Below are 220,845 nucleotides of genomic sequence, written 5' to 3' on the forward strand. Positions count from 1 at the left end.
TTCAGGCACCGAAATTGTAGTATAAAAGTAGACATATTCTTACTAACCATGAATGTCTACACACTTTCCGTGTATAGTTGGCATGTAGACAAGCCCTCTTATGCACATGCTGATCTAACAAAAAATAACAACGGAATAAAAGTTGCTTTGTGTTGAGGGCCGTTGTATACCAACAATATCTGCAGGACATCGATCACTTCCCATATGGATTCTGCCCCCACCGAGCTTGTTCCACTGATAATTTAGGACTAAGAGCGATGCACTCTAACCCTAACTAACGCATAGTTTGACAGCACGTTGTTGTTGGGTTCCTCCTTCTTCTTCCTGTACCTCAGCGCTCCCTGACTTATCACAGCAGTTTTATGTTTTTCCCTCCTTCTCGTAAGAACTTCTGAGTATTCCGCAATCAATAGTAGAGCTCTCGGACTGCATACATTTTGCGCTTTGGCAGCTTAGCCTATCAATACTCTTTAAATTCTCCTTATGGCCCCAAACAAGCCGCTGCATTATTTAGCAGCCCTACAGTCAATTGCATATTATCTACACAACATTAACAGGTAAATGGCTGTCCGTGTGGAATCTATCTAAGAGTAGCGCTTGAGCAATGTGGCCTGTAGTATCTTTGTCACAGCATACAGTCAATAGTGAGGCTTTAGAGCCCAAATCCAATATGGAGAGCTACTTATGTCTTTTCTTGGTATGACATGTTTGTAATTCCGCGTGTCAGAAGCAGCAGAAGCTGTTTGCCGGGACAAATATTGTATATCAACTTGAGAGAGCGCCACGACTAAAGAGACAAGAAGTTACCTACTGCAGGTTTTTATTAGATTGTAAATTTCCTTTGTCTCTAACACAAACTGTGACGATGTTTATTCGATCTACCGCGGTTATGCTATGTGTGTGTGGTGGTGTGTGTGTAATGTTCTCAAATGAACAGCAATACAAGCCTGTCTCATTCGCCGTGGAAATATTTTCCCCATCTCCACTGTTGGAAAATGTTCATTAAGGAATAAATCAAATGAGGCATGACGGCGACGAGGCTGCGGCGCAAATTCAATTTGTATTCATAACAGCCATGAGCGAGGAGGTGATCATTCACTTGAGTTGTTTTACTGACGTTGTTTGCTACTTGTTATTTAAGAGCCCTCTATTCTATGGGCACATATACTGTACATATGTGTGTGTGTATGTGTGCAATTGGTTCACTTGCTCATGTAGTAATGATGCTTTCTGCATATGGTATGCAAACAATTATTTCTTAGTATTGAGTAAACTTTAAAGATCCTGTAAAGGGAATTCAGAGATTGGATAATTGCTGAAAATGTGCAAAGACTGAGAACTATAAGGTAATCATCTGTGATAAATGAGTTTTTTCACCATTTCATTTTGCCCGTTTTTTTTTTTTCCAAACATGGCGAAAATGGCCCCCAGTGAAATACTTAGGTTTCCGGTCTAAATCCTCCCTCCAACATTGTACAAGAACTTGAGCGCCTGGTATTATTATTATTAGTAGTAGTAGTAGTAGTAGTAGTAGTATTTTCCATCCATTTTCTTCTCCGCTTATCCTCACGAGTGTCACGGGGTGTGCTGGAGCCGATCCCAGCTGTCAATGGGCAGGAGGAGGGGTACACTCTGAACTGGTTGCCATTCAATCGCAGGGCACATTGATACAAACAGCCGCTCTCACAGTCACACCCAGGGGCAATTTAGAGTGTCCAATTAATGTTGCATGTTTTTGGGATGTGGGAGGAAACTGTAGTGCCCAGAGAAAACCCACGCAGGCACGGGGAGAACGTGCAAACTCCGCAAAGGCAGGGCCGAGATTGAACCTCAGAACTGTGAGGCCAACACTTTACCAGAGTTCATTCCTAGCCCCGCCTGTGTGGAGTTATCATGTTCTCCCCATGCCTGCGTGGGTTTTCTCCGGGCACTCCGGTTTCTCCCCACATCATAAAAAACATGCAACATTAATTGGACATTCTAAATTGCCCCTAGGTGTGATTGTGAGTGTGGCTGTTTGTCTAGATGTGCCCTGCAATTGGCTTATTATTGTTATTATTATTATTATTATTATTATTGTGATCATAAACATAATCATCTCAGTCTAGTTTTGCATCACCCTGATTCTTTAAAAAGCTCTAATACAAAATTATTCATTTCAAGATGTGAACAAATGCTTATCGATATTCAAAAACTCAACTCAAATATATGTAATTAATAACAGTTCTTTGCTAGCTTACGGCCACACTACCCTTAGAATGCCCGACCTCATCAGATCTCGGGAGCTAAGTGGGTTTGAGCCTGGTTAGTACTTGGATAGGAGACCACTTGTTAATACCAGTTGCTGTAAACTTCTCTCCCCGGCTGAAATGGAGAGGACTTTGCGTCAGGAAGGGCCTCTGGCTTAAAACTGTGCCAAACAAATATGCGTTCATCTGAGATGACACGCTGTGGCGACGCCTAACGGGACAAGCCGGAAGAAGAAGAAGGAGAAGAAGATTAACAGTCCCTTGCTAAATTCAGTGTTTTGATATCATTCAATTCAAAACACTTTATTTGTCCCCTTGGGGCTATTAAAAGGGCATAAAAAAGGGCAGCATTCGGGCAGTCAGACATCAGACAGCATAGGACATAAAAACATAACAAATTGGAATACGCTACAACTGTCAATTCTGTTTGCATTTAGTCTGTTGACGGGCCTGACAATGATGATGAGACAGGGAGGCGTCAATGTTCAGTACCGTAATTGGACCGCTATGGGAAAATCGTGGAACTCCTCTTTTGTGTCCTGTAACATGGACAACGCAGCCTGTGTCCTGATGGAAGCCACTTCAACACTGAATGTAACGCGTGTGAGTGGTCATGTAAGATGAGCGATGCCGATAGTTTGCTGGTCACAAAAAGCAGACAGAGCCCGAACAGGGCACTTTAGAGCAGACTTTGGTGATAGAGAGTAGTTGTGACCCATCTTGTAGGCTGATGGAGTAAAACCAGGAGATGAATGAAAATGTCAATACGCTCTCGATGAAAGAGTGGTTAGAAAGTCAAGAGAATGCCAGAATCAACTCTTTCATCTTGTTGGAGTTCAACTGAAGACAAGCTCCCTCCTCACACCTGGAGATGAAGTCCTGAAGTACAGAGCCATAGAGTTAGTTAGTGGCAGAAAGAAGAAGGATCAGGACTGTGTTGTCCACGTATTTCACCAAATGACAGTCGGGTTAGTCGGTGTAAAGGATGTAAACCAGGAGCAATAGGACACAGCCCTGCATGGGGCCATTGGAGGTGTGGAGGATGTCAGCGTAGGATCTGTTAACAAACATTATATATGGCCGATTCATTAAGAATTCAATAACCCACCTAATAACCCGTTGGTCCAGGTTGACACAGTATGTCAATTTTGTGTTTTTTGTTAAACATTTGTGCATTTTACCTCATCTGGCCTCTGTGCATAACTATGGTTTTGATCACGTATGTGATAAGTCAAAGTTATATTTTGATCCTGTAGTTGGTAGATATCCAACAATGTGGTATTTTTAAAAGATATATAGCCGTAATTGCCATTTAGACTTATGATCGTGAGGGTCTTCTCAACATTTTTCCCCCTTCATTTGGTGGTGAAAAAAACGGTTAATATTCTTAGTGCACAAAAAAAAAATCTTCATCATCCCTCCAAGTATCCTCATGAACAGATGGAGCCCTTCTCCCCTCAGAGAAAGACTTTGATAGGGGGGTTGAAGAACAATAAACATATTTGGAGCAGGGAGAAAGGAGGAGAGATGGGAGATGGCAAAGAGGATGTGTTCTCGCCTGTGCTGAGGAGTCTGCCAAAATCCATTACCTAAGTGTTCTTTATCTTTTCCATATGCTTTTGTCGTCTAATCTAGCCCGGCAAATCCTGGATTCACAAAACAAACACACGGATCAGAGCTGTCACTTACAAAGCAAACAGCAGAGAGGCACACGCGCACAGCGCTGCATAGAGGCCGCGAGCAGAAGTGCATGCGGCGATGGACGCATGGATGGATCTGGGATGATTGGGAAGATAATCAGACACCAGCCAGAGGAATTCAAGGAAGCGGAGACAGAGACGCTAACTCTACTTTGTGCTCCGTCGGATCCCCTACTTTTGGCCCTCGTATCCTTGATCCTCTCAGCTTTCTCTCCCCTTCCCTTTCCCCTTGCTCTCTTCTTTTAAGGAGGATTGGAGTTGATTCCAGACAATCCAGGGCCCGTTCGGGAAGTGGAACGAGAGGGACTCAGGGAAATGCGGGATCACGGTCGGACTTTCGTGGGGGGAAATCGTATCACAATAGTGCTTGGACTCCTATCAGATTTAAGGGCAGGGCTTTAAAAAGCCCAGAGCTGAGCTCAGTGGTAAACTTTTAGATTGCACGGAAGGGAGGAGGAGTTTTGTGGGGGGCCTGATTCGTGAGTCAGAAAAAGAGTGAGGAGACGTCATCGCACTGTTGTGCAGTCATTGGTTTCCATTCACACCGATAAGATTGCAAGATGGTGGAAAATGTCTTGTACATTTCTGGAAAGTTGAACTGAACAGTTTTTTTTTTAGATACAAATTGTCGTTCAGATGATTTTTTTTTCCTTTGGATTGCAAGAAAATGTACGTGTGTATGTTGTATTTGACTTACTTGACAGCAAGCAGCACCCCACATAGTACTTAAATGTCAAAGTAAATTCAATCTAAATTACATGTGCATTTAACCTAACTACACAGGAGCAGCACAATGTTCATTGAATAAACGCAAAAAAAAAAAAAAGTGTGGCAAAATTTTTGAATTCTTTCTATGTTATCTAATTATGTCATTACTATGTACCAATCATTTCCACAAGTAATGGCTTGTTTCTTTTTTTCTTTTTAAAGAGCATATTACAAACATGCTGTGGTATTTTGGGGAGGTTAGAAAGAATTACAGGAAATCCTCGTTTAGCGAAGGGGTTTGGGTTCTGGACGAGGCCCGCAATTGCAAAATGTGTAATCATATCTTGCCTCATGACACATCTGATATTTTTTTTTTTTTCCAAAACCATGTATTACATCAAATACTCACACCATGCATGCTCGTCAGTTAAGTGCAAATAAATGATTTGGCTTATACAGTAGACTTTCTTAATGCATCCACCCTCCCCGCATCTGAGCGGGATGCTGTAGGCAAAAGTTATGTAGTGATCGGGCCGGGCCATTAAGCCGAGCGCCGGCATGCTGTGTGAGCAAACATCCCTAATCACAGTTTCTCATAGACTCCTAATGAGCCTCCGCTAATTAGCCGTCTCTGGGCACGTCAATTGTTTCTCTCTCGCTCCACTCAGTTAGTCCGGCCTCATTTGTCTGATATAGATTAGCGTGTGTGTGTGTGTGTGTGTGTGTGATGGGGGATCCTAATCAGGCTATTGAAAATCATCAGTAGTTAAAGTGAGGGTTTAGGATGGAAAGTCATCAAAGATTAAAGGGGCTTTTTAATAGATCCAGTATGTATAGTTACCCAAACAAATGTATACAGCACTTCAGAGCAAATAGAACTTTGTGAACTGTGGGTATAAAAGTCTACACACCCCTATTTAAGTGCCTTTTTTTAAAATAAAATGAAACTAAGATACATCATTTCAAAACCTTTCCCACCATTAATATGACCTATAATCTGTACAACTTAAATGAAAAAAGACAGGTTCTCACATATTTGGGATATTTTGTTATGGTCTAATGAGTCTGTCACGAACCATCGGTGCAGGGCTGGACCCAAATGCAGGACTCTGAGACGCGAGCATGATGTTGGCCGCAGTTTATTCAAGGAACATACACGGTGTAAGCAGTCCGAGAACGCAGAGGCACAAAACACTAAGCAAAGGCAGGATCCAAAAATGTGAAGCGAGATCTGATGACTAGGAGACAAACTACAAAACATGAACTAGGACTTGACTATGATTATGAAACATAAACTAAGATGGGACTAAATTGTGGTGACAAAAACTCTGTGACGGGGATAGCTCAACACTACACTATTCTCAGTAGTGGAGATTCCTACTGTCAGTGAATAAGCATAAGCACAACACTGTTCATTACCAAAATAACACCACGCATGGTTGTGGTAGCATTATGCTTTGCGGTTGTTTTTGGTTTAACCGGGACCTTAGTCAAGGTACAGGGAATTCTGAACAGTTCGAAATAGCAAAACAATTCTGTATAAATGCCCATTAATTCATTTTTCTATACTGCACTGCTTATCCTGTCCAGATGGATACAGCCTGTAGTGGTCGCCAGTCATTCGCAGTGCAGACACAACCATTCCCAGTCATCTTCTTTCCTCTTTTATTTTCATATCAGCTTGAACAGCTCTTAACACGGAGAACCAAGAAAGATGTTTCTGTCATGTTTTCTGAAAATGGAAACATGTCAGCCACAATTTATTAGAGTTTCTTCCTGTGGCAGCAGGTGGGCCTGTGAAGGAAGGCGCTAACGGCTGGTTGAGCTGCCGTAAGTCCTGTTGGGCCTGGAGGCTGGTCATGGCCATATCTCACGCGGTATCGATCGACTCTCAGCTAAGTGTGACCCAGAGCTCTTCATCCCTTTCTTTTTCATGTTTTTCCCTCCTTGTTAGTGATCCTGTAAAGTTATAACTGTACTCCTGTCAGCTGCATCATTATCATTGATCTCCTGCTCCACTGGCTGATCTGTGCCCCAAGCATGGCCTGACCTCACCGTTGTCATGGATATTAACTCATGCTGCAATAGAGGTAAAAATGTTTTACACGCAACGGCAGATATATATCCTGCACATTCACAGTTTATTATTCACAAATACACCTGTTTATTTTTTTTCTGTGGAACCAGCTATTCGCTGTAAAACTCACCCATTAGGTCCAATCAAAATGGGAATTGGCGTCAAGGAAGTATGTTGTGGTGATACTTCTCCGCTGACTGACAAGCTTTGTATGTTAGGGTGGAGCTTAATTTAACCTGAGTTGTCAGTGGAAGTTATATAAAGCCTGCATGTACACACACATAGGTATTTCCTGAAAAAAAAAACCCTCACCTATTCAGTCCACTCCAAATGGGAATTGGTGTAAAGGAAGTTGTTATAAAATTGGGGTGTTTCACTTTTTAATAATTGTTTTACTGGCATATTTTGTTTGGGATACTTGAATGTTCTATCAATGTTGATATGTGATTATTGAAGCTAATCAAATAACTACTACTACTATTACTACTACTGTTGTGTAATAAACCTGATCCAAACATGATCGCATCAGAAAATTGACAAAACAATCACATAAATTCGCCTTGAAATCTTATATCTTACTGCTAATTTACACTTAAGGTAAAACATCATTGACAGAAAAAACACAGCATCAATGTGTTAATGTTACAATGCTTCAAACAGACATAATTCTTTATCCTCTGCAGAGAACAACTAATATTACTGCAGTTTATGGAGTCCTTTACAACAGTTCTGAAACTTCGTTTGCATGATTGTATTATGTTGCCCCAGATGGCCAAGTCATTCACACCAGGAGAAGCCATATTATTGTTAACATTCCATTTGTGATTGTTAGTAAGATATATTTTTTAAATACAATATTTGTATTATACTGTATGTCTTCAAGAAGTCTGCCCTTGGTAAATCTCTAAAATAGCATTCAAAGAGTTTCATCCCACTTCGTTGTACACTGTAGGCAGGTTTCCTCTTCATTGAGAGCCGCGTGAACGGTGTCACATCGTAACAAATTGGGTGGACAGGGCAACAGGGCAGCAGATTGGTGCATTCATCACGAGAGAAATAGATCATGTCACCGTTGACTGTTGGCCTATACGTGCTGCTGTGGGCCTGTGCGGGGGTGCTACATCAAATGCAACTGTAGGAAATGAGGCCTTCATGACAACTAATAGGTTTTAGAGGGCAGGCTGAGAATCTGTGGGTATAGCGGGTCTGTCTGTGTGGTGTGCGGCACATCATGAATACCCTGATTCTGAATGCGACATGACCTCAAGATTAGGGACATTAGCAGAGTGTAATGATATCCACTTTTGACTGATTGAAGTACTGCCAACCGATTTACTTACACAGGCTTGGATCGATTTAATGTATTGATTATTACTTTTACCAAGGAGTACAGACACATGGGCACATTTGTAATACAGTGTTGTTTCAGGGACCAGTATGCAATTTTCATTCTTTTCTTTTGCAGATACTAAACTCACACTATTACAATAATCGGTTACTCATGGCATTACTAATTAAAAAGAAATTCCTGGCTTAGCTGGAAATGTTTTCAATTCTATATTTTAACGACATGAAGCATGTTGTAAGTCCTCTTTTACTATATGCAGTGACGAAAATAAGTTTTTGAACACCCTGCTACATTGCAAGTTCTCCCACTTAGAAATCGTGGAGGGGTCTGAAATTTTCATCATTGGTGCGTGTCCACTGTGAGAGAGATAATCTAAAAAAAAATCCAGAAATCACAATGTATGATTTTTTTTTCAACAATTTATTTGTGTGATACAGCTGCAAATAAGTATTTGAACACCTGAGAAAACCAACATTGATATTTGGTACAGTATCCTTTGTTTGCAATTACAGAGGTCAAACGTTTTCTGCAGTTGTTGACCAGTTTTCCACACACTGCAGGAGGGATTTAGGCCCACTCCTCCACACAGATCTTCTCCAGATCAGACAGGTTTCTGGGCTGTCGCTGAGAAACACAGAGTTTCAGCTCCCTCCAAAGATTTTCTATTGGGTCAAGGTCTGGAGACTGACTAGGACACGCCAGAACCTTGATATGCTTCTTACGGAACCACTCCTTGGTTTTCCTGGCTGTGTGCTTCGGGTTATTGTCATGTTGAAAGACCCAGCCAGGACCCATCTTCAATGCTCTGGCTGAGTTAAAGAGGTTGTTCCCCAAAATCTCACCATACCTGGCCGCAGTCATCCTCTCCTTAATGCAGTGCAGTCATCCTGTCCCATGTGCAGAAAAATACCCCCAAGCATAATGCTACCACCCCCATGCTTCACAGTAGGGATAGTGTTCATGGGATGGGACCTCATGTTGCAACTGATGAGTGTCTATAAATCCATCACATAGTGTTTTGATTTTATTAGTCGTTCCCTCTCGCCCTTTAAACAAGCATTTACATTCATCGCCCAATCAAAGACTATTAAAGAGGTGGTCTTAGTGTCACTACATGTCGTAAAAGCCACGTGATCAATTCGTTTCTGTGTCCCCTGGGGGGTTCGGCGGCCACGTTCACGGCAGTCCAAGCTCAAGAGATGGGACCCAAGCACAGCGACAGGCTATCGTTTCTGTGTGGAAGGGCAGAGCGCGAGAAAGCCCATTTTCCTCTGATTAAGTCCTGACAAAATATTCCATTTGTCAGTGCCACGGAGTTGAGACAGGCCCAGTCGACTGTGTCTGTCGACCGCGTCGCCGCCATTTACATTGTTCACTGACAGCATCATCATTTTGTGCCTTAATGTCCACCTTGACTCTTGTCTCTGCCATCTTTCCATCCGTTCTTCCTCTGCTCTACATGCTCCCCCCATCCTTCACCACCTTCATTCCCCTTCTCTCACCCCCCCTACCTCCAACCCTCCCTCCCAATAGCCTATTTTTGTTTGATCTGCCCTCATTGCAAGGTTGAGTGCGACCAAAGAAGCCAGCGCGTAGAGGGCCCGAGTTATTTTCAATGTCATAAATTTCAATCTCCCAAATGTTTTCCTCTTCCTCCTCTCCCTCGCTTCATCCCCTTCTCTCACGGCAGAGCCATCACGGGAATTTGTCAGTTCCCTGTACCCGATGTTGTTCTCTCCCTTCCAAAACACGTATTGACTATTATCCTGTCTCACGTCTTTGCACACCTCCGCCGCAAAGAAAGCAATTTTCCCCCGGCCGCATATGTGATGAGATCTAAATGAAAGATCATTAATGGCTGCTTCCAAAAGAAATGGAGTCCTGTCTCAGATTTTAAATATGATCATTCCTTTGCCCCGTACGTGCGCTCGCCGGCTCTTTAGACGCTCGTTCACACGAGCACGTAGTCACATTTTGTTTCTCCTTACACTTGTGTGTATGAATTGGGGGAAGCCCAACGGCCATTCAGCACTACATACACTCACAAGCCACAACATTGGGTACACCTGCACCACCGAATGATCTTATTGCTCCTTCTTCTTTTATTGTGGGTAATGAAAGCCACAGAGTGAACTACAATGACATAAGCATTCATTCCTGTGTAACAGTAACAATCAAAATTGTGCATTACTACCCAAGGCAGAATGTTTGATGCAGCTTTCGAATTGTAACTCATGAGTGGGTGTATTTTGTGAGTATACAGTAGGTGCTCCTTGAATTTTCTGTTACTGTATTGCTTTGTCTTACAAACCAAGCTCATAACCCAAAACACTCAAATCATCTTGCCCCATTGAAACAAATGGAAATGCCATGAATCCGTTCCAGCCCCACAAAAAAACAGCACCAAATATTTTTGACACTTTTTTTTATATACATATACTAAGAAAAAGAGCACTCTGCTGTTTTGTACTTTACAAAAGTGTACAGTAATAATGAAAAAAATGGAAGTTAAAGATTTCAACAGTTTGTGCGTTACGATTTCTTGCTTCAGAGGTGATTGAAATTGTGGGGTGCCTTTGCCACCAAGAGGCAGTATAATCCAAACATTCATAAAGAATGGGTTGCTCTCAGGTGATCCCAGACCTGTCCTCGATTCATTGGGTGGGGCCCTTAGCCTCCGCGTTGCATGCACAGCAATGGTAGAACATTTCTGTCAGTCTTTTTGCTGCACAATGGTTATGTTTATGTTGGTTATGTCTTGTTTATGTCCATGAGCACACAAACCTGGGAATCTTTCACTGGGTGTGGGGCTCCTCACTTGTTTCAACAAATAACCCATGTATACACAAAGTGCTTATGTATCACTTCACTTACACGCTCATTCTTTAGACTTCTGTAATTCACTTAGTCCATCCCACCACATCTCAGTTGCATTACTGGGTTCACGATCCTTGTCTTCCATGCTTCTTCTCCTGTCCTTGTCTTGTCCTATCTTGTCCTGTCCTTCCTTCACAGGGTGTAGCGCTACTGACTCATGTAACATCCGTATTTAGTGTTCATATGTTGTACATGTGTAATTATTTACTTTTCTCATTCTGTTTACAGTTAGCGCATTGTCTTTGTCTCTCTCACACCTGGGGAATTTCTGTTACGTTCAACTGATCGACTCCGATCCTGAATAAACTTCAATTCAAATACTAAGAAATCACAGATGAAGCTAAAAAATTCCACTTGGACCCAGTGAAATTGTTTCGGCATAAAGGAGATGCTGATTGCGTGCTCCTTTATTTAACAGCGGAACAGGACACAAAAAAATTGAAGAAGACTTTCTCAACGAAGTAAGTAAGCTGCAGTAATATTACTAGTTTTCACTGATGATGAATATTATATACCTGTGAGTGTTGTAACACTATCTGTCTATTTGTGTTTCTCCACTTTTGTGTTCAAATATGTTTCTTAAATCCAGTGCTTGCATTAACAGTGTATCCAATAGGTCATACAGATTTGAACCTGTGGCTGTAATTAATGTTGAATATTTGGATGGTTCTTCGGACGGAATGACGCTGAGTCTGACTACTCGGAGGCCTACGGGCAACCGGGAGCTCCAGGGCAGCAGGCGCGTATGGTTCTTCAGACGGGAATGACGCGGAGAGTAACGAGCGACGGCGGCCACAAGTCGTTCGCCCCGGACGCCGAAGCTAGGCTAAAGGCCTCCGCCGCCACTGAAGGCGGGCCAGCGGCGGCTGCGAGCCGAGGGTCTAGGCAGCAGAGACCATTAGCTCCGAACGCCGAAGCTAGGCTAAAGGCCCTCCGCCGCCACCGAAGGGAGGCCGCGAGTTGAGCTTTGACGTCCGGGGAAGCCTTTAGCCGAACTTTGCTTTGCCGTCCGGGGTTAACAAAGCAGGCGGCGGAGGCCGTTAGCCCCGGACGCCAAAGCTAGGCTAAAGGCCTACACTGCCTGAAAGCTCGGCTCGCAGCTCACCGCCGGAGCTCGCTCGTCAGGCTCCGCGTCATTCCTGTCCGAAGAACCGTCTGCGGCTGCCGGCCCAGAGCTCCCGGGGGCCTACGTTTACGCACTTATGTCGTGCGTAGGCCTCCGAGTAGTCAGACCCTGTCTTAGTCCATCCGAAGAACCATCCGAATATTCAACATCAATTACAGCCACAGGATCAAATCTGTATGAAAGTATTCCTCCGTCTTCCCGATCAACCGATACTCCTATTTCTTCATCAGATGAGGATAAATCCGAGAAATCAGCGCTAGGCATAACGGTGTCCCATGTAATCGAGCGTTTGGAACGGCACGGTACGCGTCACATACGCCCACGTAGATCATGTGACTCGTGAAAATGACAGCGCCCCTGAAAATTCGTAATTGTCCACAAAAATCTTGTCAAAACACAATGAAATGAGAGAGGATTTAGCATCACATTGTCAAAATAGGGTACATATTACATCACCTATTGGATACACTGTTCATGCAAAGCACTGAATTTCTCCTTTAAAGGGTTATAACTGCAGGAACATCATAGAATGGTCGCAATTGTCTCTTTTCTCGTTTTACATTTAAACTTTACATAGTAAAGACAATGGTGTTCCCTGCCACAATTTAGAGCTCATAACTCAAATTGTTTAGCACTACTCAGGACAAAAAAATTGCCCAAGCGACAGGTCACAAGTCTCGTTAGTCATAAATGGAGGTACCGCTGCACTGTTCTCCCCCACGGATAGGGGGCGAGCCCTGCTGCAGGTAACAAAAATCCACTAAAAAGTTTAATAATAGCCTACAGATGCCGGCAAAGCACTACTTTTGTCTCCTCAACTTATTTTGGCATAGTTCTGTGGAAAAAAGAATTGTAAAAAATGTTAACTAATAGTTAAGAATGATAGTAGTGTTGTTATGCATTTATATGGCATTAAACCTGAGGGAAATGGAATTTTAAATCCAGAGCAGGACTCCTCGGTAGGAAAAGAATATGATTTTAACAAATAAAGCATAACCTTGTGTTGCACAGGTGTCAAACTCAAGGCCCAAGGGCCAGATCCAGCCTGCCACATGATTTTGTATGGCCCACAAAAGCAAATCATGTGTGTCAACTTCCATAATTGTTGTTAATATCTGTACAAAGATTTTAAATTCTCATTGCTTAAATGATAACATTGAGATATTACAAACATTTTTGTGTTAACAGCCATCACCCTTCATTTCTTATTCCAAAACTAGTTCATAAAATTCATGTGTAAATATCATGAGGCGGTTAAAGATTTTTATCGTTTCAGACATAACGGCCCTCTGAGGGAAACTGTTACCACAATGTGGCCCACGACAAAAAATGAGTTTGACACCCCTGTTATATAGCTAATGTGCGGTGTGAGAAAAACAAAATAAAGTTGTGAAATGTAATTTGGGAATTAATCAGCCTTCATTAGCCCACAGGGGTCTTTCTTCCCTCTGTCGTTCTCATTTCCTTTTGGCTTAATGTCGCCGCTCTCATCCAGCCATCGTGGGCACTTGGATCACTGCTCACCAGAGCGCGACCCATTTGCACGCTGTCTCGGCAGCACGCTCTCTAAGCAAACTTTACCTCCTACCTGCTGATGCGCTCGCCTCCCTTTGCTTGTTAGCATCCTATTAGCATTTCATCAGCATGGCTTCGCTGTGATTCCAACAAATTTGCACTACCGATAATCCTGTCATTTCTTCTCTTGGAGGGGAAGAACTTTCAACAACTTAGAAGGCACATTTGGGGGAAAAAGTGAGTGAAAAATACAAAATGAAAGAAAAATTCCAGGGAGCTGCTGTAGACTACAACTCACACCCAGATGCTCACATGCAGACCAAGACAATTTCAACTCCTGATGTCACCCGCACATCCAAAAATGACCTTTAGATTATACTTAATAAAACTGATTTATTTCATTACATCTCTCTTTTTTATGACATGCAGAGCTAGTTTTTTAATTGAAAACAGAAAAATCTGTGGTAATTTTTGGGAGGCAACAGTTTGACTGCAACAACTTACTTAATTCTGTTTCCTAAAGAAAATTTTTTCGGAATCAGAATGTATTAGGAACAGACCTGCCTTTGTGCTATTATTCTAATTTTCTATAGACTTTTGACAGACATATACTATTTGTAATCAAACTATGTATTGTAGCCTAAAGTATTTGTTGGGGCATTATCTTTTTACACACTGGATGTGTTTAGCGTTACACGTCTTTTAAATTCTCAGGGTGTAAAAGTCACTTGAAGGGCAAAGCTGAGATCTTGTGTTATGACAATGGTGCGCGCACACACACACACACACACATTTGCACACACACTCCTAAAGCAAACAGAGTCAAATTCATTTTAATACTTTGGCTAGAAAGACACAGTAATTAGCCAGGTGAGCAGAGCGGGGTGAGATCGCGCACAGGCAATTAAGAAAGTGACAACCCATCCAGTGTAGTGGCAGGCACACACACGCACGCACACACATACATACAGTTTGACATCCATACTTGACTGTTTAGAAAGTATTTGCTAACAAGGTAATCACCATGAAAACTGGATATCTGTCATCTATTTTCTCATATCAGTTTCACATACTTGTGATAAGTTTAGTTGAAGTTGAAGTTCCATTTTAAAAAGTATGTAATTATTTTGGTTATATAAAATATCATGTTCAAGCCCCATTGGTCACGGCAATTAAATTCAGTAAAGCCTCGGTTGTCGAGTCTCCCCGTTTTCGAACAAATCAGTGTTTGAATGGAAACACGTTTTGTTACGAACGCCACCCCCCCCAAAAAAAACGGAAATGACATAAGGCGCGCGGCACAATCAGCGCACTTTTGTTGTTCTGTGTAACGCATCCTCTGTACATAGATGTGTCCCAGTAGTGACTGTTGTTTTTCTTCTTATCAACGACTACCGTATTAACGCCCAATCATGGCTCCGAAGAAGGCAAGTTACTCGTTTGAAGTTATTCAGCAATTTTGTTAATAAAAAAAAGTTTACAAGGCTGGGGGCTGATTCGCTACAGATACGGCAATGCACTTCCACCCTAGCGTACGCTACTACTAAAGCATATATTTTAAGCAAAAAATAAATATATCTCTTAAATTATTTTATTATATAAAGTATTTAAACAATACATGTATTTATACTATGCAGTTTATTATCAGGAAAAGCTTTTTAAAAATGCTTTAAAAAGCCAAATATTTTAGGCTTGCAACGCATTGTTTCTTTTTCCATTCAAAGTAATGGGAAACATTGATTCGGTTTTTGAACAAATCACTTCTCAAAACGTTTTCTGGAATGGATTGTGATCGAGAACCGAGGCATCAACTCACAATGTTTGTTCTCAAAAAGAATAATTCCTATCATTCCGGAGTAACTTGATAGATATGTGAATACCGTATTTTGGAGTTTTCTGTATTTGAAGAAAATTTATGTCTTGGAGTGAGTGGTGAGATACGAAAAAAATACCTGAATGATTTATTTATTTTGCTTTTTAATTGCTTGATTTATACTTTATACTTATACTTCAATAACAAGTTCAAACTCTTGACAATTCAATCAGATTTGACTTGATTCATTGTCATCCCTTATGGTGGCATACTGGCAAAATGCATATTAACATACAAAGCTATAACTATGCCATCTATTGGAAGTGCTTCTGGATTTAATGATTCCAACAATGATGTGTAGTATATTTCATCTGCACAGTTAAGACTTTTCACACTTACTGTATCTCTCTCCTCCATTGTCTACCATCTTAGTACAACAACCACAGCAGTATATGTGTGTGTGTGTGTGTGTGTGTGTGTGTGTGTGGTGTGTGTGTGTGTGTGTGTGTGTGTGTGTGTGTGTGGCAGAGGTGGTGGGCTCCCGTTATAAATGGCCATCATTTCCCCAATCACTCCGTCGTTCTCCATTGTGGAGCGGATGTCGCCGCGGGCCGTGAGTCAGGTGATGTGTGTGTAAGTGTGTGTGTGGGGGTGGGAGGATGTAAGGATGTGTGTGTCTGTGGGGGTTAGGGGTGGGGGGGGGGTAATAGAGTAAGCGGAGGGGTCGAACGTCCCACAGGAAAACTGACAGCAGAGAGGCACGCCACAAAGCTGCAATGACATCAGTGTGTGTAGATGAGGAGACGACTGGCTAAATTTACTATTTGGGATTTCATTTCATCCTGCAGTGGAGGAATCTGGAGGTCAGGAGGCTGACCTTTCACAGTCAAGCAAAGACTTTGCTTCGCATTCATTCGACTGAATGTACACAATGCTTTTGGAGTTGGAGTAATTTATTTTTTCAACATATAGTGGTGCACTTGGGAGTTTTTCAACATATGAGCTATCTTTTTTTTTAATACTTGTGGGCAAAAATTTCAGATACGAGCACTGTATTGGGGTAGTGTATTTAAAACAACCACATAACTTTGCCTGTGAACTGGATAGCTCAATGCTAACACCTGATGGGAAAAGCCATAAAAAAGCCACACATTGGACGGTACTCATAATTAAAACAGACTCTCCTGTTATGAAAGTAAACTAACGTTAAGATCACTGATTTGAGCTTTGTTAACTTTACCTTTGTCTATGGGGTCCCGTGATACTGGATGGAAAAGTCTGTGTTACAACTAATGGGTGCTTAGACACTTCTACAATGTAATATCAAAGATCTTTAGAAAATGTTATGCCTTGATAAAATGAATATTCCATCTTTATTGCCAATGCCATTTTCTGCTTATCAATATGTGAGCTATTGTTTTTTTATTCAATTACATAAAATAGGTGGGGGGAAACTGCAATGTGTGCAGTGTAATGCTATACTATTGTAGAAAGTATCCATTGAAAAACTTCTTCATGTATTTTTCAATTTTTTAGGAAGAAAATTCATTGAAAAATAATATTAATTTAAAATAATAATAATAATAATATATTGATTTAGGTTTATTTTATACACATTTGGACACATATATATTTTACAGATTTTTTTTTTGTGCATTACTTGATTGAGTTTTCTGTTCATATACTGGAAAAAGTGAAGTAAAAAGTGAGCGAATAGTGAGTTGAGCCCCTGTTTCGCAATCTTTATTGACCGCTTTTGTCTTTTGTTTCATTGCTAAAACTGTCTTTGGCATTCTCCATCTGAGTCTTTAATTCAAGCGTGCCTCTGCCTTCATTGGATTCACTTGAGAATTCTTTCTTAATTGTACTTTGTCTTCATTTGGCATCTGTAGACTTTGAGAATTCCCATTTGTAACACTTAATGTCTTTTGGCTGTGTGCACCAATTATGAGCTTAGACATTATCTCCTTTTCTCCCCGATGGTCTTAAACCAGTTGGGTAACCACGTCCAAGAGATTAAATTGATCTGTAAAAAGCAAGTGAAGATAAAGATAAACACTTTGACCAGGATGGTCCAGAGATTTGGAGCCCAGTCACTTCCAGATTTCATGAGTTAATGTGGGAAATGGGAAATCCCTTTATGATTCGCACACTTGCTTTTGTCTTATGAAGTTCGACTCCTCTGTCGGCATATTAGACACATTTGTCTTCCTTTAATTTGCAGTCAAACCGCAGCGTGACTGCTATTTTGATTACTTTTATACGTGACCTTTTGGACCTTTTTATCTCTATCTTTTACCCTGCTAAATTAATTAAAGACAAAAAGAAAACATCAATCGTGGTCACCATGCAGATATATGGGCTCACAATGTTCACAGAATGTACGCACAAAACACAAATCTGTGGCCGCAAAGCAGCTATGGTCGAACTGCTAGCGACGGTGTGCTCTATTTGCATAACCATGATAACAAATAAACCCACAAATTAGAATTTCATGTCCATGCCATGGCTTTTTGGCCTCAAATTGCTATTCCTTGTGCTCGCTATACTTATTTGGCTTGTCACATATTAGCATTTGGTGCCTATTTCATGCATATTTGTTTTGTATTTTGTGCGCACGTCGTACCCTTCTCGTTGCCACAAATTATTATTTTGTGTGCATATTATACCTATTTTGTAGCAACAAGTTAAGGCTTCATGCGCACGTTAAACCTATTTGATGCACGTTACACCTCTTTGGTGGCCACAAATTCATATTTTGTCCGCACGATTTCAAGGTCACATATGTATGACTTTGGCCCAGGTTATACCTATTTTATTACCACAAATTTGCATTTTGTGCAAACATTATCTCTACATTGGGACCACAGTTCAATTTGTTTTTCCATGTCATGTCTGGGGCTTCGTAGGAGGAGAGCGTAAAGTACGACAATATATATTGGAAATGTCGTCAATTGAGGGCTCATTTGAAGTGGGGGGCTGTTAATAGAAGGGACAAGTGGGAGGAAAGCACGGACAGGAGGCTGCTGCTTGACAGGAGGCCTTTCTAAATCCCACACTCATCCATCATAAGTGGCGTTGGCGCGCTCTGAAGGCCTCATAATAGCCTTTTGCATTTTGTGCCTTCTGGATTCCATCGGGGGGGAGAAGAGAACACAAAGGTGCGGAATAGAAGAGGGTGGGGGTGTTGATTCATTCTCTTTTTTTAACTCATCATCATCCAACTCTCCCCTTCATGGTCTTTTCCCTACATTTTGGGGAATATCACTATCTGAATTGGAAAAGGGACCCCGGGGCCACAAGGCGCAGCGCACATGTTTTTTTTCCCCTTTTCTTCTTCTTTTGGATAATTGACTCTCTTTGCCTGCTTGCATATAATTCATCAGTAGAAGCGACGCTGATGACCTCGCAGCCTTGCAAACACACACTTCCTATCTTCTCACACGCATTACTCACTCGCATATATGCACGCACGTGGACACAAACCCACACATGTACACGCGTAAAAGCAAGGGCTTCGTTTGACCCCACCAAATCACCCCCACCCCCACCCACTCCCCTTTCTCCACCTGCCCCAGAGGAGCCAGCGAGCTGGAATGAGAAAAGGGAGCAAGCGGCAAGTTAGCGGATGAAAACGTTGAGATGATAGATGGGGCGCATTGTGGCATTATGAATGAATTAGACCTCCCAAATACCTTGAGCGGTGCAAACTGTCAGCCGGTGTCTTTACTAATCTGCGAGCAAATGTGGCCGCTTTCTACATTAATAGGGTACAAGCGGGCAGAATTAATTGAGCAATCAGGCTATTAGAGAGCAACATCATCCTCGTGTAGCGCCATTCGTCACTGCCCCAACACAAATGTGATCTTCCACACTTGTCGTCTTCAAACAGATGAGCATTACTGCGACAAGACATAGGTAGCTTTTGTTTTCTTCCGCACTTCATCATGGCTGTCACTGCACTCTCAAGGCCCTCATCGCACACAACCTGGCCTATTTTTCAAAGCACCTTTGGCGGCAGATTTGTAGACTTAATAGCACACGCGGTGTCTGTGTGTTTTACATCCTCTTTGGGTCATGTTTTCTCAAACGTTTGTTCAGTTAATAGAGGTACTCATATTGTGGAAGTACTTTTGAATTGAAAGTTTAAAAAAAATTTGAGACTGTTGTGTAATAAAGAAGTGAATAAAACTTTCAAATATTGTATTTACAGCTATGTACAATTCCTGTTTTGATAACTTAAACTTCGGTATTCAAGGAATTTCCCTTTTTTATTAAGTCACATCCGTGATTGTGTGGTATGAGTACCCCGACTGGTTCACGCACTCCCTCTAGTGGGATGAAAAGAATCACTGAATTAAATGTTCAAACTGAGCATTATGTTACACTGGCTATATTATCCATCCTTCCATTTTCTTCACCGCTTATCCTCACAAGGGCCGCGGGGAGTGCTGGAGCCTATCTCAGCTGTCAACGGGCAGGAGGCAGGGTAACCCTGAACTGGTTACCAGTCAATCGGCGGGGACATTGAGACAACGTGTCACACTCACAAACACACCTAGAGGCAATTTAAAGTGTCCAATTAATGTTGCATGTTTTTGGGATGTTGGAAGAAACCGGAGTACCTAGAGAAAACCCACCCAGGCACGGAAAGAACATGCAAAATCCACACAGATGGGTCTGGGATTGAACCCTGGACTTCAGGACTGTGAGGCCTACGCTATACCAGCTGATACACTGTGCCGCCTGGCTATATTATTTTATATCTAACTTTGAAGAACAGAAAAATTCCATTTAATCTTTTAGAACTGTTTTCAAACATTTATTCATGTAGATTTTTATACTTTGTGTGATACAGCTTAATAGATTTTTTTAATCATTCTATATTAAAACAGTGATAAAACTGTGCATAATGTGCCAGTGGTTTAATCCTTTTTTTTTTTTTACTGCAGTACAGAACATTTGTTCAATACAGTTTCATTGTATTTAAGTTTTAAGTATCACATTTGTATTTAATCTGTTTTGAATCGACATTTTTCAGCTAGAATTTGTGTTAAATTTTTCTGTACAAAATATTGTAATTGAATTATTTAAGTATGGTTTATGTTACTATGGAGAACGGTGGGGGCATTAGTAAACAGAACGAAAGATATAAGGGCGAATAAATAAAAAGCAGTTATGAGCGCAGGAAGGAGGGATGTAAAGATAATAAACTAATCTTAATCAATCAAGAAAAGAAGGAAAAGATGACAGGAATGTAATGAAATTTAAAAAAATATATATGTTTATCTACTTTTGCCCAAAAACCTTTATATACATATATATATATAGAGATAGATAGATAGATAGATAGATAGATAGATAGATAGATAGATAGATAGATAGATAGATAGATAGATAGATAGATAGATAGATAGATAGATAGATAGATAGATAGATAGATAGATAGATAGAGATAGATAGATAGATAGATAGATAGATAGATAGATAGATAGATAGATAGATAGATAGATAGATAGATAGATAGATAGATAGATAGATAGATAGATAGATAGATAGATAGATAGATAGATAGATAAATCAATGTGGTGGTGTTCAGAGACCATCTAATAATAATAACAGAACAAAATATAACAGCAATATCAAAGAAAATAAATTGAAATGAATTTATTCTATCACTCAATTCTTCATCTCCAACCTGCCTTCTTCCCTTTTGCACCTGAAGTAGGACACGCACAAGCGAGTGCACACACAACGCCCGCCCCCAAAAGGACCTGATCACAAACACACGAGCATTTAGCACCCTCTAGAGGCAAAATAGGAAACTTGTGTAGTTTCCTTTCCACAGTACAACTGATGTTGAGAATAATATCTATCCATCCATCCACCCACTTTCTTAGCCGCTTATCCTCACGAAGGTCGTGGAAACGCTGTAGCCCTTCCCAGCTTTCATCGGGCAGGAGGCGGGGTACACCTTGAACTGGTTGCCAGCCAATTGCACATGGAGATAGAGAACAGTTGCACTCACAATCACACCTAGGGGAAATTTAGAGTGTCCAATTAATGTTGCATGTTTTGGGGATGTGGGAGGAAACCGGAGTGCCCGGAGAAAACCCATGCAGGTACAGGGAGTACATGCAAACTCCATACAGGCGGGGCCGGGATCAAACCCAGATCCTCAGAAATGTGAGGCCAACGCTTTACCAGCTGAACCACCGTACCGCACATACCATATGTTGCGTAATTTTATACAATATATACATACCAATAGTCATATATATGTTTATCGCGTGTGGAAAACAATACATATATACATATGAGTACAATAGAGACCAGGGGTAATCAGTGCATTGCAAAAGTAGTATCGGAAGAAAGCATGACATTGTGTGACATTTAAAAAATAGAATTATCTATAATAATCAAGACATCTGACTTTTTATGACTCTTAGGCCACGCACACGCACGAACAACGGCGCTAAGTATGTCAGAGCTAACACGCTCGTTAAGGTGTTACTTCCAGTTTTTATCCCCCTGTGATTTTGAGGTCAAATTAATTGGAAAATATATTTCAGTAATATCTGAGCGTGAATCGTTGTCTTTCGCTATTGTGCTTTGTGATTGACAGGCAAGCCGTTGGCTCTGTACCGCAAACCTGGAAGCGTTGCCTGCATAGAATCCATGATTCACAACCAGTTCCACGATGTGGTCTTCAGGTATATAAGCGAGTAGTGGTGTCATTCGCAGGATTACTGTGATGTCCGGTGAATATGATGTGTACTTGTGTTCCAGGTATTGTTCCAGCTGGCCCAGGGGAGTTCAGACTGGAAGGAGGAGAAGAGGTAACAGAAGGCCTAAGCCAGATTGATGATGTAACACATTACCATATAGAGCATGACCACTATATGTGCCAGATCCTATATCTGTACCAATGAAATTGGAACGACAAGAATGTTTTTTTCACCTTATGTCTTGCAATGATAAAAAATCAATGTGGTGTTTTTATTATGATTGTCAATGAAAAAAATAAAACATAATTACATGACAGTTGACTTAATGGTAAATGACTTACATCCAACCTATGAAAACTACAGAAACACAAATATCAAGTCTTAGATCAAATATTACAATAATTTTTTGCTAAAATGATGATTATTTTACGATTAGTAATCAGGTTGAATAGTGTTGAACAACATTTAATGTAGGGAAATTAATCTGGGACAAAATGACCCAATAATTTGACCACCAAAAGACAGGTGAGACATGTACAGTAATCATGTGACATGAATATACATTTTGAGAAATATGTAATTGTACCTGTTCCTTGGATTCAGTCGTCATTCTGGTTGATTGTGTTGTAATGATGCCCACAAAGGTTATAAGTGTCAATCATACTTTCATCAAGTTTATTTAGTTAATACTTAATAAACAATCTATTATTGCCTATGAAAAAAAATGAATATATATATATATATATATATATAAAGTACTGTATATAAAAATTGTGGGCTACTGCTCTCATGTTTGGCAAGACGTTCCGAAAGATGTTTCAAATCTTTGAATCCCGTCGTAGTCCATGTAGTGTCTCCCTCGAAATGCAGGCAAGGAAAGCAAAGCAGCGATTTTCTGCTCACACATCCAATTAGCCATGTTTTCCTCTTGAGCCTTTCAGAGTTGAAGGTGCATGTTCTGTCCTTTCCTGCTTGAACCATGTTAAAATCCACCGGCTGGTGTGGTCCCAAACGTTTGTCTACTTTTTGCTCAAGTGACAAAGTGCTAAATTTTGTCTTTATTAAAGTATCTCCATCATTCATATTGATGGGTTGCTTTTAATTGTCCTTTAGCTTGCAAAGAAAACGAAGCTTGCTGCCCCTATCTGCCACAACTGAACGTTTGTTACATCATCATGTACGTCACTCTATTTGAATTGGCTGATTTTGGCCTGTGGGCCACATGAACTTGGCCCCATTGCTGTCTACTGAGAGCAGTTAAAGGTCAAGTGTCGTCCCTATAAACATTCTAAAATCGATATTGAAATGAAAAATACAAATAACATTTTTCATTTCAATGTGCATACAAAAAAATAAATATAAGCGGAGAGTGCGCCATCCATGCGCAAAATTGCGGAAGTCTCATTCGACATCCAAGTGGTCGCCATATTGGCTGCATCTACTGTCTGTGACGTCACCCCGGACATTCGCCATTGAAAATACGCTGTGGCCCCCTACTATGGGACACACCCCTTCAGACACGGAAGCTTTTTTCGAAGAAGAGAACATCTCAAAACCGAGTAAAGTGACCTGGGTAGCATTACCCTATCGTTTTGAGCCATATTTAGATGAGATGTGGATCACTTCTAACTAACAACAGACTCCTAGACAGTGTGTATGAGCCAGCCCGGCCAAAGCAGTGCTTGTCCGCGGGGCACGACGCGCAAGCCTTCGCCAGCGAGCCCGACGCAGAAGCATCTCAAGTGATAACTTTGGTTATTTTTTCACTAGTGAAACATTACATGTCATCAGACCAGAGAAATACTGGGACATGTGTAAGCGCTGTATTTAGGCACAGTATGCTGGCTTCCTCTTATTGTATGCAAAAGTATCTTTGCCTATATGTACCGTTCACTTGTACTGTATGATATATATATTCGTTAGCCCCGGACGCAGAAGCTAGGCTAAAGGCCTCCGCCACCTGGAACCTCAGCTCCCGGCTGCCGGCCCGGAGCTCCCAGGGGCCTTTGTTTACACACTTATGTTGCACGTAGGCCTTTGAGTGGTCAGACTCAGCGTCTTTCCATCCGAATATTCAACATTAATTACAGCCACAGGTTCAAATCTGTATGCAAGTATTTCTCTGTCTTCCCGATCAACCGATACTGCTATTTCTTCATCAAATAAGGATAAATCTGACGAATCAGCGCTGGGCATAATGGTGTCCCATGTAATCGAGCGTTTGGAACATCACGATACATGTCACATACGCCCACATAGATTATGTGACTCGCGAAAATGGCAGCGCCCCTGAAAATTCGTAATTGTCGAGAAAAATGTTCTCAAAACACTATTAAATGATAGAGGATTTAACATTGTCAAAATGGTGTACATATTACATGACCTAATGGATACAATGTTAATGCAAGCACTGGATTTCACCTTTAATTTTGAGGTAAAAGGCATTACATTTGTATTTTAGCAGTTTTGAAACACTTTCTCGTGCTATTTAATGCGGAAGTGTCTCCAAATGTTTGACTTGTACTTTAGATTTTTGGAGCCGGACCCCTTACTGCACTGTATTCGAATGTTGTTCAGGATTATGGTACTTGGAGAGCTGGATATTTTTTTTTTGTAGTATTTGGTTTAAAAAGAAAAGTTTGCAAGCCACTGGTTTAAAGTCTCCAATAAATCTGTATGTTTTTGAAATACAGCCAGAAGTAGCCCTCCCCCCAAAAAAATCTAAATCAAAATTTGGAATTACCATTGACGTATTAAAAATTTCGTTAATTAATCAAAACAAAGTTAATGGTCAATAATAGCGTCCAAACATTTGCCCACCCCTTGAGCAGAGAGCTCAGAGATCCTCTGATCGATCACGTGACGGTGATTCTCGCGCTGCTCTTTTGAGCTTGTAGGCGTTTCCATTTGGTATGACGTCAATCGCGGCGGGCCAATCAGAGGGCTTCTTTCACCCACATGGCGTCCCGTTGCTACGCGGTTGTCACACTTTCTCCTCCACTTCGGAGCAGCGATTGGGTCAACTTCAGCAGCAGTCACCATCCGTGCGTGTGTTGAAGCAAAAAAAAAAGTGAGTAAACCTTTTGTTTTTTTAATATATAGCGAAACTTAAACGTGTTAATGTTGTGACATTTGAAGAACGTGTTACTCTGAGTTGTTGGGAGAGAGTAAAAGGGATTGGGAAAAAAAAAGTTCTCCACACAAGTCGTGCATAGGTTTAAAAAAAAAATGGAGGATAACTGACGAAGATTTTGCTGTTCTCGTGCCCAAGGTAGTTACACTGTGGACTTAAGTAGAAGTTAAAAACGTTTTTATGAACTTTTACTGACAGTTATTTCTGTACAATACTTCGCATAACTAGGTAGCACTGACCCAGACTCGTGCTATTTAAATGTGTTTTCTTAGTTTTGCTAACGTTCTCAACTGACTGACAACCAAAAAAAAAAAAAGTCAAAACGACAGAGGAGAAACTAAAACACCTCATCTTTTTGTGTCTTTTCAGATTACGTGGAGAATTATCACCAGAAAGGGACAGTTTAAAGGCTGGCAGAAGGCAGCACATTTTCCAAGAATCATGGCCTGTTATTATTGCCTAAGGTAGGGAGTAACAGTAAAAATGGGAAATTGACTTACAAAAATGCATACTCAAGCGAAGTACACTTGGTAGTATCATGATACAAGATCCCTGGAAAATGTACTTACATATTTGTACGTCATTAATTCCCACCACTTTTGTTGTGAGAGAAACAAACTCTGCAGTTAGAGCGCAGCCCACCTTCCGTTCAATCTCACTAAAGAGTTAAGCACTCCTAAGAACTGGAATACAAAAAAAAAATCCTATCAGTTTTTTTGTTTTGTTTTGGGGTTTTTTTTTTGAGGGGGGGGGGACTCCGGAGGCCTTTGCTCATTAGGGTCAAAGGTGAGACGGCCAATTATGCCCTGGACTAGCCGACAGCCAATGACGGAATTAAAAAAAAAAAACCTTCACACTCACATGCAGATCAAAGGACAATTTTTAGTCTTTTTTTTTTAACCTCCCACGCTTGTTTTTGGAATGTGCTAGGAAATCAGAATACCCACACAGGAAAGCCGGCGCCAAGATTCAAACACCAAACCTGGGAACTGTTAGGGATATGTGCCAATAACGTCAACAAGATTTCCACACAAAGTGAATGACGAGAACAATTTTGAGTCCTCGACGAAGCTTACTTGTTTTTGGAATGGGAAGAAGCCAGGGTGGCACAAGGAAAATCACTGAAACACAGGGAGAACATTCAAACGCAGCCGGGACCACCATTTGAAATCCAAGCCTCAGAATTGTGAAGTGGATGCGCTTTCTGAGTCAGGCCATGGATTGCAAATAGCATATTTATTAATGCTCCCTGGTTCATGTTCCTCTGTGTTTCTGTTGTGCCTGTTATATAACTTTGTACTATGGTTGACTTCTCAACCAAACAAAAATCTTGTTTTGTACGAAAAGTGTCTTTATTTGAACAATGTCCAGAATGTTTGGAAAATGAGAATTTTATAAGGTTGCTAAATAAGATGATGTATATATTGTGTCACTGTTCTGTGTAAACCTCTTCAATAAAAACGCATAGTTTACATTTGTATGTGGGGGATCTGCTGGGAGGTCAACTCATCACTGACGTTTAGCATGTTCAAGAATTAAAGTAAATGATTGGGAAGTGGGCGGCACGGCGGAACAGCCGTAGAGCGTTGGCTTCACAGTTCCAAGGACCGGGGTTCAAATCCCGACCCCGCCTGTGTGGAGTTGGCATGTTTGTCTGTCTCCATGTGCCCTGCAATTGGTACCCTGTCTCCGGCCCGATGACAGCTGGGATTGGCTCCAGTACTCCCGTGACCCTCGTGAGGATAAGCGACTCAGAAAACAGATGGGTAGATTGGCGTGTATAAAAATCTAAAGAACTACAATGTACATTGTTTTTATAAAAATTCTCCAAGGAACATAGGGTATTCTGGTTCGTCCGGTAAATTGTACATATACAGGTACTCCCACTTACCATAGGTAGTGTTTTCATAACACCACTAGAGGGCAGCAAAATATCTCTTAACTTCCCCATTAGGCCTTTCACCCACATCTCTGCAGGTTTTTCGAGGTTATATCATCAAAATACAATAAGAATAAATTAAAGGTGTTCGGCATACTGTAATTTGGATCACAGTTGATATCGTGGGGAATCGTCCTTAAGATTTTGGTGCAATGCAGAATATTCCTTTGAGAAAATGATCTAAAATATATCCATCCATTTTCTGAGCTGCTTATCCAGCCCTGCTGGAGCCTTTCTCAGCTGTCTTTGGGCGAGAGGCGGGGTACACTCTAAACTGGTCCACTGCCAATTGCAGGGCACATGGAACCAAACAACCATTCGCACTCACATTCACACCTACCAGCAGGCCAGAGTAGACTTTACACCGATCTGATGCCATTGATCGGTATTGGATGATAATAAGCATTTTATGATGATGGTCTGATCTCTATTAATGTCATAATTTGTCGATTCAATCAATTATGTCATTGATCAGCTGCAAAAAAGATATTTTCCCCGCAACGCCGTCGTGTACAGTATATTTAAATCCAAAAGCTAGTTTATTTTTAGCTGTATTGCACATGTTTTGACATAATACTGTAAATATCCAACTGCCGATAACATTGATTTTTAGACCATTTTTGAACAACTTGGTGCTGTTGGACAGCAACACGTAATGCCTGTCTTGTAGTACATTAGAAGACAAACCGGAGTACTCGAAGAAAACCTACACAGTCAAAAGAAAAAGCACAGGCGAAATGAAATTTGAACTGAGGCAGCAAAACTACCAAACTCAGCAAAATCAACAACCAAAATCGCACATTTCACTTTTAATAAACTATTGCAATCATTTTGTTTTGGTACCAATCATACACTTTTGGGGCGGGTGGGGGGGGAGGTGTGGAGGGTAAATTAAATAGTTGAAACTATGTTCATTGACTTCTGATTTCAAAATTACTTGTTCATCAATTTGTTTACATGTCATTACATGTAAACAAATGTGTAAACAAATTGACCAAATATCAGGTAAAAAATAAAATGAAAAGTTGGAATAATGTGATTCAAGTAAAAGTAAGATGAAGTCCTCCAGTTACTCAGGTAAGCAAGTTTTAATTGGGGCGGGGGAGTATTTAAGGGATGCACTTAGTAACAGGTGAGTAACTTCTTATTTATTTAATAATCACATTGAATGTCAAATAGAGAAAATAGGAATGAGCCAGTTCCGATCTTATCCAAAAATATCACTTTTATTAAAACAATCATTCTTATTATAGTCATAGAAATTAAGTGAAATTCCGTCACAAGAAATGTCCAAAAATTCTTTGTTTGGACTCATGAAACAACACAATAGCAGGTAGTGATTATTATATAATTGTTTAAAGTTAAAAATACAAGGATCATGCAATTGCCACCACAATGAAATGACGTAAAGGTGGCGTTTGTTTTTAACAAAATATGCTCCACCAAAAATAACGTTGCATTAAAATCACTTTAACATTTGCAATGTATTCAAATAGTTACTTAAGTAAATGTATTCCTTGCGTGAGTACTCAACCTCTGATAGTAATATAATGAGGTGATTATACTGTCAAATGTTTTCAGCCATAATGGCCCTCTGAATACAGTGTACTGACCAAAAAAAAAAAAAAAAAATGAGTTTGACACACTGAAAGTAAAAATTGTAGAAATGTTTTCGAATGCACTCGACTCTCTTTTTTTATATACAGGTGGGTCGGAACACACTACATTTACTCCTTCACATTTACATCTAAAAGTCAAGATACATTCTACTGAGTAAAATTATTAGTATTCTACTTAGAATTGATCTTGTAGTAGTTTTATTGCAACATACGGTTTACTTTACTCGAGTATTTGTTCCAAAACGATATTTCACTCCATTGCGATGATCTAGCTTCCGCATGCTACTTTTATTCTTGAATCATTGCACATTTTTTTTGTCTTTAGATTAAAACTACCACGCCAGGCGCTGTGTGATTCTTAAAACCGAACCGGTTTTTTTTTTTAATTTTAAGACTAGTCCACCCATCAAACGACGCAAGACAGTCACATGCCTGCAACAACACAAAATTACGTCACACTGGTAAATAACGTGCCAACGTGGCAGCCATGTTGGAAAGGTCGTCGTTCCCATAAAAGGCAATAGTGCGAGACTGTTTACATTTCACAGGATAAAAACAACAGCTTAAATGTATTGTATTATTTGTCTGGCACTGTCTGCCCAAACTTGGATATTCATTCCCTCTTATAAATTGAGAAAACAGCTTCCCATAAATTTCAGATGTTTTTGTTGCTGTCATATTAGTCCAAACTGTTTTATGGGTGTGCATCTTTTGAGGGACGTGCTAATCTCGCTTTCTCTCTCTCACACACACACACACATTGCACATACACATTTTATTGAGTTTCATTATTTCATTTGCCATTCATGCTCTGACAAATCAGAATTCACTCTCCATTTACTCAGTATTTTCATTTTTAACTTTCTAACTCTTACCCAAGTAATTTTTGGAAGGGGTACTTTTTTACTCTTACTTGAGTCATTCAGCCATTTTCCTAGCTGCTTATCCTCTCGAGGGTCACGGGAGTGCTGGAGCCTATCCCAGGTGTCATCGGGCAGGAGGCAGGGTACACCCTGAACTGGTCGCCAGCCAATCGTCGGACACATAGAGACAAACAGCCGCACACACAATCACACCTAGGGGCAATTTAGAGTGTCCAAGTAATGTATGTTTTTGGGATGTGGGAGGAAACCATGTACCTGTAGAAAACCCACACGGGTGGGGTGGGATTTGAACCCTGGTCTTCAACTTTGAGGCGGATATGCTAACCAGTTGCCCGCCATGCCACCAACAAAACATGCTAATTGATGAAATGTGATTATTCAGCTATTCCTTTTTTATCTTGAAAACGATGAAACCAGATGGTGACACTGGATTGAGACACTCCTGCAGTGGCTCCGCTGTGTCTTCAGACCAAAATGTCACGATCCTAATCTTGGTCAACTGCTGTTGGGGGTCTCAAATATAGCGAAAGTAAAAGTAAAAACGGCATCAGAAAGATAAATATTGAAGTATTTATACTTCGTTACTTCCCACTGATGTCACAGTCTTTTGAGTTGGGTGCCTGCTGTTCCATCAGGGGCCTGTTGGTGGACTAAAACACAGAGGAGCTCAAGGAATAAAAATCATCATTAAAAATAATGACTTGAGTAAAGTACAGTTCACTTTGGTACCAAGATACCTAGAAAAATTACTGGACGTACAGCAATGAGGTGTTTGTTCTTGGTAACTTTCTTCCATTGTTGTTCTTACAAAGGCTGCACTTGCGGTGCAACTGCCCGCCTTCCGCCCAATCCCACTCGAGACTGATCCGACAAATTAGCATAGACCCAATCAGGGCAGATATGTAAATGTTCTCCCTGGCTGGTATTGTCCCCCAACGCTCTTATGTGAACTTACTAGATTTTTACACTTCAGTTGCACTAGAAACGGCAGACGCTTGACACGCGTGTGGACAGAAGAGAAGAGAAAAAACTAGTACTTCGCCCTAAAGTGGATTTGGGATTGTATGTACAACATGACATTTGAGGAAATAAGTGGGGATAACTCTCAAGAAAGGTAAGATTTTTGCAGCACTTCGGCCCTCATATTTTTGCTTTGCTGCGTGCACGGATAATCGCCGGCCGGCTTGTGCGTATGCAGACGCGACGAATATGTACATTGCGACCCAAAATAAGGATATCAAAGTATTTTCTAGCATCTGGTGTACTTTATTACCTCAAGCGACGACGCGAACGGCTTGAAAGTGGGGAGACGGTCCTGTGCGTGGACGCGTTAAAAAAAAAAAAAAGTGCTAACATCTGCCTGTTGCGTTTGCAATCGTTGCGAATGAGGCATTCAAAGACATGAAAAGATGGGCTTTAAAAGAGGTGACTTAGCAGGCGGGTGTACGAGAGAACTTTCATGTGCCTGTGTGTCTATTGTTGTTAATCAACTTTTTTTGGTGCTGTGTTGCAGAATGGATTCAGTGGCGAAAGCTTTGGAAGAGGTCCTGATCAGAGCCTTACCTCAGGGCTGCATAACTGTGGGCGTCTATGAGGCGGCCAAGTCCCTCAATGTGTAAGTACAAGACTATAAACTCCAGTCACACAATGTTTTTATTTTATGCACGTCTACTTTTATTCATTCTTTTCCAATGGTGCTGTGTGTAGTTTTGCACAAGCTTTTTTTTTTTTTTTTTTTTTTTTTTCTTGGGTCATTGTGTAACAATCGTCTATTGTCATCTTTTCCTCGCCAGGGACCCTGACAATGTGGTGTTGTGCATCTTGGCGGCCGATGACGACGACGAGATAGACGTGGCCCTGCAGATCCACTTCACGCTCATCCAGGCTTTCTGCTGCGAGAATGACATCAACATCCTGAGAGTGAACAACACCCGGCGCCTGGCTCAAATCCTGGCGGCCGGAGGAGGCGGCGGCGGAAGGCAGAGCGGGGGGGAGCCCATGGACCTGCACTGTGTGCTTGTCACTGTAAGTACACGCCGGCTGCTTTTTACTTTCACTTCCTACGTTTGGAAGCAGATATGTGCACTTTGTACTCAGTATGGGTCACTGTTGTCATTCATTCTCACTGATGGGGAAATGACTGTTGAGGTTTTCTTGGAAGATGTTAAGCCTCTCATTAGCTAGCGAGAGCAGTTCTCGCTTGAGTGTTGGCGTGGGACCTCGAATTGCAGGCACACCCCAACCACAGATGATGGTGCTGTCTTGGGATCGAAAACAACAAGTTATTAAAGGACAACAATGGTTTGGGTTAAATGAGTCATGTTAATATAATTGTGGTGAAGCTACCTCAAGGTCAAGTGAGGCTATGGTCTGTTTTGTTATCAAAACAATTTGTCTGGAATTGAAAGGACAGCGTAACTACGGAGAGGAAAAGTCAACAGAGGTTGAGATTTTGATTTGCTGATTGAAACTTTTGGCACTTGGAGGAACGTGAAGCAAGGATGCACTCATGATAATAAGAGATGCATAAGATTCAGAGAAGTGAAGATAGTCCCCATTCCCTTGTTTAGGATGTCTTTCAAGTTGTTGTGTGCAAAAGTGATTCTTGATGAATGTGATAAAGCACAAAATTCTTGGGTCTTGAAAAATTGGCTTTTATCTCTGAAAGAAAAAAAACACCCACATCATTAGCCTCATAGCATATTTGCCCAAGTCATTTCTTCACAAACCAGAACATTCCAGTTGCCTCGATTCAATGTTTGCATCACCTGGATAACCAAAAATCTACACTATCCCAATTTTTCATCATGCATTCATACAGAAAGTTGCAAGTATGCTATTAGTCTAATGACATATGGTGACATAAGATGGATATTTTCAGATATAGTAAAATCATTTACATTTTTGTTTGTTCGTTTGCTCACTTTGGCCAAGGTATAAGGAGCAATTTTTTTTTTTTTTTGGGGGGGTGTAAAAATTAATATTTACTTTTTGATCATAAGTTCATTTCATGGTTGTATGTATGTTGTTTCATGACGTAGAATTAGCCAGAGTCTCTCTTTACACAAGTATCTTTTTTCTAGATATGTACTATGATTTTCTTTTGAATGCATTGTTGAGGTTTGGACTCTGTATCAGCTGATACTAAAAATCAAGTGATTTGACCCGAACGTGGGGGGTGGGGGGCTAGAGAGAACATGATCAGGACATCCTTACTTCCGCTTAAGTACAGAGTGTGAGTACTTTTGCCTTTACACAACAGCATAAAGTCCCAGTGAAAAGTCTTGACTCACTTTGTCATGCAATGAAGTGAGAAAATGTGCCCCAACTTTTAACTGGAAGGCTTCTTGCGTCACATGACTGAAACTAAGTCCCATGTGCGTTTCGGTAATCGCGCGCTTGACACTTTCCGCCTGTGACTTTCAAGGAATGTCTGTAGAGAGAATACCTCATTTGCCCCCCCCCCCCCCCCCCCCACACACACACACACACAGGCCACTTGTCCTTTTTGGTGCAGTGCATTGACTCAACTTTTCCTTTTCTTTTCCAGAGCAACGACTCGACCTCGTGGAAGGACCCGGCGTTGAGCAGGGTCAACTGCTTCTGCAGCGAGAGCCGTTGTATGGACCAGTGGGTGCCCGTCATCAACCTGCCCGAACGATGAAAGCCAAAGACGTTAAACGCATGAAAGGACGTTAAATGTTGCACGAGAGTGGCCGTATTAGCAGCTGCAGATCAAATGTTCCGAAGCACTACTCGGGTTGGATTGAAGAAAAAAAAAGAAAAAAAAAAAGACAGACCCTGTTATGTTGTTGGGATGAATTTTAAAAGGCAAAAAAAAAAAAAAAAAAGTGGGAAGGGGATTTCCACTTGTTTTGGGGTTAGTCTGTCTGTCGTGGCAAACAGGCCCGGTGTCGTCACGGGTGACGAAAATGGAGCCAGCTGGTTTGCTTTTGTTGGCGTCAAAGCCGGACGTGGCGCAGGCAGCAGGATTACATCATACACGAGCGCCGGTGTTGCTTCACGGCCTCCGTGACACGTTTCAGGAAAAAGCGGCGCGTCAGCCGGAAGCCTGAGCTGAACGAGGCCTCGCCGCGCGTCTCTGCTCAAACAAAGCACTTAAAACACTGGACCTTTCTTATTTGACCTAATATTTCATTCAACTGTTCATATTGATGTTGCTGTAATTTTGAAAGGGAAGGGCTAGTAGACATCCAGTGAAGCGTATATTTAATAATTCCTATGCCAAGCCAAGTACAATTGTTGTTAAGTTATTTTCAAATATATTTAAGTATATTTATGTTAGGTTTTCTTTTCTCTTTTTTTTCTTTTTTTTTTACATTTGCAAAAATCTTGACTGGACACACATTTTGATGTCAATAAAAAGTATTTTGTTCTGAGCCAATACCGTGTTTGTCCTTCCATTTACGGAAAATGACCGTTGTGACCTTTAGCACGCGGTTGTAAAGGGAGAAGTCACGTGCGGATCACGGGGGTCACGTTGGCCTCTGTGGCCTCGCTGCCATCTCTGAGCTAAAGAGAACAATAATGGTCCACGCGCTCTCCGCCGGGCTTGTGCGTGGCTCAGCACCACCGTGCTCATTCATCCGAAGCCTCCCTCCCCTCTTCCCCGATTCTCTCCTGATTCGTTGGCGGCATTCGCTTTGCATTCTCAACAGCTGACTTTCTTGGCGGAAGCACGCCGTGAATGCTTTGACCTTTTCACATGATCCAACACATACCCGGGCGGGACTTCATTCTTGACATATCCGAGGGAGTCCACCTCTTAATAGCCATTCTAGTTTTGCGAACCAAAGTTGGCTGCGCTGACCAAAAATGAAGAGGGAGGGCAGCGCTGTGGGCCTGCGGGGACAAAATCTAAATCTGATTTAGGCACAGAGAACCTAAAATGCACTACAACTTTTTACATGAATGGACTCTATGGTCCTCAGTCAGAAAGGGGTGAGGGGATGAGATCCTTCCCCAAGTGGAGGAGTTCAAGTATCTTGGGGTCTTGTTCACAAGTGAGGGAAGAATGGAGCGGGAGATCGACAGACGGATCGGTGCAGCGGCTGCACTGATGCGGGCTTTGTATCAGTCCGTTGTGGTAAAGAGGGAGCTAAGTCGAAAGGCGAAGCTCTCAATTTACCAGTTGATCTACGTTCCTACGCTCACCTACGGGCACGAGCTGTGAGTCGTGACCGAAAGAACAAGATCCCGGATGCAAGCGGCCGAAATGACTTTCCTCCACATGCACATGCTGTCCGGGCTCTCCCTTAGAGATAGGGTGAGAAGCTCGGTCATCCGGGAGGGGCTCAGTGTCGAGCCACTGCTCCTCTGCATTGAGAGGAGCCAGATGTGCTGTTTGGGGCATCTGATTCGGATGCTTCCTGGACACCCCCCTGGTGAGGTGTTCCGGGCATGTGCCACCGGAAAGAGACCCCGGGGACGACCCAGGACACGCTGGAGAGACTATGTCTCTTGACTGTCTTGGGAACGCCTCTGGATCCCTCTGGAAGAGCAGGAAGTGGCTGTGGAAAGGGAAGTCTGGGTATCCCCCCTGAAGCTACTTGCCCTGCGACCCGACCCGGAGAAGCGGTAGAAAATGGATGGATGGATGGATGGATGGATGGATGGATGGATGGATGGATGGATGGTATTTCTTCATTGCACTGTTCACATTGTGACCTCATAAGAGATCTAGAAAATACTGAACAATAGCAAGAGGTTGGTGAACAAAATACTCAAGTAAGAATCGTATGACTCAAGTAAGTCCTCCTAATAGTTACTTGGATGAGTAAGAACTCAATAAAAAAAAAAACTTTTTCAGTACTGAGTAACTCCTGATGTTCTTTTAATGTATGAACATCAGAGAGACAAAAATGCCAAATAGGAATGTGTAACATTGGATACTGCCCGACAATATCACTTTCAAAAATGAATTACATTTCTCATTTAGAAATTAAAATCAATACAAATTCAAATTTAGTCCCAGTGAATGCTCTTGAATTACTGTCCCCTTCTTTGCTTGCACTTGTGAAACAGCACAATCGGCTCACCACATTTGTTTTCTCAAGTTCAAAGTGGAGGTCTTGTAGGCTGAAATGTGGTCTTTTTTTTTTTTTAAGGCAGACACACATGACAGCCATGTCATACTGAAACTGTTGTTTTTCCCGAGTGTCTACGAGGATCACTCGCTCGAATGTTAGGCCACGGGTGCCTCATCGATCGGTGAGTCGCATGTTGTCGTTTCTTGCAATGTTTCTGCCATTCATAATGGAAAGGAGTCAGAAATGAGTATTCTTTATAATAGGAAGAAATTACTACCCAGCATTGACTTTGTCATTATGAGGCTTCAAACAGGGAACCAGCCAATGAGCTGAGAGTCTCACAAAGTGTCATCAGCGGTTTTGAACGGGGAGACTTGAGGAGTCACAGAAAGAAAAAGAAGTGGACGTACTTGGAAACCTTCTCGACTCAAATGCCTGTAGCAGATTTTGCTGCTCCGCTCCTGATTTGACAACAGAAAAAGTGCAGAAAGTACTGGAATATGAAAGTGAACAACATTTATAAAGACGAAGAGAAGGTCAAAAGGTTCGCAGCGTCGGAGTGTTGCAAATTGCAGCCAATCAAAATGCACGGAAGCCTTTACTTATGCTAAAAAAATGAACATTTTCTGATATTAAGCAAGCGAGACAAAAAGGGCCGCTGCGTTGACCCCAAAGTACACATATATTATATTTTACATCAATACTTTTTATTTACAATTTATAATGTTGGTGGGGCTGAAAAGTTGAAGCTTGTGGCCCAAATGTATGTTTGCAGTATGAATACATTCACGTGAATAGAAGTGAAATACTATCCATGTATACTGTATGCACACTCTGGCTATTTTTATAGCCAACATCAATTTTCTTTAGCATTTTCGTTAACTGTTCCTGTCTTTTTATGGTTTATTTAATGTAATAAAGTGCAATATACTTTATATACCATAATTTCCGGCCTACAAGGCCCAACTTTTTTCACACACTTTCAACCCTGCGGTTTATGCGGTGATGCGGCTAATTTGTGCATTTCTTTTTCTAACAGCCGCAACGGGGGCACTCGAGCGGAAAAGATAAGAATGAGACTGGTGGAATGTATGTACCGAGGAAGTGACTTTTACCGGCCCTGTTTGTGCTGCGCTAGCATTAGCGCAGTGCTAGCGTGCTGCTGCTATGTTACTGGCGCATCTCAGTGACATTTACCAGTAAGTTTTATTGTAACCGGCCCTGTTAGCATTAGCACTAGCGTTAGCATGGCGCTAGCATTAGCTGTAGCATTAAACTCTTTCTGTGTAATGTCTTTCTTGGTAACTATCCTGTGTTTCAACGTGGGCACTTGCGGCGTATGTACGTACCAAATGGTGTTTCCTACGTGACCTTGTCCGGTCTAATCGGGTTCGACCACATCGCGCACTGTGCGGTGGGTCTTAGGTTCATCTGGAAATTTCCCTCAATAGACCGACATCCCAAACGTTTTGTGGGTATTGTAGTATTGTATAGATGGGCTAGAACGTCTGATTCTGAAGGGAAGATGAGACTCACATTTGCATCCACATACAGTCCATGTTCCGGAAGTTACTGCAGCCAAGAGAAACAGCTACAAAAAGAAGAAAATACACACGTGGGGGATGAGTTAGTACAATGTCATGGAACAAATATGAGAACTTAGCTTGTAAATGTAAGTTATTGTTTAGTATAGACTGGCACTGATCATGAAGTCCATGTTGAAATCCGATGAGAAGAAGCCGATGGCACGGATGTGAATTAGTTGTAAGGAGCAGGACGGCGCTCCAAACGACTCGTGCCTTTGGCCCTCGTGCTCCTCCGGTGCTTTTCCAGCTGCGCCACAAGCAGCTGATGATGTCACCCGGTTGAAACAGGCGGGCAATCCCCGTCCCCCACCCCCACCCCCCCTCTTCGCAACGTGATGAGTCACCGTCACGAGAAGGTAGATTGTCTTGAAGTTGCACAATGCGGTCCTGAGGGATCACGTGACGCTTCGTAATGCAAAAACACCGTCCCTGTTACGAGATGGGAAAGAAAATTATGTTTGTTAGATTATGCCTAGCTGTGAATGTGAGTATCGATGCTTGTTTGTCCATATCCTAACATGGAAAGTTCTCATAGACATCACAGTAGTAAAAAATAGTCTACACACCCTTGTTTAAATGTTCAAAAGTAAACCACATCGAGGTCCATCAGTTCAAAACCTTTTCCGTCGTTAACATGTCCTATGACTAGTACGACTCGGTTGAGAAAAAAAGGAACGTTTCCTGAGAGGGAAGAAACAACTGAGATCATGAGGTTGCACAAGTGTGCACACCTTCTTATGAATGGGGATGTGGGTCTGATTAACTTCAGATAAAGTTCAAATGCTCCAGTAGGGTTTTCCTGATTTGTTTTATTTTTCCTGGGGTGGGGGCAAAGCTTTCTAGCCGACATCTGTATTTGGAACTGTTCATAACCTCGTCTCAGGCCCCCCCAAAACGCGAAGTCTATATAAACTGGCAACCATTCTTGGTGAACATGCATGTTTTGGGGGACTGTGGAAGAGAAAACCCCCTGGAACCGAGATTCAAACCCAAAACCTCTCAACCCTCAAATGTGGGGCAGAAGTGTAAGCCACTGGTCACCTCATATCTTGCGCATTCCAGCTTCTTCCTAATTAAAAAAAAATAAGCGCTTTAAAATACTAATCGAAGACTAAATTGTGTGTCAATGCGAGTGTAAATTGTTGTTTGTCCACACGTGTTCAAGTGGTTGGCTGTGGCGACCAATCTGGGGTGTACCCAATGTCTCGCCTGAAGTCATCCGGGATAGGAGTCTCCTCCTCCCGTGCTCACCCTTGACCCGAGTGAGGGTGGAAAATGGAAAATAAAAGTGCAGGCTCGTCAACATTCTGTCAACAAAAAGTCATCAAACGCTGAATGTCGGAGCCACCCATAACTTCAATGATGTGACGATTATGACGTGCGTGTGGGAGGCGTGTCGCTAAAAAGAGTCGACTCTGTGACGTACTGGCAATCTATCAAGGTACAATGAATTCTATTTCTGCTTTTATGGTGAGCCATTATCATGGTTTTCCAATAGACGGTGGCAGCACACTGGGCGAGCGGTTAGCACATCTGCTCGCGTGTTTGAAGACCCGAGTTCAAATCAGCCTGTGTGGAGTTAGCAAGTTCTCCCCGTCTCCGTGCGAGTCATCTCTGGGTACTCCGGTTCCCTCCTTCATCCCCAAAACATGCACAATAGCTTAATTGAAGACAAACTCGATTGCACGTAGGTGTGAACATCTGCCACATCCCCAGTTATAATAGGGTGTGCACTTTTGGAGAACAATATCTTGGTTTATTTTTAACTTCCCCTTTCAAATTTTTAAAACTGAAATTCAATTGCCTTGTACAGGTTAACAGTCGCAGTCGGAATGTTTCAAAGCGATTTATCTTGCTCCCGTTTTTCAGACCACAAAAGCCTGGAATTTGAACAGGGGTGTGTAGACTTTATACCTCCTGTTACATGCCGTCCATGTGAACTTGCCATGTGAGATCCAGCGGGTTGAAAATGTGCAGGACAACAACGCATTCGACACTGCAAAGCTACCACCCTGCAGCATATACGGAGGAATCGGGGGGCTAAAGTTTAAACAAACTCCGAGAGGTGATTTAAAAATAACTCCAAACAGCAAATACTCCGAAGCGGATTCCAAGAATTAGCCCGCCCCTGAGGCTTGTGGGCCTCTGCGAATCCAGCCGACTCTGTGTGAAAGGTTGCGTGGCGTGTGACTCAACGGCGTGAGGCCTCGGAGGAAAGGAAATCTTTTCGCGAGGGGGGTCATCCCACTCGAGACTTCCGGCGAAAGTCACTCCCAGAGTGTTTGCAAAATTGTAGGTCAGAGTTCATGTGCAGCTTTTTTTTTTTTTTTAATCTGTGAGCTTCCAAAAAAGGGCGGAATTCCAGTGCGTGATAAGTGTGCACTTTGAATGGGGTCCGCATAGTGTGAAGCGGGACTTGTGTTGCATAAGCCCGATTGTGGCGCACACAGAACGTGAAAAAAAATCAGCACATTCCTCTGCTTTAAAAGTCAAAGGTAAACGATACCTCAACATAAATAACTTGGGAAAAGATGGTTCCCACCAAATGTGTCATGATTTTTAGGGGCGGGGATGAGAGCGGGGTAATAAAAAAAAAAAAAATGCAACATGGATGTGAAAGTGTGAAACATCTATTTGGTGAAAATGACTTCTTGCACTCCACCCAAAACGTCTCTGAATATTTTTCCTTTATCAGAACACATCTCACACCACGCTGATGACACTCCTCATCAATGTAGAGCACGAAAGTGGAAATGAAAGGCAAATTCCATTTAAGGGCGGATTTGCACATCTAGTTTGCCATTTAAGGCTGCAAAAACTGCAGACCGAAAAAGGTTACTGTACAATCAACGTAGCATATTCTGCCAGAAAGATTTTAGAACCCTAGTAAGTAATAATTTGTTTATAAACACACTGCAGCACTGAATTGCGGAGATACAGTGTGAAACGGTTTGTCACCATTCAGGTTTCTAGATTTTCTGGTGTGGCTAAAATGGTCCTGTGTGAGCCGTCACGTTGTCGATTTTGTCCAGGTTGTAGTCAAGGTATTCAATTGATCATGGAGAGGGGAGTGGCCTCAGCACATTCAGAGGACACGCCCCCATTGTTTGAGAGTGGAGACAAAGTCTTGATTTGTCACATGTCACATTTTTTTTTTTTTTTTTATCCAGGGCAATTTTTTAGTCATTCAGGCTTGTTAACAACACTCCTCTCTGGTTTGTCAAACTAACATTTCATTTCAATTTTCTATTAGGAGCTGAAACAATTTAAAAAGCAACATGTCGGTTTCACTATAGAAGGAAGTTCAGTGTGAAAAATTCCACACTAATTAACATGATGATATGGCAACTACAGCCTTAATAATGCTTATGTAATCTGTATGAAACTGCTAAAGAGTGCCACTGACACCTAAAACATGAAATTTAGCATGTTGTTAACCCCCCCCCCAAAAAAAAAAATCAGCGGAAATGGACTTTGTTCACAGCATGTCCAAATGTTGCCCTATATCGATCTTGTCATCTCCCGCCACGAAAAATCTCTCGAGGGTTTTGCGTTGAACAAGAACCACTATGTGACATATTTTGCAGACACCTGCAGCTGCGGAGTCGAGCGTATTTACCTCTTGTTAATTACCTGTTTTTTCAGCGTATTTGCCAAAATGCCGGCTCGTTGTATAGCTGGATTTTGCTCCAACACTCGGGAGGATGCGTTCACTCTTCACACGTTTCCAAAAGACCCGGTTCGTTGTGAAAAATGGATTGCACAGGTGCAAAGGACATTAGCTTTGTGAGTTCCAAATGACAGATGTGTGTAGAGAGCTATTAGGAAAAAAAAAAAAAAACAATAGTTGTGGCAGGGGGGACTAATTTGTCTCTGAGTCTATACCATATGTTACGTGTGAATTTAGAATACATCCCCTTGGTCAAACCAGCAAAATATAACAAAGCATTTGTATTGCGTTTAAGACAATTTAATCACACACAAAACAATACAACACAAAACAATAACAAAATAGAAGTACAAAGACAGTTTAGCAGCGTGTAACACCAGCTAACTAGCCAAACAACGTATAGTCACAATAGTCAAATTCAATGTTCCAAATAGGCAAATGCTATTTCCAACGAATCTATATTCCGGAAATGTCAAAAAGGCAGTGTGCCGTCCGAAAGCAGAAGTAATAATAAAAAGCTGTCGACAGCCATCCTCGTCCTTATAGGAACATTCTAGAAATCCGCGTCCGACAACGTAATAGAGTCCTTGTATCAGAATGTAACGAAATATCAGCGTCTTAATAACTTCATAAAGTACACAAGTCAGGGGTGCTCAAGGTTTCGATGCGTTTCCCCTGACACGGAGGTGGGTCAGGCGGGGAGGCGGGTGGGCGCCTGTGGTGGTGGGGAGGAGAAAGGAGCCCCCACCCCCCCACTGGCCACCGGTGGCTGGGCACCCCGGAGAGAAGTAATAAAGTACGTAATAACTACAATAACAACATAGACACATAACACATAAATCTAGATTAATTCCAATAACGTCCACGATATTTCCTTGGCCCGACATGGGTCCTCCTGAGTACGCTACATCCACAAGACTTTTAAAACGGTTTGGAAATGGAACAATTATGGGCCAGTCATTTTGAATATTTGATCGGGTTCCTCGTCCTCGTCTGTTTGTCGGGGAGTCTGTTGTTAGTCAGAAGTGATGCGCATATCCTCTAAATATGGCTTGAAACGGAAGGGTAATATGGCCCCTGTTGCGTCACTCACTTCTGAGATGTTTTGTTCCTCGAAAAGAGCTTCATTCTCAGAAGGGGCGTCAGGAAAAATTTGAAAATCGCTCTCGTTCATCTGCCGTTGTATTCGGCACAGCGTGTTTTCAATACCAAGGAATCCCACGTGATGCCTGCACATGACGTGACTGAAAAACATGGCCGCCACTGGGATGGACCTTGTGTCGAGTCAGATTTACGCAACTTTGCGCTTTAATATAACGCTCCCAACTCAATTTTTCCAGCTGGTATTAATCAACAAAGTGATCAATATTATTTGTAGTTTTGATAACAATACCTATTTTAAAAAGTGATTTTCGGTGACAGTGGCACTTTAATGTCACGTTAGATGTCGGTTTTGATGTTTAAAATCAAGTTGTTCTGATGAAATGTTTCCACTTTTGCTTGTGGTAGTTCGAAAGGCAGCGCCACTGAATGCCGGGTCTGTTTCGCACATTTCCCCCAAAGTGGCCGAGCCCACCACAGGAAGAAAGGTGCCACTGCAGTCCGCTGGCTGGGAACACACCCTGCGCGCAAGCCCCCACGCCCCCACCCCGCTGCCCTGCTGCCCCCTCATCAGCACATTCCAACACAGTGACAGTGTAACTGCCACGCTGGATTGTACCACTGTTGTGCATGCACGCCGAGCTCAGGCCTCCTCCATATTGCAGGCCGAGGGGTTGGGGTGGGGTGGGGTGGGGGGGCATTCACTTCCCAGACACTTCATTAGGTACACCTGAGCAATATCCAAGGTGAGAAATGGATGCATACATTTTGTAAAAATGGGAAATATAATAAGGGTCAGTTAGAATTCACAACAAAAAGGGGGTGGAGAACCCCAAAGGTAGAAGTATGAAGTTCTTTTTTTAATTAGTCTCAATAAAAAAAAAAAAGAAACTAGAATTACAGAAAAAAATGTTTTCTTTTATATCCATTGATGTTCTGTACCCCTTACATTATGAGAATACAAACAAACAGCCGCACTCACAATCACACCTCGGGGAAATTTACAGTGTCAAATTAATTTTGCATGTTTTTGGGACGTGGAAGGTAACCGGAGTGCCCGGAGAAAACCCACGCAGCCACGGGGAGAACATGTGAGGCCAACCAGCTGATCCACCGTGCCGCCAATTGAGAAATTAATCTTAATTTTTTGCATCAGTACAGTTACTTTTCAACATTACATTTTTGAAGAAAATGTATCATTTTTAATTATATCATAATTTCTGGTACTTTAATATTTATCATTAATTTAAGATACAGTACGTAAATGATTGTTTCCCTTTTTAATAGCGCTATTATAATCATTCATCCATTTTCTGTATCGCTTATTCTCACTCACGAGAGTCATTCTCCAATTTTTGCAATTACTATCAGCATTATTAATTATGGTAGTGGTATAATATACTTTCCATTGCAAATTTTAATGATTTACCTTTTCATTTTGAAAATGTGCTCATGCATTTGTTGATTCAAGAACGCGTGCACAAAAGAATATATGTGTAAGCGGTAAAGTTTCAGACTCCATCATAAGAAATCTGGCGACGCAATTGCAGGTAAGAGTGAACCAGCGTCTTTCCCGTCATCTGCACGTTGCATGCAACTGAAAGAGAACAGAATCCAGGTCCTCCAGGTGGGCAGAAAGAAAGTGCGAAAGACCCAAGAGGCCACCGACAGAGAATGAAAACAAAGCCGGCCTTTTCCTGAAATAGTAACACGACTCTTCGGGAGCTAAAAGTGGGCTTTCTACATTTAAGAGTCTGCTTTGTGGTTTTTAAGAGCCGCGCTGAGAGGCTCAAGGTTTTTCCAGCCCCGTGTCAGATACAGTTAGGGCCACAAGTATTTGACTAGTATATACAGTACAGTATGTACACTCTTCGCAAAAATGGTGGGCTTTGCTGTTCTCCAAAAAAGTTTTTTTTTTTTTTTTTTATACAAACCCCACTGCCCCCATTTGAACAGAGGTGCGTAGACTTTTAGCTACTGTACATTTCAGTACCAGATGAGGAAAACCACACGACCATTAAGAGACTGCATTTCAAGCGCCAAACCTCTGACACAACACATCTTTATTGAGCTATTAGAACAATGACAGGAACATTTCACTTGCTTCATCTTCAGACAAAGACCATTATTATTATTATCATTATTATTATTGCCAATAATAATAATAATAATATTAATGAGCATACTCAAAAGTCACATTTGACAGTTATTCTATCAAATGGCACAGTTGCCTAATGGACAGAAATGATGACATTGGCAGTGGTAAGCTCAACATTTCTCAACAGCTTTTATAGGAATTATTGCAAATAAGGGAAACTGACTGTTTGTTAGAGACAATAAAAAAAAAAAAAGTTGTATAACAAGAATTGCAAAAAAGAGAAGCACCGGGCAAGTCGAACGAGATAAGAGTTTTTGCACCACACAGAATAAGACACAAACATGGCACTATTGTTATACATGACTTTCATCCTGTAGATTTCAAAATGAAAGAAAAGATAGAAACAAAGTTCTCCCGGTACGTGTTCTTCAGAATATAAGGCAAGCGCAAATAAGGCTGTCAAAGAGTGAGAGGACAAACGGTGCTTTCGGCCATCGTTTTTTTGTCCAATGAACACCAAAATCTCACAATTGACCCAAGGACGTGCACGTTTCCAAAAAACTGAACACAGTTCAGCACAAGGTTTGTCTTTTTTTTTTTTTTTTTTTGGCACCCTACCAAAGTGGTATCAAATTGGAAAGGATGAGAGGTGGGGAAAACATTGGGGCTCAGGACCAGGTGTGAGTTAAAAAAAAAATAAAATAAAAAACTTCTTTAAATAATACAATATTTTCTTAACTTTTTAAAAAATTGTACTTAGAATAATTTTAATTATAATTAGTAAACCAATAAAGTGAGATAAGTTTCATGTGTTTCACAGAAATGAATGGAAATGCTGTTAATCTATAACACCCCCCGCCCAAAAAAAACCATGTTTTTCACAAGAATTGTAGCCAGCACTACTGTACTTTGCTTCTCTGCGGAGGTTGCAAACACGGAAAATGTGAAGAGAAACCACGACTGTATCGCCCTTAAATTGCAAGGAAACCAATGTGAGTTGATGGCAGCCAGATATTATGGTTTTTCTCAGCTCAAGATTAAAAAAAAAGATTGGCTAAGTGATGGCTAATATCTTGAAAAAGTTGGAAGTCAAGGTATTCGTATCTCAAAGCACCACTAACTGTAATAAAATAAATCGTATAAACGTACGCAAAAGTATGTTGAGTGTATCCATAAAATGGGTAATTTTATTGATTATTTACATGCAATGTATTGAATGTATAAATAAAAAGGTATCATTCAAATGAAGCAATTTTAGTGGGGGGACGCTAAATGAATGCAATAAATAATACAGGATGCTGTCTGTTGATTGGTTGACAGAGAATAATAACGAGGAAAGCATTTGGATTGTGACAAAAATGTCCTTGTTTGTTACATTCATTGACGCGTCACACTGTGTTCCACCGTTATGATGTAATGTTTTTTTTTTTGCGGTGCACCTCAGTGACGAACGCAGCTGTCAGCTTAGCGCCTACATTGCAAACTGGAATCTGAGAAATACGCATAGACGGTCAGATTTTTACGATTTTTAACCTGAACTGCGAGTAGTGTTGGGAAATGCACAGCAGGCGCTTTGAAACGCTGCCTTTTTGGTTTGCTCCCGCTAGTTTAACGGCACAATTACACAGCATGTAAGCTGGCAAATGAATTTGCGTGCTGAAATCATTTATGTTCTGAATTTGACATACGGACAACTGTTTTCAGTGAACGCTTGCTATATAGTGGATTTTCAAGTGATTTGTTTTTTTTAACGGCTTTTTACAATGTACTCCGAATTTAGAGTTGGGCATCTTCAGTAAATTAATACTGAGGTCGACTAGAAGAGATGTAGCAGGAAGTTGAGGCAGAAAAGGTGCCCTACAAAGCTCCAGTAAATGGTCCGTGTTTGCACAAAGATGTGCCTCAGTATGTGTTTCTGCTCCATGTAGCAGATATTTAAAAGTTTCAAATTGCTGTAACATCTATAATCGTTTTTCTACGGTGTTTTGCACGTGTTAGAATTACGCTAAGATATGTTTGTTGGATGAAGGTGCAGGATGTGGGTGAACATTTTGGTGTTCTGGCTGTCAAGGCAGCTTTGCCGATTTTAGGGAGTATTGTCGACAGAGTGACAGACACAAAGGAAAACTTTAAAGAGTCTGTTTTAAGTTGAAATGTTTTTAAAGTATGTAAAAGGGATACAATTTTTTTTTATTTTGTATTTTTTTTGCCGGATAACATATTTGTCAAGTTTATTTTAGACTTGCTGTCAAGATATCAATAAAAAAAATACCAATCCACTTGCTAAAAATTGTCTTTTTTTTTTTTCCTGTGGAGATTCTCAGTCATCCAGGTGACGGTAATCTGCAAAAATTAAATCAAGGCAACCGGACACTCACTATTGTGTTGTTTTGTCTTTAGTTTTTTTATTTTTTTATAAAAAAAAAAAGAAAAATTACTTTTATGATATGCTAAAGATATGATCTCTCACGATTGAAAGTTTTTACCTAGTGTGGGCGGGTCTAGAATGTATCCTTGTGATAATTGTGAGTTCATTGTATTTAATATCTAGAGCAAAGATAGAATTAGATTTTTAAAAAAAACTGAAAAAAAAAAAGAAACATTTGTGTGAACCTGACGTTTCAACCTGCTGATGACATCAATGTGGATCACACGGATTCTGGATTGTCAAGGACGCCTGGTAACTTTAGCTTAAGTGAAAAAACCCCGACTCTGAACCGGATGTAAAAAGGATGCCAGTCGAAACTGTTAAAGTACATTTTTTTTAAAGGGCTGCATGAACCCACCGCTGAGAGATAATAACAGTCGCTTTCCGATATGAGAACTCACTGAGCTGAGAACCAACGGTGACTCCAGGAAGTGCCTGTTGTCGTGTCAGTTCATGCAGCCAAAGGCTCGGGTACTGGTCACGGGAGCGGACCCAAAGAGCGGCACAGTGATTATAGACTTGAGTGTTGGTGTCGTAGAACACGGAACGCGGAACGTTTTGGAGAAAGACAAAAACAAAACAAACATGGTTGCGTCAGTAATTTGTTAACACAAAAAAAGACAAGCCCGTGGTAACGATATGATCACAGTCCACCCTTCACTCCTCCCGACAAACACAACACAGCAACATTAATAAGCCCAAAAAAAAAAAAAAAAAATCCGACCCATAAAGGTTGAGTGGTATTCCTCCCCTGCCCCCCTCCTACAATATAGTGCAGGGTTTTTTGTCCTTAAAGGGATTGTCTGAAGCGGGGATGCCCATGAGGAGTGGATCGTTTTTGGCGTGATCGTTGCAGTAAGTCATGAGGTCCGCCGACGCCTTGGATACCTAACAAGTGCAAAAATAAGCACATTTAAAGTCTAGCGAAAGAAAGAAGACCAGATCTGGCGCTAGGCCTTCGGAAAGTCATCGCATCGAACGCACCTTTATCCTTTCGATGCTGGCCTCTATCCTCAGCTGCTGCACGGTCCGCCTGGCATGGGCGATGTTATTGGAACTGTGAGCCTTTGAAGACATTCTGGGCATTCAACACTGGAAGACACGGAAGAAACGTTTTTAGGGTGGAAAATACCAACACTGTTCCCCAATGTTTATTTAGCCACGGCATATATTAGAAAAATATCACAGCATAATCTCAAACAGAAACTTTTCTGTCATGCAGCGGAAGCGCATTTGATTGTTCTGCCTGTCAGTAGACGTCACCAGCATGGATAGATAAACAAGATCCCTTATTTGTTGTCAACAAATTATAATATTTGGACCAATTAGAAGACATTGGATAGTTTCCCTTATGGCACACACACGTTATACAAAATATGGAACAGGATGGAAAGATCAACAGTGTTTGCTGAAGGGTTTACGACACACACAAAACAAACACTGCCATCTAACTACACACCTACTCAATAACACCAGCAAAAAGCAGACACGGCGAGAGGAACCAGTATGGGAACCCTTTGGAATTTCTTTAATTTCCACATAAATAAACGTAGATTGATCTAAATCACGAGAATAAACTAAAACCACAATTACAAATCCATATTTTTATAGGTCAGAACGTACTGTAAACGTTGATAGGAGAGAGAGTATAAAACAAATGAACTCTTTGATTTAATAAAGTGCTTTACTCACCTTTCAGAAATCAGAATCAGCTTTGATGGTCAAGTGTGTAAAAACACCAGCTTACGCTATTTATTTTAACATGGGCTTCAATAAGAATATTCATCCATCAATTTTCTTAGCCGCTTATCCTCACAAGGGTCGCGGGAGTGCTGGAGCCTATCCCAGCTGACTGGGTCAGAGGCAAGATGCACCCTGAACTGGTTGCCAGCCAATCGCAGGGCACGCACAAACAAACAATCATTCGGACTCTCAATCGCACCTACGGGCAATTTAGAGTCTTCACTTAATCTATCATGCATGTTTTGGGGATATGGAAGAAAACCAGAGTGACTACACATAGAAAATGCAAACAAGCACAGGGAGAACGTGCAAACGCCACACAGGTGAGACCAGATTTGAACACGGGTCCTCAGAACTCTGAGCCGAATGTGCTAAACAGTCGTCCACCATGCCGTTAATACATTTGATGACCTGAATTCATCCATCCATTGATTTTCTTCCGCTTATCCGAGGTTAGGTCGCTGGGGTAGTACCTTGAGAAACGACTCCCAGACTTCCCTTAACCCAGCCACTTCCTCGAGTTCTTCCGGTGCAAACCTGAAGTGTTACCATGCCAGCAGGGAGACGTAACCCATCCAAGGTGTCCTGGGTCGTCCCCGGGGTCTCCTCCCTGTGAGACACGCTTTGCCAGGGAGGCATCCGAGAACCACCCGAATCAGATGCCCCAGCCACCTCAGCTGACTCCTCTCAATGCGGAGGAGCAGCGACTCTACTCTAAGCTCCTCATGGATGACCGAGCTTCTCATCCTATGCTTGGACACCCTGCGGAGGAAACTCATTTTGGCAGCTGTTATCTGGGATCTTGTTCTTTCGGGGACAATTTATTTAGAAATTTAAGAAATTCCAAAGGTCTCACATTTGTTTCCTCCCACTTTGACCGGAAGCATAATTAGGTGCTGAAATAGAAGATTTATGGAAATCAAAGAGTCAGTCCCACTCTGTTGTTCACAACATTGAACCAAGTTCCGATTAACAGCAATCCTTTTTGGAGGATTTGTGATGGAAGAAGATGAATGACCAGAAGATAAAAAAAAAAAACAAATGAAAAAAAAAAAAAAGGTCCAGCGTACTTGTTGTCATGTAAAGCAGCTGAAGGTCAATAATCCCAGAGGAAAGAAACAACACGGCCGTGGAAAGAAACAACACAGTTGGGTTAATGAACATCAGCGTCACTTCACCTTGCACACTTCCTCTTGCTTCATTGTTCCCAGAAGTGACATTTTGCATCTGGCTCGGCGCCACATGAACTCACAGCCCACAGATGGTCAACTGCACACTATAGTTACATTCTATATAATTGTTTTACCTATGAATGGTTAATTGTTTTTTGTGCTTGTAGTTAGCAGTAGCGTGCAACTGCACGAACCGTGTAAAAAACAAACAAACAAACGAAAAAAAAACGAGGGCTCTATTTTCACAGACCGTGCACCTTCTGCCAGGGCACAAATGGTGGTGCATCTTGATTTTCGTACAAGCGCAAAGCTCAGTGACAAATATGTGCGTCTCAACGATGTACCCTTCGACATCTGCCTATGCACGTGAGAATTTGGTGTATAAAAGTAAGTCGAAACGTACGCCTACTTGGACATCATCTGGCATAGCTAGTCTATCAGGATTTCAGTGAATTTAAATCAAGGCACAGCCATGACCACATTCTGAGGTCGCCAAAGACATGGATGAGTATTTTATCTCTAAACGAACTGCAGAGATCAATTGTCAAAACCAATTACTGATCCCATTATTATTATTACCACCGCCATCATTATTGTTTTTAATTATCCCACATTTAAAGGGAATGAGAAGAGCTGCTTCAATTGGAAAGGATTGAAATCAGCTGTGAACACGCCCAGATCAGCGCAGACATCCCACTTTTAAATGTGCTGGGGGTAGCCGGTCAACGAAATTCCCAAAACGGGTCTAACCAGCCTCCCTGCAGAGTTACAGCAAGCGTAGTGCGTGATTTGTGCTCATCACAAAACTAGAGCCCCAACTGTTATACAGCTGCAAACTAAAAGCCCAATAATAAATTATTCATTCATTTATTTTCCAAACCGCCTGTCCTCACAAGAGTTGCGGGCTTGTTGGAGTCTATCCCAGCTATTTTCAGGAGAGAGGTAGGGTACACCCTGAACTGGTCACCAGCCAATTGTAGGGTACATATAAACAGACAACTATTCGGACCCACATTCACACCTAGAGGCAATTTAGAGTGTCCAATTAATGTTGCATGTTTTTGGGATGTGGGAGGAAACCGGAGTGCCTGGAGAAAACCCACGCAGGTACGGGGAGAATATGCAAACTCCACACACAGGCGGGTCCGGGATTGAAACAGGGTTGTCAGAACTCTAGAGGCGGATTGTGCAAACCAGTCATCCACAGTGCCACCACAGTAAGAAATTAAATTGAAATAATAATTCATTGTAAATATTAAATGATTAAAATCACAAATCATAATGACTGTACAAATTGAGAATTTTAATTCAGCTTTTACATTTCATATTGGGTAGTACGGTGCACTAGAAGTTAGGACAATGTCTGCCCTCATAGACGAGCGGTTCTGGCTTCGTGTCTCTGCTCAGGCCTTCCCTGCCCTGTGCGGCGTTTGCATTTTCTCGTCATGCCTGTGTGGGTTTCCTGCCGTTCCTCCCACATTCCCAAAACATGAACGGTAGGTTCTTAGAAGACTAAATTGCCCGTGGAATGCAAGGTACATGCCAGACCCATCCCCAATAGGTGAAAATCTGCAATATAAAGAGACCGCATACAAAAAAAAACCTTTTAAAATAGTTTTACCCTGCACGCACGGTTTCAACATTTAAACATACCACACATTTGGAAACGTTTTCAGTGTAAACATATTAAACATGAAACAATGCAAACAAAACACTTCCACTTAAATATTATACAATTATGTACTGCAGTGTCTCTGTGTTAGACAGATACATGTGCATTTAAAAGGCGGGGCCTAGTGGGGTGGCATGTAAAATCTGCATGTGTCTACGTATGAGCTGTGGCCAACAGCAGCTCCTGGTGTTAATAAACAACATAAAAGTTTATTTTAAACTGTGGCTCTCCAGTTCCCAAATGCATTACAGTAAGTGGACTGTAAAGACCAATTAAAATGGGTTGCTAATATCTGCTCATATTTTCCATCCCCAAAAAATCTTAGTGGCTTCTTGGTGCGAGACAACTAGGTTGAAGTAAGCTGAGTAGCTTTAGAGCAAATAGTTCTCAGTAGTAGGCTATTATAATGTTTTTGGAGGCACTAATTGTTTGTAGATTTTCCCTATTGGTGGGAGGGTTTGGGCCCCATCACGTACAATGCAACCCAAATAAGGCAACATTGTTAAGTACGTTTGCAAAACATTCCGACAAGTGTAACAATGACAATGGCTGAAAATGTGCAGGGATTTTTTTTTTTTTGTCCCCCCCACGCACATACGAAGAAACTGAAGGCAAGGCCAAGATTGAACAGCGGATGCTGAAGCAGGTTAAACTTGTGATTCCGCTTCCTGCAAATCATTTACAGAGCTGATGGGAACCCGTCCGAACATGTCCAACGTAGCATGTGGGGGCCGCGTGCACTTCACTCGCACCGCTCCTCCCTTGCTGCAAAACGACTTCCTTTTACTGCAATTTGGTTTCTCAACACACTAACCCACACATTACTTCCTTGAACACGCTTTTCTTCCTGGGACACATTCCAATTACGGCACAACTATTCTTATCGGGGAACCGGAAACTTCTAATAAGGCTTCCCAAGGCAGCTTCTGGAGAAAACCACGTGGTGTAAAAAAAAACAAAAAAAAGAAAACCTTTATGGATTGGACAGAGTGAAAGAGAGGAGGGCTGCCAAGACAAGAGATTTCATTGGTATTTGTCCAGGCATCATGCACATAATTTTGCAGTACATGAGAAGTGTAAATGTTCTTGCAGGAATAAGAGATGGGGGGGGGGTCTTAAAAATGTGGCACATGTAACAATGCCAGCCAGCGACAGTACGAGTTCCCGAGTTGGACCTCAGGCATAATTTGAATACTTGCATTCAAGAATAAACGAGGCACCCAAATGGAAAGCTGCACACGTTTTCCAGTGTGAAGTCACCTTGGACGTCTGTTCCGGCAGCCACATTTGGCCGAAATGTAATGGCCCCCCTGGGACTTTGGACATTTTTTGCTCCTGTATTCAAGTCTTGCTAAGTTCACTCACAGAATCCGGGCCGGGCCTTATAACAGGGCGAAGTCTCAAAGGGGCGGTACGGTTCGGCTTGCATTTTACCACGGGCGTCGGTACCCTCCTGCTCTGTCACTTTCTAATCGGGTTTCACCTTTGTAATAATGTAACACGGACACCAGACAGCTTTGGAGCACGTTTGTTGCCCTGGAAAACCAGAATTAAGCTTCCCTACCTGGCCCGGCTCCAGAACTGGCGTCTGAACGGTGGGGTTTCACATAGTGCCCCTCAATAAATCTTTGATCATTTTTGTTTTCTGATAACTAACTCAAGAACAAAAGCTTGTACATACACACAAACACACATATACATTGCACAGTGTGGTTCCATTACCAGAACTTGCTCTCTGTTAACCGCTCTCACACACATTCAACATAAACAAGGATTGCTTAGTCTTAAAAGAGTTGTAGGTGGTGAGTGTGAGTGAGATGCCGGGAGTAAATTTGCTTCTCGTCCCACAGCGCAGCCCAGTTTTTCCCGCCTTATTACGTAGATACTATCGGGTTTATTTCTGTGGAGCTTGTTTTACTACAGCCAACATGGTTTCTGATTTGCGCGGCAAATGTTGGGACAATTTACAGATGTCGCCTCGCATCCACGCCTACCATGACCTGCTATGTGGGCATAACCTCACCAGCATTGTCTGACAAAAATCGTTTTGTCCATTTTAGCCTTAAACGGGGCTGCCAAACAGTGTAAATGTCGCTAATTAGTGTGTAACTGCAGCACTTGCCACATGCAGTGAGGTTAAATACAGAGGTCATGACGTTGAATTGCATATCATTTCCTGGCAATAAAAAAATGCTAATTATAAAGCAATAAGCATTTTCGAGCTTATACTAACTTATACTAGTTTGGATTCTAAACATTTGATTCCAAACATTTCTAAACACATCAACCTTTGATGCCTCTTCATTTGTTCTGCAAACACAGGAATGAGGTGAATGAAAAGGTCAAACAAACAAAAAAAACAGGAAGGGAATAAAATTCTCTAATTGCCAACTCAGAAGTCGCTGATTAAAGCTTATTTGTAGACATATGCTTGACATCAGAGCAGTTGTCTGCAGTAAAAAAGGGTGAGACACGGAAGGTTCTACTGTAAGTGCAAACAGCGAAGCGAACAGTCATCGGTGGGAAAGGCTCTGCACTTAGTCACAAAGGCGAGGCAGCGGAGGTGAACGGGGAATCGAAATCTTTTCATCCGCACAGGATGAGTCAAGGAATCAGTGCTGTCATGCAAGCTTTTTGAGAGTAACTCGTGGTTTAGTCTGTTTATCTGAATTGTTGGTGAACACCGGTGCAATTGGAGGTGCATGGATTCTGAAAAATGGATTTTCTTTTGTACTGTCTGACAGACTACAGTACTTACTCCCTTTTATATCGTATTTGTAAAGACTCATAGTTACAAAATTAAAACACATTAGCTAAATTTAGCTCCACTCCTTTTTTGTACTGCTGGTCCTCATTAGTGTTGCAGTTCAGCCAGCTGATGTTTTGGGTGAGAGGTGGAGTAAGCACAGGACCGGTCACCGGCTAATTGTAGGGCACATAACAAACAACGGCTGATTTACATGCTTGTCAACAGCCTGTTGGTCCTGCAGGATGTGGCGCTTTGTTGTGAGTTTTGCATCACACCACGAGGGTTGACTAACTTAAATATGTCTGCACAGCGGTAGGAAGGAGCTCAAGACATGAAATTTCCATTCAAGTTCATTCATGGAATTCAAGGAACACATGGAAGCACTACAATATACTGCACAGCCCAGATTAGTGGTTGGTGAGGGTATTACATACAAAGAAGAAAATGAGTATTTGAACACCTTCCTATATTGCAAGTTCTCCCACTTAGAAATGGAGGGGTCTGAAATTTTCATCGTAGGTGCATGTCCATGTGAGAGAGATAATCTTCAAAAAAAATTCTGAAATCACAATGTATGATTTTTTTTAATTATTTATTTGTGTGATACAGCTGTAAATAAGTATTTGAACACTTGTCTATTAGCTAGAATTCTGACCCTCAAAGACCTGTTAGTCCGCCTTTAAAAGTCCACCTCCACTCCATGTATTATTCTGAATCAGATGCACCTGTGTGAGGTCATTAGCTGCATAAAGACTCCTGTCCACCCCATACAATCAGTAAGACTCAAACTTGTAACATGGCCAAGACCAAAGAGCTGTCCAAAGACAAGACAAGTCCACACGGCTGAAAAGGGCTATGGAGACATTGCCAAAAAGCTTGGTGAAAAAAGGTCCACTGTTGGAGCAATCATTAGAAAATGGAAGAAGCTAAACAGGACGGTCAATCCCTATTGGAGTGGAGCCCCATGCAAGATATCACTTCGTGGGGTCTAAATGATCTTTAGAAAATCAGCGCAGGACTACATGACAGGACTTGGTCAATGACCTGAAAAGAGCTGGGACCACTGTTTCCAAGGTGACTGTTGGTAATACACCAAGACGTCATGGTTTCAAATCACGCACATGTCAAGGCCCGTCTTAAGTTTGCCAATGACTATTTAGATGATACAGAGGAGTCATTGAAGAACGTTTTGTGGTCAGATGAGACCAAAATTGAACTTTTTGGTCATAATTGAATGAACCGTGTTGGGAGGAAGAAGAATGATGAGTTCCATCCCAAAAACACCATCCCTACTGTGAAGCATGGGGGTGATAGCATCCTGCTTTGGGGTGTTTTTCTGCACATGGGACAGGACGACTCCACTGTATTAAGGAGAGGATGACCGTGGCCATGTATTGTGAGATTTTGGGGAACAACCTCTTTCCCTCAGTTAGAGGATTGAAGATGGGTCGTGGCTGGGTTTTTCAACATGACGATGACCCGAAGCACACAGCCAGGAAAACCAAGGAGTGGCCCCGTAACAAGCATCTCAAGGTTCTGGCGTGGCCGAGCCAATCACCAGACCTTGACCCAATAGAAAATCTTTGGAGGGAGTTGAAACTCTCTGTGTTTCTCAGTGACAGCCCAGAAATCTGTCTGACCTAGAGAAGATCTGTGTGGAGGAGTAGGCCAAAATCCCTCCTGCAGTGTGTGCAAACCTGGTGAACAACTACAGGAAACGTTTGACGTCTGTAATTGCAAACAAAGGCTACTGTACCAAATATTAACATTGGTTTTCTCAGGTTTTCAAATACTTATTTGCATCTGTATCACACAAATAAATCGTTCAAAAAAATCATAAGATTTGTGATTTCTGGATTTTTCTTTTTAGATTATCTCTCTCACAGTGGACATGCACCTACGATGAATATTTCAGACCCTGCGTGATTTCTAAGTGGGAGAACTTGCCATATAGCACGGTGTTCAAATACTTATTTTCTTCAGTGTATGTGATTATAGGACACAGTAGCAAGTAAAATCTTGAGAAACTGGCTGATTAATAAAGAATTGTCTTACCTTCAACAACAGTATTTGTCTGTTTTAATAAAAACAGTGTTGTGAGATTTTATGCCATTGTGGTCTACTTCAACCAAATGCCTTTTCCAGTAGGTTATTAACTGCTGTCAGACAGACTGTGTTAAACCAGTTAAGGCATCAATCAAGTTATACAGAGGAATGGAATGCAGACAAATTAAAAAAAGTCACTCATTCCTCATAGGATGCCATACCTAGTTTCCCATGAGGAGTTAATAACTCTTCCCTTGCTTTCCCGCCACACAATCAATCCATTCCGCCTAAAATGCTTGCTCACCAAAGAAAAAGGAAACTGCGTTTTTAATCGCATCGCTGACTGGGAGGACTGGCGAATGGAGAAACCGAGTCTTTTGTGCTGTGTGGCCTTGAGCAAGATGAAGCAAACAATGGGATTATGAGAGGCCAGTTTTCCCATCGTAAAAAAAAAAAAAATGTAAAACTGTACTGTAACTTGAGACTGAATAAAGACAACTATTAGTTTTCTTCTCTGTGGCGCCCAAAGCGCGGGAATACTTTCATGCTACTAGGCAACCATTTAGCTGGCATGCCACCGCAGTCAAAGTTTGCAGACCCAGTGATGTGATGCCAGCAGCTATCAAAAACCGTCAGCCCAATTTAAGGCATGGTTGAGTGTTTGACGCAATGTATGGATCCAACATTGTACACGTGTTGCAGAAATTAAAAAATAAAAAAAAGTTAACTGAGAGGATCAGAAATAGACCACCTCTTACTGCCCACCCTAGCACAACACACACACAGCATCCTGGACCACCAGAGCAGCACTGCCACACTGCTATGTTGTACCTAACATGCACACAGACGCGCACGCACACACACGTGCGTTTCATTAAGTCTGCATTCAAAGAGTGAAGAACAGGGAAGCCTTATGACTCAGTGCTGTTAAGACCAACACTCCAAAGAAAACGCTTAAATTTTGCTGCTGACGAATACAAACAACCACGAAATTGTAAAAGAGGTTTTAGCAGAGTCTGTGTGGTCTTGATGGCGACTATCGAGTCTTCAGCTCTTCAAACTGAGGAAGCTTCCGTCATCATGTAACACCGTTGGATGTACAATGCTTTGAAAACGTATTTGCCCACAGACGTTTTTTAATTTTGCAGTTAGAAGCTTCAGATCACTGACCCAATTTGAATATTTTCCAAAGGAAAGGTATCTTTCTAAACATTTGTTATATTTTTCAAGAGTTTTGTAAGCATTTAACGCTTTGTTAACATACGAGGTTTGGTTTGGTTAAAATACACTTTTTCTTTAAACTTTTGCTTGGATGATAAAAATATGGACAAAGCGTGACCAAAGACCTTCCTTTGTAAAAGTGTTTCCTAACCTCAACTCAGCCATGACACCAACATGTTGCAAACCAACATGTTGCAAAAAGAATAGATGATGAAAGAATGATGTTAACAATTACTATTCTGTTGTACCAATATCATCAGGTTAATTGTATGTTCTGCTTGCTGGTGAAAGAATTTAATTGTTCTGCATGTCACTACGCTATATTATTATTATGATTACTTTAATTCCCAGCCTACAGAGCGCACCTGATTATAACCTTCACCCAGTACATTTGCAAAAGAATATCATTTGGTACATACATAGCTGTGTGAAAGCCCACATGTATGTCCCCACATTGAAACCCACATTGAAACACGAGATATTTACAAAGAAAGACGGCAACACAGAGAGTTTAACGCTAGCGCTGCAGTGCTAATGCTAACGCTAGCACCGTGCATTAACAGGGCCGGTTTAAAAAAAAAAAAAAAACATCATACCGGTAAAAATCACTGAGACATGGCAGTAACACGCTAGCGCAGCGCTAACAGAGCTGGACCTTTAAAAGTCACTTCCTCGGCACATATATTCCACCGCTCTCACTCTTACCTTTTCCGCTCGAGTGCCCCCTTGCGGCCATTAGAAAAAAATGCACAAATTAGCCACATCAACGCATAAACAGCTGCGTCGAAAGCGTGTGAAAAAAGTCACGGCTTATAGGCCGGAAATTACGGTAGATATTTTCAATGAACCTACCACGCATGTTTTTGGATGTGGGAGGAAACCGAAAGACATACAGAAAACCCCCGCAGGCACAAGGGAGAACATGCAAACTCCAAATAGGCGTGGCTGGGATTTGAACCCCAGTACTCAGAACTGTGAGGCAGTTGTGCTAACCAGTCATCCACTGTGTCGCCCTCATCAAAATCTTTTAGAATTTTTCTTATCACATTGAAATGAATTTAAATGCCATTCATCTCCAGCAACCCCAACGCCACCACAATTTGTATTTTTTACAAAAGAAAAGATGGCACATCACCATATGGCCCCCACTGCGAAAAAACATAATAAAAAGGTTTGTAAAGAAATAAACTAATTTTAGTTCTTTGCATGCTGTTTCATTTTTATTGACTTCACTCTAAAGCTTACTCGCCGTAACTCAAAATTCAACATAGCAACGTTCCTAACTTGAAAAACCAAAACTTGTAAGTTGGGGCACTCGACTAAGCCTCACTGCAGGTCCTGAACCGCTTTTGCACATGATGACAGTCCTGTTAGGAGTTTGCATCCGTGTGAGCTTCAGCAGCAGGCAGTCAATTAACTGAACTGTAATTCAGACTTTACAAGACAGTAACAGCTCCAGTCGCCAAATAGTATTGTGTCCACATCAAACTATTCACCTTTTTTTTTTTAAAGCTTCATTGCAGAAATGAAGATGTTGAGGTTCTCGCTCGGAGTGACCAGGTTGGATAGGATTAGAAATGAGCTCATTCGAGGGACGGCCAAAGCTGGATGTTTTGGAGACAAGATTCGAGAGAGCAGACTTCGATGGTTTGGACATGTTCAGAGGCGAGAGAGTGAGTATATTGGTAGAAGGATGCTGAGGATGGAGCTCCCAGGCAAAAGAGCGAGAGGAAGACCAAAGAGAAGGTTTATGGATGTGGTGAGGGAAGACATGAGGGCAGTTGGGGTTAGAGAGGAAGATGCAGGATAGGCTAAGATGGCAAAAGATGACACGCTGTGGCGACCCCTAACGGGACAAGCCGAAAGGAAAAGAAGAAGAAGAAGAAGAATTGCTCTTACATGCTTTTAAAATATTTAAAACACATAAAAATGCACTAAATACACAGTAATGTAAACCCCAGGAACTTGTTTGGTAAAATGTGAGTCTTTAAGGGGCAGAATCTGGTTTGGTGGAATGTTTGCCTGGGAGTTTTTCCTCATTGTGTTTTTTGAAGCGCTTTTATATAAAGCTGATTTGAATTTATTTTACGGCTGAAAAGTGCATCAGTGGCCACGGCGCTCCTTTCCCCCAAGTAAATAACATTACATACATCACAGTAATAAATGTGGTATCTTGACTTACGAGTTTAAATAGTTCCCCGATCATGCTTGGAACTCCTAGTGAAGATAAGCAGTACAGAAAATGGATGGATTAAATTAATTTTCTAGGTTAAAATTAATTGCAATGTCATTTAAATGACACAAAAAGACAAAACGTTTTTAGTAAAAAAAAATAGCACAATACAAGAGAATGCAAAAAAAGTAGAATTCATGTGTGCACTGTCCCATTTTCCTGTTGGATGTGTCCCTAAAGGGCGTGGCCTGGAGAGTGATGTCAGTTGGCAGGTTAATGTGCATCTGGCTGCGAGTTGCAGCCTACAACAGCTCCTCGGGGAGCATTCTCATTTTGCATTTGTGCGTTTGTTTGTTCTGTTCAATAAACAGCAGAAAGTGCATCAGCGGGGGTGCCTCCTACTTTCAATTTGTTGTCAACGGCTCTGATAAGAAGACTTTTAAAGAACGTCTTAGTCCATGACAGTAACGAGCAGGCCAAATTGGAGACTAGACTGACATCTGCTATTTTGAACAAAGGCGAGTTCAAAGGCCTGAACCGAAGCCACAAAACGGCCAACTGGTTGCTGCTTCTGGCGTAGCCGGGCACTCACACACACACAAACACGCACATCCTCCTCTCATGTGAGCCCCTCCCAGTATAAACTCTGCAAGGAGGAGTTTCCCAGTCGGAGGGCTGAGCTAACAGTAGCCTTCTCATGCACACTGTCGCCGCTCAGCACTTTTCCAGCTGAGTGCGAAACCGTCGCCAGCGACACCTTCAACATGACCCCCATCACTTCACATCAATTCTCAGCCGCTCCCTCCCTAACCCCCCGTTGTATAAACACCAACTTGTTCTTACTTGGTTACCCTGTATATAAAACGTGGGAATACTCAAGTCATCAGTCCTGTTGTTTACGAGCCAGAGGGCTTGGTGGGACTTTTGCTGTGAGAGGGGTGAAGAGAGGACGAAATTGTGGAGCCAAGCACTTGTTCACGGTGTGAGAACATCGTGTGACATCATTACTTTCCCAACAGTGGAAGAAAAAAAAAAAAAAAGCAAAGAAAGCAGTTTCTGTTTAGAACTGGTTTCTGAAATGAACATTTAACTGTCTTTATCTGAGAAAAAAGTAGTGATCTATTGAATAAGTTCCATAGCAACTCCATTTTTTTATACCATTGCAAGATATTTTCCCCAATCAAAAACATATCCTTTAAGATCGTTAGCCTAACGGAATAAATGGCTGTCATTTTTTACTTACTATAAAAATATCAATTAAAAAAAATACCAATGTCCTCACTAAAAAGTGTGTTTTCACTTTTTGTCCATGCAGATTTTCAGGGATCCAGGTTGTAGTAATGAAGCAAAGATTTAATCGAAGGAACTGGACTCGTTTCTGGAATTTTTTCTTTGTTTGTTTTCCAAAAACTTTAAAAAATTGACCGAGCCAATTATTCTATGATGCTAAAAATCGATAGATCCCTTCTGAAAAGTGATCCTTACCCTTCTGGGTACATTCATATAGCGGCTGAAATAACCATTTTTCTGACACTTAATTTGTAGTTATGGATTACTTGTGGGGGTAAGGAGGGGGGGGGGTTGACACAGTGGTTCAGCTGTAAAGCGTTGGCCTCACAGTTCTGAGGTCCAGGGTTCAATCCCGGCCCCACCTGTGTGGGGTTTGCATGTTCTCCCCGTGCTTGCGTGGGTTTTCTTCGGGCGCTCCGGTTTCCTCCCACGTCCCAAAAACATGCAAAATTAATTGGACACTCTAAATTGTCCCTAGGTGTGATTGTGAGTCCGGCTGTTTGTCTCTATGTGTCCTCTGATTGGCTGGCAACAAGTTCAGAGTGTACCCCACCTCCTGCCCGTTGACACCTGGGATAGGCTCCAGCACTCTTATGAGGATAAGCGGCTAAGAAAATGGATGGATGGATGGTTTACTTGGGTTGTTCTGAATGTCTGATGAAATTTTCAGTTTAACAACAGCTTTGCAGTAGAGTCGGTGAGAAAAACGGTTATGTTAAATACTTATTACAGCCCCTGCAATATTTTTTTTTTTGCTAATTTGATGTACAGATGACAAGACAGTCAAAATGATTCCTACAGACCTGCAAAAATGACTGAAATTTCTGTCATTTGCATGCAGGGCTACGAGTTGGCAACATAACTTTGATAAGAAGCAATTCGGGCTGCAGCTATGGAACATTTTTTTAATCAATTATCCTACCAATTACAGGCATGAGGATTTCGGCAAGTATGGTAACCGATCTTTCGGTTCCGTTGATTTTTGTCCTGGGAAACGTTGGGAAACGATTTTTTTGGTTCCCATTGATAATGCTCATAGGAACCGGTTTTTATATTTATGTACTTCAGAATAAGGCCTTAGCAGGCATGAGCATTTTGTTTTTTACCCTTAGCAACCGGCATGTTTGACTAGCGTTTGAGTGACCCGGATATGAATAACTCGACCTTGCGCATGCGTAGCGCAGAAGCAGAAACCGGTGCTGTTTGTAAACCACACTGACAAAGGTGGGCGTTTTAATCATTAAAATAAAGGGGTTCATGTGGGTTTGTTTTATACAGATTGTTGTATTTCGTTGAGAACTTGTTTTACATTCCACACATGGGTGAATTTTATTAAAAGTAAGCCCTGAGATCTGGGAAACGCACTTTCGGTTCAGTGTTTTCTCAGGCTGGGTAACGACACGGTAACGGAACGATCGTTTCCGTGAAATGCTCATGCCTGCAATTATGCCAATGATTATTCAGATGAATAAATTATTTTGCATGATTAAACAACTAAATCTCCATGTGAGTGGCAAATATTAATGTTGTCTACTTGGGTTACCATCCTGGCGTTACACACTATTTGAGTGTGGGGCTTACAAAGATGGGGCAGCGCCTGGTGAATGACGAGGGAAACGGCTAATGAGAATGTAGAGTTGACTGTTGTTCACCTGCATTTGTTAATTTTTTAAGCGTGAAATGACATCACAGTTTGAAATTTCTCTTTCAACTGCAACATATTTCAACACGGAGTTGGCTAGTGCGCGAGTCTGCAGCAATATTAGTCTGTGTGGAAAAATGATTACTACAAAGCGTAGAGGTAGAGATTTTGCAAATCGTGAATTACCTGTAGGCAATGATAACTTTTTATTGGTTTGTAGGTCACAAAATATTCCTATAAAATGGTCTATTGTGCAAAAAAAGTTGGGCATTTTAAGATTCAATTGGGGCATGTGTGTAGTGTTTGCTTTTAGATTTTTTTTTTTTTTTTTTACAAAAGAATACAAATAGTATAATATAGTTCTAATAAATCAATCCTGCACATAAAGTAAGCAGATTCACATTCAAAATTTTATGTGACAATGTTATACTGTCACTTAAAATTCCCTGTAAAGCTAGATGATTCTGCAGATGAGATGTTGAGTTTTCAGTTCTATTTTCTTTATTTTGACAAGCAGTATCCCAAAGGAACCAATTGTGTTTAGCCTCAGTGGTCCCACCGTGGAGGCAAAGTGTTATCAGCTTCACGCAAAGTGAAAGGTCAGCTGAAGCAAGCAGAAAAATAGCCGTGACATGCGTTGGGTGCGAGTACCATGAAGGGAGCCAGAGCAGCAGCACCACCCAGCAACAGCAGGTATGGCTGCAGAGATAAGTGAAGCTGACACGACCCCACCCACACCGCATATTTAGAACAAAAGGAAATTCTGGGAAACGCAATGTTCTCTCATGCCAGCCTGCGAGAATGCTTCTGGGCGATCAGCTGAGAGGTCTCCATTATTCCTTAGAAAGGAGATTTCCTAGAAAGGGGTGGGTGTGCAAAGGTTACTGGAAACTTGGTTAAACATGCACTAGTGCAAATACCACATCTTTGTTATTGCTGCATCGGTGCAAAGAATTCCAGCGAAACGTCAACGCTCATAAAGCGGCCTCTTCCAAAAGAGCAGAACAGCACGAGCATGCACCGTCTACTTGAGGCTCAAAATGACAATAAATACATTTTTAAAAGTGCAAGTTTAACGTCACCGTCATGTGGAAACTGTCTAGACAGAAGACGAGACAAGACTCATTACTAAACCCTCGATGTATGCGCTACTTCTTGTGGCTCACTTCAACTGTACCACGACTTGCTGTCTTGTAAAGTAATCCGTCGCGATTCGTGGGGGATAGTGAGCAAGCCCTGCAGCCAATAGTCCAAAGCCATGAACTCATCTGCTTTTTTTTGGGTTTTTTTATAATTGCCTTTACAGTAGTGCCTTGACACAAGTGACCTGAAAAAATTTTGAAAATGACATTTTTAAATTTGGAATGTTTTTATTCTCTGTGAAAAATGACTAAATATTACTGTAAGTTACTGAGTCACTTATAGTTGCTCCCATTTGATTTACAAAGCTTGTCTCTCAGGAGTGATGGATCACTTCAAACTAGTTCCTTAAAACCAAATAGTGTATCACATTCCCATTTAGAAAACGACAGGGTGGCCGACTAATTCTGTTATTACAAAAACTTGTTTTTACAAAGTCAAATCAAGAACACTTTTGCAGCTCCAAAAACAAAGAGACGTGTCAAGTCAGATAAAGTAAGCACAACGGCGAGATAGTAAAGCAAAGGGAGCTAATCAGTGTCCTCCAAGACGCTGATGTTGGGAACAGGACCACGAACAAGACTGACTGCTCATGCAGTGGAACATGACTGACAAGGAGCATGTGTGTCAGGGACTGCCTGACATCATGACAGATAACTGTGATAGCACGAGGGCACGGGAAACTTCCTGGCTCGCGAGGGTTAAATGGAGTCCACCATTCACAGATGGTCAAATCTGGACGTGCTATAATTACCGCCCACAGACATGACAATACACGGTTTAATCTAGGTAACCCGTTGAGGCTAGATTTTGCACAACGGTGGTGCACCGGCACAATATGTCCAACGATCACATCTGCAGATAAATAATGGGTGCGTGTTTACATATTTCCACACAAATGGTTATTTTAAAGAAGAAAAAGTTTTCTATGCTATTTTACCCATTTATTGGTTGGGATAAATAATGTATATGCCTGTGAGCATTGTTCTTTTTTCTGTCTGCATGTGTTGCTGCACCATGTATTCAAATATTTGTTCTTTCGGAGCATTATAACACTGCCACCAAAACGTTATCCATCTGTCCATCTATGGCAGTCCGCATTATGTGTTTGCATTAAGATAGCGGAAAAAAAAATACATCTTTGTTTAAAATTAGTTTTTTATGTTCAGCTTGACAGTAAACTTTAATTGGGAATGCAACTACACAGATTGAACCCTTTATTTTGAAAATTTGGCTCACTGTGCCAGGCTGTTGCTTGATTTGCCATGAGCCGAGTTAAGTTCACATCTGAAAAATCCGCCAAATGACGGCTCGCAAAACACGTCACCCATATCGCAAGGCACCAATGTATTCCGGATATACAGTATATGATTGATCTAGGTTCTGATTAAATATATTGGGCCCTGCTGTAATGCACATTGCCTCCACCTACAGGATTGAGGTCCTTGCCCTGCACGATAATTGAGTGGAACAAACCGGATTATTTGGCCTTGGCAAAATTCTGCACACTAGTTATCCACAACAGTCGTTCCAGGTGTTTGTGTTTTAATGTAAATGACAAGAACATTCTTAAGACTATGGGATTATTGGACAAACTTCTGTCCTGGAAATGGATTTTCATGTAGACTGAGAAAAAGCCCTGTACTTGTGGACATACAGTTACTGCAGCTGCCCTTAGACAAGCAGTGATCCGGGTATTAAAATGTAGCTCCTGAACTGCTGAGTGGGACATTGCAAGCTAGCAGGGTCAGGCATGCTGGAGGCTATTGTTGAATTTGCAAATGATCAGTTGTATAATCCTAAATGGGGGGAATGTGATGGAAGAGAGTGAAGCAAAAAATGGAAGTGCGACAGTGGACCAGGGAATGGCCAAGAAAGCATACATAGGGCATTTTCAAGTAGCTAATTCTCAAGTAACTGGACCTCGACATAATGCGTATTGGAGAAATTGGACTGTCGGCACTAAACAACATGTCCAATTATAGTTTCAATTCGTCACTTAAAATTTCACTGAGAATCTCTGTAGTTCCAGAATCGTCCGCTGTTGTTTACCAGCGCGATGGTGCAAACAGGCAGAGAATGGGACTGACGTATTTTTGGGGCACAGATATACAGTACAATATGACAAGATTCTATTCCAAAAGCGTGCCTATGTAGCAGCCATCTTAAATGTGTTGTACTGACGTGGCGGCCATTTGATGATGCTGATACAGTATCTATTTTCTATTGTACATGGAGGAGAGTGACTTTGGCTGCGGTGTTCACTCTGATATGTACAAAACACAAATCGAGTCTGGAACACGCTATTTTTGGTACAGTAACATTTCTGTGTCAACCCATTTGTCTTTGGCAACAGATTTGGAACTAGGGAACACACTAATTGCCTGAGACTGATGAAAGCATCTCACCTACCATGGTAATGTATGCCAACGTCACCACGACCAAGTACACTGGCGCGATAAGTATGGATGAAATGTGAAACTTTAAAGCGTTTAATCTTTCTTAAAATAATTATTTACAATTAATTTTACTAATTTTGCTCTCGTCTGATCAGATGTACATTTGCTCAGGATTTGTCTTGTGAGCGTGAACGTAGGCCGTGGCGGTGGAATGAACTACTCACTACTGTCCTTGTGATAACAGTATCTGCTAATTCCAGGTCTTTTTGAAGCCCTTTGCAGGTGGTCCTTGGCTCACATTTTAAATACTTACTTCAGCAGCCTGTATATTTTTTAAATTATCCATTATTTATTCTTCAGAATTGTTTTGCACTGAAAACTTACATAGTTTGATCAAATGTAGTACAATAAAATGAAAGAATTTCGCCCAAAAAGCACTAATTGTGATCAAAAGATTGATTAAAATAGTTTTGATAAATATTTAGGCTATGATTCTGCACACAGCCTGTGAGTTCTGCTGTATAATCTGTCTACATGTGTTGCTCAACCATTTGTGTTCAAATATGTTGCTTAGGGAGTTAAAACCCCTGCAAAATAGTTGCTAATATATCATGTTGGTAAAATTAAAAATTTTTGCTAAAAAAAAAAAAAAAAAAAAAAAAAAAAAACAATCTGAACACCAGCTCATATCTCAAACAACTCGAAGAAATTATCTTAAGGGACCACCGGAGTAAGCAAGCAAAAAAAAAAAAAAATTACATCGGTGGGATATTTTTTTTTTCCCCTTGCATTCCTTGCATGGGAGGGGCCATCTGTAGTCAGCCATGTCTTTGTTGACGCTCGGTAAGTATTTAGGCACCTCTCTTTATGCACAAGACGCCAGGAGCCTGACACAGGCGGCAGACAGGGCGGTGAGCGCCTCAATGATATCATTAGCAGTTGGCTATTTTTGGTGCACGCGCTAACAGGTCGTCTATGTTGTTGCTGGCTACTATACAGGCGCTTTCAGCCTAAAATGTCAGCAACTAGTCACCCGTATGTGTGCCAGCTGGGTATCATCCAAATGATCAAGGTCCCTGTAGTTTCCACCGAGGTGCCTAGGAGCCTCTGGTTCCCCAGTAATAGGCCATTATCAAGTCCAGAGCAGCCCAAAACAAACACAGGCATGTGGCAGATAAAACCCTTTGGACGTCACTGCAGACGCACAGTGACATGCAGCAGACAAAGACAACCAAGGCGGAGAAGGTGCCGGGCAGCAGTCTGTGCTCTGCCCTCGGCAAACAAATACATTGATTGCCCATAAAATTGCAGTCCATCATTTGCCGACCTATTGTATTGTCGATGTTGAAATTTTGAGTTGTACACATTCAGTGAAGTATAGCCACAACATGCCAGGTAACTAAGGGCAATTAAGAAGAGGCAGATAAATACTTTAAACTCCAGTAATAGTCGTCGTTCCAACACTGCAGAAAGAATACACAGTATGCTTATGAACTAAAGTCCTCACACCTTTTGGCCCTGTCTATTGTTTGAATATACAATGTACTGTACAGCTTTTGCTTTTTCTGTCAGTTTGTTTCCGTGTACCTTGCAGTGACAAACATCTTGAAGTAAATGAACTGGCTCTTTTTGGAGAACCGCACAAGCGAGAAACTGAAAACAGGTACTAAAGAATGCTTCCCCGCAATAATCAGGGGTTCACTGGAGTACTGTCCAAAAACTGAGTGGCATTTGCTGCAAAGGACTGAATAGTGAGGCATTGTAAAAGGCTGCAACTGGGGAGAGATAAGAGTTTACGTCTCTGAGTGCATGTGTGTATGTGTGAGCTGCGAGTTGTGCAGCTGTGTGTATGTTGCATTTGGTCCTAAGCCAAGATTCAGCGGCCGGCAACAGGAGCACCATAAAACTTAAAGCTATTGTGTGTAGTATGCCTTTCGCCTCAACTGCCCCTTGCCTCTGAAAGCTACTATTCATGACAAGGGCAGAGGGACACTACACAATGGATCTCAATTCTGCCCTGCCTATGTGGGACAATAAACAAACGAATTCAGTCTTTCCAGTCTCCACCCACACGAGTGGCTGTATGTACGCACGTTACGAACGCTGCATGCCAGGCAAGGTGGAGCTGACAAGGGCAAAGGTTGACCGTGTTGTTCATAGGCCATCAAACTGTCTCACTTCCCAGCTGGGTATGAGGTAGGGAGGGTGAAACAACAACTGGGTACATGGATGAAATAATTGATAACAGCTTTAGACGTCACACAGCTCATTAGAGAGCTAAGTGGTTATAAAAGGCTGACTGTCGAGAAAAAGGTTAAATTATTAGTCACACTGGTTGCTAAATGATTGGAAAATTATGTCTTTAAGAGTGATTGGGTATAACTCCCATTTGCATATCTGTGCATTGTATCATTTTACAATGATACATATTTTAGTAGCGTCATAATTATTTAGTTAATTTTTTTGCCCTACAGGGCTGCAGAGGCACCAAATTTCTGATAAGTGCTTAACACAGCGACTGCCATGTAAACAGGTTCCAAACATTCCCATCTTTTAAAGCCAGACCCACACAGAGCTGTAGAAGTAATTATCCCATTAATATCTCTGCCTTATTTCTGCACAAATTCAGTTTTGTTGTCACTTATTTTTGTTGTATTTTCCTACAAAACTTTTGATGCTAAAACATTTTTTTAAATATCTATACATTCATCCCTTTTCTGAGCCGCTTATCCTCACAAGGGTTGCAGGAGCGCCGAAGCCTATCCCAGCTATCTTCGGGCAGGAAGGGGGATACAGCCTGAACTGGTTGCCCGCCAATCACAAAGCACATTGAAACAGCCATTCACACTCACAATCATACCAAATGGCAATTTAGAGTCTCCAATTAATGCATGTTTTTGGACTGTGTGAGGAAACTGGAGTGCCCGGAGAAAACGCACAGAGGCACGGGGACAACATGTGAACTCCAGACAGGTGGGGCTGGGGTTTGAACCCCAGGTCCTCTAAACTGTGAGGCAGACGCTCTAACCAGTCGCACCACCGTGCTTCTACCAGCTAATCGATGGTGCGTATTATACATGGGGACAAGATAATACTTGATTTTGGGGACCAATTATGTGGCTGAGTATTACACTCGAAAGTATATGATATACAGGAAATTACTGAAATTGTTAAATTGATTGCTTATTATCTTTACAATAAACAGTTTACGATTTGAAGCAGTGCCAATGTGGAAAAAGACACGCCCACAGTGAAATCAAAAGCATCTGAGCAGACCAAGGACAAAGAAAAAAAATCCAGGTTACATGATTTCTTGACAAAGAGCCAACACAAATCAGAGCATTCTGGATCATGAGATCTTCCTAGAAGCTGCGCAAAATCAAGTAACTCCATCATTAGGGTGTCACCTTATTGTGGTGGAGAGGTGTGTGTCCCGGAGATCCAAGAAGTTAAGTTGTCTAGGCTTTTATGCCCCTGGCAAGGTTGCCTCGGGCAAACAGGTCCTGAGGGAGGGACCAGACAAAGCATGGCTAAATGAGGTTTCTCCATAGGGTGACTGGACTTTCCCTTATAGATAGGGTGAGAAGCTTGGTCAGAAGCTGGGAGGGGCTCAGAGTAGAGTCGCTTCTCCTCCACATTGAGAGGAGCCTGATGAGGCCGCTTGGGATCTGATTAGGATGTCTCCTTGACGCATCTCTGCTAAGGTGTTCCACGCATGTCCAACCGGGATGAGACCTCGGGGACGATCTAGGAAACACCGGAGAGATGATGTCTCCCAGCTGGCATTTTTGTACTAAAAAAAAACTACCACAATTCCACATGTAATGTAATGATACAACACATTTTTTGCATTAGTAATTGCGCTCAGTTTGGCAGATAAACATTTCTCTCTGCGTCAAGATGTGCAGTCACTTCATTAAAATACGTTCAGTATTTGTGCAAAGAAAGACGGACACTTAGTGTACTTTTTTGAGCCCCTAAACCGAAACAACAACACTTCAGCAAGCGCAGCGGGGACAACAGCCTAAGGAGCTATGGAAGGCAAAGATTTTACTAGACAGTTTATAATCTATACCACAATATAACGGCATGAAAAAAATTACATAATCATTTCATTTAACAATGTCCACTCCCAAATATTTATTAGAATTAACAAAAAGACAATTTGAAGTTTCATCCACGATTGCACTGCTTCTACATGAGTTTTATGTTTTTCTCCGTAGCATTGTTTTGGTATCAATGTAATTTATGTAAGTATAAACGTCGGAATTTTTTAGTATCGTGACAACGCTATTTGTGTATAATAACTTTATTTATGTCATACACACGACAGTACCTGTCTGACTAGTTTACCTGCTGATACCAGCTACCCATGAAATCCAAATAGAGCATGACAAAGTGACTTTTTGAAAAGACAAGAATTCGGATTGATGCTACACTTGAATCTCCAGTTTCACAAGACATTGGTCAGGATTTTGTCTCATTAAACCACGGGACATTTGAAAAAGTGCTCAGCCTGTCCAAGGGAAATTTATTTGCCTACAAAGTGCCAGCCTTTGCCCTCGCAGATCAGAGTTCAATGGGTTCACCGGGACAGTGTGGATTTCCCTTTCTTCCATGAATTTGAGCACTTCGACTACTTGTGCACTTTTGATAAGGGCTGCAAATGTATAGAGATCACAGTGCAGATGACCTCAGATAACTGAAACCTTAAACTTAAGAAGGGGTGGGGGAGGGGCTTTCTGAGTCATAAACTACAGTTAAACACATCAAATATATCTTGAACAATAGTGCTGAACACTTCAAGAGTGTTCTGTGATTTGACAGAATAGTCGGTCTTGCTTTTCACACACAATATGGGAAACAAACACACCAAATACCACACCAGCATTCATCATTCCTACATACACACCCCCCAAAAAAATAGAGCGAGATAACCAAAATTGTCACTGAGTTTTTATCTCTGTGTAGCTAAGTCCAGTTTATCTTAAGACAGGAAGGGACACTTCGGAAGCAGGACCAGAACGACATGCGCGTGCTTTGAAGACAGGATGCTGCGCGTGACTACTAGCTGATGCCTAATCGCACAAGATATCCTGATACATGCATACCGATGGAGTCAAACACAGACATGGACAAATATTACACTTGTTCCCACATTTGGGTGATGACTTTTCTTCATCCTAAATTTACTATACTTGCGTTTCAAGATCCAGATAATGGCTATTATGATGTTGACAATTGAGACGGACGGCAAAAGAAAAGAAAAATAAAACAAAGACAAAACACCAATTAGTGAATTTGTGAGTAAAAGAGCATTTCAAAACCATAACAAAAAGACATTTGCAGAAAACAAGGAGCTGTCAAGAATGAGTTCATTTGCAAGCATTGAAACTGCAAATCCAAACTTGTGACATTACAAATTGGTAAGAATGCGGCTCGGGAAAGCACGAGACTAATGTAACGTGAGCCCAATTTTTCCACCTGTTTTGACTCAACGCATCAAGAGGTGCATGCTCGCACAAATAATGTTATCAATCAGGAGGGGATGCACTAATGGCCTCTCCTCCCTCTTCATCATCTAACACTTTCAAAGACATGTCGGGGGCAGGAAAGACGTTCTGTGGGTCACACTGAGGCCACTTCCTGTGCAGTCCCCCCCAACCATCCCTTGAAAGAGTTAATCCGTCTTCTCCTCCTCCTTTCACTTCCTTTTTCCTCAATGCTGTCACCAATTCTCAGTGCAAATAATTGTCAGCGCCAAGGTCACAAAGTCCACTTGCTGCATTCAGGCAAGAATTTTTGTGTATTTCCATGCTGGCACAGGTAAAACACATTGCACAAGTGTGTTATCATTGCAGCACACGCCCATGCCAAAGCAACTATGTTAGGGAGAGACTACATGCAATACAAGGCAAATGTGGCAGCTATACTGATAAGGACGTTCGTTACCTTAAGAAAGCGCAATAAAGCTGCACACATACAAAATATAGAAAAAAAGTTTAGAAGTTGTGCACAAATGATAAATACTTCGTTACTATACCTCATTAGATTTTTCAGGTATCTGAACTTGAGTATCACAATTTTCTTCTGTTGTGCAGTTATTAAAACGAGTATTACAGTATATGGATTAAATTCTTGTATTCCGATACCACTGCATCCCGTCTTTTACGATTACGGGACTTTATCTTCAAACGCAACCGGATACGCTTGTTACCTGGCGATGACAACAACAATGGGGAGCGTTGCGTCGATTAAAAGAACAAAATTGAGCCAAAATGAGTAGTGGTGTTCAGCAGTGCTGAGGCGAGGACTTTTATTCAAGGCTTGTTGGATGTATGTCTGCCTATTTTTAATACAATATGGCTCGCAACAAAATGCTACGTAGCCTAGAAAGCTACTGCTAGCTCTAACAGTTGTACGTAAAAACGTCGCCATTCTATTGAATAATTTGGTAAAGCTTCAGTGTGTGTGAAGTAATTTAATCATCCATCCAAATTCCAAGCCGCTTATCCTTACAAGGGTCATGGGAGAGCCGGAACCCATCCCAGCTAGCTTCAAGCGAAAGGTGGACTACATCTTGAACTGGTCGTTATTCAGATATTAAAAACAACACTGAGCGGGAATTGATCCCACGCTGCCCGCACCATAGTGTCTGGCGTGTGTACCACTACAGAATCCATGACTCCTGTGACTTAATCACAACAAAGTACCGTAATTTCTCAAAAATAATGCGCAAAATTTTCCAAAAATATTTTCAAAAAGTTAATAGAGCGCATTATATTTAGGCATGGATGAAAAATAAAAAATACAATCACGTTGTATAGTTGTATACAGGTACATATTGTGGTTAAAAAAAGTATATATATACATTTTGATATGATATTTGATGTATCATATGACACATTTATGTTTTTCACAGTAATGTGTCCCCCCAACCTGAACTCTATGACCTCCTCGGGGAGCTTGCATTTTACGATCGTTAGCGTAGCATGTTTGTTGCTACTGCACCAAAGATTAGAAACAACTGCCCGTGAGTTCATTTTAACTTAAACCAAGACAAAAAATGTCGACTACAATGTCTAGTTGTGGAAAGCTAACAAAATATACAGATAATTCCCAATATTTTGAGCAGATGGGTAGTAGCAAATTGGTGGTGTGCATTGTACATTGGTAGAAGGGCTTTCCTGATTTTTTATAGGTCAACTTTGGGGGTGCGCATTATACTCGATAAATTATGGTAATTTATTTAAAGTAGATTAGCACCCATTATTTCTGTCACCTGGTAATGTTATCTTGAATATATGGCCTGACTAGAGAATACTTTGGAAGATACTCAGTACACAGTAAATGTCCAGTAAACGAACAAGTTATTCAAATCGACACAAAAAATAGGTTGTGCCAAAAGGTCACATTTAAAAGTACAAGCTATCTTTGTGACTGTGTATACAGAGAAATGTTTCTATGCATTGAGTCAGCATAAAATGTTTTTTGCAAAACCTCCAGCTGATTGTTCATTTGCAAAAAAAAAAGAAAAAAAAAGTGCCCACAATCAGATAAGTGTTAAGACGCCCAAACAAAAACAAGGAACTTTTTCTCCTTAGGTTCAAGAGGTAACATGTACAAGGAGTCACTGTATAAGGGACATTTATATTTAAAATATAGGGAGGAGCTTGTTCCATAGTGCACCGCACAAGAATAAATGACTTAACTAAATGAGCAAGGAACAAAGCTGAAGAGCTCTTTCACTATCAGAGACCCCCCTCAAGTTAACATGGATATTGGACTTCAAAAGTCGTCAATGGGAGTGAATGAATTTTAAATGTGGAGGCGAATAAATGAGACACCTGACCGAGAGGGACTGAGGCTGCGCACAAGAAAACAAGCTGCGACTGTGCACGGCTTGGACACCTGCTCACATAAAGACATAGTGTGGCGCAGAACAAAACCTTTGGGGGCCCAGCTGATGCACAATCAGAAAGCCCATACCACACATCTACTAAGGGTGCCCTTTAGGGTCACAATGAGGCTGCAGTCTAAAAAGCATCTACTGGCCTCTGTGTGGGACACAAGCTTACTTCCCCATTAGCTCAAACATTCTACACAAATGTATAATCCATCAAAATGACAACTTTTCCCCGAGGCCATACAGTACGCTAAAAGAACTTCTGCGTTGAACCAGGACTTCGTGAAAGTGGCATCCTATTCTTTTCCTTTTTATAACCTGTCTGACAGGAAACTGGGTTACGCTAGGGAGACTCTCCAAGTCCAAAAGGATGTGACCATATTTGGGCAAGTACAGTGGTGTGTGAGTGTGTGTGTATGTACATGTATGAGGAAACAACGCCAAGTTCAAAGAGAAGACTCTTCCTGTGAGTAGGAGTGCTTCAAACACTGCCATACTCCACAAGGCATGACTGGTGTTAAATATTTCAACTCTTGGCTGCAATCTGGAGAAACCGGGAAGTCATTAATGTGGGGCATAGGTGCAATCTTTCCGACATGTGACAATGACTCCATGATTTTTTGAATTTGTATGTTACACAGGTATTACTTGAACTCCTCTGTGAATAATTCATTGTGGTACTTTGACAAACAAGCGCACCAGCTTGTGATTTTGTTAATTTTTTTTACAGTACAAACACACAAAAATAAAATTAGCCATTTTGTGTACTTTTATAGCTTGCGGTGGTCTCAAGAAGTAATATTATATTTCATCTTACTTGATTTTGTAGCGGGCGGCACAGTGGGGCAGCTGGAAAGCGTTGGCCTCACAGTTCTGATGTCCCGCCTGTGTGTAGTTTACATGTTCTCCCCGTGCCTGCGTGGGTTTTCTCCAGGCACTCCGGTGTCCTCCCACATCCCAAAAAAATGCAACATTAATTGGACACTCGAAATTGCCCCGAGGTGTGATTGTGAGTGCAGCTGTTTGTCGTGATGTGCCCTGCAATTGTCAACGAGTTCAGGGTGTACCCCGCCTCCTGCCCGTTGACAGCTGGGATAGGCTCCAGCACTCCCACAACCCTCGTGAGGATAAGCAGCAAAGAAATTGGATGGATGCATGGTTTTGTAGCTACCACATAGGTAACTTGACAGACCTCCTAGTGTGCAAACAGAAACAGCAAATAACTGAAATACCTTGTGCTACAGGTTGGATTTAAAAAGGGGAAATCCAGTGCTTTGCATGAACAGTGTATCGAATAGGTCATGTGACATGTACCCTATGTTGAGAATGTGATGTTAAATCCTCTCTCATTTAATAGCGTTTTGAGAAGATTTTTATCAACAATTATGAATTTTCATGGGCGCTGCCATTTTCGAGTCACATGACCTATGTGGGCAGATGTGACGTGTACCATGCTGCAACAAAGGGTCAATTAAATGGGACACCTTTGTGCCCAGCGCCAATTTCTCGTATTTATCCTCACCTGATGAAGAAATAGCAGTAACGATTGATCGGGAAGACGGAGGAATACCTCCATAAAGATTTATCCATACAGTCAATAAAAATCTTCTCAAAACACTATTAAATGAGAGAGCATTTAACATCACATTGTCAAAATAGGGTACATATTACATGACCTATAGGATACACCGTTTATGCAAAGCACTGGATTTCCCCTATAAGTAATACAGTATATGTGTCGAGACTTACAAAAGCTTGCAGTTGGGTGTTAAAATGTCAGTAATTACAAGTTGTTGCCCTAAAAAGAGCGATATTTGAGCAGAACTAACACCATGCACAAGAAATGTTTGTTTTTGAAAAATATTTGTTTGAAATAAAATACATTTTGATCACAAGTGCAAGGAGTAATGGAATTAGCAAGTGCCAGTACTTTGTATTGTAGTCGTACTTGGTAAAAAATAAAAATAAAAATAAAAAATTAAATAAGTGAAATTGGTGCATTCCTCCAGTTGAACTTTATATAACGCATTTTTTTCATTATCTTTAAATGTTTTATCAAAAATAGTGCCGTTTTATTTCATTAAAAACATGATACTGGAATGGATTGATGGCATTTTAATACTTTCAATGTGGAATATTTGATTTGGAATCTTGAGTAAATTGAGTTACAAGCTTGGTTACGGAACAAGTCCAACTCAAAAGTCAAGGAAATTTGAAAATGCCTAATGTTATGCCTTGTATCGTCTTGCAGGAAGCAACACATTTTGATGAATCCAAAGACGGGATCTATATTAAAGGCTCTACAGTGCATGTGCAAGTTTCTACAGTGTCATTCCAGTAAATAATCTAGACAACAACGTGACATGCATGGGCACAAACACAGAATCTAAGCCGCCAAGCAGGATGAATAATTGAAAAGTGACTCATTTGTCAGGTGCAACATACACACATTTTTAAAAAAAAAAAAAAAAAAAAAAAAAAAAAAACGACTGCAAGAAAGTCCTGTTTGGTTGTTTTTCTTCTCACACACAACTGCTGCAGACAATAGAATCAAAGTATAATGGGTAGTTTTAGTGGGAGCTTACAATATGGTGGGCCCACCTGGCAACGCCAGAGACAGATGGTGTAATTGTGAGTGTGTGAGAAAGGGTGTGGACTGCACGAGACAAAAAGACATTCGTTGGTGGAATTGGTACATTGTTGAGTATGGAGAAAACGCAATCGGACATTACCACCGTGTGGCCTCAAGAGGTTACTGCAGCTTGGGAATGTGTGAGGCTTCCTTCCATGATATAATCGACCCCCAAAGATAACAAAACATTTCGCACTGAGGGCTACAAAATACATAAAATAATGGAAGCAATAGGTGATGGTCCATATCATGTTGGGTTTATGAAACATACTAAAACAATTCAATAAGATATCGGTAAACGTGCTAAGAAATCAAACTGGACAAGCTTTCTCCAATAAGTGAGCTTTTGCAGCTAACTTTGGCCGACAGGTACTGGTTACGAGAGCACAAATAGAAAACCATTCACACACACACACGTTTACACCTATGGACAATTTAGAGTCTTCAAATAACTTACAAAAATGTTTTGGGAATGTGGGAGGAAGCAAACCCCACACAGGAAGGCCGGAGTTGGAGTCAAATCCCCAACCTCAGAACACTGAGGCAAATGTGGCAACCGCGAGAACACAGGGCCAACAAAATTATAAACACGATATACAAATACAGTATATTGATATCAGTGACAAGGAAAACGTTATTAGTATTAATATCGCAGGAGATATAAGGTTCTTAATTCCGCCCCACTAGTTTTTAACATTACATCTATATCATTGATTGAATTATTTTTCAAATGTTAAGTTTAAAAAGTATTGGAACAAATTATTATGAAACTAACTAAAATTACATCTATTTGAAATAAAAACACATGATACTGTGGAACATTCAATTTTCATAAAATATTTTTAATTTAAAAATGTGTGGGCTTTCTTTCAACTTCCCCTCCCCTGTTTGTTTAAACAGTTATTCTGACTTGACACATGATAAATGTGATTTGTGGGGTGGGGGCTGGAATATAGTTCAGCAATTAATGTCTCCACCTTGTGGCCATAATTTGGTAGACAAGAAACAACAGCCTGACAAAAGGGTTTTGACAAATATGGCTAAAAGTGGCACTGAAAACCCCATTTTTAATTTTTAAAAAGTGTGACAAATTTTCACAACACATTTTGACAGCTACAAAAACACTAAATACTGCAATACCTTCAAATATTAAAAATTTGTAAAATGTGTATTTTTAACAAAAAAAATGTGTCATAACATTTAATATTTATTATACTCATTGTGCTACCTCAGCGGCAAAGTCAATTTCAACTTTTTGTTTATTTTTTGTGTTGAAAAATTACCACACATGGAGCTGAAGATAGCATACGTAGACAAACAATGAGCGATTCAGAGTGAAAGGCACAGAAATGGTGGCAATTCCTTGCTCAACGAAACCTCAACAGTAGCTGGTAAAGAGATTAGCATTTCTTCAAAAACTTTCAAAAATGTTCCCATTTCTACGTTTTTGTCAATTGTACCTTTAGAACCATGACCTAGTCCAAACCCAAATCCTTACAGATGGGCTACACTGTCATCTGTTATGTGGACAATCCATCCATCCATCCTTCCAGAGTCCATCCCAGCTGTCAACAGGCAGAAGCTGAACTGGTTGCCAGCCAATCGAGACAAACAGCCGCACTGACAATCACACCTCTGGGCAGTTTAGAGTCTCCAAAGAATGCATGTTTTTGGGGAAGTGGGTGGAAACCGGAGTGCCTGAAGAAAACCCACGCAGGCACGGGGAGAACACGCAAACTCCACACAGAGAGGGCCGGGATTTAAGCCGGGGTCCTCAAAATTGTGAGGCCAACGCTTTCCAGGTGCGTCACTGTGCTACCTATGTGGACAATGCAGAACTTTATTAACAGAATATTGGCAGCATGCCATAAATGACTCCAAGGTCGGAATTTGGACATCCCTGATTCAGGATTTAGTGTGGGACGTTGCTTCATTTCTTATTACAATCAACATGGCTATTTGAATAAAAATTTTGACGAGACAGTCCAACAGCCACAAATTATATTTAAAAAACACAATTTTTTTCATGTTTTCTATTAGATAAACGAATTTCTTCAATTCCCTGACCATGGAGAAGAATTACACTTCAATCTACAATAGGAGATGAAGCTCAATTTGCTGGCTGTAGAAGACTTCACTATTACCAATACAGAGATGCCTTGATTTAGGATTTGAATTCATTCTGGGACCACAATTGTATCTCAAAATACTTATATCTAAAATTATCTTGCCACATTGAAATTAATGGATTGAATGACTTCTGTTTAAATTCCAGATTACTTCCTCTCCTATCACACTTCCCGACATCCCTACAATGGGCAATATAATTCAAATATACAGATGGAGTACCTCACAAAGGAGACAGCCACAACTGACTAAGATGCATTAATATTCCTTTTTTGAAGAGGAATAAATGTATGCTTGAGTATTGATATATTTTCCTGTCTACATGTGTTGCAGCACCATTTCTGTTCAAATACTGATCACTTAAAGGTTTGGAACACTGTTACACTAATTTGTTAGCCTGTCTATTGGCTTTGCTATTATGTGTTATTGTTAATCTACAATTCAATGATGTCAGTATACACACACGCACCTCATATCTCAAAAAAACTGGTGAAGCGGGTCCCTTGTAAGTTAAGGCACTCCTGTACTAAGATAGTTCATCCATCCATTTTCTTCGCTGCTTATCCTCATGAAGGTCACGGGGAGTTCTGGAGCCTATCCCAGCCGTCAACGGGCAGGAGGCAGGGTACACCCTGAACTGGTTTTCAGCCAATCACAGGGCACATGGAGACAGACAACGATCACAATCACACCTTTAGAGTGTCCAATTAATGTTGCATGTTTTTGGGATGTGGGAGGAAACCCACACAGGATTGAACCCAGGACCTCAGAACTATGAGGCCAACGCTTTACCAGCTGATCCACCATGCCGCCATGTAGGACAGTATAAATGTTAAATATATTACATGATGTGGAAAAAGAAAACATGTTAAAATGAAATGAAGACTATATGTACATGAGATCAATTGGTCCCAAAAATAATTATTTATTTAGGAAAAATAATGTATCTTTGCTTATTTACCAAGGCGCCACGATGAATGATGATTAGCACATCTGCCTCACAGTTCTGAGGAGCACTGTTCAAATCCCGGCCCTGCCTGTGTGGAATTTGCATGTTTCCCCCCAGTGCCTGAGTGGGTTTTCTCTGGGCACTCCGGTTTCCTCCCACATCCTTAAAACATGCATTAATTGAAGACTCTAAATTCACCCGTGGCTATGAATGCATGAGTACATTTTGTTATTTGTCTGTATGTGCCCTCCGATTGGCTGGTGACCAATTCACGGTGTACCCCACATTTCGGTCGAAGATAGCTGATATAGCTGATATAGATTCCAGCACACCTGTGACCCCAGTGAGGAGCGGAACGGAAGATGAATGAATTTTTATTTACCTATGCCAACAGAGAGGCAGACAAATAAAACAATCTTCCACTAGATGTCACCAGGTACATATTAATCTGTATATTCAACTTATGCCAGAAAAGGTAAATCCTAGAGTATGTAAATTGTTAAGTAAATTAAGACAAGACAGTCATTATTTCAGTACCAACAAATTTTCCATGAAATTGTAGTTGGTGCGTTGTGAGATTCTTCACATATTAAATACTGAACATGCCTTGGCTCAACAAAGGTTTGGGAAATGCTGTTAACGTCAACTCCAGTCTCCTTGATAGAAAACAGTCATCTTATTAGCAGAGAGGCTGCATAAGTGAGTATGACAGAACACGTAAACTACACAGGAAGGCCGGAGTCGAGATTGGAATCCCAAACGTCAGAACTGTGATGAAGCCATGCTAACCACTAGGGCACTGTCCCACCTCTATAAATAACCGTTAAACTGTTTAGCTTTCTTCTAAATCATTTACCCATTACTGTCCTGCTTGTCCGGAAGCACACACACACAGATGTACTGTGCCATGTTTCAATATTGATGCCTGATGAATCTTTGACATCTATTTAAAGGTTTAAAGGAATTTTTCACGTGTATGCAAAAGATGTAAAACGCTTGGGTAACAGTTTGAAGTGAGATGTGTAAAATTGATTCTAATTAACCAGCCAATACTCTTTTGATGTGTTTAGAGTTTATATATAACTAAACATTACACCGATCTTAACGGCCTGAGTGGATCGGCCACTTTACACTGTGTCTGCGTCGTGCACTGTATAACGGAATCCAAAAGCTAATTTATTTTTACATAGTAGTATTAATAAATTTTTTTTGTCTTTTGACATAGAACTGTAAATATCTGATGGCCAATAATGTTATTAAAAAAAAAAAAAAAAAACGATGCATTGGAGAAGAAGAGGAATCAGACTACAGGACAAATTTGCTCTTTTATGGTTGCATTATGTCAGACTACTGCAATAAAATCTTGTATGCCGATACCACCAAATCTGTTTTTTTTTTTTATATAATCACTGGGCTTTATCTTGTCATCTCAAACGCAAATAAGTTACTGTGGGAATTTTAACAAGAGTGGCTTGCGACAACCGCATTATATGAAAAAATAGGGGAAGAAAATGTGTGTTGGTGGTCAGCGGTGCTCAGGACAGAAGATGTTCGTGTAAGGCTTCCTTGAGGTATGTTCATGCAATTTTAATATGATATGGCTCGCAAGCATTCAACTAAACATTATGTAGCCTAGTAAGCCGTTGCTAGCGCTTGTGGTTGTGTGTCAATATGCTGCTGTTCTGGTGAACACATGATTGAACCATTGCAGCGAATTGCAACCTTTTTGGAGCCAAGCCACATACTTTACAATTGAAAAATCTCACCACACACCATGAAACAAAAATGTCACAAAAAGTAGATACATTAATTGCTGTAAGTACCTACATACTTACTGCCATCTAATAGAAGACCATGAATTTGTTCTGTCACTATGCCTTACTGGCATAAATAGATGTACAAAGGTACATTACTTATTGTAAATATATATTTTTTGAACAATTAAGTCCATGAGTATATACAGTAAATGAACAGCTCATTTAAAAAGACTCATTGCTCTGTCTTGTGATCGGATCGGTGATCGTTTTTTAAAACTTGTTGATTGGCCCCAAAAATCCTGATCCTGTAAAGCCCATATATACTGTAACTGAATCAGTCATTGAATTTGCAGTACAGCTGATTATTTCTAATGCTAAAGTAAGATGAGTTTCAAATGAGTAACTGTTTTGAGATAGTTTGTGGCACCATAGTTTGTGTTATCATAGTCTGTGGTATATTTACTGAACTTTTCTGAACTATTAAAATGGGTAATTATTCGGGTGAGCATGAATCAGTGGAGACTAATTTCCATTTGCAATTTGCAGGCGAATCAGAATTCAAATACAGTTGTTGATTATAGCTTTAAAGCACTTTATATTGGAATGACAATTTCCAAGAAACAAGGAGTGAATTTAAACATGACAAGGCCAAAGAATTTGTCAATTCTTGCTATTGTTTTGGGACAGTCATGGTCACCAAGCAGAAGTGTCCCTGGGACACACTCGATACAGCCACCATCAATTATCCAGAGAAAGCATGATGTTCTTGATGCCCCCAAAAAATAACCTCTGCTGAGCCAAAAACAACACTGGACCATTTAACTCAGCAAAAGTACCACAGACTTTGACAATACGGACTTTTCATTTTTGAAGACAAAGGAAAATATTGTGTGAAGCTAACTGGGGAATAGTGGGCACATCATGAGGCAGCACCACAAACCTATTTAAGCACTTCAAAAAAAGCACCATAGGCAAAGAGAACACAGACAAAGTTGAACACAAGTATTGGAATGCTAATTGCTGGATTCGCAGCAAATAATTTTCCATTGATTATAATAAGCAGTTAATTTCACACATAATGGGGAAAAAAAGTCACATATAATAAGTCCCAAACTTTTAAATTTCAAGCAAGTACCAAGTTACTGTGACCAAAATCCAGCAAGTCAAGATGAAACCCTACTAAATTTAAAGCAAGTTGAGTCATTTCTTGGGTTAAGCAAGTCATTAGTCATACATGCTTACTTAACCACAATATACTGTATATTCACATATTAGCCACTTTGCTTGCTTTAGGTAGCTTCACTGACTTGTTCACAATCACAATTTTGTAATAGTTCTAAAACCACTCTCCATATAGTACATATATACGTATACATATATTACAGTGGTTCTCAAACTTTTTACAGCAAGTATCGTCTCAATAAAATACTTGGGTCGCCAAGAACCACCAACATGACAGTAGCGTAGTGCAGTAGACCCGTATGAGGTAATGTTAATCAAGGAGAGGGGGTCTATTCCTAAAAAAACAAAAAAAGCTGCAGTATATTTAAAATTATCGTAAGACACTGACAATATGCAGTTTGAACATTAACACTGCACTTACACATATGAAACTAATAAACTGCACTTATCATTACTAATTGTATTCCAAACCCAATTGGGATGTTGTGTTTAAAAAAAAAAAATAAAAACACAATACAATAATTTGCAAATCATGTTCAATCTATATTGAATTGAATAGACTACAAAGACATAATATTTAATGTTTGAACTGATAAACTGAGAAAGCTGAGGACTGCTCTTCAAACACCTGTTTGGAACATCCAACAGTTGAACAGGCTATTTGGGAACAGGTGGGTGCAATGATTGGGCAGAAAAGGAGCGTCCATGAATTGATTGGTTATTCACAAGCAAAGATGGGGCGAGGTTAATATCTATGTGAACAAGTGCGGAAAAAAAATAGTCGACCAGCTTAAGGACAATGTTCCTCAACGTACAATCACAAGAAATCTAGGGATTTGAACATCTAAGATCCATAATATCATTAAAACGTTTGGGGAATCTGGAGAAACCACTACATGAAAGCGGCAAGGCCAAAAACCAAATCTGAATGCCCGTAACCTTCGATCCCTAAGGAAATGGATCAAAAACCGACATTAATGTGTCAAGGATATCACCACATGGGCTCAGGAACCTCCACAAAACCAATGTCAGTAAATGCAGTTCAGCGCTTCATCTGTAAGTGCATCTTCAAGCTCTACTATGCAAGGCAAAAGCCATTTAAAACTGCTTGCAACGGCTCAGTATTTTTAAAAGTGAAGACAATGAGCAAATTTTGCATTTCAGCAAAAAACACAAGTTGATCCACATTCTCATGGGCCACATAAAATGATGTGGTGGGCTGGATCTGGCCCCCGGGCCACCAGTTTGACACCTGCAATTTACGCCTTTAATGCACGGTCTCGGCAGTTAATCGACTTAATGTTAATTAATTTATGTGAATGATCACTGTCCATGAAATCTAAAATATTTGTGTGATCATTCTGATATTTTTAGAGGTTGATGTGATCATACATACAGATGTCCACATAATTTTTAGTATCCATTACAGTTTTGAAATATTAAGCTTTTCGTCCACACTGCATATTGAAGTCTCCAAAACGTCTCTGTTGAAGTCGAACATTTTCGATTTGAATGACTTTTTGGTGAAATGGCTATCTTCAAGGAGACTGCAGGAGACGTTCGTGCATTTTTTTTTTTTTGCCTGTCCTGAAACCTTTATCAACCATTTGCTATGTTAATATGTAATGCAATTTTCTTAAATTTCACTTTGTTTTTCTGTTCTGTCTGGACAGCATTGCAAATTATTTTTTTCCCGCTCACTTGCTTTACCTGGATAAGTAAAGGTTAAATAAATGGCTTTTTTTTTTTAAATAACACTGCAATTTTACCTGCTCATTATCAAAATGTGCTAAGTGTAATTTTTCAAACTTAGAACACACCCTACTCCCATGGGACTCATATATTTTGTAAATGCAGACTACTGTCCCACATTAACTAGAAATATGCTACCACTAAAGGCTAGGTGACAAGCAACACCGCGCGTCTCCTACTGCAAGGGAAAACCTGTAGAGTACAGTAACTGGTTTTGAGGCTCTACATATAATATAATGTACTGAATTATTTTGTATTGAACAATTCCATGGTGTGATGGTCAAGGAAGAAGAATCACTAACTGCACCATAAGTGCATTTGCACTACAGAGACTCCTCACACTTTGCTTTCTAGCCAAAGGCACATATGAGATTATAAATATAGTTAGGTGTTGTTGTTAACTTTACAATAAATGATCAAATAAAAATTATCTTTATGAATTATTATTATACTGTATTGTTAAAACAAACTAAACAGTGCTACCTCGACTTACAAGTGACCCAACGTTTGAGTTTTTCAAAATATAAAACATCGCTTAACTATTTTATTGTTTTGACTTGTGAGAAAAAAAAATTAATACATGTGCTACATGCTGGCAGCAAACTTAGAAAAATGTTTTTGGCAGAGAGTGAACAATTTTTCCCAACAGAGGTGAAGTGCTTGCTTCAAGCAATTTATTGCCACTCCCAGCTGAAGTTAACTGTCAAAGTAAACATCAAACAAAGAGAATTACACACTGCATTTAAAACAACCATGTAACTGTGTCTTAAGAAACCTTACTTGCTTGATGCGAACACAATGCAAAGTGAAAGGTGGGGTATTTTAACCCTTTAAGCAATGGATGCTTAAACAAATTTTGTTGCAACACATGAAGACAGACTAACAATATTAACAGGCAATATTCTTTGAAAAAGATCAAAGATTACTATATCTTACTGAGAAGTTGTGAAGCTCTTCGTGTATATTTGTAGCTTTGTACAATACCTGGTGGACAAAGCACACTCACCAGAACTAAGTGGACGGAATGAATTAAAACATGGAATCAGGATGTAAAATGTTTTTTTTTTTTACATTGTAATTTGGATTCATGTATGCTGCAAATACAATACAGTAGAGGACAATTTTTCTTATTGAAAAAAATGTTACTTTTTTGTTGGTGTTTTATGGGTGGCTGGGATGGATTCGTCAATCCATTTCCATTTCCATTTATTTCAATGTGTAAACATGATTTGAGTGGTCTGAGTAGACGTGTGCTCACATAACAGATTAAACTCGCAAGTCAAGAAAGCACTGTACACACATTTGATCACATTCTAGATTTGGGAAATGCTCCTCTTTTACACTGCACATTTATTTTAACCTTTTTCCTCACACCCAGTAATAACCAGACCTACAGTATCTCGTCATCATTTTTCTCCAGAGCACATATATTCATTATTATTTATCATCATTATTCATCATCGATTAATCGACAGCGCACATATACTGTACGAGATATGTGTCACATCGCTGTTTTTTTTCAGCGATGGCGAAGAAACCTCCACCTCATACTCTTAACTCCCAGGAATTAGTTAGAAATGAAACCAGCAATGGGTTGTTCTTTCTTTTCTCACCCATTTGAGAGAGTTGCTACGGCAACACTTCCTGACTGACTCGCTGACTATAAATCTGAGGTTGATGTCAACCTGATTAGGGAGCGAAGGCGACAAACACATGATTTCCTGTATAAAAGTTTCCTCAACAATTATTCAGTGCCGTTTGTGCTTCAAACATTTCATTATGATATAAGATGTGAAATAAAACAAGATATTTGGCGTTTTCGTGTGCATAGGTCAGTGTGTTGGCCTATTCTGGGCAAATGAAAACTTCCAGTAAAGCTTGGTATTCGGTGAACGCATGTGTTCTGTTGCCAAACCTACAGCAGGGTGTGACTGTATCACTATTCGCCACCACTCCTCTAAGTACATCTGCTCCTAGCTACGGTGGAATTCAAGCAAAAGCCAACCACTGGAGGCTAAACCTTGAGACTAGCAACACAAATAACGTGCATACACGTCCTTATTAAGATTTCAGTCGAGTGGATCAATTCACAGGGATCCCAGGATTAAATCTTGATGTGCTTATTGGTTTCCCAGTGAAAACTGGCTACACAATCAAGTCCAGTTGTTTGCTGCACTCGCAAAACAAAAAGGAGCTGAATAGCATTCGATCATAAAAACTAAAAACAGAAACGTTCAGAAGCAATGTTCAACACACTACATAGTTAACAATAACAAAACACTCAAAACAAGCTCTATCTTTACATTCCTATTAAATGAAAATAATCAATACACGCCTGCTCAAATGCCAGGTTTTTGGGATACAAAAAAATTAGACCAAGACAAAGCTTTCCGTAACGTCTTTCAACATTAATGTGACCTAGTCTGCATAAATGAAAGGAAAAGAAATCTTTTGCAGAGAAGCAATAAAAATAAACGACAATGACAAAGCGGTTGCACAAGTCTGCAGTACGCATCTTATGACCGGGGATGTGCCTAATTTCATACTTCCAATCACATTTACACTCATGATAAATGAGAGTCAAACACATCAGCATTGAAAATGCCTCTCATGAACTCCTAAAATAAAATTGTGGTTATCAAGTGTAAGTAATTTTGCTTTCTTTCTAGAAAATGCCTCGAGGTTTTGGTTTAAATTGTTTTCAAAGCACTAAATCTTCTCAATGCATGTGGGAAAACACATTATGGTCTAGTTAAAAGGAGCTAGGTTGAACTTTGTGATCTTAATTCCAAAAGGTATGTTTGGCACAAACACAACCATGCTTTTCATAAAAAGAACACAATACCTGAAATTCAAGCATGGTGGTGGCAGCATCATACTTTGGGGGAGTTTTTTTTTCCCCCTGCTGAAACTAATGCCTAAAATGAGCCTGAGGGAATTATGAACAGTTCTAAACAGTAGTCAGTGATAACACAAACTGGTGGGCTTCTGCCAAAAAAGCGTACTAGAACATCTGAAATGTTTTCAGAGCCACTTTAAAATGGTGGAACCTGTGTGCTGACTTCCATTTAACATGAGTTTGAATCTGTTTTATTATGAAACATAACCACAGTCTGGTTACAAGAGGAATGACAAACGGTGAAAGAAATAGTAAAGACTGAATGAAGCATTTTGAGATCATTTTAGAAACTAATAGACATACAGATGTCGCTTTGCATTATCTGCTCAATAGTTTTTTATTATAAGGTTTTTTTTTAGTGTTTCATTTCTAACATTCAGTACACAAAAAACAAAGCCTACAATATCCAGTAAATATCCCATAAAGTAGCACTGTGTGCTGCCCTCCAGAAAAGCAGTAAGCAGAAGTTACAACTTATTTACAGTAATCTGACCATTTCAACATTACAACATGAACTTTACAACATCTAGGATTTTCCGAGTCGCTTATCCTCACAAGGGTCACGGAAGTGGTGGAGCCTATCCCGTTTGTCATCGGGCAAGAGGTGGGGTACACCCTGAACTGGTTGCTACCCAATGGCAGGGGACATGGAGACAGACAACAGTCGCACTATCACCTAGGGGCAATTTAGAGTGTCCAATTAATGTTGTTGGGATGTGGGGGGAAACTGGAGTGCCCGGAGTAAAACCAACGAAGGCACGGGAAGAACATACACACTCCATACAGGCCGGATTTGAATCCCTGTCCCCAGAACTTTGAGGCCAACAGTCTAACCAGCAGCTCCACCGTGCCGCCTGGGATTTTGTAGAAAATTTAATTCTGACTGCAAGTCTGGTTAAATAGTTTAAAAAAAAAGTTTCTTAAAATGTTCAAACCTCAACTAGCAAAATAACGGTAAATGCAGTCTGTGAATCTGTGAAGATCATATCTTTGAAGGTATGCTAACTGACTAAACACAATATTAGATAAACATAAACACTAAATAAACACACACCCTAACCAATGAATCATATCATAATACTCAGTTTGGATTGATAGATCCCAAATGAACTATGTGTTTAGAATTGTGGCACTCAGAGGTTTGTAGTTGTTTAAGTATAGTAACAGTGGAACTTTCAAAGTCAAACTTGGAGTTCAAAGCATCAGCATAAATGAGAAGTCAGCGAAACTTGTGTGAGTTCATCTTTGCGAGCATCTCATGCACAGATGTCAAAATTCAGTTCCGGGGGCCAGAGCCGACCCGCTACATCATTTTATGTAGGTCAACTTCCGTGATTCTTGCTAAATTCTGTACCAAAATTTCCAACTGGCATATGTAATAAATAATACTGAGGAGATATTACGAACATTATTTTTCAACAAGCTTTTTTTTTTTTTTTTTTTTTTACTTGAACCATAGTTTATTTATTGATTTCTAATTTAAAAAAATTATTCGTCAACCTGTTGTTAATACTCATAATATGATGAAACAATTAAACTTGCCCAACTGAGGGAAACCACAACTGCAATGTAGCCCGCAATAAAAAATAAGGTTGACATTCATGATCTAAAGAATTCACTTCACAAGTATTTTGCTTTTTCCGTGTTTTGGGGGAGGGATGATATTTATGTAAATATTCTGACATTCATGCTAATTTCCATTAACCTATCTTTGGTTGTTTTTTTTTCTTCATTATAATCATTAGGTAAGCGGACGTTCATTAAAATAATTACGATGGTTAAGGCACAGATAATGGAAGATTGTGGTGTTCCTAACCTTTATTGAGCTAAGAGATATATCTCCATCTCACAGCATACACCCAAACAAAATGCGACAAAGATATAAATACATAAATCATGACAATTGAATCATTCTGTTGTACAAATTACCATAATTTCCAGCCTAAAAGCCGTGCCTTCTTTCCCCACACTTTCAACCCTGCAGCTTATGCGGTGATGCGGGTAATTTGGGCATCTTTTCTAACGGTCGCAAGGGTGCACTCGAGCTGAAAAGTTAATAGTGAGACCAGTGGAATATATATGCCAAGGAAATGACTTTTACCGGTATGTTTTTTTTTTTTTACGCGCCCTGTTCGTGCTGGGCTAGCGGTAGTGATGTGCTAGCGTGTTGCTGCTGTGTTACTGCCGTGTCTGTGATTTTTGCCGGTATGTTTTTTGTTTTTTACCAGCCTCGTTAGCACCGTGCTAGTGTTAGCGCCGCACTAGCATGTGTCTGCCGCGTCTCAGTGATTTAGGTATGTTTTTTTTTTTAACCAGCTCTGTCAGTGCTATGCTACCGTGTTACTATTGTGTAGCTGCCGTGGCTGTTTATTTTTTTCCAACGGTATGTTTTAAACCAGCCCTGTTCGTGCTACCGTGTTGTTGCTATGTTAAGATGAGCTAAGGCATTACAACGTTGAAAACTTTGTGTACCGTCTCTCTTTATCAATATCTCGAGTTTCAATGTGGGTTTCAATGTGGGCACTTGCGGCTTTTTCACATGTTCGGCTTCTGTAAGTACTAAATGGTATTTCCTTTACAAATGTACTGGGTGAGGTTTCTAATCCGGTGCGGTCTGTAGGATGGAAATTACGGTAATTTATTCCATCATATGTTTATCAGTGTACTCAAGGGTAGGAAGAGTACCAAATGTTTATATCAGAATGGTTAGCTTCTGTTTGTACTACACTTCTACTGAGTTACTGTAGATAATAATATATTTGGTCTCAATGGGGAAATTTTCTTTGGAAAACTCAAACAAAAGCACAAAGGTAAACCAGTGTCGCGCAATGGACCATGTTCCACTTTAGAGGTTCCACTGTATTATTCGTACTCCAATTGTTGGTCTTTTACACCTGGCTGTCAGAGGCTCAGAGAGAAAGAGAGAGAGCTGCCAATCGGGTCAGGCAGCATTCTGCGTGAGAGGAAATGCAATGCACACTACTTCCAGAAGAGCCTGTTAGCCATATTGCTTATGACCGTGTTGCGACTTCACACGTGATCCAAAACAGTTTGACCATTGTTCGATGAGCTAAATTGAGATGGACACAAAAGGAAGGAGATCGAATTGATCCCCTCCTCAAAAAGCTGGACAGGGGACTTCCCAATTTTATGGAAGACGTATCTGTGACATCTGAGATTGAATTTCTGTATTTTTTAAAAATACGCAATTTCTAAAATTCTGTGACAACAAAACTTTGTGTCAAAAACTCAACGGAAAATTCAGTGTCAAAAATCAAGCATCAAAATACCATATCGGGGTAACTGGCCTGGACCGATTAGTCGACTAGACTTTACTACTTTACCTTGACGTCTGAAGGTCTACTAATCTAGTCGACCAATCGCTCAAAGTTTTTTGGAATCTTGTCTTCCAAATGTTTAATTTAGAGAGGACTTTTTGCTCACTAGTCGGACAACAACACTTTTTGTGATGTAGCAAAATGTCTGGCTAACAAGGCAGCACATCATATGCATGGCTCTGGAAGTACTCTCATCAAGTCATCTAAATGTGCTATTGGTAGATGAGGATGCCTCACAAACCTGTAATATTCCAGCTCTTTACATTTTTAAATATACTCATACCAGGGGGATCATGTGACAGGGACAGGGCATCAGTATGCATTAAAAATTACTGGCCAATCAAATTTGTTCAAAATTGATAGCTCTCTTAACATGGTAGCAAACACGTTGCTGAAAAAAAGTTATTTTGGAGACGCAAGGATTCTGCCCAACGTCACCAAAATGCATGTCCGTCTCAAATGTAATTAAAGCGCAAGTGAAAATGTGAAAAAGAGAAATGCAAAATTTTTAGGAGCCTGGCTACTATGTCCTGTCATACAACATACAATATGAACTATGGAACGTAACGTGAGACCAGCTGGTTCATTGAAGAGAAACATGTTGCTGGTTACAACAAAAACATTTGGCAAAATGATGAGTTGTATTTTTAATCCTATGTTTTAATTTGTTTTTCGTAGTCCTGTCCGATGAAATACCATATCCCTGAACATGAAACCAGTCCATAACGCAAAAAAGGTTGAGACTGCTGTACTGTGCTGAAAAATATCAATGTCGTCAATTAATCCACCTCAACTCAACTTTCGTCACATTACAGCAGACTACAAAAAAAATTAAAAAATCTCAAGTCTTTCAACCCTACAAGTTAACCCGAGAGGCCGGGAAAAGCAATTAAACCTCTCAAGTCATCCAACATCCAGCCAATAATGTTAAGCTCAATTGGTCACATGATTTATGAGGCTTTTTTTTTTTTTCAAGTAAGAAAAAAAATCTGTTAGAAAATTCAAACTGAGGGTCACAGGCAGAACTTCACCCAACCCTTTCCTTTTAAACTAATCCAATCACGAAGCAAATCTTTGCAGCCATCTTAACCACCTGTCTTTGTTTCTAATGAATTTACATGCATCCCGTGTCACCGAAAACCCCGCCAGCGTGGAGTGAAACGATTCAGATGCAAGCCGTCCCAACAAAGCTGACAAGAGAGCTAATGAGGGCGGAAATGGGTCTTTCAGGGTCAAAGGCCACATTTTTACCAGGAGCAACAACATGTAGCTGTTTACAACGGTAGAATGAAAAATAACACCCTCATTAATGTCAACTTTTTTTCTCTTTTTCTTTTTTTTTGTGAAGACTGAGACAAGCATTTGTTCCAAAGGCATCACACTAGGCAACCCCGTGACCAGAACCTGATGACATCAAACAAAAGGGCTGTTCATTTCAAGTTACAGTGTTTCACCCGCTGTAGCACAGATTTTCAAGCCATTTTGATTTCCAATGGATTTTTACAGTTACATGGGCAATCCCCTACTCAAAGACATGACTTTAGAAACACTTTGGACAGACACTTCTTTAAAACAGTTTTTATAATTCTTCTTTGAGTCAGAATTGAGAATTTGGTCCCACAGAGCAGACAGAAGATATCTGGATGCTCTGCTTGTTTGTACTGTATTCCAGTTTCATGTGTGTGAAAGAAGTGGATATTTAAAAGGTTTATAATTATTGTAAACATCTATGTTAATTTCCTAAAATGTATGCTTCTTAGTCTAGAATTTTTCTTATCTCTCCATATAACAACATGTTTGAGCTGTGAAAACATAGCATTTACTCAAAAGCCGCCAGTGGCTTGAATATATCATACTGGGTCATCTGACCTTTTCCACACCACAACAACGGGGCACTCTAAAGCAGTTAATCCTCATGCTGCTTATCAAGACTGAGGTGTTTGCTTTTTTTTTATTTGTTTGTTTGTTTTTAAGTCCCCACTCCTAATCTTCAAATTTTGCTTACGTGACATGCACACAGTCACCGCAAACACCAAGGCACTCGTAAGGGGGCATGCCAGGGTCCACACACTGACTGTCAAGTCAGACTTGGAAAAATAATTCCCCCACCCTAGCACTTCCGCTATTCTCTGTATGAGGTGCATACACTCACAGCCGACAACGAAGCACTCTAAAGCGGAAATGCCATCAGAATATCCGAAGGGAAGATGTATTCTCTGAATGAAGGCATAGCTAATGGTACATTTCGGTGGGGGAGAACCACTAACATGAATAAAGGCACTCAAGTTGTTTCATAGTGGGGCAGGGGTAATCATTTTAAACTGTAAAAAGGGACGGTTTCAGCCACGCACCCACTCCGCCCACCCCACCCAAAAAAAATCAGGAAGACTGAAATGTATAAATAAAAAACATAATATAGCTCTGATATAATTGAGTACTACATGTGATAGTTCTCAATCTTTGCCCATTTTCAAACACCTGTAATGCATTTACAAACACATTTCTGAATTCACTTAACAGTGTCTTTATTTATTTATTGATTTAATTTTGACAGTTTCACTATATCCCATATTTTCACTCGTTGCACGTGATCGAGAGCACAGCCGCTGCGATAAACGGGTTCACTGTACAACTTAAATTGACAAGAGCGTGCTGCTGCTGCCCTGGCGAAAACCAACATGTTTACCGCCCTTCATCCTACTCGCAGCTTTCTTCTTCACATGCCTGTGTGTCATAACGCTTTAATTCATGACAACAATGTGTGTGCATGTCAGCATGGAGACAGGAAGTGAGTGTGTGAGTGAGAGACCTAACCCATCCTCAGCATCCAGTCCACTCCTGCCACTGGGCCTTGCGTGTAGTAAGGAGAGTGCCTTATCAATTATCTGTGTGTGTTTTGTCTTTAAACTGTTTTCTTCATCACGGTGTTCTCATTTTTTGTCATCATCTGACCAGGATGATGGCTAAAAATTGTTCAAGAGTACTTCAAACGGGATGTTGTCACAGGGAGGTGGCTGCTGAAGTTGGTGTGTCGCAGACTGCCATTAACATGTTGCAAAACAGATCCAAAGAGACTGGAAGAGTCACAGAAAGGTGTAGAAGTGGACGTACATGGAAATAAAAATGCTTTAAAAAAATATACACACCTGTTCTGAATTTTGCTATTCAGTTCTGTGTTAGAAAACCGCAAATTACTGTCGCGTTAAACATCATGGCATATATAAAATGTACATTTAGGTTCATACTTAAATTTGATCCAAAAGCCCAATATCCCTCACTTTTTCCCAAATAGTTAACGTCAGAAAAATCTCACCACCAACCAGAAATGCCACAAAAAGTGGCCGCTCGAGTCAATTATGTACGGTCTAAATGAAAGCATTTATAAATGAACGAAGATGCATTATTTGTCATCAATGAGTGATCATTTTAGGACCAGCTAAGTGAAATTGGACAAACACATGCTCACTTCCCCGTGTGGGGCCTCAGCTTCCTCCGTGACGACAAGTTTGAAATCAAATGGCTTCACACTGAACGCAAAGGAAAAGTGCTTTTAATAAAGAGGCGCTTTCAAATATGAGTGGCCAAGTTTATGAGATTTTTAATTATGAGCCTTTGTCTGGTTCGTATTTATGCTTTGTGTTGCAAGCCAAAATTTAAGTTATGGCAAAAATACATTATGGGTTTATGTGACATGACAGGAGCCGCAGACGTGGATGCACTTTCAGCAGTTGGGTGAAGGGGACAAAAAGTCAAACATACAAATATAAAATGAGAAAACTCAAATTATGCTGCTATTGGCCACAACTCACGGCCAAATGCTCACAAGCAGAATAACACTAACTCCTGATGTCACACAATAGGCCACACTCCTTAAAAACTAAACATCCAACGCAGATAGAACAGGCCTGGACTGTAGTCTGTTTTTTGTTTGTTTTATCTGTTACGGTTTGTATCCATTTCAGTTACTTTTCATAGCGTAACAAATCTACAGAGGTGGTTTTTGGGGGGCTGTAATAGATTAATGTAATTAATTAATTTCATCGGATATATTCATTAGAGATGAGTGAAAGTAAGTGAAGTATCCGCTGTATCTGTAAAAGGTCGGTGGAAAAATAGATGTAGTTTCAAAAAAAACACGCAAACGGTAGAATCCAGGACTCGCAAGGCCCCAGCACAGCCTTTAGCCTCCATCACTCACCTGTTGAATTCGCCCATTAAAAGTCACGTTTCTGTGCTCGGTTTTACGAGATTGAGGTCGAGAAAAAGAGCTGTGGGGTTGCAATGAAAGCTTGCCACACGAAACAACTGAAAGAAGGCGGTCGTGTTGAAATGGACGGCCAAGACAGCGTCTTACCTGGCCGATGTGGTTAACGTACGCTCACGTCTTTCCGTGTCTCCGTACTGGGTCGAACTGTATCCGTCAACACAGACCTTTGCCTCAGCTCTGGAGCACAATGTCACAACTACTGAAGTGTACACGAAACGTGTTTACAACACACAGTAGACAGCCAGCTGGGGGGGAAAAAAAGGAAAAGAAGCCCACAGTCCGTCCACTTCAAGGCTGCAGAGTCGGTGCTCACTCTCACTTTCCGCTGACGTTTACTGTTAATATTTAACTATTTTTCACTTGGTTTCTCCTCCTTTTTCCCCCTCCTTTTTTTTGGGTTAAAACGCTAGTCAGTGCAAGTTCCCGTCTCCGTTGCTTTTCCTCCTCCGACAGGGCGCCTCGAGACGACAACACCCGAATTTTGACGGGAGGAGAGAGGCGGTCCAATCGACGAGACTCCGGCGGAAGTTGGGTTGTGTCAAGTTCGCGCTTGGCAGAGACACAACTTTCTGGTCAGATTTTCGAAATAAGACGGATTTTAGTTTCGAACTTCCGCGCGTTTGGGAGCTGGGCCTTCAGTGTGGATTCACCTCTTGATTATCACCAGTATCGCGTCAAAATTATAGAAATCATCAAATACCGTGAAAAAACTCATGAAGGTGAGGTGGTGCTCAGGCACCTACCCTTTTGCCCTTTATGAAAAAGAGTTTTTCTTGCTGCATCCTGCTTTTTTCTTAATCAATATTTAAAAAAAAAATACAAATCCCGACGCTGTCACCAAGCTGCTTTGAAATTCATCAATTTTCTTTGCCGGTTATCCCCATGAGGGTCGAAGGGAGTGCTGGAGCCTATCCCAGCTGTCAACGGGCAGGAGGCAGGTTACGCCCTTAACTGGTTGCCAGCCAATCGCAGGGCACTTGGAGACAAACATCAGCACTCACAATCACACCTCGGGGCAATTTAAAGTGTCCAATTAATGGTACATGTTTATGGGATGTGGGAGGAAAATGGAGAAAACCCACACAGCCATGGGAACAACATGCAAATGCCACACAGGCGGGTCCGGGATTGAACCTAGGTCCTCAGAACTGTGAGTCCAACACTTTACCATCTGAGTTACCGTGCCGCCCCTGTCTTGAAATCTGGCAGGTATCTATTAAAGTCATTGGGAAATTTTTGTACCCCTCGGGCCCACTCATTCTTCCTCAAAAAAAAAAAAAAAAAAAGGGGTGTGTTGACTTTTTTTTAATCCAGTGTAACCTCCTTTCACCTTTTTTCACAGTCGTATTCTTAAATTGTTTAAAATTTTATCCGAATTCTTCTTCTTCTTTTCCTTTCGGCTTGTCCCGTTAGGGGTCGCCACAGCGTGTCATCTTTTGACATCTTAGCCTATCTCCTGCATCTTCCTCTCTAACCCCAACTGCCCTCATGTCTTCCCTCACCACATCCATAAACCTTCTCTTTGGTCTTCCTCTTGCTCTTTTGCCTGGGAGCTCCATCCTCAGCATCCTTCTACCAATATACTCACTCTCTCGCCTCTGAACATGTCCAAACCATCGAAGTCTGCTCTCTCGAATCTTGTCTCCAAAACATCCAGCTTTGGCCGTCCCTCGAATGAGCTCATTTCTAATCCTATCCAACCTGGTCACTCCAAGCGAGAACCTCAACATCTTCATTTCTGCCACCTCCAGTTCAGATTCCTGTTTCTTCTTCAGTGCCACCGTCTCTAATCCGTACATCATGGCCGGCCTCACCACTGTTTTGTAAACTTTGCCCTTCATCCTAGCAGACACTCTTCTGTAAAATTTTATCAGAATCAAACAAGTTAAATACATACCAATATTTTTTCTTAATTGTATGAATAATATTGGCAATGGACGCCCTTGTCACAGCTTGAGAACTGCCCCTCAAAAATGCATAAGTGTAAAAAAGCAACATGAAACTCTGCTGGAGACATCTTCAGGAGCAGTTCAGAATCATTAATTATCTAAAAACATGACAAAAGCATAACACATTGAAATAGGACGAATCATAGTCACCAAATATGCAGATTATTTTCAATGTTGTCCTCATGGCAAAGGTTTTCGGCTTGTTGCATTTGGGTGTAACAAATTTTACTTTGACCAAGCAAGAAACTACTGCCAACACCCTGCCTCCATCTTCTCAACATCATCAAAAGTTCTCTCGCCTCTGGGAGGGTTACCACCTCATTCAAATTTGCTTTAATTAAACTACTGCTTAATAAAAACCGTCAACTATGATGTCCTTGACAAAAACAGATCAATTTCCAACCTTGCATTTCTCAATCTAAAGGCTGGGAAAAAATGTTTTCTCACAATTGAGTGACCATCTCAATTCTAACAGCCTTTTTGAAGATTTTCAGTCTTGCAGTAGGACACTTCATGTACCGAAACTCCCTTCACTAAAGTACTAAAAGGCCTTATAAACTCCGGTTATTGTCTCTCCTCATTCCTCTTGATCTTGGTGCAGTACAAGTGACCACTTTACACAGTTAAATCGTCTACCAACTCTTCTCTGTTCAATCCAGGTGTTTAAAAAAAGAATCAAAAAATTTTGAACAAAGGCCCAAGTAACTGGGCCCAGTAGTTTCATCCTGTATTTCTATCTTATGACGCTATCTCAAGATATTTGTTAATTGTGTTAGTGATGTCTGTTACTTGTTTTTAAATATTGAGAGCTTTAGAATGCCTTACATTTTGCAATATTAAAAAGTTGAAATGGAATATTTACACTACAATTTTCAAATTTATAATTTTATCCATGTTCTTACATGTAAAATAGATTAGTAATTTTAGCACGTTTTATTCAGTGGGTCACAACTTCCTGTTACACAAGTTATCGTCACCGATGAGAAGAAATGAAAGTTCTGCTATGAGCCTCGTGGTGGCGCTCTGCACTTACACTTGTATCTTAACAGCAGCGCAAGTCCAGAATTCTAATTTCAAAATTTCTGTTGCTTTACCAAACTTCAACATTCCCCCCCCCCAATCGATAGACCTTGAATGTAAAACCAATAAGATATTTAACAAGAATGCAACCCCAATTCTCCCCCCCCCCCAAAAAAAAAAAAAAAAAAAATGTATGTTCCAGTGGTTGGTAAATCTGTTTCTGCAGATTCCAGGTTGAAATCTAGGTTTCACACTTCCTCTGTGAAGTTTTCATGCAATCCTCGTGCTTGTTTGAGTTTTACAGAGTCCTCACACATACCAAAACCATGTTTTTTGTTTTTTTTTAGCTGAAATTATGAATGGCCATTTGTTTATACGCACTGTGTGAATTTCTGGCGACCAGTCCAGGATGTACAATACCGCTCACCCAATGTCAGCTGGGATAGGATCCAGCTCACCTGCCAGTCAGCAGAATGTAAAAACATCAATAGGAAAATGGACAAGTCCACGAAAAGTTAAGTAAAAGTACTTTTATTTAAATTACAGTAAAAAGCAAAGAACAAAAACATGATATTTAATAGGCTACTGGCAACTTCTAAACTCTTAACATGGTAGAGCTCGATCCATTGTTTTGAAGTTGGGAAAAACAAAAATAGGCTACATGGTCTGTACATTTTCCCCAATGGTATAATTTTTTTTAAAGTGTCATGTACTGTGTATGGAAGAGATTAGTGACATGTTCTAATGCCTTCACTATGAATATTACAGGACAGAAAATTAGACCTAATGACAGCAATGCATTCATAAAATAAATCATGTCCTTTCCAATCACTAGCTTAGGTCTTACAAACAATTAAACTGCAGCAACAAACAGGAGAAATGTAACATTTTGAACCAAAACATTTGTCTGTGAAGCAACTTTCAAGTTCCTGAATTGTCGTCAAACCTGTTGTGCAACATGTAAAAATTTCATACAGTATGTACGAAATGTATCCATCATGAAATGAAAATGACGAGAATTTGGAATTTTGGAAAAACAGCAACATTGGTGCGAATTACATTACTCTCAAAAAGTTCGGATCCTTAAAGTTTTGTGAGCATTGGCAATAGTTCGGAACATACCGAAGGTGGAGGTTTTTACCATTCAGTCAGGCTGTGTACAGTATATAAAGAGAAAAGCTTGTAACTTATGTACAGAATATGAGTGGAAAATGCGGTATTTGGAAAGAAGATAATAAAGGGACAGTGTCAATGACGGTAAGGGGTCTACTCTTGGGCCTCTTTTCCAGTCATCTTGTAGATCTCAGTGGGACCATCGACATGAGTGATGGTTGTTGTTAGCTGGATGTCTTCCCCGCTGTTCGCCATGGCATCTCCTACACAAACAGATAAAATAGTGCCTTGAGATATGAGTGACCTGACTGAGTTTTTGTAGTTATGAGCGACCCAGCCCATTTCTGCTTTGACTCCCTGAGCAAAAATTTGAGATGTGTGGTAGTGAACGCCACTCACTTCACAACAAACTGCTGGGAAGAGTGAACATTTCTTCCAAAAAGCTTTCAGCTATTGATTGCAACAAACACGTATTTACTTTCACACTACACACTATATAAAGCCACATTTCTTTACTTTGGATAAGTCCATACACTTTAGCAAAGAAAAAAATAGTTTATTTTGTACTCAAGTTAACTCAATGTGCTTTATTGATTAAAAGCATAAAAAAACTGCTTAAACAATAATTGAGAGAAAAAGTACAATTAAAACTAAGAAATGTTAAAAAAAATGGAAATACTCTTAAAAAAAAAAAAAGCCTGTGGAAAAAAAAGTTTAAACTTGATGTAAAAACATTCATAGTTGAGGCTTATGTCACTTCTGTTGGCAATTTATTCCATTTGCATGCAGCATAAGAGCTAAATACTGTATCACCATATTTTCTCTGGACTGTGCTCCACTATTTGACCCGAGTGTTGATCGCAGAGCTGTAGTGGATTTATATTCCATTAACAATTTCTTCCATGTACTCATGACCTAAACCATTCGTGATTTATAGACCAGTAGCAGAACTTTAAAATATATTCCAAAGCAGACTGGAAGCCAGTGTAAAGACTTTAGAATTGGAGTAATGACCACTCTGTTCTTGTCAGAACTCGAGCTACACCATTACCCAGTGACCTGGTACTGAAAAGAGCTAGTCTGAGAGATAACTAGAGACAATGGTTTGATAGATTCACATTTTATCCTCACTAAGTTTGTAGTTCTACTTTTAGTCAGGATTAGGTTAAGTCTAGTTCTACTATTGAGTGCCATATTTTTTTTGACCAACTTTCTGTTCCTTGTAATTAAAGGGAAGAAAAATGCCTGATCGCTATAGGGGTCTGACTTATTCTGGAAAATATCCTGCAGATAGTCAGATTGGCAGACTAGATTCTTCATGAGTGGAGGAGGGGCTCTTCGCATTTTAGTGGATTGTGGTTGGGGGGGGGGAATGACTACATTGGGTGGTGTGGGCTGGAGTCCCATATTGACATTCACCTTCACCCTATCCGTCAAGACCTAACATGGCATTTAGGCTAGCAGAGAATTTTGAGTTTTGCATTAGGCTTGGCACCAGGGGTGTGGGAGGCTCATCTTATTTGTCATTTGCTCCTCCGGTTGTTTGGATGATGCCGATGAAGCTGTCTGTACCTCGCGTCACCTTATCTCTTTTTCCTCCGATTGTTTGGGAACAACTGCATCTTTTCGTCCTTCACCAGTATAAACATTGCCACATTTTTTCCCCCGGACATTTACAAAAAAAAAATGTTGGCAACCAATAACGAAACTCCGAGTCTATTTAGACAGACACCGTCTGCCTTGTAAAGATGTCTCGGTCTCCCCCCCAACCCCGCCCTCAGGGTTTGACATCCTCTGTAAGCGTCCATGATAGTTCTCAGTGGAAAAGAGAGGAATCTTGGTTGTTGGTCTTTATGCTAATACCAGTCTTATCCTAAATAGCAGGCCACGCTCACGTAACAGAGGGTAACAGAAAATATTGAAATATGGTAACAACTGACTGCATCTACCAAAAAAAAAAAAAAAAAAAAAAAAAAAAAAAAAAAAAAAAAAAAATAGGTCCACAGGTTTAAAAACATCCAGGAGTCATTGCTTCTATTCTTTTTTTTAGAAGAAAAACAAGATAATTCGCAAGATGTAAACAGAGGCAAAGCAAGCAGAGCCAGCAGAAAAAGTGTCTGCACTGTACGAGAGCGAGCCAATAGATGCTTTATGCTAACAAACAACGCAAAACGACAGACAGGCTCACAAATGGGTGTTGCAGTGCTATAACATTTCAAAGTACGGATATTTGAACACAAATTGTGGAAAGACACAGAAGGATAATGTAACAATACTTACAAAGATATATTCTTTATCCTCTGCAAAGAAAGGCAAATATTACTGAAGGTTACTGGGGGGCTGGGACAGTCTCCGTGTACAGTATAACCATCTGCATTATTCTACCTGTATGTGCCCAAGGCCCACAAACCAGAAGCAAGTAGCACAATTGCCGATGAATTGAAGGAAATAGTTTGGCAAAAACTGTAATGTAATGCAATGCGACCTTTGTTTTTGGAAAAAAAGGGACTTTATTCCTGTAAGTTTTTTTTTTTTTTAATTAAAGAAAAAAGCTACCAAATCACATCAGCGTTCTTAAGCACTTAACATGGATCAAATGTTTGAGTATAACTATAGGAACAGTGATCATATGAAGCTAAACCTGCAAAAAAAATTGCCATTTTTTTATGGCTGGTGTCTTTGGACAAGTTATATTCATCTAAATCATTTACTTTTCCAAATATATGTAAAAAATGCAAACCATAACTACCAGTCATTCCAACAGCTTCTTCACCTCGCAATTAACTTCTTAAACAGCCAACTTAAAATTCAACGGCAATATGCTCCCAATTTTTTGTCATGAGTTTGTCACATTCTGTCGGGACAATTACTATCATATATCATACTCGTCCACTGTAGTAGTCTTACCACCCTGATCATCTGCATATCTGTTGTTGACCAAAACTAGCCTCTTGCAGCTGAGTAGCATCTTCTCCACTTACACAATAGCTTCAACACTTTCATAGTCAACACTGTACCAGATTAATATACAACTGGTTACTAACCCTAAAGTGCATACATTCCTTGAAAGGTTGAAGTGAAGCCCTCTGTGCAATGGACTATTGCTTATTAGGAAATGAAACTGCTCTAAATGCTAGCGGACTCTCCATGCTTGCACAACTGTCAAAAAAAAATCCATCATTGCCAGATCTCTCTCTCTCTCTCTCTCTCCTCTCTCCCTCCCTCCCTCCCTCTCCCTCCCTCTCTCCCTCCCTCCCAGCAGCTACAACCACCAGAGAATTCCTTGTAAGATTCCAACATACTTGGTGACTAAAGATGATTCTGACAAAGCCTAAACATTGAATTCTGATCCTTGGCTCTTGAAAAAGACAAGTTCAAGTTCATGCAATTGTATTGCCCTGCCCCCCTGTTCACCATTTGTGAAACCAAATCACGAGGAATCGCCTTGACCATTTTGCCAAATGCAGAAGTAGACTGTGCATATGCCGGACTGGCCCTAGAATAGGTGTAGGAGGAGTAAATGATTGTTTGCTTCATGCACTGGTCCAATACAATCTGCACTTTGTTTAAATGATAATAAAAGACTAGAATGTTTTGCAGATTATTGTGTGGACCCTTACGGCGCTGGGGACCCCGCTTGGAAAACCACCGCTTAATAGGTCGTGCGTGGTCTGCCTTTTTGCATTTCGCTGCCAATATGGAATTATAGTGACTCAACAGAACTAAAGGCTAGTTGTAAATCAAAACAGTGGTGCGAAGTGCACGTCTCATGGGGCTGATTGATGCATTTTTGGGAAAGCCTCCAAAAAATGTCAACCCCTCCACTTGTCTCAGACACCAAATCCAAGAGATCAATGGTTTTCATTACTCCCTAAACCTTTTTTGTCACTGTTGCCTTTCCCTGAGGCTGGAAAAAAAGACACTCAAATCTCACTCTCCAACAAAAATTCCCAACTAAACAATTGCTGTGTTTGAAATACCCTAAACAAAGTAGAGTGAATTTTCTGCCTTGAATTTATTGGTTGCCAAATCACTCGTATTAAACACGTTATCATTCCAGTTTAGGGTGTACCCTGCCTCTCATCTGAAGATAGCTGGGATAGGCTCCAGCACCTTTTTAGGATAAAGTAGTACAGAAAATGGACTGATAGATAGGTGCTTTATGCGTAATACCAATACAAAATATGCACTTGAGATGCAGAAATTATTTTTGTCCATTTGGGGTCACCATGCTCTTGCTCAACATCGCTGTATCGGTGATATTGAATGTGCATAGCTTTAAAAGGCCTGGCCTCTTGAGTAACATGAGATTCAGTAAATGAGAGTGCATAGTTGGCCGTGACGGTTCAGGACAGCACTGGCTGTTAAGTGGCTAAGGATTAGCCAGTCCAAATATCATTACATTCTTACTTTCAATTCAGAAAATACTGAAAAATACATATTACCTCAGAAACTAAGAAAACTGCCATTCATTGAAAGTAGGTAAGAAAGAGGTAGTTGAGAAACAACAATGTGGGAGAACAACATCCAAATTTTACTTATAATTGTGACAGTAAGAAGTCATTTTATTTCAGTAGTAGTAGTTATGTTTGGGCTTGAAGAAAAGTATTTACTGGAGGAAAAGAATGTCTCCAGGTACACCTTTGTATTCATAAAAATCTGGAATGTTGTTACCAGTGATGCACTGTCCACTTGATTGGTCATCTCCATATCGCTTGTGAGAGGGGGCATACAAGAACATGATGGCGAATACGTACAGGTTCCACATTCCGTAGATGCCCGTGAAAAAGGCGCTGTTCACTTGCACGGTGTGTTCCCCCCAGTGCCAGTGACCCTCATTCACCTGGACAGAGACAGGAAGTACCATACAACTTTTGTCCTCTTAACTCCTCTAAAATTGAACAAGACTCACAAAATGTTACGAATATTCAACTTGTGGGTGAAATTTCAGGATGGGCCTCACTTTTATAGGTAAACTTACAGTGAACAAAATGAATGAATGCTCCCATTTTTCAACAGCTGAACTCAAACATAACTTTTTGTATGTATACAAAAGGCCTATTTGTCTCAGATATTGTTCACAAACCTAAATTTAGTGAAGTGAGCATGTCTCCTTTGCATAATGCATCCACGTTAGAGGTGTAGCACATTAATATACTATTTAAACAGCTTGATGACTGCCCAAGTATGTGTAAGGTTGCCTACAATAAAAGGTTACACTGAATTATGCAGTTTTCCTTATTTTGAGTAGTGGATGTTATTGCAAGACTTACAATACCTGACTGATGATGAAGAAGATGACTGTCATGGCAGCACAGGCCAAAGTGACCAACATGAGAAACTTGAACCTAAAAATCAAACCCTGTCAGGGAGAATGGGGGGTTAGAATTAAGGTAAAATGCTCTGTCACTACTTTTTATTCAAAATACTTGGACCAAATGAAGAGAGAAAAATTATGTTATTGTACAAACCTCATAGTGCAGGCGTCTGGCCTTGGACATGGCGGGTAGTGAAGTCCTCTTACCGCTGATGTTGCGGAAGACTTGGAAAACCATAAAGCAGAGGAAGAGAAAGTAGAGGCAGGCACAGATTCCTGCCACTATTATGAAAGCCATCTGACCATACAGCGGTCAAGGAAACAATATCTTTTGTCCAAAAGGACATGATTATCTAACAGCAAACACAGGACTAACATGCAGACTTGAAGCAATACAATATTACAAATTAAAACAGAGGCAGTTAATAGAAAAAAATATCTCTATTAGGAATGGGAAATTCACAATTACTATTTTTAATCTAGTCATTGAATTTCTCTGGATGGAGAGATTGAGGGACAGATGGATAGAGATACAGTCGATGTAGAGAGAAGGATAGAGCTAGATAAGATAGCTGTTATTGATGTTATCCACTACCGGTCCAATAGTCTCCACATTTAAACAAGGCTAAGCAGCCGATATTACAAATATTAAAACAAGTAAAAGAATCAACATCTACAAAAAGCATAAAAATAAAAATGGAGGTAATAATTAAGGTAAAGACTTAATGGAATAACAGAGCTTTCCATCTCTGAGTGCAGTGAAAAAGCTGCAGTGTATGGAAGAGTAAGGATTTGTTCAGTCTGTCACTAAAGCTGCTTCTCTGCCTGGAAAATGTGCTGTGCTTTGTTTGTCATCAATGGTGTATGACAAAGAGAACCTTGTTGAGTAAGAATTATCAATTAAAGTTGTATTCTTAACTATACATAGGTAATTCTATACATTTATTACCAAGACAATCTATGATGTACAACGCTATTTATCATGGTATAGTCACATCTAAATTTGTTTAAATGATTTTTTTTTCCCTGACTTGGTTAAAAGGATAACCAATAAATTATATGATAAAAATTCATGGCTCTGTGACACTGTGCTTCTCAGTTCGATTTAGAAAAATGCACTAGGGTTTTACATTGAAAGAGCATTAGACACTGCCAAAAGAGTGACATTTTAGCACCAACTTCCAATATGTCAATTCACAGCTTAGCAAGCTTTGCAATAAGTTAAAAATAAATCCATTCCAGGCCAGAGACAACATATGGCAGAACTGAATTATTCCTCCTCTTATTAGTCAAGGGAACCAATCTCTGCGAGAACAACAAGAAACCATGAAAAATTTAGTGTACCGTCAAAAATCAAAGTTGGCTCCTGTGCAAATATACTCAGATGCAGATGATAGTCTATTTCCAAGCATAAATATGGTTTTGCTGTCATGTCCAGCTAAAATGGGTTAAGGTGTGATTTGTTTGCTGTCAATCACAACACAAATTGAATCCAAAAAGGATACAGCCAGATCAGTCCCAACATCAGATGCCCAGATGCTATAGAAGGGGTTTGTCAACTGGACACCTCTGTTGACATGCAAAAACAATTCACTTATTGAGTGCATATACTTTACACCACAAAGCAGTTATTTAGTGTTGAGGTTTTTTTTTTTTTTTTTTAAAAATAATACTATTGCTGTTTTAACAGACAAAAATATTTCTCACCTCTCACACATGTCAAAGATAAAGAGACAAAAAGACCCAAACACAATGGGCCCAACTTGCTTCCAATACACTGAGAAACGATTCCTCTCGGTTTGGTCCTAAGAGGGGCAAAAAAAGAAAAATTCAAGGGTTCACTTGACAACTGGTGCCAAGCTTTTATACATTAAAATAGTGCCAGTTACACTACCATGAGGTGCTCCCCACAGAAGATGATCCAGAAGGAAAGCAACATGGAGTAGAAAATGCCTTGTCGGATGTCACCAAAAAGCAACATCCAGGTCCAGTTGAAGCCAATCGAGAACCATTCCACTGGGATATTGATGAACGTCATGGAGATTCCCAGAGCAAATATCACTCTGCAAGAGCAAATCATTTTTGGGGTGTTTTTATTTTCTGATTTTTCAAACAAATATACTGAGAACAATGCTTCTTAACGCTATGTGCTGGCAAAACAACTAGACAAGAGTATATGCCCCCGTGGGTCTCAAGGCTGGATTGCAGGACAGTGATCAGTCTATGAAACCTTGTGAATACAACGAATATAATAATCTATTAATATAAAATATATCGTTAAAAGAAACCTTTTTAAAGCTATATGTATGGGGGGGGGGGGGGACTGCGGCCTGGTGGGTCTCAAGGCTAGGTCACAGAACAGTTACATGCACTTACAACCTTGTGAATGTAATGAATACAGTAGTCAAAACAATCCTTCAAAATATGACTCAAAATTAGGACAGTTGGGATTACATTAGGACATAAAATTTTACCCATTTATGGCATCAGTAAATACAGTCATTATACACTAACTAGCCCTAAAATGACACTTTCAAAACTAAGCACTACTATAATTGCAAAGGCATATTTTTATTTATTTTATTGGACCTCACGTGGTTGTTCTATATTTAAAAGAAAGACATTCAGGAAAGACAGTCAAACTTGGTTGCACTGTATAAAACAAGAGGTGGTAGATCATTTCCGATGCAGTCCTGTAGATGGTGGTAATTAATTTGCAAACTGCCAAACAAGAATGCCTCTGAAAACAATACCATGCTTTAATTTCCCAAACTGTGAGCTACACCCAACTTTCATACAAGTGGCTTGTGAAGACACTGTAAAAAAATTCAGTATGCCTCCCCTTCCTGAAATCCTAAAAGGGAAAAGTGAATGAATGTTGGGCAATTAAAGCTTCTTTTTCAGTGCCCTCAGCAGGTTCCTGCATGCCACCAGCAGATGAAAGATCATAAATAAAGAAGCATGCAAAGCAGAGTAATCACAGCAGTGGAATTTCACTGAAGGTAGGCTTTGATATGAATGTATCCAGCTGCTGTCAGAAAGCTTTAGATGATAGTTAACTGAATCAAATTGATAATTTTATACACCAAGGCAAGGTCTCCCACACAACCAGACTACATTACTTTAAATACTGTAGGAAAATATTTACACTACAACCAAGACATTCAAGGTCAGACATTTTGGCCAAAAGAATAGCCAAAAGGGGGAAGAACACGTGTTTTGAAATACAATAGTCGAAATATTTGACAAGAGTACAGGAAATACAATACAGATTCTAAATCCTTCAACTTCAGACTCTGCTTTATGGCGTGAACAAAGTGAAACTTCACTTGGGTGGTATGCAAGGAATGTTCCCTGTGGAAAACCAACAGAGTGAAGACCTGTGTGTATGTGTGTGTGTGTGTGGAGGGGGTGGGCTGTGTGTGTTACCATGAGGATGGAAAGAGTATTTTGGACAAGTAGTATAGTAAGTGATGTGAAAGATCTCCACATCAGGAAATCACTTGTAAAAAGATCTAATCATTCTCACTAATGAACAAGGCCCGATATTTTGCATGATGGTAATTAAGGAGTACACTTTAACAACAGAATGATATATTAAACTCACTTATTAACTAACATTTTAATTGAATTCTATTTTATTTATACAGCACCAAATCACAGCTGTCATCTCAAGGCACTTTCCAGATCGAGGATAACTATGACCACACTCGTCACTCATTGAAAGACCAACTGAAACCCACATATGGAAGCACTAGGCAACGGGAAAATCATCTTGACAAGAAACCTCGAACAGACCAGAGATTCACTGTGGGGTGGCTCGCTACTTCGACCAGTTGGGTTAGAGAGCAGGAAAGGGGTGACAGTGAAGAAAGAGACATAGAAACAGCTAGAAAGAGACAAAGAGGGAGACAGAGGTGCAGGTTCCAGATATAAACAATTTAAGGGCATCTCCACAAAAAGAGGTATAGGAACTTCCCAATTGCCTGCTGCTGATCGAGGAATAAGTGCCTTCAGTTTCTGAAAACAAAAGAGAAAGATAATACAGTACCTGGCAGTTGTACATGTGTGTCCATGTGTTTGTGTGTGGTGGTTGAATGCTCGCAGATTTTGCATCAAGTTTCATGATTTTTGAGGCTCTTTCTGTGGTGTAGCACACTGGCTCTTACTGATGTTGTGGCAGCATGGCAGGGGTGATACAGACAATTAATCCCTTCATAGTTATCTTGAAATCCAACTACCTGTATGTGGCGCTCAAACTCTATTAATGGCTTCTTCTGAACTTTTTGTTTAAAAGGTATCAATAGAGGTGCTAAGGTATCACCTGTAAAGCTTTTCAGTTTATCAGTTCAAATGGTCCACCTGGGTAGAAACAAGGTGACAAAAATGTATCTCCAGGAATAAGTCAACCATTATGACTCATTCACGAGAAACCTTTTGTTTGCTCAAAATCTTCCAACGCAGTTATCTGACTGACCTAAGTGCAAAGAATTTGCATGACCCACTTGCAAATTTCATTCATAGTTAATATGCACCCTAATGTAGTGCCTCAGTGGCATGTGATGAAGCTATTCATTTGTACACTCTGGCTGCAGTACTTAAAATATGCCCCACGCCCCAACCTTAATTTTGTCATAACTTTTGTTGGGTGACATTTTGACATGATCATTTAACGTGCCAACACACTGCCTTTTACCAGCAACATCTCCTTCCTACACTCTGTAGTAGTGCGAGTGGCCTTACTTCTCCAACAACACAGGGGGTCTGGTCATGAGTGTGATGCGCCTCCAGTACCAGATCATGATGATGAGGATGCTGGGTGTCAGGAAGGTCTTCATGGCAAACCAAACCTTAGTGAAACCTCCATTTTGGTGGATTCCCTTGGAACATAAAAGAATAGGATTTCTTACAAATACATGCGCTCTAACTCACACATTCATGTAGTGGACTCAAAAGAAGCCTTCTTGAAAGCTACAGTATGTGTTGGCATAACAAACAGACACCAGAGTATGTAGCCTTGTGCGTATTAAGGCTAGGATGGAGGGCCGGTACATGTTTGTGTAACCTTGTGAATACAATTAAGCACAGCAATCGTTTTTAAAGCTATATGTTGGCATAAAAAACAGACACCTGAATATGTGGTCTTGTGTCTATGTTATTGTGAGAATAAAAACACTTTTTAAATTTGTTGATGTGTTATGTTCACAAACTATCCATTTCCCCAAAGCATGCATGGTAGATTAACTGAAGACTCTTGATTGTGATATGAATGCAAGTCTGAATTGGTTGTCTATTTGTGCCCTGTGATTGGCTGGAAACCATTCCAGTGTGTACCGAGCTTTGCACCCATAGTCAGGTGGAATAGGCTCCAGCACACCTATGACTCAACAGAGGATGAACGGTATAGAATAGAATAGATATGAATGGATGAATTGCATAATAACCAGATACCCGACTAGATGGTATTGTGGGCCTCAAGGTTGTGAGGTAGGATAGTTACGCATCCATGTAAACTTGTAAATAGGATACTGAATATCCTCCTTAAAGCTATTTGTAGACATAGACTATGTATGTGAATTTAACCAATGAAAAACAACAAGTATGGCAAGATAGCAAATAATAAATCATAGCAAATAATCATGACGGCATTACCAATAAAGTGAATTTTTATACAAGATGTAGCAGACATCTGTTGTCCAAGTTGTCTTGATCACTCAAGAAAAAACAATTACCCCTCAATGAAAAAAAGTTAACTTCTCAGACTTACAGTGGAGTAATTAAAAATGAAAAGTCAACTTACAACCAAGCGAATATCTTTGATTTCCCCAATGCCAACGTTGATCTTCTTGCGCTCATTGACGGGCAGACGGATATTGAGGAGATAGTACTTGTGAGCCACGCTACCGACCTCCATGAAGGGCAACAGGTCACACTCGTAGTAACGGCCCTCATTCTCAAACGTCTGGAGAGCACAAACAATGTCTGGTTAACACACCCTCAAGTGAGAACCAAGTTCAGTCAGGTCATCAATCTGTAACTGAAAGATCTGTCGAAAGCATTGTTCACATACCTTGGAAGTAGTGAAGTTACAGTTGAGCTTCCGTTGTTCAAAAGAGTGAGCCATCTCGGTCCACTCACTGACTGTATCGTCTCTGTAGGCCAGACCCACGTCAACAGTGACCATTGCTCCATCCTCTGAAAAGAACAGTTGATTTTAACCCAAGAAGATGACTTGGAAAATGGTTTATTGCTTAAAGAACTAAATACATTCATCTTTGTGTGTGTACATATTTGAATTCCTGATTCAACTTTTCAATCATGAAAAGAGATGAGGTCATGATGACAGCCAGCCAAGGCAAGGCCTCTTTTTGCACTGGCAGGGAGAAAATCCCCACCAAACTACAAACATAATGTTCCTTTTCAGCTATTATATAACGGAACGCTAATGTATTCACATTGGTAGAAGTCGTGAGGATGACTATGTGCATTTCACTTTAAATCATTAAAAGTCCGGGTGTCGAGACACGATCACAGCTGCAATCATCTTTAAGGATTCAAGAAGGTTCTACTTCTAAATTGAGTGGCATTTGTTGATTTTAATTCCTGATTGATAAAAACAATGAGATGGCATTTAAGAACCCACCAAAGAACAATTTCAAAATATTAGGACAGGATCTTTAGATCCTTTTACATTGTCAACCCAGATGAGAGACTCTTGTACTGCCATGAAACAAGATGGAATGAACAGAAAGAAACCCAACAAACTGTATGTACTATGGGAAAGAGTAAGATAGAGGAAGGGGAGAGGGACCAAGACAACCACTGGCAGCAGACATTTCTGTAACGCCCTTCACTGTCATTAGTCTGCCATTCTGCCTTGGATGTGAGCTCACTTCGTGCAACATTCCACTGCAGTCCAGTAGCCATTGCCACAGAAACTAAGCCTCCTCAACAGCTGTGTTATTGCTGGAGATCAGCCAAAGGGTGCTGCAGGTGGGTGGAGCACTTCATAAGGGTAAAGCTGATCTTTGGTACACTGCGATCCAGATAGGGTTGTTGACCAAGTGATGGGCTTCCGAACCATAGAAAATGAAGATCAGAAGAACAGAAAAGAGAAGAGAAGTATGTGGCAGCATTTAGTGTAAACCAGGAAAAAGTGCACAAAACAAGAGACTGGTAAAAGTTGAGGAATGCTTAAAAAAAAAAAAAGTAATAAAAACATGTTATTAGGAACATTCTACAGGTGAAGAGGTTAATTGGAAACTGGCTAGTGTCATGATAAGGAATAAAATGAAGATCTCTGACTGACCGGAGCCCAGTTCAGGCTGTAGTGCACCTTTCGCCCTACGTTAGCTGAGATAGGCTCCAGCAATCTTGTGACCCTTGTGAGGATAAGCGGCATGGAAAATGGGTGCGGCTCCCCGAAAGGCTCAGTTCAGAAACCAACAAGGTTCACTTTGTGAACAAATGGTGTAGTCCTAGAGCAGTTTACGTGTTTCTCAATGTACAATTGCAAGGAAATTAGGGAATTGAACATCTGCAGTCGATGATACTATCAAAAGGTTCATTGAAACTGCAGAACCCTCTGCACATAAGTGGAAAGGCCAAAAACAAAAAAAATGAATGCCCAAAACCTTTGTTCCCTCCAACGGCGCTGCAATAAAAACACATATTTGTGTAAATGAGATTGACATTTGATCTCAGGAACACTTCTGAAAACCACACAAGTCATCATTACATCTACAAATGAAAGTTAAAACATTTACATGCAAAGCGAAGACCATCTACCAGAAATCTGCCTGTCACCTGAAATTGACTCATGCAAAGTGTACTATGGTTTGACAAGTCCACACTTCAGGTTGTTTTGGGGAAATTATGGATGCCGTGTCCCCTGGGCCAAAGAGAAAAGAGTTAATCGGTAGAAAGTTCCAAAGCCTGGATCTCTGATGCTATGAGAGTGTGTTAGTCCCCCATGGCATGGGTAATTTGTGAAGATACGATTAACGCCAGTTGTTACTGGTTTTGGTGGAATACATGTTGCCATCAAAGTAGAGTCTTTTTCAGGGACATCTATGTTTATTTCAGCAAGACAATGGGATTGAGGTTCTGCATGTTCCAACAGCGTGGTTTGTTTGTCAAAGAGTGCAAGTATTAGAATGGCCTTCCAGGACTCCATTGTCAAGCACAAAATACGATAATGGAGATCAGGGATGGTTGAGAAACTCAAGATGTATATTAAACAAGCATGTCAAAGAATTCCAATTATAAAGCTTCAACGAGTGTACTCAGTTCCCAAACACTTTTGTGCGTTATTCAAAGGAAAGTTGATGTATCACAGTGGTAAACATGCCCCATCTCCGAAAACGTTGCAGGCATCAAATTCAAAATGTAAATATTTGCCCCCCGCCTGAAAAAAAAAAACCTTTGATCATTAAACAGCCTGCCTTTATAGTGTATTCATAAAGGTCAAAAAGCATTCATAAATCATTGTATACTGTTGTTTTTTGATTTACACAACATCCCAACGTCTCGAGAAAATGGGGTTTGTAGTTCCTCTCTTCTCACAGTATGTGTTTTGGTCCATATACATTATATTGTTAAAGAACTAGGTAGTAGTTTAAATAGTACAGTGGTGCCTTGATGTATGAGTGCCACAGCTAATGTGTTTTTTTTTAACAGTTTATCGCTTGGACTATTTTTGCTTTGTGATGTGAGACAAAATTTAATTTAAAGCTTCAGATATGCCTCGCCTTGAGTGTGATACAAGAAATGAAAATAAAGATACTGTGATTCATTTGCATGTGGGAATAGAACTTCAGACATGCATATATTGAATAGGACAAATACTTGACCGCAAATACAAAATGAAAAAAATTTGGCGCCAACTTATGTCAAGAAGCTCACTGAACTAATCAACTCCAGCTTCTGATGTCACCCTAAACATAACCTAGCACTATTTTTTTTTTTAAACATAAAATAAAATATTGTGGCGTGAGGGTGGGGTGCCCCAGGAAGGGCATCCTGGGTAAAAGCTGTGCTCAACAAATCATGCAGGTGACTCTGTGATGGCCGCTGATAAGACAAGCCAAAAGTCATTACAAGTGACTTACTCTAAAAACAACATCTCTTGACAGGCTGAGCTTGCTCCATAAAAGTTTCATATTGTGGCATTTCCTCTGGCTCAGAAACTTCAAAAAGTATCTTCAGTCCATTACAGAAACATCTGTCTGTGGTCTAGGTTGAATCACAGACTCATCTGTCTGGCAGCCAGACAGTAAACAATCCCCAGTTTGCTTATAGACACTTCAGCCAAGGCAGAGAATGTTGGCACATCACTTGTGCTGAAGAGCTGACCATTACTGTGACATGACTATTTAGACAAGCAAGGCCAGAGAACATGGCTCATAAATAATTACAACACACAAGCATTTAAACTTTTTGTTCAACAAGCAGTTAGCCTACTACTACTTTATTACCTGACTATCTGCGATGACGCACAGCAATGGCTGCTTTAATGAATGTGCTATGTTCTAATAAAAGAAAAATTAAAATGGTGCCTTATGAGTTGTTTTGGAACCACTTTCATAACTCAATACATCTCAAATCATCTTTTCCCATTACAATAAAAGGAAAAGCCATTAACCACCTCTCGTCCACCAAAAACACCAACAAAAAGATTGTCACACGTTTTTAAAACAAAACAGCCTTTGCAGTAGCAATACCAAACATGAGTTTGACCATCATCCTAACTTTTCACACCAGAGCTTAATAAAGATCTAATTTAATTTATTCCAAGTTAAATTTGAAATATCAATCTTCAATGCAAGTGTTTCACAAACCTAATGACATTTTACGATCAAGAGGATCATATGAATTTATGGCTTTAACCAAACCAGTGCACTGTAAATAAGAGTTGAGTAATTAAAGCTTATGTGCCCAAGAGTTGCAAAGCTAAAGTGGAGTGTGACACTCTATCACCCTGACCGAGAGCAGTGATGTCTAGTTTACAATAAACAGTGAGGTGGAAGGAAATTATATTAACTGTAAACAATATGATCATATACACAAGTGTGCTATAATAATCTAGAAATATCAATAATCTTGGGTAAGAACAATAGCTTTTTACCCCTTACAGGCGTTAATTTCTTCAACAGTTCATTTATAATTTCATAATGACATTTTGCACTTCTCAGTAGTGACATTATTACTGTCCTCATTGAAGCCTCTTCACTTTCTACTGTGACATTATCACCGTATTCATTGTTGTAGCTTTGTCGCTCTGTGTTATTTGCATAACTGTTATTGCTCAGTATAACCATGAGCGGACACTTTAAATTGCTTGACGGCACTCCGCATCACTTGGACTCTTATTAGAATTACCATATTATTGGACACCTTCCATTGCTTAATGACTCTCTGAAATGATGAGTTTATGTCTCACATGTATATTTTGTTATAGTGGCTTGGTTGCTGAAGTACAAGAGTGGCTTCAATTACCGTGGAAAATTACTTGTGTGAAAAGGTGATTCTCATTCGAAAGCCAATACATTTCAACGTGACTCACGTTGTAAGCATGCAAAATCATTCTCGGGGAAAAGAGGGCTCTTATTGCCAAAATGTAAGAAGCTGTTAAAAAAAAAAATAATAATAAAGACCCGCATTAACTCGTCTCTGTCTTTATACCTGTCAAGCCCATATAAACCCTTCCCCCTGCCCAAACCCTCAGGGCCTGTGCCGCTATAGAGAAAAGCACACGACATCCATCACTGTTAGCTGCCTTTCGGTGCAAAAGAAATGCAGTCATGTGAAAAATGCATTCTGGTAGGTTTCTCAAGCACTCACCATGATAGACTACGCATATAAAGAGTCAGTTCTACAAGCTGTATTAGTGTTCTCTTAAATTAATTTTGTGACAACGGATGTGAATTTTTCAGAGGCCGGTCAGTCCCAGCAAATATTTGCCAAAATTTTATGGATCTAAAAAGCATGTTGGAGGCTAACATTAACACCATAGAAAAAAGAAAAAAAAAACAAACAAAAAAAAACCCCACAGATTTAGAACAATATGGCACGCACAGGCTGATACATGATATTCAATGAATGACGCAATCACAAAGGTTGTATTTCTCACCTATCTGGTTGTACATCTTGAATGCAATGTCAAACTGCAAGATAACCAGCATGAATTGGAACCAGGGGCTCATCTCCTTGTTAGGCAGAGGAATGTGGACAGCAAACACAATATTGTTGGCCTCAATCCTCTTGGCCATGGCCTCATCAAAGGTCCTGATCTTGTCACATTGGTTGGGACCCCAAGGCATGAACCACTTTGCTTCCTGGCGATGCTTGACAGTGTCCACACATTTGGTAGCCAGGTAGTGGACTGCCGTGGTAGGGCGAGGAGCTGGTGAAACAGGAAAAGATGTGATTTCAAGGAGATTACATTGAAAGGCCATAGACATACATTAAACATTGCATGGACACAGGTAATATCATATGATACCAACCATTAGGGAGAGTCAACAACTTACCGTTGAATCTAAACAATTTTCTCTTCACACTGACCGCACTCTCTGTTCCAAAAGGAACAGCAGGAGAAAACATTCCTGATTGCACGAATTAAAGTGGCTACACATAGAGATGCATGAGCTTGAGTGCTGTTGCTCATTGGCAGGGTTTTGGTGACACTTGGGAAATGCCCACTTTGTCATGACAACGTAATAACAAAAAAAAAAAAAAAAAAAAAAGAATGAGCTGCGAGAGTCGTGTTGCGGCCTCAAGGCAAATGGGACAACATTGCATCACTCCAGTCACTCCATTATGTACAGTATATAGGATGGATAATGACAAACATGCAGGAGAGCAACATTTGATGAACATATTCCTTGTGCACTATAATCTCTAATACTAGGTACAATGAACCTCGGCATAGTTGCAGTTCGCTATTCACAAATTTAACTCTAAAAGTAGCATTGTGACAATATTTCCTAACAAGTCTGTTAAATGTGAAGTCTACCCACTTTAACCCGAGTACAATGCACCCACAATCTTGAAAAATCAGATGATGGGGTCCAGAGGAAATGGGTTTTTGGCCACATCCACACTCCCAGATTCACCCAACTATGGTGGTATGGAAGTAAATATGTGCCACCGGGAGTTGACTTTGAAATGCCACAGAAAAAATGATTTGAATTTCAAATGTAAAGTGATCACATTTTCAATAGTTGTATTTCAGTGTAACTTTTCAATGTTAACAATTCAACTGGCTACAATTCGCTGTCTTAAATTCAACCGGTTACAATTCGCTGTCTTAAATTCACTGTCTGTGCCACCAGGAAGGGTTATTTCAGGTCAGAAGCGAACACCCAGCCAATTGCAGTTACGCTTTCTTAGTCACATGACATTACATACTAAGGGTTTTTTTTTTTTAAAGGAAGAGACTTGAATAACCAGGACTGAGGAGCTACCCTACATACAGGCTAAGCAATGAATCCAGAGTTGTTTTTTCCAACCCCCCCAGTGACAGATCCAAAATGACTCCCTAGTCTGTAAAGATGAGTGATTCAGGAAAGCACTGAGAATCACTGACTTGTGGAAGTGAACTTCAAAGCTCAGAGCTTTCAGATACAGCTCTAGAGAAAGATTAGTGGCACATTTAAGAAGACTTAAAGTGGTAATCAGTGCCAAATGTGCTTCTAAGCAAAGAAAGAAAGAAGGAAGGAGATGGGCGTTTCTGGAACTATTAGGAAAAGGGTTTAAAAACAGTCAAATCGTCAAGAGCTCAGTCACAGTCATTCATTGTCTTTGGGACAAAACAGGTTCTAGCAACCTTCAGTGAGAATTAAACAAGAAAGAAGTTCATTTGAGAAGTTCCAATAATGTGTACTGTTATTTACTGGTGTACAGAGGCCCGGAAGTGATGAAGACCAATTTTGTGTCAGGTTGTATTTGGTAGGATTGTTTCACTTACTAGTCCACACATTAAACGGTCTTCTGTTTACATTCTTGCACCTGCTGTTGACTGATAGGTGGAGAGAGCGATGTTACATGGTTTGTTGTCATCGTTAGGAACCAAGGAGTGAAATTCACTCAGTTTAGATGCCGCTTACATCAGATTCTTTAATAAAGATGTAGTGTTAAGGGGAAGAAGAAGAAAAAAAAAAGTGTTATTTTGGCAGACAGACTACTTTTTTTTTTTTTTATTAAAAATTTACCAGTCATATTTCGATCAGTATTTGAAGCTTGCATTGACGGCAAATATCTAGCATTAATGCATTTAGTTAAACTCATATTGGTAGATACCGACATAGTAATTATATCCACCTTCGGAATAGGTCTAATCTAAGAATATCACATTCCTTGTGGGGTTTTTCCCCCTTTGAACATTGTTGCAACACATATCTAAATTGTGCAACCTGAGCAAAAAAATGAAAAAAATAGAACTTTGTCACTATGCTGAGTAAATATTGACTATTCTACCTAAATTTTGATTTTGTATCCCATTTTGCATTCTTCCATTTACAACTACTGCTATCAAATGTTTTGTATAATTGATTAGTGTACCGTTTATCTTATCGATTAATTGGGTAAAAATAGATTTTGCATTGTCAACAGAATGTGCGTGAGAGACGCAGGTATTGTTGTCCAAATGGAGTCGCCATCCTCACCTTTCTTCACTGTAGTATCTGTGACGTTTAGCGTGTTTGGCTTTAAAAGGTGTGGCCTGACCTTGTCAGTCAGCAAATGAGAGTGCAACATTGGCTACTCTAAGCTCTGGCTAGCAGCTACTGTAGTTGTTAACTGGCAGTCTGCGTGTTAAATGGCTTGGCTACAGTGCTTTGTGAATTAATGTTCTTAGAACGTGTTTATTTTGTCATTGTTTTCTTATTAAAGCAATAGAAAGTGCATCGGTGGCTTCATCTATTCTTGACAACTCTTTGGGTTTTAGAACACATTTTAACTCGTTGTAGTGGGTTAAACTGAATTACGTAACGGATAATTGTGCAATTTCAGACAAGGCATACATCTTAGTTCTGCTTTGCAGTAGACTATCTTTTTGAATTGTGAAAGGATCCCAATGTTTGGAAATTGCCTTTTACCCAATACTTCCTACTGGCGCTCCACCATTGCACAAACATAATTCTAAACAGAGTGGTGTGTGCGTCTTTTGCTTTAGCCCTAGTTCAAAGTATACAAAATTATGATTCTAAGCTAATCCATAACAGTTACAGAAGTGACCATAACTGTTTGGCAATGTTTTGAAAGAACACAGCAAGAACAATGACTTCAAACTGAATCAAATCCAGTTATCTGAATCCGCTTGGAGTTCAATTATCTAGTGACCCTGAGCCCAGCGGCTGCTTGAGAGTCCACAACAGTGTGTCCAGAATAATGGCCATCCCTGCAGCCCGCTGACCCCGTGGCATGCTCTCTGAGTTTGTTGGACGACGTGGGTGTGGCGGGGGCCTTTATACTTAATTGTTCCCAGCATCCCCGGGCCACCAAGCAAACACAAAGGAATCCGGCTTCATTAAAACCATCTTATCTAGACAGGACCCAAACAGGCTAATTTGTCAGCGAGAGGGCTGCTTCCAGATTAAACCTATACAGGAAAGCCTTTCACATGAGCTCAACTTCTGTGCGCGCGTGCGTGTGTGTGTGTGTGTGTGTGTGTGTGTGTGTGTGTGTGTGTGTGTGTGTCTATGTGTGTGTTCTGCTTGTGCGTGGGTGGATTTGAAGAAATTTGACAGTGAACCAAACGCAGCCCCCCCGAGGACCGGATCTAACTTTGACAGCTCTGTGAGTGTCCCTGTGCCTCGATGCAGCTAAAAGTAGAGGGAAAACGTGAATGCGCTGCCTGGGAGGCCACTGGGATTTGGGGAGAGTGGAATCCACACAAGGGGGGAGTTAAAGGAAGGTAGAAACACTGCCTGGGGCCTCGCACAGCAGACAGACATGACATGAGGGAGGAGGGGTGAAGAGGATTGGGAGAATTTGCATCAAAGAAAAAGAAGAAACTGCTGCCTGTAATTTAGCAAAGGATCAAATATTAACTAAAGGGTGTAAGAAAGTAATGCCTTCGGTCAAAATACATGTACTAGAAATGTTCCAAGATTTTCTGTTTCTTCTTGTTGTGTATTTTTTACAACTCATGAATATGAGAGGAAACTGTTTGGCATAAGGTTTTATTTCAAATTTAATGTTGGGGTGAGGTACCAGCTTCTTGAGCCACCCAGGAATTGTCAGCTGAGTTCACTAGGAACTCTTGATGCAGTACAATATTCAACAAAAACAGTATACAAAAAAAATATACTTGGGTAAATTTAAAGTTGCAAAAGTTAAAATCTCATTAAGCTCCAAAGGCCTAACATTAATAACAAAAAAATAATTTTAAACCTGGTTAAAATGGGAAATATCTGATTGATCAAGTCAAACATTCAGATGTGGAATTCAGGAGAGGGAGATCAAATGACTAATGTTTTAGGCTAAGATAATCTCTCTTGATATTAGTTAGCGCCACTCTCAGTTTTCTTTATCCAGTTCATTGCTGCCTTGTAATTCTTAATGCATATCACACAAATAATGAAAAGAGAAAAGTGCAACAACAAACCCCTGGAGCCCGCCTATTCAGAGGCGCAAAAAGCCACAATTTCTCATTTTTTGCTTATATAGTATAGTGTTGCACAACGGTGTCGAGCATTGAGAAACAACTACTGGTAATTGATTATCAAATTAACTGACATCTGTTTTGATAATTGTTTTAATAGTTTGGACACCTTAACTTCAAATTATCAAAATCTTTGAAATTTCACCCTCTCCAAGAGTGAATGTTTTAATTTCTTTCATATAGTACCGCATTAATCTTTTTTTTTATTATATTAAGACATTTGCAAACATATGCTTTAACGTTGGTAGAGAAAAAAAAAACAATTTTTCCCATAGTTTCTGACATTCTATGGACCAAACCAGTAACTGAATCATCATATTATTATATTTGTGCATTTTGTCAACTTTATATGTCGTTTTTAAAAGGCACGTGAAAATTAAGTGCTTAATCTGATTCTTTAAAAAACAACAGATTAATGAATTATTAAAACAATCTTTCTACTGCTTTGTAAAGATATCTTACTCCCCCCCCCCAACCTCTGCAGATGACAATTGAAAAAAATGGGACAAGCTGAAAACCACAACAACTTAGTGCCTTTTTCTTTTAGAGTATTGTACTTTTTTACTCAAAATTGTACATCTACCTAAGTAGAGGGAGTACATTAGCCACCTCTGCCCCGTATGCTTGAACAAAAATGCTGTTGAAACACTTGTGGCGTGTAAAACAGGAATCGCCGAGATACCTAGCAGTGATTTAGTTCAAAGTTGAGAGGAATGTTTCAAGGCCAAAGCTAAAGAAGGTGAACATACGATGCACGTAAAATCTTTTCTTGGTCATCAAAATACGCTACCGTATACTACCTGCTTGACTTTCCGCTTGCACATTAACATTCGACACTCAAAAATGTAGAGAGCAGCTAAACAAAAAGATACAAGAGCGATAAGGTGGTAAAAGGAGATGGGGGGGGGGGGTGCGGAAAAACTTACCAATTAACCCGCCGACCATGAACGCGAACGCCTGGAACAAAAGCAGTATAACTCCCACTATCACCAACTTTTTGGTGCTCATGTTCTCGATAATTGCCCCCGCCATGGTGAGGAAAGTGGGAGAAAATGCACAATATGGCTCCTCAGAAGAGACGAAGCGGCTGCATCCGCGACGAGTAAGGAAGGCAGGAAAAGTGCTGGTGGTGGCTCCTGCCTTTCAACTTCGAGGGAAGAAAAAGAGGGAGGGAGGGAGAGAAAGAGAGAGGGGGATGGGGGGGGGAACCAAAAAAAAATGGGATCACATGACCGTACAGCGTTCGGCTTTATCCCCCAGTGAGCAGCAGAGTGGCGGGGGAGAAGTACTCGGGAGTTCCGCTGCATGACGTTATCCAGGTTAGCATGCCACTGGATACCTATCATAGCGTCCCTGTTGCGTCGCTCCTATTTAAAGAAGCTCGTTGCGAGTCCCATCTCGTGTTGTTTTGTACTTAATGACCCTACGCGCGTTGCATTTTAATAGCTCCAACAAGAAGTTAGTGTAATGTCTGCCATAAGATGGCGCCAGAGCCATGTCTAATAGGAAAGTAGTACTGTGATTGGGACCGAGCCCTGCCACCTATATCGAAAATCCGGGTAATGCCGAACGTAATGTAACCAAAGGGATAGCAAACATCTGCGAAAGACTACGGTTTGATTACACGCTGACTGTTGGCTGAAATCTTTTTTTATACATATAGTTGGTGTCTTCAGAAAAAAAATAAACATGTATATTATTTATTCACACAAATATGATGTAGGTAAACATGAATAAAGCCCAAACATCAATTATTGTAATCTTTGATTGCGTAGTGCTGACATTTTGTGTTTAAAAAAAAAAGAGAAATTTTCCACTTAGCCTAACTGGGAGGGACTCTTTAAAGCCATTTTGACCAATGCAGAAGTAGGATGCACATACTCTATATCAATATTGGCCTAGAGCTAGTGTAGGTTAGAGTCCATCCATTTTGTTCACCATTTATCCTCACGAACAATGGTACACCCTGAATTGGTTGCTAGCCAATCGCAGGTCACATCGAGACAAACAGCCGCACTCACAATCACACCTAGGGACTGTCCAATTAATGTTGCATGTTTTTGGAATGTGGGAGGAAACCCACGCAGGCACGGGGAGAACATGAAAACGCCACACAGGGAGGGCCGGGATCAAACCTCAGAACTTTCCAGCTGCACCACCGCGCTGCCCTTTTTTATACATACATACATAAATCAACTGTTGCAGCCCCACATTGTACTTCTGATGTCTACCTTTACCACCAAAGTATATCACAGACATGCAGATACAAACAAAGAAGAATTTCACACCTAAGTGACTCAGTAAACAGCAGTAATAGTAATATTTCAGAGAGAATAGATGGCTGAGTGTTGTAACATTGTCTCTATGTGTTGCTGCACATTTATTTGTTTGACAGTAAACTTTTACTGAGTGCCATTAAAGAGCTTTAACCAGGGTTGTCAAACATACGATCCGTGGGCCAGATCCAGCCCGCAATCCAGGTTAATCCGGCCCACGAAGTGATTTTGTAAAGGTGTGTTCACAGCATGTTGCAGCACTGAAAGGAGACAACCTTCATCGCCACTATTTGAGTCTTCACGCCGACAAATATGACAACTTTCAAAGACAGTGGTGAAGAAAGAAGGCAAATGAAAGAAACAGCAGAGACATCAGTGACGGCTAGCTACCTCATTGCTAATGAAAGTGCAGTGGCTTCAAAACCATGTAATGAGAGAGAATTTGTAAGAACATGCACAATGAAGGCAACAAAAATTGTGCGCCCTGAAAAACTGCAGACGGGATTTCCGATCTTTGACTGAAAGTCACTTATTGCGTTTTCAGTTGCAATTGATGCAAGTGCAGACATTACAGATGTTGCACAACTGACCATTTTCATCCACGGAGTTGGTGACACATTCACCGTCACCGGTGAGTTCGTGGAGAGGGGGCCGATGAAACCTACAACGATAGCAGCTGATAATTTCCCAACACTTGTCATAGATCTGTCACCTTAGCTACACCCTCAATGATCGGGAAAAAAATGGGCGTTGAGACAAATTTTGCGAAAAAAGTGCAATCTGCAAATACAGGACATGATTTTTGGACTTTTCACGGGAGGCTTTGTGTTGCAAGTCATTAAATATCGATAGCGTCATGAAGGTGGTCATCAAAACTGTTAATGTCATCCGATCCAGAATCCTGAACCACGGTCAGTTTGAAAGCCTTCTCAGACAGAAAGACCACATCTATGGTCTGCCATGAGGTGAGGTGGTTAAGCCGAGGTGCCGTGGTGAGGGGTTTCTTTGATTTACTAGAAGAAATTGGACAGTTGGTGAAAAAAAAAGGGAAAACCAGAATTTCATTCCGCAGAATGGATGCCAGATCTTGCATTTATGGTGGATGTCGCAGAGCACCTGAATAACTTCAACAAACAGGTGCTAGGGTGCAACAAAGTTGTTATACAGTATTATGACAGTGCACTATATGCTCTTCTTGCACTTGTTTAGGGAACAGGATTGTTATTTTTATATATATGTATCTCTGCTTGAGAAATTACAAATAGTTCTATGATATACTTCTGTGAATAACTGAGGCATTGTGCGTGTGCATTGTTTTAATTAAATTAATTTAATTTCAAAAATGTTTTATGAATAATAGTGATGCTGTGCTTGTATTATTTTGGACTGTACAGTGTACATGTACAATACAAAACTGTATTTAAAAAAATAATTTGAAACTGGGTGGCACGGTGGAGCAGCTGGTAAAGGGTTGGCCTCACAGTTCTGAGGTCACCGGTTCAATCCTGGACCAACCTGTGTGGAGTTTGCATGTTCTTCCCGTGCCTGGGTGGGTTTCCTCCAGGTAATGCGGTTTCCTCCCACATTCCAAAAACATCCAACATTAACTGGACACTCTAAATTGCCCGTAGGGGTGATTGTGAGTGCGGCTGTTTGTCTCAATGTGCCTTGCGATTGGCTGGAACCAGTTCAGGGTGTACCCTGCCTCCTGCCCGTTGACAGCTGGGATAGCCTCCAGCACTCCCCGCGTGAGGATAAGCGGTGAAGAAAATGGATGGACATGCACTTTGAACCTTTGATTTGAATTCTTTCAAGTACCACTAGGGGATGCCTGCATAATTCCACCCTTTGAGAACCACTGCTTTATACTATTGTTTTATTTATATGTTCACCTTGTGAGTTTTTTTTCTGGCTTACTCCCACGTTCCCCCCATAAAAATGCATGATGGAAAGACTAAATTGGAAATGTGAGGATGAATGGTTGTCTGTCTATTTATGCCCCCCCCCCCAAAAAAGTGGAATAAATGAGTGGAGTGCTTCTTCTGTATGACTGCACTTTCTTGATTTGTTTCATAATCATACAATGAGTGTTTCAACTCCAAAGAGTTTTATTTCAAAGCCACCCATGAGAGCGTTTCATGGACATGGTGCATGCATATATTGGACTTAGATGCGTTTCACAGGATAAAAATGGAGCATGCAACTTCTAGTAACCGCAACAATCCTGTACTAAAAACAATAACAATCACAACATAGAAACAATGAGGCAATGGATTAAATGGCCTGTACGGCAGTGGTACAAAGATTAATGCTATATAAGTCGATGAACACAAGCTGTCTAAAGTTTCTTTCATATATCTGTTTTGAAATGAGAAAAGATGGCAAAATGAAGTTACTGATGCAAGAGATAAATAAACTAATTTTTTTTCGATCAATTATAACATGAAATAAAAAAGGAAAGCATTATTTTCTAGAATACTTGCACCACTCCTTCACTTTTTAACCTGATTACAGTTTTGGTTTTGGCACGTGGGAATCAGCGGTAAGAGAACCAACATGGCAACTGGAGCTAAATAGGTGCCAAACCGAGCAAAGTGTTTGGGATTCGCTGTTTAGAAGCTAATGCGGATTCTTTCCAACGGATCCGTGTCCCACATCTTGGGGTCCCAAGCATGGAACCAGCCGGTGAAAATCGGCAGTTCTGCTCCCTGTTTGATGGTGGTGACGGGGAGTCCCTTGCGGCCAGACGGGTCTGAATCCAGATAGTCCCTTGCTGTAGGGGAGGAACGGAAAGATGGGGATGTGATGAGAAATCAACTAACATTGCAATAAATATCTTTCTAAAAATTTACATTTTTATGGGTCCGACTGAAAATGGAAAGGATGAATGATATGAGGATTCAAGTCTAATCTCTCCCTCTTCTCTCTCTCGGTAAATGGGTGGAAAAAGCAGGGGGGAGGAAATCAAAAGAGCATTTTCGTCCTGAGCAGTGTCTCTCCACATAAGGGGCGAGGCTGAAAACAACATTTGAAAGCCTGTGACCTTCAATCCCCGAGGGAGGGGGCACTCCAATAATAAGCCAACGCGGGTCCTAAAGATTAGCCCTGCCTGAACTCGGGAGGAAAATATATTTTACACTTTGACCATCTAATGAGATACAATATCACAGCTATTAGAAAAAAAAATCTGCCTTCACATAAATCATACACCATCTTGATTAACACTTCCGTTCATTTATTTATGTTTATTATTGTGGCTTTAGTTTGCAATGGTGTACAACTGAGAGGAGTTTTGAATCGAAAATCTTTTTCTAGACATCACGTCGTACGTAATAGAATTTTCTATTTGGGGGTGTCAGACTTTTGTGTGTTAGATTTTTGTGTGTTGTGTGCATGAGAGGTCAGTTTTATTGTTGGCCTATATGAGACCATATATACAGTGAAGAAAAGTATTTGAACACCCTGCTATATTGCAAGTTCTCCCACTTAGAAATCAGGGAGGGTTCTGAAATTTTCATCGTAGGTGAAAAATCTAGAAATCACAATGTATGATTTTTTTCAACGATTTATTTGTGTGATACAGCTGCAAATAAGTATTTGAACACGCGAGAAAACCAATGTTAATATTTGGTACAGTAGCCTTTGTTTGCAATTACAGAGGTCAAACGTTTGCTGTAGTTGTTCACCAGGTTTGCACACACTGCAGGAGGGATTTTGGCCCACTCCTCCACACAGATCTTCTCTCGACCAGACAGGTTTCTGGGCTGTCACTGTGAAACACAGAGTTTCAGCTCCCTCCAAAGATTTTCAATTTGGTCAAGGTCTGGAGATTGGCTAGGCCACGCCAGAACCTTGACATGCTTCTTACGGAGCCACTCCTTGGTTTTCCTGGCTGTGTGCTTCGGGTCATTGTCATGTTCAAAGACCCAGCCACGACCCATCTTCAATGCTCTGACTGAGGGAAAGAGGTTGTTCCTCACAATCTCACAATACATGGCCGCAGTCGTCCTGTCCTTCATACAGTCCAGTCGTCCTGTCCCATGTGGAGAAAAACACCCCCCAAAGCATGATGCTACCAGCCCCATGCTCAAAGTAGGGATGGTGTTCTTGGGATGGAATTCATCATTCCTCTTCCTCCCAACACAGTGCAATTATCACCAAAAAGTTCAATTTTGGTCTCATCTGACCACAAAACTTTGTCTCATGACTCCTCTGTATCATCCAAATGCTCATTGGCAAACTTAAGATGGGCCTTGACATGTGCTGGTTTAAGCAGGGGAACCTTCCGTGCCATGCATGATTTCAAACCATGACGTCTTCGTGTATTACAAACAGTCACCTTGGAAACGGTGGTCCCAGCTCTTTTCAGGTCATTGACCAAGTCCTGTCGTGTAGTCCTGGGCTGATTCCTCACCTTTCGAAGGATCATTGAAACCCCACGAGGCGATATCTTGCATGGGGCTCCACTCTGATTGAGATTGACCGTTATGTTTAGCTTCTTCCATTTTCTAATGATTGCTCCAACAGTGGACCTTTTTTCACCAAGCTGCTTGTCAATTTCTCTGGAGCTCTTTCCAGCCGTGTGGAGTTGTACAATTTTGTCTCTGGTGTCTTTGATCCGCTCTTAGGTCTTGGCCATGTTGTAAGTTTGAGTCTTACTGATTGTGTGGGGTGGACAAGTGTCTTTATGCAGCTAATGACCTCACACAGGATAATACATGGAGTGGAGGTGGACCTTCAAAGGCGGACTAACAGGTCTTTGAGGGTCAGAATTCTAGCTGATAGACAGGTGTTCAAATACTTATTTGCAGCTGTATCACAAAAATAAATCGTTGAAAAAAATCATACATTGGGATTTCTGGATTTTTCTTTTTAGATTATCTCTCTCACAGTGGACATGCATCTACGATGAAAATGTTATACCCCTCCATCATTTCTTAGTGGGAGAACTTGCAATATAGCAGGGTGTTCAAATACTTTTTTTCTCACTATACACACACACAAATACACACACACACACACACACAGACCCACACACAGGGTGTCCCAAAAAACGTATACACACTTGAAATAATATTAGTATTTTTTTTACATGTTAAAAATGATGATGAGTTATCATAAACATCAAGTTTACATTTATTTAAAGTGTGTCTACATTTTTTGGGACACCCTGTATATAAAGTTATGTTTTATTGTTCAACCAACCTAATTTGGGAGCTCCAGTCCGTTCCTCTGCATTAGCTTCATTGCCAATCCAAAGGAAGAGCTGCGTGAAAGAGAAGATATACTCACTAAACTCATTTTGTATAATCTAATATCATAAGGACACAAGTGAGAATTGCTTCTGCAATCTCAAAACATAAAAACATGAGTGGACATCATACTTGGGTCCAAGTGTCCAGAATCATGACATCATCAGTGGCCAGGTCAGACTGAGTGAAATCTCCTGGTACTTCTTCAACCTGAGAGGAATACAAGGAATATATTGTAGTGTGCCAAACCATTAAAGCAATACACGTATACTTGATACTGTATTATGATTTCAAGTACAATGAGTCTTCCGGTTTTGTTGGAGCAGCCAAACAGACGCGGAAGCTTGATCACGTTCTGCAGAGTCTTGGACGTCTGGTATTCCTTCTTGCCACCCAGGGCGGACCAGAATGCAGCTGAGAGAAATAAGAATAGTATGCAGTATACAATATACTGAAACGCACTCACACACTCTGCCCTTCAATAAGATTAATGACGGAACATTTTACCAATTTGGCTTTTTTATTCTACTAATTTAATTAGTACTGATATACAGTCACAACCCACTTCAGTAGGTCTCTATCCATCCATCCATCCTTATTGTACAGATATACCGAATGTAGTGACCATTCATGCATATAACCAAAAACAAAAATTATAATAGTAATAAATAAAATTATGACCAAAAACAATATTTCAAGTAGTAAATATCTAACAGGTACATATTCACGGTTCAACATACGCCACTTGGCTTATTCCAGGAATGGGCAAATGGTGGCACCGCTTGGAGTGCTCCCTCAATTATTTTATTTTTATCCTTTTTATTGTTGTTGTTGAAAAATTTAACATGGTATTCGAAACATCGTAGCCCTGGCATTTTTTCTAAATCAACTCGACCAAAAAACTTGCAATCCCACTAGCAGCGCAGACAAAAAATTGTGGCCCCCACCATCATTTGAGTTGCCTATTCCTGGTCTATTTAAAGGTCAAGTGTCATGAAATGTGTGATTTTTAGTATGTTATTAATGAAAAAACGTCAGCTAATATGGGCCATGCGTTTTTTCACCACAAAACATGATTTTTTGACGTATACAGCTTTTTGTAACTCCCACCATAAAAATCCTCTCAAGGGATTTCTTTTCAAGAAGGAGGAAGTGACGTAAAAGATAGCGGCGCCCCCAAGTGTACTTGTTTGTTTCCATTAGTTTTACCTCGGGGAAGGTAGCTCGTTGTTCCTTCGTGTTAGCCAAAATGCGGCTCATTGCATTGCTCGACATTGCTTGAACATTCAGGAGAATGGATTTAGCCTTCATAAGTTTGCAAGAGACCCGGTTCGTTGTGAAAAATGGATTGCACGGGTGCAGAGGACGAGAGCTTCGTGGGTTCCAAATCACGGGTAGGTGTGTATTCAGCTACTGAAAAAAATAATCGTTTGGGGCGGACCACAACATGAAATATGTCGACGTGCGCGTCGGACGGCATCGGGCTGCTGCGAGGACGGCGGCGAATCTGAAGAACCCAGCCAACAATGTCTCACTCAGCCTCGTGCGCGCAGTAATGCGCCCCGGCTCGATAGTGTTCCATCGCGTACTACGGTGGCTATGAACAACCCTCTAAAAGCAGCACGCCTCGGCTCCATTATATGCCACCATGGCGCCGAAAATCAGCCACACCGGCTGAGGTGCCGCGTTCGGCGATCACAGCTTCTGCGAAGGCTGCGCGTCGGGCTTTGCGGACAAGGGCGGCTGTGAAGAACCCAGCCGAGAATGCGTCACTCAGCCACGTACACACAGTAAAGTGTGTCGGCTGACTGTGTTGTTTATCGTACTGTGGCGTCTATGAACATCCCCCTGAAGCAGTACGGCTCGGCTCCATCATAAGCCACACCGGCTGGCTGCGATGAGGCGGGATGGCTCATCTCTGCCGCGGAAGTGGATCGGACGGGAATGCGGTCTGGCCATGATCGCATATTATCTGAATATGGCTCGAAACAATAGTGTAATATTGCCCCGGTAACTTCACTCGGTTGTGTGATGTCCTTTTCGAAAAGAGTTTCCGTGTCAGAAGGGACGTTTTCGTCTCCCATAGTTAGGGTGCACCGCGTGTATTTATTGGCGAATGTCCGGGTGACGTCACTTACAGAGGATGCAGCCAATATGGCGACCACTTGGATATCGTAGAATGAAACTTCTGCAAATTTGCACATGGATGATCCGCTCTCCGCTTACATTTATTTTTTCGTATGGACATTGAAGTGAATAATGTTGTATGTATTTTTCATTACAATATCTATTTTAGAATGTTTATAGGGATGACACTTGGGCTTTAATGACTTTTGGGGATGATTCTATCCACCATTAATCACTTAAAATCACACCTTAACTATCCATCTATTTTCTTCGGCGCTTATCCTCACTAGGATCGCGGGGAGTGCTGGAGCTTATCCCAGCTTTCGATGGGCAGGAAGCCGGCTACACCCTGAACTGGTTGCCAGCCAATCGCATGGCCCATTGAGACAAACGGTCGCACTAACAATCACACCTAGGGGCAATTTGGACTGTCGAATTAATGTTGTATGTTTTTGGGATGTGGGAGGAAACCAGAGTGCCCGGAGAAAACGCAGGCAGGCACGAGGAGAACATGCAAACTCCAAACAGGTGGGGGAGGGATCAAACCCGGGTTCTCAGAACTGTGAGGCCAACTCTTTTACCAGCTGCTGCACCATGTCGTCACACCGTAACTAATACACTAGAATTACTTTGAGTCCAAGCAACTATGTTGAAGTGGGAAGGAGGTTCAATGAGCCTTGTCGACTAGTACAAGTAGTTTGCCGCCATTTAGCCCACATCTATAGGCAATTACAAACCTTCTTGGGTGAGCATCAAATACTTTGAGATTTTTGCTATTCCATTGGGGGTTCACTGGAAGCCAGGAGGACACCCACCTGGCTCTTTTCCCTCGGAAATTTGGCTGGCACTTCCTCCGAGGAAGTCCACCACGTGTTTAGCGGCCCCCATCTCGTCGTCGCTGGCGCCCACGCCTCGCCACACAAACAGACCGCTTGGCGACTTCAGCACAAACACGTCGTTGGTGTTCAGGTTGGAAGCAGAAACGTCAACCTGATGGAACAAGTGAGACAACGTGAGAAGTGGGAAACTTTACAGCGGTTTGAATAACTCAGATAAAGGTACCGGTACTGCTCACCTCCACAGCCCTGGTAGCATGGGAGCTGCTCTGGCGGATGTGGAAGAGACGAGTGCTGCTGCTTTGAGTCTGTCCACCTTTACGTGATGTTCCCCCGCTATGGATGATCATGGGTCTGCCCTTGAACAGACTCATCAGGTGGGGGGGCTCCTGGCCCTGAGTCACCCTCACCTACAGACCACACAAACATAAATCCCATGCTCATCCCTAAATTCTAAAGGAATTGAATAAATGCTTATTTTTGAGGGGAAAAAAAATCATAGTTCTGGTAAAGTGATTTTTGTTTTCTAGAAAAAAGGAAAATAATAACAAAGTCCACACAATCAAATTTGATCATTTTACGGGAACACACACACACACACAAAATTTCCATGCTTGATATTGTAAGACTCCCACACAGTTGCACACAATCCATTACATACTTGTATGTTCAACTTGAAAATTTAAGTATTTCTTATGAATAACGTGGTTTGTAGCAGCTTCTTTTGACAATATGAAATAACTTAATTTATTGATAGTAACTAACTTTCGATTCAGAGTATATAATCTGTAATCCATATGTCATAAATTTGTTTTATTGTCACTATCAGTATTAGGATTCAAAATAATTATGGTTGAGGCACGGGCCACAGTTACATCTGACGGAACAGCGCCCTCTTTTGGCTATTCAGATGTGTTGTAATTTTTATGGTTAAAGAAAGTTGGAGTTGAGCGAAGCCACTTTCATAAATCCATCCATCCATCCATTTTCTGAGAATCTTATCCTCACAAGGGTCGCGGGAGTGCCGGAGCTTACCCAAGGCAGATCACACCATCAACCGTTCGCAACACAGTCGCAGGGCCCATATAGGCACGGAGAACCATTCACACTCACATTCACGTCACTGAGTGGGAACTGAATCCACCTGCACTGAAGTCAGGCGAATATACAACAACGTCAGAGACCACCCAAAAGCATAAAATTTATTACAAAATAATGTTTTTGAGCGTCCACTTAATTAACCGTGGCTCCCTGCAACTTTCACCACGTACGTTGTTTCTCATCATACTGATTGCACAGACTACAGATTGTTCAGTCTTCACGCGATCAAGAGGTGTAGTGTACAATACGTCGACACGCTCTAACCTGAACCGGTGATCCTCCCATTGAGTCATCCAACTGAACGGTGAGGAATGCGGACGTGGCCAGTTCATCTTGTGAAGCCTTAAGCCCCTGCCTGAGTCACACACACAGAATCACAGTCACGTTTAAATTGTTAAGTAGTCAAGAACCAGCAACGCTATACAGTAAATATTCATACCAAGTGTATATGATTTGTCCCGTCTTGTAGGTGTAGAGGATGAGGTAACAGTCTCCACCATAGAACTGACCATAGGATGAGGGATCCACGGGAACCTTTTCACCGTTCTCCACACGCCAAATCTACAAATCACACCAGGTCAATACTTGGAAGACTTTTTTTTTTTTTTTTTTAACCATTTAAGATGACTGAAGTTAATATTTACCATCCAATCATTTTCTAAACCTTCACTAGCGACACGTGTGTGCTGGTGCCTACCTGGGCTGACTTTGAGTGAGAGGTGGGGCAGCACCCGAACTGGTTTCCAGCCAATCACAGGGCCCATAAAGGCAAACAATTATTCACACCCGATTTAGAGTCTTCAATTAATTGACCATGCGTGTTTTGAGGATGTGGTGGAAACCAGAGTACTGGGAGAAAATCCCGCAGGTTTGGTGCGAACATGCAGGCAAGCTCAGATTTGAACTCGGAACCTCAGAACCACGAGGGAAATCTGCTAACCAGTCAGCATCGTTTCGCAATATGTACTGCATTTGACTAACACAGTCATTGGATCATATTTTGTTGTAGTGTGGATTCAGTTTGCTATGATGATTATTGATACAGCTTTTCAATTGAATCCCATAATACTGTATATAGCCGTATTTGGGTGTTTTACCTGAAACTTGCCCTTGCCATCATCTACCATGCCATGCTGAGCTGCCATGGCCTTATTTGAGTGCAGGGTGGAGGCGTCGAAGGGCACCTGGTCCACTTTAGCAATTCGGCCAATAGTGTAGGCCTGGCTTGGCCCGGTGGTCTCGTCTTTGTCCTTCCAGTCACTGAAGAACTGCTTGAACAAGATGGTCTCAGCTCCTGCTGGAAGTACTTGGAGCTGCAAGGGGGGGGGGGGGGGGGGGGGGACGAGAAATACTGTATTTGACAGGGCTATATTGTTTGGTTCAAATGTATTGCTGTGGACTAACGTGGCACAAAAACAGTATAGTAATAATGTAGGGTGTAGCAATACCTGACACTTGCTGCTGTACCCTTTGTCTTTAATGAACTTTTGGCCTACAGACATGGCGGCTTTACGCTCTGACACGTTGGCCTTTGGACCTAATAGAAGGCCACGACAATGAGACAAAAGAATATCTAGTCCACTCACTGGACTTGACATCAAATAGAACTGCGCCATCTCATCAATAGAGGACTGCCTCGTTGGCCGATACACGACCTGAAGAATTTATAGTTAGGTAATTTACCTTTCCAAACAAATATGTTCTTGTCGACTCCGTTATCCAGAACGTAACACTCCTCAGGAGACAGCATGGCCTGTTTAAAGGGGCTGGATGGCGCCACCACAGACAACTTCATGGAACCGGACGCGTCGGAGATCTGAAAGGAAGGAGAAAATTACAGATACAATTGCAAAGAAAAAGGGGTTGTTTTCGTCATTGTTTTAAAATTAAAAACCATAATAATGGTTATTTTCCCAATCATTGTTCACTTGTTAAAATGATGTTTTTCCACGCTTAGTTTGCTCAGTAATAAATTGAAATGTAGCAAAATGGATTTGTGAATAATTCCAATTTCTTTCTTACCATGTAGAGGGAACCTTTCTTCCTGTTGGAGGCCTCCACTTTCTCATCATCAGGAGTGCTTGGTGCAATGGTCGTTTTGGGTCCCAGCACCTATCAGAACCAGAGGAGTTATTGCTAAAATTCCCAAAATGTATTTAACTCATTCACTGCTAGCATTCCCAGTTAACATGGATATTTGAGTTCAAGACCCGTCAATGCCAGTGATTCATATTACTCTAAACCCACTACAACATGTCGTTTGTTTATGTTCATAACTTTGTTATTGGTTGATTGTTTTTAAGTTGGGCTGTTTAATTGTCTTGTGTGTTATATTTGTTATTTATTTTTGAACAAGACTTTCTTTCAGATGCGTTGTTTATAAAGTGCTCTATAAATCAAAAAAAATAGTTGGGTTGAACAGGACGTTAAAAAAAATTAACAAAACAAATAATAATTAAAAATGACAATGAATTAGACTTACAGTGCTTTTCTAGAACATTTTGCACTTCCAGGTCACTGTAGTCTTGCCCAGAAACATGACGACCACCTGTTGCAGACCGTACTTCTACCCTCTGTGCCATACCACCCAAAGACACAACATTTTTTAAAAGGGTACCCCAATGTTTCAATAAATAAACAAATAAATCAGTTCTTAAAAATTCAAGATTCAAACGCATTGAACTTTGATGTTAAAGAACTCCCATGGGTAACTTGTGGCAAATCTATTTTTTAAGGAATCCCAGTCATTAATGGAAACTTTTTTTGTGTGTTTTCTTATATACTTTTATTTTCTAAACGGCAATCGTGAAAATTTGAGAATGACTAGGAGTCTATTGCTCAGATTGCATTTCAATATTTTTCTTTTACATATTGTACCTATTTTTAAACACAGAAATAAAAGTAAGAAAAAGAGGTTATAATTACAATATGGCCTGAAGGTCCCAAATGAGGTGTAAAATGTGGACAGAATTTTGAGATGCCATGTATGTATTTTCTTTTTTAAAGTCATTTTACATCCTCTCCTTAGTCTTCTGTCAACTTTTCCATTTCTGTAGCCACTGCCATTCCAAACACTTTTCGAGCGTTTACAAGGCAGAGAGTTGGCCCACGAGCAGCTCATTACAAACGGCAGCATTGTGTACGTTTCTTCCCACGCTGACTATTTCACTGGACGTGACACGCATCGTGACAGTTTACGGCATCCGCTCAAAGGAGGCCATCTCGGGGCTTAAACGTCAAGCGCGTGGCCAGTCTCCGTCAAAAGAGGATGAGAAAAATTGCCTGCGCCTGCCGCCATCACCTGCGTGATTTCCGGTGACTCTTGGCCCTCGTCCACCATGTGCAACTTGGCTCGGCCGTTCCTCTCGTTGTCTCGGATGTGGATGGCCATGTGGGAGGCCTTCAGCTTCTCGTAGCGGTTGCACTCGCTGCCGCACCACTGGTAGATGTCCTAGCGACGCGAGACAGGAAAGACAGAGAACAATGACCGATGACGGGAGAGACATGTGGCGGAACTGTTTGATGAGAAAGGCAGAAGGATCTTTTGGGTTAGTATGACAAAATGCGTGAATGCGTAGGCCTACGGGTCACCAAAGCATTTTCAAACTGAGAGCTGCCGTAACACTTTTGTACAAATTAATGCTACCAGTTTGATACATACCATCATGTCTTGTGTATAATTCGCACCCATGTAAAATACGCACCCGCAAAGTTGAGCTTAAAATTCTTGAAAACCATTCTAATTACATTGAAGTCATTTTTACAATGCATGATTTTGCTTCCATTCCTACCATAATAAGATGAAGCGGGTGAGAAAATTGAAAGCATGATTTTTTAAAATTAAATTAATTATTATTTGATTTAGTCGCAATTTTATTTGCATTTACATTTGCACCATTTAATATTTTCTTGATTTATTGTAAATGATAAAAAAAATCCTAAAATAATTTTGAGTACATATTGAAAATTGTCACATAATTGAAGAATTCATAATAATTACATTTATATTTACAATTTCTTTTTTCTTACATACACATTTTAACCTTTTTTTATTTCATTCCATCTGCGTGATTCATCCAAGTACGACTTGGATTATTGCGTATATGAGAATATGTTTTATAACTTGTGTTGCTGGCGGCACGGTGGATCAGCTGGTAAAGCATTGGCCTCACAGTTCTGAGGACCCAGGTTCAATGCCGGCCCCGCCTGTGTGGATTCTGCATGGTCTCCCCATGCCTGCGTGAGTTTCCTCCGAGCACTCCGGTTTCCTCCCAAATCCCAAAAACATGCATTAATTGGACACTCTAAATTGCCCCTCGGTGTGATTGTATGTGTGGCTGTTTATATGCCCTGCGATTGGCTGTCAACCAGTTCAGGGTGTACCGTGCCTCCTGCCAATTGACAGCACTCCCGCGATCCTCATAAGGATGAGCGGCGAAGAAAATGGATGGATGGATAACTTGTGTTGCGTCTCAGCATCGAGTATGGGACCACTCGGTGAAATGTCATCAAACTTACCTTTCCCAGGTCGATAATGAAGCAGTCCCCCTTGTTGAAGCTGGCCCAGGCCAATTCCACCTCCGTGGCTCTGATGGCCCTGCGGCCTTTGACGTGAAGCAGTCGTTTCACGTTCACGTCATTGGTCACCACGTGTTGAAAACCGGATGCCACGCCACCTTTCTGTGAAAACACGTGGCTTGTTAGACACCCTACATGGGGGGGGGGGATCCAACTGAAGCGCAAATGGCAATCAGGTCAAAAGAAAATACTGGGCTCAGAAATACAGTTAAATCCAAAACATACCCTGCTGAAATATTGAGTGAATCTTTCAGCTGGAAATGACATGAGGAAATAGCAAAAGCCTAAAAGACGTTAAGTCTTGAGATATTATCCACATACAGTTTTCTTTTTGTATAGTGCTTGTCATCTTTAGGCTCACAGTATTTCCTTGACACCAATTACTGTTCTCCTATTCGCCAGGGTTTTCGTGGTATGTTGTGGCGTTTTAGGGCAATACAGTAAGATCAACAAAAAAAAAACCACAAATGTTTTTCAGTGAATAAATGAGGATAGGTTCCCCTGGAAAAAAATGAAAATAGGTAAATAGCAAACTGCAAGTCAGTGGGGTGTCTTGTGCCATTTGGGTGACAAGGAACTATGTTGAATTGAGGTGAGGAGCTTTACTTTGACCAAAATACCGCTTTTCCATTATCTTGCAATATTTTGCTGCCAAGAAATTATGTTTCAGTGGGTTTAGGATCTTCTTTTAGACAAAGTAGTGCTTTCCTGCCATCTCATGGCACACTGGTACTAAGAAACTAGGTTTGAGAAGATTCTATAAGAAAAAAAAGTAATGCTTTGACACCAACTTGTGGCATCTTGGTCACAAGAAACTGTTTACTTTGGTTGAGGAGCTTCATTTGGAGAAAAGTAGTGCTTAGCCACTATCTTCTGGCATTTTGGAACCAATGAACTATGAGAAAATGAGTTGAGGAGCTTCATTTAGACCAACGTGGATTTATAGACATTTATAAAGCTTTTAATGTGACAGATTTTCAGTATTCGCTGCAGAGCTTGGTGCCTGACCACCACAAATAGTGGCGGAACACTGTACTTTGGTATTGGGTGGTGTTGTCACTATTTGCAATGACTTCTGATTTCATATTTTATTTGAAGAAATGCAAATGCAGGGTCATATTTCTATGTATAAAAATATGATGGGGTGATTCTACATTTACTGTATATGATTTTCACAGTCGTAACAGCCCACCGATGGAAATCAAAACGACGATGTGGATCACTTGGGGAAGGACCGCACACGACAGGGTTGGAGGTTCGTTTAGTCAGATGATCTCACGAAACGAAGGTGTCATCATTTTGGAGCACAGTGTGAATGACTTGAACTTTACACAACACTGTAAAATGCCATCCAGCAAAGGAGCTGTCATATTAAACAACATCGCCTGAATCATCAAGCGGGAGGACCCGCGTCGTACCTTGGAGGAAGAACTGCCTCGTAACGTGCCGTCCTTTGAGAAGGCGGGAGGCAAAACAAGTATATTCACAAGTCATGCAAATGGAATTAACAGCAAACGAACAATAAGCAAACTGTATGCTCATTAGTGGATGAATGGAGACAAATCAGGAGGCCTTCTCGGTTGAAAAGAGGACAAGCAGCAGTTTTTGTTGTGGAACAAAGTTGCAATTTGCCCACAGGGTCTCGCCGCAACCTGGAGGCGTGACTTCAAAATGGAAACCGCAGCCACGCCGCTCGGGTCTTTCTCTCTCGAGTTTTCCGTGGCAACAATGTGGCCGGTGTTTGCTCTCACGGAAAGATTGTTTCCTAAAAGACTCGCCAAAAATGTGAGCACAAAATGGAAGTACACGGCGTTGGACCAATGAAAATAGACCACAACAGCACTTTTGGAAAAAAAAATACAAATAAAATAGAAGAAATCAAATGAAGACTATACTGCATTATGTAAGTTAACAGAAAAGATCTGCTATAATAGAGAGGAAATTGTGACTAGGCAAGATTTCTTTAAACAAGTATTTCTTTAAAGCCTTGAGCTAATAAAATAACAAGTTATGATACCTCAATCAGATTTTGAAGGGGAAAAAAATACTTGAACCAACTGAAACCTTCTTACACAAAACCTGCCTGGTAAGAAGAAGACAAATTTGGTGTTCTACAACACAACAAAAAAATATATTACCCATACCCACTATACAACAATGGTATTCCTTATTTTAAGCAAAGAAAAAAGTTACAATACTTTGGGTTTGGCAGGTTGGTTCATGCTTAACTTCAATAAATAAAAAAAATAGTTTAGACTGTTCATTTAGATGTCTAACCATAATATGTCCATGAAATAACAATACCAATTAACACGTTTTTCCATAAAAAAATAATAATAATATAGAGGCACATATACTTCATATATAGAATACTGCAAGTGTATTTTTTTTAAAGTATCAATTCTGACAACCTTTCCTTCCTGAGGCACCATAAATGTACGCAAGACGTTGTGTACGTAGCCTGCGAGGGTTTGAATGTGCCTGCGGGGTATACCAAACAAACCATAACTGTGTCTTCGTTTTCTTTTTTATGTAACATCATGTGTGAGTGTGTTTTTTGTTTTTCCTGCATAGAGAAAAGGAGTATTTTTCCAGATAATTATAGCTGGCCAAAGGCAGCGGAGGAAGTTTGGGGTTTAAGGACAACGAGAAACAGATGGGCAGCGGGGAAGCAGGCGGCCTCGCAACTTGTTGCCGACGCCGTCACACCCTGGCATGGAAATGCTGAAGGTGGGAGGGGGGGGGGGGGGCGAACTTTAGCCTCATCAAGATTGAGACGACAATCATTAAACCGCAGAGAATTATGAAAGCTGCTGACCCACAACTACTTCCTTTGAAGTTTGTTAGTTAGTTAGTTCACGAGTTGTCGTTTTGAATGCGCACACTGTTGACAGCGTGGTAGGAGAAACTTCTTTATTCAAACGTTGGCCCCAACTTTTGATCAAACTAAGTTTTATGGCTTGGTATGTGCAGGAAGATTAGAAAACCAGTTATTATGTCATATTTCACATGATTGTGTGTCTTATTCATCTTGTTTAGCTAGTTCTCCACCTCCCTAAAATTGGTTAAGGTAATTACAATGTATTTATTCATTTATTTATTCCTTTAACTCATTAAGAAAATTGGTTGCTTTATTGAAAATTATCAAATTAAAATATTTGTTTTAATTTTTAATTATTTATAAATGAGAATGAATTAGGACTTTATTATTTAAATAAAAGTCAATGAATGTAGCTTTTGTTTGTGAATTTCTTCATTTTTTTAATAATTAAATATTTTTTACATACATACATACATTTTTGGTGAGAATATTTTCTTTTTGTGGATTAAAATATTTTAAATGATGTTCTTTAATTTAACTCATTACACTTGTAATATGTCCAAGTCAAAACATAACATTGTGTATGATGAAATTGACAGTCTCTGCTACTAGGTACGAGGTCATATTTTTTTGTAGAGTTGTGCAGAGCTGACCTTGTACGTGACGCCCATCTTGAAGTAGCCCAGGAAGGTGTTGGACTCGCTGTTCTGCACTTCGCGAAACTGCACGGGTCCGCCGCCCAGGAAGTCATCCAGTTGGGTGGCGAAGATGGCCGCCGCGCCGCTCTCGTCCTGGGAGCATTCGTCACCTGGGAGGGAGGCGCAGTGGTACTTTCATTTGACTTGACTTGTAACGCAATTTGATTTTATTTGTGCACCTTTTGCGTTGTCAATTTGAAATAATCTAAGACGAGCGGCTCCTGTGATCTTTGGGAACACTCGGGAAACATCGTTGCATTTCCTCAAATGAAAATAAATGAAATCTTTATGTGTGTACCAGGCCTGTAGCAGTGTATTTGCTTCTTTCAGTGCTTCTCTATTGATTTCAGCGATGTTGTGAGCACCTTGCGGCACTTCTGAGTCAGTCGTGGCCACTCTGACTCACTTCAAAAACATCTGCCGGATGAATAACGGCACAGAACAAATTTTCCGATAATTCTACAAAATTGCAAATCACTCAAATAGATGTAAAAAGGAGGGATTGCTTTTTGAAATTTGATTTGTTATACAGGCGGCACGATGGGTGAGTGCGGCCGTGTGTCTCCAGGTGCCCTGCGATTGGCTGGCAACCAGTTCAGGGTGTACCCCGCCTCCTGCCCGTTGACAGCTGGGATAGGCTCCAGCACTCCCCCGCGACCCTTGTGAGGATACGCGGTGAAGAAAATGGAGGGATGGATTTGATATAAAGAAAACCCCTTTTGACTCAAGCATCTGTACTTCTACTCATGTACACAGTATTTTCCAAGTGTGATTCTTGCAGCTACATGTTCTGCGGAGGCCCATCTGTCCGCTGGCAAACATGTAAGGGCTGGTCCGTGCCCCCCTCCCCCTCCCCCCCAGTGGCCTTTGGGGATATTCCCGATGTGACTCGGGATGATTTTCATTTCCAGAGCATGAGAAAAAGATCACATTGACACCAGATGTCAGTCGTAGGTCAGGTTTTGCTGGAATGTGAAGAGAACTGAGACTGAGGTGACAAAAAATAGGGAAGTGCGGCTTCTCACAAACAGCTGCGACTTTTCGAGCGATCGTGCTTGCGGAACATGTTTGAGTGTTGACGTCGTTCAGACGGATCCGGTCTACACGCACACAGGAGCCACGTGTATTACGTAACCTTCGAGACCCAGAAGAAGCAAAAATCTGCTCGTGTTCAACGGGCTCGAAACTGGCCACGAAAATGAAGCAGGATTACACTCAGATTAACATCACAAGTGAAACTGACGTTTTTCATCTATTTTAGCATTTTAGTTTTATTATCTATCAACTATCCATATCTATTTGATTCATTATTTTTTTAAATAATAAAAATACATTTATTCATGTAAATAATCATTGCTGATATTATGCAATGTTTTTGTGGTAAAATAGAGGGAAAAAACAAATTTAAATATATATATACATGTAAAATGATAAAGTCTTGAAGTCATTATTCAACTGTGAAGCATTTTTTTTAATGCTTCACACCTGATTCAACCTCCAAGTTTGATGTAAATTTTCTGAGATTTTATGTAATATTGCATTGCACAAAAATCTTTTGATAACTTTTAATTTTATTATTTACCCAAAATAGCGAATTTACAAACAACTACTAAAAGGAAAAAAATAGAAACTTCAAAAGTGGCACTTCTAAAAGCTACTTTAAAGTGTGTCACGGAGTGTTTCCTAACTGAGTTCCTGTTTTGAAAATATGACTTCTTTATTTTTTTTAAATGGAAGCTTTCAACAATGCAGCAGCAGCAGGATGAAAACTTCTGCATTGCACCAGCACGACCACGAGCAACATGCACTCAACAAAGTCATAAGCACCTTGATGAGTGCTTGCAGATCAGCCCACCGAGCGTTTTCAAGAGCGAGAGTCCCGTAGGCAATATATTTTTTTTTCCCTAAAATTGGATTGGTTAAATAAAATGTTCATGTAAATTCATTTAGCTAATTCAATCAAAGATGTGACTGGCTGGTGACCTGTTTGGGTTCTTTATTGTAAATAATAACAAAATAAAACTGTTTTAAACATACTGTACATTTGTTTTATTTTATCAAATAATTGAAATTCATTTACAGGGTTTATAGCCTTGGTTTTTATTTTATTACATAACTGATTGATGTAGTTTTAAGAAATAATAAAATATAGACTCTCAGGATAAACAACTTTACACCCATATTCAATCAAATTTATTTTATATTTTTTGTGAATAATAATAATACAAAATAATTAATAAAGAACTGTATATTAACAATTGCATAAACAATACAAAAACAACAAACTCACCAATTAATTACTACAAAATTGTTTATATATACTATAATATATTTTGAAGTAAAAAAAAAATAAAACTTGATACCAGTATTTTTTTTATTATTATTTATTTAAAACATTTTACAACGCCCAGTTATATTTCCCAGACTTGGTTAGTGAAAATATTTTTTCCATCTAAATAATCTCATGAAAAAAAATTGGTTAATGTATCTATTATAGTAAAACAAAAGATATTGATCAAATGAACCATTTCACACATACATCAGAATGAATATTTTCACTTATTTGATTCAACTATCAATTCCTTGTTAATAGCATTAACGTAACTTCCGGCCTACAGAGCGCACCTGGTTATAAGCCTCACCCAATACATTTGTAAAGGAAATACCATTTGGTACATCCATACGACACAGGTGAGTAAAAGCCGCAAGTGCCCACATTGAAACACGAGATATTTACAAAGAAAGACGGTACAAAGAAAGAGTTTAATGCTAGCGCCGCGCTAACGCTAATAGGGCCGGTTAAATTAAAACTTTCCGGTAAATATCACTGAGACACGCCAGTAACACAGCAGCAACATGCTAGCACAGCGGTATTGCAGCGCTAACGTGGCCGGTAAAAGTCACTTCCTTGGAACATACATTCCACCGATCTTATTCTTACATTTTCCGCTCGAGTGCCCCCTTGCGGCCTTAATAAAAAAAATGCACAAATTAGCCACATCACCACATAAACCGCAGGGTTGAACACGTGTGAAAAAAGTCACGGCTTGTAGGCTGGAAATTACGGTAATTTGTACAACAGAATGATTCAATTATCATGATTTATGTATGTCAAAATCTCTGCAACAGTAGTTTTTACATCAACAGTACATTTACCATTTTGTATTCAGAACTACAACTACTTCCTAGGACCCGCCCCCACTTTCCATTTTAAAAATGAAAAACGGCACAAATATTTGACCGCCCCTGTTGCGGACAACAGAGAGTTGTGTTGTGTTGCATTACCCAGCCACATGTGTATGTTGTATGAGGGCGCCGAGGTGGTGAAGAGCAGCAAGTAGGCATCCCCACTGTAGAAGTTTCCGTGCAGAGCCTTGGGCACGGGCTTCAGGTCCAAGTTCTCGATGCGCCACACCTGAAGGCCGGGCTGCTTCCCTGCACTCGCGAACTCCTTGTGGGACACCATGACGGCTCTGCTGGCGAGAGGAGACGCAGGACCACGGCCGGTGAATGAGTTTGCATTGCAAAGCTCCGCAGTAGCAGACTTGCAAATCAAATTTAAGCGCAGACGGGGAAACTGTGGCAGACAATGGAGACGACACACACGTTTGTGGCGTAGAAACATCTCAAATAAATGTTGGAGGGGGGGATGCATGCTAATGTTCAAACTTAATTACAACTGACCTGTGTTTAAAAAATGTACTGGACTGAGGTGAAACAAAAGTTTCTTCATTTCTTTTTCCAAAAAAAAAAAAAAAAGGAAATCCATGAGGCAACAACTCATAGTTTCAAAATTCAGAAGGTGGGGGCACGAGTCAGTCAATGTACCGCTGAAATTGCACAAAACCTGTTCCAGAAAGTTAGCAACATCGGCTTCTTCGATATTTGTAGGACAATTGTTCATTTAAAACCGTGCAAGCTTGTTTTTTTTTTTAAGCATGCAATTAGTCTCCTCTCGCCTGTTTCTCTTAAAAAATAAAATAAAATAAGTCACTGATGGTGTAGTGGTACACACGCCCGACTTTGGTGCGGGCAGCATGGGATCGATTCCCTCTCAGTGATGGTGTTGATATCTACCCTGTGACTGACTAGATGGGATAGGCTACGCTTTCCCGTGACCCTTGTGAGGATAAGTGGCTTGGGTAATGGATGGATGGATAACATAAAACAAATGTGGTCTTCATCGACACAGCTGCCAGCCAATTTGTCCAAGTTGGTCTGATGTTGTCAAGAACATTACGGCGGGACAGTTGTTACAATATATAATGTAAAAGGATTTTAAAAAAATACTCTTCAATAGTCATAACTTTCTCATCATCATGAGTAAATTATGGCTTCGATATTTATCATTTTAATGTTTTAATCGTATCAACCTTGTCATGGTGGACGCAGTTGCAGTCTGAATAAAAAATTTGGACGTGCCAGTGTCAAAAATATCTGTCTGTGGATGAAGTGGCCTCTGTTACAAATATCCATCAATCCATCGATCCATTTTCTTTGCCCTTTATCCTCACGAGGGAGTGCTGGAGCCTATCCCAGCTGTCAATGGGGAGGAGACGGGGAACACCCTGAACTGGTTCCAGCCAATTGCAAGGCACAAGGAGACATACAACAGTCGCTCTCACAATCACACCTAGGGGCCATTTAGAGTGTCCAATTAATGTTGCATGTTTTAGGGATGTGGGAGGAAATCGGAGTGCCTGGAGAAAACCCACACAGGCACGGGGAGAACATGCAAACACCACACATGCAAGTCTGGGATTGAACCTGGGACCTCAGAACTGTGAGGGCAACCACTTTACCAGTTGAGCCACCGTGCCGCCATTACAAGGATATATTATTCAAAAATATATATTTGTTGTTCAAACGTGGTTACTCTCTGCTGTAATGCGGTTCAGGCCAGATAAATGTGACAAGTGTATTGTATCAGCCATTCACTTTTTACAGTGTTTCACAACTTCATCACATGATAGAAATTAAAATGAAATTTTGATTACGATGGCCGGAGAGAGCACCATACTGGTCGCTGGATTACCCCCCCCCTCCTATATCCGGAAAAATCTGCACTACGGCTGTGATGAGAGTCATCATTCGGGGATCTCCATAACAAACTACAGACACTTGTTGAGATTTGGCAGCGCCGCGTCTAAAAATAAGAAACATTCCACACATAAACTACTTATGTAATACTTGTGTTATAACCAGCAGCACACTGATGTTAGTTTTGTTTAAACTTCTTTGGCAGTTTGCATTGTTTGTTAGCATTAAGATAGCAGACCTCAAGAGGCAACGTCAGTCAAATAGACAATATGTAATTTGGTTTTTGGTCTACATTTTGAGTTAATTTCAAGTCAAGATCTTGATTGAAGCTTTTCTTTTTGTTTGTTTGCTTTCTTTTTTGGAGAGATGTCTGCAATATGGCTAATTGCTGCTCGTTGTGAAGTTCTCTGCCACCAGTTAGTGCTCATAACTCTTTTTTTTTTTTTTTTGTGATGTGTCTGAAAATTGTCCATGTTTCCATTAACACAACACACCAAATGACCTTTTGCTGTGACACACAATCTTTTTTGCCCGTACAGTAGAGAAACTGGGATCTGTCACACAGCCAAAGATGCGAGATTAGGTGATTACGCAAGAGCCAGATTATACTTTTGATTGAGGCATCAAGACTTTTTCTGTTTTTTTTCTTTTTTTTAAAAAACCAACCAAACAGAAACACTTAGACAATGCACACAATGAACTCTTTTTGGGAAAGTCCAAACGCTTGCATTTAGAAATAAAGTTGTAAACAACCAAACGTCATCGTAAAGCCGCACTAATGCATCTCAGCTGAATGTGTGCTGGTTTTTATTGCACGGCTCGGGTTACGGATGCAGGAAAATGCTTTGCAGAGTCACTGGAAAAGATTCTAATCAATACATTCTGAAGAAAGCCCTCAACTGGGTTTCTCCAGGGCTGCATTAAAACTCAATTACGGTATTGCGTAATTTGTGCCAGCATATTTATCAAGAAATATCACAGAAAATAGGCATAACGAGAACATAAAAGGCTTTGGGATTTTATACCATTGTCATGAACAACTGTTCAGAAGTGATGACTAATGTGTATTTTATGCCAACGTTATATACTAATAATTAATTTTGACCATGAAATGGGTATAACGTATGAACAAAGTACTCATATCTGGGTTTAACACCATGACCTTAAACAACTCAGGATGTGTGGCTAAACAAATGGAAGGCACGTTTTTGCTAAATGTGTACACTAAATGGTAATTAGTGTAATTGTAATAGGTTTAATATAATTCACATGAACAATTTGGGACATCCGGGCTCATAACTGGAGCGCATCCTTGCGAGGAACTTCAACCTTCTCAAGAAGGTGTGCGCCATTTGCTCCCGTAGGTGTCCAGGAATGATATTATTCATTTGTATTTTGTGCATGTATTTGACTTTAGACGAAAAATTTATGTGGGACAAAGTCCGGAGGTCCTATGCTAAAAAATGGAGCGCACCCTCGCTGAAACCACGGCGTTGCTGTGTATGAAAGTGCGGTCCATTTGCTTAACGCAAAATCCAGAATGACATTAACATTACTATCCACAAGTTAGGGTTTTATTCACAACATATTACGATACTGTGGTCATATTTTACACGTGTTGCCGTGCTGAGGGCAAAACAAAAAACAAAACACAAATCAAATGTTGTGAGTGTGCAGCGAGTGTGCCCTCGATTTCCATGAGTGATCTCACAACGACATTCACCAGGAAGCACCAATCAGAACCCTGCAGCGTGCCATTTTTATTACTACGGACAAATTGCTCCTTTTTTAAATAGAACCTAACATCGCTGTTCGATTTACTTTCCCTTCGTGTTTGTTAGTTTGTTTGGGTTTTTTTTTTTTTTTTTTTTTTTTTTTACATCGGGACAATGACTTGCGCCATAAAAAAAAGCGGAGAAAGTTTGTCCTTGTAACATATAAAAAGGCAAGGGGATCTTTGCAATCGTCAACCGGAGAAATAAGGTTACAAATAAAAGACTAGACTTACATGTGGAGAGGATGGAATGACAGAAGTGTTGCTGGAGTCTGCAGATGTGGGAGTGATCTGGATTCAGACGTCTGGGTGTGGGTGTGTTCTCAGGGGCGGGCGGGGATAGAGGGAATGCCACACCCTGATTGGCTGGGAGGAGCGAGAGAAAACAACTAAATATCCAGATGCTCTTTTAATACAAAAGCAAACACACATATGCACACGGCTTGTCTTTAATAAAGCCACTGATGGCAAAAGATGACCACGTCCTGTTCTTTTACGGATGTAAAGTGTGTTCAAACAGGGAGGGTACAAAGTGCACTTAGTTGACTTTAAACGCATGAGTAGCAAGGTTAGATCCCCGCGGCTGTTTGCTTTTGAGCTTTAGGAAGTCCCGTGTGTGCCTGAAAACAGGAAATTGTTCGGTGAAACCTTTTTTAAAAATCATTTTTCTAATGAATTCTCGTCAAGTTTGTGGAAGCCCTGGTATTGCTTGTGGAAGTAGCTTGTCAATTGTTTCTAGGGAGACTTCATGGAGCACACTCATATTTCACCGATAACTCCCGAATTGCTCAGGCAACAATTACCTGTTAAATACAAATAGTGCATCTTTGTTCTTCTGTCTATGCCAGCGACGAAGAGTACCGCGCAGATCGATACTGTAACTGCTTTCTCGCAAGATGGCAGAAGGCACAATCCACATCGGTTACCATTCATACAAGAGAATACAGTGATGCCTTGCATAAGGAGTTCCATTTATTCTGTAGCCAGTAGTAGTAGTTTAGTAGTCATTCTAATATGTTGTATTCAAAATATACAATAGTTACATTATTGAATGTAAACAAAAATGGGCATAGTGCTGCTCCTTCGGGTGTGCGCGCCTTGGCTGGCCACTATAATGCAGATGTAGAGAAATACATGAAGATATTATTTGTTTGTTTGCAGACAATGTCCACATATATTAAACATTATCAAAACAAATGAGATGATTGGACCATAATTTTCACTCAGCACAGAACAAAGATATCAGTATTCTTATACTGTCAGTCTTCAATGTGTTGCACCACCATTTGTAACACTCATCCAATTCGTCAGCCCGTCTATGGCATTTGGATTTTTTGGGGTCAATCTTTTTCTCAGTATTATCCGCTCTCTGTCAAACTGCCGCTTGATGCGACGTCACTTGAGTTCACTGCAAACCATCTCGCGCTTGTATCTTGTATTTTTGCTTGCAAGTCAAAGTGAAATAATCATCCGAAAAACAGCTCAAAGCAAATCTAAAAATAATAATAATAATAACTAAAAGTAATTTGGGTCACTGTCAGCACAATATCTACAGGCTTCTGCTAGAAAGCCAAAACAAAACAAATGTTATCGACTTAGTCACTGATGGTGTGGTGGTCCACTCACCTGACTTTGGTGCATGCAGCGTGGATTCAGTTCCCGCTCAGTGACAGTGTCGATATGTACCTTGCGACTGACTGACTGGCAACCAGTTCAGAATGTAAATCGCTTTTTGGTCGAGGTTGGCTGGGCTAGGCTCAAGCACTCCCACAATCCTTGTGAGGATAAGCGACTTGGAAAATGGATGAAGTTATACATGTGTTAATCGGTGGAAAAAGTTTCAAAATGATTCATTTCGGGCAGTTTTTTTTTTTTAAATATCACCAAAACCTGGCCTTTGTACAGATGTGTGCAAACTTTTGATAGCCACTGTACCTCCTACTCCATCCATTTTTTTTTTACATGAGGACACTTAACTGTTTTCATTAAACAGGAAGTGACAGTCGGCCCTCGCTGGCAGGCCGGAGACAGCTGATGGTGCACATCCTCAACCACGATAGATTACAATCTCATCATGTCAGGCTAAAAGCAACATTATGGAGAACTCAAACACCAGTTTTTTTTCCCCCAACGTCTTTTTAATGACCACTTACACCATTGGAAACGGGACACAGTACAATAATAACACGTTTTTAAGTTACCATGCACTAGCATATAAACTTTTAGTTTGGATTAGAATTAATTTTCTTTTAATTCATCAATAATGCTGTTTTAGTTCCTATTTGGTCTGGCCTTTGCTTTTCCAGCGTAGTGCACAAAATAAAATACACAAAAAGGCACAGCTGCTTTATCTAATCTTAAAGATTATCATGGTGACCACTTCCGCCTTTTGTGCATGGGGGTTGATTTGAATAACAAAGGTAGCAAGAGTAGTCATGGCTTTGCAATAAAGGTCATTCTTAGGTTCTGATCCAAGCCATTACTCCTCATCAAATGTCCTTGCAAGTCCACCGAAATGCAGCTTGAATATGCTACTAAATACTTAAAAAAAAAAAAAAAAAAAAAAACATCCCAGTTTGAGCAATAGTCCGTGTGTGTTACAATCGAAGCTTCAGGGTGTGTGGCCTCGCAGATAAGGACGGCCACATGGTGACAACTGAGGTGTCAAGTACGTCGTCATGGCACCAAACCCAGATAACACATTGAGAGTAGAAATCATTTCAAGCAAAAAAGATCACCTCTTACAGTACACTCAAAAACAACACCAAAAAGGACCCTGATGATCAAAAGTGGGAAGTCATCAAATAAAAATACTTTGTTACTGTGCTTATGTAACATTTCCAGCTCTCTGTACAATTGAGTATAGGGATGGAGCTGTTTTTTTTTCAACCAAATACATATCCATTCATCCTTCCATCCATCCATTTTCTTAGCTGCTTATCCTCACGAGGGTCGCGGGGAGTGCTGGAGCCTATCCCAGCTGTCAACGGGCAGGAGGCAGGGCACACCCTGAACTGGTTTCCTTCCAATTGCAGGGCACATCGAGACAAACAGTCGTACTCACAATAGCACCTAGGAGCAATTTAGAGCGTCCAATTAATGTTGGATGTTTTTGGGATGTGGGAGGAAACTGGAGTGCCCAGAGAAAACCCACACAGGCATGGGGAGAAAATGCAAACTCCACACAGGCGATTCCGGGATTGAACCCGGTACCTCAGAACTAACTGTGAGACCAAAGTTTCCCAGCCGCTCCACCGTGCTGTCTAGGCAAATACATATTTTATTGAATATACATTGACTGAGTACTCAAATAAGACCTGATTTTCTACTAATTAGCAATAATGTGTATGATTTGGAGGCATTATTTATGTCCACCTGGACTTGACATGATTACATTCCACTGCAGTATCTGTGACTTTGGGTGTGTATGGCTTTCAAATGTGGGGCATGGCCTGGTGAGTGATGTGGGCATCAGTGGATGAGACTGTAGAGTTGGTTGGCTGTTGACGTTCAAGTGACTCAGCGTCAGTCGTGGAGATTGGCAGCTTGAGTAAGAATGCTTATTACGTGTTTTCAAAACTTATCAAAGTGCTAAATGATAACAGGTTGAATACTGACTCAGCAAAAATGCCCATTTTTGTCTTGATGGATCTCAGTGCGTCTTTTCATACGGTGGATCATAGTATACTGCTGAACAGGTTGGAAACGTGGGTAGGACTAAATCAAATGGTAGGGCCTACTTGGAGGAAAGGAGCTACTTTGTAACCATTCAACCTCAATGAATGGCAATGACCTATGGGGTCCCTCAGGGGTAAATTCTTGGACTCCTCCTGTTCAGCCTGTAAATGCTACCCTTGGGTAAAATTCTTCAGAACTTTAATTCTGATTATCATAATTATATTTGGCAGTGTCTCCAGATGACTACAGTTCTACCGAGGTGTTGAGTCACTGTCTAAAAAGGGTAAATAACTGCATGAGCTAAAGTTTTTCTCCATTAAACCAAAACAAAACTGAGATACGGTAATTGTTTTGGGGAATAAAGAAGATAAGAATTCTGTAAGTAAACACCTGAACTCACTATCATTAAAAAAAAAACAAAGACAAACTCCGAGACCTTGGTTTTCTGATAGATTCTGTTCTGACTTTCAACAGTGATATCAAATCAATCACAAAATCTGCCTTTTATCATCATGAGAACATATCTAGAGTGAAGGCTTCCATGTGTCCAGCAGACTAAGAAAAGTTCATCCATGCTTCTATCTCAAGTAGACTTGACTATTGTAATGGTCATCTAACAGGACTCCTCAAAAAGAGCATGAAACAGTTGCAGCTCACTCCAGATGCTGCACTTCAGGTTCCGACCAGAACTAAGCGGTCAGAGCATATAACTCAAATTCTAAAGTCTTTACATTGGCTTCCAGTCAGCTTTAGAATACATTTCAAAGTTCTGCTACTAAATGATTTAGGACCTAAATACATGAAAAAAATGCTAATGAGATACAAACCCAGAAGGGCTGAGATCGACTGACACAGGTCAAATAGTGGAGCGCAGCGTCCAAAGCAAACACGGTGAAGCAGCATTTGGTTATTATGCTGCAAAAAAATGGACTAAGTTACCAAGAGAGGTGAAGTCAGCCCCAAATGTGAAAGTTTTCAAAACCAGCGCACCATTGCAACCACTACTGTTGGGTAGCCGTTTACCTAAAAGCCTCATGTTTAATTATAGTGTAGCAATGTTGGGTGGTGCGGGGGGTGGGTGGGGGGGTCATCAACCTCACTTGTGCTTTGTGTGTATGGCTGCACTTTCATCTGCCTTTAAATAACCCGGGGACAAGTCTGCAGTTCCAGCCTCGCTAGCTTTCTCAGAGTGTTAGTCTTTTCCAAGCATGGCCAACTGTGACACTCCTCTGTCTTTTTTGTCCAGTTGTGAAAGAAAAAAAAGATGACACTGCTAATCTGACCATTTAGAAAGCTTCATAACTATGATAAATTCATTTAATCACATAATAAAGATATTATGGGTGGGGAGGGGGACAAGTTGTCATTCCCTTTATAATGGCCGTTAACCAGGAAGACAAAACACTGACAAGAAGTCATGAGTTTGAAAAATGGAATCAAAGTGAAAGTAGGATGTAGACAGTGTGAAACCTGCAACCTTAAAAAAAAAAACACAATTTAGGAAGTTAAATGGAGGAAGTAGAGCACTGGACCACGACATTACAGCAAGATACATAGTCAACCACATCCTCAATATACAAAGCTCTTAACATGCAAAAGAGAAGAAATGATCTTTGAAAAAATGCACATGCTCTTAAAACATCTTTTTATTTTTGGTTGGTCTGTCTAGGAACTTTTTTTTCCTATCCGATGAGATGACTGGAAAGTACTTGGAAGAAAGGTTGTTAGAATTTAAATTTTTCTTTGAAAATGTGCCTCATTTAAACATTGAAACCCACCTTTGGCATAGGTTACTCCTGACCAAATACTTTTAAAGGTTATCCAAAATCCTTTTTGAAAGCAACATTTAAGGCAGCAGGGCACCAACTATGTATGCTTAGCACAATTTCAAACAAAGGGTGACAAACACTGAGTTATGGTAGCTTGAAAAATGTTTTTTTTTAAGGGATAGCCCTCGTTTTCACTAAGCTGGTAAAGCTTTGTATGCAATTTTAAAAAGAGACATTAGAAGGGTGGATTCTCATTCATTGGTGGGCCCCTGACCTAAAGACCCCATGTGGGGATGCTGCACAATTGTGTATATGGAGAAAAGTTGATCTACAGAGAATTCTGTGGTTTTTGCTAAAATGCGATTAATTGTGGCGTTGTTATGTAACCAGCACATTTGGATGCCAAACCCAAACAAGTTTGAGTCATCCTCGAAATTCAATTCGACCTTCTTCGAGGAGCCGGAGCCCAAAATTCCTGTTTTGGATTGGAACGCAAAAGTCGCCATGGTAACAGGACCCCGCAGTCGCTAGCAGCATGAGAACTTTTGAATGAAATATCTCTGGAGAATAACAGTGGTAACAAAAAACATTTATTCAAGTATCAAAAATGAAAACTATGAATAGACTTGAGAAAGAAATTTGACAGGGAGCACACACACGTTGTATTTAGACAACATTCACAGGCTGTAACTTGTTTAACTGGACAATAAAACACATTTGAGGTCGTTGCCAGAAACAGCAACAACAGCACTTGGACTTAATAAGTTACATTAAAAGGAACACAAAGACCTGTTGAGGATGGGGAAGACGACGACGTAAACAAGACTTCTCCTCGCCGATGCTTTTCATGCCTCCTTGCCATCCATCTGAGGGCAAATAAGCATACGTCAGTTCCCAGAAAGAAAACAAATTCTTTCAAGATGTGAGAATGTGGCGGCCCCCTTGTCTTACACAAGAGTCGTGTCCATTGTTTGATTAGAACACTCCTTTTCTTTGTCACTGCTGATTTTTATTTACATTTCATCAGTTATTTAACACACTTGGTGAATGAATGGGGGCTCTCACTCTGAGCCTCGCACATTGCAACGGAGTCCAAGTCTCCTCAACTACAGTAATTGATGTTTGCGTAGCACAGAAGCCACACTGTTCCCGTTCCACCCGCTTCTTTATGAAGCGACTTTCTAGACCTTCTGCTAGAACTTGGGTTTGCGCTCAGTAGGCCTGCACCTATTGAATATTTTTACAATCAAACTTTCTACAAATGTGGCTGGTAACCGGTTCAGGGTCTACCCCGCCTCCTGCCCATTGACAGCTGGGATAGGCTCCAGCACTTCCTGCGATCCTTGTGAGGATAAGCAGCTAAGAAAATGGATGGATGGATATTCTCCCAATGATCCCATTGATTAATCAGATAAAAACTAGATGGTGCAGTGTGTGTGCGTATGTAAGGTGCAGGCATTATTTTTGTCCACTTTAGGTAATTATCTTTATATTCTACTGAAATATCTGTGACTCGAAGTGTGTATTACAAGGGGGGATCTGACCTAACCTGGTGAGTAAAGTGGGCATGAGCAAATCAGAGTGTAAATTTGTCCGCGCATATCCAATCCATTTTTTTTTTAAATAAATCAAATAACCTGTAAGCTTTTAAATTTTAAAGGACAATGTTGTTAGATGAGTTTCAAATGCGGTTTAAGTGTTTTGGCATAGTACCTTATGGTGTACAGTAAGGTATAAATTACTAATAACGGAAATTCTAAAAAAAAAATAATAATAATGAAAAAAAATAAAAATGGGGACCCGTCAGTTACTAAGTTTTTGTCAAATGTCAAATTGTTTTGGAGCACTACTTGAGTATGACGATAATTACGTCGTTGCTGTCACATTATTACAACATACTGGATCAATGTCTGCTGATGGACCTTTTGGAATAAACACTGAAAAAACAAATAAAGCACTTTATGTCTATTAACGTGGGGATCTCTTGCTGCTTAGGATAAAGATATTTTTTGCACCACAACTCACACATTTGTCTTGTAGTGAAAACCCAAGAATACCCCAGAAAACGGGAGCCCTCACCTTCCTGTATCAGCACAAACAGAGGTGGGCTACATCTCGCTTTTCTAGAGGCCTTCAATTCTTCACTACTTTTCCAAGCACATTTCTAAATGAGTTTCTGTCGGAGCGGGGCTGTTACCTGAAGGCTACGTCCACTCTCCGAAGACTCCGGCGAGCTCCACAAGGACGGATCCTTCTGATTGGCTAATGCCTGATTGACGAACCGCAACATTTCTGCCAATGAGCTCGTGTGGTTTCTCGGGGTGTCCGGCCCAACCCGTTCATCATCTTCCTCCTCAGTCACAGTTCGCTCCGTGCTGGAGATCGTTTCGCCCACCTCGTAGGTGAGGGGGTCGAAGGAGAGCTCGGAGCTCGACGGCGGTTCGGTGCTGCCGAGTCCCTGCCAGCTTAGGTCTATCGTGTCTGAGCATGAGGACGACCACGGCTGCTGACTCAGCGCCTCCTTCAGTGTAGTCTTGAGACTCGGAGGGAGATCCAGGGACAGATCCTTGCTGCAACTCTGGAGCAGCAGCTGAAGGCCCGCATCAGATGGAGGGGAGGTTTTAGCTTGGCAGGGAAGGGAAGTTGAGGGTGAGTGTGGTGGGGAGATGCAATTGGCCGGACGCATCTCAGGAGAGGAAGAAGGGCAGTGAGATGATGAGGAGTCCTCTTGAGGGTGTAATAAAGGATGGACAGATGACACGGAGCTGAGGGGATTGTAGACAGAAGGATTTTGACGTTCAGCTGCTTGCTCCACACTAGAGATCTTGGCTTGGAGACGAGTCACCTCAAACTCCTGTCGTGGGATGAGAGGAGAGGTTAGCAGTGAAAAGTCATTCTATGGGATTGTCAGAGGTGGCAAAAGTACAGACACTAAAATCCAATTCTTATACCACTTTCACTCATTAAGGTCATAGGTCTGCTGGAGCCTATTCCATCTGAATTTAGGAGAGAGACGAGGTCAAGTTTTTAAAAATTCTGCTATTTGTCTACAAATCACTAAATGGTTTTGGTCTTGAATAAACGAAAGAAATGCCGATGGTTTAAAAACCCAGTAGGGCTCTGACATCGACTGGCTCAGGTCAAATAGTGGAGCGCAGAGTCCAAAGCAATCATGGTGAAGTAGCATTTAGCTATTATCCTACAAAAAAATGATTAAGTAGCCAACAGAGGTGACGTCAGCCCCAAGTGTGAGTGCTTTCAAATCTCCTTTTTCATACATTTCAGAGTACTTCCACTTTTCAATGACATTTCTTGCACCGTAAGATGTTTTGTCTGTACTTTTATTTTCTGTTTTTATTTCTTTGTATTTGAATGCTTTTCATCATGTGAAGCACATCGCGTTACCTTGTGTATGAAATCCACTATACAAATAAATTTGCTTTGCTTTGCTTCGAAGAGGTCGCCAGCCAATCGCAAGGCAGACGTAGACAAACAACCATTGACTGCAACCACGGCTACAGCTGTGCATACATGCACGCGTGCAGAAAGCCAAAGTGGTGGCGGAGGCGGAAAAAAATCATTGCAGCGTCTGTCAGGATAAAATATGTATTTTGATTCTTTTTCATTCAAATGCAAAAATGGTAATTCTGGGTTCGTTTTTTCAAAGCATGAATGCGGAGTGCTCATCTCAACCAATGTTGAATTTCTTCGTTGTTTTTGTCTTTTTTTCCATGTCATGTTGTCAATCAGAGCTTGACACTATTTTGAAAAAGAGTAGAAACTACAGATGTCTGTTTTCAAAGGAGGGGGTTAAAACAAAACATCAGAAAAATAAGTAGAGTTCAGATAACTGGAAAATGCACAGTACAGTAATAATCATACGTGATTTTTATTAAAGCGGCACGGTGGGGTAGCTGTAAAGTGTTGGCCTCACGCTGTTCTGAGGACCCGGATTCAATCCCGGCCCCGCCTCTGTGGAGTTTGCATGTTCTCCGCTTGCCACATTCCAAAAACATGCAACATTAATTGGACACTCTAAATTGTGAGTGTGGCTGTTTGTCTCAATGGGCCCTGCGATTGGCTGGCAACCAGTTTAGGTTGTACCCTGCCTCCTCCCCATTGACAGCTGGGATAGGCTCCAGCACTCCCGCGATCCTTGTGAGGATAAGCAGCTAAGAAAATGGATGGATGCACCTTACCTTGCTGAGCAGGGACTCACTGTTGGTCTCTATGGACCTCTGAGAGGAATCCGGCTGAGTTTGGAGCCAAGAACCTTGGACCCTGGTTTCTTTCAACTGAGCACGAAGCAGCTCCAGCTGGTTTTGGAGCTGGCTGTTCTGAGCCGAGATTTTCTCGTACAAATTACGAGTCCTCGCCAGTTGACGCTCGGTCTGCAGGAGCTTGTTCTGGCTCTGCTCTAATTGAGTCTGGAGATGACTGGCTTGGGCTTTGGTGAGGTCCAGCTCCACCTTACTTTGTTCCAGCTGTATCTCCTGCTGCTGGAGTTTAGAGGCAAGCTTCTCCTGCGAGGATGACATCTGCGAAGACACTTTGAGGAGCTGACCTCGGGTCTGTTGCAAGGACTCCAGCTGACCATGAAAAACAAAACATCACACATATTTGCATACTATGGCAGAATCAAGAAGACTTTTACTTACTGACACGTTTCATAGTTAGCTTAAACGTTTTCCACATAACTCGGTGGTTGCAAATGAGCTCCTAACTTTGATGTGCCGATGTCAACTCACGTACAACGTGGGCAGCAAGAGTGAAGCATTATACTTGCCCAATCAATAAGATTCTGATTCAGGTATTTTTGTTTTGCTTGATTGATAGTTAAGGCCATTCAATTTTTTTTAACATGGTAGTATTTTGTATTGTAAGTATTATTCAGTATATGTCATTATTGTTAATTCCAAAACATATATTTGACTAAAACTAGACAAAGTAGACTAGACAAACTCGACTAAACCACTACGTGTTGAAATGACTAATGTAAAGTAAACATTATCATCCAAAAGACTAAAACAATATCGCACCAATATACTGTACGTATTCAAACAGTCACTGAGAAGTAGGGCATTTGTGGCTGTGTCTCAACGTCTGATTGTAGTAATAATGAGAGTATGAAGAACTAACAAGAAACATGCAATGAAAAATGGGAAAAAAACAGATAGAAATAGACAATAATTGTTCAATATTACATAATGCAAAGGATATAGGAACTATCAAAGGATGTCACAATACAATCATGACTGTGTCCCAGCAACAACAGCGTTTAATTTGAGAACTGACGTCAAACTGAAAGAGTTTTTTCCCAGACTTTGTTCACTTATCATAATGCAGACCTTGACAATGTAATATGATAAAAGCTTCATTGCAAAATTCAGTTTAAATTACACAGGCAGGTCCGGGATTGAACCCTGGACCTCAGAATAGCGAGGCCAACGCTTTCCAGGTGATCCACCGTGTTTATTTATTATTGCCCAAATAACCATTAATACATCACAACTCTGGCCCCAAAACAGTTGAATATTAATTCAAGTTTAAAGATAAATGGTTAGACATGATTTGATTTAAGCCAGTGATTTTTAGGACACTACTGGTATGCACAGGTGGCACGGGGGCGCCCTCTGGTGGTCTGTGAAACAATCATGTTATAGTGGTAACATTGATCATCACGTTTTGGTTACATTAAGCTTTTGGGGACAATACATTTGCATTTACTCTTACAGAAGCGTTAGTTTTCAAACGTTTATTAGGTCCATCTTTTAACTTTCATGTGCAATACATTTTTATTGAATCATTATTTAAGTATATGAAGAGTTTGTTTTCAAAATGAGACAAAGGCATTTTTTTCAGATTTACGAAACTCGCACCAAAATTATCCATTCGGAGCTGGATAATTTTGGCGCGGGTTTCGTAAATCTGAAAAAAATGCCTATGTCTCGTTTTGAAAACAAACTCTTCATATTTTTTCCATATTTGTGTGTGGGGTTAATAATGTTACAGTGGCTTACAATAAGAATAAAAATACTTTTCAGGAATAAAATTGCTGCCTCTTTTTTTTTTTGTTGAACACTATCTCATTACATTTCTTTATTTCAATGTTGGTCAAAATGGTGGTGCTTGATGTAGAAGGCTTGACAACCACCATTTTGTAAAGTGCAATTTAAAGCGTCTTTGCATGAGAAGCAATTAGTGTCATGGATCATCATGTCAACGATTCCGCAAAGACGCTTGTTGGAAAAATTGTGACAATAAGTTATTATAGATTTCCTTTGTAATAAAATTGTTTTGCTGAAAAAATAAAATACAGATCTTATTTATCAGTATTAGCAGGAAACAGGTTTCACCAGAAAAAAGGAAGAAAATGGCTGCAGAAGACGACCAGACAGCGCAGTTCAATGGAAGCTACCTGGAGGACAACTTTGAGATGACTTCTGCCATACTTACTAATTCTAAAATGCTTACGAATGCTATTTCAATTACTTGTCTGTCACATTACACAATATTTGATTAAAACAATGATTCTGCCTTCCCATTTTTGGGGATGTTGTAATTGTGGAACCAAATGAAATTAAGCACTCCCGCGACCCTCGTGAGGATAAGTGGCAATGAAAATGGATGGATGGATGGATGGATGGATGGATAAATTAGTGAATAGCAAAGCCCAAAAATCTGTGGGGTTACTGCAGTTGCTTGTGATTGAAGTTTTCAACGGTACGGAATTGTAATATTTGATTCTCTCAAAGTGTATTGACAAGAAGAGAAACAAGTCTCAACATGGGAGGTGTGGCATACCTCGTTGTTGTGTTGATCCCGCTCCAGATCCAGCTCGCGCTCAAGAGAAGCGACAACGTTCTGCAACTTGGCCTCTGACTGGTGCCAGCGTGTCTCCTTCACGGCCAGCTCTTCCTCCGCATGACGCAGTCTGACGTCCTGCTCACGTATACACACATTAGATCCTCGACCACGCAGGATCTCGGCAGCAGTGAAGCTATGGCGTGCATGCAGACACCACATCAAGCTACTGAACGGTGGTTACCAGCTCCTTCTCCTGCAGCTTGATGGCGTCCAGTTGTGACCTGAGAGCTTCACAGTGACACTGCGCTTTTTCAAGCTCCTGCACTAAGGCCTGAAGTCTATGTTGATGGGTGTCCTGAAAAACAGCATCATTTACATTTAAGACATCATCTGCTGTGAATCTACTTTGTTGTCATTTATATGACAGAATAGCTACGCTATGTGTATTTCACTCTAAGTCGCTTTTGGTTAACCCACATCTATACTATACGGGTCTCTAAGCCGCTGATATCAGAATTTTGGCCTGTTAGGCCTACTACTGTAATGATCTTCTGACTGGACTCCTCAAAAAGAGTATTTCACAGCTGCAGCTCATTCAGAATGTTGCAGCTCGCGTTCTGACCAAAACAAAGTGGTCAGGGCATATAACTCCAATCCTAAAGTCCTTGCACTGGCTTCCAGTCACCTTTAGAATAGATTATTCTTCTAAGTTCTTCTCCTGATCTATAAATCACTAAATTATTAGGTCCTGAATACATGAAAGAAATGCTTATGGAATGCAAACCCAGTAGACCTCGGAGATCGACTGACTTGGGTCAAATAGTGGAGCACAGATTCCAAAGCAAACATGGTGAAGCAGCATTTAGCTATTTTGCTCCACAAATGGAATAAGTTGCCAATAGAGGTGAGGTCAGCCCCAAGTGTGAATGTTTTTAAATACAGGTTGAAAACTCTTCTTTTTTCTCATGCTTCTTAGAATATATCCACTTTTGTATCATATTACTTGCACTGTATGCGGTTATAATTGTCTTTTAAAAAAATATTGTTTGTCATTTTTATTGTTTTTATCATGTTTTATATTTTCATCTCTGTGTTTTCATTTGTCTTTAATCATGTAAAGCACATTGAGTTACCTTGTGTATGAAATGCGCTACACAAATAAATTTGCTTTGCTTTGCTTATCTTACAGCCACCTCTCTACTCTCCGTCTCACCCCCCTACAATCCAGAGGGGGGCGCTAGTTGGCAATGAGCCAAGTCAGGCATGTTGCTGTGGAGGATTCTGATCTGACCAACCGTGACAAGACTGATGACAACCACTTCTCCAGAGGGGACTACTTGCAGTGCGTCATTTCATTAAATTGACTTTCATGCTGTTTAAACTAATATTGTGCAGCATCATGACTGACATGTGTGAAGACAATGGTATCATTATTTCAGTATACTGTACTATACACATATTTTTTTTTAGGGTGGTGTGCCTTGCAGTTTTTGTTTTCTAATGTGAAGGTTGTCACATGCACTGTACTTTTTCCAATTTTACTCAAAATATCATCTTCTTAAATGCAAAGACATGGGAAATTGTGACCTGATTTGGTCTAGAGTTTTTTATTCGCGTGGCATTCCTCAAGTGCTTCCTGGTGTACCCAACTATACATACAATACTTAGTAGGGATGAGCCGATCCAACTGATCCGAATGAAGCTCGCCAACCCTCATTTCAATCTTGTGATTTTCATCTCATAGAGATCGGGAGAAAAAGATTGGATTTATGGAACTGTAAGGAACCGTAATAGCGTCTTTTTATGCAACTTTTCACATTAATTTTAGTACTGGTATCACGCTCCTGTAACAGACACGCATGCACTGATTCTATTGACCCACCGCAGCATTGAATATGGGAGCGACTCTTTGTCCCCTAAATTTGTGCATGTTTTCAGACAACAAAACACGATGCAAAAACATTTTGCCTCTAAGCCACTCAGGGCGAGCCGAAAGATATTTCTACTTAAATCTGCAAACCCTGATGGATAAACCAGCCCCGCTGAATTGCATCGTCACAGGGTTGAGAGAATGAAACATAGGAAAGCAATTTTGACACATTTAACTTCGCTCTAAGTACACGTTTAATAAGAGTGAATTATTTTGTGCCAAGACATCTTTTTGCACACTTGTTGCACTTTATGAGGTCATTTATCAAAAGTGTCATTTGTGAAAGAGCGGAGCCACAAACGTAACCACCAACAACGTAGCTGTATGGACAGTAGGTATTAATACACACCCTAAAATAATAAATAATAGAAATGTATTATTTAACATGCCTGCAGACAAAGCAACGCCCAAACTACGTTAAAGTGTTCATGGGCCTTCACACCAAATTGGTGCTATTCGTTACACCGGAACATAAAATGCATGAATACAATTACATGAAAATATTATTAGGCGCCCAGCACCTTAACCAGTAATGGGCTTAGTTAATATTCTAACTGCATTAATGTCAAGTGGCTATTTTTCGTGAATTTAATATCTCAAAATCCGATTCCGGTTTGTCTTGAATTATTGCAATGAAGTTGGGCCAGTATAGTACAAATACTGAGTACTTCAATATGCGCACTGTATCATCTAATTTAGAGCTTGTGTGCCCCCTGCCCAAGAATTTGCTGTTCTCCAACAAAGACCTAAAGGGTAAAATCCACAAGATGTGCAAAATATAAGAACCAAACCTTTGTTTCCTCAAGTTCCCTCTGGGCATCTCTCAGTTCTTCCTCTCTGGCCGCCAGACTGTGCTCCAGTGCCTTCACCTTGATCTCCATTTCCTGCTTGTGCTCTCGGATGGCCACATCCAATTGGCCCAGCTGGGGAAAACAGAGCGAGACGGCAGTATGTAAAAGTGTTGCCCAGAAAAAAATGCCTAATGTAATAACCGATGTTGTACCAGCGTTGCCCTCCGCTGGAGCTCCCCCTGTCTTTCCTTCAGGACACCGTCCATATCTAAAACCTCATGAGTCCTCTCTTCCAACTCCCGCTGGGCCTCACTGTCAACACGCAGGGAGACGCGCACACACATTACCTTATTGGTAAAACCATGTCAACATCTAATTTGCCAATGTGAACATTAGTAGACATCTATCATTACTATTTTTGTAAATGTGCATTTGTTCTCCATGTTGTACAGCAAGTGAGAAAGCAGATTACACTGCTGAGTTTAGCGTCATTATTGCACAAGATTATTAAAGCAGATTTTAAGGAGCGGGGTTGTTTTTGGACAGTTTTTTCCCCAGGGCTTTGAGGGACACTAAAGTGTAGTGTGTGCAGACCAAGGAACTGAACTCTTGCAGTCATACAATGAAATCTTTATATTGTTAATGTGTTCCCTTGAGTGCTTTGTGTACAGTAGGTGCAGGCATTAGGTTATGAAATAGTTAATTGCAGATCAATGGTACAATATGTACTGTCTTGAAATGGCAAACGATTATATCACAAAACCAATGTATGATCCAAAAGCTCAACATTTGTTATTACAGTATTACAAGACATTTTTCAGCTCAAAAGGAAAAGATTACATCATATAAAAGACGTGCATACTGTTACGTCACAATTGTCATATGAACTCAGTAAAAGTATAAAATTGTCATGATATGGTTTTAGAAAAGAACATTTGTTTCAAACATAGAACACATCAATGTAATGACTCCATCATGTCCGAGGAAGAGTTCACGAGGGAGCACAGCCTCACCTAAGCCGTATGCTCAGTTTTTCCACCTCCACTTGCCGCTCGTCGGCAATGGTTTGGGTCCTCTGCAGGACATCCTTGAGCAACTGGAGCTGGGTCAGAGTCTCGGCCAGCTCCTTTCGCACAATCTGGAGCTGGCTGTCTAGGAGCTGGACCCTCTGGACGCAGTTGTGCTTGTCAGCCTCGCAGCGATGGAGCTTCTCTTCCAGGTCCACCACTAAATCCAGGAAGATGGAATTGTGAGCGGGATGAAATAGAAGTGAAACTGACATACAAAGTTCCCCCACAATATCGCACTTCACCTTCCACAGCCCTGTTACATCCTTTTCTTTTGTTTTTTTTTGTGCTTTATTGTGTAATACTCAAAATATTGCAAAGATATGTGGTCGATAGTGATCACTTTTTTAATAGGTTTTAACTACGGAGGCTCCATACCACTTTTTTCAAACAAATACCTAATAGCAGCCATCACAAGTACCAGATACCTTAAAATAAGGTAGGTATCAGGCCAATATTGTTACTCAGTTATCCTTGACCTACAAGTTTAATTCATTCTGTGACTGAACTTGTATTTTCCTCATTGAAAACAGTTGAAATGTCATTAAAACATTGCAGGGCCTGGAAAAAAACACCACTTTTATATGTTTTGAATAACTAAAAGAGTATTGTCATTAAGACAAGTCACGTACAAACACTGCAGTACATTGTGTTTTGCCTGTTCCTTTAATTAATCCAGCCATCCATTTTCTTCGCCGCTTATCCTCAAGAGGGTCGCTGGGAGTGGTGGAGCTTATCCCAGCTGTCAGCGGGCAGGAGGCATGGTCCACCCTGAACTGGTTGCCAGCCAATCGCAGGGCACACTGAGACAAACGGCCACACTCACAATCACACCTTGGGGCAATTTAGAGTGTCTAAATAATGTTGCATATTTTTGGAATGTGGGAGGAAAACCGGAGTGCCCGGAGGAAACTCACGCAGGTGGATCCGGGATTGAACCCGAGACCTCATAACTGTGAGGTCAACGCTTTACCAGCTGAGTCACAGTGCCGCACCTTTAAATAGTTTTTTTTTTTTTTTAAATCAAGTTATCAAATGACAGACATTTAAAAATCGTAGGAAGAAGTAACAACAGTCTCCCACCCGTACCTCAACCTCTTTATGATTCTATATAACTATTACTTTATGTGAACATTGTTATGACACTATAATATGTAAAATAAGCAAGGAACAGGGTTAATACTATTAAAAGTTTTTTGTTTTTTTTTTAAGTGATTTTCAAGTCAAACTCCCATAATAAATGGGGTATTTTCTTACCCAGATCATTCTTGTTTTCGAGCAGACTCGTTGTTTCCTGCAGATTCTTGTCCATGATGCTGATCTGAGACGTCTTGATGGTAACATCCTTCCGCAGACGCTCCAGCTCTGACTCTTTAGACATGAGTTCCACTTGGTAGCTTTTCACATCTGTCGACACTTGGCTTTCGGGATAGTAAGAAAAAAGAGGTTCTAATCATAAGTAATTTCTTTTAACAATCACATACAACATGAGCATTTTACGTAATCACAAATATTAAAAAACAGGCATAACATTCGATAGATTGAATCTTATTCGCCTCACCTTATCATGAGCACACCACCCATCTTAAATATAAAGACCACCCTCAGTAATTGTCAGGGACGCAAAAAAAAGAAAATAAAAATTACTTCATGTGTCAGTGGATTTTCCTGTGGAGCCAGCAGAAAGAAGTGTCTTTCAACCCAAGACGATGCTCACTTATATGCGCACACACATTGGTGAACAAGGGAGGCCGAGCAAGGGGGGCCCTGTCACGCCTACTGTCATGCCATGTAATCATAAGACACAAGGATAATATCATCAAACGGGACAATCTATTTTTATTTAATTGTTATACGGAAATACCTTGCATAAAAAATATTTGGAGTACATAACGGGCGAAAAATAAAACACCGACAACAAGCTGTTTATGAAATCTGTATATATACTTGTGATGGCAATGCTGTTCTTACTTGAGCATCTCGGACAGTTTGATGTTCTTCTCCTTCATGTCATGGAGGTCCTTGTCTTTCTCTGCATCGCCTTCCCGTCTGGTCCTCACCTCATCCTGCAGAGATGCTCGAGTTCGTTCCAGTTGATGCTCCAGAGTGGATACCTCCGTACAAGAAACCACAATACATCTTTCTAGGAAATTTGGGTTGTACAATTTTGAATTCCACTAAATATGGGGCTGGGGGGAGATACACCTCCAAAATTGCAGTTGTGCAAAGAACCTCAAACCTCAGTTACCCCAGCACGAGAGCACTAACTCTGTCGGTATTTGGATTTTGCTAAGCTGTGTTAAGAAAAATGCAGAAAATATGGGCAGTTATGTCATATAGGTAGCATCATTGCAAGACTATTGCATTTTTTTTCCGAGCAACACCATCGACCAGAAACCGCATTATCATAAAATTCTTATTTCTACATAATTCAGGGTAAAAACATTTGCTAAAGGTTTAAATGAACTAGGCATTTTAAAGAGATTTTGTACAAAATTATACTAAATTCACATGCAAATGGGTTGCTTGACATCCGATATTCTTTCAAATCAAACACTTATGTAAGTTTTCTTATGAACTGCAATGTTGGCAATTTCTTATGAATTTGATACAAAAAAATATTCATTTACCAACAAAATGATGATTTACACTACAGTTAGAAAGTAATCACAGAACTTGAATTTCCCCAGATGCTTATTCCAAAATGGATTTGATTTTCTTGCCATCAAACTTCTACACACATCCATCCATTTTCTACTTTTTCACTTATCCTTACTGCCTCACTCTAACTCACAGTTCTGAGGAACTTTGTTCAAATCTGGCCACACAAATCCTATAATGAAAATGTGAATAAATATACCATACTTTAAAAAAAAAAAATATATATATATATATATATTTTGCAAAGGCTGAAATTTGAAAAAAAGTTGAAGCGCTGTGAATACATTGTGGATTCATTCTACATACCAAACACTCACGTAACCGCCATCCATCCATTTTCATCAAATAAACATTGCTTGATTATTTAGTGTGCAATAATATCAGCACAGATGCTGTTTTTTAACAAGTGTAGAACATGCTGTTTATAGCTCAGCTTGCTGAATGGGTACCCTTGTCTTGGGACACAAGTTACAAGCTACTTGTGTGCCATTTATGCGATCACAAGATTTGACTGCAAGAAATGCTTTGTTATGTTTCCCACATTACACACTTCGAGCTCTAAGAGAATGCTGCATGAGCAGCTTGGTCATCGATTTGCTAGTCAGACCACAGTCACCGTAGTTCATAGGTTTATGAAATTCGGTTACATAAGCAGAAATCGAGGCTCATGGTGTGCTTCGCATTTTATTGAACATCAGCATTGGGGTCTTTTCAAAACCATTTCTACATAAAATCTGAGAAATTGATGGTGGATTTAGAAAGATGTCAGTGAAATATAGAAATGCCTTCAAAAGGCAAAAGAGATCAGGCCAGTGGAAACACATTGATATAAAATGGCAAGCGGCAAGCAATTTCTGCCTTATCACTCCTTTTTTTTAATTCCCCCAAAAGTTCAGACCAATTGGTGTTACGGTGGTAACGGGTCAGCCACTGTCAGTGATTTCTGTAACAAAATACAGATAGTCCATAACATTTGACAGCTCTGCGTATCTGTGTTATAGGTGCCTTTAAGAGGTGGGGTTTGGTGGGGCGACAAGCTAAGATGACTCCAGCTCCTATAAGAGTGTGCTCACTGTATTTATGCATTTTGCATTTCTACACCTCTACTCTGTGCTTCAGGTCAGCTGACGAGCTGCTCCTCAAGGTGCCAAAGTTTACGCGGAATCCTTTGATTCTATTGCTGGTCCAAAATAATTGAATGAGCTCCCAGTGAAAATCAGACAACTGTCCTCTCTTTTTGTTTTAAAACCCGCTCAGAGAGACAGTTTTATTCCCTGGCTTTTAGTGATTCTGTCCATGTTGTGTCTTGAGTATTTCAAGTTTGCTTAATTTTTTTCTTAAATTATCATCTGTTCAGGCGGCACAGTGGCTCAGTTGGTAAAGTGTTGGCCTCACAGTTCTGAGGACCCAGTTTCGATCACAGCCCCGGCTGTGTGGAGTTTGCATTGTTCTCGCCGTGCATGCGTGGGTTTTCTCTGGGCACTCCAGTTTCCTCCCACATCCCAAAAACATGCAACATTAATTAGACACTCTAAATTGCCCCAAGGTGTGATTGTGAGTGCGACTGTTGTCTGTCTCCGTGTGCCCTGTGATTGGCTGGCAACCAGTTCAGGGTGTCCCCTGCCTCCTGCCCGTTGGCAGCTGGGATAGGCTCTAGCATTCTCTCCTCGTGAGGATAAGCGGCAAAGAAAATGGATGGATGGATCACCTGTTCAAGGCCGACTGGTGAGCAGATCTGCCTCACAGTCACAGTTCTGAGGACACAGGTTCAAATTCAGGCTCTACTGTGTGGAGTTTGCATGTTCTCCCCGTACCTGTGTGGAGTTTCTCAAGATACTCCAGTTTACTATGGCATCCCCAAAACATGTACGGTAGGTTATTTGAAAACTCTAAATTGCCTATGGGTGTGAATGCAAATGGTTGATTGATTGTATGTGTCCTCTGATACAGCATGGGAACCTTATATTGGCAAATACAGTTCATCGTAAAAAAAAAAACAAAAATAGCACTTACCTGTTGCTGCAACTGACTTTGGCTCTCCTCCAGTTCTGCCATCCGGGTCGAGCTATCAGTCAGCATCGTCTGCTGCTGCTGCAGAGACAGCTGAAGCTGCATGTTTTGCTCACTGGAGCTTTGAGCCACCCGAGTGATACCGTGAATCTTTTCCTGCTGTGAAAACGCCTGAAAGGGGGGTAACGAGAGAATAAGGGGAGCAGAGGACCAGAGATTTATGTCATGTTAACTTGGAAGAAGACAAACAGGAAATAAAGGGGTTCATCTATCTATGCCGGCGTAGGCAGTATAATTAAATGGGCTTTCGCCAGATGGCAAAAGGTACACTCAGCTTGTACAATCATATGTTGTCATTTCTACAACAGAATGAATTTCTTTGTGTTCAACTAAACATGCCTGGATTTCACATGGAGTGAGCATATTTGTAAGAAAATTGAGACAAGATCATCATTACGTCAATACTTTTTGTGACATTCTAGTTTGGTGGTGTGCCCTGAGATTTTTGTAACGTCAAATCTGTACCTCCACTCAATAAAAGGGAAGGCAACGTTCCATGCAGGGCAGGGAAATGTGAAAAGCGGTGGCTGCGTACCTCGTCTTTAGATCTCTGCAGCTTGGATTCATAATTTTTCTTCATCTCCTCCATCTGCTGAAGATGCCACGTCAGCTCCTCTCGGCAGGCTGACAGAGAAGACTGGAGCTCACACTCCTGATGTGTGCACAAAAAGTCAACGTCAACACTCGCAGAATAAGAAACTTTTAAAGATAACACTGTAAATACTGGCGTATTAATTGTTTCTATACAATTAATTGGACCTCTGGAGCTCTTGGCCACGCAGGATGTGTGAACTGAAATCAAGTCAATCTTTTTTGGTTATCTTTCTAAAATGTGTCTGTAAGCAAGTCTTTCTGAAATCTGATGAATTGTGACATCACATTGCTATGGTTTCATAATCCAGTGATGGCTTTGCCTAGGCGCCATCTGAAATTAGTCTCCAACTCTCCAATACTACCACAAAAAGTCATAGGATTTGGAAAAATGTGGTTTCGAAAAGTTGCTAAATATCATGACAAAGTCGTTGCCGATATAGATGCGGGTGCAATAAGATACTGGTTTAATTTGTTGTGAACACACTCTTAACTCAAAAGATTCTCAAATCATTTTTCCCTATTGAAATAAATAGGAAATACTATTAATCCATTCTCACCCCCCCCCCCCAAAAAAAAATAATTGTAATGTGTTTTTTAATCCAAAAATTGCACAACTTAAATAAAATGTAGAGAAATCAAAAGTGATTTTGGAATTTTTTTGTTCAATTCAACGTACATCTTGTTGCTTCTTCTTTTGGGGTGCACATTTTGGCAACTTGCAGTTTCATATACAGTAGATATACATGAAGATGGGTCAGTCCTCAGTAAGTCACACAAATATTAGTGGTTCTTTCCATAGGATATAGAATATATTCCTGTGAGTATTGTTTTATATGTCGAAATGTATTGCTCCACCGTTTGTGTTCAAATACCCGTTGTTTATAGTGTAATAAAACCGCCACATGGATGTGATTCGCTAGCCCATCTGCGGTGTTTCCCATTTTGTATGAGCATTAAGCTAGAAAATTTAAAGGCGAAGGTATGTGCCTGTTTTAAATACACACGTAATTGTCTTTCTTTGATTTTTAGTTTGATGGTAAACTTAAATCCGGAGAGGCAATAAAAGACGTGAAACCTATTCTTTGGAGAATTGTTCACCCCAAACTGCTGCCAAGTTGAGTTCACTTCCACCGTAAACTGCTTGCATCTCAGGTTTTAGCTCACAAGCCAGAGGAAAATCCACTAAATGATGCTTCAAACCTCGAAAAAGTCAAAAGTCGGGTCACTCGTACAGGGACGCTAGGCCATTAGGCCTAAAGAATGTGAAAACGGAAGAAACTATTGATTTTCACCTCACGTTTCGACAATATACCAATTGTTCTTGTTCATTCATCCTTCAAACAAAGTGTGTTTACATTCTCTGTTCAAGCTCATCTCCAAGATCACGGATTAGTATTGCAGTATTGCAGAATATTCTTTCTACTGACCTTGGTGGCAGACTCGGCTGACTGCTTTTTTAAACTCTGGAGCAACTCTTCATTGTGTCTTGCTTCAATCTGCTTCTCCTGGTGCCAAAACAACTGTCATCCACCCATCCACAAACAGCTCATAGAGCTTCTAGTAAATACAGCTTGCCTGATAGGAGTCCTTATACAGTACCTGTGTGAGGTGTTCTACGGAGGTCTGGAGCTGTAAAGCCATAGCCCGAGCTTCGTCCTTTTCTCTCTGGAGAGAAGTCAGCTCCTGCTCCATTGCCATTACCTGAGAACGAGCTTCTTCCACAGTTCGCTGTAGCTGCAAACGAAAGAAAAAAAATACCTTTACATGTACTTTTACTGTAATTGTGCACATTACACGGTAAAAAGTACTGCATGTGAATATAGCATTAACTGCTTTTCCCCTTGTTTTAAGGTCACTGACAGCCTTGAAAGATACAAAAATGATTAACATATTTTTTATGCCTTTATTCATTCCATCATGATGCAAATATGCAATATGAGGATACAGTTAATCACGTATACACTATTTGACGTTGAGGAATGTTAAAACGAAATACTGTACAAATTTAAGTCACCATCTCAATTCTGTGCTGCTGTGCGGTGCATTGCTGACTTTGTGACTGTTGAGTCTTCTCCAAAGATTGCTGATACTCTCTTTGCTTTTTGCTCATCAGTGTTTGAAAGTGTTGTAGTGCACAGCTCTTTTCCTGTGTTAATGCGAGAAAAAAAAAAGCTTAGATGAGTGAAATGTGAACTACTCTTGGAACCACAAAAAATATGGACGTTCCTTAAAGGTCAGGTGTCATGAAATGAATGATTTTTAGTATGTTATTAATGAAAAAACGGCAACCAGTATGGACCCATCCGTTTTTTCACCACAAAACATAATTTTGACGTATATGGCTTTTTGCAACTCCCGCCGTGGAAATCCTCTCGAGGGATCTGTTTTCGAGAAGAAGCAGGAAGTGACGTACAGGGCAGTAGCGCACTCAAGCAGTCTCGTATGTTTATACAAGTTTTACCTGCTGGAAGGTAGCTCGTTGTTCCTTCGTGTTAGCCAAAATGCCGGCTCGCTGTATTGCTGGATATTGCTCGAACATTCGGGAGGATGGAATCGGTCTTAACACTTTTCCAAAAGACCCGGTTCGTCAGGAAAAATGGATTCCACAGGTGCAAAGGACAAGAACTTTGTGGGTTCCAAATGACAGGTAGGTGTGAATACAGCTACTAAAAAAAAAAAATAATAGTTGGGGGGACGTAATCCATAAGTCAGGGGTGCCAAATGCGTCGATGTGCCACCCTGACCGAAGCCGTGAGCGGCGGACGCGGCTCCGCCGCAGTGGCTCATCTCCGCCTCGCGGAGGTGGAGCAGATGGGGATGCTGTTTGGCTGCGGCGGCGTCGTCGCTCACAGGCGGCGTTGATATATCACCGCCATGCGGAGGTGGATCGGGCAGGGAGGTGGTTTGGCCGCGATCCGCATATCATCTAAACATGGCTCAAAATGATAGGATAATATTGCCCCGGTCACTTCACTCGGTTGTGAGATGTTTTCTTCTTCAAAAAAAATCTCCCGTGTCAGAAAGGGGCGTGTTCGTCTCCCATAGTAGGGGTCACAGCGTGTTTTCAATGGCGAATATCCCACTCTGACGTCACGGACAGAAGATGCAGCCAATATGGCTACCACTTGAATGTCAAATGAGACATCCGCAACTTTGCGCATGGATGAGGCGCTCTCCGCTCATATTTTTTTTTCCATATAGGCATTGAAGTGAATAATGTTATATGTATTTTTCAGTACAATAGCTATTTCAGAATGTTTATAGGCATGACACTTGACCTTGAAATAAAACTGTAATATGCTTTGCACACAGAAAAAAAAAATCATCTGATGAAGGCAAAGAACCTTCCATCTGCAGCAAACCGTTGGGATTGAATATGATAATTACACAACTTTCTAGTGAGTTAGCATTTATTGCACATGCATTTAGAGATTAGTTCAAAGAAAAAATGAGCCAATATACACAGGAAGGCGAGTTTGCGTAGTACCTGCAGCTGTTTTTCCAACTCTGTATTCTTCATTGCAGCCTGAGTGTAGGCTGCCGTTTTCTCCTGCAACTGTTTTTCCAGCGCAGAAACTCGGGCGCTCTTCCTCTTCAACTGAGTTGAAACAGAGAACAAAATAAAGCTCAGGAGAAACTGTGAATCCGCATAAGAATACAAAGTGCCAAAATGTCACATTTGCTGCATGGCCAAGACAAGCTGAAACAGAATGACAGAAAAGTGGCCTTACTTCTTTCTCCGAGGCTGTGGCTCGATTAGCTTTGTCAATCACCTCCGTCTGGAGGTTCTGGTAGTGGGAAGCTCTTTGGGCCAAAGAGGCCCGTAGGGAGGAAATCTCCTCTTGGGCTCGGCTCACACAGTCTCGAAGCTTCTCGACCTGGCTGCATTGTTTAGTTCGCTCGGCCTCCTTTAACTGAAGAACTTGTAACAGTTGCTGGTAACCTTCACCTGAGAAAAGAAGATGATAAAATGATTGGAAGGGTTGGAGTGTATGATGTCAATATGACTGACTGCCTTGTGAATTATTTGGGGCATGTACCAAATGTGGTGTACCATGCCCATTCTTGGTGCGATAATAAAAAAACGAGTTCTGTTTGTTGTTTATTTTTTGTTTTATAAGTTCAGAGATGCCATTGTGAGACAAGCGGATAGCATATCTGCTTCACACTTCAGTGGGTGGGGGTTGAATCTCAGCTGCCGCCCTCCTGTGTGGGGCTTGGATGTTCTCCTCATCCCGGCGTGGGTTTTCTCACAATACTCCAGACTTCATCCCAGATTTCAAAAACCTGACTGTTAATCGAGTCAAAAACAAAATCTGGGGAAGGCAAACTTTTTGTGCTCAAGTGCCACATTTGAGTTTCAAAATTGATAAATGGGGCAGCTGATTCAAAGAGGAGGTTAAAAAAAAAAAAGTTGGTACAAAATATTTCTTAAATTACCGCTGAATTATCAGGAAATTAGGTCATTTTAAATTTACCATAGTAATGTTTTTATTTTTATTATTAATTAATATAATGTTTTTTAACCATTATTGGTATGAATGGTATATAAAAATGCTGACCAAAAAAAAGAAAAACTTCTAGGAGTCCAATATACCAGGTAAAAGCTTCATCATCTGTGCAGTTCTGGAATAGTCTACCGGGGGCAGGATGCAAGGCCTCACACACAACGGTCCCACAGCATCCTAAAATGAATACAGTCAAGCCATTACATAATATATTAACTTATTTTGACTTGATGCACAAGATTCAACAAATAAGTTATGAAACACTTATGAGGAAATCATGTGAGGCATAAAAAAAAAAAATATATCTCTCCACCTCTCGGAGATGAAGCAGGGATAATATGGCCTCCAGGCTGGCGGTCTCTGCTTGGCTCTGCTGAGCTGCACGGTGGCTCTGGGCTAGGCCCAGCTCCTGGTTCTTGGTCAAAGTGCGCAGGTCTTCCAGTTCCTTGCGCAAAGAATCCAGCTCCCTGCATTCTGCGTTGCGGTCCGTCAGCTGACTCTGAAGTTCCGAACTCCGCCTTCTGGCATCCTCCAGCTGGGCCTTGAGGTCGGAATGCTCGGCAGCTGAATTCTTTCCCTGCCTCGCTTCCTCCTTTAGCTGGCTGTGAAAACCGTGAGGAGGTAATGATGAATTAGCAAAAATCACGACAGGAGCAAGTGGAATTAACACGCATACCTGATTGTATGACTCTGATCGGCTTTCTCTTTTTCCAGCTCAGTACACTTTCGTTGTAAATCTTCTTTTTCTCGCAGAGATTCAATCAGATTCTCTTTTGATTGTATTTCATTCTCCATCACCTAGAAAAGACACAATGTGGTTGTTTATATTGGCCAAAAATGTTCAAACTTTTTCTACTGAGGAAGAAAGAAAAATGAAAGGAGGAGGGAGGCCCACGTTAGCTCGTGTTTATGAAACACGCTAAAACCAATTTAATAATGGTGTAGGCCAACTAATACAAGCAAGGAAATGTATTTCAAATAAACTAAATCTAAACCTCAGAATATCCATCAATCCGTCCTTTTTCTTAGCCGCTTAGCCTCACAGGGGTCACGGGGAGGGCTGGAGCCTATCCCAGCTGTCAATGGGCAGGAAGTGGGGTACACCCTGAACTGGTTTCCAGCCAATTGCAGGGCACATCGAGACAAACAGCCGCACTCACAATCACACCTAGGAGCAATTTAGAGTGTCCAATTAATGTTGCGAGTTTTTGGAATGTGGGAGGAAATCGGAGTGCCCACAGAAAACCCACGCATGCAGGGGGAGAACATACAAACTCCACACAAGCTAATATACAGGATATTTAAACAAACAAACAAGTAAATAAATAAATACATAAATAAGAGACTTCAGTTTGGTGAACTTCTCAGGATTATTTCTTCAAATATGTTTTTACTCTTCTTTGGCTGTTTGTGTTGCCATCAAAAAAAGTTAAACGGATGCTTAAAAAACACAGTACAGTATTAGACGTTTTACAGTATAATGGTAGCAGTTTCACTCTGGATCACAATATTTTGATGGACAACCTCAGAGGCTCCACTGTATCTGACTAAAAATGTACCTTTTGAAATTTAATGTCAACAGTGGCCTTGTACTCTTTGAAAGCGGCTTTGAGTTTCTCTGCATTTTCAAGGGCTTGGTTTCTTTGCTGCTCCGCCCTGTTAAAAAATAAGACAAAACATGAAGACTACAGTACAAATATATCATCTAGTAAATTAGATAAAAAACAACATGCATTTTCAGCACAACTATATATAACCTAAGCCCAAAAATGTGAACTATGATAAAATTACAAGATTGTTGAATCCAAACTCAGGTAAAAGCCACGAGTTACCTTTTGCACAGAGCGGTCTTGCTGTCCAGTTCTTCCCTAAGTGTGCTTAGTTTCTCTGTCAAAGTTGTTACCATAATGTCACTGTGAGCTGCTTCCTCCTGGCAACGCTTTGCTATCAGCTCTGCTGCCCTGGAAAACAAACATATAATGGCCTTGAGGATATTCAGAAAGTAGGTGGAAAAAGGAATACTGTACTAACACCAAATGTGGACAACTATCATAACACCTGCACAAGACCAGATTGTATAAAGTTTTCTAATAAACTCCGTGCTCCAATAAACCTTAGATTATTTCATTCACTTGAAAAATCATGGAAAAAAAGTGATTCACTGCCCCACCACCCCAGAAAAGAATAACAGCAAGAGCCACTAATTTATTATCTTCACAATAAGTGATAATTAGCACCAAGCATTGTGCTAGATGTCTTTACCACAAAACTCACCACCTGCACAGCAGACATGGCATCTGTAAAGCTGACACCTATTGCGGAGTTTAATGTTGCTTGCTTATTAAGTATGGAACACTCCTGAAGAAAATGTATTGCATGTTTCGGCACTAAAAAAAGTTTACGGACCAGGAAAAAAACATAATTTATAGGAAGTGTGTGGTCTGATTGTGTGAGTTATGCAATGAAAATATATAGCAGTATAAATTGAATGACTTGAGCAATTTCAATCAGTATCGTAAATTACATTTTATGATGAATGAAATAATAAATAATAATAAAAATAAAAAGAAGACAAGAGTGCCGCAATGGAATAAGTACACCCACCAATATACGATTATGGTATCTATGATATATAAATTTGTACACTACCATAAAAATTGGTTGTTAATTGAGAACGCACATTTAATTTACTGCATTTTGTTTGATGATAGTTTTAATCATGACCATTTTTACTGAGCATTGTTCCAACAGTAATTGGATAAAACAATAATTACCTCTCCCGAAGAACATCTTTTTCACCCAAATTGTTTTTAATTCTAAAAGTTTTGAACGTCATAATGTTTGAAATGTGCTCTTCAAGAACTGGTGGTGGACGGAAGGGTCGGTAAGGTAGCGGCGGGATGCAAGAAGGATGAGGAGGCCGACAAGCGATAAGGTTGTGTTGTGATGCTGGATTCAAGCGTTAGGGAGCGCCAGAAATCATAGAATGTGGCTTTAATTAATGTGAGCAGTACTGTGCAATTATTATTATTCTTTTCCTTTCGGCTTGTCCTGTTATTGATTTACTCCATTGTTGAATATAAAGCACCACTATCTGGCCTGGCATAATGACATTTATTGCATATGATAAATCCCTCTATGGTTATATAAACAGACATATAAAACATATAACAATACAGTAGGTGTCAAATAGGGTAATATCATGCATGTCATGACTTACTTTAGTTCTTTTGCTTTGGTCTCCACCTCTGTTTCAAGATGACAAATCTGCTCATTCACAATTGACAGATTGTTTGCAGATACCATCCTGGAGCCTCGCAGGTGTCCCTGAAAAACAAAATAATTACATAATTAATAAAATATATGCTTTATTTTTATTTATTTTTTATTTTATTCACTGATACATGTGATCCAAACAATTCGGTCAAGTCTTCTATCAAAAACTGCATGGCGAAAACAGATAAATTAACTACAGTCTCGATATGTTTAATGATTTTTTTTTTTTTAACCTGAGAGCTGGAGGATAGGAGTTCATATGGTGTCGTGTCAAGGTCACTGATGAGTTGGACATCATCCATGGCCAAACGGGCATTTTCTTGTCGTGCATAACCCATCTTCCGCCTCACAGAAACAGACTCCATCTCATGGACGGCATGAATTGAAATGGACTGACTCAGGATGGACACAAGTGTGAATTAAAAATGATTTTCTGGTTTTTAGTATAGATACTAGATCATTACACATTAACCAAGACTACTGTACCAACCAATGCAAAATGGAATACAAAAAAAGCGTGAGAATCCAACAACTCACAAATCAATTTAAATGACAAGTATTGGGATTTCAGTGCCAACTTACTACAAACGTATAAAACATTAATTGCTACCCAGCTGTTGTCCCTCACGTCCAGGGAATTTCATTAGGCTGTCTGGACTGTTGAATCATCTTCATTGGATGTAGTTACATGCAACCAGCTCAGTGATGAACAACTTTTACAGGAGTAAGGGGTCAACTGCTCCAATCCGTTGGGTTTAATACCGAATACACAAATGCAAAAAAAAAAAAAAAATTGTCCATAACGGTATTTGTTGAACACTTTCAAGAACAAACAATATATGATTGACAAAGCGATGGTAACATGTCAGCACGCTAAATGTAAACAAACGGCGGTCGCTAATCAACAGGTGGTTAGCCGAGAGACGTAAAGTCGCAGAGGTCTTTTAAACGTAAAAGCTACAAAGTAACCAATCCGGCCATGGTCCTAAGATATATACTAGCTTGGTGGCATTTTGTTCTTGTAAAATAAAAACAAAATATACTAATTTTAATTCATCGTCTCGTTCCGTTTTCTCTTAGCATTAGCCACAAAAATCTTGAAAACTTTGTCTCCGCCCATGCTTTTCTTTAGTCCGTTTTGGATTGGATAGAGAATAACTGCTCACAGAATGATTGGTTGAAATGTTTGTCAATCACACAAGCCGCGAATAGTAGCGGAAGATTAAAATAGCCAATCGCAATCACGGAAGCCAATTGTGAAACAGCCAATAACAAACGCGGAAACTGACCGTAAAGTACAGCCCGCCTTTTAAAACCAAATTGTCGCTTTTATTTTATCATTTTGAAATAATAGTTTTAACCTGCATAATGATGGTGATTGATCATGTAGCGCAAGGCAAGACAGCATCTACTTTTATTTCAAGTGAACCACTGTTTAGCTGCAGTGATTCGGTTCTCAAACGAAACGACCGATGCCCCTAAAAAACAAAATATGTCCAGGTGAGTTGGACTTGAGTATATTAAAATAATTCAAGTGTGGTTTAAGGCTCATGTTAAACAAAAAATAATAATAACACGAGTGTAAGTAATCACAATAAGTGTGTGTGTTTTAAAACTAATCTCAACAACACAGAAATCCCAGTTAAATGGAGAAAAGAAACAGTATGTGGCAATCATTGACGCAACACTTTTATTTTTATTTTTTTTTATCAAACAAAGTAAAAACTAAATAGGTCCTTTAAGATTCAAATCACACCACTTTATAACATGAATTTAGTTGTCAAAGCTTTTGTGTGGGGAGAGGGCCTGGATCTACAATGACAGCACAATATATCCTTGAGAATTACCTAAATATTTTGTCTTCTGGAAAATGCATTTAGTTTTTTCATATATTGTTACTAGACCGAATATTTTTCAAGAATTTAAAGAAATGCTGCTATGTTGAGCATTTAACTTGTACTGTTTATGTAGGATCCAAATCGGGCATCTACCACGCTGGACAGCAAAGACACACATGGAAGTAAAGTGGAAAAATGTACTGTAAAAAATAAATGTAGATTTTACTTAAACATTCAGTATAAAATAAAACTTTGCAGCAGCACATCTCTTAATTGCCTCCTGCACACAAAATGAGCACTTTCTAAAGCTGAAGGCTGCCAGACACAATTAGAGGTACGTGCAGATGGGAAAAGAATAGAGAACACAATTATAGAGGGATGTTATAAATCTGCAAACACTGTACAAAAATAAATGTCATCCAAGTGGACACAAAGGTTCACGGTGCAACATCAGTTGAAAAACAAAACTTCCCAACATTCTCACCCGGATTGGCAATGTCACAAGTTTAACACAGGCTACATTCCTTGAAACAAAATGTAGGTTTATACTCAGTTGGTTTGAAATTGAGAAGCGTATTAACTGCTTTTACAACATAACACCATCATTGAAAGCCTACAGGTGCAGTGCATTGAACAGTTTTATGCATAACTGAGGGCTTGTTGTAAACATTGCAAGCAACAACAAAAAAAAGAAAAAATGGCTAAAAATCAAAAGAGATACACAAATATGCCAAAGCCTCATGTATACCAATGTACTGTAAGATATCTTTGAATGTATAATATTCACAGTGGACTGCACTGAACCAGTAGGCTTTGCAGAAAGCTTAATAACACTCCAGTCTAAACTAAACAGGTACATATAACATTCGCCTAATAGTACAATTCCCATGTCATTTTTAATTATATTAAAAAAAAAAAAAATACCAAGATGCTTGAAAAATTTTTTCTCTCTTTTTCTTTCGGTTATGGTAATCAACAAAGTTTGAATCAGGACTAGACTGGTTATTTGAAGTAATTGTGTTTTTTTATTATCATTTTCTGAAAAATGACAACAGAATCATGCTATTAGGCTCACGATTAAATTAATGCTCTGAATAAAAGCTGGGCGTGTAGTCAAAATGCCTCTTACAGTCTAGGAGGCAGTGACACCCTCCCACTCCACCAGGTACTGCACCTTGCCATCCAGGGTGACCCTCCGAGCCAGAATTTTGTACTTCTCTCCACAAGCCAGCCTACCCGCTGGCCCGAAATACGTGCTGATGGAGCTCTTGAGGTGAGACAGCTGGCTGTTTGGGTCCATGCCGTGAACTATGTCTGCAGAGTGTAGTCCCGGGAGCGGGGTCGCAATATCGGCGCCAGAAGCGTTGGGGTCCGCCGGCCTGGAGGGGAGGATCTCCGGGTTGCAGGGCGGCAAGACCCGCCGTGGCCGCCCGCGTTTCCTTTTTAAGGGTGGAGGGCAAAGAGGCATGGTGGAAGTAGTCGACTGGGTCTTGCTGGAGCTGCATAGGCTGTGGGATTTTTGGGAAGGGATAAAAGAAGGTTACTTCTAATGTTGTTGAAATCAGTGTTTCCCGAGACTTAATTGAGCCACGGCACATATTTTAAGTCAGAAATATCGAATAGCTTAATCTCTCTCTTCTTCGCATTTCACCTATTGCCGCTTCAGTGCATCCCCCTACTCCCCCAAAAAAGCCAGATTGGCTTAAAGTACATACTATATCACTTTAAGAAGCCAAAAGAAATAAAAAGCCAGATCGGCTCTTTGGAGCCAATTGGCTGGCATCATCAAGGCTTCACCCAGAAACTCTCTCTCTCCACCCCTCCTCCTTCCTCTCCGCCATTTTGTACACTGTTGGAGTGTGTGTGACAACCTCTCAAGTTCAAAATGCCTTGAAAGTTGATCTTAAAGCTGCCGCAGAAGCACCCAAGTGTGAGAGGATGATGCGAAATGAGAGGATTGTTCAAAATGGGAGCTGCGTTCACTTTGTGGAAGGCGGATTGCAGAAAAACGGCCTGGTGACTGAGGAAAAGGAAGCTGATCGATTGGCGAAAAAGTAAAACTATTGGATATCATCAAAGAGGCCTTTGTAGCGCATTATGGCATGAATTAATCAGTGTCGCGCTACATAAAGAATGATGTGGGAAACATCCGTGAAAAACGCTTCAGTAACTTAATTAAGAAGCGAAATGTGTGATGATGAACCTCAAGCTGCAATTAGGGATTCACCTCCTCGAAGACCATGGTTTTCGGCAAGCAAAGGTTGGTTTGAAAAATTTTAAAAGCGTCCGACAATATTGTACAAGCTGTCGAGTTTAGCAATTGTGTTGATGGATTTATGTCTTTTGCAGGGTGTTGGATTAAATGGATTAATTGTACAAAAAGTTCTATTTGCGCTCTTGTTTTGCTTTTAATACTCTTTTGCTATGCTTATAATGTGTTTGGTTACGGTTGTTTATTTATCGACTCCCAGTTTCTTTTTTTAATCACGTTTGCAGTGTTTGTTACAGTTTCAGCTGCCCTAAGGAAATTTAAAAAAAAAAAAAAAGGATTTGTGGACATGTGGCCAGAACAGGCTGGAGATGGTGAGAGAGAGACAGTCCGTGTTCTCCTCGCGAGCAAAAGTTTCTGTGGTCGAGGAAGGAGTGCCCCACTAGCGAACCGGAAGTGATGTCACAACGATGAGTCGCGGACATTGAATGCTACACGAGAAGCCATCACGCGTTTGCTTTGTTTGTGACTTTTTGTACTGCAATAAAAATGTTATTTTATTGATATTGTTTAACTAGACACTTGTACTGTTGTATTTTTTTGTCACAAGTATGCAAAGTATAACTGCTGTACTGTTGATTAAACATTCTGGTACCCAGACGGTGGCTCCAGGAGAAATCAGAGTGATTAATGTGTAACTATGCAGTAATATAATACAATAAGTGTTTTATAATTTATAATACTGTCTATTCAATTCATAAGGTTTTATCATCAAAGATTTAACTAAATACCTCTTTTTGTCTCAAATATGCAATATACAATTAATGTTTACATATTTTAAACATTCAAGTACCCACATAAACATACGTCCCCTGCTACTTGGCGGTTTTTCACTTTTCGTGGGTGGTTTTGGTCCCAATAACCGTGAAAAACAAGGGATTACTGGAGATGAGTGAGGCAGTGAGTGGGTGGGTCTAATATGGTTAAAATATTTGGCTGTTACAATCATCCATGAGGTAGATGATTGGACAGCTGTCGTACCTGGATGGTCTTGAGAGGCTAGTTGAGGTAGTTTCTGTGGTGCTCAGGGCTCCGATAGACTCCACATCTGAGGTTTGAGATGACAGTAATGATCTGTCAGTCCTGGATTGTTAAACAAAAGAAACCATAAACACAAAAATTGAGACAAAAAGAAAGACAAAGAAGTCACTCAAATATTTATCATTGATCATTATGCAAATGCTTCTCGCAAGGCATTTTAAAAGGTTGTATTTTGCTCCTTACTTCACAGAAGAAAAGCGATCCAGTGGGTGGGAGTCTAGTGGTGTGGGCTTTCTTAGTTCCTGTCAAATAATAAAATCATGTTTTCATTTCTTGTATTACCAGCAGCTGTGATGCACGAAACAATTAAGAAATACCACTGTGAAAAGAACTGAATGCTCAATCCCATTCCGTTAAAACAAACAATTGTAAACACCTGGGACAGGAGTCCATTGGCGCATCTGCGTTTCGTCTGCCTTTCCAGTGAACGCGTTGCTTGCTTCCTCTTCTTCTTTTTGGACTTCTTCCGGACCCCGTTGGTTAAAGTACTGCAAGTAACAAGATTCAAATCACAATTCAGTGAGTTCCGGTCAAGTATGCATGTGACACATTCAAGGGAGGGAAAATGATCATAAACCTTTTGAGTTCAAGGAAACTACGAAAATTTCAGATTACAAATGAATAGTGACCAAAGTGGTCATGATTAACCTAATAGTATTACAATATTGCAAAAAGTACATTTTTATACAGTGGGACTCTCACAGGAAGGACTCACAAAGTGCTTCACATAGATACACATTCTGAGCCACAAACAAATTATAAATAAAAACATTCCAGTCCTACTGCAATGCTTGCTTAAAAGTTTTGTTTTTACTCATTTTCAAAAATGTCGAGAGAAATACATTTCTGAAATAGATGTAAAATTATTTTTCCATCCGTCCATCCATTTTCCTCCGCTGATCCGAAGTCGGGTTGCCGGGGCTGCACAAATCGCCCAATTTGTCCAGCTCTTCCAGGGTGATCCAAGGTGTTCCCAAACCAGCTGTGAGAAAATAGTCTCCCCAGAGTCTCCTAGGTCATCCCCAGGTGTGCCTCCCAGTGAGACATGCCTGGAACATCTCAACAAGGAGGCATCCTCATCAGATGCCCAAGCAATATCCTCTGACTCTTCTCAGTGTGAAGAAACAGAGGCTCTACTCTTGAGCGCCTCCCGGATTTTCATCCTATCTTGAAGGGAGAGCCCAGACACCCCTGAGGAGGAAACTCATTTCGGCTGCTTGTAGTTGGGATGTTGTTCTTTCGGTTGCTGCCCACGGATCTTGATAATAGGTGAGGGTAGGAATGTAAATCAACTGGTAAATTGAAAGTTTCCCCTAAACTCCTTCTTCGCCACAATGAAACGAAACAAAGTGCTTATCACTTTGGATGCTTCACCGATCGGCCTGTTGATCTCGTGCTCCATTCATGCCTCACTCGTAAACAAGAACCCAAGATACTGGAACTCCTCCGATTGGGGTAAGATCTCATCCCCGATCGGGAAAGGGGACACAATTGTTTTCCCACTGTGATGGTGGCCTAAGATTTGGAGGTGCTGACATTCATCACAACCCCTTTACACTGTCCTGTGAATCGCTCCAATGAAAGTTGGAGCTCATGGCTTGATGAAGCCGACTGAACCACATCATCCGCAAAAAGCCGAGATGTAATACTGAGGCCACCAAACTGGACCCCCTGTATGCCTCAACAGTGTACCTATGGTTCTCTGTTCCACAGCCATGATGAACACAACACTGCTCCTCTGAAATACGCAATTTGACTAAACTATTTTATGACGACAAAAAAATACAAAATCAGCAAAACCAAGTACTTGCAAATAGGAGTAACCATTTTCTTACAAACAGGTAGCGCTGCACTTATTGAACATTTATTGACTCACGTACTCTACCAATTATCCCATCGATTAACCAGATAAAAAAGTGATTCTGCATTATCAGACACTAAAGTGGCTGGAAGGTGGAAGTATATTTTACTGTAATATGCCTGACTGAGTCAGTATGCTTTAAAAGGCAGAATCTGGCCTGGTGATGTCGTCAGTGAATGAGGCAGCACTGCAGCAATCTTCTGAGTGTTAACTGACAGTCAGCCAGTTAATGTTGAGTGACTCAGCATTAGTTGTGGCCGTCAGTTGCTCAAGTATAAAAGTACTTCTTACACATTTGTTTCCTTAAGCTTTGTTCAAAAAATATATCTAGCATCTTACCTCATGCCAGACAGCAATTTGCTTGAATTGACAGAGATCCCACACGATGGGCGCTCAATGAGTCTGTTGGCTGGTTGCTCCACAATGGGGGGAATGGGAGGGAATCGAACTCTTAGCCCAAACAAGTGCTTCTTCTTCTTTACCTCCTTTCCTGACATGAATCTGGCACAGACAGTAAAGGTACACCCTGAATACTGACAGAACACAACACAACACTGAAGACATCAGTGTTGGAAATATCAAATATATGTTATTAAGCATGAGAAGAACCTACTTGGTTGTGTTGCTGTTTAGAGCCTCAAGAACACATGCAAATCGCATTGATCTTGGAGTATTGGAAAGCTGTTGATGTTACACCAAAGACAATCAAGATTTGTGAAGAACCAAAAGCTGTCAGTTTTGAATACAAGTACTTCCTTTTAATTTGTTTTGCACATCAAAAGAAAAATCCACAGCAATTTACATTAATCCAAGTCTGTACGTTACAAATACAAAAATATTCTACATTAATAGAAAGGTTTCATCTATAGAAAAAATGTCGTTAGGTTAGTTCAAACTGATAAAAGGACATTTTATGATTATTTACAGCATCAGGTTCAATCCTTACCTCACCAAGCTGCAGCAGCTCCCAGTTGTTGTTGATATAGGCCATCAGGTCCATCTCAGATTCAAAGTACTTCTTCTTGTGGATCATAGTTAGGTTGTACAGGCTCAGGTGTGTCACGTCCTCCCTGTAACATTTTATGCCATTAATGTAGCTTTGTTTTATACGTATGACCATTTACGAAAACCCAGCTTGTGTAATTAGTTTACTGTTTCAGGTATAACTTTTGCTATCAGAAAGACTGAGATGTCAATACATCCATCTATCCATTTTCTTAGCCGCTTATCCTCACGAGGGTGGTGGGAGTGTTGGAGCCTATCCCAGCAGTCAGCAGGCAGGAGGCAGGGTACACCCTGAATTTGGTTCCCAGCCAATCGCGGGGCAAATCGAGACTAACAGCCACACTCACAATCACACCTAGGCGCAATTTAGAGTGTCCAATTACTGTTGCATGTTTTTAGGATGTGGGAAGAAACCGGAGTGCCCCGAGAAAACCCACACAGGCAAAGGGAAAACATGCAAACTCCACACAGGTGGGTCCGGGATTTAACCCGGGACCTAAGAACTGTGAGATCAACGCTTTCCAGCAGATCCACTGTGTCGCTTCAATAAATTGTTTATTTAAAAAAAATAAAATAAAAACATGCAGATTTTTTGTCATGTACGTCATGGTAATAAGCCCCAAAGGCAATCAAGGCAACCGGACTATTTTTGTTTGAGAATTCCAGTTGCCTTGACTCAAACTTTGCAGATATAAAAAAGAAAGGCATTCAGTTGTTAAAGCCCCAAAAAAATAAACGTAAAAAATAACGCTAGTAGCTATAATAACACTAAAATAAAGGAAGGCAGAAAACAAGTGCATTCAATTATGTTCAAACACACTCAAACACAAGTATCATTTCGAAACTAAGCACTAAGTTTGACACTCGTCCTCACCCCCCCCCCCCAGTTCCCTCCAAAAAACAGTCTTCCGTGGAAATTCCAGCATTTGTTGGTACTGGCAATGAGGAGGCAATTTACCATCTGAGAGGCAGTCGGCTCAGATACTCAGGTCCACCGTTGCAAACTGAGCAAATGAAAACATAAAACCTGAACATGAACAAAAACAAAATGGCATCAGATAAGGTATCCAAGGTTATAAGGCGCTATGTTAGAAACAATACAACTGATGTATGAATGATGTGTCCACGATACATGCAAGTCATGTGAGGGCCCAGTCAATTTTAAAGTAGGTGGCTTTTCACCTGTCTCCATAGAGCATTGGCATTGGTAAGCAATGGAGGCATGCTTCATGGAACCACTGCTCGCACCGATTGCACTGCAGCATCTTCAGGTACCAGCTACATACACACGACATGAAAAAAGATGAAGCTGATTGGTTGCGGGTGCAGCTATGACAGAAGACATTTTTCATCTTAGGTCACTCACTTTCCTGGACCTCCACAGTAGCAGTAGCACTGCTGCATGTTGGTCCGGTGGTCTTCATCCCACTCCAGTTCCTCTGGGGCATATGGGAAGGACAGTTCCATGTGTTGCGTGCCCTCCTGCTTTAAAACATTTTAAAAAATTATTCGTATCTGGCTTCCATGATCTTGTGCTTTATTGTGCCTGAAAAGTGCAAAAACAAAGGTAGTATGGAAGGATATTGCATTGTTCCTATAACACAGCTCATCATTTGAGCAATTGTTTTTAAAGGTCAAGTGTCATCCCTATAAACATTCTAAAATAGATATTGAAATGAAAAATACATATAACGTTATTCACTTCAATGTCTATACAAAAAAATAAATATGAGCGGAGACCGCATAATCCATGTGCAAAGTTGCAAAAGTGTCATTCTACGACATCCAAGTGGTCGTCATATTGGGTGCATCCCCTGTCCGTGACGTCACCCCGGACATTTGCCATTGAAAACACGCTGCACCACCTACTCTGGGAGACGAACACCCCCTTCTGACACGGAAGCTCTTTTCGAAGAAGAGAACATCTCACAACAGAGTGAAGTGTCCGGCGCAATATTACCCTATCATTTCAAGGCATATCTAGATGATTTATGAGCCGGCATTTTGGCTAACACAAAGGAACAATGAGCTATCTTTCCACAGTTAAAACTAATAGAAAGAAAGGAGTCCGCTTGAGCGTACTACTGTCTCCAACGACACTTCCTGCTTCTTCTTGAAAACAAATCCCTCGAGAGGATTTTCATGGTGGGAGTTACAAAAAGCCATGCATCCATCCATTTTCTTTACCGCTTATCTTCACAAGGGTAGCGGGGAGTGCTGGAGCCAATCCCAGCTGTCAACGGGTAGGAGGCGGGGTAGACACTGAACTTGTTGCCAGGCAATCATATACGTCAAAATCATGTTTTGTGGTGAAAAAACAGATGGGTCCATACCGGCTGCCGTTTTTAATAACGTACTAAAAATCATCCGTTTCATGACACTTGACCATTAAGGGTTTTTGCAGTATACGGTTAATTCCAAATTAAAATTCCAAACAAAAAGACAGACAGTCTCCTACTGCCTACTGACAATAAGTCTTTCCCACAGAGCACAGAGAGAATACTGTATGACTATTATTGTTAGTATTGTTGTATGCAGTTTGTTTGTGTTGTTGCTCAATATGTGCTAAAGTATCAGTTATTTGCAGGTTAAAATTACTGCAACATCTATGGTAATAGCCAGTCTATGGCGTTTAACGTTACATGTTCGCAAAAAGCCAGCAGCCCTTCATTAGATTAAATTATATGGTTTGGTTGACATTCTGTTTTGAAATTTTAATTTTTTTCACTTTGGTTTTAGAGCAAATCTAAACTTGGAGTGACAAACAGCTTGAAGCAAGTATGCTTTTACTTTTTATTTCGAGAACTGAAAGTGAGAACAGGCACTGAGAAAAAAGAAAAGTCAATTTTAATGCATTTAAAACGTGTACGAGGGGCAAAATTATATTGAAAAATGTTTTTTCGTATGTTCTTTGTGCTCTGTGGATTTTCACCTACTGCAGGTGGATCTGGAACGTATCCCCCACGATAAACTGGGATTTAATGTGGTTAAATTAAAAAGAAGCAGTACCTTTGGGAAAGCATTGAGCTGACATTCGGAGCAAAGCCATTTGTCATCAGAGTCAATGACCGCAGCATCAATGACGGGCGAGTGGCAAAGCTGATGATAGCCTGAGTGACATCAAACACATTGCACTTATTTATGATCCAAACAAAATACATAAAAACTCAACGAGTTATTTTCAATGCAAGGCATACCTTGCCCACACTTGTCACAAATGACAATCTCATTGGGTTCCTCGGAGGTTTCGTCCTGACATATGGAGCACACAATGTCATCATCATCGTCATCATCGTCATCTTCGTCTCCTAAAATTGAGAAGACGTGTATTATTAGGGAATGAACAATTTCTAAAAACTTTATATAACATGATAAGAATAACAAAAAAAATGGGTGATAATGAAGAATACGTGGCTTTCTGGAGTACAACAGTACATGAGTCATTGTGTCAGTACACTAAAATGTACTGATAAAGGTAAAATATATACATAAAATATAATATAAAGTTTGGGGTCACATAGATATCATTTTTTAACAAAACATTTTTTCTGTGAAAATAAAATTACTTTGATATAAGGGCTATATATTATTGTCTTATGCTCTCGTGTTTTTCTTTGAAAAATAAGGGCAATTTTAAGTAACCACCAAACATCTGATCCGTAATGTTACCAAACACATTTTCATGGAAAATATAAAAATGTCTGGATGACCCCAAACTTTTAAACTCTGTATATACATTACACAGTACAAGAACATCAATTGGCATGTTTTTTTAATATAACTACAGTATATACAATTGGAAAGACATCATTGATTGGATCAGCGAATGATGACAATAAAGCCGATCAACCGATCGGCAAATAATGCACGTGATCGTCCCTAGTACATGGTAAGGTTGCATGATTTATTTTGTTTGAGCATCGTCATCACACTTTATTCAGCAATAGTCAATTCATTGGGGATTCAGCAGGGTCAGACCAGCGACTGTTAAGATTCCTGGATAACTTACTTGCAATGAAGTCAACGGAGACAGCAACACTAGGATAAGTGGCTTGGAAAATGGGTGGATGGTTAACTCGTGGTAGATGCACGCACAAAACCAAAAATGAGGACATATATGTGAACTAGAAAAATATGTGAGAATCACAGATATATTTGTGACGATATCTCTCCATAAACAGCAGCTGCGTTGAGTGCGCACGGTGTGTTCAGGGACACTGCATAAAATGGGAGTCTTCTTTTTCTTTCGGCTTGCCCTGTTAGGGGTCGCCACAGCGTGTCAGCTTTTTCCATCTAAGTCTATCTCGTAGATCCTCCTCTCTAACACCCATTGTCCTCATGTCCTCCCTCACAACATCCATCAAGCTTTTCTTTGGTCTTCCTCTCGCTCTTTTGCCTGGCAGCTCCATCCTCAGCATCCTTCTACCAACATACTCACTCTCACGCCTCTGACCAGGTCAAAACCATCGATCTCTGCTCTTTCTAACTTTGTCTCCAAAACGTCCAACTTTGGATGTCCCTCGAATGAGCTCATTTCTAATCCTATCCAACTTGCTCACTCCAAGCGAGAACCTCAACATCTTCATTTCAGCTACTTCAAGTTCTGCTTCCTGTTGTTTCTTCAGCGCCACCGTCTCTAATCCATATATCATGGCCGGCCGCACCACTGTTTTATAAACTTTGCGCTTCATCCTAGCGGAGACTCTTCTGTCACATAGAACACCAGAAACTTTCCGCCAGCTGTCCTACCCTGCTTGGACCCGTTTCTTCACTTCCTTACCACACTCTCCATTGCTCTGTATTGTTGACCCCACGTATTTGAAGTCATCCACCCTCACTATCTCTTCTCCCTGGAGCTTCACTCCGCCCCTCTCATTCACGCATATATTCTGTTCTATTCTGTTTCTACATAAAATGGGAGTGAATGCGTTTATTTTTAATACAGTATATAATTGTAAAAATTGAATTTTAGGAAACTTTTTACCAGAATGCTGTAGTTAAAATACTGTATGATAGCACTTTGATAATATGGAATTATTTTTTTGTAACATAAGTTATAGATAAATTATTTTTGTTAATAGCGTCATCCAGACCTGACTGGCAACCAGAGCAATCTTGCACGTTTTTGAGATGTGGGCAGAAACCGGTGCACCCAAAGAAAACCCACATAGGCAGAGAGAGAATATGCAAACTCCACAAGGGTTATGTGCTAACCACTCGTCCACAATCGTCAGCAACATAATGAATTAAAAAAAATTAGTTTTTGGCGCGATGAATTTACTATTTTGTATTATGTATCATGGAGCGAATGAGTGAATGATGAACAAAGCTTAGAACTACTTCGTGTAGAAAATGAACTACCCTAACAATGATCCTGTAACATTTACTTTTTTCTTTTTTAATCACAATGTCATTTTTCCCCCTAGTAACAAGGTTCTCTTCAACTCTGCAAGAGGCAAGCTTATCAGATTGCCGTTACAGTCCTAATGCAAGCCATGCAGTGAACAGTTAACCTCAGAAGGGAGATGAGTGATAAGTCTGTCTGCAATGGATACAAGAGTAGGAATGACATTAACAGTAGTAATCCAGCATGTCAAACAAAATCTTGTCATAAATTGTAAAGGACGGAATTCATAATCTTCTTACCCGTCTGAATATCTTTCCACAGAACCCAAGATTTGGATCGATCCTCAAACACCACAAAGCATCGCTGCTTTTCCCGATCGATCTGCAAAAGTCAAGAACAATTATGTCATCAATCCAATCTTCCTTTCTTTTGTTTGGGGGGGACTTGAACCAGATTGTTCCAGACAAGTAGGCCTTGAAGCTGAACCAAAATTATCAGAATTCAAACTGCAGCCATACATGATGTCATGTGAGACTAATTTTAACTAAGTGTGCATGTGTTTTGCTTTTACTTTGCCCTTATGTGGGTCTTTTAAAGTTATTCAAAAAGAAGGACAGGTCAAATGGGTGAAAGTGCATTGGTGAATGTGACTTTCCTTGCCCACATGCAAGGCATTACAGCACCTAAATTGCTAGATTTTGTTCTCTGCTTCAGTTGCGAGCCGGCATATATGAGGCTTACTCGTAACTCCAATTTATCCCACGACACAAAGCAAAAATATCCACCAAGCAATCCCGTAACCGTAACTTGAAAAACTCATAATTGGGACACTGCGAGGTGAAGGTACCACTGTACTTCCTTGCACACTAACCTTAGCGATTGTCCCCAAGTAGATCAAGCCATCGGACCACCGGGCCAAGACGTCCTGTCCCTCAGTGAACCTGTCTTGTTCTCCATACACCACATTCGCTTGGCTCGTGGGGGACAAGGGAACCGGCTGCTGCCGTGAGGGGTGGGATCTCTCATGGACGGACAGATGACTCAAAACGCCCGAGTCTCTGGGGCAACATGGGGAATGGCAGAAACCTTGGTAAAACAAACACTTTGCAGGCACGAAAAAGCAGTTTCATTTTGAAAAGAATTCAACAATTACAACATTTTTCAACAAACATGAGGAAGCGTAATTGATGTTTACTAATACACATTTGATACAATACTAACATTCGCTGCTATTGAAATGTTTTAAAAGCAGTTAAAAACAAGCGATTGAAAATATCCAAGTACAAATACTTGGTGACTGCACTTGACTTGATATCCCAGCTACGTTCACTCCGTATTTATAATATATTTTTGCTTTTATTTCTTACATTTGACCACAGATACGTGGTTCTCTACTCCCTACTTTGTCAAAACTAGTTACTTTTTAGAATCTCATTGGATGATGAAACAAAGTTAAAAAAATGAAACGATTTTAATTGACTGAGATCTTGGGGACTTATAAGGCTGACAGAAAACAGGAACTGGAGCAACATGAAGGAATGTCAACCATGCAGCATGAACGATGACGACATAACAGATTCAGAAGCAAAATATTCACGTTTCATTGGCTTATGAGATTTTGTTCATGTTGCTGACTGGACCACTGATTCGTGCCAATTGCAACTTTCTGGTGATCAAAAATTGTGTATTTTCCAGTTATCATCCGCTGAATATAGCAATTTTTGTTAGTCAGTTCATAAAGTTAGCAAGGCAATTGGAACACATTGTTAACATAAAATCCTGAGCCAACAGCAATTAACATTTTGTACATTAAGCTTTAACAATAGAGAAAATGTTTTTTGTGTAATTTCTGTATTTCAATTCAAAAAAGTATAGTGCAGGTGTATTGATGAATTAGAAAATATGTATTTGTGTAGATTAATTCAAAATCTCATGGATTCAATACAGAGTAAAGTATTTTCTGATTGAATCAATCATCACTTTATTTTTAGCCTTAGTGTGTGTCCTTTGACGTAGTACTGTACATATCTGACTGCCAATAAGGTTAAGTAAAAAATAAAAATATGCCAGCACTGTGGGACAGAAACACATAATGCCTGGCTCAGACTACAAGACAAATTTGCTCTTTCACAATTGCACTATGTCAGACTATTACAATAAAATCTTGTATTCCAATACCAGTGCATCCCATCTTTTAGGATCACTGGGCTTTATCTCATTCAATTAAAACACAACCAGATATACTTGTTACCATGGCGATGACAACAACAATGGATCGCGCCGTGCGTATTCCAAGGACACAATTGGGAAAAACGTGTGGTGGTCGCCACGTATGCTCGGGAAAGGCGGTTTGTGTGCTTGAGGTATGTTCACGTACTTTTAATACAATACTACTCAAAGCAGCCAACAAAATGTCATGGAGCCTAGCAAGCTACCGACCCCATTAACGTAATGTAAATTGTACATAAGCATGCTGGCATTCTGTTCAATTATGTTCTGATGTTTCGGTGTGTGTGTGTGTGAAGTAATTTAATTACAGTAAAATATTTTAATTACTGTACGTAAGCAGCCCTTATTTCTGCCACGTTGTAATGTTGATTTGACCTGATGGAGAAGTATACATGAGCTAATTAGAGAATACTTTTGAATATACTCAGTACACAGTACACAAGTGTATACAGTAAATGAGCAAGTCATTTAAATAGACACATTGCTCCACCTTGTGATCGGTTATAGTTTTTCCAAAACTCTCTAATCAGCCCCAAAAATCTTAATCGTGTAAAGCCTATTATGGCTGTTTGGCATCTTTTTGAAGATTTTAGCTTACACCTAACAACAACACACATTTTAACATCTCCAATAAATTGGAATAAACTCAAAAATATTTTAATATCTGAATAAGGTTGGAATTGGCTTTCCAAAAATTATTATTGTGAAAATATATAGTTTGAGATTTCATCTGATTTCACTTTTGGCATTTCAATGCTAAAATACTATGAACTCTCATACTGTATTCTAATTTATCAACAATATTTGTACTGTATTTTGCTGTTTGCATGTATATTGTCTGCATGCAGTGACTTTTTTTTTTTTAAGTGTGGGAGCTTCACCAATATCCATTTACAACAGCACAAAATAGCAGCTTTATTATATGAAATGTGGACGTTTCAAAAGGCGCTTCTTCTTTTACCCTATCATATTTTTTCTTTACATTCGTGTCTTTAATTTTAATAAAGTACAAAATGTGTGAGTCGTACTTTTGCCACTAAAACACAAGAGTTGTAGAAGAATTGCTTATTCCTGTCGTGACTGTCCCTTTGTTTGAATGGCTGCGCTCAACCACGACATATGACAATTAGCCTTCCAGAGGGGACACCGAAGAAGTAAAATACGTAGTCTGTCCTTGTTAGAACCCCGGCCGAGCCTAAGTGTTTGCATAATTAATCCCCGGAGCTAAATCTTTAGCCAAGGCAGTCGGACCCACACCCCCCACCACCACCACACATACACGCGCGCGCGCGCGTGCACACACACGCACACCCCATCACAGGAAAACATGACAACAATACCTCATTCGGGCACCTCCGCTTCTACAGCTCACTTGCGTAAACAAAGTCAATATTCGCGTGTGGCTCTCGCGATTCCGCCCGGTTCGGCTTGAGTTTTTACAGCAAACGAGAGCGGCCCAAACGTGTCGACTTTGCGCCCTTCTCAGAAAATAACAAACGGCTCATTTTCCCCGAGCACGTTCGCCATTTTGGTTTCCCGCTGATGCTCGGCGAGTGCATTGTGGGAAGAGCTTCAACGGCTGCTTCCTTGTTGGGTTAAATGTCACTTTCGGGCTATTTAAACCCACGACTAAACAGCTCCATAGCAGTTTAAGTGTCTAATGTATCAGAGTTATGGTTTGAGCAATTTTCAAGCACCTTTTAACGAGATGTTTTTTGCAAATGGGTGATGACAACAAAATGCCAGCCGTCTTTAAATGATTTATTCGCCACACTTACGTGTTTTTACCACGTTTAGAAACATCATCGCGTGTTCTAAATACTTGTGCGACGTAACAACAACAAAATGTAAGGTTAACTCTCGACCAGTTTGCATAATTTTACCGGAAGTGTATATAAAAAAAATAATAATATCAGTCTTCTTCGTGCTTTATGTGATTGGCTGTTGGCAACCAGTGTTTAGTTGAATTACCGCCCCCTGAGTGTGGCACTGAGTGTGGATCCGTCAAAGGGATGGGACGTTTTCAAAAATGGCTGCCTGCAGTAGCTTTAACGCATTTAAACTTCTATCTGTCCGTTTTCTGTTCGCGTATCCCTTGTTTCTTTGAAATCTTGAATTGTCGAACCTACATCTTTGGTCATTTTACATAATAGTAGCCGATAATAAATAATTATTAATAATATGCTATAAAAGTATCAACGTTAAGGGGGAGGGGCTGAAAGGGACTTTCAATTATGAGCACTAGTTTACGACAAGGTGAGTCAATGGAGTGACTGGGCGTAAACCCAATCGCAGTTCTGTTTGAATGTGATGTGCTGTCACGCTCATTGTAATCCTGTGTGGTCCACACCCCAGGTCATTAAAATGTTTTGCACTTACTGCGCTATTACTCGTGTTGAAATTAAATTCTTCTTTTCCTGCTTCTAAAAGTGCAATTGTTTTTCGATTGTTCTTGGCCACATTGCTTAGTCCCTCTTTCTTTCATCGTTGAAATTTCACCTTTTATAATTGTTGTTTTGTTCACATTTTATATCCTTTTTATAAGTGGAGGGAAACTAGTCGGAAGTAGGAATTTTACTTTCCATTGTTTACTGTGTTAGGGTCTGATTATATATGGATGGATGAACTTTATGAACATACAAATGCCAAAAGGGATCTGTGCGGCTACCACAACACTGTTCATCACCAAACCTTTCTTCCTTTCCCGTCCTTTATTTTTTTAGCAGAAGCCTCATTGGGCAAAAATAGAATGAAAATCAGTAAAAGATGACCCAAGCAGCCATCCATTTTCCAAGCCACTTATCCTCAAAGGGTCACAGCTAAACCTTATTTAAGGTTAATCAGAGGCACTTAAATCGTAGTGAGTGTGTGATAACTACCATTTAACGTGAGTTTGAATTTGTTTAATTGTTGGGTAACGCAGCTGTAATTTTAGTGTTTTCTACGGTAGTTAAGAGCATTTTGGCAACTTGTTTGGCTGGATTATCTGCATTGTCATTCATTTCTCTTTGTACATGAGCAGGAATACACATAAACACTTATACTTTACACTACGCCTTATAAGGGAATGGAATTAGTCAACAGTTTTCCACGACAAAATGAGGACTGTGAGTGTTTTGTCTCACGGAGTTTGTTTTAAAAGAAATGTATTTCAAGATATACATTTCTTCTTCAACTTCTTACGTCGTAACTTATGTTTTTTGTTTGTTTTGTCGTTGCTCTAGAAATAAAGTTGAGTTGCAAATGGAACAGTATGTAGCATTGAAGCTATTTTGCTGGTCCAATATTGTGGTACAAAATCATAAATCTACTCAGAATGCAAGTTTGGACCTTTTTTTTCACTGTAAATAAGAAGGTTTTGATTTTACGAAACTTTTTTGGGGAGCAGTGAAAAAATCGTGGGTTGTTTTCAATTTGATAAAAGTGAACTGTAGTACTATTTTTTTTTTCAAATAAAAAATGAAAAATAATACCCAACAACTTTGTTGGTTAAAATATGACTTCCTTTTTAGCGGAAGTGGTGGTGGAACGACGTCGTTTGATTTTCAAAAATGACGGGAGTTTATTAATACTAGCAAATACCTGCGAACTCTCATTACACACTTAGATATGTATTTCTCAAGTATTTGAGGCAGAAATAAAAAAAAAAGAAAAATAACACCCAACAACTTTGTTGGTTAAAATATGACTTCCTTTTTAGCAGAAGTGGTGGCGGAACGACGTCGTATGATTTTCAGAAATAACGGGAGTTTATTCATACTAGCAAATACCTTCGAACTCTCATTATACACTCAGATATGTATTACTAAAGTATATAAGGCAGAGTTGGTAATAGATTATTTTATTTAGACAGACAGGAAACTACCAAATGTTTTCTTTTTTTTTAACGCGCCGTACACACTGCGCCTGCGCACTGAGCGGAGCCTGCTGCTGTTTTCGGCATTCGGGTCCAACTCGCTTTCGCTGGAGAAGCAAGCGGCTGCTGGGAAGACGCTGCAAATGTGCGGACAGCACAGCCCAGCACAGCCCAGCACACGATGACCCCAAAACAAACTCGGTGAAACGGGATCATGCGCATTGCCATACTTGGCGCACGCGTGGCGAGACGCTCGATCGTGCGTGTCTGATCTTGACTGATGTTCTCCAGTTTTGAGATGATCTATTTTTGTGATGGCGAAGGGGCTGTTTCCACGGGCCTGGGTGAAGAAGTCATTCTATTTCCAGGTAAGAGCTGCGCGAGTTTTTTGAATGAGAACTTGAAGCGTGGGTAATATGTCACATCAGGCTGACAGCTGGCTGCAAACGTGCCTTCTTCCCTCGGGTTGAGAATACCTGAGGAATGTCGATGAAAGACTGGCCCTGTTGACTCAAAAGATTCTCTGTACACAAATCCGAGATTGATCGTGTCTAACCACATTTTATGGATGTGCAGGGACTGAGGCATGACTTTATTCAGGTTTTACAATAACAACCCAGTGAGGAGTGTATTGATGATATTTTAACATATAAAGCACAGACGGGGTGTCTTAAAAGAAATATTTCAAAGTACCATCAAACATCACGTTTAGTTAATTTTGTCCACGAGATGAGGTGAGAGTGTCGCCAGACAACATAATGTCATTGAGCATCTGACAGTTCCTGGCTGAGAAGAACCTCATCACACTGGAGAAACTTCCTACTCACCCAAAGTAGCTACGTGGAATTTTTATTGTATTATTTTTTTCCTCAAGAGGACCCCTTTTGAAGATGTGGATGACATCAAGAAGGGTGTGACGACAGAGCTGAACGCGATCCCGGAAGAATCTTTCCAGAAGTGCATGCACAAGGAATTGGAGAGTCCCAGGGGGATTTCTTGGAACCTTTCTGACACATCACTCAAAAGAGTGTTGAAAAGAGATTTGTCAAACTTTTTGCGTCCAGAGGTTCCACACGGAAGAGATTAAGGATCCCCTCATAATCCTGACGCCAACTGAACTTAACTAGCATGTGTATCTGTAAATGACACCAAAAAAAAGTTTAGTTTTGAGGGGAAAAAAGGTGAAATGTTAAGATAAATATTTTCCTTCCCCACAAAAATATGATTGCTATGAGAATAAAGTTGTACGTCAGAATCTTTGTAAGAACAAAGTCATATTTTATCTGGATGAAAAGTCAGAATCTCATGAGTATTTGTACAAGACTAAAGTTGTAATAAAATTACCATGATTATATTATTTTTAAAGGGGAAGAACAACATAACAGTTGGATTAAAAAATACATCATTCCCAAAATATTTGGCTTCTTATTCATTAAAAGACGGCTTTATTCGCAACAAAAATGGGACTATAATGTGATACCTGGACTGAAGAGTTTAATTCGTTCCTTGTTTGCCGTTCACGAAATCATCTATGATTTTTTTTTTGGGGGGGGCAGGGAATCCTTTCTTTCCTCATTCTCTAATATTTAGGGGGTTTTTTTGTGCTCAGGCCACAGCAATACATTTTATATTCGTTCCTAATTTTCTGTAATAACACACAGATGTTTAAAAAAACTATATATATATATATATATATATATATATATATATATATATATACATTTTCATGCAGGGATGTTATATTTATGTAATGCAGCTGTATACCAAAATTATGCAAACTTTAATTCACCTAACGCTACGGTATGGCCAGTAATGAGTTAATTCTGTTGGTTTTATTATCTTCTGGTGCCCGATTGTAAATAGGGTTAGACACCACATAATAATATAATGTATCGCAAAATAATTGTCAGAATCCTCAGGTACAGCTTGCCAAGCCTCAGGGGTCCAGGAGCACCAGTCTGAGAACCACTTTTTAGTCTGGAAAAGTCTCGAGAAGCACAAAATGACTCAGTTGGATGGGCGCCTGCCCCCTCCGCATTCAAAGGAACAGCCGTGCAAGAAAAGTTGCGGCCGGCCCCCCCACTTAACGGAATCTTTGATACATTCTCCCAGTCGCTAAGATGCTGTACACGGAATGTAAGAGACATATGTTATTAAATGTAGCAAAAATGTAAATCTTATAGGCGAGGGGACAGTGAAAGATGCTGGCCGGACATTTCTAAATGACCAACAGGTTGCTCGGCAACATGTGAACATGATACTGATGGGACTTGGTCTTAGCTAAAGTAAGACTGCAATGAAACGCCACGGCGATGGAATACAGCTAGTGACTAAATACAGAAGGATTTGCAATGTGGTTTTGCATATTTGTGTGAGATTTATTTGAGTACTGAAACGGTCAATGAAATAACTACAATATTACCAGTTATAAACCAAATTTTAACCAAATCGCTGTCTCGAAGCTTTTTCGCAGTGATCGTTTTCCCACCCAGATATTAATGTTACTGCAGATGCACGCACCACCCTACAATCAGTATAAATCATTTGGCACGATTGCAATGAGCCAGGAAAAAAGTTCCGTGTGCCAGTAGCTACACCCCGACGCCACACGGAGTATTGCCAGTCTAAAAAAGAGTAAAAAGAATTCAAATGAAACACTTTCTTGTTTACTGTACATTCAGTGCTGTTCCAAAGTTCAAGGGTCACTTGTAACGTCTTTATTCATGAAAAATACATTTTTTTTTCAACTACATTAACAATGCGCTTTTGTGATACAGTGTACATTGTGATATTAAAAAGTGACCCCCCCCAGCCCAAATCTATGAGGTTGTGTGGGTTAAATATTATTGGGATTTTATAACAGTTCTCTGTCAAGGTTATCGTCTTGTGTAAACATGTCAACAAGTCTTTGCGCGTATGAAACTCATTGTGCATTTTTCCGGTTAGTATTAGTAAACCTTGCAAACACCGTCTGCGTCGGATTTAATGGCAAATCTACTGGAGCCAAACTAAGGCAGCCAGACAGTACACCCGTGTGTCATTTTCTCTTCTCGTGATACCCCCCCTCCCCGTGCAGAGTCACTATTCATTCTTTACATGCTCATCTTTTCAGGCCTGATTGTGTCTAAAGTGCTTTTACTGCAATATGGGTCAAGTGGCCAAGGACGCAGTTGTAGCTTCCCTCTTTGTTTTATTTTTATTTTTTTTTACCTCAAAGTCCAAATTAGATTTCTAGTTCCTCTCAGGGACAGCAGCGCTAGCCCATGTAATAACTTTATTAGCAATGGGACTGTTTCTTTAACCAGAATCATAAAAAATAGAACCCACACCTATACTGTTACTTAGCGACTCAGGAAGGTGATCGAGGGTAATTACGTACTGAAAAAGTTTCATTCTTAATTTAAAAAAAAGCCACATAATGTGCTGAAATGAAATATATATGCAATGTAGAATCTCAACAAAAGTCCATCCAACCATTTTCTTCGCCCCTTATCCTCACAAGGGTCATGGGGGAGTGCTCGAGCCTATCCCAGGTGTCAACGGGCAGGAGGCAGGGTGCACCCTGAACTGGTTGTCAGCCAATCCCAGGGCACATTGAGACAAACAGCCACACTCACAATCACACCTAGGGGCAATTTAGAGAGTCCAATTAATGTTGCATGTTTTTGAAATGTGGGAGGAAAACCGGAGTGCCCGGAGGAAAACCACGCAGGCACGGGGAGAACATGCAAACTCCACACAGGCAGGTCCGGGATTGAACCCGGAGCCTCAGAACTGTGAGGCCAACACTTTACCAGCTGTTCCACCGTGCCGCTCAATAAAAGTCTGCAAATAATTTGTATTTACACAAACACATTTGAAATAAAGCATAAAATAAATGTACTCAACCTGTTTATTGCCTCTCCCAGTTGATGCTTATTGTTAAACGAACTACAGCAACACATGTAGACAGACAACATAATAGAGGCATATATTCATTATCCCGAGTGAAAAACAAACAATATTACTGCTTCGTCTTTTTTTGTTTGTCTGTTACATAATCAAATCCTCACATTGTGTGTTTGTATGTGTTATCCAAGATGCACACACTAGAATGAGCAGGAAAATCCCCAGTGAATCATCATGATGCACAAACTGTTTGTTTGTTTTAATTTAAACATGTTATAGTTGTTGTATGTATAATACTTTAGCATGCTAATTTTACAATTAAAAAAATGTGGTGTTTTTTTGAGCCACTGCAATAAATGAATGCATTTCCATTCGTTTCAGTTGGGGTGGAAACAAGATGAAAGTATTCAGTGTTACGAATGTTGTTCTGGAACAAACTAGTTTTGTGATTCAATGCTTCACTGTGTTTTGAAGGATTTTATTTTGTTTCTTTAATAAAGAGCAATAAAGAAGAAGCAAAAATTTTGCTGGTTTGCTTCATGTTCAATCATTTCCAGTTTAATCTGCTGCATTCAGTTGTATTCTTTGAATGTAATTATTCAAGAAAACGTTTTATGATGACAAAAATGAGTACTTTGTGTACATATTTTCAGTGGTCGGATGTAGTACAAATAGTTTCTGTCCTTAAATAGAGCTGTGAAGTATCTGTACTTTTTCTGAGTATTTATTTTTCTGATGACATTTTATTTTACTCCCCACATTTGAAAACACCTGTCTGTACTTTCTAGTTCTTTGCATTTTTTTTTCCAACCCCCCGCGGATGACGACACTGATGTGGCCTAATACTGAATACTGTGTACTTGTACGACCCAATGTTCTCCCGTGTGTCTTTTGCAGGCCCGGATCTCCTTTGTGAGGGTGAAGTACTTGTTCCTCACCTGGCTGACGGTGCTGGTGGGGAGCTGGGTACTCTACGTGCAATACTCGGCCTACACAGAGCTGTGCAGAGGACACCAGTGCAAAAACGCCATTGTGGGTTGAGTAATCAATTGGCTTGTTTAGCCGGAACACATTGTGGCTCTCGCATTGATTTTCTGTTCCTATTTATTTATTTTCTTTAAATGCGCGCGCCGCGACGCTGCGATAGATTGAGAGATCAGTGTTTTTATACAACATGTTGGGCGGTTATCTAGGTCATTGTTCTTTTATTGGCTTTTCGCAGCGCGGTTTTAAATGTTAGTTATCATTAGAGCTGCCCTGTGTGTATCGATTGGTAATTGCAGTTTTACTCATTTGATGTGGTCAAGGGTGACAAGTTAAACATGCTCCAAACTGACCTAGGGTTAGGGTTATGATTAGCATGTGTACCTTTGAATGTCATAAGACACCCCGCCCTTCCCCAAAATATGATATTTTGTGTGTGTGTGTGTGTGTGTGTTGTGTGTGTGTGTGTGTGTGTTGTGTGTGTGTGTGGCGCGTCCAAGGGGTTAGAATAATACCAATGTCCTTTTTTTCCACTAAATAATTTTGTAATCTTGACAAGAAGAAAAATGTAACTTTGGGTGATTAAAAATGTACTGTTGTGATATTAAAGAGGTATTATGAATACATTTATAACATATGATGAGGTTTAACAATGAGACATACTCAAAGCCTATTTCAGCAATTCAATTTGAGAACTTAATTATTGTCATATACATTTTTTACTTGGGAAATATTGCCAGAATACTACATTTGCTACTGTTACAACAATTCTAACTAGCCTTGCGTTTGATTAGAAAAGTTAACTGTTTTCTAGAAAAGTTGTAATGTTACAATAATATTTATATATATATTTTTGAGAGCACAGTTGTAATGTTATAAGAACAAAGTCTAATTTTTTCCACCAAAATTATAATAATCTTACAAGAAGAAAAGCTACATAAAAAAGTATCTAGAGGATAAAAAGTAATTTCTATAAAATAAAGTCAGATTGTTATAATATTAGAATAAAGTTTTACAGCCAAATAAAGTCACATTTTAGTTTGTAGTGAGTGAGTATGTTTTGAAAATTACAAAAAATAAAAATCACTATTTAGTAAAGGAATTGTGGAAAATATGCCTATATTATTTTTCCACTGTAGGACTTTACGTGGTACCATGATTGTGTCATATTTCTTTTTCAAGTGAAAAAAGAAATTTTAAAGAAATGAAGATTTACACATTTAGCTGGGATAAAAATTCCAAATCTAATGAGATCTGCGATTGGCTGCTGAGCAGTTGAGGGTCTCATTTAGAGTTTTCGTTTTAATTTACCTTGGTTTTTGGGGTGGATGTGGGACGACACTGGAGTACCCAGAGAAAACCCACGCAGGCACAGGGAGAACATGCAAACTCCACACAGGTGGGGGCGGATTCGAACCAGGATCCTCAGAACTGTGAGGCGGATGTGCAAAGCAGGCTCACACAATTCCGGCAATCGTTTATTTTTTCTTGGGGGGGATTACTTTGCTTGTACCTTAGGCCGGCTCTGTTTCTGACTGCTGTTGGTAAATAATGTTCGCTCTTTGCCTGAATAGTGTGACAAATATCGGAGCGGAATCATTGACGGCTCGGCCTGCAGCAGCCTGTGTGATAAAGACACGTTCTACATAAGCAGATGTTTGTCAACACTCCCAAACAATCAGGTAGGAAATGTCCCATTTCTCTTGGTTGCACTGCTTCTAATATGTGCATGTGGATGTTACATTATTACTATTATTATTACAATACATTGTACTTTTTTGTCTAGTCAGATTTCATGCCAATATCTGTCAAATTTGGCCCTGACCTCCAGAATCAGTACTTCCACTATATAACTATGTATTAGCAATTGGACTTTTTTTTTCAACCTCGATGTGTCAAACGTATGGCCGAGGGGCCAGAAGGGGCCCTAATTTGATTTCATAATTTGCAACAAGATAATAAATCATAAATGTGGATATTTTCCATATAAGGAAATTGTAATTATGTGCACCCACAAAATAGTCAAAAAAAAAAGGTCTTTGTCTATAGTGTATTAAGGCTACCGATTCACTTATGATCAAAGCGCGCTGAATGTGGCCCGCAAAACAAAATAATTTAGATTACAAATTTGCATCATACAATAACATCAGGATTTTTTTCATCCTCAAATTGGTCTGACCAAAATTGTTCGATAAGCAAAGCATGTCTGCAGCAATCCGCACACAATACATTTATCAGTATTTTGGTGACTATGAAGTATTTTCTTTAAATATTCATATTTATACTGAACAGCTTCACTTATTTATTTTTTTTTTTATTCTATTGATTATTTCAATCACTGTGATATGATATTGGTGGCATTTCGAGGCGGATGAAGTCCCCACTGAAGCGTCCCCCACCCCGTTCACGATTGAAAAACCTGCATGCGGGTCTTTCACCAGGTGTACACGGGGAGCTGGGGCGACCACGAGGGGATCGTTCGCTGCCATTTGGGGAAAGTCACGCACTACGAGGTGGACGCCGAGCCGGAGCATCGGAAGGAGATCCCTCTGTTCGATACCCCCACCAGAGGCACATCAGTGGAGAAATTCCGAGAGATGGTCTTAAATCACCTTAAGGTAAAAAAAAAAAAAATAATATATATATTTATATATTATGATGACATATAGATTAAAAAAAATTAAAATCCCAAAAGAAACTATGTGATTCATCCTAGTCAATTGGGAGATGGTACATCATAAGCCTGCGTGTCCACGTTTTGTGACGTTTTTGTTTGGTAGTGTGCTGTGGGATTTTTTTTTCAGTAAAGGTTGGGAAACACTCAGATAATAAAAAAGTACAATACTTAGAGTAAATATATTGAAGAAAAGTATTGTTGTAATGGCAGATTTTGAGAGTTTTTTTCAGGGGTTGGGGTTCCATTTGGAGATACTGTACGTAGTTAGTTGGACATGCAACAATTTGGTGTCTTTATTATTAATATAACTTACATAAAACGCATTAAATAAAAATAAAATCAAACCCTGACTTGGAGTGATCTGTACTGAATTTTGTATATATGTTTTGTTGTAACTAAAACAAGTGGGAAAATACCTTGTGCTTAGAGATACTCAGTTTAATATAGAGTGCAGGGTATACTATGTGTTCTAGTGTATATTATGCATTCTTTTGTTTTGGGTAAATTTAAAAAAAATATTGTAAAAATGATATACTTGTAACAAATATTTTTCATTAATAGCTCTTATAGCCTTGGGGTCATTTCCAGATAAAAGATATTTAATTTAACATGTTCAACCTATAACGGTAAACATGATCTTAATGTGGGTGACGTAGTAATAATAATAATAATTTATCTCACATGGTGCCTTGTGCGTGCGATCCCTTATAGTCCAAACTCGGAGATCAGAGCAACCTTGGCGGTCTGGCAAGCGTGATCCTCTCTGTGGCGGACGGCAACAAAGACGGAAAAGTGTCCCTGGCGGAAGCCCGCTCCACGTGGGCCCTCCTGCAGATCGATGAGGTAAAATGACAGCCGCCATTGTTGTTCCCATTGAGGCGTAGAACAGTGGCCGCAAGTAACAAAGTGCAAAGACTTGTACTGTCCTTAAAGTTCTACTGACATGCCTATATACATTTTAAAATAGATAGCTATGAAAATTACATATATTATTCACTTTAATGTCTATACGGAAAAAAAAAAATGAGCGGAGAACGTGTCATTCATGCGCAAAGTTGCGGAAGTCTCACTCGACATGCCAGTGGCGGCCATATTGCCTGCAACGTCATTTACAGATGTCAAACTGGAACAGTCGCCATTGAAAACACGCAGTGGCACCTGCTATGGGAAAGGAACAACAGAGATATTCGGATTTTTCCAACACCCCTTCTGACATGAAAGCTATTTTCAAAGTGGAGAACATCTCACAATCAAGTGAAGTGACCAGGACAATATTACCATATCGTTTCAAGCCATATTTAGATGATATGTGGATCAGTTCTAACTAACAACAGACTCCCTGACACTGTGTAGCGTAGTGTGTAGCGGCGATGAACAATCCCACCGCCAATGTATGAACAACGCCGACGCCATCGGCGTTGTTCATCGCCACCGCAGTCATCCTCCCACCTCCAACTATTCTTTTTTTTAGTAGCTCTATACACACCTACGTGTCATGTGGAACCCACGAAGCTCTCGGCCTTTGCACATGTGCAATCCATTTTTCACGATGAACCGGGTCTTTTGGAATTGTGTGAAGAGTGAATCCATGCTCCCGAGTGTTCGAGCAATATCCAGCAATACGACGGGACGGCATTTTAGGTAACACGCAGGAAAAAACTGCTACTTTTCCGATGGTAAAACTAGTATAAACACACGGACCCGCCAGTGTGGGAGTCTGGAAAAAACGTCACTTCCTGCTTCTCCTCCAAAACGAATGCCTCAAGAGGATTTTCATGGTTGGAGATACAAAAATCCATATACGACAACATCATGACGTGTGGTGAAAAAACGGAGGGGCCCATTCCGGCTGCCTTTTTTACATTAAAAACATACTAAAAATCATGCTTTACGTGTCGATGGCCCTTTAGGTAACCTAACTCAGTTCGGATGAACGTCAGTTGTCAGTGGATTTTCGCTATTCCAGGTTGGTCCTGATCCCTATTTTCTCTCTCAGGTTCTTCTGGGCCTGCTGCTTCAGGAACGCGGTCACACCCCTCGCCTCCTCGGTTACTGCGGCGACCTCTACATGATCGAAAGGGTCCCCCACGGGCCCCTGTATGGTGTGTCTGTACCTTGGCCGCTGGTCTCCTGGGTCCCCGGCGGCTTACAGCGGACCATGGACCAGTGGTTCGCCCCCTCGTGGCCCCGCAAAGCCAAGATCTCCATGGGCCTCCTGGAGCTGGTGGAGGACATCTTCCACGGCACGTACGGCAGCTTCCTCATCTGCGACCTGGCGGCGGCCCACTTCGGCTACACGGACGGCCACGAGCTGCGCCTCACCGACGCCCGAGCAGTGGTCCCGGAAAGCCAGTTCCGGCGGGGCATGCGAGCGCTGCGCTGCCAGACGGACGCCGACTGCGTGTACGGGGCGGACTGTCGGACGTCGTGCGATACGGTAAAGAAACGCTGCAGGGAGGGGCCCGTTCGGCCCAATTTGGCCAAAGCGTGCAGTACGCTGAAGGACTACCTCCTGCACGGGGCGCCGTCCACCCTGCGGGAGGAGCTGGAGAGGCATTTGTACGCCTGCATGGCCCTCAAGGGCGACGCTGGGCAGCTGAACATGGAGCACTCGCTGCTCCTCAACAACTTGAAGGCGCTGCTGTGGAGGCAGATCTCACACACGAAGGACTCGTGACCGGCAAGGAAGGGAAGGAAGGAAGGAAGCGCTAACCATGCTGTAAAATAAGATGTGAAGAAAAGCACATTTCGTGAAGTTAGGGGTATTGGGCTTTCGAGTTTAGCTTCAGGCCGGACCTTCAAATTTTAAATGAACTGAAGAGGAAAATTTGAAGAAGAAAAAAAAATAATAAGAATGGGCAATATGACTAACTTATTTTTAGGTTGTTTTTTTTGCAATTGTATAGTTCAACATATTTGAATAATCTTTTCTTCCCTAATTCGTCTCACAACTTGCTATTGTCAAAACAGAAAAATATTAAAGGTGATTAAACTTGGGGTGGGCAATATGACTTTTTAATTACAAAAAAAAATCAAATTATTCGATTAATCGTGTTTGGGCCTAATTTCTTTCAGTCGTTTTTGCACAATTCGCTGTTGAGAAAAAATTCATAGCACGGAGGGCTGGGCGATGGAGCCACCCGCCCCGCTAGCATTCTTTTGTAATCAAATTACTCTTTAATCGATTAATTGTTTCAGCCCTAATTAGTTTCAAAACTTTTCGTATAACTTGCTATTCTTGAAAAACAACCCGACGGTCAAGATTCTCAACAGGAGTTGGAGCTCTCTCACTTCTGTCCCTTTCTGTGACCCTTCCAATTTCTCCGTTTTAACCTTTTGAAGATCCTGTCGAAAGTCTCGACGTTGCAAGAGGAAAGTGGCCACTGAGATTGAGCTAACAAATTGGCATAAACAGAGATAGAGACTGGAGGAGTCACAGAGAGGAATACATCCTTGCAAATACATTATTCCTCTTAAAAGAGAAGCAAGTAGTGCAAAAGCTATTGAACAGTTCGACATCAAGGCTCCAAGTTCACCTGAAAAGCTTTTCGTGCATTTCGGTTCATTTTGAACTTACAACCTCACAAAGCCCAATATCCCAAAAGACATTATGGACATTTGTATACAAAGATCATTCATACGGTATATATATATTTTTGACTTCCTGTAGGTGCGTCCCAATTCTTTTGGCCATATAGTGTATTTTCAGGGGATGGAAATGACTTCTGTCTGATGAATATTTCGAGAACATAAGACTCTTAAAGCTGGGTAATCTTGTTTTGGGAAACTTGAGCTGGGACACTCGAAGACTATACAATTCTTCTGTTTTTATTGATTTTTTTTTTTTGGGGGGGTGGGTTAACAATATTAGTGTGGGTTTATGTAGTAAGAAATATGTAAGGTCCCCATTTATTGCGATGACTTTTGCATGCTTATTTTTTTATGAAAACATATTCATTCGAGATACTAATTCTAACCCGGTAAAGCACTAGTTATGAAGGTTCCACTTTTTTCTCCTACATTGTCAAAACTTTAGTAACACTGGTTCAGAAAAGGTTTTGTTTCGCATTAGACTCTGATTCGGTGGTCAGTGGCTCATTTTGGGGCGTTGCTTCAACCACTGAGCTGAAGAAGCTCAATCCTGAGCGACACTAGAAGTAAATCTGCAAAGGTTGAATTAAGGGAACTGGACTGTTCTAGTTTGTTGACCCTTTCATCCAAAAGGCTTCTTCAAATCTAAGTTCGCGGTGTGTGTCTCTTATGGGTGGTCAATAATCGTGTTTGGCCAGTAAAGTGAAATTCTCACTGCACTGCACTGTGGAAATGACAAAAATGAGTTTGCTTCTTGGGATTTTGTCCTTAGCGTGAATTAGCTTTAGTCTGAAGATGTTCGTAAGGTTTGAGATTTGTAGAAAATGCGTTTCATTGATGAATCAGATGAAGAAGCCTTTTGGCACATAGTGTTCAAAATGATGGCAGTGCAATGTGACTAACCAGATAAATCCACATTCGTTTTTTGTTTTGTTTTTTATCGCTACATCAAACAAGGTGCACGACATTCTCAGAAAACCAACAAGACCCAACATTCATCATATACATACTCTTGATAAGGCTGTGCAATTTGTAAAAAAAAAAAAAAAAAAAGTCTGCCGTTGACTTGACAAACTCAAAACTTTTTTGTTTCTAGAATTTACCGATCCTTTGAATCACTTTTGAATCACTAAAGTATCATCTGCGTGGCATGGAATCAAGCAACTTGTGTCACCTTTCACTGTTATCCCACTCCAAGATTTCTTAACGATATTTCATGATTCATTTACATCTCTCGGTTTTGATTCAGAAACAGCATTTTTGATGTCACCCCCACACGTTCTTGATTGGATTTAGGTCAGGGGATTGGGCTCACCACTCCATGACATTAACTTTGTCGGTTTGGAACTGAGACTTTGCATTTTTACGAATGTGTTTGAGGTCATTGTCTTGTTGGAACACCCGATTCATTGGCATGTCCTCTTCAGGATACGACAACATGACCTCTTCAAGTATTTCGACATATGCAAACCGATCCATGATCGCTGGTTTGCGATAACCATGCCCACATCATGATGCTTGCACCACCACGCTTCACTTCCTTCACAGTGTACTGCAGCTGTCACAGTACTTCCAGGTGACTCCAGACTGCCTTTGGTCATTGGCTGAGCCCTTGGCATTCCGCGATCCATTTTGACTGTTGTCTTCCGTTTTCTGCCGCGCGTCTCTGGTTTTGCTCTTCATTTTAAGGGATTAGCGATCATTTTAGCTGAACAGCCCATCATTTTTTTTCCACCTCTCCAATCAAACATTCAAAGTACGCTGTTCTCCCAAACAATGAGCAAGGAGAATTTAACATGGCCTCATTCTTAAATAGGGGCCACCTGAGTCACAGCTGATTTTCACAAAATTGATGACCTCACTGATTGAATAACATATTTTTTGTAAACACACCCCTTTCAGCAAATTGCCCTTAAGAGTGTGGATGTCATGAATGTTGGATCTTGTTGGTTTTCTGAGAATTTACTGGGAACTTGTTTGTAGCTGAAAATGCGGATTAATCTGGTTAGTCACATTGGACTGCTTTTATTTTGAACACACCTGTGTGAAACATATTCAACAATTCCAGTTGCAACCTTTGCAGATGACCATAACCCGAATGACTGAGAATCTACAAATGTATGATACTCAAAAGGCTTATCCTTGGCCGTGATGTGTGTGAAGTGTTTGTATTTCACATCATTTTGAATACTAATGATCAATCACAGAGCTGTATAGTCATTTGTGAATGTTAACCACTATTTTTCCACTAGAAGAACATTATTTTACTGCCTGTTTTGGGTTTCCCTTATCACAGTGCCATAAGCAACATGCTTGAGGTCTTATGAATGTCATGTGTGAAGATCTTTTTTTCCACAATCTCGTCGTTGCACTCAAATGCTGTATAAAAAATGCACAAAGTCTACTCGAGCCACAGCTGACAGGAAGTAACTTTCTTATGTTGTGTAATGTGTCAGGACCTACAGAAAAAGCTGAAGCGGTGCTCAAAGCTGCTGTATGGACTAAGTGGTTTTCATAGAAAAATACATGCATGACTTTGCACAACTGAGAATAAAGTACACTATTTTGCTGTCTTTTACCACGTGCCTTCTTTCATTTTGAAAGATTAAGCGGGAAAATTATACATGTGCAACTTGCCAAAAAACATTTGTAGGGCTTTAGGGAGAAATCTCCCAATGACCCTAGAATGTAACCTTTCAAGGTGAACTTGACTTTTTGAAACAGTGTTCAACATTTCAGGAACTTTTGCACTTGCCATTCTCCAACAAGGAGCTGAATGGCAAAAATTACTGCAGTTGTTCAAGCCCCAACATTTTTTTTTTTAAAACACCTAAATCCTTGTCACTTGTTTTTGCGTATTTCCTGATAGTCTTGATCCAGTATCTCTAAAATGTATTTGGGAGAAACTAGTGTGTCCAAAATATTTTGGGGAAAAAATGAAACATGGATTCTGATAGATCAGGGCCAACTATCCATCCATTTTCTTCGCCGCTTGTCCTCACAAGGGTCGCAGGGAGTGCTGGAGCCTATCCCAGCTGTCAACAGGCAGGAGGCGGGGTAACCCCGGAACTGGTTGCCAACCAATCACAGGGCACAAACAACCACACTCACAATCACACCTATGGGCAATTTAGAGTGTCCAATCAACGTTGCATTGTTTTGGGATGTGGGAGGAAACCGGAGTTCCCGGAGAAAACCCACGCAGGCACAGGTAGAACATGAAAATCCACACAGACGAGTCCGGGATTGAATCCAGGACCTCGGAACTGTGAGGCCAACGCTTCACCAACTGCTCCACCATCCTGTCGTGCCAAATAACTATGCAAAAAAAAAAAAAAAAAAAAAAATCATTTAAATATGTCATTAAAATAAATAAATAAACTTAGTGCTGTAAAATATATATATATATATATATATATATATATATATATATATATATATATATATATATATCAGTAAAACTAGTCCTTATGTTTTAAAAGTGCTTGGAAAGAAATTGACCTCTTATTTTACTAATCCTTGAACCAGGACATTTGTTTATTGCAATGAATCTTGCCATTTAAGTTGCGCAAAAAGTACTAAAATACTGTACTGTACTGTACTGGACTATAGTTTAGGGGTCAAATGAGGTTAAATTGTAAATGTTATAGAGAATTTTTCGCCTGAAATCCAAACATCCATTTTCGTGACAAGTGTGTCTCAGTACAAAATGTGAAAAATTAAATCAAGTATGTCAGTCCCTGCCATTAACAACTCATCCATCATAACTCCACAAAGGACCAAAATCAATGGGGAAAAAATGAATTTGACTGTAATAAATTTATTTGTTTGTGCTGCGCGGCGAGGCGCCATAGCGGAGCCGCTAACCCCCGCCGGCCTCTCGCTCTTGCGCTCGTAAGAAGCTGGCCTTTTTCTGGGCGACACGGTCCTTCCTTTGTGCCAGGGAGAGCTTGGCGCGGTTCCATCTGCCCAGGGAGGAGCAAAGAGTGGTACCATTAACATTCAGGACAGTTGGCGGAGAGGTCAGCAGGAAAAAAATTAAAAAAAATAATACAAAACACGAATTGTATAAGTAACATTGCTCCATTGTCACATTGAAAATTTTTACAAGACATGCAGATTTATTTGATTGGAACAATTGGATATGAAACAGAACCCACCGCTTCTTTATTTGGACCTCTTTTTTGGGTTTCTTTTCGTGAACAGGGTTTGCTCTGATGGCGGCGTGTGCTTTTTTGTACATTTCCTCTACCTGAAAAGTACAAAATGCCACATTCATTTCTATCATGACCACATTTACTGTGCGATGAAACCACAGTACAGCTTTGTGCTTTTTTCAAGAGAACCACAATTTGCTTATGGGGGAAAAAAATAATGATTACCCTGAAGTGTAAATTCTGCCACTTGTGTGAAGGCTGCTTGGTTAGGAAAATTTGAAGTGCACAAATGATGACAACCATTTTCAAACACCAAAAGAACAAAACAATCAGAAATGGAAAATAAATGTGCACTAAGTCAAAATTGTCTTTAAAAAAATGTAACATTTCAACTTTGTGATTTATGTATTATTACCTATTTGTGGTTTGAGTGGGCAGCGCTCAAGTACGAAAAGTGTGACATTGGACGTACCGTGTCAGGTGTGACTCCGTTCTTGATGAAGCGCGAAAACTGCTTCTTGTAGGCCTCCTCGTCCTCCCCCATCAAGTACGACATGTAGTCGGCCACATTCATACCCATGATGTGCTTCCGATGTACCTCGGCGTTAAACTCTTTGCTCTCCGTGTCGTATCCTGGGAAACGTTTCAGGCTGAAAACAACAGGGAGACGAGACCTCTCCAGCTCATTCAGTCAGTCAATATATGAAATGAATAGATCAGCAATACCGAACCATTGTACCTTTTGAGATGAATGAATAAAAAAAAAGTTTGTAGTTTAAAACAAGAAAAAAAAAAAATCTGTTACACTAACTTATATTGACAGGCAAAAATGCTTTTTCACTCAGTTGTGCAATTTAGCTGCTTATCCACATATTGGCATTCATATAACCAAATAAACAGCCCAAAAATTTCTGAGTAAATAGATTTCAGTATAGAGTAAACATACGCACGTCAGCGTTTGCATAATTGAGTTTATTTTTTAATCTATCCTGTTATTCATTTCTGCTCATGCCAAAGTTATTAAAGTTTTACTTTGGCAACATGATGGAATTCAGGTTATTGTTGTGCTTAATATAATGATAAGGTTTATGATTTATTCTGCGAGTATGTTAGCATATACGGTTATTTCCGGCCAATAAACCGCGACTTTTTTCACACGCTTTCAACACTGCGGCTTATGCAGTGATGCAGCAATAATAATTGTCTTGTTTTTCTAACGGCCGCAAGGGGGCTCTCGAGGTAAGAGTGACATTGGTGGAATATATGTGCCAAGGAACTGACTTTTACCGACATGTTTTTTTTTTTTTTAAAAACCTGTTAGCGCTGCGCTAGCCTGTTGCTGCTGTATTACTGCCGCGTCTCAGTGATTTTTACCAGCTTTTTTTTTTTTTAAACTGGCCCTGTTAGTGTTGGACTAGCATTAGCACCGCACGTTGCTGCCGCATCTCAGTGAATTAGGTAAGTTTTTTTTTTTTTAAACCGGTCCTGTCAGTCCTGTCCTACTGTGATGCTACCGAGTAGCTGCCGCGGCAGTTTTTTTTTTTTTTAACCTGTGTGTTTTTTTTTTTTTTTTTCGAACTAGCCCTGTTCGTGCTACCGTGTTGTTGCTACGTTAAGCTAAGCTAAGGCATTAAAACTTTGAAAACTCTGTACCGTCTTTCTTTGTAAATATCTCGTGTTTCAATGTGGGTTTCAATGTGGGCACTTGCAGCTTTTACACAGGTGCGGCTTATGTATGTACCAAATGGTATTTCCTTTCCAAATGTACTGGGTGAGACTTATAATCAGGTGCCCTCTGTAGGCCAGAAATCAGGGCAGTATTAATCAGCTACTGACCAAATCCAGTCATTATTTTAACATGGGTTAATTTCTGATTCTGTGTGTGAGGGAGGGGGCAATAAATTTTGAATTTTTGCTATTCGCAGCAGGGCTCAATCTCTATCCTCACTGTACAAACTTAGCAACATTTTTGTTTGGTGGTGTTACAGCGATCTGATTGGCCTGATCAGTATCGGCCGATAATCAGTATTTTATTCTGATCGTCTTCAAAGTCACGATTCGCCAATGACGTCATTGATCGGCTCACAAAAGACATTTACTCCGCTTCGCTAGCATGTACAATTCTTTGAATCCAAAAGCTAGTTTATTTTTAACCTTGTTGTGTTTCTTTTGACATACTGTAAATATGGGACCACCAATAGTTATTTTAAAATAAATTTTGGCTGCGTGGGCGGTTGGTTGTATTGCTTCTCTCAGTCCCGTCTTGAAAGGAAAGTACACATCAGCCAATACAAACGAAGCAAGAACCATGTTTTGCTCAGCACACTTGGGCTCATCATCAAGAAGCAGACAACCACCACACACAAATTGGACCGATTGCTCACAGCAAGATTAACCACCTAAAGAGTCTCAAGTGTAAAGATATCCAAAAATCATCATCAACTGACCTGTGAGGAATGGCCAGCCCCCCATCGACCGCCCCCTTCAGCGCCCCGAACACTTTGTTCCCAGTGGTGGTTCTGGCGAGGCCCGCGTCCAGGTAGCAGGTGAAGGCGCCAGGCTGACCGTCCACACTCTCCACGTTGAACTCGTCTCCCGTCACCTCCACCTGACCCTCGTACACCTGATCCATGCCGAACTTGTGCAACAGCTAAGACAGAAAAGTCCTTAGAGCGGTGTTTCTCAAACAGGGGTCCAAAACATTTGTAATAATTTAAGCCATATTAATTTATTTCAACAGTTGTGAAATAAGTTTGAAATGACGCACTTGCACCAAGTTAACATGCATGTATGCTCACAAGTACTTCAGTTCTTACCCGGCGTGCCAGCAGCAGTCCGGTACAGTAGGCCGCAGCATAGTTAGAGAGACCTACGGTGATTCCATATTTAGGCAGCTCATGGGAGTAAGCCGCACACACAATGTGGTCTCCTTCTATCTTTGCATAGGCAATCTGTCAAGAGACATAACACGATACCTTTAAATGTGCCATCAGAGTACAAAAGACGTATTCAGGCTTCCCGCAGCTGACCTGGCAGCAGATGTCCCTGTTAGACAAGCGGACGATCAGTCGGTACTTAGGTGTGTTGTACTTATTCTTGTCCTGTATCACCAGCCGTTTGCGGGCAAAATAGTCCGTTTTCCCCTCTGGAACACAAAACATAACAATTAAATGGTTACTCTGGACACAAAACAAATAGATTAGGAATGTGTATGATCGAGATGGGTAATTGGTGAACTGCCAAGATACAGTAACTATGCATCTTTTCCAGAGCCAAAAGCACACAAAATGTTTCCTATCATTTAGAGAAAACCCACGTTATAGAGAGTGATCAGTAGTTAACCTAAGTAACTGATACCCACACCACAAAAAATATTTGGCTCTATTAAGGTTAAATCGTAAATTTATCACAAGCTAAATTAATAAAGTCATTTTACAATATTATCCTTAAAAAAAAGTCAAAGTGACAACCCAGGCTGAACGTAGCTCTTCCCTTTGGCTCAATAATGATTAGGAAACATTATAATATATATAATGAAAACTGGAATTGTTGTGATTGCGTACATAGTGAACATTTTATTTTTGGTGAGTGGCTTTTTGTTCTGTGCATGCTATTACAACTCTAAAGTTGATCAAATGTGTCTTCATCAATTGATAAAATAGCAAGTTGCTTGTTTGTTTTGCTTCTCTCAGTCCCGTCTTGAACAGTAAACATCAGCCGATGCAAAACGAAGGACAAACTACGTTTTGCTCAGTGTGTTTGGGGATCATCATCGAGAAGCAGAAAACTGGACTGCTCACTTATCAGGAATTTAAAAAAAAAAAAACAAACTGCAAAATAACTGCTTTGAAAACTGACTTTCTAATGAAAAGTGCCTTACGTAGTTATGGTAGTTAACGATATACAAACTAAACGTAAAATCAGTAGGGTTACACAAACTTTTGCAACCTCTTACGATGTTAAAGTGTTATTATACCTCTCCTTCGCCTATATTTCACTTGATATCTCTTGAAGTAAGCCTTGTTCTTCACCACTTTGACGAAACCCTTAAAGGAAACGAATTGTCACACACAAAATTACATGATTCAAAAACAACAAATATTTTCTTCAGACTTTAGGCCATCTTGAGTTTCGTCGGACAATAAAAGCGCCACGCTGTAACTCAGCAACCGGCTTTATCATCTGACGCCATCCTACCTTCAAACTGCAGCAAACACTCATCACTCATTTACAATCCACATTTTTACATACACATGGGAAGAAAGCGTTGAAAATCATGAAGGTTTACTCACCATTTTAATGGGTTTATTTCACGGTTCCCTCTGATTCGATTAAACTACCTTGGCCCTGATTGCAAGCGGAAGTTAGGCAGGTGCTTACAACACCCACAGCGCCATCCGCCGCATTGGAGGCAAAGTTACACCCAGACCAACAGAGGGCAGCATATTCATATTCATATTCTGTATTAATAGAACATATCCCAGCTACAGTATCTTTCTACACACAAAACTGGTCACCAGCCAATCATAACGCACGTTTTTCTAATTTATTTTTTTCAAATTATTATTATTATTATTAGTAGTAGTAGTAGTAGTAGTAGTATAACAATAATAATAATATTATCTCTACTGAAAGAAACAATGAAGAATTGTTTTTAACTGAAGAGTTATGAATGCAGTGACAAAATTCCAATAATTCAAAATGCATAAATGAAATGTATGTCCACAATGTACAACATTACTATTATTGGATTTGAATAACAGTGTTTCCCAACCCTGGTTATCGTCGCCCAAGTAAAATTACCGGTAAAAATAAAAAAGTAGTCTGCCAAATAATTGCTTCAGTAAAGAGTAAATAAAACTGCTCATGGACTACAAAATTATTGTGCAACTTCTATTTTTTTAATGAGCGAATGAACATTACATAGACAAATACATCAACACATCCCTCTAGTCCAATTTCTGCATTCAAACTCTTTTTGACATGGAGGTCTTTATTATTATCAATTTCATGCAATAATAGACGACAAATGGGTAACATACAAAAGAACATGTTTGGAAAAAGAAGGCTTGGTGGAATGCTGTAATTCCAATAAAATCAAAACAGCAATAAAGAATAACAGCTGTATGGTGCACCACGCACTGACTTAAATAGATTTGGAAGGTACATCAATTTAGATAAAGGAATTATAACTACTGTTGAGGAAAAGGCAATCACCACCTGATACTGTAACTAACTAAAAATACTATTGTGTTATTCATGTTGATTGATATACAAAGTCATGTACTGATATCCAGTCTTAATACAAAAAAATATATATACAATGTTGAATGGATGGAAAACACCAGGAATTATTAATACTGTCATAGAGCTAATGTATCGGAACATTTTTATGGAAGAAAGAAAAAGCTCCCAAAATGCTATTAGATATGACTATCCATCCATTTTCTTTGCCACTTATCCTCATGAGGGTTGCGGGTCATGCTGGAGCCTATCCCAGCTGTCAACAGGTTGGAGGCAGGGTACACCCTGAACTGGTTGCCAGCCAATCCCAGGGCACTAGATATGACTATATAAGCATATTATTGATCACTCTTTATTGGTTCAATCCCGGACCTGCCTGTGTGGAGTTTGCATGTTCTCCCAGTGCCTGCGTGGGTTTCCTCCGGGCACTCCGGTTTCCTCCCACATCCAAAACCATTCAACATTAATTGGACCCTCTAAATTGGCCCTAGGTGTGATTGTGAGTGTGGCTGTTTGTCTCGATGTGCCCTGTGATTGGCTGGCAACAAGTTCAGGGTGTACCCTGCTTCCTGTCTGTTGACAGCTGGGATAGGCTCCAAAATTCCCGCGACCCTTGTGGGGATAAGCGGTGAAGAAAATGGAAGTAGTTTGGTGTAGTTGTAGTGCACTGCAAACTTCACCCACAATTATAAATGTATTATTCACTTAAAACAACTGCAATTAATGCCACATTTCAGGCCTCAACTTTTTATGCGCAATCAGAGTTGGCTCACTCATTTTGTGATTTATTCCACCAGTGTGATGATTACAACAAGAGTGAGTGAGGAGCGAAGGTTCATTAGCAGTGGTGTATTCCAACCACATGAGCAGCAGTTGAGCTGTTTTCATTTTCATTGACCACACCTGGGAAAAATGTAGGAAATAAAAAAAAAACAAAGAAAAAAAAACACATTTAAGAAAAGTCAATAAATAAAGTAATTGACGTTTATCCATCTGGAAAGTGTTACAAAGTCATTTCTAAAGCTTTAGGATTCAAGCGAACCATAGGGAGAGCCATTATCTTCAAACGGAGGAAATGTGGACTGTTAGTGAACTTTCTCAGGAGTGATAGGTCTACAAAAATTAATGCAAGAGCACCGCGATTACTCATTCAGGAGGTTTCAAAGGAAGTCGGGACAACTTCTAAAGAACTACAGGTTAAATTGAATGTTCATGACTCAACAATGTGGAAGAATAATGAGAAAAGAACACAAATGTGCTTCTTATTTATGCAAAAATGAAAAAACCTGAATGATTTCCAAGATTTTGGGAGAATATTCTATGCGCTGACGAGATAAAAGTTGAACTTTTTGAAGGTATGTGTTTCATAAGAGCTGGTCTAAATGTAACAGCATTTCAGAAAAAGAACATCATAGTCAGTTGAAACATGGTGGTGGAATTCCAATGGTCTGGAATGCTTTGTTCATCAGGACCTGGACGACTTGCTATGATTGATGGAAACATGAATTATGCCCTGTATCAGAAAATTCTGAACGAGAATTGTTGCCCATCAGTGTGTGACTTCAAGCTGAATCTCACTTGGGTTCTGAAGCAGTTCATTGACCCAAAACACACGAATCACTCAACCTCTGAATGACTTCAAAAAGAACAAATCTGCCTCTTAAAGGCACAGGCATGTAAACAGACAGTACAATGCATTCAGTATTTTCTATACCTTTTGTGCTTGCAATTTCTTGTTTAGTGTCTAAATCTTTTCCTACCTCTCCATTCCGACCCACCACTGTCAACATAACAAACACGAGTGCTCTCTGAAGTGCGAGGCAACCAATCGGAGGGAAGGGAGCGAATAGTTTTGGCCAAATATGGATCCTTTTAATTGTTTAAAAAATGGTTCCAACAGAAGTACATATCAAAGGGTCCTTTCCTGGACCTATGTCCTTGTCAGAGAGTCGCTCTATGGAGATCTAAATAGGTAAAATATGGGACTTTTGAAAATGGACTGTGAGGGGAGGGGCTTGTTGAATGTGCAACAGGAGGTCATTCTCTAATATGGGACCAGCAACAGAAAATCCCCTATCCCCTCTGACCTTCCTCTTAGATGTTGGTAGACCATTTAGAGTTTAAAGACAAATACCACAATCCCCAATCATGAATCATTTTTAATCAAATGGGGATGATTGACTGAGCACTGGTGGATGCCAAAGAGAAGCGCATCACCGGAGATATTTCCAGACAACCTCTGCATTGCACAAACATCTTTGCTTCATCAATTGACGTACCAGCAACTGTGAACTTAGAAAAATCCAACCCAAAAGCAGAACCAAAATCTTCTGCCTTACAGTTCCAGGCAGATAAAATATATCGGTGTCACACGCTCGCTTTCTCGTCGAGCGATAAGAAAAGTCAAAGTCACTCTTGCGGCCTGCTTTTTCACAGAGGTTTAAGCTTGTTTTCTGCAGAACTGATTAAACAAAAGCAGAGAAATCAAATGTCCAATCATCTGACAGCCGCAGCGATCGGCAGTTACACAGTAAACAGCGTGATGTGATACTGACTGTGTCAGTACTCTTAATCAATGCCCATTTCTGGGAGCGTAAAATAATGAGCTTTTTTATTTCTTTTCTGGTAAGTGTGGAAATGAGAAAGCAGTGTTGCGTCTGCACTTTTCAACAAAAGAACACCATCACTACAGTGAAACATGCTGGTGGCGGTGGCAGTATGCGTGCTGAATCCCATTTAACATAAATATGAATATGACTGGTTCATTCTGAAAACGCCCGATCTCGTCAGATCTCATAAGCTTAGCGGGTATGGCCCTGGTTAGTACTTGGATAGGAGAACGCCCGGGAATAGCAGGTGCTGTAAACGTCTCTCCCCGGCTAAAATACAGAGGGGTTGCGTCAGGAAGGGCATCGGCCGTAAACCTGTGCCAAACAAATATGCTTTCATCTGAGATGACACACTGTGCCGATCTCTAACAGGATAAGCCGAAAGGAAAAGAAGAAGAACATTCTCAACACAGCAACACCCCTGTCGTAAAGGGGGTGTGCACATTTGTGCAACCAGTGCTTCATTTGTTTATTTTTACTTCTGTTTTGAAAATATGTTGTTAAATTTCAAATTTCGTACAGGTTGTGGCTCACATTAATTATTTATCATGGTCTCATTTATTTAAAAAGAAAATGTATTTGAACAGGTGCTGTGTAGACTTTATAGATAGCCATTGTGACCATCTCCATGTCTTTTGTGGTTGTGTGTTGCTAGATTATCAAAATAAATTGCCATCTAGTCCCCCTTTCAAGTCAGAATATCAAATTGAAATGAGCTGCGAGTTCTTTTTGCACACCTTTGATTTATTTTCCAAGAAATCTTGATCTTATGTGAATTATTGCTCTCGGCATTTAAAAAATGCAGATGCAGAAATAAGTTAACAAAACACAAAATTTGAGCCACGGGCTTTGCTTTGAGTTTGAGGAGGAATTCTATGAATAAATTAAGGATGACTTCTGTCACAGATCCTTTGCTTAAGTAAAACTGAGCAAACAAACACCTGCATAAACATAAATGGGACCACGGGCATGAAATGTGACCTTCCAACGGCCCCCTGGAACCCCATCCGAAAGACGCACAGAGACACACAATAACCAGGAAGGGGTGAGCAGCTTTCTTCACATCCACACTCCAGCGTTCCCTGGATGAGGTCCCTCGGGTAGATTTACAACCAGAAACGGGTTGTGTGTAAACAAGCCGACCTGCTGATCACGGCGATAGATGAGGGGCGCTGATTTGTAGACCGTTTCAATCATAAATCCAAGCATCCACTTTGGCGTTGAGTGTTTCTTCCGCTGTTCACACTTTTAGGGATCCGACCTCAGTTATATCATCTGAGCACCGTATAAAAGTCATCATAATCTCTATTTGACTCATCGAGACTAGGAGTACAGAAACAAGACTTGAAGTGCACTACACAAGTGAAATTTAAAAAAAAGGAAAAAGTCATCAGTACAGTAAACTCAATATACTCAAGTAAAGCACAGATAATCGGACCGAGCGATCAACAGTAACAAAGTACTTGTATTCTGTTACTCCCCACCCTCCCTGAATCAAATCACAAATAAAATGCTCATAAATTACAGTAGGATTTGGTATGAGAAGGGTGAAGAAACAAAGAAGGGAGCTCTTGTGCAAAAGAAGAAGTGTATTGTGGTCAGCAGCGTCCAGTAAATCATATTCACTGTGTTCACACTTTGCTCCTATCAGCGGGTTGCACCTTAATGGTTGCGTGGGGGAGGGGGGCGGTGGGGTATGAAATTGCAATAACTATTCCCAACAGTCTGTTTTCTTCCCTTCGAAGTCTTTCTCGTAACTGCAGTTTTTTTGTTTTGGTCCACTTTTGTTGAAATCTCAGATTTAAATCTACAGTATATAGATTTCAAATTCACTTACAAGGCCAGCTAGGGGGCCCACTATGATGTCAGCATTTTTCCATCCTCTGATTGGTTGATTAGAGCAAAACTGTCACGCGTCAATATCAATCTGCACATTTAATAATCACCATTTCATGTGAGTGTGATGGATTTTAATTATTGATTTTTTTTTTGGGGGGGGCATGTTAGCAGCTAAATATTGATTATGAAGCATGTTTTAAGGTAGTGTTAATGGTTTCTATAATTTTTGCCATGATAGTGGTGGATTAAGTCAGTTAAGTCCCAACAGAAGGCACCCGGTACCAAAATGGCCGGCCCACCGCTACTGGTCCCTCGCAGGAAAAGGACGCAAATCAGAATGAAGTGTCATGCAGAGATGGTTTACAAGAGGAGGGGGTGTTTGGGGGGGCGGGGGTGTCACTCTGCGGTTAGGCTGCAGGAGTCAAAGGAACCTGTGAGGGGATGAGATAGCGATTTGTGGTTTTCATTGAGATGCAGGACAAACGGACTAAACAAAGACCCAGACCGGGGAAGGTCGGTTTGCCAGTTCTGTTTTTTTGGAGCATACGTCCAGAATTAAAAATCAGTTGCATGTGACAATGGAGGCTCTTAGAAGACTATCAGACTGAGTAACCTCTTTTTTGTTGTTGTTACTTTAAACACTGCATATCTACTGAGTATTTAGCTCTACTTTTTGTTTAAATATAGTTTTTGCTGCCTGTTGTTCACATTCACATCGACTTGTTACGAAATAGTTGCACAGCCAGTTGAATCCAAATGGATAGAGGTAAGGATAAGGTATACAGAAGATACTGTAAATACGAACAATGCTGCACAGTGAATAGTTATCACATGTGCCTCACAGTTCGGAGGTTCTGGGTTTGAATCTGGGCCTTCCAAAATCAAGCATGTCAGCTCCACTGAAGACTGAATTGTCCGCACGTGCGAATGCAAATGGTGCAGTATCAGTGCAGCGTGAGTACGGGACCACATGTTTGTAAATGTG

At 40.5% G+C, this 220,845-nt stretch overlaps 8 protein-coding genes and 1 long non-coding RNA gene across 20 annotated transcripts; 3 read left to right on the forward strand and 6 right to left on the reverse strand.

Annotated features, from left to right (window-relative positions):
* Nucleotides 1–25,154: 25,154 nt before the first annotated feature.
* On the forward strand, nucleotides 25,155–34,132 carry gadd45aa (growth arrest and DNA-damage-inducible, alpha, a). Of its 2 annotated transcripts, XM_061840103.1 has the most exons (5): nucleotides 25,155–25,211; nucleotides 25,644–25,738; nucleotides 31,230–31,331; nucleotides 31,510–31,741; nucleotides 33,267–34,132. In XM_061840103.1, exons 2-5 carry the CDS (start codon nucleotides 25,716–25,718, stop codon nucleotides 33,378–33,380), a joined length of 471 nt encoding a protein of 156 aa, XP_061696087.1. In that variant the 5' UTR covers nucleotides 25,155–25,211; nucleotides 25,644–25,715; the 3' UTR covers nucleotides 33,381–34,132. The 2 variants fall into 2 exon arrangements, with proteins under 2 accessions (XP_061696087.1, XP_061696086.1); XM_061840102.1 differs by lacking the exons at nucleotides 25,155–25,211; nucleotides 25,644–25,738 and adding an exon at nucleotides 30,670–30,830 and having other exon boundaries at nucleotides 33,267–34,131.
* A 10,037-nt stretch (nucleotides 34,133–44,169) lies between these two features.
* On the reverse strand, nucleotides 44,170–95,236 carry gng12a (guanine nucleotide binding protein (G protein), gamma 12a). Of its 2 annotated transcripts, XM_061839795.1 has the most exons (4): nucleotides 94,793–95,236; nucleotides 69,304–69,643; nucleotides 47,634–47,741; nucleotides 44,170–47,537 (listed from the first exon to the last, which is right to left on the reverse strand). In XM_061839795.1, the coding sequence occupies exons 3-4, from the start codon at nucleotides 47,733–47,735 to the stop codon at nucleotides 47,412–47,414; spliced, it is 228 nt and encodes a 75-aa protein (XP_061695779.1). In that variant the 5' UTR covers nucleotides 47,736–47,741; nucleotides 69,304–69,643; nucleotides 94,793–95,236; the 3' UTR covers nucleotides 44,170–47,411. The 2 variants fall into 2 exon arrangements, with proteins under 2 accessions (XP_061695779.1, XP_061695778.1); XM_061839794.1 differs by lacking the exon at nucleotides 69,304–69,643 and having other exon boundaries at nucleotides 94,793–95,230.
* Nucleotides 95,237–98,189: 2,953 nt separating this feature from the next.
* On the reverse strand, nucleotides 98,190–120,979 carry wls (Wnt ligand secretion mediator). 2 transcript variants are annotated; one of them, XM_061839444.1, is made up of 13 exons: nucleotides 120,698–120,979; nucleotides 115,236–115,508; nucleotides 110,175–110,299; nucleotides 109,905–110,066; nucleotides 108,848–108,984; nucleotides 105,999–106,167; nucleotides 105,812–105,909; nucleotides 105,610–105,673; nucleotides 104,259–104,402; nucleotides 104,066–104,149; nucleotides 103,462–103,630; nucleotides 101,068–101,087; nucleotides 98,190–99,050 (listed from the first exon to the last, which is right to left on the reverse strand). In XM_061839444.1, the coding sequence occupies exons 1-13, from the start codon at nucleotides 120,801–120,803 to the stop codon at nucleotides 99,012–99,014; spliced, it is 1,590 nt and encodes a 529-aa protein (XP_061695428.1). In that variant the 5' UTR covers nucleotides 120,804–120,979; the 3' UTR covers nucleotides 98,190–99,011. The 2 variants fall into 2 exon arrangements, with proteins under 2 accessions (XP_061695428.1, XP_061695427.1); XM_061839443.1 differs by lacking the exon at nucleotides 101,068–101,087 and having other exon boundaries at nucleotides 120,698–120,977.
* A 3,158-nt stretch (nucleotides 120,980–124,137) lies between these two features.
* scinlb (scinderin like b) lies at nucleotides 124,138–146,609 on the reverse strand. Its single transcript, XM_061839524.1, has 17 exons — nucleotides 146,509–146,609; nucleotides 142,746–142,933; nucleotides 139,416–139,570; nucleotides 135,882–136,043; nucleotides 134,665–134,814; nucleotides 133,386–133,475; nucleotides 133,047–133,179; nucleotides 132,812–132,900; nucleotides 132,461–132,676; nucleotides 131,803–131,924; nucleotides 131,628–131,718; nucleotides 130,502–130,672; nucleotides 130,242–130,416; nucleotides 127,598–127,713; nucleotides 127,432–127,509; nucleotides 127,253–127,313; nucleotides 124,138–124,820 (listed from the first exon to the last, which is right to left on the reverse strand). The coding sequence occupies exons 2-17, from the start codon at nucleotides 142,924–142,926 to the stop codon at nucleotides 124,660–124,662; spliced, it is 2,151 nt and encodes a 716-aa protein (XP_061695508.1). The 5' UTR covers nucleotides 142,927–142,933; nucleotides 146,509–146,609; the 3' UTR covers nucleotides 124,138–124,659.
* Nucleotides 146,610–152,289: 5,680 nt separating this feature from the next.
* Nucleotides 152,290–176,535, reverse strand: ccdc18 (coiled-coil domain containing 18). Of its 7 annotated transcripts, none has more exons than XM_061839867.1 (25): nucleotides 176,036–176,535; nucleotides 175,659–175,790; nucleotides 175,370–175,476; nucleotides 173,982–174,110; nucleotides 173,709–173,805; nucleotides 172,826–172,947; nucleotides 172,463–172,751; nucleotides 172,239–172,326; nucleotides 171,373–171,590; nucleotides 171,129–171,239; nucleotides 169,656–169,787; nucleotides 169,241–169,375; nucleotides 169,069–169,146; nucleotides 167,583–167,699; nucleotides 166,991–167,158; nucleotides 164,288–164,430; nucleotides 163,574–163,737; nucleotides 162,263–162,476; nucleotides 161,462–161,561; nucleotides 161,250–161,381; nucleotides 158,770–158,883; nucleotides 158,526–158,663; nucleotides 155,921–156,310; nucleotides 153,919–154,575; nucleotides 152,290–152,587 (listed from the first exon to the last, which is right to left on the reverse strand). In XM_061839867.1, the coding sequence occupies exons 2-25, from the start codon at nucleotides 175,788–175,790 to the stop codon at nucleotides 152,567–152,569; spliced, it is 3,996 nt and encodes a 1,331-aa protein (XP_061695851.1). In that variant the 5' UTR covers nucleotides 176,036–176,535; the 3' UTR covers nucleotides 152,290–152,566. The 7 variants fall into 7 exon arrangements, with proteins under 7 accessions (XP_061695851.1, XP_061695849.1, XP_061695848.1 ...); XM_061839865.1 differs by having other exon boundaries at nucleotides 175,659–175,817; XM_061839864.1 differs by having other exon boundaries at nucleotides 176,008–176,535.
* A 573-nt stretch (nucleotides 176,536–177,108) lies between these two features.
* mtf2 (metal response element binding transcription factor 2) lies at nucleotides 177,109–192,951 on the reverse strand. Of its 2 annotated transcripts, none has more exons than XM_061839930.1 (15): nucleotides 192,356–192,951; nucleotides 189,658–189,844; nucleotides 189,086–189,167; nucleotides 186,637–186,747; nucleotides 186,449–186,549; nucleotides 184,806–184,924; nucleotides 184,622–184,717; nucleotides 184,398–184,466; nucleotides 183,381–183,504; nucleotides 183,048–183,115; nucleotides 182,774–182,935; nucleotides 180,950–181,061; nucleotides 180,757–180,815; nucleotides 180,514–180,615; nucleotides 177,109–178,771 (listed from the first exon to the last, which is right to left on the reverse strand). In XM_061839930.1, exons 1-15 carry the CDS (start codon nucleotides 192,358–192,360, stop codon nucleotides 178,396–178,398), a joined length of 1,773 nt encoding a protein of 590 aa, XP_061695914.1. In that variant the 5' UTR covers nucleotides 192,361–192,951; the 3' UTR covers nucleotides 177,109–178,395. The 2 variants fall into 2 exon arrangements, with proteins under 2 accessions (XP_061695914.1, XP_061695915.1); XM_061839931.1 differs by having other exon boundaries at nucleotides 184,806–184,921; nucleotides 192,356–192,949.
* LOC133511216 (uncharacterized) lies at nucleotides 178,785–180,041 on the forward strand. Its single transcript, XR_009797822.1, has 2 exons — nucleotides 178,785–179,523; nucleotides 179,613–180,041. It is a non-coding gene; the product is annotated as an uncharacterized LOC133511216 (long non-coding RNA).
* A 1,853-nt stretch (nucleotides 192,952–194,804) lies between the features above and the next one.
* dipk1aa (divergent protein kinase domain 1Aa) lies at nucleotides 194,805–208,589 on the forward strand. Its single transcript, XM_061839557.1, has 6 exons — nucleotides 194,805–195,239; nucleotides 199,657–199,791; nucleotides 201,318–201,425; nucleotides 202,185–202,361; nucleotides 203,132–203,263; nucleotides 204,417–208,589. Exons 1-6 carry the CDS (start codon nucleotides 195,186–195,188, stop codon nucleotides 205,095–205,097), a joined length of 1,287 nt encoding a protein of 428 aa, XP_061695541.1. The 5' UTR covers nucleotides 194,805–195,185; the 3' UTR covers nucleotides 205,098–208,589.
* Nucleotides 208,590–209,811: 1,222 nt separating this feature from the next.
* On the reverse strand, nucleotides 209,812–214,589 carry rpl5a (ribosomal protein L5a). Of its 2 annotated transcripts, none has more exons than XM_061840111.1 (8): nucleotides 214,461–214,589; nucleotides 214,145–214,214; nucleotides 213,198–213,313; nucleotides 212,985–213,119; nucleotides 212,616–212,818; nucleotides 210,641–210,818; nucleotides 210,172–210,263; nucleotides 209,812–209,976 (listed from the first exon to the last, which is right to left on the reverse strand). In XM_061840111.1, the coding sequence occupies exons 1-8, from the start codon at nucleotides 214,461–214,463 to the stop codon at nucleotides 209,874–209,876; spliced, it is 900 nt and encodes a 299-aa protein (XP_061696095.1). In that variant the 5' UTR covers nucleotides 214,464–214,589; the 3' UTR covers nucleotides 209,812–209,873. The 2 variants fall into 2 exon arrangements, with proteins under 2 accessions (XP_061696095.1, XP_061696094.1); XM_061840110.1 differs by lacking the exon at nucleotides 214,461–214,589 and adding an exon at nucleotides 214,366–214,444.
* Between the last annotated feature and the right edge of the window lie 6,256 nt (nucleotides 214,590–220,845).

The sequence above is a fragment of the Syngnathoides biaculeatus genome, chromosome 13 (assembly GCF_019802595.1).
Source record: "Syngnathoides biaculeatus isolate LvHL_M chromosome 13, ASM1980259v1, whole genome shotgun sequence".
Classification (NCBI taxonomy): Eukaryota; Metazoa; Chordata; class Actinopteri; order Syngnathiformes; family Syngnathidae; genus Syngnathoides; species Syngnathoides biaculeatus.

Excerpts from the sequence above, each read along its gene's own strand:
- mtf2 (XM_061839930.1), bottom strand. Across the intron at positions 181,062-182,773 it reads AAATTGCTGTCTGGCATGAG|TACTTTAACCAACGGGGTCC; the intron begins GTAAGATGCTAG and ends TGTTACTTGCAG. Across the intron at positions 180,816-180,949 it reads CCAATGGACTCCTGTCCCAG|GAACTAAGAAAGCCCACACC; the intron begins GTGTTTACAATT and ends ATTATTTGACAG.
- scinlb (XM_061839524.1), bottom strand. The coding sequence starts at position 142,926 with ATGGTGTCCCACAAGGAGTTCGCGAGTGCAGGGAAGCAGCCCGGCCTT. Across the intron at positions 139,571-142,745 it reads CAACATACACATGTGGCTGG|GTGACGAATGCTCCCAGGAC; the intron begins GTAATGCAACAC and ends CCTCCCTCCCAG. Across the intron at positions 132,901-133,046 it reads GAACATATTTGTTTGGAAAG|GTCCAAAGGCCAACGTGTCA; the intron begins GTAAATTACCTA and ends GCCTTCTATTAG.
- dipk1aa (XM_061839557.1), top strand. The coding sequence starts at position 195,186 with ATGGCGAAGGGGCTGTTTCCACGGGCCTGGGTGAAGAAGTCATTCTAT. Across the intron at positions 201,426-202,184 it reads CAACACTCCCAAACAATCAG|GTGTACACGGGGAGCTGGGG; the intron begins GTAGGAAATGTC and ends GTCTTTCACCAG. Across the intron at positions 203,264-204,416 it reads CCCTCCTGCAGATCGATGAG|GTTCTTCTGGGCCTGCTGCT; the intron begins GTAAAATGACAG and ends TTTCTCTCTCAG.
- gng12a (XM_061839795.1), bottom strand. The coding sequence starts at position 47,735 with ATGCCCAGAATGTCTTCAAAGGCTCACAGTTCCAATAACATCGCCCAT. Across the intron at positions 47,538-47,633 it reads CCAGCATCGAAAGGATAAAG|GTATCCAAGGCGTCGGCGGA; the intron begins GTGCGTTCGATG and ends TGCACTTGTTAG.
- wls (XM_061839443.1), bottom strand. The coding sequence starts at position 120,803 with ATGGCGGGGGCAATTATCGAGAACATGAGCACCAAAAAGTTGGTGATA. Across the intron at positions 108,985-109,904 it reads TCAAAGATATTCGCTTGGTT|GGAATCCACCAAAATGGAGG; the intron begins GTAAGTTGACTT and ends TTATGTTCCAAG. Across the intron at positions 106,168-108,847 it reads CCCCCTGTGTTGTTGGAGAA|AGTGATATTTGCTCTGGGAA; the intron begins GTAAGGCCACTC and ends TTGCTCTTGCAG.
- gadd45aa (XM_061840102.1), top strand. The coding sequence starts at position 30,781 with ATGTACAACATGACATTTGAGGAAATAAGTGGGGATAACTCTCAAGAA. Across the intron at positions 31,332-31,509 it reads GCGGCCAAGTCCCTCAATGT|GGACCCTGACAATGTGGTGT; the intron begins GTAAGTACAAGA and ends TTTCCTCGCCAG. Across the intron at positions 31,742-33,266 it reads TGCACTGTGTGCTTGTCACT|AGCAACGACTCGACCTCGTG; the intron begins GTAAGTACACGC and ends TTTCTTTTCCAG.
- ccdc18 (XM_061839863.1), bottom strand. Across the intron at positions 167,700-169,068 it reads CAGCCGAGTCTGCCACCAAG|GAGTGTGAGCTCCAGTCTTC; the intron begins GTCAGTAGAAAG and ends TGCACACATCAG. Across the intron at positions 167,159-167,582 it reads TGCAGAGATCTAAAGACGAG|GCGTTTTCACAGCAGGAAAA; the intron begins GTACGCAGCCAC and ends CCCCCCTTTCAG.
- rpl5a (XM_061840110.1), bottom strand. The coding sequence starts at position 214,389 with ATGAGTGTTTGCTGCAGTTTGAAG. Across the intron at positions 213,314-214,144 it reads GAAATATAGGCGAAGGAGAG|AGGGGAAAACGGACTATTTT; the intron begins GTATAATAACAC and ends TTTGTGTTCCAG. Across the intron at positions 210,819-212,615 it reads GGGCTGGCCATTCCTCACAG|CCTGAAACGTTTCCCAGGAT; the intron begins GTCAGTTGATGA and ends TGTTGTTTTCAG.